Here is a 288,358-nt window from a genome sequence, read left to right as displayed (position 1 = left end):
CATGCAACACTCCCACACTTCATGCTGGCAAAGTGAAAGCACCTTCCCTATAGTTGAATGTATATTCAAATGCTTCAATAAACTCTTATACAGTAAGAATACTATTTATACATCACTTTTAAAAAAACTTGTGTAATTTCAGTAACAAACTGAGATACGTTAAAAAGAACATCTCTAAAAAGTAAAAGGTAGAGAAAGACTAGACTGAGCAAAAAAAAAAGACAGACGCAGCACACACACACAATAACACAGATTGAGTGGAGAGGCTTGTCAAAGGACTAATACCCCTAGCATGGTATCTTCAAAACTGACTGGATGACAAACATGTCTGTCAGCGCCGTGCCAATATAGTTTAGGGCCTCTCGTGATGGGGCACACACCCAATGACAGAAGCAGGTCATTTCCGCTCTTTGGCATCATAAATCCACCGTCTGGCCCCTGTCCGGCTGCTGATGCTGCAGAACACCACACACGGTGGACCTGTCGGAGCCCCTTGAGCTACTGCGCTGTCCCCCTGGCATGCAGAAACACACACACACACACACACACACACACACAACACTCTTGACGTAGGAGGAGTTGTGGCCAGCACACGGTCTGATCAGCTCTTGTACGGCCTCTCAGGTGAGCCAAAACATAAATGATCCCTCTATCTAAGTGTACATTTTGTTATAGCTTCGCCCCTTGTCGGGGGAAGAAGGCTAAGCTGCCGTGCTGTGGTTCGCTTGTCCTTTGTGCAGAACCTGACACTTCATATTCCTGTCTGCGGTAAAAACTGCACTTAATATACAGTAGGATAGCAAAAATACACTGTGAGTGTGTCAGCTGGGGGATGAGGGATACTGAACGTAATATATTCATGTTTGCTTAAATCAGGCTCAAGGTTAAAACAACACCTATTTCTCTTGGCGTCACATCTCTTTGGCAGAATACAGAGCTCCGATGTGCCAAACATGACACCTCCACTCACTAATACAAGAGAAATAAGGGCTGAATGATAAATAAATCTGCATTTTCACAACCTTCCCCCTGTTCTTCCTCCTCTCCTTGACAGAAATGCAAATAGGTCATTGAGCTTCATCCCCTTTTTGCCCTAACATGCGATGACAGTCTTTAAATTCCAGTTTGAAAAAAAATATATAGGAAACTCTCCCATTTAGCATGAAAGGGTATTAATGTACCCCCTACACGCGGCTGGGGATCAAAACACGTGCTTTAGGGAAGCCGTGACCGCTTTCAGGAAGCCTCGGCCGAGGTTGAGCGGAATGCTAAATGCCATAGATCCTCAAGGTTATCTCTGAAGACGGAGCCCTTTTGGAATCCGCCCCTGCTTTGGTTTCTTGAATGCATGCATCAAGCCAGCAGAACGGAAAAAATAGATGAAGGTGACTCCTAGAACAAGTTAAATGCTCCCTCTCTCTCTCTCTCCCTGCACGCTGCCTGCCGGTTGTCGGGTGTACACCTTGCTGTGTCCACAATGAATGGCGGTATTTTGGCAAGGTCCATAGCGGCCGGTGCACTCTCTCCGTGCAGCGTGTGCTTCTGTCTGTGGACTGGGATTAGGCAGAGGTACAGTAAGCCAGGGGCTAATACGAAGCATTTAAATTTGAAAAGTGTCATTTCCATCCCCAAGTCCCTGAATATTGAAATTAGGTCATCAGTGGCAGCAGAGGCCAATTTTCGCCCTCATATATCATGACTGCCCCTGCACCCACGGTCTCATTACACCATACATGGTCAATAAGCCATTAACATGCAGCAGACAATGTGTGATCTTCACACAAAGACAGTAACTGTAGTGAGTCAGTGTTTGTGCCATACAACAATCCAGTGCAAAAATAAGGATGTACACTATTCTGAAGGAGAACTATCACTTGGAGTATTTAGGTATTGTTTTGATGATGAGGGAGATGCTTTTGTACACTTGGTCTTTTTCAGTTTGCCAGAGTTAAATTCATTTGTTGGAAGCTGTGCTGCATAAACAAACACCGCCCAAGGCTACCACTGGCTGGTTAAACAACCACAGGCTGTTTTCTCTATTCTTCACCACAGAACATTTTGAATTCCTTGTTGGACCACAACATGCTCTGCTATGTTTATTCTACACCGACGGAACATTTCACATTAGAATATCTACACCTTTCCCCTGAGCTCCGACTTTGATTGATTAACACAGAATGTGAAGAACATCGGAGTACGAGTGTCATTGCTTTGGTGATAATCAGAGAGTTTGGGCGGCAAACTGTATCCTCTCTTAGTTGGAATGATGTCAGCTTTTCTTTGTTTGTAAGCATCCTACTTTTCTCATCGCCATTGCTCTGCAATCAACCGGAGGCATCAACAATCTTCTAACAAACAAAAGGCAGATTGAGGCCCCCGCCACTGCTGTAACAAATGGAGCAAATCATTGTCACGACCCATGTTTCTTTCTGCTTTAACGTGGTTACACCACTGTGCTGGGACATTTATGGACTGCCTGATCCACTGCTGGCAGATTAAAACAAAATCAAGCCAAACCAGTTTAAACCTCTTCTGTGACGAGTCTCCCAGCAAATTGTAAACCAAAAAACAAACATTTTATTAACAATAAAACAGTGTTTTATTTCATTTTGTCGTTGTGATTCAATCTATTTTCCTCAATGTTTTCTCCCCAAGTTCCTTCTTCCTGCTTGTGAAAATGGGGTTTGTATTGATGAGCTGGGCCCAATATTGATTTCCCATCATTCCTAGTGTGGACATTTTCTGGTCTATTATACTACAGTCGCAGCATATTCCCCTAGCAGCCGTAAAGTGGATATATGGACAACCTGACCTTGGCAATATGGAGATAATGAAATATCCTTAATGACCCTTCCTGAAAGATTTTACAGGCTGGACTATACACTGCCAACCCATGTACAATAATAGTTAGCAGAGAAGGATTTTAGAGGCCCAACTAAATCTACAGCCCACTACGCTTATTGGGAACTGTTAACTTGTCTATTTTACTAGGCTAATGTAACCATTAAGGGCACACGGTTATATGATGGTAGCTTATATTAAAGACTGCTTTATATTTAAGGGCACTGTCAGCCATTGCTCTCTGACTCTCGCCCTGATCAGAGAGGAAAAATGGCATATCCCGAGAAGAGTTTGAATTTTGCATTGGTAGCAACCATGAAAGTAAGTATGTTTAACGTGGAGGATGTTCATTGAATCCACAACTTCATCCATTTTTAAAAATAATAATAATAGTATTTCTTTATGAAAAATTATAATTAAATAAATAGTTTTTGGAATGCCATTTAGTATCAAATAAACACATCATAAATATTGAATAGTGTTTATTTATACAAATTTAATTTATTAACTTACAAATATAAAATATAACATATCTGTGACCAGTACATAGCGATTTACTGTGAGTCATGAAACCAGTAGTGCATCGTTCAAATTTGGGGTGGATCTCGACTAAACAAATCACCTGATATAAATTTGTTGATCAATCAATTCATTGTGTGTTTCTTGGAAATAAGTTGAAATATCATGAGAGATCTTCTTTGACTATGACCAAAAGAAACACATTAGTTGACTAATCAACAAAGAGAGGACTGCAATGTTTTCAACATTTCCATAATTTCCAACCATTGTTTAAAACTTCAGCCAAAGACCGAAGGATGGAAGGAATGTCAGAACTGTGGTAGTACTGCAGGAGTTTAGGTGTCAGAGTGGGTTCGGCGTCGGCACGTGAAAAGGGGAGATCATTATTCACATGTCACGCTGACAGTTGCTTCAGAGATTCACACCGATAGCAGCTGATAATCATCTCCAGAGCGGAGCAACAATGAACTTGCCCTACCACTCTACTGTCTTCAGAACACTTCAAACATGCTCCACTTCAAACACAAAAGCAGCCATCTCCTTTGATGTCATTGTCAAAAAAACGAGTTTTGTTCCATTGCGTTTAAACTCCACCCCCTCCGCTGAAACCTAGACGGGAGACGTGCGGGAAAGATTTTGAACATGAAAAGAGCAGATGTGTTGTCTGATACAGCCCCCCTGTCCTCGGGCTGCCATACTTCTCCCCTCGCCTCAGCGCACTGGTGAAATGCCGTTACAGTGCATAACCTTTACGGAGTTGTACACACCGAGCCGCTCCGCGCTAAATGTGAATGATGTTTACGGAATATGTTGCAGAGTAAAAATACTTATTAGCGGCACGCCTCACACGTTACCGCCTTACGTGCAGAAATCTCTGGTGAGTGTGTTCTAAATATCCAGCATTTCATCTTCATTGTACAGCTCTTCTTACTAAACAGAGGCAGCTGCTCCTGATGAAATCTCACCACAGACACGGCTGCTTCATAATGACTATAATCACGGCAGATAAGCAACTAGTGCATGGAAAGGAGGGTGGAGATCAGAGGGTGAAAGGAATGGAAGGAGAGAAAAAGTAATTGAATCTTTTGGAAGGCACATTCGGATGAAAGCCATTGGCTGTGTGGGAGATGCTTTTCTGTGAATGACATTTAGATTACAGAGGTGCCCTGTTCACCATCACGGTCAATACCTCCTTCATCACAATAGCACTTCTAAGTCTCGGCATCGCTGCACTCCGAATAAAGAAGGTGTTTCAGCAGTGATGTGGATTTTTGAGGATACAGAGTTTACTGGGGGGGATATTCTCAGGATTTAGGAGGCAAACACGGAGCCGATTTAAAGCCCAAGTGTGCTTTGTCATTTCTACAGTAAGGTTTTCTGCTTTGACTGCAATGTATGATCCTCATCATTGTCACCTTCCCCGAGATGCATCACCACCAGAACTGTTGTTACGTTCACAGGCGTGGTTTCAGTTCAGGCATTTGATAAAAAATATTCATTGGCAACTTTCTCTCCAGCACCTCCACCCGCTTTTATCTTTCCTATCTCCTGTATTGACACAGACCAGCATATTCCTAATATTAGAGGGATCACATATTGCCCCGGTGACACACTTCAAATGCATCTCGGATTAATGATATATCACGGCGAGGGATCTACAAAAACCATTAGTAAGCCTGACACTTTGACATCAGATTTTAAAAAATTTCCAAGTAATCTTTTTGATTTATGAAAGTGTGTCCAGGTTCATCGGGAGTGATTCTAGATTTATCACATCCTGGTTAGAATTATTAATGATTTTCAATTTGTAAATCTGAAGCTGCCATGTTCAGTGGAGCTTCGTGGAATCACCAAAGGCTGATATCGGAGTCAGAGCTTTGCTCCTGAAGCATGATTACTTTATCAAAATATTGCTACCTATGACTTACATTTCACTTATTTTCCACTCCTGCAGAGTCTTTTCCGTCGCATTCATTTTTTCTCGCCTCACGTACGAGTGCCACACACATTTTTCAAAAAACGCCTTCTTAACACCAGAGCAGCCACAGCTGATGTTGTTGCTCGGCTAATCTTCTCAACTTAGACATTGCGCTATTAGTTTCTACTTCCTGACTCATGCACTTTTAAGGACCCACTGTGTCAACATGTCAAATGGATGTGACGCGCAGACAGCTGTACATTGCAATCTTTCTCACTGTTGATGAGAAGCGCAGCCAAGATCATCATCACTTTCCAAAGATAGCCACGCTACGTGTTGATGTTGAGGTCTGCTGTGATGTCACGTCAATGCATCAGTGCACCGGCTTTACTTTTACACAATGACTACAATCCATTCTGTGCCCTTTGTGTGGCATATGCCCACTCAGATGTGAATAAGACTGGCACTTTGCAAGTAAGCGCAATGACTACATCACAATGTGTATGGCTGTGACACCTTTTGCTGAAATGTGCTTTTTGCATTGAAGCCATTCAGAACAAACCAGTTGACTTGGCTAATAAAAAAAAAAAAATTAAAAGCTGCGCAGCCTGGCTTGTTTTGTGGGAACCTCAGTTATTACTTTAAATGCACTACTGCATAAATAATTATAACATGATTTTGCCAACATGTCTTGCTAGTTGTTGTTGTTGTTGTTTTTAAGTATTTATAAGGTATCTGACTTCTAGGGGAATCAGTGGATGTCTGGAACTGTTGATAACCCTTCAGTCCCTGTCCTGTTCTCAGATAAAAACCGCCCGTCACCACATGATTCATGGCTGATAGTCCCAAACATGATTGCGTTAGTAATAGTGTCTTTTGTTTCTTGCATTGTTTCCTCTACTGAATACCACAATACAATATCGATACAGTCAGTTTAACATAAACGCTGGACACTGGGGAAAGTAGTTGCTTAGTGAAAAGCATATACTTATACAAATTTTTGTATTGCTATCACTAACACGGTATGTTAGAAAAGATTGTGGCCCCTTATGACTATTACCAACCTACTCCCCCCCACACACACACACACACACAAAATCGTAATGCATTTAAATGACCATTAAATGACCATTAAACTGAAATGCCTGGAATGTGAGGAACTCAAGAGCGCTATCTAGTAAACAGGCATCTTGGCATTTGCTTCTTTGTTACACTGCTACCACAGAAAGCAGAGCCAGACCATGGCGTGTTGCATGGTGAAGTTGGCCCAAATTCACTAACAGACCCAAAGTAAACCATATTCTCTGCAACCCAACACTGCCTGCTGTGCTGCTGCTGCTTGTGTTTTCCTAGTGATAGATAACAATGAAAAAAATCTTACTTGAGGAGTGCGGTTGCACTCCTCAAGTAAGATTGGGGAATATTTTTATATCCTTCTGGTCAAAGAATTGGATGATGTATAACCAGTGCAATAGCATAATGAGGGACACTATGACGCTTTCACTAGCGTTATCTGATTATTAACAACATTATATAGAGAATTAAATTATTGTTTCGAAACACTAGAGAGATATCAATACAAAGAATAGAGAGATGTGGATAGTTATTTCTTGTATTTCGAATTCGCTCGTTCAAACTTTTGCTCTCTAGTTTTTAACAAAATAGCTAATGTTAGCTAGCTAGCTTAGTGTTAACATAGCCCACTATAATACTCCCTTTCATTTTACTCAAGTAAACCTAAATGTAGGCAAGTAACAATCGTTAACAACTTACAGAGACATATTGCGTAACTACCTGTACAATTTGAGTCCGTGCATCATTTACGTTGAGCTAAACTCCTTGTTGGCTAACGTTACGTTATTCTTCCCGGCTGTCAGAGACGAGAGACGTTAACTTGGCGGAGTGAGAAAACCAGCGCAGCTGCCTCCCCAAGGTCCTAGTGCCCGGGTATTATATCCTTAAGTATAATGATAAACTATTGGATCGTAATTTTAAGGAGGAAAAAACATACACACCAAAACTCACGCACATATGTAGCATGTTAAGAGTTAATAACTAACAATAGTTTAATTTAATGACACTTTTTTTTTCACACTCTTGCCATTTGGAAGCTAAGATTAGATGCAATGTTCCTGTCTTTTTGCTTTCATTTCCTGCGACTGCATTCTGCTGGATCTTGTTGGCAAAATAAAGATCTCATGTTGGTTAGTTAAACTATACTACTTCAATAATTGAACAAATGAAGGCAGATACATGGAAGCAGTTTTTTTATTGTTTTGGAAATAATTTTTCGACATTGCAAGTCAGATTGCCAAAATATGTTTTGCTCTATAAATACTAATCATGTTTTTAAAATTGCCTCTGTATTAAATTGCCTAAATTGTGAGGTTGTTAAAATCTGAAACTATAGAGTTTGATGAAACTCTTGATACTTGATTGATTGTCCCCTACAGGGTTAAAATTAGGTTACTGGCATGATAATTTAGGTACAGATTGCCAATATATATTGCTAGAAGGATACCGAATAGCTCTCAGTAATATACTTTTCCTGTTTTTGAAAGTTACACTGCAGTTACACAACATAATTAACACACTGCAGCTGCTGTAAACCCTATAAAGCAGTTTCCATGCCCTTATTTGCATGAGAAGATAGAAGATCACATAACAAAAAGGAGAATACTATTATTACTTCATTGTTTTTTTGAGCTGATGGGAATCTGTGTATTGCTGTGTAAATAATTAACAGAGATAGAAGCGGAGCATTAAAAGAATTTCAAGTGAAAGTATTGCTGACCACCCATCCCCTAGAGACCTTTATAACTGTCCTGCACTGCAAAGCACACACAGCATGCCGTGACCCTTTTGTTTCTTTGGTCAGAATGCAGAGGCTGTGATTTTACTAACCAACTGGGGACATGTGGCTATTAACTTCCAAGAGCTGCCCACAAGAAAGGCCACAACATGTGTTACTCTTTGCGTATTTCACTGTGTTAAAGGTTAGGATGATTTAAACACAAGATAATTCACAGGCTTCTTATGAACCTGGCAAATGAAAACAGTCTGACTCACGAGTGACACATACATCACAAACATCTGCATATCCTCTGCGTGTAAATCTTTGCAAATCACCTTTCTAATCTTCATCCCTATTTCAATTTTACTTGGTAACAATCAAAGTTGAATACAATTTTAGTTCGTGTTTGCTCACTGAAGAAACAGACCGATTCATACCGATTCAAAAGCCAAAATGGCATCATCTTACACTTTGCACAGTGTACAATTTTGCTATAATGGCATCACGTACAGTATTTGCTATTGCGTCATGCTTCCTGTAAAATGAAAATAAAGGGAGACAGTACAACAAACATTCACGGGGACTACATTTTACATTTTGGCTCAGAGGCAAAAAGTATTTTTTGAGCAGTCTCTTGGAATCAGTGTGAAATCTTACCCTCCCTCCCTGCAGGTCTGCACAGTCCTGCCATGCTTTGACAAAGGGAGCTGCAAACTCACAGACTTGACAACAAGTGCCTGCGACAACCTTACAAATTAGAGACGACTTATGGTGAAGCATTGTGGTCTGAGAGGCAAGACAGAAAGTACCAGGACCTAATTTGTGTCATGCTAGCTAGCAATGATGGTAATAAATTCCTGCGGTTGGGTTGGACTTGGTGCCAAGATCTTGAAATTTATGCAGTGATGAAACATGTAGATTCCAAAGACACAGTGCAAGCATTTATTGTATTAAATGTATTCCTCTCGTTCTTTTATGTGGATCATTTTTTCGATTTTATGTCCCTGTCAATTTTGTAAACATCGTGCAGTCGTAGGTCACAGCGCCGACCACAATTTTTAAGTTAATTGTATTCTATAAGGTTCTCCGGCTTATAGAGGCTGATCATTTTATCCATACAGTAAATTACCTTTTATTGAGAATGTCAATAGAAGGATCTGGTTACCTATGCTGAGGGAGAGGGAGGAACTTAATTGCTCCCAGTGAGTGCAGTCTGAGGACTTGATTAGACCTTCAACCACTTCTCATGTTTTTCATTTGTGTGGTGACGACCTTCCTCCTGACTGAAATCCGCCCGGGCTCATTTCATGTCCACTATTCTCTGGAGATTCATGCCCCAGTGATTCCAACTGGCTGCTGACTTCATTCTGGTAAAAAAAAAAAATCTGTTCACTCTTTAAATAGCGTAGAGTTCATTATATCCAGACCATTCTGAGAACAAAGTTCTTATATTATTTATTTTATGATCAGGAGTTGGTTCTGTGCAGCAGGGATGTAATCTATCTGCAACTCAACGACTTATATTTCCTAAAACACAGTACTATTTACTTAAAGAAAAGTGGTTTAGTCTTTAATCACAGAACCAGTATGACGCTATGATATTTGAAAAAATACTAATCTCTGAATATTTAAAATGTATTTACGTTTAACCATTAACACAAGTGAATTTGCATATCTTCGTAATGATACGGTAGAACAAGAAGACAGCAGATAGAACTTATCTTCTCGTAAAGCAGGTTCCGCTATTTTTATTAGATCAAGGAACTACAGCCACAAAAAAAAAAAAGAGTGAAAGCAAAAACAGAAATCACAATTATAGCGCTCAACTGACCCACCTGCCATTAGCAAGATGAATTAGTTGGGTCCACGCTCGTGACAACCGCTACAGAGGGAAAATGATCCTGGAGCCTCGTAGACGTGGGTTCCCAGACACCACCAGGAAGCAGACAGGGGCGGCTCGGACCCCAGAGACCCAGAGAGAGAGAGAGAGAGAGAGGGGGAAATAAACAAGATAAACACATTTACTAAGGCTGCATTTGTGTGGAAGAGTGATAGAGGTTTACTTCTTGTGCAATAAAATAAATTATGCAGCACGGGGTGCAGATTGTATCAACAAAGTAGCCACACTGGTTTCATTGCTTTCTGAGGTGATTCTTGAAGCACATCGAAGCTTAATGCAGACACTTGTGAAAAGTCTCAGGGGGGGTTTTGATGAATGCAAATGTACCGAGTGTTGTTCGAATGCCTCTACCTGGCTTACCAGTAAGCCTGCAGTTATTTTTTCTCTGCTTTAATCATCACGATAATGTCAGTTAGTCAAAGTGCTGCTGCTGCGCGTTGTGCTGTACAGTCGATGTCTGTGGCTAATAATATATATTCAATCTGAGCTTGCTTGATGACCCTTGTCTGATGACGTACTTTAAGCGCTAATGCACCAAGAAATGCAGACTGAAAAGAAAACAACCGCTAAAATACAATTGGTAAAAAAAATGGTATATACAGATAGTGTTTACGACTAGCTGAGAAAAGATGTATAATCCGAATTTAGTGTCTTGTAATGTCCAAGGAGCATTGCTCTGAAAAACAGGAGGTTGTGTGTAACATCAGGAACAGGGGTTCAGCTCTAGATGGTTGAATAGAATTTACTTTCTCCTTTTTTCTTTTTTGTGTTAGTTTAAACACAAATATTACCATAAGGTAATTCAATCATGAATAACCTTGGTAATTACCACACAAAATATATATTCTCACTTTAAATGTGTTCACCTTAAATATTCTGCTGCCATGTTTACTGGGAGAAATAAGCAACATGGTTGGTGTCTGTTTTAATAAACACAAAACGTCCACATAAATCGCCAGCTCACTTAAATATGTATCCTCTTCATCATCTCAAATGGTCAATACCTATATTCCCGTCAGATTCGATCACAAAGCGTGGTAGAATGTCTGACGGCATGTAAAATATGACATCATGCCTGTGGCAGCTTCACTGCACCAGTGAGGTCACTAGTCTCCTAATGACTTCCTTGGGGTTCAGAGCCTGCTTCCTTCTCTCCTTACAGTGTCCACCCGGTGCATTTCCCTCTACGCTTCAACTCATTGATTTGAATCAATAGCAAAATAAGGTATACATATGTGAAGAAATAAAATATAACATTTTCTGTATTCAACATTGGATTATAAAAATAATTGTATCTATGTAACGATATACTGTACATCACTGCAATTTGTATAGTATTAAATGTCCATTCAAGGTGTGTGAGAGGCAACTGTGGGCTGGGGTTAGCTTGCCAAAACTCTGGTTACTGAACAAATATGTCCTCAGTAAAACCGTCTCACATGTGTATTTGTTCTGCTGTGAATCATAGGTGGCCCAAAGCTGTCTTGATAAATAGCCACTCCAGGCAAGTATGGTGTATGCTCTCTGACACTATAGGTCACATAACCTTGTTGTCGGGACTAAGACTAATGCAATGTGAAGTGTCAAGTTATTATACTGAAACTAGACTGTGGAGCGGAACCTGAGCCACTCTGGTGATAGCAAGAAGGTGAAACAAGGCAAGGTGAATGTAAAAAGGTCATAAAAGGAGGAGATGCTGAGCAAATGAGAGGGTATGGAGGGAGAAATATTCGACACTAAGTGGGTCTTGTTGGGAGCGAAAAAGGGGCACTGAGGTGCTTGGTAGTTGACGTAAATCATAATTGGAGCGATGAAAAACCCAATGCTGATTTGGTACTCACACATGATGCTGGGAAGGGGATGTGTTTGTTTATTTTAGGGGATCTAAATAATGCAGTAATAATCCTCCTCACCGTGTCTCCCGAGCAAATGCTTGAGCACCTGTCAAGAATTTGCAGTATGTTGTGTATTGAGAGAGTTGCAAGAAGAAAACATGTTATTATTACAAAGCCAAGTAAACTAAAGTAATTGTCTGCAGATGGCAGAAACAAGCCACAGCTGTTAATACAGTGTGAAACAAAATATATAAAATATAAATGTAGCAGCGAGGGACTGAAATACAAACTGCATCAGACCAAAAGCTAATGACTTCCCATTACACAATGTAGCCCATCCACACTGAACAAATGCACGGAGGAGGCAAAATGTGTTGTTGTTTCAAGTTATCACCAAAATCAAAGCAAAATAGTTGGATTTGCTGTTTCGATGTTCTATAGCATTTTTATTTTGTTGTCTTATAATAATATTAATACTTTTGGTTTTTATAGAGGTTTTCTGGGTACCCAAAGACGTTTAATAATGACAGTCAAGAACAAAACCAGACAAAGAAAAGTAAGAGAAACGTACGGATGAGAGAAAAATCGAAATAAATAACAAAAATAAATAAAACTGGCGAAAACTGGAGAATGACTCATGTAGGGGTTGGCATTTGAAAGGGAGTTTGAAGAGGTGGGTTTTGAGGGCTGACGTCTTGCTGTGAGATGAATCAGAATGTTTAAACCACTCAAATTTATGTCCTCAAAAAATAAAACTCCAGCTAGCAGCAGGTTAGCTCAGCTCAACATGAAGAGTGCAAACAGGCAGCTCCACAAAGAAAAAGAATCACCCTACCTGCCCCTCTGAGGCTCACATATTGACACCTTATAGTTTGATTAATATTATATAAGTGAAAAATGACCATTTCACTTTTTATTTAGCGTGGGAGCAGTCATTTTTTGGAATATATGGCAACGTAAATGTGAGAACAGGAACTACACTGTATAATAGTTGAGGATGTAATGCACCATAAAACCACAACTCATTTGGAGATAACCAGGCTGCTTTCCCCCGTTTAAAGTCACAATGCCAAGCTAAGCTAACAAGCGGCTGGTTGTAGCCTAATATTTAGCAGATGGGAATTCATCGAGCAATTGGAAAAACTGACAAAATTATGTATTTTCCAATATGTCAAACAGAACTTTTTAAAATATGATGCTCTCTGCAGACTCTTGGTTGTAAACCTATTGCTGAAACAACGTCTGTGTTGTAGCAGCAAACAACGATGAGGGTCAACAATAAAGTTCATCAAAGGTATAAACCGCAAATCTAACTCGAGTGTACCGTTCCTTTGTAGCAACTCAGAACGTCTCTGACTGCTTACAGAAGCTTTTGATAATCCTTCTCAGCATGTCGCCATCCTACTTTGAATCAACCTCCAGCAAAAACCATGTAGCAAAGGATATTTAACAATCCATTGTATGTTTTTGAAAGAAAAAAATACAAACACATCACAGGCCTCTAGTCACAAACATGCTGTCACTGAAGGCAGACCTGTCACTCTATACCTTCATTTAAAGCTCGAACATGAATTTAGTCGGTCGTCTGATACACCTATTCAATGACCCACTTGCCAAATCTTGGATAACAAATTGGTTCAGCCCCTTTATCTTTTTTTCCAGAAGTTGACAACAGGATTGTTTCTCTTGGATGTCAGGACGCATATCCGAGCTGAGACGGGGAGACAAAGAGACAGTGGGAGAAGGAGGTGGTAACATGAAACAGAAGCCTGGATGGTGACACATGGACAGTGCATGCTCATGTAATACTTTGATCTTCATGCCATTTAAACAATGGGCATTTCCATCACGATATGCCAATAGTGTCCAACATTTATAATCAAGTTATTCATTTGAACTGATTTAAATATGTGTTAAATATGAAAGTAAAATCCAGGCTCAGCACCTTTGAACCCACGGATCTGTTTTTTCTCTTTTTACGCTGCCACCGGATCGTTCTCTGAGCAACAGGGTCATTTTTCATGGCACACCTCCAGCCCAATCACATGTTTAGGGTTCACCCTGGACTCAGCACTCGTTTTGCATGCCCCGCCAACCTAATCAGACTTTCCATCAGCCTTAACGGTTACGCTGTTGTCTGTGGGCACGCCCTGCTAACTCGTAGCTGACGTACCATGAGCCAATACCAAAAACTGCATTGTACATGATTCAGCTCTTACAAATACTGTGAATGCATGTGAATGCATTCATTTTCCCATGAAAAACATTTGAAAAGTATATTTTCATCTACAATTATTGTTATTTTAATATAATATAATATATTATAATATTATTATTGTTCTTCGATAAAACGATGCATTACATTCAGCTTTGATAGCACAATGGAAATATTAGTATTAATGAGGATAACTAGCACACAAACAACTTCCAAGAATGTTGCCAATGTGCCATGTTTGCAATATGTCAACGTCCCTGCCGATAAAAGACGATATCTGCCAATGAACTTTTGAACATAGTAAGGGTAAAGTAGGAGTGAAGGACCAATTTCTATTTAAAGGCTGACGTTGTAACCCTATTGATCAAATTAATTTAGGAGCTTTCATCACCATCAGTTTTATATCATGTTACTTAAGCTTAGTAGCTTTATACGAAATGCTGCTCCATAGGTTTCCTGTCTATCATCTGCTTCGGTGATTTGCACCTGCTTTGTAACTTGTGCAGTTCAGCAAATGATGATACTTTATGAAACCAAATTAGAAAGGTCCAAACGTCAAATAGATGCAGCTATCGATATGATAAAGTTACTTGTTCTGTGTATTGAATTTGTGCAATGTGTGTATGTGTGTCCGGGACAGACTGTTTGTCTTTTTGTTGCTGTTTTCTATTTTTTGTGACTTGGTGTCAGTTTATTTGAGCAGCACAAAAGCGGCCTCTCCTTGCTGACACGCGTCTGCTAAGAGGTAAGGCAAACATCTGTCTCCTGTCACAAGCTTTCACACGCTTGCTTTTGCCCAACAAGCTCTGATAAGCCACCATCAGTTCAGAGATGAAGCTTTGTGTGATCGCGGAGCGATTTTCCAGCACCGAAATGGACGAATGGGCTGAAATGAAATTGCAAATGAACTCCTGAAGATGTAAGGAGAGGAAGGATCAAATGTTAATTAACTCCACTGTTTTAAGCTCAAAGGCCACTCAGGACTCATCTTGTAATAGAAGTCAGTGCTGCCGAAGAGATCCGTGCAGGCAGTCAGTGGGCCATTATGCTCCTGCTGAGTAAATCAAAGTGCTGCACTGCTCTCTCACGCTCATGGCATTATGATCGCCTCGTGAAGAAAGCTCTTATAATGCTAAAGTCATGATACAGAGGGGGGGGTTTCCACAAACAAAATTAGTAACGTGTTAACCAGATCTGTTAAGTGGAATCTTTTAGGATACAGTATATTGTTTTAGATCAGCATCACAATATTCATTGAAGGGAATGAGAACCAAATTGATGGAGTTCACTGGGAGTTGGCATAAATTCTAAATCCCAGTTCAGGGTTGGGTTTTTTTTGTGGGTACATTTAATAAATGGTTTATTCCTCGCTGTAGTTGTAAACAGTTATCAGTTAACACAATGGTCAAAGGCATAAATCCTCCTCCTATGGGCATACAGTAGTGGAAGCCGATAATGGAGGATAATTAAATAAAACATGAGGATATGCAATACGTCTCAGGAGAAGGTATAATTGTCCATAAACTCCTAACAATGGTCTTATCAGCATACATGTTCACTACAGTATGTGTATACCACACTTATTGATGTTTAATTTGGGGGAATTAAAGTCAAACGCTAAGACTTCATCACTGCTGCATTTTGCTAAAATCCAGAATATACAATTAAAGGAACCCCACCTAGTCATGTTTATTACAAGGCTTTTGGCTTGGCTGTGGGTTTGTGTGTCTCTTAAGCCATGTCTGCCTCTTAAAATCCTTTGAATTGGAAATCATTGGGATTCATGATTAGCACCTCAGATGTGTTGTGAAATCAGGTGTATAAAGTATTTAGATCATTGAATTAGCCTGATCATCCCGGTTGGTTTAATAAAGTATACATGAGCTGTTATAAATGGACTGATGTCCATAATTGCCTTTTTATATTTTTGAATCTGTATATTCCTCATGTTGTACATATACAGGATAACAACTACAGCATGTTGAACAATGTGTTGGACACTCAGACTTACTCTATTTATTCTGATACATCACCACAACTAAGTAATAACTATTAAGTAAAAAGTAGTCGTAGACGGTAAGTATGTTTTAAGGGCTTTGTGGGTACATAGAGACACAATTAACAATGACAAATATGCTGTACCAGCTTGTGAAATCCCTGTTTGAACCTCCTACCAATTTAATTTAGCAATGGTGTGATTTAATTACAGTTCTTTACATTTGTACATAAACAATCTCTTTATTGAAATACAGTAACAATTTATAGCTTATGGTGCATTGTTTAACAATATGTGAACAATGGACTATAAGCTATAAATCAAATCGTGAATGAATTACATTGTATATTTAATTTAATATGGACCTTAATAATACAAATGATATCTTTCTCTAATTTAATTGGCATAGCTATGTGCTTATTGGTAATATCATTCTGGATTTCCATATTTAATGATGCATGCTTTTTATGGTGAATTTTACTGAGAAAATGTCGTCTTTAATGAACCTCAGAAAAATCTCTAATAGGCATAATCTTTGAAAATGTAACTTCTTTATTCTAAAGGTCCCGAGTACCAATTTTGCTGAGTGCAGTACTTAAAATCCAATAGCTGAAGTCTCAGGGAACCAAATCTATCTATTTGTAATGGAAGAATGAGCAAATAGATTGTAATTGTAAAATGGCAGTGTACAGCAGTGCTGGACTTCAAACATCAAATGCTTTCATGATTCCTGTGAGGGAATATGCATACATATGCATATACACTTCATTTTATTAGAAGAGAACAGCCTTAAAACCAAAAAAAACAAATGGAGCAAACCAGCTTGGGCAGATGCTCTAAATGTTAAATAAAACAAGTGAAACGCTGCCAAGCCGAATTCAAGAATTATTATTTACCAGAACAAAAATGATGCTATCCGAAGTTTATTTTTTGATCAAATAACTAGACTGGACTAGACTTTTAATTTGAATCGCAAAAAAAACAAAGCACATTCATATGCCTTGAACATGTGTGACACTGGGGTTTGTATCAGGATGAAGACTTGATTTCCAGAGAAAGGTGTTCGATGAGGTTCTGCACTGGTTGAGTGGACAAATATGCTCCCCTGGGAACCCGGCTGAATTAAACTCATGGTATGCGGTTACATCTCTTCTCTCTCTTTCCTGTCTATCTACACTGATGTTGGAATCAAAACAAATGGAACACATTTACACACACAGACGTTTCAAATTAGCGGCACCCTGTGAGTGTTGGTATTCTCCAGCTGTAAAAACTCAGATATCCTCGCTGAAACGCAGGACTTGAGTCCGAGAAGGAAGACGTGAATGAGAACTCTCCTGAGTGAGAAAATGAGAATAAATGGTTGTCAATCTCCATGCAGAATTAGCAGGCAATGAACCATAAAGGCAGCCTTTCCACAACACACACACAAAAAGTGGGAATTAGAAGTGCCTGACATTTCAGTTAATTGCGCTACCATGTCATCTCCACAGTAGCTGCAAACCAGGTTAAGCCGTAACCTTCCATTCACCATATGAAGCAGGAGCAGCGGCCTGGTGCAGGGCTTATAAATGCAGGGATCACTGCGTGCAAATGATGCCGAAATCACTGCAAAATATTGGAGTCAAGTTCCGTCTGATGAATGAGTAAATGAAGAAAATATAAATTAGTTTCAAAACATGAAGATGCATGAAGATCTGACATAAAAAAGGTGAGAGACACAAATGGTAGACAGCAGATGAACAGGCAGAGAAAAGTGTCAAGCCTCTTCCACTGACTCAACAAAAGGACGCACAACAAGCTGTCATGAAAGCAAAGGGTTTATTCATGTTTGAAATTACACAACTACCACAAGGAAGACTTTTCAGTCCAGGGTGTAGTCTGGTTAGAAAGTAACACTAAACATCTTTAATACATTAGAATCACTGCCACAAATCAGTTGTCATGACTTTTTCCGTTTCAGAATCACATACAATAGAAAAGAGAGAAAACAAGTTTTGAACCCTGTTGAACAGAGCTGGAAATGTACAGTTCTGAATACTGAAACCTTTATGCATTACATTTTTAATAGTGATTTTTTTTCTCTTTTTTGCGCATGATTTAGTAACAAGATGAGCAACATTCAAAATGTTTTTTTTTCCTCTTGAATATTTACAACAGTTTTACTGTTTGCTGTTCATTTATCAACAATATTCATCGCACCACTTCGTAAAAGCCACAACAACTCTCCCTCAACTCCCCCCAGTCTCATTTTCATGGTATTAATATTGTTATCATTTTAATTTTTTACTTTTTGTCATTTTAAGTTGCAGTACAGCAACAGTATTTTATTAAAAGATTAAAATATACATTAGATTACATAGAGGATGTAGAGTTTACAGTGTTACAGGATGTAATTAAAATAACTATAAAAACGTTAAATAACGGGCAAAAGTAACAATGTTGTTGTGATATTGTTTAGAGGTAGTAAGTGAGCACTCCGAGCTACAGAAATTATTGGGAATTTTGAAGGAGGTAATAAAGCTGCGTTTTGATTTGTGGGATGTATAATTACTCTTGAGCTATATTATGTACAACTTTTCCTGTGTAACGGGCCCAGCTCGTGAAGGAGTGATATACCGCGGGGGGATTTGTTGATAAGCAGTACAAAGAAAATGTTTACATATGTACGTACTAAACATCAGATGATAAAATATGGAATGGTGTCATGTCACAGTCGAGCAATCAATTACTCTTCTTTATGTTCCAGATTTTGAATAACCATTTCCTTCTACTAATGTACACGGCTGTAAGGCAAAAATAAATCTTGAAAGTAACCACAAAGCTGCCATCGGGCTGTCAACAGCAGCATTGTTGAGTCGCTGGACAAGATTGCGAGCGCATTATAGTCAAAGAAACAGCTGCTTCAATACGTATTGTACGAACTGAAAGGGAACCCAATTATCAAAATGAGAGTAATAATTAAAGCCAGAATCCAAAAAAAATGGCGGCATTTAAAATGTCAAATTAAATGTGCCATTCAGTACTTTAAGTTCCGACGAGCTAATTATCCTGAAAGTTTAGAGGAGTGTCAGCTCAGAGCTGCGTTCTGTTTGTGCACGCGTGTGCTTACCCCTACGACAAACAAATGGCGATTACATCTGAAAAAAAGGAAAACACAGAACGATCGGGAAACACGATGGAGGATGTCGTTTGTGTGTGGCATATTTTACTGTACAGGACAAATCCGTTGTGAAAAGTTTTTGTATATCCTCTGCAGTCAGTCAGTGAAAAGAGTCCATCCCCAGTTAACAGCGGATCAATTCGAGGTATCGGAGTGCACGCTTCCGGGTCCTTCCGTCGGAGATGTTACAGAAGAAGGAGTCGTTGCATGTTGCCACCCCCCGTTAGCCTGAGACAAAAACGGAAAAAAGGCTGAGATTACAATCACATTTCCTGCAATATGAGCTTGGTGCATTTTTACACCCCCCCAAAATGTAACACAACGCTAACTAGACTATGGTTGCACTACTGTGTCAGCTCACATCAACGCGTTTTACATACAACGCTGCTATGCGACGCGTCGACGCGTTACAGTAGCATCAGCATCTCCAGGAAAACAAATTTGTCTCGTGTCCCGACCAATGGGAGCCGTCCCCGGAATCAGTGTCTAAGCAGATTTCGGCAGCGGCAGACAGCTTGTCGCTACATATTCTCCTGTCAGTCAAGAAGAGGGAGGGCTCGGGCCGGCTGAGGTGGGGGGGGTTGAGGGGGGGGGGGCGAGCTGAGTGGAAGTGACAGGGCCTCTCCGAGAGCCGGTCTTAGCCAGCCTGACTTTGCCTCGCTGCAGGCGTGACCTAGCCTTTAACTGGATGCTTCTACGTCACCACCAACAGAGCTAAAAGGTTAGTCTATGCTAATATATCCCCGTGGAACATTAAAAGGTTTGTTGCTGCGAGATACGGGAACTTTGCCACAACGCGACTTATTCAAAATATTTTATTCATGGCTGTGTTTTTGTGGTCTTGTCACGGTTGCTCAGGACCGTCATGTTGCTGTTTTAGCGGGGATCCCTGCTGAGCTGTGGGGGGCCAGTGGGCACAGGGCTCTGCGGCGCATAGAAGTGAGAAACCTTGTGAGAAAGTCGGGAAAAAAAAAAAAAACCCTGCTTGATCCTGGTAGGAGCTGACATGTCTGAAGAGCTTATAGCAATACGGATTCAGCAAAGCCAACATGACACCAAAAGCATTGACGTTGGAAACAGCCCCCCCATCTTTGTTTACATAAAAGGTGTTCATTCTTTTTCGAATAAATATTTTATTTACTTATATATATTTTTTATTTTAGGTGGGACTGCTCTCATCTAGTGTCTTATTTTTGATGCTGGAGTTTTTAATGACTGTAAAAATCTAAACCTGCGCGCCTTTTACCCAACAACAGGTATCATATTGTAAAGAGAGCAAACACGGAGGTTCTGTTATAGCAGAGAGAGAGAGAGAGATGTCTGACAGCATTTCTCTCTTAATCCACCCTCATCAACACAATTATTCGTTACTCTGATGGCCTCAGATTGTGAGCTGCTCTACCAAAAGGAGCCATATTAAACCGCCTCAAGGAAGCTGCAATTCATGCTTGGAAGAGGCAACGGGGATCACAAGCGTATGTTTTATTATGAAGATGGAAAATACTTCAAAACAGCCAAATGCAACAAATACCGTGAGGGGGGGGGGGGGGGGGGTGCACCTTTTTTTTTCAGAGTGATACGCTGCAATATCTGCTTTGGGAAGATGCAAGGTTATGTCTCTGTGTATCTGCCTTGTGCAGAATACAACATAATGCACCGCACACCCATTTAAATATGACCGTGCAGAATGTGCAGAGCCGCTGAAAGCCTCACTTACAGATAACCCATGTGGACCGTACATTGTGTTCCGCCCGAGGGGATCATTGTATCCTGCCGTCTGACTGATAACATGGCGCAGGGTATCCACCTGAGGGGACAGACAAGGGGGACAAGCTGGTCAACTCAGTGTCTCGCAGCCCGTCAACACTAAGTGTAAACATGCTCAGTGAAGCAACAGATACTGACTAGTGTGAAATCACAAAAAGGGAATCCTGAGACGGCACATTTGTGACGCAGCTAATAGATTTTCTAATGAAACAACAAAAGCATACTGACGTTAGTCTATGCAATAATAAACAAAAAGCTTATCGTTACTTTAACCATGAATATGCATTTCTATTTGCTTTTCTCTCGTTCATGTGTCAGTTGTGCAGCTGCTTCAAATTTACAAAAACGGACGACATCCACAACAAACAATAACAGGACGAGACAGGAAGATAGCAAGATAGAATACAGGAAAAAGGGGAAAACACGGCACCAAAAAGCCCAAAACATACCCAAGAGTCCAAGTCAAAGCCGAATGCATTCACAAAATGTCTCACGTAAGGTGTCTTGAATAGAAACCAGGAAATTGCTTACAGCATTATAGCAATGGGGTGGGATTATATGTTGGCCACCAAAATATTCCATCCAAAAAGGAAATAGTCAATAAACACAACACAGCAGTGTGTTTTTTCCTTATTCTCTTTCTTTAATGTGCTTCAGACTGCACTGTGGAAGGCTCAGTCTACAGGCAAGACAAGGACAGCTCTCTGCACTGGTAGTCAGGAACCGTCCCCAATCGTTGATCCTACCTGTGACTGTACATTGGCTCCGACTTGGGCCCCTTGGTAAGAATCCCCATTCAGACTCTGCATGCGCAAGAACATGTCCCCAGAGTTTGGGAGGTTAAAAGAACCTGAGGAACCTGGAAAGGGAGGATGTAAGTAGCTGAATACACGAGAAGGCTATAGAGGGAAAGCACGGACACGCACGCGCACAAACGATGCAGACGCACACACAGCACGCTCGTGTCTGCACACAAGCAGACCCGACTCAGGCAGACAAATACACTGAGGAAAGACTCCCGTAAAAGCAGGCAACTACGAGGGGGACGAGGGAGAAGGAGGGGGAGCAAAGAAACAAACAGAAGAGGACGAGATGCAGAAGGACTGAAGAGGATCTTTTCTTTTTTTTTGGTTTTCTTACAAATGCAGTAGACACAAATGAAATGAAAATCACACCACACAAGGGAAAGGGGTTTGAGTGGTGGATGGGGGGGGGGGGGGGGGGGGGGAGGGGGTGGGGCAGTTCTATATGTGGTTGGTTGCTTAAGCTCCCAATTGTTCCACATCACCTACTTCCAATCTAACGCTGGCAGGGAGGTATCACATGGTAAATGACAAGGACAATAAGAAGCTTATGAAAAGACCAGTACCAGTAAACATGTTGGTTAAAAGAGTGTTTTTGCTCTCTGCAGAATCCAGCTGAAACTCTTCATCTTTCATCTGGAATCCTGGGTGCAAGAAAAAGGGACCACTTCGTAAGCTTACCAAACTCCGACGCAGGTCAACCAAGCCCAAACTCAGCATCACATGACTCATTAAACTGGACTAAACACGCCCTCCTTTTAGGCTTCCTTTTTTTTGTATGACTCTTATTCAGTATTAACTGCATATAATGCCATTTTTATATAGTAGTATAACTGTAGGGTAAAATGCTCCCAGCAATTCTGTTTATTTAGCACAAAACAAAGCACCATTCACTGGCACTACGTACATTACAAATGACAGGACGTTGACAGAGAGTCAAGGGGAAACAAATCCCACTGGAATCCTTCGGAATTATTTTTTTCTTTCTTTTCATTTTGCCAAAAATACACGTGTTCTCGGTTCACAAGTCAGGAACGCTCTCTTTATGCATGAGTTTGCTTGGCGTCAACTGTCTTATAGACAGGAGACACTGTGATCCCCGAGCTGGGAGCAGAGCCTGTCACTCTTGCCGGTGTGAATCGAGCACGAGAGAGTGAGGCAGGTAGGCAGCAGGTTACGGGCTGAGATAGAGGGCAGATCTTTTTTCTTTTTCCATATGGAGGAGTGCCTACCAGAGTTAGGTGTGGTAGGCGAGTTGGCCTGGCTGTTCTGCACTGCAGCGGCTGCAGCGTGTGCTGCGTTCACAGCAGTCTTGGCGGCATACAGGTTGGCTTCTTCCTGAAACTTGCCGATATTTTTCTTGTAGCGGATCCTTTTGTTGCCAAACCAGTTGGATACCTGTGTGGTAGAGCAGAAGGAGGAGGAGCAGAGGAGTCAGACGTCAAGCAGCCCACGACACCGTGCACTGAGCAGTGTGATTGTTTCAAGATGTCACGTTTGGGTCCATCAAGTACCCAATTCCCAGCCCCTGCAGTAATGTCCACCGGGTACACAAGCTAATTAAGCTATAATCAGGAGGCACTTGTGTCTTCTCATGGATGGGAGCATGACGTGGTCTCAGTTCTGTCTCCTGACAAAGCTTAAACACAAGGGGCTCCCATTGCACAGACACCAGAGTAAATGTATATTATATATATATATATATTTAAAAAATATATATTTTACCCTCTTGGTAATGCTCAATAATTCTAGATCAGTGAATTTAGGTGATTGACACCTTATGCAAATACAATAACAATTAGTGAATTTAATGGGCAGAATTACACGGTGCAGCACGTCAAATTTCATATTAACTGGAAAAAAAGGTAAATGTGTCTCTGTTAAATATTTTACTATAATTAGGATTAAAGCATATGTACCACTTTATAATCTAATAAACAATCTGCTTTTTAATAACGACCTGCCTGGGTAGCTGTACGTGAGTGCTTTCATTTTTATTTTTTATGACCAAACAGCAATGAAATGCTTCTCAGTGTGTGTGTGTGTGTGTGTGTGTGTGTGTGTGTGTGTGTGTGTGTGTGTGTGTGTGTGCACATGCATGGTCAGTGATCCTGAAGGTAACTTCTGTTTCTAATTATCAAAAACAAGACTTCGAGGGTGAACACCAGCAGACATGTGAAGCAGTAAACACAGGCTATCAGGTCAATCAGTGTTAATTGATGTGTTGAAGAAGAAAAAAAACCCATTTTACCACAGTACAACAGAAGTCATGAAGTATCAATAGCGAATGATTTAGATTTAGAGCTGTTGGAAATGCTGATTTTGTTGAATCAATCAGATGCTGAAAAGTTGCATGAGGGGTGAACCCTCTGTGTGAGTGCAATAATAGTGGAATTATAATGACATGATGCTTGTTTTTAATGGTTCTATAAATTAGAGTGTCTTGTCGCTGGGCTGCTGCTCCCCTTTCAGGCCTTGCAGCCCAAGGCTGGACCAGCCAAAGAGCAGCTGCCCCTAATGACGCTTTATTTAATTTCCACCCGTGTGCTTAAATTTTAATATCCCCAGCAGCCCGTCAATGTTGTGGTGTAAAAACTGACTGGATTTGCAGGACATCAGATCATTTCTATCCTGCACGTCTGTGTGCTCTAAATCTTTAATATCTAGGCAATTAAAATTAATGACCATTGAGGCGAGGCCCAATGTTGGCAGGGTTTCTTTGACATCAATTGTTTGATGGGTTTACCTAGAGGTTAAACTAACAAGCAAGGTTTAATTGGAAGCAATGAAAGCCCTGGCCATCATCCTTTTTACTTAACCTGCTTATAGTGGATTGTAGAGCCAAAGACAATGCAATATTCTTGCTCCTTTAGACAGCTCACAAAGTGCCTACAAACACCTCGAAGTAGTAAAAAACTGTTTTCTAAAGCTCATCCATCTGTTTAATTTAACAAAATGTTCATGCACACAGTGTATTAAATATAACTACTTATATTACAATGTCAGATATTTTCACATGAAAAATGTACCATTAAGTCTGAAAGTTGACAGCCCAAAAACTACAGTAATAACAAAATGTGATAATTACACAAGTTATGTACAGTTGAAAAATAAACTTCTGTATGTATCTTTACTGCTTTAGTATGAATTGTGTTGTGACTGTATCCTGCCACCACAAGACGTTAAACCACCGTTCGCAGCTGCAGCACATTTCTTTCCTGCCCACTGAACTCTGGCTTCACTGGTTCTGGGGTTCAGCTAAATATTGAACAAATGCACGGCACTCTGAAGGTGTGCAGCACAACCCAATCTACACAACTAATTCCCTTTTATCTTGTGGCAGGCCATGCATTCAATTGACTCCTACGTGTGGAGAGAGCCAGGTTGTGAGATTGAATTACCTGACATCGGCAACCTCAAAGGCAGCGATTGTATAATCACCACGCAGGCTCCTCGCAAGAACACGATAGCGCCGCCCTCATTGCTGCCCACCAGAGAGGCCGCGGAGCCGTGGTTGATGATTCAAACTATTTCACCCCATTTCAGGTCAAAGCTCCTCGTAAGTCAATTTAATGCGATGCAGAAATCTGTCTATGATCTCAATATATCTGAGATGACAATGCCTGAAGCTTTAAATACAAAAGGTGGTCTCACTAGCTGTGATACCATCAATTATACAAGACGCATTAATAATGAATAAGAGCTCAAATCTTAGCTTTTCTAAATTCACTAGCATCTGAAATATTGAAACGCATCACTCAGAAGTATGTAAAGGAGTCTGTTCACAGCAATCTGCCTTAATTGTTGAACCACCACACATTATCTCACAGTAAACCCGGACACAAACCACAGGCATCCAATCCCACGGCCTCATTCCGGAGCCCAGCTCGGCTCATGCTGAGTGACTGAGGGAATAAGACGGCACTACGGAGCCACTTGGCTAATTTGAGCATTGCTCATTTTCACTTTTCTGGGTTCAATATTAAACAAATCAGACACAATGGGATTTCTTTTTTTTTTTTTTGTTCAAGGTAATCATTGCAGCATTTAGAGATAACTACAACACTGGATGTGAGCTGCAGGGACTTCCTGAGATAAAGAGGCTTGTCTCTCAGGGAAAGGCGTCTGTGCATCACTTGCAATTTAAATGATCCCTGCTGAAATGGGTGTTTCGTCAGCGATGATGTATCGCGCAGAGCTGCGGACTGATATTGGCATACCATTCACGACGGATGTTTTTTTTTTTGCTTAATGAACTGCTCGTGCAAATCAACAAAGCCTGCGAAAAAAGGATTGTTTAGAAAATGACTTATCCGTGGCCCCGGCAAGCGGTTCGCGGCTCTGAAAGGCCAGGGCACGGTGAGCGATAACACACTTACGCCGCACTCGGCGTCTTGTCGAGCCTCCGACTTAGTTGCTCACTTAAAATGAGCCAAAGCACTAAGAATAAGTCAATAAGAATGTCTGCCGTGGCCTCCGCCGGCCGAGGAGTACGCCGCTAATGGGGCCTGAGATGAGTTCAAGTGAATTTTTAAAAGCCCTCTAATTTCTGCATACACTGATTTGTTCTCATGGGAACGGTGGCCTGTTTTTTGCGAGGCACTCGGGGAAAAAAAAAAAACAGTGGTTGAGGGTCGGTGGCCATTTCTTTAACCGCTAAAAGGCACACAGCGATCACGGAGCGGGCAAATAATCTCACCGAGAAATTTGAAAAATATCTAAACGACCACACAACTAGTCGACAAAAATAAATACGGTGGTAAACAACAGCCAAAAAGGAACGTTTCATGTGACACATTTGTACACACATAAATATGGTGAGAACATGGGTGTAGCTTGAAAAAGTATATAAAATCAATCAAAAACACTTTGTGTTCTTGTGTGACTTGAAGGTGGGATGTAAATGCTGCTTATCCACTCTTAACGTGATAACATTAGCATTGGTCCAGTAGTGGTAGGAGGGAGGTTCTGTGCAGTGAAAACTGTGAGGCTATTACATACATAAACAAAAAATGAAAACAGTGGATCAGGAGAAGTTATGACATACCTGTGATACTGTGATGGTGCTTCCCACCCCCTGAAGGCAAAAAAGAATGGGCTTTTACAGTATCTGACTCTTCATGACTATACCCAATATACCCCTCAACACACCCTCCCCACACAGAAAAAAACACTGATTATTGTATAGATTCATGTTTCTGTGATATAGTGTCTCATGAGGACAACCATAGAACAATAGAGTATCAAAAGATCTAGATAGTAGTCACAATCATAGCAGAGACACGGGAGCACAGGATAATAACACTTTGGATGTGGGGGTAAGGTGTGAGAGACACTGCCTTCAACAAAAGGAGGCTCTACTAGATATAAAGTCTCAAATATAACTCAATTCTGCAAGGTCCCTTGAACAGCAAATATACAAATAAATAGCCAGTATCATGTAGTGTTTTAAAAACACCATTTTCTTAACGTAATGGAAAATGCCATTTTTCTTCCCGGCTCACGACCTGAGCAACTGACCGGGCAACGGAGAAAGCACACACGGTGGACGGGAAATGAGAGGGGGGGGCAAATGGCAGGGGACCCCGCGTTGGGGCGGCTTACGGAAGGACAGCATAGTGCTTTGATTGAGGCCAAGATGATATAGGCCTTACCTCCCTGTGGCCCTGCTCTGACTGACTGGGACCGGCCTTGACTGAAGCATCATTAGGCAGCCACAATGTCAAGGTTAGCCAAGGACACTGTGTCTTGGTGGTGGGACCCACGGTAACTATCCCTCTAGGCTTCAGCCCCCTCCACCCACCCACCCCCCTGATTACCAACCAGCTACTGTCAGATGAGCACTACCCACCTGGGAAACTGTGATGCTGCACTTCTTCGCCAGCTCCTCTTTAGCCTCCTCGCTCGGATACGGGTTGCTGAGGTGCGAGTAGAAGTATTCGTTCAAGATTTCCGTCGCCTGCTTGCTGAAGTTTCTCCTTTTCCGCCTGAGTGGGGAGGAGAACAAGAGAAAGGCAGAGCGCGCCCATGAGCGGGACCAGCATTAACTCATCCGATTGGGTTGCACGAGATGAGCGATCAATCTCAACACATAAACGGTGAAAATAATGAGGAACGGTCACTAAGGGCGCTCGGGAGCAGACCATCGTGTCCAGCTCCAAAACACACAGAAGTACAGACTCAGACCAAATAAACAGACATTACACACACACACACAGTCACAAAACACATACAATGTTTAATTTGGTCTGTTGGTCTCCAATCCCCAGTCCAAGCGTGTAATGTGTAGAGTTTAGTGCAGCGGATGGGTGGGCTTTGTGATGGAGCGCAAAGCCCAGTCGGACTGCATCTCGGTACATTATAGAAATCATGGCATGCACAGTTGAGCATTGTTCCTGAAGTGCCATAGCCCCCGGGACCTCCAGTAGAAACAGACTAACTAGATCTGGGTCCCCCCCCTTTCCTCCCAAGGGCACTACTTATCACGTTGTTGAGCATTTGCTCATTTTGCCTTGTTTACTGTGCTTCACCAAGGCAGTGGGCAAGCCGATGTGCTTCCACTTGGCTTGTTTGGCCCCAACTTGTGCCGCTGTCTGCAGAGCGCCCACACAGCGCCACACTGTGAGTGATTAGAGCGAATCCACAACACCTGCCGACTCCCCCCCCCATCCATTACACATGACTCTGCCCACATTTCATTTAGATCTAACTGTTAAACATGTTTGGGGGCCATCATTTTTGTGAAAGTGGATAATGCATTGAATATGGACATCATTAGAATCATGTTGTAGTGATTTTCATTATCACTTGAATAAGTAAAATTAATAAACAATTGTCAGTGCAAAACTGAACTTGCGCATTAAATGTGCTTTTATAGGTCATACAGAAGCACAATGTACCCATGCGTGCACACACACACACACACACATCCCACTATGTATACAACAACAGCACACAATCCACTGACCTGGCATCAAGGAATCTGGAGCGCAGTATCATGACAGCCTCACAGGTGCTCTGTTTCAGCTGCATCTGGATGGAGCTGAATTTACGGTGGATGATTCCCACCATGCGCTCAATCTCTTTGGGGGAGATGGGCCGCGTGCGAGACTGTTCCCTCAGCAGGTTCATCACATGGGTAGTGAATTCGTTGCATGCCTGCCAAGTGACAGAGAGACACAAAGTGCAGCCGAGAGTTCTGTAAATGTCCAAAGTCACAGTGGTGAACTTTCAAAAGCTCTTTGGCGGCTATTCTAAAGTTGTGTACATTTGTCGTGTTGGATGTTTTTTTTTGTTTTTTTGAAAGCTCTTTGTGTTAAAGAGCCTCAGCAGAGTGCGGTTGTTTGTATATTACTTTGATGACATAATGGGTGAAGCCGTCTTTGAATATAAATGCATATTTGCTATTTGGCTCGGCCCTAATGGAGAACGAATTCAAACAGCTTTTCGTTAAACCAGTAGTTCATACATGATTAATTAGAATAACTCATTTAGGTAGTGCACACTTTAGCTCATTACTCTCAGCAAAATTCGTTAAGTATTTACATTTAGATAATTAAAACCTGGAAACACCCTTAAGAAAGATGCATTTACTCCAGGCGAAGTGCTGTGTGCCCCCGCGTACCCACCTCCTCTCTCAGAGAGCAGTAAATTAGTCTAATTTACCTTTCTGGCTTGCTGAGCCATCACTATTACACCTTCTATTTTCACCCATAATGCCTGTGTTTAATGGCAGGCTCAAAGTGCGCGGTCAAGGAGCTGATCATACTTTCATTTAACACAGATGACTAAGGATCTCTATAATCAGCTACAGCACAGTGAATGAAACTGCAGTTTTTTTTCCCCCACATAACAGATGAAAGTCTCCCAATCAAGCACATTTCATGCATTCTTCTTGGCAATGCAGGGAATGAGCTGTGCTGGATGTTCTGAAGGGATGTGAAGCGTGAACTCAATGGGTCTATTTGAATGCCAGCTGAAATGTTAAATAGCTGCTGGGAGTCACATGGTTGTTCAAACCTTTTTCAGAAGAAGACAAGATAAAGAACAACATTGATGTTTGTGTCATTCTCTTGGAGGTGGTACACGAACTTGTGTGGTATTTCAAGCAAAAGCAAAAAGAACCGTGGAGCTGCATCTGGGAGGCTCTAACCGAAGCATCACAAAGTCTCCTAACCTGTTCGTATTTCTCCAGCTCCGTGTGGTAGATCTGTCTGATCTGGGTGAGTTTGGCTCTGTAGTCGGAATGTTCAATGGAGTTGTCGGCCGCCCCGCCGGAAGCCGCGGCTGCAGCTGCGGCGGCGGCAGATCCGCCGCCTTTCTCCGGGCCCGCCACGCCCTCTGCCAGCAGCATGTTGTCCAACCGCATGAGCTGGGGGTCCGGGGGGTCCTCCTCCTGGGCACCGCGGATGCTGAGACCTGCAGACAACACACACACACACACACAAACGGGAACCCGTGGTCAACTATTGCAAGAAGGGTGGGAAATACTGCTGATGAAATAAGACCCAAACTGAGGCGGTAGGAGCAATTAAAAGCATTCAGCGTGCATCGTCTGTAGTGTGATGTTTCCTCCCTGCAGGTATGAACTGGGTGCCTGTTATGTATGTGCTGCGTTCCTGTCGCCCATGTCTGCGCCTGTTCTCTTTTATTTACACACTGTGCAGCACACTGTGTACGGGGAGGCTGACATGACAGCAACATCCATAAACTGACAAATGCTCAATGGTGAAGTGGCACTTCGACACTGCGAAAGGCTGCTAAACAGAAAACTATACCTCCAGTGAGCGGCTCCGTCTTTGACAAACACCGAACGCTGGGAACTCCAAAAAGTAACCTCATTTCTATTCGCTTATACGGTTTGAATCATGTATGATTTAACCTCCTGATTTTGCAATATTCCAGGAAGTAATAAAAATGTGCTGGTGAAGTGAAAATCTACATGCGGCAAAATGAGCGTGGAGCCAATTTCATGTAAAGTGCTCATTCATGAATTCTGTTTTTCGCTCGCTGTTTATTTCCTCCGGTTTTCTGTCTCGCCGGTCCGTCAGCAAGTTGTAATCACCCAGCAGATAGCGTTCATGCTCACCTTGATGCATTGGCAACGTACCCACCATGCCAGGCTTTGCAGAGAACAAACAAACCAAAAAGCATCGCGGGTCGGATTTACAACCAAAACAAGCTGAAGCAATCCACTCTAATAACATGGATACAAATGTGGCTCAATGGGCAGTAAATACTGAGTGGCTACTCGATAGTTATGATTACCAGAGTTGTTTCAATTCAATAATCCCTCCTGCAATTCAAGGATTTTCAACAGCTCATTACGGCTTCATTAAGATATGGCCGGCCAGTGGATTCTAAATAAGAAGATTAGTGGCTCTTTTGTGTCAGCCAGTAGGCATGCAATCAGAGAAAACCTCTCAACGCGCTTCGACCGACTGACCCTGCACGCCAGCCACAGGAGAACACGCTGGAAAGAAAAATCCTTTCTTCTTTCTCATAAACACTTTCCTGAATAAAAAAACAAATAAGGAAACAAATCATATTTTAGCGACTCCTCCCAGTGTTTGGTTCGAATGCGGTGCCACCGGGAAAAACAACAACTAATTTGCCTCTATTTATGGATCGGCTGGCTTTGAGTCTTTTCGGTCTAATGGTGTGAGAGGAGTGGATGAATGTGGCTATTTGTGTTGGAGACATTGAGATGCTGGACAAGGCTCCATCAGGCTTGCAGAGCCAAGCCATCCATGTGGACAATATGCCGCTGGTCCACTAACCCTCATCCACATCACACTGCATCTGCACAACTCCACCCCAAAAAGCTCTCATTCTGGACCGGCTCCACTGTTTCCATTCCAGTTTGTGCAGCGTGAAAACAAAATGGCACATGATTGGAATGTTGACTGACCAGGTGGCGGGTTGCATATCTCAACATGCTCCAATAGCTGCTGGTTTCTCGGCCACTAGAGTACTAATATTTTCCTAATCCAGTATTTCCTCCCACTCTCCGATTCAATGGAAGCTCAGCAGGCTGCACTCGCCTTTGTGCTGCGAGTGCTGGTAAGTAGGTAGGCATGTTTTTCATGTCAGGTATATTAAATAGAACTCCGGGACACGGCGTACATTTCCACACCAAACCCAGTTGTCACTTTCACTCCAGTCACTCCACATCCAGGGGAAATGCAGCTGAGGGAATTTACAGGGCTTTTCAGCTAAATGGGCATAAATCACTGGTTTCATTCTAAATAATAATAAAACTGAATAATCACAGGCCATAAAGAGCTACCAGTCTCTTACCATATATTACCGCAAAGTTCCTGTGTGCAATAATGTGGCCATTCACGGGAGAGGAAAACAGAGCGAGACATTAGAAAGTGACATGTAATCCTGTTAGTCCACTGACATGCGGAGTGGCCGTGACATTTTTATCATACGTGTCCATTTCTATTTGGGAAATCAGCAGGATAAAAAATGATTACTGTGCTGCCCTGAGAAGCAGGAGTCCACCAGGGTGTATTTGTGCCAGAGCAGCTACAGTTGGCCGTTCATAACTCACATCTTGGGAGGGATGATGTGTCTTAAATACTAAAGATTTGAAACATGAGCAACATAGCCTACAGAAAAAAAAAGATAATTTAAAAACAGGTGCAATGTATCTCACTGTGCACCCTTGTTAAATGGGTTAAAGATTGTGGATTTAATGTCTGAGCCTGGCACCGTCACACGACATCCACAAAATAGTCTCAGGCGAGATAATATCTTTAATTTGCTGTGTGGTTGACAAATCTGTACAGTAACTTGCAAAGCCACAGTCACATTCTAGCACTGCAATGCAGCGTGCCTTCTCAAATCTTTATCCTGTTTTTGTCTGATGATATGGGTATTAAAACAAGTTTGGGCACCAGAGTTTTAGCTCTAATCCACCTCCACAGTCAAAGTGGGATTAATCTCGTGCAAGTGCAAAGAGAAAGCGCGGGAGTCGTGTCACCTTGGTGAAGCCCGCGAGCAATTGGAACTTAAGAATGAAAAATCTATATACGGTCTGGTTATTTCACACAACTCTCATGATGCCGGCTCACTTAATTACCAGAACGAATCTAATGATGTAAAAGGAAGGAGGGGGGAAAAAAAAAATCTGAAATTGTTGTAATAATGCAACATGTCCTTAATCTGCCTCATTTGTCATTCAACAATACAGGTGGAGTAGCCGGGGAAAAAGCACTTGCCTATATGATTGTTCCTCATTTCTCCTCTGTGGCTGAGACAAAAGGAGGCGCTGTGATTAATCCATCCCTATCAGTCAAGGGTGGCTCTTCTTTTCATTTTTTACAGATTTCATCGTCCGTATCAGATACGAGGAAGTAACACATTTGACAGATAAAGACAATGCAGCCCCTTTCTCTCATATACTCTCCCCTGTTCTCGGTTTATAATCATTTCCGGTTGTGGGCCGTTGTCTCGTACATCATTCCCTGCTTGAAGCCCTGACAGTGATCTGAGCACAGCCTCGGGCCTCTCGACTTTCCTCCCACCTCTCCCCCCCCCCCCACCCCCCTGTGCCCTCTTTCATTCTGTGAGCTTAGCTGACCTTTGGCCCGCTGCTTGTTTACTCTCATCACTGAAGTGTGAGCGGGAGAGCCATAAAGGCAGAGCCCTGCTGGGTTAATGTGGCCTGCTGAAGAGAGAAGGGCTGGCTCCGGGCTCCCCCACCTTCATTCTGCTGCACCGAATGCACCGCAAGACAATTCACCGACTTTTTTTTTTCTTCTTCTTTTTGAAAACTTCTTTTTGAGACGCTAAAATGTCGCGTTGCAGTGAAAGGCCCCCCCCCACCTGTGTGTATGACCGTGTTTGTCGATACACACAGAGTCTCTGTTAGCTCTTGTTTCTAAAACAGCCTGTTCATTACATGTAACCCTGACCTCGTGCAGCTCCTGTCCCAGCGAACGGGTCTCCGGCCGCCTATCGACACTCCGTTCATCTAATTGCATTGATCCGCAAATGTCTCCCAAAGCTAACTAATCGAAAACAGAATTTATTTTCTGTCAATATTTTGCAAAGGTCATCTCTCTTAAATTCGCAGAGTAGGCGCTGCGAGCGGAGAGAGGCGGGCCGGAGGGGGGGGGGGCCGCGGCATCTAGCCTGTTACGAAGGCTCCATCCAAGGTGAGGTTCGACTCTGGGATCCAAGGCTTTTAATCCAGCGTGTTATTAAAACCCGCCGCCAGAGCAACACACCGGAGACTACAGAGGGCTCAGAGTATCCATTTCACAGAGAGGTCAGTGTCACTACAGCCCGCGTTGCACGTCTCCTTTGACCTCATATCATCTCCTTTGTCGCGGCGCCTGGATCAGCGACTTTCAGCTCCAGCGGCGGGTGCGCTGGATCAAATTACCATTGAAAATCTTTTGTTCCGACAAATGAAACATAAGGATCCTCTTTCATTGATGTTCTTAAAGTCTTTTTTTTTTTCAAGCTTGGCCTACATCCACATGGCACAAAGAATCTGAGAGAATGCCTGCGGGCTCTCTCTAGCATGTTCAGTAATTAACATGCCATTAACACATTAATACACATTAACTATTCCCAATGTTAACGGCAGAGTAATTAGCATACCTGAGACCGCACTGTGGGGAAGCCAAAGCGCATTTGCCACTTTGTGTTTCACTTCCTTTGTTGAGCAAGTTGAAAATAATTGCATATTGTAAATAAATCGGGAGGATGGTCGCATTCCGCTTCCATTGGAAAATATCAGCGGCGTGGATGCATTTGAGTTATGTGACCGTGGCGCATGGAGTAGAGTGGTTGTGCTGGGGAACCGCAGGGTTGGCGGTTCAAATCCCGGCTGCTCCATCTCCCATTTCTGAGTGTCCCCGAGCAAGACACTTAACCCCTAACTGCTCTCTGGGCGCCTGTACGGCAGCCAACTGCCCCCGCTGTTACCGGGTTAAACACAGAACAATTTCCTGTACGTGTAATGGCTTCCTCTTCTTCTTCTTCTTCTTGCAGAGCAGCCCGTCGAGCCCCGCAAGTGCTTTTACACACATAAGCATCGTCCGCAGAGATGATCCTGAAATACTGGAGGGTTCCGAGCGTCTGGTGATTAAATGCAGAGCAAAAAAGGAGGCAGGGAATAAAGTGGGGAATCCCTGTCTAGAATGATGATGTATTTCCTCCCTGCCTGGTGAGTGATAAGCTAATCAGCCGTGCTGACAGTGAAGTGTTACAGCCCCTCAGTGCTGGGTCAAGACTTCTCCCATCATGCACCACCTGCACGCGCTGAACAGACAGCGCTGGAGGTGGCGGAGCGGCTTTGGTCGGAAAAGGAGATCTCTTTCAGTTCAGGTAGCCTTTGTCCCCCGTTGATAATGATGAGCCCACCCACCCCCTCTCCTCCCCCTCCATGAGAGGTGGCTGTGACAGTGGGGGCGAGGGGCGTAAGGGGGAAGGAGGACGGGGGAGGGGTTTGACACTCTCGAACCGCGACTAAAAGATGCGCGGGGAGAGGGGCTGGGCGAAGGGGGTGGGACAAAGACATCCCAAACAAACCTCTCGAAGACATTTTGCCAAGCACACCAAAATTAATCACTGTCCCACGGTGGCACTGACATTTGTGGGAAGCGACACGCAACATGACAGAACCAGGGGACAGAGGGAGGGGATGAAAGGAGTGAGGGAGGGTGCGGAGGGCTGGGTAAACAAGAGCCACTGTCACTCGCCCATGTGTGTGTGTGTGCGCTTCATATGTGGACGTGCGAGTGCCCCGCTTTGTTTTCCCGCCCTCTAAGACTCGATGTGGGCAAACGGCCAAGTGGTGTAGTGATGGCTGACCAGGCCTGGCAGTGGCGGCCGCACGCAGCGGTGGGGGAGACCGGCCAAGTGAGTGGACAGGACCTCCGCTACAGATCAGCACACTGACTGACCCTATAGGACGCATACAGCATGGGGCTCCAACATGGGGCCCGCATGGTTCACATGGTCTGTTAGTCACGGAATGAGCCGCAATCACCGGGACACCCGCGCGTTATTCGGCCGGACATCTCAGATGGACATGGAGGAAAAACTACTGGGAGTTTTAATATATTTAATATCTGTGCTGCTGTCCAACCCTTACCGTCTGAGACAGTTATTGCGTTTCACTTTTTCATTTTATCTCCTGTATTGTGATAACATGTTGTGCTTATTTCTTTTTCCTCAGTTTAATTTTATATTTCGTGTACTGATGGTCTTTATCTGCTAGCCTCAATTTGCTGCAAAGGTAGGCTGATTTGTTATTCAGACCCCAAGCAAATAATGCAAATGTGGCACTGAAAGCCACTTATGAAATACCCAAAGGCAACTAATCACTCCTCCTCTCGTTCCAGCCTTTCTGCAGCCTCCTAATTAGAAGATGGAGATTGCATGAAACCAGGTCACACAGCAGGTCTTGTACACACCGATAACCAGGCAAATGCGCAGACAAAACTTCACCCAGACACCAAGGCAAGCATGCATTATTTTAAAGGCTAGAGGTAAAAAAAAAAAAAATCCTTTTCACGTTATTAACTCCATATAATTCACTGTATGCTCCTAAAGAAAAGATTAGACTCGAAGCATTTTGTGTATGTGTGTGCGTGTGAAGGCTTCATACTCACATAAACAAAGAAAAGGCATTGGTAGCATACAGCCAGACATGATCTACTGCCAGAGAGATTATTCTTTGCAGTGGCATTTCTGCAAGAGAGTTGACAGTCCATCATTTAGATTTCGCAGTGTATCCACAAAAAGGCTGCATTGCCTGAAGCAGAAGGAGCTGCTCTTTACTTCAGTGTCTTTCATAGACGAGAATTCAGCTCCAAATTGCAAAGCCAGAATCCTTTGCTAGCACTGCTAGCGTGTGAGGAATTCTGCTACGAGGCAACGGAGGTTATACTGGAACAAGACTGCTCTTGACGTGCCGGTTCCAGGAGCGTCTCTCGCTGAAGCTCACGTAAAACACATCCACCTCCAGTGTCTCGGAGCTGAATCTGCAAGCATCCCCGGCCTGATGTTGCAGGTTACTGCTACGTCTGCAGAGTGCTGTGCAGATCAGGTCCGGGCCAAACAACAGCTTGTGACAGAAGCAGGCCAAAGAGGATGTTGAGACACGCAGAGACTTAACAGGCAGTCGGCCTGCCATCCACTCTTTTTCAGCTCCCCTTACACTCAACACACAAGTGTATCTCAAAGAAACGTGGCAAAAATAGAGTCTCTTATTACCATAAGAAAGGAGTAAAATAACTGGAGGTTTCATAGCAAATTAATGATTGCTGGAAGAAAGTCATCTCCCTCGTTTCGTTTGAGCGCTTTGCAGCACACCTAAGGATGATACTCCACCTTTTTTTTGTTGTTAGGTGCAATAACCCTGGAACAATGTAGCAAAAAGAAGGTTATTTGGTGCTAATTATTCCCAGCATGTACTTTACACACCATTTAATGAGTTGGACTGGAGGCGGGGCTATAAGCTGTGACTCGCTCGCCCAGTTATCCAAGATGAACCGTGCAATCTCCCTCACGTCACCCCTGTCATGTGTACCAACTCCCCCTCCGCATCCAATTCCCTGCTAGGGCTTCACTGGAGCAGAGACGAGGCGCCGCTGAAGCAACAAAACAGCTCCCGTAGCGTCTCTGCACACCGACAAGGGAGGAGAGGGACAGGAAGAGGGGGGCTGGGAACTCACTCTCATAATTACAATAATTAACAGTTGCAGATTTAATTGGAAGGGAAGGCATTAACAGGAGGAACACTGCGGCGGCGCGTGCAGAGGGAACCTTTGCTGCAAGAAGCTTTTGTCTTCCCGGTTCCTAATGGTGCCTCGGCTGCGGTCGGCGAGCGCTGACACAACACAGCCGAGCCGAGGGTTCAGACGGTGGGGCTTGTCAGGCCTCAGACTGGAGGCAGATAATTAGGTGCCAGGTTAATGAGAGCACGGGCTCTTGATGGCATTTGGTTACTGTATGTGGGCAATTAATGACTTTGTTTGTGTATTTATTGCCCACATGAGTGGAAAAAACAATACATTATTCACCTCAGGCCGGTTTGTGTGCCGTTTGATGGAGTGGCAGTGACTTTGGCTAAAGAAAAGAAAATCAGTTCCATTCATTGTTTAGTCGAGACAATGGCGTGCACGATGTGAAGTTGGCAGAATGAGATCGTATTTTAGTCATGGCTTCGGCGCTGTATGACCTTTTCAGAGTGCACTGCCTCACGTCATGCACACATTGAATTGGCCACAAAAACTCCACGGAACAAAGAAACCCAACTCGGTGGTCATAAGTGTTCAGATAATTCAGCGTATCACGTTTTGTAATGTATTTGCAAAATTCCATGATGCCCCCCAGAAAAGCTCTGCTTTCATTCTAGAGGATTTATTGGCAATGAATCCACCGAGAGTCCAACCACTCGGCGCCTCCTATTCCGGAGTTAGTTGTGCTCTTGCCTGTGGTGGCCAATTAGAGTGCTATAAGATAAATGGGCACCAACAACTTTGATGTCCATCTTTTTAATAAGCTTTGGTTAAGATGACATCCGTGTGAAAGAGTTCAATATCTTCACAGTGGGAGAGAAAAGAGGTTTATTCTAAAATGAAATATCATCTAAATACTGCTGGAGGTTTATGCTGGATGGGGGGGGGGATCATGGTGTTGGCTGTGACTCTGGTGCCGGCATCCATTATCTTCCTCTGCAGTCGTGAAGATTAGTCAGCGAAAGAGGATTTTTAGAGCCTGCTGAAATCTATGCTTTTCCACAACTGGATCATCTTTTGCATAAAACATATATCTTTTTTTTAAGCAGTATTGAAACGTGCATGCTAGCTTTTTACACACTTTGAAAATATAGAGAAACATTTAATAAGTGTGAATGCAAACACTTGCACTACTAAAGATGATTCAATGTTGGGAATATGGAGCAGTAATGGAAGAAAAGTACTGTGTAACAATATCTAAAATGGTGGGGTAATAAAATGGTGCATTAGTGTGTATGAATGCCGGAGAGAAAGAGAGGTGGAAAGGGAGCATATATCTAACCAGGCCTGTGGACACGCTTCTTTATCCGTGTGTGTAACTCAGTCAGGAATAATGTAAATGTCTGGAGAGTCTTAAGACTGAGCAGGCCTGTATAAAATCGCCCTGTTTCAGGCTAGTAAAACAAGTCAATAAATACAGCGGTGAGCCGCTGCTGTCTGCCGCACTCTCCTGAATGAAAACAGAGGTGAACTGCTTATTTTCAGCCTGGCACCAGAGGTTGACAGCAGCATAATGGGCGCTCATACCTTCTGACTATCACTCGTCACCAGCTATATCTGTCAACATTACACTCCAATTTTTGATGTAAAACAAGAATCTCTGGGAGGAGTGTTTACGACCGCTTGTGGTCAGCCGCCAAGTCGACGCTTCCCGCAGCAGCGACTGACCACATCGGCACCTTTTTTGCTTAAACTCATCTTACTCGCACGATTCATCGGTTTGTCTTTCTTGTTGTTTCTGTCCCGACACTGAGCCGACCGCATGAGAGCGCTCCAAAATCTGAAGCCGACGACAAAACATGGAAACGCCATTAGGTGAGCAAACACTCTGCTGGGATTACTGCTACCTGATTACAGCAGGGAAGTGCAGCTGTGGTTCTCCTTCTTTCTTCCCATGCTGTGTCAACACTTGATGGAAAAGCAAATATTGCAGTGACGAGCCTCGCCGCGCTTTAATCCATGTGGTACATTGTGTTGTTACACATTTTACAGAGAGGGACAAACTACTCTTATACCTGCTCCGTGCTACACGATGACTACAGAGGTCACACGCCTTATCGCACCGGCGCAAGCGTCAATCCTTTATTAAATTACCTAGCTATCTTTTTTTCCCCCCCCGTCACCACGCTGATATGAGGGTTATCTTTTTCATTTATGTAGCGGATTTTGGAGGGATTATGCATCAAAGATTACCGGTGTGTGTGCCTGTAACACCTCAGCACAATAAAATGCAATATCTCAGACAGCTCATGGCTGATGTGTTGCAAGGCACGAGGAGGTTCTACAAAACAAAATCTTCCGCAGCCAGAACCAGACGGGGTTTATTCTCCTCAGACGTCACGAGCTGTGACTATACAGTGTGTTTCAACCCCCAAATACTGCGGTAAGCGATACAAATCCCTTGGACAAAATGAAATGTATTAAACATGTGGATTTTATAAATCTCTGTGGGTCAGAGGTATATTTCACTGTAGAGCTCAGCCGGCACTTTCACCCCCCCCCCCCAGCATTGTTACTCGAGTCAGGCGTGCTCCGAGTGATTTCAAAATGAATGTCAGCAAAAAGCTGCACGTGTATGAAAAACAGCAGATCCTCGCAGTAAAACGGTTCAAATCACTTACCCCTGCTACTCCTTAAGAGTATTACACAAGTGTGAGGGTTTAAAAAGGTCCGCCATGGAAATATTACCTCTGGAACAGTGAACAAGATCGACATTGTGATGCTCAAAAGGATGAACAGTGGCTTATTAGTTCTCTACAGGGCAGATAGTGTCAAAAAAGAAAAGAAAAAGCCATCCGGCACTGTTAAACGCCCAACTGGGATGCCTTTAACCTTGAGTAGCACACCAAAAGGTGGAGGCAGCCGGGGGCTATTGGGGGGGGGGGGGGGCACTGGCTACCACAACTCCCGGTGGCATGCTGCTCCACAGTCGGGGCCCATCATGGCCAGATTGCCAGAGAAGCCGCCAGAGGTGGTGCTACAGAGTTAGCAGAAAGAGCCGATCGTTCATCTGCTGCAGCATTTATTTAAGTTGCTCCATTGTCTATTTGCTTTTTGGCTTTCTGCAATGATTCTGTTCTGGTGACCTGGCTCGTGCAAAAAGGTCGCCCCGCGCTCACCTTGAATGCGCTGGGACCATCTGTCGGCGGCTTTTTTGCGCGAGACATTCATGCTGATTTTTTAGCTTGCTTGATGGATAACCTGAGATCATTAAAGATCACAGGAGCTAATAAAAGACTCGGTGTAATTATCACTGCTCCGTGGTTCCCGCTAATAAGCGAAAGGGCTCCGGAAAGAAGCAAGTAGTATGCATACACAATTTAAATGCTGTCTTTTAAATACCCTACCAACAGGCTGTGTTAATAAAAAGTGGTAAACAACGTATGAATGATGAATGTTGTGCATAGCTTTGCCTCATGTCCCCCCACACAGGGACGCGGGAATAAAGATGGACGACAAATTTGAGTGTGAAAGGATATTCTTTCCCTCAGGCTCGTGTTATAGCTCAAGCAAAACAAATAATGAAGCCTACAACCTATGACTCACTTCAATCCCATTGCATAATTCAATCATCTTTCTGACAGCTGACTATTACTTCATCATTGCATAAAAAACAGATTAAAAAGTTATTAAATGAAATATTAAAGAGTGACTTTAGGCTATGGTGAATTTTAAAAAGGAATTACACACATTGGAGATGAAATGTGGCACCTATACGCATATATTTTCCTCTAGGCCACCTACTTTGTATTAAAGAATAGCAAGTGTATAGGGGTGGTAATGCAGCACGGCGGAAATGATATGAAAGAGAAATTGGTTTAACATAATGATGTCAAAAGGAATACGGCTCTGCACGGTCATGCAGAATAAAGATAAGATTCTCTTTCTCCGTGAGTGAATACTTCGTTAATGGTTTCTTCATTTCCTTAAAGAATAAAGAAGTGAGGATTTGAATGATATTTCTATTGAATGAAGTTAACATTTATCTTTCAATAGCAGAAGAGATCTGTCGGAAATACCCATGTGAAGCGCAGAATGCGGAATAAAAGCTTTGTCATCTGTTGAAATAAAGAGAAAGTGACAAGTGACAGTAATGCTATCATATTTCCAGCTGAAGGAAGGTTTGAAGAGGAGAACAAAGTGGTGAAATGCGAAGTGGAGAGGGTTAAATCTCTTCGGAGAACAGAGAGGAAGGTGCATTTCACAAAGTCGGCATCGATTGGAGTAAACAACGACTGATCAATACGCACATAAAAAGGATCCTTCCAACAAAGACTCACGTGTTGATTTCATATCCACCAAACACACACACCGCAACGAGAATGTTTACACGGGCCCGTTGAATTAGCGGCGGTGACCCTTTTTTTCTTCTTCTATTCAGCAGATACACTCCTGTGTCCACACACACTTACTCATGCAATAAGCATCATTGTCACAGAGGCTTCCTTTCCAAATGGTTCAGCCTCCACCATCTGCAGGCGTTCCCAGACACACCGCGTTGAGTCTGCCATAATGATGCATGACTAAGTACAGTTAAAGTGTTGCAGTCTGTTGGCAAAAAGCAGTCAAGCACTTTGCTATAGTGTCACTACGGATAAACCGTACAGCTGAAGGTTGACGACGGATAAAAGGCAGTGACAGGTCTGGTGATGTGTCTCTGTGTGTGTGTGTGCGCTAGTGTGGATTCACATGAGAGGTTAGAAACTATGGCACAGCAGATTCCTAAGTCTGCTTAACTAGGATGTGAAAATAGGGTTGGACACAGTGAAATGAAATGTGTGCTGGAGTCGGTTGGAGGCTGGGACAATGTTTTAAAAGTTATTCCCGTCTTCCAATAAGCAGGCATCTCCCTCTGCTTGTGTGGGTTTAAGGGAATCGCAACCTCATGCATTTGCTAATGTTGTTTGTCAGGCGCTTCCTGAAATGTTGTGGTTGGCCACCCCGAAATAAGATCTTTGAATGTAGCGCATTCAATTGATACGAAATATTGGATTCTTTCCTAATGAAAAAAACCTCTTGAATTTGGATTGGCAGTTTACAGGAGCTCATTAGAGTGTCCGTCCAGCTCTTATGCAGAGCGTGGTTTATTTGGCCTTGCACACCCAACTCCTTTGGTTGATTTGGACGACATGGGACTCAAGCCTCCTTCTCACTTCTACCACAGTCTCTCTCCTCATTTCAATGCCTCCTCCACTGCTGGCTAGATATTCTGCATACAGTGGATTTAGAGCAGACAAAAGAACTCTCCATTATCCTGAATTCCGTTTGGCAAAGTCTTTAGTTGGGCAAAAACGCTCCACACTTTGTTGCTGCTTTGTCGAGTTCACCACTGCAGCTGCTTTCATGTAAATGCTCTTGAATGTTGTTTTCTAAAGAATGCATTTAAAGAGAAAATTCGCATTTTCTGCCTCTGCATCTTGTCACAAACCCTTTTCTCTCCCATCTCCTCCCCTCGCTCCCCCCTGCTCCCGCTGTAGACTGCATAATTGATGCAAATACTGTCACATGTGTCAGGCGTGGAGGCTCTTCTAGTTTACTTCTGTGCTACACTTTATCGGAGAACATTAAGTGGAGAAAGCAGCCTCGTGCCAGGGGTGGAAAATCAGCTTGTCAGTGGACTCATACACACAGCCACTGCTTCAGAATTGTTTCAGCAAGGTGATTGAGAATAAAAAGTGCCGCGCAAATTCCAGCTTATGTTCGGGAGGCCTTGCGCACATACATTATTTATATTTGTTGCCCACCCTGGTCTCACCAGCCATTTGAATACATCATTGCCTAATTCCCAAATATTCCTTCGGATTTCCTCCCACTTGCACGCTGCATCCTTTCCACATCAACCACGGCGTACCATTAGGCTCGTGGAGCACGCTTTTTGTGTGTGACACAGACCTGAAATTATAGATAGCTGCTTTCAAGAAGTGCTATGGTCTGATGGGAAAGCTGTAATGGCTGCAGAGTGACTGGAGTGCAGTGAGAGACGGAAACAGGATTTCATTTACAACAACGATACAGGAGGAATTATGTAGAATGGTAACATGCCATGCCATTTAATGAGCCATATTCACTAATGTCTAAGTCTACGGTCCCGCAGCAATAAAACGCACCGCCTGCCGGAGCTCGCCTGCCACACCGTTCTTGTCTATTTTGAGCTGTGTGTGAAACAATGGTGCATAACAGAACAGGCAGACATTTGCAGTTCTTTACCCTGTGCGCCGAATGCTCTGCCCTCAGACAAGAGTGAGGCGCTTGTCTGCTACCCCCAGCATATACCCCCCCCCCCCCCCCCCTCCCCTTCCATGCGCTCCCTGTCCTCTCTTTCCTGTCTGTGCTACAGATTAAGTGACTTGATCCTGCAAACATCTGAAGAATTCAGCTGCACAAAAGGGGGTCAGACAAAGGCCAGGGGATAGCCTTACAGGTCCTGCTCCATTAGCAGATCCACCGAGGTGTCATCAGGAAGACTCTGCAGGCAACAAAGAAGCCTCTAGAAGGGCAGATTGCCAATTGATGTTTATCTCTGGGCTCATTTTGAAAGCACTCGCGGCCTGCGCCTACTTGGGCATCACATCTCCGATAATGAAAACATTGATTGGCCGATGCGTCGCGCGCATGACACGCGTGGCGAGTTGCGTTGAAAAACAAAAGTGATGTATATTGTTGAACTGATAAATGCAATCCTGCATTTTTTCTCCAAGTCGAATCTTTGAGATTTTTTTCACAACAACAAGTTCCCGCTTGTGAACTGGAATACTCACGCCAAGTGAAGCTGCAAATGCTGACTGTCTTTGTTCACATGTCTCTTGATTTAGGAAAAAAAAAAACACTCCATATTTTCCAGCATTCCCAAAGAATATCTGGGTCTCCTAGAAAAACATTTCAACTGTAATAAGCTTTCTCCATGAGAGTCTGAAACATTTCAGAGGGCTCCTTTGAAGCTCTCACTGTGTTGACTGTTCATATACAGACAGACAGTGCTTGGAAAGCCTGAGCGCCATATCACTGTAACCTCTCAGTACTTCTGCATTAATATTTAATTGCCAATGTGAGTAAACACCACTGTAGATACAAGAATGCCCCTAACAACACAAACTCTCCCACTTAAAGCTGTACGCTCAACAAATTTGGATGAGTCTACGGATGCTAGTGTGTTGCAAATAAACCACATTTAGTCACATTTATCATGGAACTAAATAAAAATAAAATCTACCAGCTTATTTTCGTAGATTTGTCTTTAAGTTGACTAAAATGTAATTTGAATTACATTGCTGAAATCTGTAAAAACCTTTTTATACGAGACATTCAAGCAGGTGGCTCCATCTTTCATCCTGCAGACTCGCGTGCAGTCGGATCTGCTCAGGAGGAGATGTGAGGCGTTGCTGTTGCACGGTTACCCTTTAGCTTCCAGGCAACATGCTGTGAGTTTATGGCTAACACAACCTCATTTATATTACTCGTAGTGGAGGAATGTATGTGCGGGGCCTGTAGAACATGCTGACCTTGTCACCGTTAGCAGCATCCCCCCCCTCCGCCCCCCTCCCTGTGCTATAGTGAGGAGCCTTGCTGCTGCTCAGGTACTGTTACCCAACCTCTCAGTGGCTTCCTGCTCATGTTGTACATAAAAGGAGAGGCCATGGGCCTCCGAGTGTGACTGCAAAGCAGTTGCTTATTGAATGGCTGAGGCTACGTAACCTATTGAGCGCTGATTAAAAGATTGAATTACATATACAGTGCGAGTACTTTCCTACCAAAAGGCAATATCTAGTTGTGTATGAATACAAGACGAGCGGGAGGCAGTGCAATACATAATATAATATCAACACATCATATTGGTATGGTTATGTATGCGTCCAATGAGCCTCATTTAGCTTTTGGTGTTAGAATATGAGTAGCTGTTCAGAATTCAGGAGCAAGGAGAGCCTCTTTTATCTTATACTATAAATCCTCATTATTTCTAATAGCACTTCTGAAGGCTAAAGAGTAAAGCTGAGCATGTTCTCTTTATTCTGCAGTCACTGACAGACATGGCCAAGCACTATGGGTTAATGTAATATCACAGTTGGATGCCTCCTCAACTCACTTACATTCTCTGTTAGCTTAGAAGTCTTTCCGTAAAAAAAAGAAAAGAAAAAAGTATGCAGTGCATGAAAGGAGGGGACGATTGTGGAAGTCCGTAACAGCAAAGGACCTACGTAACGTCTACGTCAATTGCACCCAAAGAAAAAACAGAGTTAATAACATGAAATTATACCATATTCACATTTTATAATGAAGTAATACATTGTTGTAAAATGAAGCCGGAAGAAATAAAAGGCTACAAAATTCACATCTGTGATATCAATAGTCCCATTTTGTCACGGCGAAACGTTAGTCTAAGAATAGAAAAATGGACTGTAAAAAGTCCATGGTTCATCTACTGAGACTGGCATATCAATTAGGATTGTGAATAAGAGTGTAATTGAAAGCAACAGGAGCAGAAAGAAGCGGAAATTCATCAAGGCAAGCATGGAAAAGCACAAATGAGTTCCCAGCGAGATGCGGGGAGCCTCGTCCCCCTTTTTCTTCTGCTACATCTTCGCAGCAGAACATATGCACCTAATCCCAGCCACCATTACCAAACAATGAAATCAGCGCCCAAACAACTCTGCCGGCTGTAGTTTCCTCTAATAATTCTAAAGCAGGCTAATTGTTTTATTGGAGGTACAAATAGATATTTCTTGGAGTGTCTCTCCTTCCAGCCACGGCAGATTCATAAACTTGGTGTTAACAACATATTGGGTGCTAAAGTCTGCTGCCTCGGGGGCCCCAATAAGTGGTAAATCTAGTTTTATAAAAGTGGGGGGAAAAAAAGGGCCTTGATTTGTAGCATTAACCAGTTACTGTTAGCTCATCAGTCACACAGAGTTTTCCCCCCTCTACTTCTTAGCATGTAATTTTTAAGCAAACTGGGAAATTTAAGCAGTGTTCACTTCATGGGTTACCTTGCTGGGAAATTTATAGTTGGGTTTTATTGGGTGCGTGTTGGTGCTCCGTGCCTGTGATTGCTCACCACTGAAAAGGTGCACTGGCCAGCAGCATCTGTGGCTTCCTTTACTCTTATCTCTGCTGCCAAGCGAGCAAACCGGTGGAGGCCTGCCGCACAGTCAACGCGGCTCCACCGCCGCTAAATGGCACGTTCCCTCAGCCCCAGTCCTCCCTTTCCTAGGCACGGGCTTCTCCAGCTGCAGCCTAATTTCCTGTGACTTGCCTAATTACTGTAATTAAGGATTAATTGCCATTAATTATTCACACATAAGCTCATCGCAAATCATGGGGTAAATGTCTTATGAAAGCTGCCATACAAGCCATGTATAAACACACTAGGATGCTCCAGGCTGCCGAATCGATCACTCAGCCCTCCAGCAAATCTCCACGCCACACTTGGAAAAACAGCAATAAGTCTCCCCAAAATCAACAGCCTATCCAGGTGATGGAGTAATCAATCCACATGCTTTATTCGTCTCAATGACATTTGGTTGCTTCCAATAGTGCTTCTAAAAGATCTCCAAGACATGAAGCAGGTCGGGGAAATGTTAACGGAATAGGCAGTTATTCTTTTGACAAAACCTGGCTGTGATTTCCTGAAACAGGCGATACGTAAAAGGGGGTAGTTCTGCTCTAATTCACCCCGGACATTTTATCCATGCAGTCAACATAAGAATCCATTTGATCTGCTGTCACAAGCAAAGAGGTAAGAAACATGGAACTCTGGGAGAATTTCACAAGATTAAGGTGGTGCCCTGTTCACATCCCACTATATTTTGCATCGTTTCTCTAAAGTCCACTTAAGCTTGCAAGATTGATTTTGGGTCAAGGACAAACAAGTCATTAACCCCGACTGGGAGAAGCTTTTATCTCTTTGAACAAGTGGCCGGTGCCGTCTGAGTCTGGGAACTTTGGGCTTTTGGTGGGATAAAAACACAGACATAGTGTAGGCAAATATTTACATGTGCAAACGTTATGACGTTTCCCAAGCAGTTTTAGGGGAATAGTTTAAGGCGTCAGAGCCATAAAATCATAATAATGGCCATAATGTAAATCTGCCGAGTATAAAATCTCTTCCAGGGGCCCGCATGCAAACAGTATTTAAAAATTAGACATTTTTACAAGCCATTAAATCAGCAGTGGAGCCATGTGTAGATAGGAGAAAAAAGAAGAAGTAAACTGTCTGGTGCTTCACCCCAGGTCTGCAAGACCTCACAGTAACGCCAGGGACCCCATCATAATATACAAGACTGACAATTATTTTCAGAATCCTGGTGGGCTCTCTGCAAGCTGCTGACTTTGCGCCCCACGTATCTGCTGCCCCATGTCTTTTTGCTATGAACACTGGTCAATGAGTGAGACGTAGATGGGATTAGAGGGGACTAACTGTCGAACCAAAAGGGCAGATGAAGCACATTAATGGAGGAAACATCTTAATTTTGGGTGCATAACTTTGTCTGATTTAAACATTTATGTTAATGGACCTTCTGGCAGCTCTTTAATGTTCTACACTCTCTTGTAAACAGCCTCTTTGCAAAATCCATCATCAAAAAAAAAAAAAAGAGCATCCAAGCTGGGGGGATTTGGGGGGGGGGGGCAACAGATACCAGTCCTCTTCCAGACGACGGGATAACAAGCCTTCCGACATAGAGGGCCGACTGGAGCTGTTGCTGGGAGAATTTCCTCCGATCAGCATTATTGCAGCCAGAGTTTAATTTACAGAGCTGAGCCAGTCCGGTTTTATGCATTTGTGAGATTAATGTGCAGAGCCACACTTTTTTTTACTGCTATAGCATTTGATCAAGTTCAATTTGTTTGGATTAACCTGAGGTTTATGCGTAGTTTATGATCCATTCCAAGTCATTATACGAAGCCTGTATTTTCTCCAGCTGTGATTAAGTTCCTCATCCTCATCATACATACTTTGCCTTTCAGTTATGACTGTATAACTGTAACACATGAACCTACTGGTACATTCGGACTTTGCAACAAGCCCCTTTAATAGGTATGTGTTTAATTGTTACCTTAAAAGCAGTGCAGTGCTGTGATAAATACTACGTTTCACCAAGACACAAGAGAAGTGCCTGATTGTGGTGTTAATGCGGAAACGTGTTGTACAGTTGACGTGTCAACGCCCTACGTGAGCTGCAAGACCCCAAAGCCTGTGCAACTTTGTGTGGACCCTGCCCTGGACCCACACATTTCACACTCCCATGTCCCCCTGTGTGACACCTCCCAGCGTGCATACGCATCATCACGTCATTGATGCCTAATTGATACTTCCCTATTTATCGTCACCTTGCCTCGCTGTCAGCTGACTTGGTTCTCCGTGTCGCTTCGCATTTATGGACTCCGGCTGCCTTGATCTCAGTAATTAGAGTTTATGTGCTAATTGGTGTAAATACAAAGATGGGAGTTGCAGGCGAACACTTCACACCGCAGCTATAAATTGTGGCTCTGATAAGTGTGGGTTGCAGTGCTGGGGGGATAGAAGTGTCTCTAGGAAAGTGATATTTCTGTCACCCGCTACTGTCGTACTTTACACGTTCAAAGCGCAGCACAGCTTGAGGAAAAAGAATTGGACAGCTTAAGATATCTGCATCGTATGTCTTTGAAAGTCTCATTTTGTTTTAAATGTCAAATGTCATGGTTAGGCTATTTCAAAACCAAATTATCAACGGGCAAATTTACAAAAGGATTGAACGGCTAAACTTGTTCGCTCGCTGAATTTGCAGCTCAGCCAAAAGGGTCTCGTCTCAAATTCATGTTCAAATTCTTTGCCTAAAGAATGCAACTGCACATTGCTAGTCACAATCTTTCATTTTCTGCCATTGTTTTGCCTGCTGTGTTCTCAGCACAAAGGCATCATTTATACTTTGCCTCATGGATCAATGCAATCAGAGGCAAAAAAAGGGCCAATTGCACACAGCTGCAAAATGTTATTTTCCAACAAACGTTGGTCTCCGGAACTCACATTTGGATTGCACTGACATGTACATTAATTTTTTAGGGGAAGGGGGAACCTGAAAACAAAAGCATTAGCAATTGGGTGATGCTTTTGTTTTGAAAAAATATTCCAATTATGGAATATTATGTAATGATGATGACTTAAAACTGAAAATAACTATTAGATCTAATAAGCAATAATAATAATAATAATTCAAATTCATTTGGTATTTTATATTGGAAATTCAAGCCACATGCAAATAGCTTAACTAGAAAACCAACAATGGGCAATTACTCTGCATCAACTGGTTCTCAGCACAGTATGGTTTATAACATATGAGATGTGATGACATACAAATGGTATACTCAAGAATGGACTTCATGGAAGTGTTGACGTAAATAGCAACATGATGGTTACAGTGCAAAAATAAATGCTATCTTTTAGCCTTTTCTATAAACTTCTCACAAAATAAATCTATAAAAAGAAAACAACAAATGAAATAACTTTAGAAAAATAAAAAACAAGAAAAAAGCTGCTGACAGAATTGTTAGTGATGACAGAGACATTTTGTGTAGTGATTGTATTTGTAGACAGTTCACATAAGTTCTAACTTCAAAAAAAAACTCCAAAAAAAACGCATCTGAGATTTAAGCCTTCTGCTGCAAAACTCTTTTCAATGAAATATAAGACAATTATGCAGACATCAAATAGCAAACTTTTGCACTGATTAAAATCACGATCAAACCATGTGCTTTCCACATGCAACACGCAGACGTATGTTTCTTTCGCTCCCTTTTCATTTCAGCTCGGCTCCTTTTTAAACTCCGTGTTGTCAGCAGATGTTCTTCTGACGGAGACAAAGAAAATGAGAGGGGGCTGGATATCATCAGCATAGAAATGAGCCTCCTTGCGATGCCGCTTCTAAAAAGGCACAGCCACAGCGTTGCTGCAGCCACTGCACTACCTTTTCAACTTGCAAATGACAGTGTCACCAAATGCTATCCTTCCATCAATCAAGTCAAGGGGGTCATGAATATACAAAAGGCAAAGCGGAGACTGGCTGCCTCCCGCAGCTCTACTTGGCCCAATTATACAGGCTCAGCTTTCTCATGTGAGCCTCGGCTTTTTGTTTCAGTCTAAAGGGTACAGTCCTGGGAAGCCCCCGGCTTAATCAAGGTAGGTCACGCATACTGGACCCCTCAAGTGGACTGCAAATGCAAGTTAAATGTGGACACCAAATGTCATCTTTGCTTTACATCATTACTGCTGGAGGGGTTTGGGGGGGTTGGGACCAAAGACCCCAGGGGTCATTTCTGTACCCGTCTTTCTACGCACAATATCCCACTTCCCACGTGTTAAAAGTCCTCCTCTTTGCTAGACCACAAGGCCGCTGCAGCCCCCTCCTCTGTCTGCGGCAGCCCGCTTGCCCCTTTCTGTACCCCAGCTGTCAGATCGTAGTAGCGAATTAGCATTCTAACGGATACGCTTCAACCCGGCGATGAATTAGCACACAGGAGTAACTAATGACCCCTCTGCTGCAATTGGACCTTTTTATAGTCCACGGCACAGCTGATCAATAGCACTGCTTCAGCTCACCCTCTCTTTGCCCGTTTCGTTTCAACGGAAATATATTAAAGAAATTCAAAATTAAACCAAATTATTCCAGGAGGCGCATGGTTTAATTCTTATGAATACAAAAACAATTTTTAAACTCATCAATACACCCGGACGTTGACCGTTGCACACAATGAATATCGCTCGATATCATCTCATTGTTACGTATTCATTGTGATGGAGAATGTAAACAAGGCGAGTCCACGCGTTAGTGTAAGTAATGTTACCTGATGGCATCAATCACCGAGTGCGGATATTGTGTTCTTGCTCTGTGATGACAAAGTGTGTGCGAGGGCTGACTAATCAATCATCTCAATAAACAGATGATTCTAATTGTTTTTGATGAGTGTGGCACCGATGCAAAGGTTAGAACCATTTGAAAGCCTGCCCGTTGAATGAATGCGTTATAAATTCATCACACAAACGTAGGACACTGATGAAGCAGGACTGGACTCTCTCACTTAAGAATGACTTATTTATGAATTACTAACTGCTTAATGGCCCTTTTCTGTCTAGACCGAGGAGCAGTTCATAGCATGTTCTGTGAATGCATGAAAAGAGCTCAGCGTCAGTTTTGTTTATCACGATTTCAGATCTTCTGAAAACAAATTCACAGATAAAATATGTACAGGCGTGAAATAGATGCAGCTTTGATCAGCTTTTTGTTGATGCGTTATCGTGTCAGCAGTGACGCAGCAATCAAGGCGCAATAAGTCTCAGAGGAGTGTGAGAAAGCAGAGGGTTAAATCTGGGCCTACGGCTGAGAAAATAAATTTCTCTAAATATGTAAGTGGACGTTGGAATGGGCCCTGTAAGAGCAGAACGGGTTTGGGGGGGAAAAGCCAACACTGTCTGCAGTAATTCATACACAGCTATGATAAATACTATTTGTCCATGACAGTCACATGAAATAAACCATGGATGGCGATAAACATTACTAAATTCTGACACTATTGATTTATAATGTCTAACAGTGACATCAAACCAAACAATTGACAGAAACAATGCCAGGGCTTTAGGAGCAGTTTGTCAGCTATTAATTCTGTCAAAGGGGGTTTTGCTCTAAGCCGAGAGAGCTTGTCTTGCAGTTGTCAATCCCCTTTGCTGGAAATGACTGCAGCACGTCGTTGGGTAAGGGCCCTAGGCACTGCTCCGTTAGCCCTAATTACCCCCATCCCTGCTTTGGCAACGACAAGACCAGCCTCTATTAAAATGCATGTTAATTATGCAAATTATTAATTGGGCTGGTGCTTGAGGATTGGTGTTTATGCCCGGATTAGAGTTAATAACTGTATCAAGCTACGTTTTAAGCCTGACCTATGACAAGTAATGCCGAGGTGCTGAAAGGAATATTTTCCAATACATTACCCTCTCTTCTCTTCCAAGTCCATTCCCCATTACAGCGGGCTGAATAAACGACACGCAGATTCTCCTTCCTCCCAACGAGAAGCGGGCGGTGTGGATCCACACCATAGTAACAACATACGCTGCTGCGCCACGGTGCTTTTGTTTAAACGCTCTCGAGGAAGGACAGCGGTTTATATTTGCTGGCGACTCGTGTACAAAAGGCCAGACCACTCACACACGCAGTCGAGGGTCTTATTTTACGGCAAACCACAGCGAGCTGTCAGGCTAATTGCACACACACACACACACACACACACACACAAACCTGTGATGGGGACCAATCATGCTCTGTCACCAACACTATTGGTCACCCACATCTATTTTTCATCATGTTGAAAACTGATAAAAACTAAGTAGATATCACAGGTGGGTGACATGTCTCACTTTGTCCCAGAATGCCCACTGGTCCTGCTTGGTGGTAGAGGTGATGTATATGCTACTGTATATGTCCCATGTAATTGGGCTTGTAAAAGTCCATTACATATTTCACCACACGGTCCTCGACATCCTGCGGGAGCTTGCCAAAACCGTTGGGAGCTCTGGGAGTGCTCGCTCGATAGGGTTAAGCTTGAGTTTGTGTGCCGACAGTCATGCATGAAGGAGGGGCTGCTACACGATACCCGAGAGGTATGAAAGGAGTGTCAACTGCCAGAACCTCGCCATTAGAAGACCAGATAAACACTCTATCATCGTGTTATTCCTTATATTTAGGGTTTTGCAGTTCAAAACACCGTGTATCGACATTTCCCAGTGAGGTGATAGTTTTGACGCGAGCACTAGACCGTGATATGATAAAAGACCCCAGGTAGAGTTTTGTATCGTTGTCAAATACTGTTGGCAAACATCTTGCTAGGAGTAATGGTTGGTTACTAAAACAACCAGCTTACTAAAATCCATCCACTATTTTAAACATTACTGTTTTTCTGGAGCATTTTTAAGGAGTCCATAACACTTTATTATAGAATAAACAGCCTGCGGAGGGTGTCGGTCCCAGTGTCAGCCAGTCAGCAGTCTTTTCCCTTCCTGCCACGACTGGAATAGTTAAGGGGACATTAAGCTGTTTTGCTCAATGGCCCTTGACCAATATAAAGAAGTACTGCGATAGCATGTTCTGATTTATGCCCTGTGAAGACATTATGAATGCATGCATGAACACCAACATACACAGTTGCTAAAAATAAGCTATTGTAAAAAGCTGGATGAATAGAAACGCACAAATCGGTAGAATTACAAACAGACCAAACCAAACCTTTTGTTTGTTTGATCTAAAGTACAGCTTGATTAAAGTCTTACACGGGGCTACAGTAAATCCTGCGTGAATGTTTTTTGCAGTTCTTCTCAAATGGGAAATATTGATCAGTGTGATTTCCCTCGGTACTGGGGAGCTGTGGAGGAAGAGTGAGAGACATTATTTGAGGGACACGGAGCCTAAGTTGAAAAAAAAAGAAAGAAAGAAAATAAAAAGAAAAAAAAAGTGACATTATGGTCTATGCCTTGAAACATGACTTAGTCTGAGTGGCCTTTGATGGTAAGGCGAAGGTAGTTCATCATTGTCTGCATGGGAACTAGGGGGGTGGTTGTCTTGTGTTGATTTTACATTATTAATTTGAGGCACACAAGGTCACCGGGGCCGCTATAGTCATGAGAACCAGTTGTTATCTTAACACAGCTGTCAGGCTGAATCTGCATTGACTGATTATGCCATTGATTGGTAACACTGTGAGACGGAAGCCTTTAGGATACCGGCTCTGAATTTAGAGCCTTTTCAGCGCCGTGATTGCTTTTGGGTACAGAAAACAACTCGTCCTTTATTATTTGTATTTTACGGTCTTTGGCTGCTGTGTTAAATCGCACTGCAGCTCCGAGAGTGTTGTTCAACCAGGTCTCATGCACCTTCAGTCTGGTGTCAGTAAATGTCAAAGTTGTTGCAAACGTATGCTAATGCAGGACAAACCTCATGTATGAGACGGGGGGTAGAAGCTAAATAGAAAATAAACATTAGAAAAACTGAAATCTTAAACAAAGGCGGTTGAATCCTGAGCAGCTGGCATGGAATGAACTCTTCTGGAGAGGGAATGCCAGTTTCAGAGCGCCCCGAGCATCGATTTGGAGCCAAGGCAGTAAACAGCTTTTATCAGCAATAATGATGGCATAATCCCAGCTAAAGAGGAAAGTAGCATATGGTGCAAAGCTTACAACTGCAATCCCAACAAAGTGGGGGGGATTTTCACCACTTTGTCCACTTGAAAGACACTCTGCCAATTCTTTTTTTCCCAACCCACCTCCCGTGGATCATAATGTACATCTTAAAATTAAAATAACTTGTGTAAAACAAAGACATTTTTCTCATCCTTTGACTCTAGGCAAATACAATTTATGGATCTCAGAAATGGAACATTCTACAGCAACACAATAATACATATAAACTTTATAAGGTTGCTCACATTGCCTTACTCTGCATTACAAGTGTGCGTATTTACCTTAAGTAGGGCTGTAGAAAGTCATCCCAGAGAAGCAAATGAAAGAAAGAAATTTCAAACCGTGCATATAGGCGCCACCTAAATTGAAGTCAAACAATCTTTGCTTTAACGCCTTTTATTTCAACTGTCACTTGTATGCCCCTTCATTAAACCTATCAAGTCGTCCTTTTGATCAGACAACCAAGGCCAGAAGACAGCTCTTTTCCAGCTAGAGCGCAACACTGCCAAGTAGCGCTCCAGACTGGCTTCAACCTCTGTCATTGATTTTCCTCCAAGCTGTGACCATTCATTGTTTGTGACATTCTCCTGTCGGCTCTTTAACACCCTTCAACCAAATCAATTTCATATTTTTTGTCAATGCCTTGCAACTGGATGAGCCAGATGGGAAGGGACGTCACATGATTTAGGATGTCGATTTTCTGGCAACAGTTTTATCTGCAGTTTTTACAAAACTTGCCACAACGGGTTTATTTAAAGACATATGGGACAAGGTGGCATACGTTGTGGTGGTAAAGCTGAAACAAGCAGTCGGAAATTAAATAAGGCCAATACTGTTTTAGCCAACTAATAATTTAGGGATAGGGTTTAAGTCATTTGTTATAATGCCAAACATCATATCACTCGTAGTTGTCAGCAATAATAGTTTTGCTTTTCCTTGTCTTGCACATTAGTAAATCGAATTTTCTAAATGTATGGAAAAAGAAATAAATTATTTCACCGTATCGCTACATAATCATCTCTGCTCCCAAATAAAAACCTGTGCAATTTAAGTCTGCAATCATCAAAGCTCAGAGGAACACTTGCTGATCAAAGTTTTAATATCAGTTATGAGTTGTTGCCATGAGTGTTATCAGTTAGTAACTTATTTTATTATATCTGAATTTGTCCATTTGTTCATTATTTTTCAACTGAAGTTTATAAATCCACAGTAAAACTTGATAGTTGCATTTACTAGCCAACATAAGTAGTGGGCAGATCTTGGTGGCTTCCACATTATTATTATATACCTATTTATGAGCAGTAAAGTCAAAAGGAAACCAAACACTCAACTCTACTAAATGTAGTCTTTGCGTCTTCGTAGGACTTGCAAAGCATATGGCGTTACCCTCTATTATCCTCTCAATATCACACACTAACAATGACAACAATAATAGCACCAGTGACCTTGACTTCCCGTCTGGACTCCTGGAATAATATTTGATAGCAATATTAAATGCAACAATCATGAGATGAATATTCCCCATTTAGTGTAGACAGCTTTAGGACAAATTCTGAAGGGAGAGCTGCCTGCTGCAGCAACATGCTGGTCACTCTTAGTTGTCAAGGCTGATTTATTGCCTCCTAGCTGTTCAATTTCACATTTTGTCCTCGTCATATCCCCGACTCATGATCATTCTGCACTGACCCTTGTAGGGCAGGCAGAGAATATTGATAAAACAATTATCTGCTTGCCGTTCATTTGATTTTCCATTTCAATTACGGATTGGAGGAGGCAAAAAGAAAAGATTGCGGCATTGATTTTTTCTTTCTTCTACCTTACAACAGGAAGGAGGCAAGCTTTGATGGGATGCTTGGGTGACATGCAATGGAGGCAGTGGAAGTACCCAGTAGCTTCAGGCGCTATGAATCTCTTTAGATTTTGCTTTGCTTTATGGACCGTTTGTGAATTAAGTGTGATTTAGCACGGCCGACTAATAGCCTTTTAAAATGTACAGAGACATGCAGACGTTGCATTCCATTTTTTGTACGTTATTCCAGACTCGTCAGAGTTATCCGACTGATTATTGATTTTTCCGATTCATTCGTGATGAGTACGATAGGCAGGCTTTTGTTTTTCCATTGGGGACCAACATGTTCACACTGGTGCTGACCTGAGGTAAACACTGTGCGTCGTGCACTCTGGAGGCCAAAGGACCCAAAGGTCGTAACAGTTTGTCAGCGACACCATTTCACTCTCTCCCCCCTTACCGACGGTCTGCCACTGTCTATTTGTCACTCTCAAATGACAACGGAGTTGCATCATACTTGTTTTTCCTGCAGCACTGGCAGAATGCTCAACCACCTCTACATTGTGCAATATTGCACTGTGATGGAAAGTGCAGCGTGTGGACGATTTGGAAAGCATGTCAGAGAAAAATCGCCGCTGTAACGGATACGAGTGAACCAAACGCAGAGGATACGGATTGATTTGGGGCAAAGTGCATGGTAAATGCTGAGTTTGTGGAGATCAAGCCATGTCAAATGAATCCATTACCACATAAAATAAATAGATTCTTCTGTGAATGATTTGGAACATTGGTAATGGGTAAAGACCTAATGGGAATCCTGGTAAAATAGCCTTTGGGGAGCCTGGGAAAATCTGCCTCAGTGAAGTGGCCGGCTCTTGGCCAAAACTAGAAGGGAAGGGGAGAGAGAGAGGGGAGAGGGGGGCAGAGCCTTCACAGAGAGAGAGAGAGAGAGAGAGATGTAGACAGAGTTTGGGTGAGAGTAAGAGAATAAACTCTCAAGAAATCTCCACCCACGGATGATGTGGAGCCTAATCGTAAAAAAAAAAGAAAAATGCCAGAGACTTGAAAGGGCTGCTGATAACGCTATTGCTGTCCAGTGATCCAACACGGTCACAGGCGGCAGCAGCAGCAGGGCACAGTGCTGTACTGCTTCCTATGCTGCAGTCCGCTTCGGCGAACACTGAGGCTCTCTGGGGATATCACATGGTTGACCTTAAATAAGTCTGGCTTTGATCAAAGTTTAGCGCGATCTGCCTTCTTGCTGCAAATCAGGGGATCAGGGATGAGACCTGTGCTAGTGGGTCCTGGCAAAGACTATTTCCCAAAGCTCCAGCACATCTTTCCAAACATTGGATTATGTTGGGCAATTAAGGTAATGAACTGGCTAACGTAACGGCGCATAATGATCCTTTTTATCCTTGTTCTCCAAGGTGCCTCATCTTTCTCTGCATCATTCAGAAACAGCTTTGCATTCACTTTGCTGTCCTGCAGGTTGGTCTTTCCAAAACAGGAAATGATAATGCATGTGAATCAAGACAAAAGAAGTATGTTTGAGTAAAACAGCAGCACACAGTGGAGCGCTTGTTCTCGGGTTTAGACAGCCAGGGCCGGCCGGGGAAGTGAGCGCAGGCTCTGCCCGAGCAGAAGAAAGCACCACCTGTGTGTACGGTGTGGTGGTCCGATGTAGCGCGCGTACCGGTGAGCTCCGCTGCTCGGTGTCTATCTGTGTGGCGTTGAAAGCCCGCATTCCAGTTCCCCCCCCCCCCAATCAACCGCCCTCCCACCACAGCAGTGCACAACTTGTCTGCCTGCTCCCTTTTCATTTGAACACATTTTCTAGCCAAAAATTTCACTTCAATCTCACCTCATCTCTCCATACTACATTAACCCCTGGCAATTGCCTTCCAAATGACCCCATTAAGCTGTAATTGCCTCAGCAGGCCTGCTCCCTCGCTTGTAATTCTGTGCAGCGAACCCACCAGACGTTCCCCCGGCATTGTTTCATGTTCTGGCTCCCATCAGCCAGTTCAGACGCTGACCCTCCTCTGCACCCCCCCGCCTCCCTCACTACTCCCCCAACTCCTCTCTGTCGTGGCCGGAGCTGTTGATGTTCGCCACTGGCAGTGCCTCTGGCAGACAGTCTTGGACACGTGAGGCGCAGGGCCTCCTCGCAGGCTACACTTACTGTCAATTACACAAGAAACTACACTCACTACAGTATGAAGCTCAACCTGGGTTTTTATTATGGTCATTCGTCTACATTTGTTCTGTAAATACAGAACTGGCATGGGGCACTCGTCTGTGACTCGATACAGAAAAAAGGATATTTGTGCTTGTCGTTCAGAAGTTCAGGATTAATCGTGTCAAAACGTTTGTATGTTCAATAACTCCGTTCCCACCAGGGAGCCGATGTCGAGACTGCTCAACTCTTTGACAAAGGCCTCCGTAGCACAAAACGCACAATTACAGATAGATGTAGGAAGTGATGTATTGCAACCAGTTGCAGATGTCAAAAAGACGACGCTCTGCCAGCCGTTGTCGTGCATGGCTTGTATATACGCATGCACGCATCTGTGCATGTTCTTTTCTGAACGCACATTGGGCATGTGAACATGGTTGCGTGCACATGTGTTTATGTGCCTTTAAGCCCTTACATGCGACCTGGGAGGGACTCACGCTAATAATCCATTCAACACTCCCTCCACACACACACATCGTCCCTGCCGCCCATAACAGACTGGTTAGCTCATAAAGGCTCACTGCTGCCACAGACTCACACACTGCCTCTGTTTGCCCGTCATCACACATCCTATAACGTATATTTCTACATATCTGTGAAAAAAGATGCAACACCATATTGCCAAAATAAAGTTTCATCAAAATTCCCTTTCTGCGCAGCAGCAATTTGCCGTAAATTGTAAATGAATTCTCTGCCTGAGATACACAAGCTTTCTCTGAACCTACAAACACTCAGAAATGCTTTTAGATCATTCGCTCTCTTGTTACCCGTTTATTTAAATTCTCTTCTCTCTAAGCAAATGTTCCCAGGAATATCAAGGTGTTTTTGTTGCAAAGCTCTAACTGATCCGGGGGGATTTGCTTCCAACAGCCTGTCTCTCCCTCGCCTTTCAACACAAAACTCTGCGCTCCAATCAAAATGAACCACCAGGGACCCCCGTTCCCTCCCCCCTGAGCTACGCCTGCACCGCGTACTGGGATAGCAGCCTCTCTGCCATTGATCGCGGAGTTTAGCACAGAGCATGCAGGCCACCGTGGAAAAACAAAGAGCTTTTTCCCTTTAACAGTGGCGCGCGCGGTTAATGCAGCTAATGTCGTTTGTTTTCTTTGCCCTGAAGAATGAATGAAAGAAAGCAGACGGCAATTAAAAAGGTTAACGAGGGTGCATGTCGAGTCTCGACTCATCTTTTTCACACAAATCTTTTTACCTTACAAACAGATTGATATCTTTTGGGGTGCACGTTCACTTGCCACAAGTAATAAAAACGGCATTCATGTCTTACTTCTAATTGTGTTTCACGTTGCAAATCTAATTGTAGACGCTGAATTCAAAAAGGAAGCAAAGCTTTATTGATCCACCTAACACAGACCAGGACGATCTCATGAATTAGGAATGAGATTAATCAACATTAACCCCAGAAAACCCAGCTCGTGGTCAACCACTGACATGCCCCACTTTTCTTTTTTTTCAAATAATCGGGGTAATTCTTCCTGGCAAAGTATAAATACAAGTCTTCAATGAATACAGCATGTGTCTGTTTATTTAATCAAGGGTGGATTTGCTTGTGACAGAGAATAAATTCTTCTATTTTCTGTGAGCCTCTATAAAATTGCCATCATTTTTAATTAATTCTTAATTAAAATATATTACACCACAGCTTCTGCCCATCTCTCTTGATATTCTAACATAATCAATTCAGAACCATTTACATATCATTAATTAAAAGCTTTCCTCTCTCATCCTTAAAATCATAATGAGGGCCGATTCCTCATTAGTAACCTATAAGGGAGAAAATAACAATACAATAGAGAATGGATGCCGCATTCCACAGTGAGTCCTTTGTCTCAGCGTTTCTGGAAAGCATTATCTTTACGCTCCTCAATTGGATTCAAGAATTACCGAGTCAAACACTGGCTCCCTTAATATTTATTCGGGCCTCTTTGCTGCTTAAAACAATTCAGAGTCATCGGTCGTAACAATTTTGGACTAAAAAGTGTGCAGGGATCCACAAAGCAGAATTCAAGTTTCACTTTTTTCAGCGATACAACGTAGAAGGAAGAAATATTCATTTTGTCATTTAAAACAAAAAAGTATGAATCCGACACAATGTCGTACACATTCATTTGATTGTGTTCTCTTAATAATACACCTATGAACAATGATGCTGCAACAGAATAAATAAATGTCCTAACCTTGGACTTGGCAGTCTGAGTAATAAGTAATACATGAATATATAAACCGGTTCGGCATTTGTTAAGTTATGACTGCATAATTCAATATCAGGGTGTATTGTAGAGGTAGCCATGCACACATCAGCCTAAGATCATTTATTATCGAGACTTTAAAGGAAGCCAGCAACGTGAATACTATCTTCCCATCTTGAGCTCCTTCTTAAAGAAGAGTAATAATATCAAGTAATCATAGGTATTGTTATGCCGAGGATCAGGCACATCCTGATTTTTATCGCCTGTCTCTCACAGGTGCTCCGGCGTTACTTGTCAGGACTGCATGTCTGGGTCTTCCACGTGTCAGATAAAAATCGCTGCACTTGGTGTTTCGGCAGGCTGACAGCAATTTATTTGAATGTTTTGTCACACTGGTGTTGGTGCATTTTGTGTGGGCTGCTCACCCAGAATAGCAACAGCTCGTAGCTTCCTGACACTTGTGCGCACACACACACACACACACACACCTGGACAAGCACAAAATCACAGATGCACACTGCATGTGCTGCAGGTCTACTCTGGATAATTAAAACCTGTGTATGTAAAAAAAGACAAGATAAAAAAAGGGTTGGTAAACTGAACTCATTGTATTCATTGCCATTTAACGCCCCACATATCTGTTGACAGTGCGTCGTTAGCACAATTGTAGATATACACATTTTCATTTACACCTCCGTGACCCAACACACTAGGAACCCAAAGTAAAAATGTCACACCATCCCGTAAGCAGTCTATATAATGAGGTAAATATATGTAAGCGGTCTACATAATGAGGTAAATATATGCAAACTTATTTTTTTTTCTTCTACTTTCCTACAGAGGTTAAACTGTACAATATTAAATAAAACACTTGATTCTAAGCATGTTAAATGCAAAGCTCGCTGCAATCTTGTGATACTCTGAGCTGACATGGAATATTGAGTAAGTTAATGAATTCCCCTCAAAGACAGGAACTCTATTTTTACACCATGATAATTAAAGTACGACACAGTTATAATTTACAGCCCTCGCTTAATTGCATAGGAAAAGTAAAATGGGAGAGGTCTATGAGAGGAGATTAAGTGTGTGTGTGTGTGTGTGTGTGTACACGCGCAATAACGAGTGTCTGCTTGTGCCGCTCTTCACTCAAGAAGAGTGACCGTAAAAGAGCTTCCCCTGCATCTAAACAACGGGGGTTGTATCTTTTAGCATCATGGAACGTATCAAAGATTAGGTAATGAAATATGCACCGTCCCATTTTTCTGCTACCGGCCCCTTTGACAAATCGCGTACAATCCAAAATCTCCATAAATCACTATTAAAGACAAGTATATCATCACCAGCGCATATATCTTCCACAGCCTGACCCGTAGACTAATGAGAAAAGGCCCAGACTATCTTGTCTGATTAATTAATTCAAAATGTCGGCTGTTATTCAAATGTGAGGCTGGTGTTATTTGAATAACACTTGACAGCGATGCCTGAAGAAATCATTTCTGGTTTGTGAGGCTGCCGCGGGCATTACTGATGATGGCTGGTGGAAATGTTTGAAGCCGCCGAGTATTTTCTCCCCCATTCGCCAGTCCTCTCCTCTTTCCTCCTCCCCCCCTCCTTCCCTCACCTTCTCAGTCCTGATAGCTCCAAGAAGTATTTCATTACTTCAACCCCGCCCCCTCTTCACAATTATGGCTCTTACTGTTTTTTTTTCCCCTCTGTGTTTGCATTCCCTCCCACGGCCAGAACAGAACTACAGGGCAGCGCTTTGGCTCTGCAGGAGACATGCTGGCAAAGAGGAAGGTCATGGTTTTTACAACTGCAGCTCCCCAATGCTGACAGCCCGTGCTGCCAAAGTGACACACTCTGTTTGGCTTTCCCACGTTCATAGAGCTGCACGGCACTTTGTCTTTATCACGGGGCACGCCACACACACACACACACACACACACACACGATCAGCCTCAGAGCTGCATCCACTGTCAATGTGCGACACAATGATCACATGCACCCACATCGTCGCACAATATCGCAACAGACAGAAGTGGAAAATTATCCGGATCTCTGATGCATTTTTCCTTCTTTTTAATTTCTTTATTTTTTTTGCAGGAGCCAGTGGAAAGGAGGCAGGGAGAGAAAGGCACTAGAGGAGGAAAACTATGAACGTACGTGCTAGGGCCTGGGGGCAGCGCACACCCCTCTATCGCTTCCCTCATCAAGCATGGATTCTAATCAGGGCTGGGGAGATATAAGACGCTCAGTCATTAAATAAATTAACTCTGCCACTCCATGCTCTCCTTCAGCACCCGCGAGACGCATGCCGTGCTCTGCATACTTACAGAGGCCCAGAGCATCAGACACCTCACCTTCACGCCACAACCTAGCAGGCCTGCCACCACACACACACACGCGGGTTAAGAACTAATCTTGGATATTTAGAAAAGGAGAGAAACCACGTCTCCCAACAAACTTACATTCACATGGAAAGCTTTGACTTAATTAAAAGACAACCTCCGGGACATTTCCTGCAAAGAATGCAGGTGTGTCCCACATATTTGCATGACGAAAACCAAGAGCACACAAGTGATAAATAATCTCTGCAGAACCATGCTGATTCACAGGGTTGGCGAGACAGAGTAGGCACAGTAGGATCTGTGCAGTGTGCTGCCATTCATCAAAAAGGAAGTGCAGTGACGAACAGTAAGAGCTCAATGTCGGCTCGGATCACTGACACAAACAATCAAAGCTGACACAGTCTTCGTCTAGCACCTGCCACTCCGGCAACACAAATAGATCAATATGAGGGGAACTCATTCACGGCTTCAAACTCATATCCACGCACCGACGTCATCTTCCAGATGTAAAAAAGGGGGATGCTTAATACATATCAATCACTCTGACAGAGAAAATGCTTATTTGAGGAGCCAAAGTGAGGGAAATACGCCGTGTCAGCAGTATGTCCGCTGTCAAAACTTGCCATTTGAATTTTCAACCACATTGTGGGGAGACAAATGTCCTTTGAAATACCTCACGTTGCAATTTATATCATTTTAATGCGCGCTTTAATTCTCCATTACTAAGAGAGGAAGTACCTGGAAGGCTGGAAACACATTAGAGAAAGTAAGAAATGAGCAGAAGGGTCTGGGGATCTCTCTAGCAGACACAATTAAATATTCATGTGTCTCCTCCTAGGACACAAGAGATACAGATCATTATCAAGACAACAGCACACCACCATTTTGTTCACACGTTTTGGCTGCAAATCAATGTGTGTGTTTGAAATTCCATACGAAAAAAGGTGTTCAGGTATCAACTGGAATAATAAAATCACAACTGCTTTATTCCACTCCGAAAGGTTTCTAAATGAGGCGTGTAAAATCTATATGTTACCATCAGCTTTTAATTACTATGGTTGAGCAGTGCGGCAAAAAGGTATCCAGGTAGCGTCTGGTGGAGCCACATGTCTTTACAATGACGGTACAATGTTAGTGTATCAGTCCAATCAGTCATTACAGGCGCTCCGTCCTTTCCTGCCTCCTGCTTTAGGAAGGAGCAAGAGAAGAATAGCTGTAATGTACTCTGGGTGACCTCCACTTTCTAAGGAGAGGAGAAACCTTTTTTTTTTTTTGCATTTCAATCCCCATCAAAGAGGAGCAAAAAGAAGGCACAGCATTCCCCTGCTCGCCCTCGTTAATCACAGCTTTCTGGGAGCAAGCGCATATTAATTTCTGTCATCCCAAACATCATTTGGTATTGTTATGCCACGGCTTAGTCCTCATTCACCAGCAGATGCCGGGCCGTTCCTTCTGGTTTGAGGAAAGACAGGGCCTGTGTGCCTGTGTTTCAGAGCAAGAGGCCTTTATCCCTGGGGCTCTGACACCAATTAAGCCATTTCACCGAGAGATGAAAACAGGGCCCGCCGTTGCACTGTAACATGAGCCAGCACCTAGCTGCTGGCCCCTCGCCATCCTTCCATTACTTCAGACACAAGAATATACTTCAAGGACTTGAGACAATAACATGCCGTTGGTGAATGGTCCTACTTTACTGACAAAGTAAAGAAAAATTCAGGTGTTGTGCAGTAATCACCAGCGGTAACAGTGAAGCAGCTCCATCATTAGCTACGGCAAAAATAGTCTTTTAAATGATTCTAAATACATTTCATTAAACACACAAAGAGCGTGAAAATGATGTGATAGTATTTTGCCGAGACTGATGAACTGATTTTTCACTGTGCAGGTCTTTTTATGTCCCTATGCGCCCTTTATTTTCCCCATAGTTGCATTGTGGCAGCCAGTAGAGTGGAGCTTGTCTTAGGGCTAAAGCAGAATAATCTAAGGTTTGTTATGAATTAAATATTAGAAATCTTAACACAGCAGCCAATAAGAATTATTTCCTTTATTAAAGCAGCAGAAGACGCTGATTAAAATTTCATTGCATTGCAGTCTTTTTCCCATTTCTGCCTTCAATTCATCATTGTAATGTATGAAACATGTGGAACAATGGCATTTGGAACAATGGGAAGACGGGCTACATTTTCTAGCTTGCAAATGAGGAAAAGACTCCTTTTTATTCTGCTTTTGGAAAATGGTCGTGTACAAAGAAAAGAAAGGGGACAATGACGTTTCATTTCGGTTTTTGTCAGGCTCACTGCAGACTGTAGTGTCTAAATATTACAAATGAAATTAAAAACGTGTACACTTACTTCTTTCTACATCTATTTATGGCATCAGTTCATTTACAGAAATCCGTCACCTGTAGGAGTAAAAGCTCCACACACACACGACAAAACAGTCAAAAACAACAATTTAACCATCTACAAAAACATGAAAGTAACAGTGGATCCGTCAAATTAAAAGAGGAACACGATCACGTTATTTAGACGTCCACATGTAATGTGTGCAGAGTAAATGAGCATCATGGTGTCTGCTGTCCCATGAGGAAAACTCTTCCCTGAAACACTAGAGCTAATGAAATAGGGACCTATAAATAGAGTCATTACGGAGAAAGGACTCGCTTTCCAGTCTTTCACTCCGACCGTCTCCGTGGTATGATATGCACTCGCCATCGGATGAACGTCATCACTAAGTACATGTTGAAAACTTTTTTTCTTAAATAAATAAATGTACATAACCCCTATGATAATCCTATCATAAGAAATTACATTGCAACATTTTTTGGTTTCTCACAATCAGAGCATCAAAAGTTAATTTCCCTTTTTGCAGCTTTGTGTTTTATTAACACGGGTTGATGGTTTGGGATATTTTATTTTAATCCTTAATCATTCTTCCTCATAAAATGAAAAATGTGAAATATTAAATCTGTTTGTTGTTGCCATTAACTTTATTTACAGCACTGTACAATTCCATATTGGAAAAAAAAACATTTGTTTTTATATTCATCTGGCTGGTTAAAAGGTCTTTTATTGTTTTGACAAGAGTGCAGCCCGAGTGATACAAAAATCCTTGGTAACTCATGCCGACAAGACAACAACTTGTATCGTTCACATTTAATCTATTTCTACAGTGGGTCATAGTTAGATCCTGCTTTTCCAGGTTTATATTTCTATGTTTATCGACTGAAAAAAAAAAACGCCTCGAAAAGCTAAACGGGGACGCAGAGAGTCTCAAAGAGACGCTGCTGCTGCTGTAAACTCATTTCAATCAATCCTTCCTCTTTGCATCCCAAGCAGCCTCTGCTGGCTGCCACCGCCTGAAGATAACTATTTCACCACCTCTGTCATGCCTAATTAACAACTCAGATGTACAATTCAGAAATTCTGCAATTAACCTACTAAAATATTGTTGGAGGATGCTAATTGTTGTGCCAGTTGCCATAAAGACTCATTTGCATAACGTATGTGCAAAAAACAATTATGAGCTGTTGATAGTCGCAGGAGCCGGCAGAAAACGCTCGGAGCGATGGAGGAGGACGAGGGAGACGTTTGCAAGATGGGTGCTTGTGTGTGCAGATGGAGGGACAGCACTGAATCATTGCACAAAAAACAAAACAAAAAAAAAAACAGATCTGAGGAGCAGTGTGTGCAGACACCAGGCAGCACCGGAGCAGAGGCATCTATCTACTCAGCACAGAAGCATTTAGGCTTCCAAATGAAACTGATGTATTTACTCCTTCCCCCCCTCCACCCCCTTTTTTCCTCTTTGTCTGGCGCTTCGTCTTTTCATCTATGCTGATGGGGAAATGGAGGGTATTTGGGAGCTACTTAGATAATAGCCACATCTTCCCCGGTCCCCCTCGTGCTTTAGAGGAGGAAGCACTAGTGGCCCTGCCATTGAGCCAGTCAGGAACCCAGCTGTGTGCGAGCTATTCGCCACAACACTATCTAGTCATTTCAGCCGCATCACTGGGGCTCTCTGAGACAAAAAGCAGCCAAAGTCAATTGTCTCTCCTGCTGAATAGCTTTCTGTTCTCGGTCATGCATTTACTGGAGCTTTTTAGGACCGAGGAAAACCCTTAAGGTAGAAACTGAATATTTTGTTGAATATTTCCTAGCTTGTAAGTGAAATTGTTTTACTTTTCTTGCAGATGCTATAATAATAATAATAATAATAATACAAATAAATATATGTTAATAATTCAGATTGGACACAAATAAGTCATTCAATTTGTCAGTGAACATTGAAAGGAATGTTTCCCGTAGATTTTGGAAATGTTTACCGCCTCGGTCCAAACTGTACTCCTGCACGTGGTTACTTTCATGTAACGCAGATCAACACGTATGAAAGCACGTTGAGCGTTTTTCACAAGCCGAATCAAGCCTGTGCAACAAAACGCCGACACCGGCTCGGGGAGTGTGAGTGCAGTCCCTCCCTAATCCACTGCTTTAAACACTGGCTCGGAGCATTTATCAGCCTGAATCTGCCACACGCTCTCGCTCTCTCTCTCTCTCTCGCCTACTTCTCCAGACCTCCTGATTCTGAACCTGACGAGTCAAAGGTCAGGAAAACAACAAGTCAATACGCAGCCAAAAGAAGCGCCGTGCAGCTGAGAGAGCTGTGGAGAGGGCTAAGCCTCTCTGTGGCACTCCGTGATTTAGCCTGTAATAGTTTTCTGTAATCTCTTTCTATTGATTAAACCTCACATCAGAAAGGAGTCCTGCTACAGAACCTCTCTTTTCCTGGTCAGAAATACCATATGGAGGTAATCTTTCACCTTTGTTATTCTTGCCGCTCCCACTGTTGCGAGTCTCTCCTCCAAGACACGAGAGAGAGCAAGACAAGGGAGCAGCCAGCAGGATAAAACAAACCCCAGCACAGAGGAATAACTGCAAAGCAATTTTCACTCAATGAATTCATTGTCTTCTCAGGCAGCCAACAGGGGGAAAAAAGGTACATGAATGTCTCCTTTGTCCTGAAACAGTTGGGAACATTATAATAAAACATTTTAATTGCCGCCTTTATATACATGTTGAGAAAAATATGGTCACACACACACTAGAGGACAAAGAACTCCAACTGAATCTCACATTTAGCTTATCCAAATGCAAAAGCCAGAACATTTTGGGTGAAAAAAACCCTCCTGCTAAAAACACTCAATTTAGTGACAGGCAAATGACTTCATGCTGCCACTTAATCTCATTTCTTGCATAATGCTCTCTAATTAGCATATCAAAGTGAATTAATACTTCTAGGGCATTAGCAATGCAGAAATGTGTTGTGGCTCTACAATAACAAGTTAGAAGAGTGCCAGAAACTTCTGGACACCCACAAACGGCCTCAAGATCTCCTGATATTTTGAGAAAATTATCGTTTCTTTTTCCAGAGTGAGATTGTTCTCACCATTTGAAGCTGAACCCTAAAAGCTTTGAAGATGAACCCTGAACTCACTGTTTATCTGTACACACCACAATAACTCTGAATAACATGATGCATGAGCACAGTAATTACACTTTTGGACCACTTTCAGATGTACTATTAAGAGTCAAGATGAGCCGACGGTGGATCCCATGGCTAAAAGACGGCGGCCCCTGTGCCATGTGAACAGACATGAAAGGGCCAAGGAAGCCCTGTGAACGATGCTACAGGAGCAGTGAAAGGCTCACTCTGTGCCGGAGAAAAGGGCCGGTCAACGAGGCCACCGGACCAGCTGAGCTCTGTCAATGGCTGAGAGGGGGAGGCTGTGACTCTAAACCACAGGTTAACCGCGCGCACACGCACACACACACACACACACACACACCTACTTGATCTCCCTGTTCTCCACCGTCTCATCTCTCGGTCACAAACACATCAAAAGCTACAGCTGAATGTTTTTGTTTTTCACAATTTTGACAATTTCAACTTTTTCTTTTATTGGCTTATTTAAACTTGAGAGCTTAGTTCACAGCAGAAGGATTTAAATCAGAGCTCTAATGAGAGTTTTAACCCCAAAACTGTTATATCACACGATTAAAGAAACTCACAGAATAATTGGAACAGGATTTTAATGTGACGAAAGTTTAAGAATAAAATCTTTGAGGACTACATTCTACACATGCAGCCAAGCCTCTGCACTGGAAAACACTTTCACATCAAATCAACGGTCGCAGGCGGAATAAAAGCTGGCATCTTGTGTGATGTGCGATCTGCAGCCTCTGTTTTTTCTCGCTCTGTCCCTTTCATTATCTAAGCTCAACAGGCGCGCACACACACACACACACACACACACAAACCCACAGACACACACACATAACCTCGGCTAGACTGTGGACGCCACCTGTGTTAGGGAAGTTGTGATCGCTCCCAAGCCAATTTTCTCATAAACTGCACAAAGGTCACAAATATGACAAGGTATCAGGTTTGCTAAATTATAGCAAAACCATAGCCGTGAATTCTTCACATATTTCTTTTGAATGAGAGACAGTCAAACAATATATTTGGAGTAAATAGTGATGTACAGCAGTTTGAACTTTTGAAGCAACAGTACTACGTTTCTTTTTTTGCTGATCAGGACAATCACATAAATATAAAGGCATAATCTACATGGTCTATAAAAGTATTTTATGACTATGTAATCATTTATGTTCCATTCGAAAATTCTAAGTGAAGTACTTTATAATATTCCAGAAACATTATGGGGGAAATGTACAGAAATCTGTCTGTAAAATCAACATTTTTTTAAATAAAGCAAAGTTTATGTTTTGGAAAAAGTTATGTCTTGAAAATGTGCTACAATTTATGCAGTCACATGTGTTGACGCGTGCACATGCAATGAAGATAATCCACATCGGTTATCAAAATCTACAGACTTATTAAAAGCAAATACCTAATATACAACTTTTCTAAATTATTGTTCAATTATTTTCTACAAGTTGAATCTATTATTTTCCTTTCCATGTATTACATTTGTAGGACAGGAGTCTGCATGCAATTGCCATACAAATATTGATTGCTTTGTGTCAGGTTATAAAGCAGGAATTCATTGCGATCCCAGCTATGTGGAGCATATGCTGCGGGATTTCCCCATCCTGCTTGGTGCCAGGGCAGTGAGGGAGAAAGCTGGGGCTTACTTTCTGTTTAAATCCAAGCAACCTGTGCTGGAAAAGAGGCTCCTGCTGAAACCGTTTGAAGAAAAAAAAAAAAAAACTCAGCAGTGTTTGTGTGGCACAATGACATATTTAGAAAAAAAAATGATTAATTAATTTGGCCAGAGGTCTCCAGTAACCTGGACGCAGGCTGCCATCAAATCACTGGGAGGTGAGAATGTATGTGAGCTATTGCATTGAGACTCCAATATTAAATAGATTTTAACACAAAGATCTTACCTGTCTTTTCTTTGATTTCACAGAGAACGCTGAAGAGTGCTGGTTTCATTCTGTGACAGTTCAGTCCATGTTTCCTGTTTCAGTATAAGACAAGATACAATACTGAAATAAATTCACTGATGAATCGCATGTTAAACTTAAAAAGTAAATGGATTTGATATTAAGTTTAGCTTTCACTATGTCATTCCTTGTCGTGATCCGAGCCAAAATGTCTCTTAAAAGTGATTATTTGCTACTATACAGTAAGAAATTACATTAAAAAATAGCATTGGTTAATCGGGTTGGACTAATATGTAATATCTAATGTCCTCTCATTTATATAATCACAGGAAATTTTCCAGCACAAGTTATAGTTTCAAGATATAACAACATAAATAAAGGGCATTTGTGCACACAAACTTTTGGCACAACACAAGCTCACTTCAGTTAGTACATGAGCACTTTGAATAGAACTTTCTGCAGTGTTTACCATTAGCAGGACTGCAAATGCACCTCAGTGTATGATTATCATTAAAGCCAATTTAGCTCTTCGTTATGCATGAGGGAGTTAAGTTAAGCGGGCCACATCTCAATAACGATGCGTTCAGCGTTTGTGCTTTTGTTTAGAGGGGTGGTGGGGGAGGAAGTTAATAAAACATATAAATCAACCAACTTTGCTTGCGCCTCGTCCAGACTTTGATCGGTAATGGTCATTATTTGATGGAGAATGTCACCAATGTCTTGTTTTCTTCCGTCTCCGTCTGTCCCATCGTGTCCATGTGGAGGCGGCAGTGCCATGCCTCCTTGTACCGAGTGGCCGGCCAGACTGACACCGCCGATCGACTGCATGATCCGGGCTTGATCGTCCATAGTAGCCGCTAAAGAGTCTGTGCACTGAGCCACGCAAATTGAAAAACTCATATACGAAATCGGTTAGAACAACACGTGCAGAAGAGAAGGGTGCACGGCGGTGATTCTTCAGCGACACACGGTACGCACGTTTGTTTTTAAAAAAGGGGGGAAAAAGCCTATGGCAGTGATGTTTAAGCGTAAATCATGTGTTCAAGTTGCTGTCCTCTCGCTTTTTTTACGCGCGGTCCAAAGTGCCAAAACGCGTAACTATGTTGGTAGAAAAATGCATAAATCGTATTTCTTCTTCTTAGCACTTCTTTGTCAAAATTGACGGTCCATCATATCCGCGCGGATCCTCGTGGCAATTTGTCTTTTCTCTGGGATTTGACGGGTAGTGTAGACAGGAACGCTCCTTGGTGATCTCTTATTTATTAGCGCTCTTCGTGGGATTCCCGGCGCATTCCTTCTCCAAAAAAAATGTCCAAATCCTCCTAGTGCAGCAACGGCAACAAAAAATATCCAATGTGGAAACGTGTAAACAAATAAAATAAAAAAATCTTGCAGGTGTTGCGAACTATAAATGTGAAGAAATGATTCCCGCGACAACTGACAGCATTAAAAAATATACACAATCTGCGGCATACGGTGTCCAAATGTGGCTATAAAAATATGAAATGTAAAAAAAAAAAAAAAGTTGAGATTACGGTTTGAATAAAAAAGAAAAGCAACTACGAGAAGAAATTAATTAGGACACAGCGCTGTGTAAAGGCGATGCGCAAAAAATATCTTGCCCTGCTGAAATTTATGAGCTGCAGCTTCTGCCTGTGTGTGTTTTATGTTGTTTGATGGCAGCGGTAGTGAGCGATTGACAGTGTGCCAATGCCACTCACTCAGTGCAGACGTGTCGAGGCAGGGATACAGGGGTAGAAAATTACAACAACAAAAAAAATACACAATACGAAATGAAATTGCACGCTCCGCCCTGCAGAGGAGGGGTCTATGTTCTTGTCACTTCTCGCCTGAACACCGAAAAACAAAATGTTAAGAGCTAGTACTTAGGACGGTGATTATATTGATGAAAGCACGGCAGAATCCCCTCTCTCTTTCTCGCAGCAGCCACAGCAGGGTATCCTCGTTTCCTCGCGCGCGCACGTGCAGCTATGTGCATATTCTCCACCAATAATAAAGATTTAGCCTTGCAACACCACGGGCAAATGCATAATGGGAGTTTTATACAGTTTGATGAAGAACTGCATAGTCCCTTGAAAGCCTCGGTTCAAGCCAGCCCAGCAGCAGACATGTTTATAGTATTGGAAAGTGAAGCTCCTCGACCAATCGCAAGCCGGAATGACGAAGACTGACGAGCAGTGCGTCCTATTACTGGCAGATACATGATGCTTAAAGCCCACCCACTCCATCCCTCCATCTTTACGCCGCTAGCACAAAAGGATGGGAACTTCTGATTGGCCGTTGCTACGAGTGACATTCACGGCACAGGCAGGCGGCGCTCCTCTGTGCTCCTCCGCAGTTGCTATGGCAGCAGACAAGTTGTTGAGCTGGATGCGAGGCAGCAAATAAAACCTCTACAACAAACATCTAGATCTCGAGTTTGTCAAAATACTGTAGGTAAAATAGGGAGTTGCATTTAATTTGGAGGCGTTTACTTATAGCTACAGAGGAATGAAGAGGCAGGTTTGATATATTAACACTGCATGCTGTTGTTAAATGTGGCTTTTTGGATGCCCATTAAGTCACACAATACATAAACAGTAGAGGTGGTACATGCTGGATGCACATACGTTTCCATCACTGCGTTTTAACAGGAAGGGTTTAGTTGAGCTAAAACATGATCTGTTCCAAAACCTCATTGAGTTGGTTTGTTGCCTGAACCCAGGAGGACACCTCCGTCGGAGAGCAGTGATGCCGATGTAGAAAGGCCTTCAACCTGCACTATCTCTGCTAGCCAATAGGTGGCAACTCCTCTGGTTGAAAAAAGAAGCCTAATTGTCTTAAATGGATGAGAAAATGAGCCTACTTTGACTTGGTTTACTACCTCAGTAAGCATTGGTACACTAAGTTTATGGCCTCAATCACTTTTTCATATTTTATTTGATAAATGTTACCTCCATTTAGTAAATCATGATCCTTTTTGGTTTAATGTTGCCTGATACTCACATAATACAGTTTATCCTGTCATGTCCCTAAACCAGGCATCAGGGAAGCCTTTCTCCTAAAAAAAAAAAAAAAAAAAAAAAAGAGTCTGGCTTTGAATTTGAAAGAATACCTTTCATTTGGTACAAAATGTAGGAGAACACAAATGGAGCAAAAAAGATTCACAGGATTGTGAAATTAGTCAAAGAAATCTAAAAAAAAATCTCTGCGTTCCTCCTCTTCACTGAAATGAAGTAAGGAGGAAAACACACCTGAAGGGAGACACTGGGATAAAGTGTGAGCAATGTCATCTCTGACATTCTAGTTATTCCAAGGTGTATTAGTAATAGTAGAGTTAGTAATAGTAGAGTTGAATTCAGTTCTCTGTAAAGAAACCATGTACACGATCCCCAACTGTGATTAAAAATCAACTCTTCAAATTACATTTACTCATTATTACAGAAATATTGTTCCTTAAGAATACTGGGTTAGGTGTTATAATATCACCCTGGTATTAAGTCAGTGATCCTCTGAAATAATGTGTGGTCAGTACAAAGTATAGATGGATAACGAGCCAGCAGGTCTCAGGAAATGATTCATTTATTTGAGTCAGAAATGTGTGATTGTTAATCTTCTGAAAAGGAAACACCTTTTGCTCAAAATTAGATTCAGTGAGTCATTTCTTAGAATAACTCTTCAAATCTCTCACTAGAGGAGAAAACCCCCCTGCTGTGACCTGTTTTTTCATCTCAGTTTGCTGTCCAGGAACTACATGACATTTAATTTGATCTGGAATAGAATCAAGATTAAAACACGTAGTTGCTTGAATTAAAAGCTTTGCATTTGTATTGTGTACTGTATACACACGCACACACACACACACACACACACACATCTATATATAGATATACATCTAATTTTGTCAATCTAAAAAACTAATTTCCCACAGACCGGTTTTATAACTAAATGTCGAACTCTGAAGTTGAAAATCGTAATTTTAGCATTTAAAAAAAAGAAAATACCGATTGTCTGTAAGGGTCTGTTCATTCATTTGACCTTGAATTATTGGAGCAACACACTCTCGGATTTAGTGAATGGGAGTCCCAGGACTACTGCATTTATCATTGAAATACTGAGCTGTCAAGTCGCACTACATACCTGTCAAGAGGGGCTCAAAGGTACAGCTCCGGCTCCTGTCCTCTGTTGCAGAGAACGATTCTTCGTTGCATTGCATAGCAGACCTATTTACCGTTGTTTTCAGCCACATGTCAACATAATTCATTTCCGTATGTGACAGCTCCCGACAGTGAGACACTGTGGCGCTACTAGTTCACATAACCTTGTTTACATAACCAGGAGGTTGCGTTATCCTCTGTATTCTTTATACTCGCTTTCTAAAATCATATTGCTGTAAATACAAAAAGTGATCTCCGAACACACTATATATTGGGGTTAAACAAAATGAGCTAAGCCAGGCGTAGGAATTAGCACCTATGAGTGCAGAGACAACACTTTGTCATCATGGCTCTCATTGTGACATTTGAAAAGACCCACAGGTGCTGTAGAAAGTGACGCTGCTGTCATATTTCATTTAAGCATCCTTCTACAAAGCTGTAATTGCCTAATTAGCTTGTTAATTAGAAGATTAGCATTTACTGATAGAGTGGCTTGCTCTGTTGTGATGAGAGTAATACAGATTAAGTGAGAAGTTATGGGTGCATGATTTCACAATTCCGTTGTCCACAAAGGGGTCACAAATCATCCAAAAAGGTTTGTGGAATTGCCGCGTGTTTTACACCAGCAGATGTTTGTCTTTTCTCTAAGCTTCCTCGTTTCAGGATTGCAGCTGGAGACGGTGAAAGAATGTCGGAGCCTGGCGATGGCAGCCTGTCACACCGCAGCACGATGCTTCATGGTTTGAGTGTCGCCTGTATAATCCCCTGTTGCTTGGGAAGATTGGAGGAAATGGGCGAGCAGACGGTGCCAGAGACATTACTAACCCAATTATGAAAAGTCTTTCATTAGGTTTGGATATTTTATTCTCATTTATTTCATGGTATTTGTCACCGGTGTGCATGCACTTTGTCTGCATTACGGCTGCACACGTGCAAGAAAAGAGCATGAATATTTGTTCAATTGGCTCCTGGTTGATGTGTAGCAAAGTTGCATACAGGAAGGGTGCCTTTAAAGACATTAGACAAAGGAACCATTGAAATATTTAACTTGAGAAAAAGTCGTAAAAGCACTGAAAAAAAAAGCCATAATAGATTGGTCATGTTTTGATAGCTGATCATTTTGCATGTAAAATGTGAATTCATACAGCTATAGCTATTACATACAACAATCCCCCTGACTTGTAAGGGGGTAAAAGAATGCCGTAGGAGAAAAGTAGAGAACCCTTAAAGTGTACTGAAAGTAACATTCTTACGTCGTACCACAAACTGCACAGGTAGATAACTCTGTAGGAAATATTGCATCTTTTAACGAGTGCAGTTGGCTCCCCCTGTGGTTATTAAATAATTTTGAGTGTTCGTGTGGGAGGTAAAGTAATGAACTTTTAAAAATGTTAACGAGTTGCTACATCTCAAACGTGTTAGTGGGACAGAAGTGAATTTAGGCCGCTGACTTTGTAGACTGTTGATGTTGCTTAGCCACTTGCACATGTAAATGCTCTTAATCAATACATTTCACCAACTGTAACTTCAGCGTTTACTCCGACCACGGGTATTTTATTTACAAATGTAAAGCGCGACGTTGACTCTTCAAGATGACTCTTCATTCCCAAGAGCGAAAAAGTATCTGATCTCAGGAATCGCTTTCTTTAGGAAGTCGAGACAGATGTGAGAGATCGCGAGCAGGCAGTAATCAGGGGGGGGGGGGGGGGGAGGTGAGAGGTACACAGCCACACTGCTCACCACAATCAATCATACTCTACTTGTCCTCCCTCGACTCGCTCGCTGTTACTGTCTCCACTGAATGCACTTCTCTCTTTGCTTAAAATTATTACACAGGCCATAAACCCAGAGTGGTGAACGTCCTGCTAATGTGGGTACATGTAGTGGTTGCAGTAACCTTTAAGATTGGCTGGTGAGTGGTGGTGGCTTGGACACGGGCCATATATTGTGGTCAATACCGGAGGCAAGGATTGACTTGGGGAGGCATTGCTTCACATTTTAATTGTCGACCAGGCTGCAGCCCGACATGTATTCTCAAGTGTGGAATAAAATTCAACCGTGCTTTTGTTTGCAAAATTCACATTTATTAAGATTTCAAAGACATTTTCATGAGGGCTGAAAGCTGGAGGAGCTGCTGGGGAAAGGAAACGTGTATATAAAAATTCTGAAGAAAGGAAAGGTCAAACCATAAATATTGGTGTTAAATTCAATGTTTCAGTCAAAAGGAAATCTTAAGACAAACCATATGAATCTGAAGTCCGCCGGCCTCAACAACAATAACTTTGGGCGTTATCTCATTTACTTTACCTCCTTAATTTAAACATTACATTTTACAACTTTTCTTCTCCCTTCAACATCAATTTGTCTGGTAATGAAGAGGAAAATCTCGAAGGAGGTCAGAGTGTAGCTTGTCTAAATCACTGTGGCCAGACTGCCCTCAACTCAGCAGGAGTATTGACATTATGCCAGCTATGACACCATAACTCAGCCCACTGCGATGGTCATTTGATAAATGGTATCATAAATTGTTGACAAAACAATTTGTGATGTATTATGTTACCGATGGGTTGTACTGCTTATCAAATCAAGTAATCTGGCAGGGTTCTCCATTCATCAGCAAAATGCAAGCGGCCGCTGTAGATAGTGATGACTTTGTTGCTTTGTCGACGTATAGTTCACCTATAGTGCTGCTGGAAGCGAGAAGAGCAGCTAGCATCAGAGTTTCATTACTTTAAGACGCTCTCGTGGAGGTGCAGGATTACTACCTTTCTCTCTCCATCGTGGCAAAGAGTGTAGTGTGAGCAGTATATTGTGTAGTGTTTAGAAATAACTTTCTTCTGATAGAACTGCAGATGCATTGCATGTCTGTGTGTTGTGGGGTGCAAACAAACATCACATTCTGAATGTAGATTTGATGAAACTATGGCACATGAACATTACACCAAAATCAACGTTTGGGACTTTGAATTATTTGCTTTCTTGCAGGGATTTAGCTAGTATTATTGTCATTATCAGGGTTAAAAATCCAATATAAAAAACATCTATGTGAAACAGGAAGCCAGTGTATTACATTACATTACATGTCATTTAGCTGACGCTTTTATCCAAAGCAACTTACAATAAGTGCGTTCAACCATTGGGATACAAACTCAGAAGAACAAGAAACAAGAAAGTGCAATTTCCTCAAATAAGCCAATTTACAATTTGCTATAGATAAGTGGCGTTACAAGTACAATTTAAGTGCTACCATTTCTTAGTCTTTTAGTCGAGGTGGAGTCTGAAGAGGTGTACACCTTTAGTGTAAAGATCTGAGGAGGATGCAATCCACTCTCCTGGTGTCCCGAAGAGTCAACGTTTTACTAAAACCCTTGAATTGTTGATATCGTTATGGTGGACTGATTTTAGAATTCCCTTTATGATTACATAAAAAGATGTGGTCCATAGTCACATAACTTAACATTTACAGCCGATGTGCTAACTAAGCTAAGCGGCTTCATCAGGAGGAAACTTCATCTACAGAATACCAATATTATCCAACAATTGGATCACCCATAAACGCCTTTTCACAACTCGTTCCTGATGTTTGTGTGGAAACGACTTTAATGAGCTTTGAATCTCCTTTTTACAGTAATGATATGATTTATTTCTTAATGTTTCATTTGACATGTCAGGCGGAAGACAGCGTTTTTTTCCTCTTTCAAAACATTTGCTGTCCTTTTGTTTCTCATGAAGACACGGCGGGTAGAAAATAATATTATTGTACAACTCAACGGTGAGTTCATTAATGTTGGAGCATTGACAAGCAGTGGAGCGAACGTGACCGTACTCACCAACGGCTGTCTTTTTTTTCTCTTATGTGTCCTGGATGGAGAGCTCAAAGACTTTTAAAACAAAAAAAAAGAAAGCAAGAGAAAGATCAGGTACATCTCAGCAGTCAGCCCGGTTTGTGTAATCAGGAGCATTTTAATAAATGCTAAAAAGCAATATATCTTATTTTTAGCATCTCTGAAGTCTCAAGATTACACTTTTTACTTTCAGATTTCTTCAAACATCTCAAGGTGAACATGTCTGTCTGTGTCCCGTTTCGCTTGTTAGCGAAGCATTCATGTGAAACACGCGGTACAATATTTATGAAGCACGCTGCCATACAGGCTGATCTACAGCCACTTTTCACTTGAAATATTTGATCTTAAAAGCCGATGCTCGATAGAAGCCCTGCGCTCTTGATCAAGAAACAATGGTTTGCGTCTTTTCATCATCCCGTTCTTTGCTGGAAGTCGCTTGTCCGTCCTTTCTCTGACAGTGCCATTTCTGTTCGGCTGGCAGTGGGTCGACCCGCGGGCTTCAAAGATACATTGAAGATCTGCTAATAATCTGTCAAGCAAGGAGACCAATGACTATAACAACATCTGTCCACCACGTCGCAACAAAATGTATTCATAAATGCGCCGTTTGTTGTTGACGTGATGGAAAATTCTTGTTGTCGTCGTTGAGTATTTTAGCACGGCGAAGCCCCCACAACACAAGCGCTGCTTATTCCTTATCATTGTTTTAATGCAGTTTGTGGAGGAAAGGGGGATTTGATGACCCACTGGTTTGAGACATTTAGTATCTGCTATCTCGCCGAAGAGGCAAAGGGATTTATGAAATGGGTCATACACAGTCTTTCTTAAGCCTCTAGTTAAAGCCACATGACCTTAAGAGAGAGGAAAATGTATCACTGGAAAATGCTAAATTGGTGCATTTGGTGCACATTCATTCTGTGCATGAAAACGACTCATTTCACTTCAGATGAATAAGAAATGGAGCTTCAGAGTGACGCGTTCCTTTCTTTCTCTTCAACATGAAGGGATTCTGCTCTTTAGCCACTAAGACCAGATGCCATTTGTTAAATGGTGATATCATCGTGGCCTCGATTATTTTTCTTAGAATATGGTAATTAGAGAAAATTGCTGATTGGAGAAGTTTTCAGTTGGAGGAATTCATTAGTTGTGCATGTCGGTCACCCAGAAGGAAAGCGGAAAGTTGGTGTTTGTAGGAAGAAAGGTGCTTCAGGATAGTTTAGAATGATGTTGATGTTGGGGATTTAAATCAGCAGCAGCTGAGCCAATGTGTTGTTAAAGTTTGTTCCATATTTTATCATCTTGATGCTCCTGCAGCGCTGATTTCTCTGGAAAGTCCACCTCACCAAGATCTCAAGGTTAACGCCTCTCAGGAGCCTTTACCTCTGGTCCTCTGTGCAGATTACCGCAATTAGGCTTTACAGTTGTGGTTTAAGTCTGATTAAAATGAAGAGGTCCGCTTTCATTATCTGACCCTGCGCCCTCAAAGAGGAAGATAACAGAGTTCAAACGTTTCATATTACAGGGCTTATGTTACAGTGAACGATTGGATGTGCACCCTCTGGGTTTAATCTCTTTCTTGCAAATATGCGCAAATATTCGATGTGCTCTATGGGCCTTTCATTCTACACTAATGTGTTGCCACAAATCCCAAATTGGCCTATGTATATGTTACTAACGGAGGGGAGGTGTCAGATGACGACCCACTGCAATGCCTCTGTGCCGATGGAGCAAGAGCACTTTTACAGTAAAAGTAAAAGGCAACGGAAACACAACGATTGATTACGTGTCTCACACTGTAACCATTGCGTTTTATGCATTACAATTGGATGTATTAGGAGGCTGCATTGAAGGTAAACATGTAGGAATGTTGCCTCTGTGAAGCAAGATAGCAAAAACAGTTCTGATGATCAGCAACAATTTTTTCTTTACCATTAAAATGTACCGTGACATATCTTTCATTAGGGTTTAAGCATACGATTAAACTAGATCCAGTATCCAATAGTAATTAACTTGAGTATATCGGGAGGCCATTCTTCACATTAAAGTAACCTTTTAATAGCTGAGCCTTTAACTCTACTGCAGGTAATGACTTTAAAGAGTGCTTATTAAAAGAGAAATGGTAATGAGCTTTAATAAAGCAGAACAACTTTGAAACGAAGAGCGCTTTTCAATAGCAAAGGATAGAAGGATTGGACCTGTGATTCCATTAACGAGACTAATGATTCTTTATCAGCCCTCTTATGTGTACATGGAGTTAACATTAACAGTGATTGAGGATGGGTTTCAGTGAAAAGATGGGCCTTTTCATTGCCCTTTAAAAGATCAGATAAGAGAAAAAGAACTTTGGTAATTTAAATCGTTGAGAATGGATAACACAAGTCCTCCGACCTCAAACTCAGCGAGCGGAGATGAAATCTCCTTCAGCACTTATGGACTGTAACAATACAGTACATCCGTAATTATAAAATGAATCTGTCTCATTATGTTTGAAAATGACCCGAATGAAAGGAAGTAGATTAAGTGATACGACATTCAAAATTGGCTTTGAAGATGTGAGAGTTATCAAATGTGCCGCTTGCAAATGTGAGGAACAGAGTGAGGGAGCGTCATTTGATTAGATGGTGCATTGGATTATATATTTGAATACATATCACGCTTTTCTTCGGTGACAATAGACCTTTAGGTTTCCTTATCATCATGGAGCCAAAAAGGCAATAAAGTGTAAGACAAAGACTTAAAGAAATACAGGGACACGGTGATTGGAAATAATTAAATCAATCTTGGGTGAGCAGCTGGAGCAGGACTCCAGCTGACAACAGCACCTGGGTGTGCAGCACAGGCCCCCCCCGCCAGCACATCCCAATGCCCCCCACGGCTGGAGCCCTGGCTGGTACCTCCAGCCCCGTCTCCCTGTTTTCAGACGGCGACATCGTCGTCACTCTGACGCTTGCAGACTAATTAAAGGGATGATTTGTGAAAGGCCTCATTTTTATTCAATTAATTACCAACACAGAGCCATAAAACCCCATCATCTCAAATTATTCTTTGCTGTGTACTTAATAGATTCAAGTTAATAACAAGAAAAAAAAGGTACCCCAACGGTATGATCTATTTTGAAAGATGGTGCCCGTAAAAGGTTGGCAAACTTCCCGATATTTTTAAGGCCTGTCAATCAGTGGTGTGTCGGCGTCACCGCAACAAAACAAGTCCGTCTTGCTATTAGTGACAACAACCGGCTCTATGTTTATACATCAGTTAGCATTCTCTAAACAAGAGCTGAACACACGTGTCTGGATGAGTGACTGTGCCGTTCTCAAACAAATGCCTCCCTTCTTCCATGCTCCTCCTCATCTCAACACGGTTTAATTAGTAGTGAAAAATGAGTTCATTTGGAAGATAAATAACGTGAGCGGTGCATGTCTGTTTTGGGTTGGCAGGGCTAAGGATGGGTGTTTTTCACCCCAGAGAGAGGAGAGACAATTTGCATTGTTTACAAAGCTACTTAAACAGGAAAGACGATGGTTTCATGATATTTTAGATGATATACATTATTATTAAGTAGCCTGCAGATAAAATAGCGTTTTTAGGAGGGATTTGCATTGTGAAAATATTGCCATATGTGTACTGTCATGACACCAAATGCTACTTGATTAATGTTGGTAAGTGTCAGTTAATGGCTATGCAGCGACAAACAATAATCCCTTTGCTAACTTGTTTCTGTCTTTGAGTTAATCTATGAGATGTCAGTATGAGCACATTTTGAAAGGAGTATTTGACTTTTCGCCCACCACAAAGCATCACGGTAAAAGTTAAAGATAAATGACTTAAAACACAGTCTAGTCAAGTTTATATTGAATTGATTTATAATGCCAACATCCAGTCTGGAAAAGGCACAATGCAGCGTTTACATTTTCAATTGTTTCAGTTTCAAATAGCGTTCAAGTTTTCCACCTCGAGGAAAATGCCCTCGGCTTTTTCCTGCATTCTGCCTGATAGCATCTTATTCATCCCGCTTCAACCCAAAATATTTTGCATTTTGTAGTGAACGTGTAAGCCATCTTTATTTTATTTTCATTTTCTAAAATTATCTCACCACATGCAGAATAAATTACACATATCATCAATAAATATTTATTCAGCGGATGTGGTGAGCAATGGGTGTGAACTCAGGTGTAATTTGGTTTCAGCCTATCAAGATTAATTTTGTCAGGAACATGATGAATGCAATGTCGGGCGACGCTCCGATGCATCAGTGTCATTCCGGATGAGATTTTTCACGGGAGTTGAGAGTTTCTAAGATTAAGTGCAGTATTAGTCAATGTTTTTGGGATAAGACTTCACGCTAATTTAGTGAAGAGCAACAACCTGTAGAGGAAGCTCCATTAGCAATGACAATGAACTACAGCTCTGGTGGGAAAATCTGATTAACGCCGCGTGCTGAAATTGTAAAGTTGTTTTGCTGGTTGGGCGATAATTCCACATCTGTAGGAATACTAGCTAATAAAGTGCCTTTCTCCATGCCAAAGTTTCTCTTTACCAGAGTATTGTCACATTTCACGAGTCTCCGCCGTGGTTAGTTTTGACACTTAATTTATAGATTATGTCGAGGGACTTCTGTACGTCAACGTATCTGAAAAAAACACACCACAGGAGAGACATGTTCGTGAATTCAGAAATATGCTGGATTTCTGAAGCAGTATAATGCACCAAAATCCCCTCTAAAAGCCTGAATAAATATGGACTATAAAGTGACGCATGCTACAAGATCAGTGTGTGAAATATCAAATCTCAACAGGATACCAAACACTTCACATCATGAACAAATCTTTGCTGGCCTGTGTTTTTAACTTTATTTACAATGTAGAGTTGACCTTTCACTACGAAATATCTCTTCATTATTCCCTGTTTCTCAAGCAAGTTCCTCTATTGAGATCAGATGTTCTGAATATATAACACTGACAAGCTGCTGTCAGCATTGATTTCCATTTCTCCAAGAAATATGCTGTTGAAATCCTCTCCAGGCAGATAAGTATCTTTACACATGACTGCCAGATTTGATTGCATTCTGCAAAAGGAGGCTGTATTGGAGTCACTCTCAATGCATGCTACACTACCTTGTATTCTTCTTCTGTTATGCCATGCTATGCTCCTCGCAGAGCCCTCATCTAAATACGAATATTTCTTCCATGCTTGGCTGTTCTCAGAGGGAATGGGGTGCAGCAGGGCGGCGTTGTTGGTGGGGAGAGACACACTCTCTGTTCACTGTAACGGAACATGTGACCTCACCAGACTGGAGATGTCGACTTGTGTTGCTGGTAGAAGTGTTTTTTTATGTACTGTGCACTTAAGATGTCTGCTATTTTCCAAGATAGAAGAAGACACTCCGTATAAGGAGCAAGCCTTGAATAAACCCTTTATCTGAATTGTACTGGAAGAGGTTTATTCATATACTTAATTTCTCTGAAGGTGAAGCCAGTTCAAATCGTAACCACAAAATTTACCAATTTAATAATATCAAAACACATTTTTAGCATTTTATATTCTTACCTTTTGTCAAATGTGTGTATGCTATTTTACCTTATTGCATTTATTTAAGTACTAACAATTAAAACTTTAAGGTATTTGTGCATTTCCAATGCATCTATTGGAGAGCTTTTGTTACTTTGCAGGTTCAAATATGGAACAATCTGTCAGACGTACTGCTGCACTGTGCATCACAAAACACCTCAGTAGTGACAATAGAAAGTACAATAGCAGACTGCTAAAGATGTTGCTAATGTGGCTGTTGTTTCCAATACTACATAAGATAGACATGTGTTCAATGCTGATATGTATGTATTTCATGCAGTGAAAGCAGCGATGGCTGTGGTATGTTGTGATGTGGGGGCTTCACACAGAGCAATAATAAATTTGGGGCTACGGGGGTCTGACATTGTCTGCGCTCAGTATAATTAAGCAGTGCATTAAAAAGAAGGCTGGAATAAAACATGAGTATGTAAATGCAGCCTGGAGCTGATGTTCTAGTGATTATTACAATGCAGATAAAGCATTTCTCACAACGGCCTATGTCTACTGAAGCCTCCAAAAACATCTGGACCTTTTAATTGAAAAATGGCATGGTGTTTCGCTGTGCTGCTTTGTGCTAAGTGAAGTCAACAATTAAGACGAAAATGTAATTGGTAAGAATTGCGTTTCTTCATCATTTGCTGTTCCAGTGAAGAGAATTGATTTATCAATTATGTATAGGTCACAGAGCAGAGGCCATGCATTTCTATTCTCATTGCATCATCACCTCAACACGTACAGCGTCGCTGGAGTTCCTCTCCATGAAATTAATTATGTTCAAAACGAATGACTTTGTTGTGCAATGCATGATTCCTTTTTGTTGATGTTACTGTTTCGAATGATGAGAGGTTACCATGATGAGCAACAATCAGTTCACGTTTGGTGAGAGGGGTCTCCTCTCATGTCCAACCGCTAAACCGGGGTTGGGTCGCGGGGGGAAACATTTCTACGACAGGAGCCCAAACATCCCTTTCGCCGACCACGTCTACCAGCTCTGACTGGGGGATCCCAAGGCGTTCCCGGGCCAGTGTGGAGATGTAATCCCTCCACCTAGTCCTGGGTATTGTCCGAGGCCTGTTCCGAGCTGGCTGGGCCTAGAAAACCTCCCTTGGGAGGCGCCCAGGGAGCAACCTTCCAAGATGCCCAAACCACCTCAACTGGCCCCTTTCAACGCAAAAGAAGTAGCGGCTCTACTCAGAAAGAGACGCCAGCCACCCTGCTAATTCTTTCGGTCATGACCCTTACTTCATGACCATAGGTGAGGGTAGGAATGAAGATTTGCCTTCCCGCTCGGCTCTCTTTTCGTCACAGCGGTCCGGTGAAGCAAATCGCCGCTCCGATTCTCCGACACATTCCCTACCCGGAGTATGCGATCCATCGGTATCCCACTGAGAACTATGGCATCAGATTTAGAGGTGCCAAAACCTCATCGTGACCGCTTCACTCTCTGGCTGCGAGCTGCTCCAGTGAGAGTTGGAGGTCACAGACCGAAGGTGCCTTCAGGACCACATAATCTGCAAAAAGCAGTGATGAGATCCACAGCCCCCAGAACTGTAAACCCTCCCTCCCCCGGCTATGCCTTGATATCCTGCCAATGAATACCACAAACAACAAGAAACAACCCCAATTTACTGCTGAGAGCCCGAACACAGCTCTCGCTTTGAGCGTGCAGGGATCGGATGGCCTCAAGAAGGGACCCCTCACCCCGTACTCCCACAACATCTCCTGGGGGACCCTGTCATGAGCCTTCTCCAGGTCCATAAAACACATGTAGACCGGATGAGCATACTCACGGGCCCCCTGCACGATCCTTGCAGGAGTAAAGAGCTAGTCCGTTGTTTCAGGATCTGGACAAAACCCACATTGTTACAATCACAAGTCACAAAGCAACCGTGTGACTGGGAAATCTGACTCCAAACCATCTTGATGTCTTTAATGCCACCAGCCAGTTCACCCATAACCAAACTGCTTATTTCGCTTCCATTACTTGTTAGTGCCATGTGGATTTTGAAGTGATGTGATTGTGTCAAAAGAGTAGAACAGAATGATTATCTTTTTCCCCCAATGACATCCTATACACACACTGTATGTACATAGACACATTCAGGTATTTACTTTACACACACACACACACACACACACACTCTGTATATATACACATATACACACACGCACACATTGGATCTCATTAGAATTCAACATGCACATTCCGGTTTCTATGGGGTTTTAACAAATTCACCTCCTTTGTTTTCTCAAATAATGTTTCTGGGCCGCATTCCTCATCTTCTGTGGGACCAGTACGAGCTGACCCGAGAGCCCTCCTCCGAATAAAAGTATCATCAATCCAATCTCAACTAATCCCTGCTCGAACTTTGTTATTGCGTTTTACAAAATAATTATGTGCCCTTCATTTTGAGTGTAGCCATTACACGTATCATTGGTCCCCTCTTCCCTCGATGCTTCGAGGTCCACAATAGATTGGAGCGTGTCCGGTCCCTTTGATGCTTGGCGAACATTCCTTCATCCTCCCGGTCTGAAGTCTGTAGATTAGTGGGCCCGGGGCAGAGGCTGTTCATCTGCCAATATGGCACCAGCCTGAGTGATGGGCATGTGGCGATGTCACTAATGATCAGACCATAATGATTCGCTGACAGGGGAGTAGAGCAATAGATTGTCACTGGGGGTTGAGTTAAAGAGGGGCCCTAATGATCTGCCTGCAAACACTGCCGCAGCGCCTCCTATATCACTCCATCTCTTTACTATATACACCACTCATCAGGTTCCTCTCCAATGGAGGAAGCCACTGTGTTGTGTCTCAATGCCATCTCGCGACGCACTGTAAACATCTGTCACCTGCGTATCTATATTTCATGCGATTACCTTTTAGGCCTTGGGCTGCTGGCTGTAAGCCTCGGGGTACTTGATTTCGCCAGCATGAGCTTTCAGTGGAGGGAGGATCAAGTCGTAATCATGGTGCTGCATGCCGGTGTTTTAGCAGCGGGTGTCCTATATAGCAACATCCCAAGTGGTCACAATTCTGTAGCACTCAGCGAAATGAAGAATACCTCGTGACCTCTATTTTTATCAGATGCTGTGTTACCCCTCTCTCCCTTTTCTGTATCTATTGTACTTCTTCACGTGGCTCGAGAACAAATCGGACAGGTTAGAACGTAGGCAATACATATTCAGAATGTTTCTACATAGACAATATTCAAGCCTCTTTTAATGTTGTATTCATTTGGAACTATTGACTACATTTGCTGAATCACAAACCAATTCAGTTTGTCTTTGAGGAACAAGTTTATACTTTAACCATATTTCTTTCAACACGCAGATCTCTGCACGTATCCATCAAACTCCCACAGACAGCCGAGTGGATTGAAACAAGATCTTAACTCAGGGCAACATCCTCAAACACCGGCAGCACTGGAGAACACCTTAACCCCATCAGTGTTAATTATGGTTGGACTTGATTCAACGCTCATCCTCTCAATATTATTTTATCTCGTTTAAGGGAAAAAATGAAAGGTGGAGAGAGAGAAAAGCGGCAACTACTTTCGTAATTTAAGAGAGTGTTAATGAGTTGGTGGTAACCTTTCTCCGTTATCCATCATCTGGTAATGGAGGCGAGGATCCCTTTTCCAATCTGCTTCATTAAAAACTTTCTATTAAATCTAAATATGACGCCTCGTACTGTTGAAATTAATAGAGTTTCTGAATGCCTAATTCATCCTTATGGTGCTAAAATCCTCCTTGAACATTTTAACCGCATTGATTTTATATGAATATTATTTAGGAAGACAGAGGCCCTTAAAAGCATGTCTGAAGGGTAAAATGCTGAACCAGAATAACTTGAGACCGACGTTGCGTCATTAGCATTACATTCATCACGGATATTAGAGTGGGATTGTTTGGAACTGTCAGGTAATGCCTGAGCTTTGTGGTTGAAAGGGGGGAAAAAGTACACTTTTAAATCCTGTTTGAATGGACTAATGGGCCGAGGTCACAGGGATACCGGATTCCTCTTTGAAAACACAAATCTCAGTAAGTGCAAAGTTTATGAAGCACTTGAGGAGCCATTCGGCATCGCAGGTTGTAGCTTTTAACATATATTTAAGAGTTTTATAACCCAATGTACAAATATCTATCTTCTCGGTTTCATACCCTTGTCCGTTGCATGATTGTTAAATGAATGTGGAGATCTGACTTATATTGGAAAAAGATAAATTGTTCATTGGAGGGAGTTTGTTGTTCATGTTTTTTTCTTTTTAAAATAGTAACCTTTTAGTAATTTACCCCAAAAAAGAAAAAAAAGTTACCAATGCAGTATGTCCCCAATAAGGGTTATATTATTAGTCATGCTATACCATGTAAGCAACGTTTACTGTAAACTAAAATGCAGAAAATTGTTTGAAAGTCATTTTAGGAATCATGAATTTAGTTTATAAAATCACAATTTAAAAAGTTACTTAGAATTACTCTATTACATGTATTCAAGCATAATATGTAGTAGAATACACACTTTATTCTACCTCTGCAATTTTATCCATTACCCACATTTATTGAAATATCCCAGACAGAAGAAAAATCAACTTGAACGCTTTTCTTTAAAATACAAATGATCGTTTCAGTGGACACCCGTTTCCACATAACCATTTCCACCGATTCCTTCAATTGCTTATTGGCTTGAAAATGGCCTCATTATATCTCCAAACCAGATGTGTGCAGTTTCTGTGTCAATCCACTACCCACAAACTCCTCTTGGACAATATGGAAAGTGCAGGAGGGCAAATGGTGAAGTCAGAGATCCCCCCCCCCCCACCCCGTTTCTTGTCATAAATCATGCTTGGCAGCACAGAATAAGCTACTTCTAGAGACATCGCTACTGGCACTGCACCCATTGCCATTCATCACCTCCAAGGAACTACAAAAAGGCAAAAAAAAAAAAAAAAAGAATCACCACCAGCTAACCATGAAACCTCTGGACCAACACCACCAACATTAGCGGAAGTTCATTCCTCTCTTGAAGACGATGCACTATTATTCCTTTTTAGTGCCAGTGTGGCCTTTTGAAGAATTTAACAGATCTAATTGCTCTTCATTTACTCGGAGGGTTGGAAACAACCTAACAAGGCACTTGAGACGGGAAAAAATTACTTTCTTCCATGGAAAGTGTCGAGTGCTAAATTGAGGACACTTTTTCTGTGGTGCATTAGGTTTCTTTTGGTCATTTTAACATCACAAACTAATCCTGACAGCCTATAAAATCCAATCCCAAAGCAACCGTTTTACCTGTAACCTTTTCTGAAACCCAGATACAAAATCCAAAATAATTTTCTGAACTTTCATCGTACTTTTGCTCTCGTCTGCAGTACAGAATATACGAGCACGGGAGAGACGCATGCAAGAAATGATAAGCTGGGCTCGCGCTACATGAACTAACCTTTAGCCGTCACTGTGAAAAACCGACTGCTTTTTCATTTCATTCGAAGGGATCTGACGGGCATGGCAGTAATGGTGCTGATGAATGCCAGAATAAACGGACGGCAGGAGACAAGACAAAGACGAAGATGAATGTGTCTGAAAGGTAGGATTTTTGGCAGTTCTGAATTCAGCAGGAAACCTGGATTTCATTTGCTCTCATTTAAAAGTCTTGGCCTGACAAACGTGAACTTTTACGGGCTTCGTACATCAATGTTTTGGTCGTGGACTGCAACAAATTATCAAAACTATTCATACCAAGTCTTCCGGCATCAGTCTCTCTTTCAGCATGTGTTTTTGTTTATCAATCGTGGTTGCTCGCCAGCATTAAATCATGACATAACTTCTGACTATTGAGATGAAGGTAAAAATAAAAGCATCCATTTGTTCAAGTGTATCAGTGTTTGTAAAGTGTTTCAAAAACTGTCTTGGTTGAAAAAGTGTTCCTCTCTTGCTTTAATCAATGGATTATTCCAACTGCAAACTGCTCAGCATAAAGTATTTACTAATTGAGACTCAGAGACTCAGTGTTTCCACTTAGTCCTCCATTGCTGTATCGCGCTGCCGCTCCATCCAGGCACTCTGACCCGGGCACCATGTACTTATTTGAAGGGGTTTTCCTATAGCGCAAAACTGTAAATTACTCTTATTTTCAATCTAGTGCTGAGCAGGTTAGATTGGACCACCACGTTATTTATTACCGACAGTATTTATCTAAAATACTTGTATCCCTGCAACTTATTGAAACCTAACTTCCGGCAGGGAAGTCCATCAACAAGAGAGTGACAGCTCCTCTTTGTCTTATCACAACTTACTTTTATATATTAGTTATAAAATAACAGATTACTTGAGAATTTTCCGTGTGGATTTAGCTCTCAAAAAGAGATAGATAGTTTCTACGCTTTGAGATTTTGAATTCAGACTCGAACTGAGGCTCCCCAGTAGGTCATATTTAATTTCATGTATAACACCCATAAAATAATTTGAGTAGCATAAAAAGTGACTTTGCACATTTTTTGTATTTGTAAATCATTACAATTTGCATTTACAGTTTTATAATAATAAATGCTTGTAACTACTTTATATTTGTTCCAACCAACAATTTCCATTATTTATTTCAAGGTAGAGTCAATGTTGTGGTAATACAAATAATTTGTGATATGAACTTCGAACATGTCTAAACACCTAAAAGGGGAAGTCAAAGTAGTTTTTCCCAACATCCCGAATGTCCTCCAGTCCCCAAAGGGAGAAACAACAAAATAGATAATTCACATACAAATAGTTATTCACATACATATAGTTAAATGTATTTAACTATAAACTAAAATAAGGTGACAATCCTTCCTTTTAAAAAGGTATTTAAGAGAATAGACAGACTATTGATTAACTTCTCCTGAAAAGTGTCTTTCACATGCCTTCACCAGATTATTCACCTATGCCTTGTTGAACCTAAAAATAAATAAAATCTTTTTTTTTTAATTAAAAAATCCGACCAAACGTTGGCCACCTCCCAGAATACTTGACCTCCCTGAGGACTTCCACTTTAATTTGCATTGAAAATGTGAAATATAGAAGGACTTGCAATGACAAATGTTCTTGGATTGGTTTCTGCAGAGCAATATGATAATTTACTGTTGTCATTAATATTAATGCATCATTATCAGCTGTCTGATTTCATAAATAACTACAGCAGTGTCAGTGTGGTATAGATCACTTGGGTAGGGCACAATTTGCAAAACCACACTTTGTGAATCTGATTGGAAAAATTGCAAATCAGGTAGTCAGTCGTATAACTCATTGTCACATTTAATCAATAAAGTTTCTAAATCAACTCATTTCATTTACAAATGATCTTATATAGATCAGGCAACCAATTAAACAATTAGCATACATTTAGCAATTAATTAATTTTACCATTAATCACACCATTCCAGTTCAGATTTTAAGCCAGCAGGATGGCGTTGGAGCGGTACATCATGCCTGGGGAGTGCAGATTGTGACACAGCTAGATTTACTCAGCTAAAAATCAATGCAATTAGGAGAGAGGCTGGAAGCCGGCCTGCGGTCCAGGCGTTGTCTTTAGGACATTTTTTGACACACACCCACACCATATAAAAAGTATTTTTTATTTGGGACATACAAGGTTAGTGGCAGTGATACTGACGGTTCGTTAAGTACTCAGCAAAATGTTTGAAGCACTGCTTAAAAATGTAGAGCGTGTTGCATTTCTGGACATCAATACGTCATTGTCAAACTAATTGTGGCACAATGGTGTAATTACCACAAACAAATGAGACAATGGTACAAATGATGGGTTGCCTCTGTCTGACATAACTTTTATTGATGTTAGCGCTTTAAAAAATGAAGACCACATTTCCCAACAACCTCTCTGCTTTCTGTACCTCAGCTCTGCCCCAAGTTCCAATGTCGTTTAAATTTTCACTTGGTCAAGAGTCTGTTATCAAGAAGACTATCTACATATAGTCATAAGTGGAGGAACACAGAACCTGATCGTGTTTACTGGGCAAGAAACTCAAGAACAAACAACATTTGATTTATTTTTTATATTGTAAGGTGAAGACAATGATGCCGTTTGTTTAGTTCACAGAGACCTGTGAGGCTAAAGTGACAAATGGTGTTAGAAATATGGGCAGGACAGAAGAAAAGTAATATTTACATTTTATATTAACGTACTGTACACTAGATATTGACATTGGAGGCTAAAAACTCAACATTTAACAGAGTGACTTATAAAGTTAGTGTATTTACATGTTTGGTGTAGACACGGAGAAACATCTGCATTTATTTGGAGTTTTTGGGCCATCAACTGGGAAAGAAATGGCTGCTGCTTAACTGCTTAATGCTTCACTTGTTTATCACGACAATCCAACTTTGCCTGCAGCCATTCTGGATTTCAAAAGTCAACCAAACTAGTGAAGTTTAAACCAGACGCAACATTTTCTGTTGGTTCATCGCTACCAGAGAAGTCTTCATTACCATTCATTAAGTTTTTAAAAAAACCCGTAAACAACTTGGATAATTCTTACCCAGATGTTGTGGTTTCCACAATACTCGAAAAGAAGATTCCAAGCGGTGGGACTACCTTCAGCGGAGGGTAAAAGTTGGTCCAGGTTTGAGATGTTGTGAATAGCTTCCCTCAAACACAGGATGCGGACAGCGCCGAAGAACCTGTCCGGGCCTCGGGTTGCTGATTGTCTCATCTGTCTAGGCCGAGTCAGCAGGATGTGACAGCCGCCCTCGCCGTTACCCGCTGACCACTGGGCTTGGCATCCTCTCCACTCACCTGCCCAAACACCCGCCTCCGCCATGTCTCGTTCCCTCGCCTTCCTCTCACCTCAAACTCTTTGCAGGGAGAATGAGGATCAACGCCTCGGTGTCAACGAGGAGGGATTCAACACTTTCTGACTGCGGACTTACAAGTATCAGTTCGGCGTGCTGACTTTTTTTTTTTTTTTTATAGGAGTCTGACAAAGAGACAAACGTTTGAACGTAAGTGACACATCGGGTATTTTTCCTTTTAGTTAACAGAATGTATTTTTTTTGCTAGAAGTCATCGTTTGAGAAAAACACAGAATTTCCTTTATTGAATTCATTGCAAAGCCATTTAGTAAATGATATGTAATAGATTAACACCAGCCAGGTTAACATGTGTCGATCTGAGAGGAACTGTACATTTTATGCCTGCCTGTGTTACGGTTGTCTTCTCTTTTTTTGTCAATGCAGAATGTCAAATTATTATTATGGTGTGTCATGTATCATTACTGTGCAACATGAAATATCATTTTTTGGAAGGTTTACCATCAGCAATGTAACACCATAGATTTTATATGCCTGTAGTCTGTAATCAAATTTGACAAAAAAAAGTGTAAATACACTTCTACCTGCTGCAAATTTACCCAATTTTGTGCTCTTGAGGTGAAACGTACTGGACACATAAGTTGCAATTGCCTTTGAAAAGAAATTTGATAGTTCTTAATACCTGATGTTGATATATATATTTTTTGTATTTCATTACAGCTCCTTTTTACTCTCTGCACAGTCCTGATCGCAGACTTGAAGCCGGCTCGTCAGGGATAACAGATGAGCGTAGATGAGCAGTGTCAGGTAAAGTGCTGTGAAAGACATTTAATGTGTTTTATATCAGTGTGTCTGAATTGTCCAGGAACACTTGAATCACTCAGTGTCAACGAAATGCGGCGTAATGAGACTCGCCTCCTCTCATCTGAAGACACATGTCTCTCCGCTGTCACTCAGGCTAACGCAGGGGGAAAAAAAGGGCTTTTTCAAGGCTTCTGAGGCACACGGGCTATATGATACTGCTCCGCTTTACATCGGGAACTGCTCATGCAGGATTATTTCATTACGAAGTCTCCCAGACAGAGAACGGAGGTCACACTCTGGAGCTCGTTCAAACATCTGGAGTTCAGGAACATAAATTATTAAATGAGGCAGCAATCTGGAGTGAGACACACAATAGTTTTTCACGGTGCACCTGGAGGTATTCCATTTCCTTAAAAATATATACTTAAAAAGAATTGGGTCCACCCAGCGTGAGCTGTTTTGATCAGCAGATTGGTCTTGGCTATGAGTCGACCTGCTTGTGGTTTTTCTGTGTTCCTCTCAACTGCTGAGACCCGGCCGAGCCTGACAGGAGGTGGTCTGCTACGGATCTTCCCAATAGGATGTTCCTCGATGTCTATTTGGAAAACTGAAGTTCCTCCAGTGTTGCCACCACAAACCAATGCTAGGATTGGTCCAGTGGTGTCAGTGGGGGAGGGGGGGGTGTTGATGTTCTCACCAAAGCTGAGATGAGGTTTGGAGGTCCATGGAGGGGAAGGGCCTAGAACCTTAGCCTTCTTTGAGTTGTCACGACTGGAGAAGAATAGACTTTGAGCATATAGAGAGATTTCTAATTACCCCCACCTGTGCCCGGCTTCAAATGGGACGTTGGAGATGAAGCCATTAGCCATTGCTCCACTGGCACTACCAATAGTTTGTATACATCTGTGTCTTATTTTCTTTTCTGGCACAATCAGTCCAGCGAGCTAAGCAGGCATGACCGGATTTGGCAAGTTCCAAGGACTCTGGCAAAGTTAGACGAGGAGGAAGCGGTGAGATGTGGAGGCGAGGGGGATCAGCTGGCATGGACTCAGTGTTTGCTTCCCTCTCCTTCCTGTTACTTGAACTGGTTATGTTGCTGGGAGAGGCTGGTGTTTTGGTCAAAACAATCCACCGTCCAGCTGAAGAGGACAAGGTGTTGCAGAGAGAGAGCGAGAGAGGTGAAGATCTGATCAAATTAGGGTTCCCATCAAATATTACGCTGTGGAACTGTTCCTATCGTTTTGATATCAAGCAACAGAGTCCTTCCACTTCCCAGGTCCACGCTGTTGTTCTGCTGCAGATTGATACTTAAGCTCATCTCTCATTTGACTCAGGGTGCTTGATAGAAAAAGGCTCATTATGATTTCAGCATTGTCTGTTTTGATTAGCTGAGTAAAGCCTTTGTCCAGCCCTGCAAGTGTGCATGTTGTGCATGTCAAAGCTGTTTACGAGCAATGACCAGATATGAAACCCAGACTATGGCGGTCATGTAAACAGCCACATCTGTTTGAATCCACCTGCTCCCCGCTGTTTACTGGCCCTGTAAATAATGAAATAAATCCAGCGTATTACTGCATAACAAATAGTACAGCAGACCCTTGCATTAAATCACATGCTAATTTATCAGCAATATTAAACAAAACATTGCTTGGAGTAAAAGTTATCTGAAAAAAATCTATATGGTCAAACCTATTTTTTTCCCCCCCAGCGTGCATGCATTTAGCGCGTTATCCATTCATTTCCATCTTTATTTATTTATACATCTCCCTGAGTGTTTGTTTTCATTTTAGTCCCTTGAACCTTGCCACCCTGCGTGTGACAGCCGGGCAGTGAGCGAAGACGAAGAGGCGGTCTGGTTCAGAATGATCACTATCATTAACATTCACGGGGGGGTTCACTTATCATCCCTGACTGGAGGGACATGGCAGCCATTATGAGACGTCCGCAGGTGGAGCGCCATGATACATATTGCATCTTGCCACAATGGATTTATGTATTCAGTAACAAAAGAAAAGTCTAATGAAAAAATACGGAAGGCAATCCTTTATTCCTCGCTCGACTTCAAGTGAGGCCACCGTGTCCAGCGATGAGGAGGAGCGCGGGAAATTCCAGGGCTGCGCGCTCACCTGTCACTCAGCGCGCAGGCCGCGAGCAAGGCGCCACACTATTCCTCACATTGGTGCTCTGGTCCCGCAGACTAACCCGTCACAACAAGGGCCTGGAAAGACCACAGCGTCACCAGGATACGACTTGTATATGTGCAGGTCTTACGGTCAACAAAAACAAAGTGTTGTACATCTTTGTTCCTATTTTACCACAAACCAATAATAGTTTATTTTGAGTTAATCCAATGAATAGCAAATAGTGGCTGGAATATAAACGCTCAGCTTAAAATAGTCCATAAATATCTAGTTTCTTTCAGATACATTGGCTGAGAACAACTGTGACGTTTACACCGTGAGTATAAAACAAAACATTTGGGATTCATAGCTACAGACACATTAATCGCTCTCCCTGTCTTCATTTATAGATCTTCAAACAAGTGACAATATAGTCATTTGTTTGATGAAATAATTGTCTGCTTTCAAAAGAATCACCAAAGAAATAGCAATATTATTCTTTATTTAATGCAAATAAATGATAAGGAATTGCTTTGAATTCATAAAAACTATTCCATGACAGATTTCCTTACGGTTGATTAAAGACACTATTTCCTTTTCTGAATTTTCCTTGAGTAGAGAGGCTCCCAGACCAGTAATAACCTAATTGGAGAGAAGCCTCTAACCAGTGTTGCTCCTCTGTGGCCCTGTGTATAAATAGAGTCTATAATGGGCAGGGGTGTGATGCCATCATTCATCTCTGCTCAGAAACAATCTGGGTTTAGGTCTTTGCTCATTTTCCTAATGATGCTCTTGTTTTAGGTATGTTTTCACTTTAGGGTTTGTAAGATTCCAGCTTAATGGATACTATTCATCACAGGCTTCTGTACCCAAGTCCGGTTTACACAGCAAACTTATTTGACATAACAAATTGCCAAAATGAAAGGCATTTCCGCCAAGGGAATTGGTAGATTTTTCAAACTCCAAAAAAAGGTAAACGTGTGAATAAAAAGCACATCAAGGTAATGTCTTGGAGGTCAGTATCCACCTTCCCGTTTACTGTGAGCGCTTTCACTGCTGTAGTCACATGATGCTGGCAACGTCACCGGCAAATTCCTCTATTGTTTGCTAATTTACTTAACACGGCCATGTAGTGCTTTGAATTCTAAATGTTAATTGACTAAAAGAGGCTTTCAGCGGCCTATTCCATTGACACCAAATAATGGGATGCTGCTTTAAGAAAGTTCGATCTTTTGGGACCCATATCCGTTATGATCCCCCCCCCCAGTTATGCCAGGCCTTTATGTGGTAGATTACTCGCTGGCAGGAGCCCAAAAAAGCTTGCTTCTTAACCACTGCTTCTCCCACTTGCCTCAGGATGCTCATGGGCTGGCAGGTTGCACAACACATTACCATCCTGCAGCAGCTCTTAAAACACATTTTAGCCGTGCAACACAGCTGGCATCTTGGCCAGCACCGCTGTGTTGGGCACGGAAGGACCAAAAGTAGATGTTAGGGTGAAATTAAAATGGAACCCAGTCGGAATGACGAGTGTGCATCCATGCATCTGGGATGTGCCTGTGTGCATTTCATTTTGCAACACATTCCCTGAGCAACTTCTTGAGAGAGCAGGCTTTGATTATTGCAAAAGATATAAAAGAAGGCATTATACATTCGTGAAAGGAGTTCACTTCAATGCAGTGCATGACAGAGTGCTCACATGCATGGCCGCCCCTGTGTGTACTAGCTCATGCCAAATTCAGGGTCTATGTTTAGAGTTATGTGTTGCTAAACATCACTAAGATCCAACAGCCCAGTGTGATGCCTTTGGTTTCCAATCTCATGCTTCACGCCTGCTGCCCCTCTATCATGGATTCTTATTTACAGGCAGGACCCTCGCCGAATCCCCCGAGGAGCAGATGATGTGCAGGTCTGGGCTGAGGCCATATCCCATGAATACTGTCCCTATCACTATGAATACGATTGAAGAATTCCAGTAACTGATCCAACTAGCTCTGCTATGTGCAGGGCAATAAATGCTGTCAACTTGAAAACCTTTTTACTTCAGAATTAGGTTATTTCACATTTGAGTAGATGTCTATTCTCAATTTGAGGCACCACAGTCAGCTAGAACCCTGGGGATTATTAATCTCTGGGATATAAATGAACAAACGGCATTGACTGATTCTTTTTCCATATCCTGCAGCTTTTGTGGTTTTATTTAACAGAGCGTACAACTCTACTCCTCATTCCCTCTTTTTAAATGCATCATAAATTATCTCCTATCTTTATACATGCCCACAACGAAATGTGCAGGAGGAGGAGACAGTAAATATGAGCTGTCCATTGCTCATCTTGTCCATGTCATCAAGATGAGTGCATTCAAAAGGTACGGTGGAAGGCTAATTGTGTATTTCTGGCCCAGAAAGACAAGCCTCAATAACAATGTTTTATTTACTTATTGTTTTTAATGATTGTAAAGTTTGTGTTCAAGACAAAGAGATTAATGTTTAGCAAAACACAAAATAATGATTTTGACATTAAATAAGTCACGTCACTGTGAAGAAATCCTGCTGACTTTTCTTAACATATAAAAAAAACAAAAAAAACATCAATAATACATCAATAGTAGATGTATTATCCTACAGTCTACGTTTTGATTGTGTGATATTTTAAACCAAAATAAAAGTTTGAGAAGAGTCAGATTGGAATTTGGTATAAAGATAAAAAAAGGATATAGAATAATCCTGGATGATATTACAGATTGAAAAGAGGCTGCATTGAGTGGCACTGCATAAATGAAGGAGAGGTGCATAGTGAAGAACGCTTCCCATGGCGCACACAGTTTTCACCTTTCAGATGGATGTAGGAAGTTGGTTGAAGTAACCTGATGTGGGGAGCTGAAGGTGGATATCCCACAGTGCCGCAGCCCGCCACCTCCCATTGTCTTGATAGGGGAGCAAGAGATGTACAGCGGCCTCAAATGGAGGTGGCATCTGGTGCCCAATTTGTCATGCCTGAATTACCCAGGAGCTGATAAAGGCTGAAGTTTTAATAAAAGTTGGGAGCAGCAGATAGCAGGGTGAAGGACACTGATGAAGTGTCTTGGGGCCTATTTCCAGCTAGAGATAAGAACCTACAGAGAGAGGTGGGTCGAGGGTCTAGTGCAGTTTGATAATACGCTGATGCTGAGAGAGAGAGAAAAAAAGTGCTGTTGAAATGCAACACAGCACACATAATGGAAAAAATAATAAATAAGCAAATAAATAATGATGATGATCTAAACGAGGAGAAGCCAGGGTGGAGGCTGTGGAGTCCTGAAGCGTCTCTGCCTGTAATTTGGCCCCCCGCCAGCAGCCATTGCTCACCCTCAGCTGCGACGGCAAGCTCCAGATGTGCCAACGGCACGTTTTGGATTTTGCCAGCTGACTGCACCGTTTGATAGCCCGCTCTCTGGATGCCCATCACCGGCCGCAGAGATAGAATTAAATGATGATGATCTTCCCACAAGTTGGGTGAGGAAACAACGCATATAAATCTTGATTTCATCTCAGCGTGAGAAGTCTTTATCCATCATCACTCTTAATGAACAAGTCATTAGCCGCGATGAATGGCGCTCTGGGTTCCTGCTCGCCACTGCTGCTTTTGTTTGCAGCTTTCAGGGGCAACTTCCTGTGCCCTTTGAGAGGGTCAAACTCATTTCTCCAGATGTGGGGTAACCTCGCTGCTCCTGGGGTGGATGCACACCCGTGTACTAAAGAGGGCCTGGAAAAATGAGGGTATACTGAGGTTTTGTCTGTTTTTGTCACATTCGTCTGTCCCTCAGCAAGTCTCTGCATGCGCTATCATCCAGGGAAGCCCATTAGCAAACTCGGCGGCCAACCTATTATGGTAATTATATGTGCACAATCTTCCACTTGATGCAAGCTTGCTATGTAAACAGAAAGGCTTTTTGTTGTACAGTAATGGAAAACTAGTGAGGAGATGTAAAAGCCATGCTGTGTTCTACAGCTAGTCTGTAATACAAATACACACCATCAACAATGTGACTAGACAGGATTTTTTTCCTTTGTCTGCAAACTCGATCAGTCTCTTTTCTGAGCTGATGATTCTGTATTTGAAATGAATGAACTGAACAGGATTTCTTCAAGACAACATTTGCTTGGAGCCTTTGTTTTTATTCATAATCATTGTGCCGCTAAGAGCATTGTTAAAGAATTCAACAGCGTGCACTGCATACCCCGGGGCTACCAAGATCTGAAACAACTACATAAAAGTTGGATGAAACTTCTGTGATCATCTTCTCCTTCTCCTCTGAAGTACGACCAGCCTTTAAATATGAAAAAAGAAAGACATCAATCCAGCAGCACGGCAGTAAATGCAAAGAGATAAAAGGTTGACACAAGATGATTGAAAATATCTGGCACTAATACACATGCCTCGGTTTGCATTTGAACATAAAGGAGGAGAGTGGCATGTGACTTTCCTTGTTAGTGACAGCTGCCATGTTCCCCAGTCTGCAGGGACGTACTTTATTGGAGGATTCATCTGACTTGTACAGTACGTCTGAAGTTCCTCAAATCCCCCCGAGACACTTTTTTTTTACAGGCTTGATGATATTTCTGAAGAGAAGGTTCCGGTTAAATCTTTTCACAAGTTTTGCGCCCTTGAATTCCCTGAGCATCCAAGTCCTATAAGTAACAGAGGGACCAAACAGAGGGAAAGAGTTTGTAGAAGCAACTGTTCCACCCATGGGATTATTCCTGATCTTTTAAGACAACGTTATGATTTCAGTTTCTAATAGTGATGCACCCAATGAGCAATGCTACCATTGCACCCTCTTCCTAGCCATCAGTCTAATGCTTCACTTTATGAAATAGAAATTTACTGATGTTGTGGATACGCACCATATTTATCTGTGTTTCCAGTTTCAACACACGCTCAGTATAGGTGCACAAGTGAAATACCCATTACTGCATGTGTCAGTGTCATAAACAATAGCGTGGACTCCTCGGAAGGAGGCAGGGCGGTAATGGAGGCAGTGCATCAATGTTCAGCACAAGGTCTGCAATTCACACCAGGAGAACACTCACCTGAGCACCAGGAATGCTGTTAGGAGACGGCATTAGCAGGAGCAGATGTGTGGAGGAGGGCCGGCTTGAAAAACAAGCCTTGTATGTGCAAGTGTGCAACTTAAAAGATTCAGTTCACTCATAATTCACACACACACAAAACTAAAAAAGAAAAGAGAAAAAAAATCCTCATTCATCCATAGTGGTATCCAGTAAGCTAGATAGCGTCAATTGCATTAGCCGAGGCTTTGAGATAACCTCCGTGGGAGAAACATATTTATGCCACGGAAGGGAATAAAATAAAATTTGTGGGGCTTCAAACTGAAACTCACCAGCGTCGTCCCTTTCCCCATGTAATCCAGAAACTACATTAATAAGTTCTCAGTGGCAGCGACAAACTATGTGCATAGTTAGGGAAAGAAGACCCTTTTATGACCATATTGGACTTTCCTTTTAAGACAAGCGAGTCTCATTTCCAGTTGGTACTACACGCCAATCAACATAAGCATCGAGGGCGCTTCCTTCCTCATGACACCTACGCAAAGCTGATATTTTAGTATCTCTAAATCATGCAAGGAACACATCATGTTTACTAGTTTGCAGTAGTCTTTTCCTTGCAGGACCATTGCAATGATTCTCATAGTCTTACAGATGCGGAATGTGTGGTGTGAAACGGAGGATTGCGTTGGCATTGCATGTGATACAAACAAAGCTGATGCTGCTCATAAAACAATCCTCCGAATGCACAACTAACTGTCCAAGGTCCACTGGGAACCATTACTGATGTGCTAACAATGAGGGCTGTGCCTCTGACGTTTGTCGAAAATGATTCAGTGCAGTTTGTTATTTTAAATGTATCTTTTTGATTTCATTTAAAAACCACACATACGTATCTGTGACATCGGTAACTCTGGATTTGTGCAGCACATGTGAACATTCGTGGCTTCAAAAGGAAAATATTGCGATATTACTTAGGGGTGTAACAATTCATTTTAACAACGATTCGATTCGAATTGCGATTCATGGTTGCCGATTTGATTTAGAACGATTCGATTCTATTCAGTAACTTTACTGGACAGTGCAGGCAAAGTTTCTGAGATCCCTGTTGTTTCTTGTAAGGAAATCAGGTTTAAATTAATTATGGATATTATAAACAAGCAAACAATTAATGGCAAATGTATTAATCTTTTATTTGAATCAAGTGCCATTTTCAATGTAAACATTACACAATAATTACACAATGTTTGGATCAATTTACAGAACCCCGGATTTTCAACCACATTGTAGGGTCGCATGTCTTTACAGATAAACTTGCCAATTGTTACTGTGATGTTGAGTTTTGTGCTGGCGAGGCCCGAGGTGTCTGCAGAGCTGGACCTGCTGCTGCTGCTGCAGCGGTAACGCTGCTAGAGGTCCTGACGGTTGCCGTTGTTTAATCTCACGGCGCCTTAGTAGATGGCTGGAAAGATTCATTGTGTTTCCGTGGTTTTTTTATTTGTCTTCTACATTTTCTATAAACAGCGACCGACATTTAGAACACCTCCGTGTTTGCAAAAGCCAAAATGTTTCCACACGCTGGATCGATAAGTTGGTTTGTAAATGTCTTGCTCGCAGTAGTCTCCTCCACGCTGTGTTTTGTTGCTGTTCAGAGTTTCGCGCGGCTGCCGCGGCGTACTGATGACGTCACAGACAGGCAGACTGAATCGAGTGACGTTTAACGTGTCTAAAGTGCTAAAAAACAAACAAACAAACAAACACACATCCATACCGTTTTTGTACTTAAATCCAATGGGCAGTTTCCAAGTATCGATACAAATTGATTATGTACCATTTCAATCGATTTGTAATCGATATATGTCGTCTGGAATGCCGATTTGCGGAGCACAGATCGATTCAGTTGGATCGCAGGAATATATATCGATTAATCGATTCACTGAATGAATCGTTACACCCCTAATATTACTACTTCATGCACATCATATGTCACATTTATTTTATTTTATTTTGAAAAGGTCTTCTTTACACTTTTACACAAATGCATCCAAATGTAGCTTGTCTTTTTATAATGAATAATAGGGCCTCAAAAGTCTTCAAGTCTGTAAAGCAGTTGCATAGAGGTCTCTCAAAACCTGTCAGGTGGGAGAAGTTTTATTCAGAAATTACACAGAGAGAAGTGGTTCTAAAATTGAAATGATCCCTGTGAAAAAGGGATGAATGATTTGCTGCAAGGTTCCATTCACCCAAGGTGAAATCAATGCTTAAACCATTTTTCCCCATTATTGAAGCTATGACTTTTGCTTAAGATGCTTCTACACTCAATGAAAGTGTAAATAGTAAATAGTCTCCTATGCAGAAACATGAGAGTGCTCCATCCTCTTTTCCTTGTACGATAAGAGGCTGAAATACAACAAACCACTGCAAGAATAAAAGTTCCAATCACCGACGAGCAAAGACACAAGTGCCAGTGTTTCTGCTTGAATTTCCCAAACTGAATCGGAGCGATTGCTCGGCTACCTGAGCAGCGAGTAGTTTGCTCGTGGTCCCTTTTTTCTTTGACAGTCTGTCGCCCCTACACAGTGTTCACATCAGCAACCTCCCACTGCCGTACTTGGTGTCCTTCAGTTTGTTGGGTAGACAGCATCAAATATTCCCAGGGGGCCTCCATCGGCTGTTCTGCCGCCCCTGGGACCAGAAACTCAGGTGAGTTTGCAGAATCTTTCAGTGTGAGGCAATGAGTTGACGGTCATCTTGGTTTTTCTATTGTAAAAAGTGAGCTCATTCCTGTTGTTCCAAAAACAACTTCTTTGTCGGTATAGTGTTTTGCCCCCTAGGCTAGATAGACCTATATGATACATTGCATAGCACTAAAGCCTGTAAGAAACACCTTTCAAGTTGAGTTAGTCTGCTCTGAAAGCTTAATCATGTTAATAAAAGGCTTAAAAGCACAAAAATAATACAGGTTAATCAATGTTTGAATTTGAAATATTTTTTAAGTATTTCCCACTGACTGAACTAATCTGGCTGGCCGTTTCAGTGCAGTAGTTTTTTACATGTGCTATATCTAAATAAATATAAAAATCGTATCTCTGAGAATGATGTCCAACAATAAGCAGCAACTCAGTTCTCCAGATAAAAAGACAAAGTGGATCCAGGCAGCTTTTCTACACAGAGCGCTTATTTCCCTGGTTTAGGTGAAGGTAATGCAGCTGCTGATGGGTGTTGCTGGAGAGAGGCAGAGCACTACAGTGATGACTGTGGCCTTGTCAGTAATTCAGAAGATCAGATGACACTTCAATAGAGGAGCCGGAGTGTGGGGTAGAATTTGAAAATTGAGTTGACAACAGCAACTATAAAGGCGTTATGGTCTCTGGTATTGGATCTTTAAATGGCTGGTGATTCTGTTGTTGAACAATGTGCTTGTGAGAGATTGCTCTATGAAACAGCAATATTGCCTTGGGTACTTAAAAGTTCTGGCTTTGATATTTTTGTGTAAGTTGAATAACGCTAAAGGGGGTCGCAGTAGGTGTGGATGTGGTCTAAATGTTGCAGCTCGGCTTGGCCCGTGTGGCGGGATTAATGGTCATATTACGCATTCAGTAATTCTTATGAAATTAAGTCGGGAAGCAGAATTTTTATTCTTTAAAACCATCAAAGAGTGAAATTGCAAACAGATTATGAAGCAGCAGTGATGCAACATTTTTTAAGAGGTGTGAATGTGGCGGATTTAAACAAAAGCAGCAGTGGTGTAACATCAACATTGCACTATTCTGTCAAGATATCGGTTTAAAGTGTTATTTTTTCCCCCCTCGCAGCTCCGTCTGATTTAAAATGGTTTGGTGGAATAGTCTGCAAATCCTCCTTGAGCGGATTACAGCTGAGGTTGGAAAAGTTGGGGCAATTTCATGTACTTGCTAAATTGCATATAGATACGAGTGAGTCAGAGGCTTTTAATACTACATAGTCGATTTTCTAGACATTTTTTATTTCTGCTAACAGCATCAGTGTGACTGTCGCCTTCCTGTGCTGAAGTTATGACATTTTTTCTTTCCTCGTTTGTTATTTCACATGGATATTGTTGTATCACGTACGTGTGGTCCTGAATTAACAGAGCTGTGAGCGTTCTGCTGGGGAGGTGTGGATTTCTAAAAAGGAATTGCGTCAGCTTCTGAAGAATGCCTTTATGTTTCCAAACCCTGGCTCTTTAACACACATTTCAGAGGAGTGCTGTCAGCTTATGGCATATTAGCTGGATGGGTCGGTTTTCCTGTGGGACACAAGAGGCTAGCTCGGAGGGATCCCAGGCAAGAAATGGAAGACACACTCTGAAATGCTTTGCTCTGTCATTCCAATTCAGCACAATAAAAATCAAAAAAAGCCGCCTGGCCACAGACCACAGCTTCACCTGGAGTCGTCCACCGTGCAGTACCAGGCGCTGTACTGCTGTGCTCCACATCACACTTTGTTTTTACTTCATAACACATTGGAATTTAAATTAAGAAATAAGCTTTTTTCTGCACAGTGATAGCTGATAACTCATATCTCAACAGCAAATCAAACACAGTAGTATTTACAGTTTAAATAGCATTTATCTGAAATAACACATTATTCCTTTGATTTCTTAATATTACTTGGCATTGAACTTATGGCAACATTCTGAAATTGTAAGAAATGCCTCTGAATTTTTTTTTTACATTCTTGAAGCTGTACTTTTGAGCTTTGAAGCTCTCCACGTTGTCTCTGCTGGCCAAGTACAGTACAACAACCTCCGCCACGCTACTTGCCCTTATGGACCCAGAAAAACATGAAAAATCAATACTGCATGCATTTCAAGCAGGGAAATTCTGTTATTGAGTATACTGCTATATAATGGTTTCCATTATTGACATCTATGAGTTATGAAATAAAACCTAACGCAATGAGCATGAGGAAAATGGTATTTGATGGGTTTTATTGGATCAATTTAAAGCCAGAGCAGTGCATTCCGACGACAACAAAATGCTGATCTCGACCAGCGAATACAACATCCGAAAAAGGTTAGAAAAGTGCACAGGTATCATAGATGTAATCACAAGAGACGGTGAGAAATAATCGTGCGTCTACAGACTTTTTTGAATTTTTGAAAGGGAAAATTTAACCTGACAGCACTGAATGTGATTAGTTCATTTCACCAAAACGGAGCTGTAGGTTTGATGAGGGAAAACTGATTTTCACGTATTGTAAAGGAAGATTCTTTTACTGTATGTAAAAAAAAAAAAAAGTAATTAAAAAAGCATTTCAATTAGCATCTACTTTTGAGAAAAGTAGAGTGCAATAAGTCTTAAACCTCTAGTCTTTTCTTATTAATCCTCATTAGTCTCAAAAGGCGTTGTGGCAATGTTTACAATAATAAGTAATATTTCTCTGTATTTAACAACCCCCCCCCCCCCCTCCCTTGTGCATACAGTAGTCACTGGGACTGTGCTACTGGTGCAGCCCTCTGAACACGGCTGATCTCAGTTGACCCTTCCTCTTTTCTCCCGCATAGCCCCCCCTTTCTTATCCATTACATAGGAGCTGAATGATGGTGATTTGGTTGAGGCCCAGTGAGTGCCTGTAGAAAATTGGTTGGTTGATAAAAACCCTCCTATCAAAGAGGGCTACTTTCTCATTTACATTTAGATGAGTATTGATTATTTATTTACTCAGTGGAGTGGGATTCTTTTCCAATCTTATCTCTCGTCTGTGCCTGTCACCTGGAAAAAAAAAAAAAAAGGAGATAGAGTTCTTGACACCGCACTAAGATAACGGCATTTCGTGGAGCAGATAAAACTTGGAATGGTGGCCTCTGCGCTATAATCCCCTTTTTCCTTTTACCCAATTTTGACGGAAAAGCGAAAGTTTGTAAAATTAAAACTGATAGCCCTTGTTCGAAAGGGGGGAGCAGGTGAGGGAATCTCAATTTGCAGGGGGAACAAGTCAAAATTGGTTGTCCAGATATAGTCAGGCTGCATCCACTGGGAGATTTCTTATCTGCGTTGTCTCAATAGTTTATGATTTCTATCAGATAAAATATATCATTTGATAATTGTCATGTGAAACAGTGCTGTACCCTTAAATCCGATACCCCCTATAATAAGATTTTATCACACCGCGTGCTACACGATCCCAGTGTTTGCAGACTGAGGAAATGAAGCCCCTGGACGTGTCTGTCATGTCCTAAGTGCTAAACTCTGGTGATGTTTGGGTGGTTGAGCTGGGGATTGGTCATGCATTACCAATGAGTCTGGAGGCTTGTGGCAGCGTGAGGAGCTTTGTGAGACTGACTAAAGGTGTTTAGGGTGGGAGGTGCAGCATGTGGGTGCTCTGTAGGAATTGGGAACCCCTGACAGACCCTGCCTCTTCTTCTCAGCTCTTTGATGGAGAGTGAAGAGTCTCTTGAGGTGGTCTCTGTCAGCTCTACTTCTCCTCAAAGCAGACACGCGGCTTCGCCACAACACTGGAGCGCCTTCTCACCCTTCACCCTCTGGGCCACTCCCATCCTCTCATGGTCACTTTTCATCTCCTCCGTCTGTGAGCAGAGGATGTTGCCACATGTAAATGGACTTGTAATCACTCTATTTAGAGTCTATCTAATGGGGAGCTTGCATATGCTTTGACCCCAGAATAGATCAAGGTTAGCTATTTGCTGTAGGTGGTCACAACGAGCATGGGCAATGACTATTCACTACTCCTCCACAGAAGGTGACTTATTATGCTGCTCAAGGATTACAGCCCATTTTTCTTTGTTAGCCAGTCAGTCATTAGCCTAGTTACACATCTGGATCCCCAAAGCAATTTAAGGATATGGAAGGTTCCCTCAAAAAAACCTAATTAGTCCAACTGGAGAGGAGCATCTTGTTTTCCTACACCCCTAATGGATTGGACCAAGGTCTTTTGAAATGCAAACCCATCAAGGAGATGGCTGAGAACAACCCCCCCAACCAGTGACCACCCCCGCTGTGCAGCAGAGCAAACACCCTCACTGCAAACCTGTTACTTTTGGTGCTTTCTGGAGCTTTTTTCATATATCAAAAAGCCCATTCACAAATGATAAAATCTTATTGGCTCTTTTAAAACCAACTCCATCACATTTGGTAATTAGGTGCTTTTGATGAACTGATGGATTTGACTAACAACTGGGTATAAAGACTATTCAGCAGTATTAAATAATAATAATCCACTGGCAAAGAATTTTCAGCCCAAAAAGTATATCATTTAGATCTCTTCCTACCCAAATGTATTGTTTACCTTTCCTTAGCTCAGTTAAGACCAAAATATACATAGTGACAAGTTGATGCATGAGGCAACACCTACATGAAATGTTTGTCATGGAAGCCATATTTAATAGAAAATAAAAAAAAATCTTTATATAAAGCCTATAGCAGAGTGTTTTAATGTTAATCAAGGTTGTCAGATAATTGCCGGATGGTAAAGGGGGGCCAACAACATTCAAGAGCTTTTCATCAGTCAGCCTGTCATATCGCTCATTTAGAGATAAGTAAACAAGCCCGAGTCTCTTGTAACTAACCCACATTACACTCACAGTTTTGCCCACAGGAAGAGACCACGCATGTGACTGGAGCTGCGTGACAAGTTGCCATGTTGTGAAATCCCAACGTAAGTGACACAGAGCTGCAACACACTCCATGACCGCACAAACCTAAGACGGTTCATCTCTTTCTTGCATGTATTCATATTATTTTGAATCTGAAATGATACCAAGGAATTGTTTGTTGCAGCCAGTAAACATATTCATCTCAAAAACATAATTACAAAATTCCCCTGAAGAGAAATGCATCAAGTCTTTAGGTGCCATGGTTACAACTACTAATTGCTATGCAACCGAAAGATCCTTCGTGTTGTTTTGTTCTCCAAGAGAGAAAACTATAGTGCCTGAAGGTAGCACGTCGGTCCCTCTGCAGGGCGGTCAGATGCGTTCCCAGGACCTGCTTTTGGCGAACAAAGCTGGAGCTGACTGAATGTGATGAACAAACCAGCCCCGCCTATATGTGATGGCTAGATTCAGGTTCCCATAGCGATGCACAGTACAGAACTCATCATCGGTTATCTTTCAAATAACCAATAGTTCAAGAGATAAAGAAGTTATGGACCTTTTTTTAATAAATTGCATCTAGGTTTAGTTGGCAGCTCAACTGGTTGATGGAAATATTTACGATTTCTCTTCAGGTTGATTTCATTCCCCTCTAGATCAGTTTTGGTTTTAGTGTAGAACAAGAATCATGGCTGTGGTTTTTCACATGAAGAAAAGACCCCCCCAACAATATCAGCTTAAGGGAAGAGGGCAGCGCGGGGAACCTGCTACACGGCAAACCCCTCACATGAAGGACGACAAACAAGAAGGAGGAATAAAGGGGGCTGCTATATGAAGTAATTGGCTAATGGGAAGTGGGAACAGGTGTGCAGAAGGTCGGGTAACTGCAGGTTTGATGAGACAGGTGAAACTAATCAGGGCGGGGCGACAATCAACAGGCGGAAAAAGAAAAGAAAAAAAATACGGAAAGACACGGAAGTTACACGAAACGAGACACAAAGGGGAAAGTGAACTTTCCAAAAAGAAAGAGGGTAACATTAAGCCTGAATAAATCACATGAAACAAGGAGAAAAAAAAACGGAAAACACAAAGTCCTCCACTGTTCAGTGGCTTTACAGCCAAACTGCGCCATGTTCTGGGTCCGGTGTTGGCGTTGACAGTTAGAATATGACGGAGGGGAAAAAGAACGCGGGCTTTAGGTAAACCGGCGGATAAGTGAAGGGTTGAAAAATGACACCTCTCACATATTGTGTGAGAGATAATGGTGTTTCTTTTTTTTTTAATGGTGTTATGGTGGAAGATTGAAGTATTCACAAACAAAAAACACATGTCAGTGCACATTCAGCGCACTGGATCATCCAGACCTCTTAGGATGGACGTGGGCCTCGGCTTTGCTACTGTGGCTGTGACGGACGAGAAGCGAATTGGTCCATCAGCTTTCCAACAACAACAACAACAGACAGTGAATGGCGAGTAAAGTACAGCGAAGACTTGGTTAGCGCGCTGATTAGTCGACAGGCTGTGCGGTTCGGTCAATCAAGTACGCCTCAAAACTGCTCATTTAAGGCTCTCGGTTCGAGATGACGTTTTCAGCAATCCCCACCGGAGAGAACACATCCAAGAAGAGATCTCATGTTTCTATCTTTTGTTGTTGTAACACGAAGATGAGACCAGGGAATTTCCTCCATACGTGTCAAAATCAGCTGAAGACAGCATCCACAAACGTGTGTGTGTGTGTGTTTGTTTTTATCTCATGCAACGCATATATATATATATATATATATATATATATATTTTTTTTTTTTTAATTGTTGCAGTGTTATAATACCAATAATTTAAATATAAAGCTGGTCTAGGTCACACTAACAAGAAAGTTACTTATCTTCATGTACCGTGTTCAACCTTAATTAATTGACGGTTAAAAATATGTAAAAATGTTAGAATTCTGTCGTAAAAAAAAATTCTTTGAGTATTTCCCACAGGTTTTCATGGTATTAACCGGCTCTTCCGTTCTTGCTGTATTTTAAATGGGCCTCACAGGTGGAGCTTCAGACGCAGATTCCTGCTGCCAAAGTTTTGTGCTCTCAACAAATCTCACCTTTTCTTTCAGATTCCCACAACCCTTTCGCTTTCCGGAGGAGCGGCGGGGGCCAGAGGTTGGAGGAGGACCTGTCTGAAGCGTCACTACCTCCATTCCTCATGGCTACATCTGCCAGAGCCTCCTCCCACCTGTCTGATGCTGCTTAGATTTATGTGGCTGTATAGGAAGGAGGCCAATCCAGTGTGCCAGGCCATGTGTAGGCTTCCCTTTACGCTGACAGTTGTGTGTATGATACTGTAGCCGGCTCCCAGTGAGGCTCAGCCCACTATATCTGAAATCTGTCATAAGTGAAAGCTTGAAAAGGTTAGGACAGTTCAGGGAAGATAAATGGTGAATTGGGAGGACAGCTCCTTCTCCCACTACGCACAGATGCAGAGTTCCTCCCCGTACGCGCTACACAACAGGCGGGCCGGACCGTGCAAGTTTCTACCGAGCAGGCCGTTCACGTGAGCCACTCTATTACTCTCATCAAAACAAATTATAACGGATGGTTATTGGGTTTTCACAATGTCTTTTGTATAATAAAGCTCGTTAACTGCATTGGGCAAAACAAATGGGCAGAATAATCCGTATGGTTATTGACATTGTGTCATTTCCAGTTAGCGCAGGAAGAGGACTCTCACTGTGGCTCCGGGCTTCGCCTTCCATCTCTCAAGAGGAAGAGCACTAATGGCTTTTGAAAGCCAGGATCGAAGGAACTCATGAGGCTCTGCAGCATGAGACAAGAGGAGGAAGAGCATTATTAATCCTTGTTCATCTGAATACACAACGCTCTGTGCTGCACAACGCTCTGTGCTGCACAGCGCGCAGCCTCCAGACCAGCATCCTGCTGCCTCTCGTTAACTGATTGTCGATGTTGTTCTTTGTGGACACAGACCTAAATATTTAGGTTATGAAGTTAAGAAGTGGGCTGAATTTACAGCACAGCCAAAAAGTTTTTCAGACACATCACAATTTCAGACAAGGAAAGAAACATCCAGTAAAATTATATTGCTACAATGAACTGTCTCCTGTTGCAAGCTTACAGAAACCTCACCAAAAGAGTTTCCATTTTTCAATTTAAGGTCTTTTACATGGATGTCAATATATATTGTTATTGTCACGAACACACGCGCACAAAATTGGAATATTACAATGCAAAAATCGTCATTTCGATTTACAAACAAAATTTAGCCAATCACATTATCTGGAACTGGTTGTGTTGGGCAAAAATGGATCCAATACCAACCTCCTTTTCAGTCTATGACATCAAACTTTGTTGCACAGCGAATACCAGATCGACCACTTCCATTCTTCCCTTTCACAATAAAAGCCCTTGACATATTCACGGTCAAGAATTTCAAGTTATTCATGAGTAAAGGCTGACTTTTAACTATTTCTTTCAACTTCTGCCGAATGTTTTGTGCTCGGCGTGTAAAGGGTTGGCCTAACATCAGGAAATGTAGGCCTCCATTGCTGTTTTAAAAAGTATTACTTACACCACCTGCTATTTTACATATGCTAATTAAATCCAAAAGAGAAATCAAGAGGGTCCATGTGGCCTTGCAGCTCAAACTTGCAGAAAGGGAGCTGCCCCGCTTCTCCGTTAGTAGGAGATGATTGACAGCTGTCATGTCTTCGTCACTGCAGACTGATCTTTGTCAGAAGCCATTTCTTTGACAGAGGATCTGAGGATCTTCTCTGGTAAGAGACATTGTACTGTATAACTGCCGCATCGCACCGCTTCACCTACAGGAGAGCGATTCCTGCCATCGGTCTTATTATGTTATTATTATGTCCTTATTAACATGCATTACATTTTGTCAGGTCAAAGAAAAATATTTATCTTTATCATTATTATTATTACAATGCATTCCACGTTATTGTATACTGCAAAATCAATGTAGCATGAACACACAACTGGATTTACAGTGATGATTATTCACTTGAGCCACAAGGAAGACATTACACATACCTGTAATCTGCTTCTGCATCAAGCTGTTGTCTGATTTTAATGATGCATACTTTATAATTTATTTAAAAGTCTATCCTTCACCACTTGGCTGTGCGGCGTGTTTTATCATCGTTTATCATCTGCATCAATCCGTTTGGCTGTAAAGAGCCACGCTGGGAGAAGGAGTCTCTGCTGTTACTGTTGCTTTGTACGGACGCCTTAACAACCCAATGAGCTGCCCCCGCTCTCACTGCCCTCATCAATGCAAGCTCCATAATGTACCACAGAGCTGTGATTTATAATCCATGCTCAAAATTAAACAGCATAAATTACTCTTATTTACTCTGCAGGTGATAAAGATCCCGTCAAATAATGTCACTTGAGCATAATTTTTATAGAACAAATGAAATTTGTTATCAGGGAAAAGCGGGTCAAGTTCATCAATTAAAAGTCTACTCTTTTTTTTTCTCCCTTCACTGTAAATGGTCAAGTGCTATTTAAAATGATTGATTTTATAATTTCTTCATTTATTTAAGTACTATGTGAGGCTGTAGCATGAGTAATCAGGACAACAGACACTGACTCAGCATTAATGTCACAAACTGGAAACTCAACAATTCAGCAACTCCGACTCTTCTCTTCTCAGAGTGGCGTCCAATAGGCCTTACGCACTGAGCAAGTTTTTCTTGACATTTAAAGTAAAATTCTGGAAGAGTGACATTTCATGTTTAAAAAAATACCTTTTTACAGAAACATCCTATTTCTACTTTAAGTGGATCACAGGAGTGCTTTCATATCTGCGAAACCTTCGGGAAATGACTTAGTGAATAATATATACAGCAGGGGGAAGTGGAACGATTTAAATATATGTCATGTCAATTACTCAAAGCATCCTATAAATGAGTCAAATCTATCTTTGCGTTAAAAAAAAACCCTTTGCATTTGTGTTATAGATATGTAGGCTATTCCGAAGTGACCTGCCTGCGATGGAGACCCGAGGGGGTTAAAATCTGTGCTACTTGGAGTGTGTGCCCCCCCCCTCCCAGCAAAAGGGATGAGGTCCTGGGGAATGTTTTACTGATAAAATAAAAAGAATCAGGAGAATGAGGGAAAGAAGAGAAGTTGAATATATATTTCATGTGATAAGAGAAAGATGAAGCGCGAGAAAAAAAAGATTCCATTACAGCTGCGACAGTTACAAAACTGCTGCTGTGTGGAGTAGCCTCTGTTGAAAAGATTGATGCAATAAGGACTGACCTTGGCTTGGAGCAGGAGTCGGTGATGTATGTATGAGCATCTCCCTGCTAAATGGACCCAGATTTGTAGCACTAATATACATGGAAGCCCAGTACCAAACTGGCCACGGCTATAAATCAACAGCCACTTTGGGTGTCATTTCTGGTTTATATTCTACTATTGTTCTGTGCTTTTAATTCGTGTCACTGCCATCTGTTCATTTGATGCAGTTTCATACTGTATGATGTGGCCGTGGTGATACTGTGCAGACAATCCCTGTTAGACCATCAGTGTGGATTAACTGCAGCCGGTAGATTTCACTGAGGCTTTCTTTGTGTGGCACGTAGATAAAAATCTGAATCGAGCTACGGGCAAACGTTGAAACATACAATTTGAGCTTTTATAGTTGGTCATGAACTCTGCAAGGAAGTGTTCTTATATATAAAACACACAAAGGTAAAACAGTAAGAAACCCCAGTTAAAGTGCTTGCAGTATTGGGAATAAATTCTGTTTCATTCAGTCAAACTGTTTTACTAAAAGCTGCAACGAAATGAAACGTCTTGACTGTTCACTTTCACCGTAATTGACAGCTGTGACCTCTAGAGTTCATCTATTAAGCCTGTTTTCCCTCCCAGTTAATTGGGTTTTGGGGTTTCTGTTTAGCCTTATACTTTATATAGTGTCTTATAGTGATAGTCATATGCTGTACAAATCTTAATCTGTGCCCCTTGAGGTAAATAAATGAATCAACAAGACGTCCATTTGCGATGATAATAATGTAATGTCGAGGCCACCTCGAAGAGCTAAAATAAATACTTGTGAAAAGTGCTTTAAACCGTGATTTGTAACAATTATCAATTTTTAAGAAAACAGAAAAGGTGTGAAGTTGATTGATTTGGTCCCAAATTTGTGATTTTACTTTTGTACTTTCATCACAATCTGTTGACAAGAGGCCTGTCTGGGGGCAACGTGCCTAGTATTGATATGTTAGTACCGTTACCCTGCACGATAGCATCATGTACATTTCTTTGTTTGTGATCTGTGTATCGTCACCCTCATCAAGTTTAAAATAATACCTCTGCCCTCTTAAGCGCTTTATTCTGTGTGTTTGTTGTTTTAAATTCAAGCTATATATCAGCAATCAATCAGTCTCCTTAATGATGGTTGTGTTTCATCTGCAGAGAGAACGACTAGGTTAGATAAGCCCCGTCCTTGTTATGTCCAACTATTGTATGCCTGTAGGACTCAGTCTGGACCTCAGGAGCGATGCTTTAAATAGAGTTGCACCCTTACTTTTGAATAAAGTTACAAAATAAGACATAGAGAATCGTTCCCAAACGGGGAAGAAAAAATGTGAAGAAGCGTAATAGAAAAGCAAAAATCCACATAAATCTCAAGACCTTTTACTTATATAAAGTTCCCAACAAAAACTTCTCCCTCACATATCCCGACCTCAGAAACATTTTAATTCCTGCCTCATATAGGATAATTCCCTTTATGTGTGTGTCAGGGGGAAATACATTGACAGAGGTTAAAAAGGCCATTTTTGTTTTCTCGTTTAAATCCCTTGGCAGCATTGCCGGACATTGTGTCTTAAATTGTGTACATCACGCTAAACCTAAAATCACCCGCCGCTGCCTTTAATAAAGTCCCAGATAAGTCCCCTTTCATCCCGCGGCCACTTCCATTTTAGTGTGCCCCCCGAAGTTATTTAATCAGCGCTGCAGTCTCCCATTCACAGTGTATTACCAATTCTGTCTGCGATCTTTATCGCTGTGGTGATGTATGTATGAGGCAGATGTTCCAAGAGCCAAAGGAAACAGAGGCCATGGATGAATGAATTATTGGACCCACGAAAAGGAGCTATAGATATAGAATTTTGAGCCCTGTAATATGTTTGCTTTCTCTCCCTTATCTTGCCCGACAAAAATACACCTTATCTCGGACTGCCGGGGTCTGCATGGATGTGGAGCCTCTCCAGATCATCCTCTTCTTCAATTTCTTTGTGTTGCATGTGGATGGTTTGTTGCTGTTTGTCGAGGCTGTTGTTATTTTCGCTGTTGTGTTGCTCCTCTGCATAGAATTCAGATGGGATCTCATGCTTTGTTTGTGCCATTGTTGCGGTGGAGGTGAAATGAGGGGGGGGGGGTACTTTTGATATTGAGTGTACTTGAGTTCATGGAAACATAACATAATCACCAATTCAAACACACACAAGACACACTCATGTGAAGCCACACCCCTTCACCCCCCCCACGCGCTCTTATATAAACATGTCCCCTGCCCCAATTTGGGCGGCCTTGACAACAAGAAATGTGAAGACGCCAAATGTTTCTCCCCATGTTTTCTGTTTTGTGAATTTGCAGTGAGTGTGTGGAGAAAGGAAAGGGCATCGGCGCGCACACACACACACACACACACACACACTTACACATACAGCTGCGAGCCAGAAATACACCAGGCTGCTTGATAATGAGGGTGGACAGGACGGAATTATCACTTCACATCACAATAACATTATCCTTCTCATAACTCCCACAGCGGCTTCCATGACGGTGTGACATTTACATTTTACTCCAGTTTAATCTTGGTCCTCTAAATAAAACCGTAGCCTACAGGTCCTTCCCAAACTGACCCAGTCCCATTTTAATCACATGGAATTAAATAACTACAGTTTAACACCGCACTTGTTCTGACAGCAGTCATGACAAGTCGTTTGAACAGCAAACTTCCCCTGCAGTCAAACAAAGAATACAAACAAAGTGAATTGAGGCTGAGGAGGACATGAGTGATACTTACTACATCTATAGTGAAAGAAAAACACTGACATTCATGTCACTTTATTGTAGCCTATTTTTTCTATGAATGCAGTTGCAATGCATTTGTTCTGATGAGTTACCAAACTCCATCACAGCCAAAATAATAAAACTCCATCACAGCCAAAATAATAAAACTCCATCACAGCCAAAATAATGAAACTCCATCACAGCCGAAATAATTACACAAAAATGCGGCTTTAAAAAATTGAGTAATTTGAACGTAAGTTGAATGTTTAATCTTTCTCTGTAGGAAAGAAGCATTTATTTGACATTAAATATATATTACTCAAAACTTATAGTCTGTTTCTAATTTTTTAAATGATCTAACAATGCATGTCAAAAGAGCTTTAACTATTTAATTGAAATACATACTTTAATTTGATGACAAAAGTTGATTCTATTTTAATTCCTAAACGATGTGTTATTCTGAGACATCGAAGCTGCTGTGTGTCACCTCTGCTGATTTGCAATGCGAACAATCCAGGAGAGACATTATCATTTTATAAAAACGTGTGTGCACATTAGGCTGCTCTGGTTTATCAGTGTGATGTCAAACCGGAGTTTAAAACTGCTGACCTTCTCTTAGTATGGGATTTTTTTTTTAAAGAAAGGAATGATATTGAAATAAATACATACAATACTCATTGGCACTACGGAGTTTGCTTTAGGTCAAATAACACCGCAAGAACTCCTATTTTGCATCTCTTGTCAATTCAGACGCTGTGCATCTTTCCCCGAGAGCCGGCTCTCCTCCTCCATCTCATTCCTTTGTTGCACTGGGGCTGAACACTATGTTAACCTAGTAATTGGCACTGGGCCTTCCCCATTATACGGCTTTCTATTGAGCCGTTCTACATGACTAGTTAAAGAAGATGGCATGAAGATTAATGAAGTCCAGCTAATACAGGAGGGGGTACCTCTACAACCGTTCCACTGAGGAGATATCAGGGACCAGCTACGGCCCTCAGCTCAGCCGTCTCTCTACACCTTATTTTTATATTGCCTGTTTTAACCCGTGAACTCTGGACCTTCCACTTGTGTAGGAGAGCCTGCGCGGCGTCCCGGTTTGATTGATGTCGCTTCAGCAGTCAGCCTTTTCCCTTCGAATTGAAAGGCCCGGCTCGCCAGGATAGATTTTCCAGCAAAATTCACACTGGCTGCCAGTAGGAAGAATGGCAGGGCAGACCTTTATGCAGTTTCATTTAAACCAAGAGGTAGCTGACATGCTCATTCACTTTTGGCAAAAGCTCCTTTTTTAGATGAGGTCTACGGTCTGCACTCTCACACCGTCTGCGAGGTTTCGAAAATGTGCCCTCAGTGGGAAAGCAGAGGGAAAAAAAACAACAGGCTTCTTAATTCACTTTAACACAGAAGGCATCACATGTGTAAAATATTCTGACAGTCATATTCGGCTGTAAAGAAGCAATCGCTGTTAATTTAAAAACGTGAATCCAAAAGAATCCAAAACCTGCATTGGCTACTTTGGCACAACATTCAGTCTCCGTTTAGCTCTTTTTTGGTGCCTACCAACTTTTTAAAGATATATTAGCCTTTAAATGCTCCACATGCTCATCGGCCTGCCGCTAACACACCTAGTGGAGTGCGCGTTGCTGGGCTTGTCGCATCGTGGATAGTCCCGAGTTAATCAAGTTAAATCAAGAAACGCCAATCCGCCAATCTTTTTCTAGACTTAACCAAGTGGTTTTGTTGCATAAAACTTTCAAATTACACATATTCACTAGATCTGTTGTTAAAGAAACAATGTAAATATTAAGTCCAAGTAACCTCTACCAAAGTGCCTTTGTGGCAGAAAAAGAGGAAAGCTCATCTCATTGCTTACCATTGATGGCTTTGGACGCACTAAAACGGCCGAACTGCTTTTATGCAACACTTTAGGTTGCCTGCAGCTTGTTCTTTGGGTGCTCTTGTAATCAGATAAATTAACCAAGGCTATCAAAAGATTGCAATAACACTCAACGCAGCCATAAACCTAAGAGCTGCAACTGTGGCGGGAGCTTTATGACAGACGTCACTAGAGCATGCTGATTTATTTGTGCACCCCTGTCCTATCGATCTTTCCTACGGAGGCCTTACTCTGCCTCTCAAGAGAGCCCTCACAAGCCAGGTTCCCACCGGCAACCATCAAAATCAACTGTAAAGCATCGGCATATTGAATGTGCATGCGTGTGCGTGTGTGTGTGTGTGTGTCACTGCTTTTATGACCCCAGACGAGTGACAGCGAGCGGCTGCTTTCTTTTCTCTCCCTTTTTTTTTTCTGTGTATGCGTGCATGTATTCCTCTGGTGTTTGTGTAACATTAGTACATCAGGAAAGAACGCTACTAATGAAATTAAATAGAAAGCATGTGTGGGTAGCAAAGTGACCCGTATCCCGTTTGTGCGTGTAATCAATATTATAGCTTGGCCTCTCTCGGTTGTTACTTTAATCAAGAACAAGCTCTACCTCTCTTAATCGCTTGGTCCCAAGATGGATGTTTCACAAATGCTGCTGAACATATGCTTTGATATATGCATCTGATTGGTGTATATAATATACGAGGGCTTTCTTTTTCAATTGGTTCCAAGAAATGTTACAATTTGCACCGGAAATTTTATTAATTATTCTCGTGTATCGAAACCTTTTTTCGAAAAAGACGCCTTTTTTGTCGTTTTAATCATAAATGAAAAGTATATGACACATAAGGGCACCCAATCATATGGTACATATTGCCTCATCCTTCTAACAAATATGTTTCATAGCCCTTTTAAAAGGGGTCTTCATCTGTCCTGTCAAAACGCAGCCCAGCAAGGTTTTTTAGTTTAATTACACTATCCAATTAAAAACGGAAAAAAAAAGCGCCGCCGCATTCTGATCCGCCTCTCCTTGGGTTTGAGTGGATATGACATTTACAAGGCTCGCCTTTCAAGCAGACAATGGCGTGATTGATGAGGTGCAGACGCTATGAAGGAGGCGATTGCCATGTGGAAGCAGTGCTTAGTGCACTTTGATTTATTTATCATCTGTTCCTAAAGCAAGGTGTTGCTGCTCCAGGTCCAGCTAACGCTAGCCGAGGCTGCAGGTGGACTGTAGCCTTGATGCTTAAACAGCAGCGAGGCCGCGACATGACACTTTAACGTGAGAGGAACCCCCCCCCCCCCCCCCCCGAAAAGACCCTGAGTGGCAGAATCTTACCGAGTAGCAGCCCTCCAAATTGTTGTCCTCATTGTGCGGTGGTGTTGAGTCCGGTGAATGTTGCCGTTATTGACATTGACGTGCTGTGGTCAACCAGCAGGGGCCTCTTGTTAGCTGACTCTTGCTGTTTTGTGTGTTTAGAGAATGATTAATTCATTCAGTAGGGAGCAAAGCTGGATTCAGTCCACAGACACATGCTGACGAGTGGGAAAAAAAGAGGCTGAGAGCACAAGTATATGTTGCCTTTAAGTCTTGGATATAATATTAAAATAAACCATATTATTTCTACCGTAATGTGGAATTGTCTTTTTGTGGGTCATTGGTTTTATACAGGATAATACCAAAAAAGACAGTTAAACTAAATGTTTGAGTCAATTTGTAAAAACTTTAGTACAACATTCCAATAGGCTTCTCAATAAAACTTAAACTGAAATACTTTAACCCAAACCTCTCTATTAAGACCTTTTTTTTGCAAAATTTTTAGGCATTGCATTTTGTTGCAAAACTCACCTTTCCAAAGAAGACGGTAACATCTTGATTGTCTTGGAAAGCGCAGCTGCATTGAAACTCAGTGAGGCGTGTTTGCTGGCTGCAGCAGCACCAGCAGCCTCATCAGAAACCGCTGATGAACTTCTCCGACATCTCTCTTGTCTTCACTCTTGTGCAGCGAAGGAGTCAGAATAATTTAAAGCAATATTTCATTTTTTAGCAACATACCTCAGTCACGAGTTCAGAAACAGTTAACCACCCATCCTGGCCTCCCAAAGTATCCATAGTAACACCTCACACTCGTTCTTGTACTTTAAAAAGTAACTCCGTTTACTCGTCCAAAATAGAAATGTGTGCATGAGAAGAATATTTATCTCTTCATCTCTCTTCTGTTTTTTTTGCTGTGAATGTGTAATCTTTTTTGACCGCTGGAAAATTAACAAATACAAGAATATTCGTGGGATGTAAGAGGTGAACTTGTGAGTCAAAATGATCCTCTTCATCTAAAATGCGCCTTACATGTCAACAACAAGTGCTGAAAAATCTGATTTCTGAACAAATACCTCCTTCCTCCCAGCCAGACCGGCGCTGATGGGTGGCGCTGTTAACTCCGCATGACGATGGTCGGCCCTTGGAGAGAGAGCACGGGTGAGCCACCTCTTGTTGTTTATGTGCTGCCTCCCTGGCAGCCTCCTCCGTACACAGACTGAAAGGGGGGAGTCAGGAGATGGATGCTTAACGACTCCCTCAAGGCCACGGCTCCGGCCCTTATCTCATCCCCAGTTTGCGCAGGTTGCCATAGTAACTGACCTGAACACTTGAAAGGATGAGTAACACTAAAGAATATATTGGCCCACAAGCTACTCGAAGTATTTATTGAGAACAATAAAAGCCTGACGTAATGTTGGTTTAATGTGCTTACAATGTTCATTGCTTGGTATTACTGCTTTTTCAATTATACATGTGTATTTTCCTTTTTGCCAGAATAGATCACAGTAAACTAAACTGAGAGCAATGCTTATAGTCAGTGTAGTCCGCTGTTTCATGGAGGTATACTTTTTATATTGATATCTACACTCAGTGTGATGTTGGTGACTATTGCTTATTTTTGCTAACATTCAGTTATTAGTTATCAGCTAATGATTTAAGTTTTAGTGTGAAACTAGTCACATCTTATACTGTAACACAGTTATTTTACATATATTGTCAATGACTGTATCACACATTGAGAAAGTACATATTTAAACGAGAAAATCAATAAAACTTCACTGAATTCTACATATATTTGGCCTCTGGAGGTATATTCCGGCAGGTGTAGAGTAATGTTGACAAAGAATACGCGGTGTCTTTGTCAGCAGAAGTGTGCTTTGTGTACTTCCAGACTGGGCCTTGGAGAAGCGACTAAACTAACAATCACTGGTTGCACTGCTTCTGGTTGCACCAGCATGTGCACCATGGTGATCAGACAGGTGCTTTGACATCTCCCTCTCTCCTTTCAGAGAAACATCTGGCACTGCTGCCAGGCCTAATTGTAACCGTATTTTGCAGGCTGTCAGTAACCTGGACACTAACAAGCAAAACAAAATTATAATATTGATGCAAGGACGGCTTTTAAGAGGAACCTACACTACATATTCCTGGAATAGGGGGAAGTATTCTTTTTCTTGTTACTCTATTTAAAACTATTTACCAGGAGTCTAGTGACTTTAAAATGTGGAATGTGGAAAAAATATTTGTCATTTTGGAAGTAAAACACTCACAATTATTGCATTTATCTTTCTCACATCTTTACAACATTATTGTTACATGCTAAAAGGAAAATAATATGTATACAAATGCATCATTTTCATTGGAAGATTCTAACTGCCAAACTGCATGTTGATTAGAGTTAGGAGATTAAAAAAGTGAGCTTTGTGTTCTGAAATAAAAACGATAGTGGATGAAATAATTATCGACCGAATTTATTTGTTTATTTGACGTACGGTACTTCCATTTCAATTTGTAACGATGATTCGTGTTGTTATCAAGGCTGAATGAATGATGGCACAGTTAAATCAAACATTTCCAGTTTAGCAATAGTCATTACCATATACTGTAGAAATGACAACATGTCAGTCAACAGGTGTTTATAGCAGACTGTAAACAAAGCTCCACTATTGATTGACACTGCACTCCGTACGACTTTTGATTATGCCGTAACAGCATAAACCCTGTGTGTGTGTGTGTGTGTGTGTGTGTGTGTGTGTGTGTGTGTGTGTGTGTGTGTGTGTGTGTGTGTGGTTTCTTTGACAAATAGAGAATGAACACTTTTATAAATTCACAGAAAGAGTGTTAAGTAGAACAATGCCAAAAAAATTAAATGAGTACAATAAAAATGGTATGAGCCATTTTACGAGTGAAAAAAGATGCTTACTTTTACAACATCCAGAGGACAAATTCCAGTGGCAATTGTAAAGAACAATTACTTAAATAATTGGGCTTTCAAAGAAAAGATTGATTGTCTAGAAGCTGTTTTCTGTGGAAAATCCATTAGGGGAAACCATTTTTTCTGGCTGCTTGACATAGTGTTTTTATTAATTTCTACTCGCTAAGATGCATGAATCTTTGGTTTTTTGCTGCACTGTCGCTGGCCTATGATGAACTATGCTGCGCGGGGAAAAGTCATCAGATGAACAATTTAGAGTCAACCTCTGATTTACTATGTCTATATACATATATATTCCTCAAGAAAAGAAATAGCTTTCAACTCGGGGCAATGCTCTAAAATAAATGTGTGTACTACTAGATGTTCTGAGTGAACTGTGATGTATTGCACGGAGAGACGGTAGCGTGCATTACTTTAAGTGTGTGCGTGTTGTTTTTTTACTTGCCGCACACACACACACATTACAGTGTGGCATCTTCTCTAAATTGACAAAGCTTAATTAGCACCTATTCAGTACATGCTTTTTACGCTGTGAGGAAAGGCTGCTGAAGGTTATCTCCCAGACAAGCGGCTCATAGACGCTGCGGCCTCATTCACAGTCGACCACGAGGCCCATCAGGCAGGTCGAGGCCCGTCATCTTAAAGCTCATTTTATTCCGTCTCATTTTAAGGAATATTATTTCCTCGCCTAGATCTCATTTTTAGGCTAAATGCGATAGGCTCTACCCTTGACTTTAATGTAATACTGTAAGCATCAAATGATTGATTCAGCATCTCCAGCACTGTGCAATGAGGGTTTTGGAAGTGTGGGGGTGGGTTGTATGTTGTTAACAAACGTATCGCGCGGGAGGATAAGGCATCTCCCTGAATGCTGTTAATGTGACCGGGGCCCTGTGGCCATCTTGATTCCCCCTTCTGTTGTGCTGATGGGACGGAGCCACTGCCATCTGCTTCCCATCCTCCCTGTTCCCCCACCCATGGACGCAGCCGCTCTCCGATGCCCTTTCATCCCGCACGCTCGCATTGTCTTCCGTCTCTCCTTAGAGGTCGTGCAGTATGCAAGTAGCCTGAGCAGCAAGAGCGTATCCAGGCCTTCATCCTTTGAATGTAATGACCAGCAAAATAGAATAATTAAGAGCAGGTACTACGACAAAGAACATGGTGTTTTGAGTTGTTCTGGTAATATTTAAGAAGCTGATGTGAATTACTGGTCAATCCTGCGGCCACATGCATCATCACATGACTCCGTAGAGCTCTGGGGCTGATAAAAGTGATGTGTGCATGGTAGAGTATTATGTAAATGTGATGGAGGAGGGAAATGTATTCCAGGAAAAAAAATCTCTTTATTTACGTGTCCTACATCTCAACTTCTATTTCAATCATCCCAGCCCCCCCGCCCCTCCCACTGAGAAGGGACCCGCAGCTTTGCTCCGGGGCAGTCTGGTCCTCTTGTGACTGACACCCTCCACTGCTGCCTCCCCATCAGGATGCTTCACACACAACCTGGGGGGCCCGTGTAGAATTAGCTGTAAAAGTAGGGCACAGATAATTGTCTGGACAAGAAAGTGTATCAGTGCTCTGTCATGTTCAAGTTCCTGCCAGTCAGCCTCGTAAGGCTAATCCTGGGGAAGCACCTCACGCTGTAAGGGCAGCGGGTTTCTCTGCTTTTTGACTTATTCCTCTGCGCCGGTGCATACATGTTAATGCACTCCTCAGCCCAAGGCACGTGCATACAATTAGTATGTATGAAAGCTGAAAAAGGGAAGAAAAAGAGGTGCTTTTGATTAATTGTTCCGCTGTGTAGGCTTTACCGTATTAATAACCAGGAGGATTAAGAAGGTCAGGACTGACCTGGTAAACATTAAAATTTCATGGAGCTACTACACACAGCTGACAGTAAAAAGACAGTAAGCATACAAACGCAGGCTCTCACGTTGGCATGAATATAAATTACTCACACAGCGTAACACCAACCAAATCTGAAAAGTGTGCCGGGATGTCATTAATAATAAACAGGCAGGCTCCCATTTATTAGAATAGTGAAAAGTCATGTTTTCTCCAATGTGGCCTATTTTAAAAGTGCATCTGAGGGAATAGAAGAAGCGCTCGGTGCTTTTGTCAAAGCCGGCTCTGCGGGTCCCCGCTGGGAGGAGGAACGGCTCGCTAACAGCTGAACACACTCTTCATCCTGGCGGGACAGCGCTGGGACGCGTAGCAGAGGGAATGTTTTGCACGAGCTGGGTTTCCTTTACACTGTGTCTCCATTGTGCTTATCATGTAAAGATCTGGAATTTTATTACCCATGAAAACGTTCCGTATATTTTTATGCTTTAAGCTATAAAATGTAATGAAAGGGGAACACCCCACAGTGCATAAAAATGGTTCTGATTTTCGGATCCAGCTGATACAAGGCCAAAGGGTCCATTTTTATCTTTTGATTCTCACATTAACCTTCCATTAAAAATTATCTACGTTATCATCCTAGATTTACTCCAATAAATTTCAGTTTTATGAGCCATCTTAGAGGAAAATTATCATGATGTTATAGTTTAAGTAACATATGTTCCAATTTACTGACATCTACTGGATTTGACGCGGCGTCAGCCATCCATTTACATCATCATCATCATCATCATCATTTCATGGCATGAAATTCCCTGCAATAAGTTGCCTTTGGATTTTCGTGATCAAGCAGCACATGGAGCCAGAAATGAACCGGCTGCTACAGAACCAGGAACAGGGCTTCTGTGGAAATGGACCTTTTTTTATGGTTATTATAATCATGCAACATATAAGAAAGGAGACAACCACTGCACTGAATAATGCACTTAATATTCTATGCCAGCATCTAATTTATCTGTAATGCTGAATCCTTACATTTAGGTTGAGGGGGGCCCCATTAGCAAAAAATACAAGGGCTTTTCCAGTGATTGATGTTGAGGAATCGTTTTAAAAAATCCTTCTGGTTTGTATTTAGTACTTCATCTCTTGTGCTGGCGTACTGGTGTACTGGACAGTATGTAGCAAAGGGCTAACCATTGCATTCAGTGATTATCTCTGCATGTGTGGTAATTGTTGATATATGAATACACTCAAATATTTTCTGAGGTCATGGAAGATGTTTGGAGTCTCAAAGGTGTTTATTGCCAGGTTTACCCGGTGGAGGTTGACAAATGCAGATGTAAATCTAATTTTTAAAGGTTAATGCTTTAGAGAATTCAGAGTCATAAAAAAAAGGAGTTGCATTCATAACTTTGCCTTTTCCTTCTGGAGCGGATATAAACTTTCCCCTAATGCTCACTAGATTCTTACTTCCCTTATAAAGAAAAAAAAACAAAGGTTGTCGTAGTTTTGGTTTGAAGGAAAATGCATTGTATTCAATGGCATCAAATGCAGAATAAAGAATGAACTTGTGTAATGTTTAACACTAATGAAAAGCAAAGCGTTGGTGCCATTAGTACATTGTTGTACTGCAGAGAGATGAGTCACACAAATGTGACCAAACCAGAGTGAAGTCACTGAATATCTGACACCTCTCTGCGGTGCGAGCAGTAACCTTTAGGAGGTCAGTTGGATTCAGATGGTAGAAGGGAGACTCTGGGGCAAAAAATTAAGCTTTCCTCGACAGCTGCTGCAATAACGGGAATAGATGTCTTCCCCTCTGCAATTAAACCCTCCCTGATTACGTCTCTCTGGTTATCGATTGGAAACTTTCACTTAATAACCACTAACATGGTCTCTTATCTTAACCTCAAGGTCTAGCCTTCAAGGACTGACTGTGCAGAGATTTATGTCCACTTCCTTAGTGACTCCTCCGGGGCTTTGCGTCATTTCTGTATTGCAAAGTGTGGAGAGCTCTGTTGATTCCTTGTTAAATCACATAATAAACACCGAGCTTTATGGCCAAATCTTTTTGAAATTGCGGTAAAAAAGGGGTTAAAACGGATGATTCCTTGTCTTTCTCTGATAGTCATTGATTATAGGTTGGGTGGTAAAAAGGCCGCATTTTATTTTTTTGACTTTATTGCTGCAACATGTATGCTTACAATATGTTAGATAATAATCTGTTAAACTCTGAATTTCACCAGTATCCATTTCGGGCTAAATCTCTCCATATGATAACACACAGTGAGGGATGACTTTTTGTCAGCATGAAATAAATGAACAGAACGGTGCCAAAAGCAGCGATGCTGTGTGTGGCTAAATAAAGAGCCCCACCTACACAAAGTGAGAACTCATCCAGCAACAATCCACAGACAGCACGGCATTGACCACTTACCAGCATCATGCAGATTCTAAGTGGAACGCCATTACTTATGTATGCACTTGTCACGTCGACGAATGTGATTCAAGCCGATATTTACTTTTAATCCTAAAGTAATATGATGAATGCATGACTGCTCGCAGCTTGTCGCGAAACAAGAGGATAGGTTTATGAGAGGATAGCAGTCCCAATGCCTGCAAATGTTTCCCTGGGACAGCTCCAAGTCGCTGTTTGCTCCAAATGCAACACCGACTGGTATAAGAAAACGTACCCTTCACAGCTCACGCCTCTGAATCATACACCTGTTTGGTTTCAGCGTGCCAGTCTTCCTCGCTCGCTCTCTGCTCAGCCATGTGAACACTGCGCAGGTTGTCCGCGGTCCTGCCCTCGGGCCCCGCAATGTGTTCACAGCCCGGCTGGCTGGGTGGCGAGAGAGGGAGAAGGGAAGGAGAGGGAATTAAATAAATAATAACATGGCCTTTCCTCTGGGTGAGTAAGCAGAGAGGGAAGCAGAGTTTTCCACGTGGCCCTTTAGAGCTCCACGCTGAACGCGAGTGCGTTTGCTGAAAAAGCTAGAAGACAAACTATATGAGCAAATGTTTTACTGAGGACATACAGTATATGAACGCGAAATCGGCCGCGGCCATCCGAAGATGTTGAACATGGCGGGTTATTATTTTTTTAACTGCATCTTCCAGAGGGATAGATGGTTTGTTTTTCGTTCTGTGTCTGGTGTCTGATCTTCGCGCTAACTGCTACATTCATCAAAGGCCCAGTCAGACACATAGAGACAATAGCTAATGAGTGGAAGCTCCCAGTTGGGCTGATCCGGGCTTTGGTGCTCCAGACAATGCAACAACATCTGTGCTGCTGAGTGCTGGTGTGTGCTGACAGAAGCATCCCCAGAGAGAGGAGAGGTGTGGGGGGAAGGGCGGGGGGTGGGGGAGTAGTGTCTTCACATGCCCTGGACATACAACCCTCCCTTCCCCCAATCCAAGCCCTCACATCACCCATCTGCGCGGCGTCTCAGCGCACAGAAGGGATGGGTGCTGAGAATCCGTATGATCCATTTCTCAGCCAGGTGCGCCGCTTTGCACGGAACCCGATCCCCAACAAAAGAAGCATTCGAAATGTCAAACAGTTTTCAGTTACCACTGGAAGGAAGCGAGAGATGATTTTTCCCAGAGTGAGGGAGGAGGGGAAAGGGGGAAACAGGTGTGGACCTCCATGTTGATGGAGCTCCTCAAGGGGAGAGTTAGCAATGACTGGGGCTGGATGGATAACTCCCCGAAGGGAGCGAGGTGCACATAATTCAGGGAGGACGCCGGCCTCTCCAACAGAGAATTAGTTATGTGGTGGGGCGACAGGCCAAGCCGGAATAATAAAATCCCTGTTCCCGCTCGAGCGTCACATTGGGAACGGAAAGTATCTCGCTGTAAACATGCAAGAAGAGATAAAGCAGCTCCGATAGGGAATGTCTGCCCACTCACTCCCACCAAGGCGGTGACCCATCAGGAGGCCAAGGTGTACCTGGTAATTAAAATGCAATCTCTGCTGCTGTGCCCCCTGGAGCGGCAGTGGCAGCGGACTCACCCAGGGAGCCTGGGGGCGAGAGGTGCCACCTGCACTGCCGCACCACCTGCGCCACCACTGCCTCCCTTCATTAAGCCTGGTATTTATACGATGTCTGCCCCCTCCTTCCCACCAAACACCCCCCCCCGTCTCCCCCCCCCCTCTCGCTCCCACCAACAGCCCCGGTCTTCATTGGCCCTGGTAAGGCGGCGCTTTATTAGAATTAATGTGGCACTTCAGAGGAGAGTGTCAGTGCGGCGCGTACCGGGGTGCCAGGAGAAAGAGTCCCCAGCTCGCCTCTGTCACATTGAATAAAGGCGCCAAAGCCGGCCCAGAGCTGAGATGAGCGTGGACAGCAGATGACAGAACTGTTTTCCAGGGCCGAGGGAAAGCAAAGTATTCTTTATTCAATCTGTTCTCATGTTTACAGGATGAGCTATTATATTGTACACGGCGCAAGATCACAGCCCGGAAGAGAACGTAACGGCGCAAGACGGAACGTTGTGTCAGGCGTTTAAACAAAAACTGGACAACCGACGGAGGACGCCGGAGAACACATGCGACAGGACGAATATCAAGTGGGTTCTACGCTGGGATGGTTTGGCGGAGCCTCCGTGTCGGTCTGTTTTGAATGATGTGATTGTCAACTGGATCTGGTGTGGGTCACATGACACCCAGCCACAAGGTTTAGATGACAGCCAAGACTCCCGAGGCCTGATGATAAGCATCACATTGAAAACTAACACTTTTGTATGCCGCGTAATTAAACACCGAAATGAAACAGAGAGGATTTAATAAAGTTCCCACATGCGTCATATTGCTGTATCTTTGGCAGGATTGTCAGATACTTCTGCACAAAAAAAAGCGGTGGCATTTAGGTGCATTTAGCGTCTAATATCTGCATGTTGTGTCGGCACATTTAGGAAGGAGTTTGTGGGAGAGTGTTTCAGAGGTTGTTAGCGTGATGTTTGGTCATTTCTGCGAGGATAGATAGGGAAGGAGGGGTGGCTTCACCGATGCTACTTGTAGTCAGGCAGCAGGGGAGGGCATTAAAACCTAGTTTGCATCACTCAGCGCCTCCAATTAAACACAAATAACCAGATACAAGTTCCTGTCTTCAGATGTGTTTTATGAGCTCCAGTGCAGCGGGGGAATTCTCCAGAATATACTGTACATCCCCCTGCAGTTTGGCAATCTCTACTGCACGCCTCAGTTCATTAGTGTTAAAAATGGTAAGCATTTTACAGCCAGATGTACTTTTTTAGCTTCAGATGATGTTGTGTAAGGGGCATATGAGGCTTCCAATTAAAGCTGTATAAAACTAAAGTTTTCCTCATCATTTTTTTCTTCTTCCTAGAGTTAGATGCAACTTTTCTCAGCCATGGGCCTAACTGTTAGCATCCTTCTTATCAAAGGCAGACATCAAAGGACGTCTGCAGCATGTGCAAACAGCTAAATTAATCCTTAAGACAAAATTAACCCAAAAATAATAAGAATAATAAGAAACTGTTCAGTCAAGATTGGTTGATGTTGTCCATCCTCAAAGTTGCTTGAAGTCTGCGTGAAGGTTAAGTTGCAATGGAAGCAATTGCTCATACAGTTCACTATCTTGTATTCACACAAAAAATACTTAAGTCCTTTTCCAGCCATTAATGCTGTAAAAAAATCTGAAGCTTCATAAACGTTGTAAAAATGGACAAATATGATTAAAATGCATCATCATTCCTTCTCAGAATTTCCCATTTTGCTTGCATGGTCACAGGCTGTTTCAATCTTCTTAACACGTTTTGGAAAAAGACCCGAAGAATCCTTTCCTAAATAAGTCCAATGACCAAGACTCGGCTCTTTTGATGCTCTAATTTAGCATTGCACTCGTGCGAATGGGTTCACGCTGAACCGTATCGGAGACAACAGCAAAAGCCATTCAGCATCTCGGGGTACGGGAGACGGTGCGCCGAGGCCGGGCCGTGCTGCACTCCCAATCCTCTTACAGTGCTGTCACTATTCATTCACGGTCTGCCCTTCCTCCTCGCGCCACAACTTCAACAGGGGCATCGCTCATGATAGAAAACAATGAGCATGATTTGTGAACTCTCGCCGTCTTTGTAATTTCATCAGTGTAATGGGATTATATTTCAAATCACCACTCCTTTTGTTCATTGCACATTTAAACTCCTCTGACAGACAAAAACTTAAATAAAATGTGCATGTCAACCCTGGTTGACTCTGCCTGCTCCGGCACTTGATAAGACAAACAAGCGCACCGGGGCTGCAGAACGGGGGAGAAATAATGTGCTCATTTATTCATTTTTCAGCAAGTCACAATAGATTTTTAACGACCAGCGTCTGACCTCCCTTAGGTACCTCTTGCTTAGGGGATTAATAAAGCCTAACACAACGAGGACCGAGCGGAGAAGATGCCTGTGATGAAATCACGGCAGGGCCAAATCAGGAGTCTCTGAATGCCCTCTCCAACTCCGGAGAGAGGGGGGAGGACGAGGGGGTAGGGGCCGGTGGGGGTGTCGGCGGGGTGAGGCCAGAGAAAGAAACTGGTATTCCACTTAGATTCCAATCCCACAGGTCTCTGAGGGACAATTAAACCAAGTGAGGAAGAAGTACTCTCTATTCTCAATGCACTGGGGCGTGCATATTATACGCCGCAACCATGGTGATGCACTCACACACGGAGGAGACTGCCAAGATTTAAACTGGGAAGCTTGTAAAAGCCGCTTTGAAAACTTCCCGTTGACATTTAAGAACACAGAGAGATCTCTCTGCACGGTCCTTGGATTTAATGCCGGGCTGTGCAGTTTAAGGATCTTCTCATGTCAACATTAAAAGAAATGTGGGTTTGTAAATCAAGGACTTGAGTAATTTCTAGAGTTTTGGATGCCTGTGTACAAACCTCATTAACAGCGCATCCAGGCGGCTTTAGATGTGGTGTGTCTGGGGAAAATGTCAAAAGTTTGGGCTCACACACACACACACACACACACACACAAGAGAGAGAGAGAGAGAGTCTGTGCAGATGCGCTGCCACTAGACATCCATCTTGTTTTCCCGCTTAGCTCAGTGCTCTATTTGTCTGAATCTATGTCATTTTAGCTCACTCAGGTCAACGGCAATTCAACCTCCTCTTTCGTCTGAGGCACTTCAGAATCATAATGTGATGCATGTGGGATAGGGACCTGCTAAACACAGTCCCTGTCCCTGCTCAGACATTGCCGGATATAAATGATATACGCCCCGCGCTTGCCTTCCCCGTACTGAGCCACACTGCATCCTGTCTCCACCTGCTTTGTGCAAACATTCTCTCCCACACCATCTCAGGTACTGTGCGCAATGTGTCACGGCATTAGACTATAATCACACCTCCAGAAACGTCAGGAAAAAAATAAGACTGGAAAAAAGAAATGGTAACAAAAGGATTTCTTTATAACAGTTGATGTTTCATACTTTTTCTTTTTGGTTGGTGTAGCTCTCTGCTGGGCGCCTCTCGGGAACAGAGGAAATTACATCCTACCTGATAATTAGCAAAGTTCAGTGCAAACTAAAATCTGCCCCACTCTCTTAGCTCCCCACCACTGGCAGCTTTCTCTTAGCAACTAATTAAGTCCGCCTCTGAGGTTTTCAGCAATGTGCTGGATGCTTCAACAGCAGAATTTAAAAAACAACAGGAAGAAGGACAGAAATGAAGAGTGAGAGTTCATTTTTTATTGTTCTTATGTTCTTGTGTTTTTTGTGTTTCATCTTTTTATACTGACAAATACAATTTGACAATGGTACTCCTGGAGGGAGTATTGTTATTTCACACATGGATGCTTTCTTCAAATAGAAATAACAGTGCTGGGCGCCATTACGCACAGAAGCAAATAGCACAGCGCCCTCTGTCCATAATGTTCTTTAATTATTATAATGTCCTCATCCATATCCAGCAATGTTGCATGGAAAAGAAACCGCAGAGCACACAAGTATTAAATGCAAATCACTAATGTCCCCACAGTTGAATGAAATCCCACCACACAGACAGCATTATTAGTGATGTTATCGTCACATATTGGAGAATCTTATGATGGACCTTTACAGTGGGTTTGATTTTTTTGACCTCTTATATTAATAATTTGTGCTTCACCCTTTTCTTATGAGTTTCTTTTTTTTGAATGGTCCCAATCACATCAAATCTTGCTTCGTACTGCATGTTCAAGCACTCAGCAAACAAAGCTCCATCTCTATTGTATAAACTCATTTGGCCTAAAAGGTATAATGTGGAGCACTGCCGAGAATACATTGGTAGAATATTTTAAAAAATCTATAGTGTTTAATCACTTTGAAATCAATTACAAATAGATCATTAACCTTCATATACATTTGAGGAGTCTACTGTCGTGTTTCTACAGCCCAGAACCGACAACCTAACCATTAGCTTTCATTTGCATTTTTCAACCAGCCGCTGTGGTTCTGTTTCACACTTGGCACGTGGGAGAAGTTTCACTTTGTTGCAATCTGAAATCTCTGGGCTAGATGCCTCCAAATCCTACACGATGCACAATTTAAATGAAATCTAGACGTCCCTTTAAGAGAGGTGTTGGAGTAAGACAGTGTAAAAAACATCTAATTGTAATCTGTCATAATCCTTGAGTTAAACACTTGAGTACAAGTTGCTCATTAGAGACGCTTGAGCCACTGGGCCACTGATGACTGCAGCGTAAATGGAGTTGCCTTTAAGAGGCAACCCAACAGCCTCCTCGATAAGGCTCTTGGTTGCACTGAGACTGTTTGTGATGTGCAATCCATGAGAGACAGAGGGAAGCAGGCAGGCAGCCAGTCATTATTTTCTCCACAATTACCTGAAGTCCTTGATAACGAGCAAAAAAAAAAAAAGCCATATAATTAGAAAAACACCAGCAACACCATTATTGTCAGGAGAACACAACAGTATAATGAAGCAATTATAAATGAGCAGCTTTGTGCTTGTCATTAATTTCTGCTTTTAAGGATGTGGAGATGAAGCATGGCTAAACGTCAGAGGGAGCGGGGAGGATGTTTAGGTGGGTTAGGCTACAAGGAGCTCACACTGGGGTGTGTGTGTGTGTGTGTGTGTGTGTGTGTGTGTGTGTGTGTGTGTGTGTGTGTGTGTGTGTGTGTGTGTGTGTGTGTGTGTGTGTGTGTGCGGGGGTGGGAGGGACGCAGAGCACAGACAGAACAGCTAGTGATGAGTCCACAAAGTAGCAGCATGGACCACATGTCCATTGGGAGACGCTTTAAGCACGTTATAATAACTTTCTATCATGAAAGTGCAACTAAGGCTTTCAGTGTGAAATGTGTTTACAAATATGCCCAGATGAGGACGCGTAGGTTCCACTGCGACCGAAGCCGGATATCATCTCAACGCATTTGAGTTGTTTATTTTGCATCAAGTGGAAGATGCTCGGTTGCCAAATGAAAGGTAATGAGGAAAAGTACATGCTGGGTGAGGAGCTCGCCCTTTTCACATATCATCACAGAGATTTATCTCTCCTTCCCTTCCCTTCCCTCGCATCCGGCTCTCAATTGAGAGATATTATTTTAAATTCATGCACATTTTCCTTTTGAAATAAATACTCTGCTCCGTGATGCAGCCGTGCAATTAGATAACATGTTGCATTTCATTAAAAAAATGTCCTCCAAACCACTGAGTGGATTAGAGACACGTCTTTTTATTAATGAGCCCGTTTCCCTCTTTGATTTCTCCACATATTGAAATGAGTGGAGACAAGCTGAAATCCCAGTTTCCCCCCTGATATGTCAGGACTACTGTGAGCTCAGTGGTTCGCGGCCTCAAAGGCATCAAGGTGAGTAAATAAGAAAGACAGTGAGTGAGTGAAGTCACTCCACCTGTGTGTATTCTGAGAGCACAAATCCAAAGCAATGTCCTCTTTTAGAAAAATACCATCTTATTAACACATCCTACGGCACACTTCATCACATTGTCTTGAGAAGGCAACTGTATGGGAAGGGGCAATTAGGACAGGGAAGCTGTGATGTTGCCATTATTTTTGAATTTAATGACCACGCAATACGGAGCTAGATGTAGAAATGAGGGCTGCAATACTACAATTATGCATAATCTGGCAGATCTTGCCGCACCCCCCCACACTACTCTTCCTTTCGCCTTGAATAAATTTGCATGGAAATACATCTTGGCCTAATTTATTCCAAAAAATTAGAATATACACTACAAATATTTCCACAGACGACATTGGCGACATGCGGTTTAGAATTTAATGACTTATTTCTTTGTATTCATGCTTATAGATCAGGTCGGTAGGGCATACTTTCCCCAGACAGTCATTTTTTTGTAAAAAAAAACAAAAAAACATAATCAAACGGACGTGAATATATTGATATTTACATGCACCTTTCAATTTTTCCAGCTGTTGTTGTGACATCTATTCTGAAGCAAAATAAAGTCTTTGGACCCATAAGGGTGTGTGTGCATGTGTGTGTGTGTGTGTGTGTGTGTGTGTGTGTGTGTGTGTGTGTGTGTGTGTGTGTGTGTGTGTGTGTGTGTGTGTGCCACTTGCAAGATGCATGACGCTGGACACAAACCAAAAGCAAGGATTATTGACACGGATGCTCCGCCATCAATAAGCCGCCGTACCCTTTTGTGTTCGGGGACGCCGTTGCTGCAGTTAACTATAACTTGTCAAGGCTGCTCCAGCCGCACAATGTGCACCTCATGCATCTCCTGTCAGCGGGCATAATTCCTGGATGCTGGCACGCCGCTGATTTCTGCATAAGTGATGCGAGCCTTCTAGTAGAGTTAGGAGCACGAGTCTTTTGCCATTGAGAGATGTTCATCATTCTTGATCTGGTTCTGTCAAGACCTGGTGTTTTAGTGCCTCTCACGATTAGGCAGAATTGACAGGCCAAGAAGGCGGTGAATAGCAAAATGTGTGGAACTAAGGGGGGGGTGTGGTGTAGGCTGCAGGGTGAAGTGGAGTGTGGCCGCCATTTAATCTGCAATTTATCAGTTTAGGCTCCACCGTGTAACATCAGGGAGATTACATTCCGGAGAGAAGGAGCTCTATCTCTGCTCCGTCCCCTCCTCCTCCCCTATCTGCTCTCAAATACGTCCTAATGTCGTCTCGCGGCAGAACGCGGGGGACAAAAGAGGGAGGACTGTCTTTATCGTCCCCATTATTGTCTCTGAAACCTTAATTAATACATAGCATTGTGGACTCCTCTGTGAGTAAGCAATGGAGTGCCACCGACAGAAAGACGCAGCTTAAGAGGTTTGCTGCAGCGAGACGGGGTGCATCTTTTATAGAGTCCATTTGTCATAAAGAAAAAGTTGGGTCAGATTTAACATGCAGAAGCACTCAGACTCTGCGTGCATTCAAGAGAACAGGCACACACACCCTCGCTGCCAGTGACGCCGGCACCTGACAACACATTGGGCTGCTTTATTGACGTCACTTCGAAAGTGATTAACGTGAACTGTTAATTGAACTAAACTGGCGGGTTGAATTATATTGATTCTTTGATTTTTGTAACATTGCACGGCGATGAAATTCATTTTATGGTTTAATTTCAATGCAAAAACTGCATATCTTTGCAATTTGTGCCACACTAAAAATAAATCTAAAGAACCAGTACACTAAACACAGTTTAATGAATGAATACATTTTAATTAGAAAATCTATATTTTTAGTATTTTGTGAAAAGTTGGACGAGGACAAAGGTGTGACTTTTGTTTTCAAGTCATAAGAATCCAAAATATTTCCTCCACATTTGTGCAAACTCTCCTCGTGGTTAAAAGGACCACTAACCAGGTCACTAACACTATAAATATACACCGGTAGAGTAAAGCAACAACCGTTTTATCTCTTGTTCTGCTAGAGCAGAAACAGAACTACGAAGAAGCTGGCTTACAAGAAGGAAACCCGTGGCAGCCTGATATTAAAACGGTTCAGGAGTCAAGTAGAACAAGTCAAGCAGCTGGAGGGCAAACCAAAGAGAAAGAGGAAGGAAAGGTCATTCTTAAAAGCTAATGGGCTGTCAGTGGTCTTATTGCATTGTATCAAATATTACTAAATATGTTTGCGTCATGTGAAGTTGTGCTATTAGTCAGTTGTCTTGTCTATTATCTTTCCAAGGCCATTGATCTACAACAACAGAAATTAATTAAATGTGCATATGTTTGGCGTATCTGTGCAAGAGTAGCCGAAAGTTTACAATTACAATTTCAAAATCAGAATGGATCATATTTTATTTTTTAATTAGCATCCCTTGCACACATGCTCAGTCCTTTGTCCTGCCCACCTCCCCAGTGTGGAGTCTGTCTACCAGCTGCTGAGACCAGAGCTCGCCACCGCTGCAGCATGCAGTACTGTCCACCAGATGGACTGTAGCCTGAATACATCCCGAAATACACACCTGTGCTTGGACAAACAACATACACTTACAAGTTTTTATAAGGGGATATGTTTTTTTTTAAATCCATTGGTCTAGGATACAGAGGACGCGCACACACGTTGGTGTTTGTTTATCGCTTCCTGATAAAGCGTCCGTCATTGAGCGTGTCGGTATTCCAGTGGTAACACATTCCAAAAAAAAATGTATAATTCTCTCTCTATCCCCAAAAAGGGGATTGAACTCTCACAAGATGAAGACGTGACATCTTCGGCTCACTTGATGTCAATGATAGGACGGCTCACTTGTACATCGGGCACGTCTCCAACGAGCTCTGCCCGGGTCCTGAACGCTGCCTCTGAACAGAGGCCAAGACACGGATGACATCCAGGAAAGCCCATCACCTGTTGCTCGGCACAGAATAATCATAGTGGGTCATGCCGGGACTTTGGGCTCACAGTGTGTATTCATAGTGTACGTGTGTGTGTGTGTGTGTTTCCTTGTCAGGGCAGCAGTCAGAGCTCCACCCCCCCCCCCCCCCCCCCCCCCGGTGACAGAGATGGTCAGCATCAGCACCACTGTGCTGTTGCCTGCCAACACGTTTCTAACCATTGATTTAGAAATGTTTAAAACCAACAAAAGCGTGTAAGCAATATGAACATTTCTCAAGGCAATAACAAAGGTCATTTTAATATAAACAAATACCTTTATTGATTTACATGCATCCGGGTGAAATATGTTATTGCTGCCCTTAAGGGGTTCTTATTTCTTCTTGTGATCCTCGCCTGACACAGCCCTAACAATATTGCTTAATTGCAACCTCAATGAAACGCGCACGCTCAATCACGGTGGGAGTTTACTGTCGAATTTATGGAAATGCTTTAAAGAGGCCCGTGTTAGTTGTAGGGTACACCTGCACTTGTCAAGGTACTCAAGTACGCTGGGTAATTGGCTGTTGATTGCTGCCATTAACATGTGATGGCTAAGTGCATCTAATTCCTGTTCTATTTCCACGGTTCAATTTGATGTCACCACCCACTCCTCCTCTCACAGGTGATTAGCCGTGCCTGGGAAAATTGTTCTTTTTCTAATGATATAAGGAACGATATAAGGAAGGAGTGGCCGCCTCAGAAGGACCATTGCAACGGACACCTTTGCTTAATTGATATCCTATGTGGGGAGCAGTAAAGGGAAACATGATGGAAAATGCTATTTATTACTGCTATTTTAGACTGAACCCAGTGGGTTAGGTGCCACAATAAAAGTGCAAAGGGATACCGAGATCTATGCATGTGTCCATTGGAGTAATGCTATGTCTGTTGCTGTAGCCTATATTTCCACGTTTTATTGTTGATTCTCTGTAGCAACCTTCTAATTAACCAGAGATATTTGTTTTATTTTGTTACAAGACACAAATCTTGTTTGTCTTTGTAGTTTAGGTTGCAAATACCACAGAAAAAGGAGCTCACTTTCACCACCCCGGGGTGCAGATACTTGGTATCCCTTTGAGTTTTAATCTCCTTGCTCTGCCTGCATCCTCGAGGCTTTTTCATTTAAGTTTTCATACGTGTATTTGACATTTTTTTGTTCATTTATTCCCCTCCTCCTCGCCACAATTAATTCAATTGACGCCCTGCTGCCTTCTGTTGTTTATTCTGTCCTTTGTGAAGACAACAACGGAGGAGTCCTGATGAGATATGTAGTTATGGAACAGTACCATGCATTATTTGCACACAATGGGAGGGAGGAGGACTCTTTTCACATCACATGAAATGTCACGCAGTCAACAGACTATTCTTGTGAGCTAAGTAATAAAAAGTAATAGCCTCAAATATCCCTGTATTTGATTTTCGGTGTTATGCGTCCCTCCCACTGAAAAAATAAATAAAAGGACAGATGATAATAATGCCGTTATTTTATAATTTCACCATTTTTCACAATGCAGATGCAGTCCCAGACAGCGAGTGCCACTGGTTTTTAGTTTTCAAGGCGTCGTGCCCCGCGCTGTTCTTTGTCTGAGCTGCTCTCAGGTCGGATCTGCAGCGCGTCGAGGGGAATGGTACGTCTGCCATCTGCAGGGAACCGAGGGTGAAGCACACACACACTTGTACAGCGGCCAAGTAGCAGGTATGTTTCACTGAGAGTAACAGTGCTGCTGCTGTTGGCTGTTCTTGCTGCACCTGCGTGCTCCTATGTGGTGCATCCAAACATTGCATCCTGCTTTACATGCATTATGTACCTTGGAATACAAATATTAATATTATATTCCAGTTAGTGTAATATGGCGATTATTCTGGTCTGTGGTACAATGGTGTATTTTTAATAACAGATTATTTTTACCCTTTTCACTTTTGGATCAGTACAATTTTGACATATCTTTAGAGATATGTCACCACCCCAATTTTACTAGTGTAATGCGCTAAAATGGTGAAAATTGCAATTTCTGTTATAATTATTTCCCATTTTAATTTGACGGTACGGGGTTAGGACTTTTTCCACTGTTCCTCTAAAGCCAAATATTACACATTCCAACGTGCAAAGTCATGCACGAGCGCTGCTGGACTGATCATCTGTCATTCCACAGCCATCTGGGTGAGACCTCAGGCCTATTGATGTCTGGGAAGCAACAGTATGACATCAACATACAACTCAGATGAGTCTTTCCCACTTGATCCATCTGACACCTGTAGAAAACAAAGAATCTCTGTTTATACCGTGTCAACTTTGGAAGTAGTTTGCACCATGTGATGTATGCATGTATGTTCTAGTTCACTGCTGAGGAAAGAGCATCAGCCATTCATACCAGGAGCAGCACGAGACAAAACGGCTCCTTGTATCTCAAATCAGCTAAGTGCCACCTAGTCAAAATATCATATCTCCAAATCTGGCCCATCTAGCTCATTGGCTTATGCGACTAATTAACTCACACACCAAAATTAGAATTTAAATTAACAATTGTGTGATATCATCAGGGGACACAAAGCACCCTGCGAAGAAGTCTATGATGAAAAAAGATGAGTATTAAAGAAGGCAAACGGTGAAGTAAAGAGGGCCTTTGGATGAGGGGATATCTCCAATTACAATCCGCCGTACACTTGTCAGCTGTAATGAAATGTTTTCTGAGGGGCCGCTATTTGTGGCTGCTAGATTGGATGATGCTGCTCCACTGCCCCCACTTACAATTATATCCCACGCATAAATTTCCCTACCATCTCTTCTATTGTGTGACCTGTCAGCCAGATACACCTACAACTGTCCCAAGAAGCCGGAGAATAACTAAGCACCGTTGTGTACAATAGGTGCGACATCGCCGCCAAGCAGCGGAAATGTATCGCAGGAGACACAGAGAAATCATTTAAAAACGAAAAAAACATCTGATTCTTTTATTGTTTTTAAAGAATTACATAATGCATTATTCACAGTAAAGACAAAGCGGCTTTCCCCGCATGTCAGATTTGTGCAAGCTTACAATTAAACGTAAATTTAGACGTGAGATGTAAAACCGTTTTTTTTCTGTCTCATCTGCTTTTTAACTGAATTGCACAGGGAGCAGAGCAGCAAATCTTTGAGGAACAGAGCAACGGTTTAGTCTGTGCACTTGACACTACTGCCCAGTGGCTTGCATACAATCAGAGCTAAAATTACAGTTGCCATCACAACCATGTGCATATTTGTGTAACTAATGGGGCGTTTGGATCCGTAGCCGCTGCCATCGGCTGTCTGAGGGAAACGCTGAAACTTAAGCCAGGTCCAAATAATTTCATCAGATTTGTGCAATATGTATTTCCAATTAAAGTGACATCACATAAACCTAATTAGTATGGATGCAACCTGCAACTTGATTTTCCAGTGCATGGTTTGCTCATCAAATAGATTACAGAGACTCGTAGGAAGCGCGTACAACTCTGGTGTATGTGCTGCTGTAAGACTGATGTAAAAAATACACTTGTGATGTTGCTGATAAATGCTTGAAATATGATATTAACTCTGCTACTCAAAATATATTCTAACCCAGATATCTTTGTTAAATGACTGTAAAGGCCAGAGGTAATGGCATTTAAAAATGCACTGCTCCCTGTCAATTTCTTTCAGCCAAACATCTGTTTTGTGCAAAATTAATCAAATTTTAATTAATTTGAAGTATCACAGACACAAATAGAAGCTTTGCATCTTCTTGCAGGTTCAATTACTGGCCTGAGGCAGACGCTGTTCTACGGTTTATCGTGATCGAGAATGTACAGCCCATTCAATAACTTCATGCGAGAGGAGGCAGAGGGTCAAACAATCAGATGATCATCTCACACGCACTCACATACACAACCAGCAACCTTTAGCATAAACTGAAGAAAAGGGGGAAAACAAATCAGTATTAAGTCATCAGCATTGATCATTTGCTCTTCTATCCTACTGTGTATTGTGCTGTCAGGTCAATTAACTTGAAAAGTAGAGGATCATTCAAACCTATAATACATGTGGCACGTCTCAAAAGTGAAGCAGAGGGTTTTGAGAGAGAGGGGCTTTAGTCGTTTCTGGATAAGTGAAGACATGCTATGTACTATACAATGACAATGGGATAACACAGCACGCCAAATTGGGGAGAAAAAAAGAACAGAAATAGAAGTGCACAAAAGCACGAGTCCCTGCTCTGAACTTAAGAGGTAGAGAGGCAATATCCAATAGTCTGCCCATATCAAACGTTGGCTCTAAGGTTCGATATCAGAAACTATTTATTTGCAAACAAAGGCTTGTGTAGGTTGAGGGTGATATGAACACTGACGTCACAGACGATCAGTATACAACTTTTCCTCCCTTAATATTTTGTTACCACTGCAAAAATGATCCGGTATGCTCTGTTGACCACCAGTACAGACGAGTCATAATCCGGCTCGTGGGCTTCAACTGAGGAAGGACCCAGAACACCGAGGGGATGTTGGTTCAGATTCAGGAGCCTTAAAGGGACTAAGCAATGACTATCAGTGACGTGGTTAGCTCATTGGCGTGTGTGTAAATGTGTGCTTCTTTGTGTCTGCGAGGAGGGTGGAAGGGGACAATGCTTAAAATAACTACCGGTACAGAGCGGCCCACATCAAAAGGCACAATTTCCAATATTTCCACCACTACTCTGAATGCGTTGACCCTGTATCATTAATCCCCAGCGTAGTCATTGCTAGGGTGCCTCCCTAACTCAACTTCTGTCAAGTTTCTTATAATTACCCCTCTTGCCACAGACATCTTTAACGGGCATGATATGCATTTAAAAAAAGAAAAATGTATTTTAAAAAAAAAAAGAAAAAAAGAAAAAGAAAAAGCATTAAATAGAATTACGGAAATAAATACATTTTATTTCATATAAATATATGGGCCCTTATGTCGAAATTGCCATTTGTTTTCAGGAAATAAGATGAAGTAAACAATCCATTGAAAAAGCTGCCCTATTTCTTTGATACACTTAGCTTGTGAGTAGTATTATTGTGAATTGATTTCAGTTTTTACGAGTCGCTAAACCCCATCAGTAACTACCACGCACCGTCGGTCCCTGCGTTACAATGGTTTTAATGAACAATATATTGTAATTTAATTGGAAGTCCTTCCCTCTCACTGGGGGGGGGGGGGGTAAAATGATCAGTGATCACATCAAGGAAGTCTGGTCCCTTTATATCAGGATTATCTTTTAGAGTTATTTAATATCATGTTGGTAATTGTATATTTATAAAATTCCTAATACAGACCCCAAACGTGAAACAAGATTAAAGAGAGAAAAAAAAAAAAAATCCAAATCAGGTTCAGAGTTATCATCTTGCCAATTTTTTAGCACGGCTAAAACCTGGATTTGTCCACATACATACAGTAATATATATTTTGTACTCTTTCAACGTCTCTGGCTATGTACAAGCTATACAAATAAAGAGCAGGCTGAGGGCCAGGTTTTAGAAGCTGTGCAGAGGGAGCAGTTGCTTGGGAAGTCTCCAAGTCTCCCGGCTCCTTCCCCCGCAGTCTGCCCATACAGGTGGCTGTTCTGCTTCACTTGCGATCGTCGATGGTCTTAATGAATTCCAAAGCCGCGGTGAACTGCATCCACCAATAGCACTCCTCCCCACTCAGCCGGCTGGCATAGAAATTATTGATGTACTGAACGGTGGACAGCAGGCAGGGCGGGTTTGCCTGGAGGGGAGGAGAAGATGGGATGGGCCCACATTAGCCGCTGAGAGAACCTCACGCAACGCCGCGGGGTTTACAATCATAAATATGTAAATATGCAAAAGTACATCCGCACAGGTTAGCAGACAGCAGTCTTTATGATGCATGGATTTACAATGCAATCCTTCGCTATTATTCTTATTTCACATTTCCAAAAATCAGTCAATATGTGATCAACTGAGCTGCTTCTCTAAGCAAAGCATGTGGCAGTAACACACGTACCCGTATGAGGACAAAGACGAGCACAGGGACAAAGTCATCCGCTCCAGGGACGGAGTCCTCATTGGCCAGACTGAGGAGGTTCATGATGGTGGAACACATGCGCAGTATACACTGGACTTTGTCTCGTGGCGTCTTGTATGCATTGATGGTCCTGATCTCAGACTGTGCAGAGGGCCAGGGAGCCTCCTTCAGATAAACCTGGAAGCACAAATTGGGAGGAAACAACGCGATAAATAACAAGTTATTTTTTCTCCAAACATGAATAGAAGTGATCCAAGACAATACCTCTGGGATTTGAAGAGCTTTATGATTGGCCGTCACAACTTTTGTAAGCCGTTGGATATGTTCATGGAAAAGCCTGCGTGAAACAAAACAACTAATCAGAGAACAATATCAATCAAACATATCAATCAAAATATTAAGCTTTTCAAATGTCACTAAACGTAAATTGCCGTTACGATACGCTTTTGCTCAGCGAAATGGGCCTGACCAAAAATATATTTTTGTTGCGTTTTTATGATAATATTTTAGTTTTAAATCTTCCTAAAATAACAAATGATCTGGAGTACTGCTTAGTCTTTGGTACTGGTGCCATCGCCGCTACTCACTGGTCTCGGAGAATATCTCCATCCAGGTTGGGGTAGAAAGCCAGTTTGAAGATGCGGTTCATAACGCTGCGCTCAATAGCCATCTGGGCATCCTGCAGCTGGTCCTCGCTAGCATACTGCCAAATGGCATCACGGGCCATGGCACCGTATAAGTAGCGCAGGAAATCCTCCACTGCTGCCGTCTTATCATCCGATGCTGTGCACCCCTGGAACGCTGGAGGGGAGAAACAACAGATGTAACAGCAGCCCGGGACGTAGCTGCAGTCTACTGTGGATTGTCTTGAGTGAGTTTGGAAGGAATGCGTATAGGCCTATCAAAGACATCGAAATATATGGTGTGATGATTGGAATCTACCTTAAAAAAAAAAAAAAAAAAAAAAGGTCTTTCCTAAGTGGAGAATCATTTGATAATAGCTGTAATTACATTGTGAATCTTAAAAATCTCAAACTTCAGAGTTTGGGGGATGGACTGCCCATATATTTAAATATCCTGTAAGGGTCACCAGCTCGCCCGTTTAGTTGTAGTTTGAGGAATGGTAAAAAAAAATAAAAAATACATTTGCTCTAGTATCTGCCAGCTCAAATTCATAACTCCATATGCTCATGTTTAGTTTCACTCAACATGAAAATGTGGAGATACCTTTAATGAAATCAAGCGTCTTGCACTCCATGTGTTCAAGAAGGAGCCGAACGCACACGGTGGTGAAATAGCGGTTGGCCACCTCCTTGTCTCTCAGCACCCTCTGCAGGAGCCTCTCGAGGTGGGCCTGAGAGGTCTGCAGGCCCTGACGACACCTGGTCAGATAAGCGATGTATGGGGCCCGCTTCCTAAAAAGGAAGCACACAGAAATTTGTATTCTTTGTATTTGTAACATAAACATGACGTAGTAAATGAAAAAAAAAAAAAAAAAGATCAATTGCAAAACCCATGAGTTGCCACAGTGGACTCTCCAGTCACCTGTAATCCTCCGCGATGGCAGCCAGCAGCTTCCTGCAGGTACGTGCGTCGAAGCGGGTGACACAACGCGTTGTCTCCTGGATCTGGGCCATCTGGTTCTTATCCTGAAGGTTGATGGCCTCTGCTAGCTGGATCTTCAGGAAGCAGACGATCTCATTGTCTGCGAGAGAGAGCGAGAGAGTACGATAGGGAGACGGCATTAGACGACGCTGCTCGCCACTCACAAAGGAACGGCTGCCTGCTGTAATCTGATCAACCTGCTGCCTCTACATGACAATATGACTGATGGCCACAAAGATGGAGCCTTATGGTTTTACTGTTGAGCATCTCGCAGGGTGTCACTTCATTTTGCCTGCTCCTGCATGTGGAAGAGGTGTGCTGCAGAATTGCGGTGGAAAAAGCTGGATTTGACAGTAGTCCTGTAGATAGAACCATCTTTAACAGCTCTAAATAAATAATATTTGACTCATAGTATGCGTTAAATCGATTGTATGCCATCATCAGTTATTAGTCCCTACAGCACCACACCTACAGGATGGATCTAGCATAGATGAAAGAAGGTCTACCTTCACAGTCCATGTGGTCAGGCAGCCCATTTCGTGTGGTTACAGAAGCCATGATGGGCAGAGCCACGGAGTCGGCGGAACACAATGCCAACCTCAACTTCTTCTTTGCATCACTGGAAGACACACACAAACACACAATTAACAGCAACGGCTAAGAATATCTGAAGTAAACTAGACATTTTGGACTGAATGGTTGTGAATTGCGTTTTCTGGTATTCTGACCTGAAAGAGAACTTTGAGTCGTGCTGCTGTGCTGTCTGGCTGGCTGAGTCTGGAAGGTCATCAGCTGAAATGTGAGTCTCTTCTCTAGGAGAGTCATGGACGCTGTCCTCAACACAAGGATCTGAAAAAAAAAGAAAAAAAGAACCAATTTATTTAACATACTGTGTGCAGGTAGACAGTGTGTAGTATAAATATGTTATAAAGTATCAGCCAAAGGTGCGCAAACACACCCTCACATTCATCTACTGTATATACATAAAAATATTTAAAAGTGCATTTCCTAACCTCCTGTACCATCATAAGAAGCTCCACCGGTGGCTCCATCACTCGGGCTGGTCCTCTTGATGTTTCTGTACTTGTCCAGAATGTCCTCAGCTGCCTGAGCATGAGAGCTCTGTCTGGGCAGCGAGTCATCTGGAAACACACACAAAAGATGCATTCACACAAAAACAACCATAACAGATGTCTTTGTTTGGTCCTCCATCAGGAATGTGGTTGAACCAAAGCAGGACAGACCTTGTGGGACACGCTCTGGGGCAACGTCGTCTTTCTCATGCTTGTCCCTCTTCCGAAATGCAGCTATGGGAGCTATAGAAGACGGACATGTGATTAGTGAGTTGACACCACTTCCCAGTATTGTCGGATGACAAGCTGGTCATGAGTTGCCTGCGTACAGCCACTCTGGCCAATATTTAGTATTTTTCATGGTTTGTATTGAGACTGAACACATCCTACATCTCAATATAGGATGTGCGGTGTCATACATTACCAGAAAAAGTCTAGTGGAGAACTTAAACATCAAAGCAAAATAATATTGAAATGGTAAATTAAACCATTATTTCATAGCAGAATATCACAAAGGTCCAATGTAAGTCATCATAAGGAGTCCAGTCGATACAGATGTACATAGGCCAACAAGGTTCTAGGTTCTACAATTTGATGACACACACAAACACACATCCACACACTGGGAGACACGGGCGGAGTATCTACATTGATATTCTGTATTCTCCATACAGTAAAATGGTGACATTCAAAAAAAAGAAATGGGGGTGATAAAACGAATGCAGGAATGAGGTGTGTGAACTCAGGCTACAACCATGTCACATCACAGCTCATCTACAAAGCAGCATGGGTACGCAGCCGCCGGCTCCAGCAGTAAAGCTAGCTCAAGGATGACAGCGTGGAAGCGTTACCTGGGACATCACTCTCAGCCGTCCAATACAGCACTGTGAGGAACACAACAGACAGGGTTGGCCTTTCACACACGGGCTGGCGCTCTGCTGGACAACTGACCGCGCGTCACCATGCAGAGCAACGGGACAACACAATGGACGACTCTACGACGAGGCTCGGCTGGAGATTAGCGGTTTAGGAATCACGACTCTGAACAGTCCTCAAGTTTATGAATATCAATTCAACGTTTACTTCAAGAGTAAAAACAGCCATCGTGTGTGTGCGCACAGCTCATTGTTACTCACAGATGTATGAGAGACGGTTATAGAGTAGAACGGCAACAAGAGATGTGTCATCTATCAGCACTGATGACAGAGAGGTCCATCTAATGACCATTAGCCGCGGGCTGACAGCACTGCTGGGAGGGGTACAGCCGTACAATCTACACAGCTAAAGCTCCTCAGATGACGGATTAGCTCTGAAAAGTCTATATTAATCTACAGCCAGCGAGACGTGAAAAGGGACTGGACACCACGTCTCTGAGGTAACTTCAAACAACAATAAACATGATGTTGGAATTGGGGCATTAGCAATGGAGTGGACATTATGGATCATTCTCTTTCTCACATTATCAATTGGTTTTTGCTCTGCTCTTTAAAGTGTGATATTTCCCCATCCGTTGTGATTAAAAGATTAAAGACCTGAAATCACACCGATCGCTTTTGACTGTATAAAAGTGGGCATGCTTAAAAAGGACCACATGTTGTGTTACCTCACCTTTGGGAATGGCTGACACAAAACGCTTCTTCCACCATGGCCTGTTGCGATCAGACTTCTCGTCATCACTGTCTTTTCGGTCTTCAGGCTTTGGATAGAAATGATGAAGGTGCACTCAGACAATAGACGGCAACCATCACAAACAGCAAAAACTACAGACAAAATCATTTGATTCATTGAAAACAGCATTGATAAAAACACAACTGTCCTCCAATAACGGTGCCTCTTTAACTGGTTACCTCTCCTTTCAGCGAGTCCTTGCTCGGGGACGAGGACGGTCCTAAGGCAAAGGCCCCGGCAGGGTCGCGCTCTTCAACCGCGACCCGCCGGTTAAGACCGGGGTCACTCGTGGGCCGGCGGCTCGGGCACATGATGTCGGAGCTGCGGCTACGGACCAGCCTGTCCGGGAAGGAGTGGCGCTGCTTGGTGTGTTCCAGCTCAGCCTGGACCAGGCAGTGGGGCATGAAGAGAGAGTGACGCGTGTCCGGCCCCAGGGCACTGGCCTCAGGGATGGGGGGGTCCGGGGGAGGGTGAGGGGGCCTGGCGTAGTGCACTTTGGGCCTTACTATTGTCCCAGTTGAGGAGCCTGAGTTCATAACACAGGAGATAGATTTCAGTATTCTAGTGCACTTTTTATATTTGCATTAGTTCCCAGCTCGCAGAACAAACTCCACAAAGACTTCCCAGAGTTGATATTTGTATTTACCCGTTTTTATATCCTTAAGCAAACTAATTCTACAGCTAGGATCACTGAGAGGGTTGTTGTTCTGTACAACGGAGTCTCACTTTGTTTCAGAATAGTGGCTGAAGACTATAAAACTGGTTAAAAGACAGAGAGAGTGGTAAACAGAGATGTTAGTGGGAGAGGAGCCCTAGGTATAGGTGGGCCACCTGTTCCAAGGGTAGACTCGCTCTCCTGAAAAGCTTCCAACGACAGCCTCTTGCCATGAGCACAGTGGGACGAGGGGGACAGTGCCAAAGAGCCTGGGGTGAGGTCACTCAACCTGTCATGACTTCACCTTGCCACAGACGCAAAGCCACGACCATTCCTATGGCACACTATTTCCACCTGCACTACAAACAAAATGCACCGTAACAGGGACCGCGGAGAATAATTTGGGATGCTAAATGGGCCAAATTTAATGGCATTTAATTTGCACTCATAATGGGACCACCAATTGGTCATTTTGTTTGAGGGGGCAGAGTTATTCTTTTGGTTAATTCCACAGAACTCAAGCGGTTTGGTGAGCAGTCGGGTAGGGAAAGAGTGATACTCATGTCTGGCTCTGAATGGCTGTGGAGCATTTTGAGAGTGAAAATTACCTTCAGCGGAGGAGAGAGGATCAAACATGGCCAGCAAGGAATCTGTCTGTGACGGGGGAGATGTCAGATGGTGTGCGCCTGTAAAAACACAAGAACATAAGAGACAATTAAGAGCATTTGCTAAATGAACCACTAATATACAAATGTCCTGTACATTTATTTAATTCCCCAGTCAGGTTAACAAAGAATGTCTAACTAACTTCTATGATAAACAGAGGTTGTAGGTTGTTGGTGGCATCTGTCCAAGTGACAGGGATTGATAGCTCTGGCTGATGATGCTTGGATCAGATGGACACTGAACTGATTTGCTGGCCTAGTGGGGTGTGTCACTCTCCTACCGTGGCTTGACTCCTCCCCATCTGGACTGGTCACAGAGTCCTTCCCTCCAAAGTCTGAGCTGCATTCTGACCGCAGGTCCTCGGTTTTGTTGGGAATATCTTCAGAGGTTGCACTGATGCCTGATCAAGAAACACCACAAAAAACATCTATATATATTGTGTATATATTTTTAGTACAGTAAAATCCTTGGAAAAAAACGAACGTGCCTGTTCAATGTTTCTCAAACAAAAGAGGATATTTTTCTCTTTACTGTACAATATGCCATCTCTCAGATGGGAACCCACTGGGAACTCCAAATTGATGGCGTAAGCTCCCATGGGTAAGGGGAAAGACACGGAGAAGAGTGATGTTCGGATGCAGACTATTCATTGGCCAGATCCCGTGGGATTTTTTCCTGTGAGCTGAGCCACAAACATCACTGCTGGCTTCCTAATCTAGGATACTACTTCATGCGTGTCAACCGAGCGCTCTCCACCTGAGCTCAGGGAAAAAAGACAACTACCAATAACCAGAGCCATCCAGAGAAAGAAAAAAAAAAAGAGATGGGGAAGGGTGGAGACTAGATTTATACCTGAGACAACACTGAGGCCTGGTGTGCTAGGTCTCGAGCTGACCTCTCGGACCTCTGTGTCATCGGAGGTACTTCCGACCCCGGAGCAGCTCTCCAGCTCCTGCAGACGCTCCTCCTGTTTCAGGTCAGGGGCTTCTGAGAGTGGACGCAAAATGAAATTGTAAAAAGACAGACGCGTACTTCCCAAACTTGCACTAACCGCCAAGACAAATTCCTTGTATGTTTGACATATTTTGGCTAATAAATGTTTCCTGATTCCTGATTCCTGAAATGTGGATGAAATTAAAGAAACTCTTGGCAGCTTGCAACAGAACGTGGTCATCCGCTCTCCCACAAGCCCCCTCTGTTATGACGGTTGGGAAACCGAGTGTGCACAACATATGCATGAAATGAAACAAAGCATACGTTATCGTGTCTTTCAGCGGCCAAACCAAACCATAAAGCCAGTACGGCCAATTCTTTGGCTACCCAGTGGAGCCGTTGGGCCGAACCCAGAGGCTCCATACTAACAGCAGTACTCATTTGCATGCTCGTTAGTAATAATGTGTTGGTGAAGTGCTCTTCAGAGTGTAGTTTTCTGCTGCCTAGCCATGAAAGCATTCCACTCCAAGCAAGCCTCCGATCGCGCTATTACCGAGCGGAACAGGGGTAGCAAACGGAACAAAAAGCAATCAAGACACTCATGCATGTCATCTCTGCACACATTGAAATGCTGTACTACTCCAATTAACATAAGGCCCAGGGTTTTCAAAGGAACACTTAACGTTGTTAATAAAAGCACTACTGATTTTCATAAAACACAGGTTTTTAAAAAGGGGGATTTAAACACATCATTTTCCATTAATAAAAAGGTTTAGACTGAATGTTAGATAATCCACGACTTATGACATTGTATAAGCATTTGGATTGGCAGTGAGCCACGTAAAACAATAAATTGTGGACTATTGTCCCATCAATACATAAACACCAGCTATAGAGAAACTTAATGTTAAGTCTGTCCAGATGAAAAACTGGTAGCATGTCAAGTGACTGAGGACAGCTGCTGTCCTTGGGCTTCCCTCCCCACCGCTCCACCACAGGTGCACACACACCTGGTGGTCCCTCCAAGGAGAATCTGAGCTGCCTTTTACTGGCAAACGCAGATCTGCCCTGAAAGACAGGCTAGTGCGCACAAATATGATGACAGCTGCACTCACACATTTCTGATATGGAATGCCGTGCAGCCACACCTGGTGTCCCAACCCCCATCGAACAAACAGAAATATGCACGCATGGACACACGTGCATGCAAGCACACACGCAAGACCTTCATGGTTTCAATAACCAAAGAAAACAACAGAACAAACCCGAGTCACTGGGAAGGACTTCCACGCTCCAAGCCTCGCTTGTGGTCTCCGAGATGGTGGAGCCGTAGGGGTCCAGCAGCACTGAACCCGAGCCAGGAAGACACAGCAGGCTGCCGAGCATGTTCTCCGCAGCCGCCCCTGAGGGCACAGAGAGAAAGAGACAAAAGGTTGGTCTCTGTCCACAGCGTGAGACGGCTCGTTTTCACTGGAAGAGTAACCTCCAAAAAAAAAGCCCCCAAAAATGATTCTTGAAGCCACATTTTTGGACTTTACCACGTCTCTTTTGGTTGTCTTGGCACTGTGTGTGGATTAATATTCTGTAATTAGTTGGGATAAATGATTCATATTCTAAATATGAGCAACGTGTGAACTTGACACCACTTCAGAAAATATAGCTTTGGCACGAGTTAAACATTTGAACATGTTTTTCGATGTGGTGCAAAGACTGCCACTAATTGTAAAAATGTATTATCTGTTGTGTCTTCAAATGGCATAAAACTACTAAGACTGTTAAAAACGTCAAGATAAATTCATGATTATAATATAGATTAAAAAAGTAGCAGTTCTTTTTGGATCCACTTATCAATTTAAAAGAGTATTTTATGGGTAATTTCTTCAGCGTTGTATACTACCAAATGTATTATTTTATTATTATTATTATATTTATTATTTATTATTATTAGTATTGTATCTATGAAACGGCCTGAGATGAGCAAAAACAGTCAACAAATCCTCTCTAAATGGTGTCTTCAAAGACAGTGAGCCTTGCATACAGAGTCACAGAGAGAGTTGGAGGTCACATGCATTTCATGCTGGGACCCACAGGCCCATACACCACTCTGCCAAAAGGTCAGAGGTTAATGGTAATATCCCACCCTGCCCCGGCCTCCAGGGCCATGACTTTGAGCTGTAGATTGAACCTAGCATTACTCACGACCAAATTACCCCTTAGCCCCCCCTCCCACAATGTCCTCAGCACGGTGTCCCCGCATCTCCATTTGGGAGGCCCTGGCTTAACAAGGCGGAAGAATGCAGAGGAGCTAGCAGGTGCGAGTGGGAGTCAGTTGCACCAGGCTCAGGACCAAAAACTCAACCTGTGGTAGCCGCTCCCCTTGATATTTCACGCTTCCACTTCATGGCGCCCGCCCACACACAAACACACACACACACACACACACCATGACCACCAATGCATGCCAGCACCCAGGCAACAGTGTGTTGTGATGTTGGCGGAGGCAGGGCTCTCATTGGACGTGGGAGAGCACCTCCCCGCTGTCCGTGTTTACGGTCTTCAAGGTAGGGGCGCAGAGTACTTGTCTTTCAGGTGGATGATTAAATGAGTGGCACAACAAGAAGTGAAACAATTAGAATTTCTGCCTCATTATCATGGTAATCTTATCAGTGGGATAATGAGGTATTAATGGATATTTAATGTGCATCTCATAACCCAATCCCTCGGAGAAAACACATAAGGAAATCGCTGTAAATTCACTTAATGATGGAAAAGTCCCCCAACGCCATATTCCGAAGAATGAAAAATGGCGGATGCAAATGAGAAGGAACCAAGGTCAATAAGACTGCAGGGACTGAGGGAATGTCAGAGAGACAGAAGGAGAGCGAGACGGGCAGCGGGGAAGACTGAACAACAAGGCAGACTGAGGCAAAGGAGACAGAAGGATGTATAATCATCTACTGAAGATGTTTATCTTCTACAGTAGTCTTCAGACTATAACTTATTTTGCCATTGAAAGTCAATGTTTTAGCTTGAAGCATCCACTTTATAAGAATATTTAATTTTTAATGAAGATAATTGAATCCATAGTTCTTGGACCTAGAAAAAAAAAAATCACTACATCATTCTGTTTTTTTCTTCAACTAAGAAAAGATATACTGCATTACTGCAGTCAAAAAGATAATGTCTTACATTTTCCTAAAACACAGAACACATATATAATTTGCGTATATATATATATATATATATTTGTGTATATATATATATATGTATGTATTAAACTGTGAGAATGAAAGAAGAATCACTGGCCTACATTATCGGTTTCCAGATTAAGTAGGCACCAAACTAACTGTCTGGTGGGTTGTTTTAGATCAAAAGAAAATTTAGCATAAAATGTAAGAGCAGTCACAAGGTAAATTGATAAGCAGGCTAGTGATGCTATTTCACCAACATACCACAAGATGATGACATTTCCCTAAATCTACTCAATCTAACAATTAGGAACCATCTCTACAAATTCATCTCATTAAACGCCAAGGATCACAAAGGCGGTGTAGCTTGATCAATCTGCCATTGCTTTGCCTCACCTGCAATTTCCTGCAGCCGATCTTCATCCATGTTGGGGTCAAAGTCACTGCCGAGCACGTCGGTGCTCCAGGTTTCGCTGACCGTCTCGGAGATGTCTCTATCATCTGTCAGACCCATCATGTCTCTGATCTCAAACTTGCGCAGTTTGTCATCCAGATTGTCCTGAGTGGTGGCTGAAGATGAAATTACAGTAGGTCAGACAGGGAATGCTCACTGTAAACTTTTATCTTTCTTATCGAATAGACACAGACCCTGTTCGTGCTCCAGAAGCTGAAGAGCCTCCACGCCGTTGCTCCCTGACGGTCCGGCTCCCAGCTCAGAAACAGACTCCCCCTCCAGGTCCAGAGATGACACAGAGTTAGAACGATTGGACGGACCTGTGGGAGAGAAGACAAATAAATAATTATAAATAAGTAGGGTAACCGTTTGCTTAGCTATATGTGTGTTTTCAGACTGACCCTCCGAAATGCCTTCCAAGTTGTCACTGCAGAGGGAGAAGCGCAGTGTTTTGTCTGGTTTGCCGTGCAGCTTAGTGTCATCAGCATGGCTGTCCCCCTGGGCCCCATCAGCCAACTGCAGGTTCAAAACCTAGAGGACAAACATTTAAATGTTAACATATGAATTTATTTTTTAAACACATTGTGTTTCTAACTTGCTTTGAGTCGGTCTTGCAAGCAACATCATGTCATTCAAAGGCAGCAGGCAACCAGTTGAAAAAATAAGTTACTTATGAGATACAAGGTCTCTTCACACCTACATAACATTGCAAGCACACACACACACACACACACACACACACACAAACAAAGCTTTGTAAAAAGCATGGCATCGACGCAGAGAACCATGAGAAGTCATTTTCCCCTTTAATTATAGTATCAAATTTATTTCATCATCATCTCTCTTGCAAATGAGTGCATTAATTCAAGTCACATTACCTCATTCTCTGACATCATCCCAGGGACCGACTGAGGACCAGTTCCTAGTGAAATCACAAGCACCTCCTCTGGCATCAGCTCCTGAATGGACTCCTGGGAGCTGCCCTCTGCCTCCCCCTCCTGGGCTATGTTCGTACGGCTGCGGCTACGGGCGTTTGCTGGTTGGAGAGAATTGGTAAGGAAAAAACTAATATTTCCATAAACCACCAAATATTATTTGAGAACCAAGACCGTCATCTGTTGTGTCACAGCAACGCTATATTCATAAGTAATGAGAATGACTTGCAAATGAGCTCTAAGTTATAATGACTATCAGTTTAATAAAGAACATGTCAAAAGAACCTTTTGATTCTTTCCAATTATTTCCTTATGTAGCTATACATTGGTGTAACATAGAAATTATGTTACATATGCATCATATTTATTCATTTGCATGAGTCTCGTACTCAATTCTTCAATCATCACACAAGAGTTACATGAGGGTTCAAGAAAATTTACAATTATTAAATGTCAAAGTGGTTCGAGGAAAAGCATACTGGTTATAATCACACCTTTTTCAATAACTCAGTTGAGAAATTTGAAGAGATCTGAAAATGAAACAATATCCCTGCAATTATTAACCAAAGAGCCCAAATAATCCTTGATATTATCATTATTACTTGTTTTACAGTTGAGATAAGTGGAGGCCATATGTTCCAAGAGAGCACCACCACAGAGCTACAATTATTGTGGGACATAATTGTGCTAGTGTCCCTTTTTATTTGACCATAACTTGGGAAGATTCCATAAGGAAAAGTGATTGACTATAAGACTTTTTTTATTTTCACTCTACCTGGTAGTGAAAAGCCATAATCCGCTGAATGAGAAAGCAAAAAAGGAAAAACTTAGAAATCAAAATGAGCTGAAAGCCGTTGTAGCTCTAATAACAAGCAAATGATGTGCTAACAAAAGCACTGTGCGAGGCAAAGCAAGCATGGTGGGAGCACACGGACACCTTTGCCACAGTGGGGACGCGGGAAGGTTACTGTGCACTCAAGCGCATGAACTACATGAAGGTTATATAGCACGTTGCAAGTTGGAGAGAACAGTTGCATGTTGCAAGTCCTCTCCATCTTCAACACGACTGACAGGCTACCCACCAAAAGGGGTTACTAATTCAATGTGGGCAGACAGAGTGGTGGTTGACGGGTCCCAGGATGTTATAGCGGCTAAATGTTGTCCTGGTCATTCAGTGGCAGCACAGGAGGAAAGGAAGAGGACAAAGTAGGGGGTTGGAGAAAGAATACAGAGTACATTTGTAAAGTATTTCAAGTATGAACTTAAGATTGTGTTTATAAACGTCATCATTCAGAGTAGCAAGCACTAGTGGTTCATTTCTAATTAAGGGGGTGTTGCTACAGCATCATTTGTCTTGAAAATGCTAATGAAGGTAGTCCATGCATCTTTTCCATCCATTCCAATTAAATTTAGTTCATTTATATTTGGTCATTTAATTGGTTGTCATTTTTGTAATTGAGCCTCAATCCAGGCCATGCTAATTATCTTCACAACAAGCTGAGAAGAAGCTCATTAGCTTCCCATAAAACAGGCCTTTCACTAGTCATCACCACTCAACTCAACTTGTTTATTGTGCTTCTTATTAGGAAAAAACATGACGCTTTTATCTATAGTTATAGTTTCAAATTTTGACATTCCTATGAAGCAAAATATCGTTTGGATCCTCATATTGGTAAAATGACAAGAGGTTGCATCACTTTGAGCATGTCAGTACATCTATTCCACAAAGTGGCAGTGGCACAGAGGTGCAGACGGGTACCTATGGGGAGCCTGTTCTTCTTGTTGGCAGGAGTGGTAGCCGGGGAGAGCTGGGGTGTGTTGGAGGGAGTGAGCTCCAGGCTGTTGCTCTTCACAGTTCGGGACTGGGGCACGTTGGCCACCAGGGTCTCCAGAGCCATGTGCTCCTCCTCCCGGAGGTGGTCCCCGGCCATCACGTTACGCACAAAGTCCACCTAGCCGGGAAGTGAGAAGCGTTATTATTATTATTATTATTATTATTATTATTAGACCATGGCACTCATTGGAGTCAACACAACATTCCTAGACAAATAAACCATGTCCATGTTTTGAGATACAAAACATATTGTACTGAGAAATATGTTGTACTCTGAGGGCACGGATTCATGACGTAAGTTAATGCATAACTTTTCCCGCTCACCAAATTTCTGCTTTGTTTGCTACAGACTCATCTGGGATTCACATGGATTAATTTAGTCCATTTATAACTGCAAGCAGGATGCTCATTTGGGTTGCTTTCTTTGTATGTATCATATACCTGATAGTAATTCACTAGTAAACACAGCTAAATGATTTAGTGTGACAGCAGGTTAAGGTAAAGTATAAGAGCTGCAATGGCAATTGTTTTTTACAGAGACGGAGCTAAACTGACTGGAAGACATGTTTACTAACCAGATATTTGTGAAACAACTACTACAAACTCTGCATGAATAATTAACACTTGAATCAACATCTCTAGTCTAAGAAAGAAATACTTTGCATCTGCAGAAGGATATTTACAGCCCAGATTTGTATGGTTAGGCATTTTTGTTATAATGTCTGCCGCCTGAAAATGAACTCTGCATTTAAACTGCTTCAAGTAATTGTAGTTGTTTCAGGGAATTATGCGACTGGAGGCAGAGAGTCAAAGCAGCCTGTGCATAGAGAGTACCTAGAATCCTTAGAATGCCAAGATCTACAACAGGTTCGTGGCTCATAGCAACTAAAACCTCGAAATTGTGGCCAGGGACACATTTGGATATCAATTGCAAAAGAGCCCACCAGCACGAGCAGCTGATTGTGTGTAATATAGACCGCCGTCCGACTGAGGCCTTCAAGGAGGTTCATTGAGGACATGGGTGGGGTCTCGACGGCCCTTCCTCCGATCACCACATCCAGAAACGCAGCAACACAACTCTGCAGACAGAGACAAAGATTAGTCTAAGGAGAAATACATTGGCCTCTGGCTGAAATAAACTAAATGTTACCGCGGTTCACAAACCTTGTCAAATTTGGCCAAACTGCTTTTCCGCCTTGGGTCCGCATCATCGTTGGTCATCGCCAACTGCTGCAAAAGTTGCCCCACCTGTGCAACAGAAGAAAAAAAAAACATTCAGCGATATCACCCCTTACTGTGGAACGCCTCCGGCATGTACGACATGTGGACGGAAGACTTGTTGTGCCACCAACCTGCATCAGATTGAAGCGGGCCACCTCGTTGATGGGGGCGTCTGAGATGATGCCGTACTGCTCGGGGTTAACGATGGCGGGGCAGATGAAGCAGGTCAGCAGCAGGTCTGTACACATGGTGCGCACCTCCCCCACCTCGAGGCGCTCCACGCACGACAAGGTCTTGTACATCTGCGACACGATCCAGCGCAGGCTGTGCGGAAAGCAGTAGGTGTTCTGCTTCAGGTAACCGATGAACTTGTTGACCAGAGCTACCAGCTTGGCTTCATTTGCCTCCACGGCCGTCTGCACCCTTTGTTTGTAGCCCTCGGAGCCCTTCTCTCCAAAGCGTTCCTGCTGGGCCGGAGTGAGGCGCTCGGTCACTTTGGCCGGGTCGATCTCAAGGTGGTCTTCGTCTTCCACCAGCAGCTGCATAATGGGTTCGTGGAGGGTGGCGGTGAGGAAGAGCTTGGCTGAGTACAGGCCCTCGGAGAAGAGCTTGAAAAGGATGCTGAAGGCACAGGTTCCCCGCCGCAGAAGGCGCCGAGGGTTGTCACTCTCTTTCAGCTCGAACTCAACCAGATATCTCAACACCTGGGCACAGAAAGAAAACAATGGCCGATTACTTTACGCCTTTTAAAATGGTCAAAACTGGAGACCGGTGCGGGTCACTGACCTGGAGCAGGTAGCTCTCGTCCTCCTGCATAATACAGTTGCCATAAAGGGAGGTGAAGACGGTATAGGTGACTCCCTGGCTGTGCTCCTGGTTCAGCCTCTCTCCTGCCACCAGACAGGAAGCCACAAGTCTGGGGTTCTCCCTTAACCTGGCCACGAACTCGCCATAGATCGTCTCCTGGAAGCCCAGAGTCTTGTAGCCATCAATAAACTGCGTGTCTTCCAGCATTTTGGCATGTTGGCAGCATTCAGCCGGAGAGGCCTCGGCACTGTAGAACAGAGTGGTTTCATTATTGCTAATTTACCAACAACTTATATAATGATTATAATATGTCATTTCCTCGCACTAGGGTACACAGGTTTTCTATGTGGTAAGCGACACATCCCTCAACCTTGTTCTGACAACATCACAACAAGCTTTAGACAATTAAGATGAATGTCCTTGCATGCTCAAAGATCAAGGTCTCACTTGTAAAAACATCACATGGTTTCAATAATGTTCTTAGGAGTACAAAAAAAAAAGATTTTTTCAGAAATGCTTGGGATCATCGTGTCACATTGACATACATACATGAATGAGTATTTGCGTTTACCATTATTTTAACGATTAATTGACAACAAACTGCATATTTCTTTCAAAACTGCTTTCTGTTGACAGTAAAACCAAGAAACATTGATAATAAATCACAGGCATGACAACCTATCCTTTTATACCACGGTTTTGTGTGGTTTGTTTTAACCTTAGAGGGAGACAGGCTAAAATGTAGTCGCCAGACTCCTCTCTTTATGCTAAGCAAGGCCAATCACAACATGACTGCACCTCTGTACTTTATGCAGAGACAAATCAATTTTCTCATCTCACTGTTAAATGCACGTTTATAAAAAGGTTGAGCTCTTCCTGTTCTTAAAAAAAAAAAAAGGCCCGAGTGGATCCCGACGGCCGGTCTGACCTGGTGAGAATGAGACGATCGAGGTTGATCCTCTGCTGCTTAGCGATCCACGCGGCCCGGTACAGTCTCTCAGCTGTCTTCAGAACATCACTGTTGAGCCTCTGGATCAGCTGCTTCTCCGATGCCACGTACAGCCGCTCCTGCTTCAGGTGGTGGGCCAGAGTGTGGATGTCTGGCTTCACCATTTTCACCAGCTCACAGGCAGAAAGGTCAGTTCTGGAAAAGAAAAATAGGTGAATACCTCGTACTGAAACAACGCTCAACAACTAAAACAACTGTATATCAAATGTTGGACCAAAATCAGATTACCAAAAAAAGTAAAATGTTTATATATATTTATTGTCAAGTGCAAGAAACAAACCTGAACCAATGTCAAGAGTTTTGTTATTATATGCTTCACGACACAATTTATGATTTAAAAAAAAATTATAATTAGAAATAATTTTGACAATCAACTATCTTTAATGTCATTTATCAAAGGAAAACACGTTCTTCCTGTTGAAGCTTCTCCAAATAGAGAATTAATTGCTTTCCTCTTTTATATCATTGTGGAAAAGTGTTAAAAAACTATTGTTAACCTTCCAAAGTAAAGCAATGTCATGATATCACAGCCTCACACAAGATGCTCACGTAAAACAAGGGAAGTGATGATTTGCATTCCATGTGCTTCACACACACACAGCCAACAACAACAACAACAAAAGTACGCTCTTCACAAGCTTCAGGAGATGCCAAAAGGCACAATATGCAAATCCCTCTCCCTTTTCCAGATACACACAGCCAAGACATACAAACCAAGCCGAGTGCATGAAATTTAAATGCTTTCTTGGTGAATTATCTGCACAAAAGCCTCTTTGTGGCTGGCTGAAGACATTGCAGGGACATATTTCACCGTGGATTTCTGGTTCTGGGAGAAGAATGAGACGAGACTGGAGAGAACTGCCTCATAGTGGGACTAACGGCAAGACAGTGGCATTGTTCACAAGCCAACGGACAACCACAGCGTCAGAGCTGATGTGTCTGACAAATAAAATTGGTCATACAGATTTAAATACGTAAAGATAGCTTCCACATTGAACTCCCTGGGTGAACAGAAGGAGAATAATCGTGCTTCCTGGCTCTTCACGGACTGTAGGAGAAGTGGCCGTTGTCAGTGTTTGCCTTAACCAGCAACTATTCAAATTTGAGGGAGGTAACATTCTTGCACGGTGCCGAAACAAACAATGAATCATAAGTGTTTTGAGTGGTTGTTGGTGCTGCATTACTTGTAAACTTACAGAAGGGAGCTGCACGAAATGAGTTGATGAGTACACTCAGGGTCCACTTCCCGTCATGTTCTTAAATAAGCACATTCCTCACATACTTGGAAGGAAGTGAGAAAAAAAAAAACAAAGCTATTGAGTGGCTAGCGGTGAGGTCGGCTGCATTTGCCACGGCCTCCTGTGCCAGTCGGATCCAATACAACACAAAGCAAAAAGCCACCTGGGGAGTGTGTCGTGGAGAACACTGAGGAACTCAGAAAGCAGAAGAGAAACCAAACAACAGCCTGTGCGAAGGGAAAAGTAATTCTGCAACCTTCCAAGTTGTGCGACTGTGATTGTAGTTGTGCTGAATACTGCTAACATAGTGACAAGGAGAGCAGTCTTCATCCATTACATCAGCAATACAATTGTCAAGACACGGCAGCGCAGAGAAAAAGAGATGATTTTAATAATAATACTATAATAATGTGAAAGCCAGTAACAATACTACTTTCTGAAGTAAATATCAGTTAATAGCAAAGCACGTGAGCAAAGGTATTTGGAAAACGCCGCCGCCTCCCTCCCTGCCTCCCTCCCACACGCAGACAACAAAAAAATCATTTTCATAGATATAGATTTCACTTTCCACAAAAGGTGTTCATGTTTCAGAGCGAACATCCTCTTCACACTTCCCGTTCACATAATCTCTCACACCACTCAGCGAGCACACACACACACACACACACACACACCAAGTACGTGAGATTAAAGAAGGACCTTTCCCATCATTAGGTTCAGATCATCAGATCAACGCATCATCGTCGATCTGTGATTAGGATCCCTCCCTCAAGGTTCGGCATGCATGTGAACTGCAGACAAATCCCACAGTTTAACCTTATCCACCACCAGAGCGGGTATAACTACTACTATTCAGACAAATATGCAATCAAGACATTCATGCTTTTCTAGTCGTCAATCTCTGATACGGTTGTGAACAACAAAATCTCTGTTGAAATCACAGACCGTAGATGAGGAGGTTTGGATTGACAGGACTGTGCAGGCATCGCTGATGGAGAATGTTTCAAGGTTCAGTAACATTACGATGAGTTCAGGTTGCGTTTAGTCAACGTTGAAATATAATGTTAAGTTGTGTTTTAAATGTAATCTTGTCAAATGTAGAGCTGGTGAGGGAACTTTAATAAATTCAGTTGTTGAGCTTTCACAACATAAATAGCTAATAAAGGGAATTATGAGCTCTTACACTAGGTCTAAAAAGCCTATAATACATAATTTACACTATTATGGGACATAAATGACTATAGGAAAAAACAAAGGATAACAGAGTCTTTGGCGGTTTACATTGACTTGAGTGGTTAAAATCATTTTTAGGACAGTGGCAAAAAACATTGGTCTGGAGGCTTGTAGACCAGCTGTTATAATCATACGACAAGGGATCTGTTTCAGCCAATATGCATATTCAATTATCTGCAATTAGTAATGTCAGAAATGATCAGGTATCTCTAAAAGTTGCTCTGCTAATTGGATAAGTGATCCCTGATCAAACCACTTGTTGAATGATCGGACAAGCCACCATGATTCCATCACTGCACCCATTCACATTTTAGATTTTATATAATAAGAGTGTAAGAGTAAGCGACCTGGTGGCCACAACGCTAGCTTCTCTTCCCTCGTGGCCGCCAAAGCCAAAGCCAAGTGAATGTGTCACCATGTCCACTTGCTCTAAGACAACACACTGCCCAAAAAAGAATTGCACACAATAGTCCCAAACACAAGTCGTCCCTTTACCTTACATCTTTTCAAATTACAACTAACTTTTCTCTCTGCCAGCACATCCAGCCTCTTTTTGGCCCTCTGAGGGACCCGTGTAGGTGGGTCACACCATCTATTGTTGCCTATGGCATTCACTCTAAATTACTGAGTGAAATGATGGGTACAAAGGGTTTGCTGTGGACAATATTAAGACAGACATATGGCCCAATCTGGCATTATTATGATGCAAAGCAGATCTCATGACAATGTGCAGCAAACAGCACACACACGCAGTCATGTCCTTCGCAGAATGTTAGAAATTGTATATTGTAACTGTATATTAAACTGAAATGATATGTTGTTGGTCAAAGTATCAGATCACTTACACACTATGAATGAATACTGTAGATCAATACATATTTACACAACAAACTAAGCAAATGCAGATATAACACAATGCTGAATCAGTGCACTTAACAGCAGTGATCGTCAAAGACGGGGCGGGGTGACGACGGTATTTTTATGTTCTTTTATAAACGCATGCTCTCGGGCAATAAAAACTCAGTTGTATTCAATTCGATGACCTAAGCAGCACCATGTAACATTTGATGAGTTGTAACTGGGAAAAGTTAAGAAAGAATTACTTATTTTTCATCTGACAAATCGTCAACGGTACCATCGAACAAAATGGGGAGACAATTACCTCTTTGCTACAAAGGGACGAGGACCATGTGGAACGGCTGAACGCTATTGTCTCCCATGTCCTCACAAGCCTCGCGACACAGACCCCGTCTGAGTGCTGGCGTTATTAGCCTATAACTTATAACTGAGCTAACGGGCTCAATGTGTGCGTGTGTGTGTGTGTGTGTGTGTGGGCGCACTTGAGACTAAAGCTGAAACATGTCCATGTCCCGAGTGTGACAGGTTACTCGTGCCCTTGATTTTTATCACTTACTTGCCAACCGAGATTTACCCAAAACACAGCGGTGGTTTAGGTTAAGTGAACGTCTGCTCCCGTGTGATCCAGTAAACACACGACAAGAGAAGCTTTTCAAACCGACCGCGAATCCAAACGCTAACGTTGGATCGACTGACGTAAAATGCTACGGAGGACACTGACAACAGCCCCCGTTGTTCGCTACACTGTCGGCAGTCAAACACGGGCTCGTGTTTTGCACTGACTTGAGAAGGAGAAGGGGGCAGGAACCCGGCGACCTGGCCAACCCTTCGCAGGAGCCTGCTAACGTTAACCAAGTTAGAACTCGCTTTGCCAGTCAAACGGGGTGAAGCTAACGGCGAGCTAGCTAGCCACGTTAGCTTAGCTTAGCTCCGGGCTGCAAGCGACTCGGTGTCCAAATGCGACGGAGCAAAAAAAGCCAACATAAAAATCAGCAACTTACCAAACGTTACTGGCCTTTACTGGTTGTTCGCTATTTCGCTAAACGCGGCTGAACAAGAGATTTCTCGAGCGAGAGGAATTGCGTGTTGGCGGTTAGCCGTCTCACACAGGCTTCTGCAGGAGCGGACGGTGCTGTCATTCGCTGTCATCACGAGGAGACATGCGCACCCCGCATGCGCAGAAGCTTGTTTAAGGAAGCTTTTCCACAAGCGGGCCTTCGCATCATCTTATTGGGTCGGCAGTACAGTATGTGCAATTTATGACAAGTCCTACAGCCATTTTGAATGGAAACTTACATATCACAACCTTTCGGAATGTTCTGATTCACAAGCTGTTGTTTAGATATTATCTTGGTGGATAATATCTAAACAACATCCCAGTTCCTGCGATGCCCTCGTCCTGATTATATGGTGGTATTCCTTTCTTCACATTATCCCACTTGTTCTCAGAGTTTGGACTCCAAACCCTGTATTTGTGTAGCAACCTGTTCGGATCTTGTGTCACTGAAATCATTTTATATCTTTATTGAATGAGGAAATGTGTCCAAACTTTTGACTTTTCCAAACTTGGTACTATACTATATATGTATAGTATGTATACATATATAGGTATATACTGTTTGATCTGAGAAGAGGCTTGCGATCAAAAGATCAGGAACCGCATCCACAGTGAAACACTTTAGTGAGTGAGCCACTTTATGGCACATCCTCTCTCTAGTTTATTATCTGACTGAAATCTAATTTTGTGTGATAGCTTATGATTCATGAATTCTCTCTGTCGGGCTTGTGTGTGTCCATTTAATAACTTGACTCCATATTTGTCTTTATTTATTGTTTGCAATTGTAATGCCATTGAAATGTGTATTTAAATGTTCAGATTAAGATGGATTTATAATATCATATGCAATAACTCTTGCTAGTTAAATAATAAGTTCACATTATATTCAAGTCTATCTTAAATAAACAAAGTTCATTTTTAGTCCGTACTCTTTGTTGTCTAAAATTCTCCCTATTTGTAATATCCATTTAATATAGTAACTTTTTGTGCATATGAGTTCTATTATCTGACAAAATAAAAAAAATAATTAAAAGGGAAAATGAGTAATCTATGATTGAAGGGATTGTAACAACTGTTTTGATAGAGGTCCACTCTCTTAGCATTAAAATCTAAAATTGATTGACCAATCCCTGACAGCACTGCAATATTACAATGTAGTACAAAATCAAACTAAAAGTCTTCACCTTTTCCATCTTGACCATTTCTAAGAGAATGTTTTAATTAAAACCGAATGACATAGTTATAAAGGGTATTCATTACAAATAAATGAATACACATGCTGAGGCAGCAAATTGTGTGGTTACACCTAAAATTAGATGCACTGGCACATTTATGGAAATCAGCGATATTCAGTGCCGCTCACATGGGGGTGAGAAATTGCATCCTTCCACTAGGTGGTGGTCTAATGACAAAAAAGAAAGACACCTTGGGAAAATCCCTGAATGAACAGCCTGTTATATGTTATTGATACGTATTATATTAATACTAATTTTATATATATAAAAAGATTCACCTTGCTATTTAAGATAATCTAAAAACATTGTTGAGAGAATCCGTTGATCAATGTAGAAGTCTAATTGATGAGAACCATATTATTTTATCATGCAATTGCCAAATATAAAGTACCCAAGAAGATAAGTACACAAGGTCACTTGTTGAATTCCATTTATTCTATATTTATATATGGGTTATAAACATCACAAAATAGAAAGTTAAGGAAGGTATTTTACAAAGATATAGAATCAAGTAAAAGAGCAACCTCAACACATTAGTTAACACTGGCAATGGAAGCAGGCATATCATCACATCCCGGTTAAATGCTGCAGTTGTGTTAGAAACATTCTCATTTTAGAATTTATGTTTTAGTGCATACAAGGTCTTTACAGCTCTTGGCTCCAGGCAATTGTTTAATATTAATAATAAAATAGGATTTTACAATATAGATATTAAGTTTGCTCTTTTATTGCATATTGTTTAAAAGCATACTGTGGTATTAGTCACAAGAAGGTCTGAAGGTCATGATGTTCAAATTATCTAATATTCAATATATATAGATATCTATATCCATATATTTTGTCTAAGCATCAAATGATAAATATAATTATAAGCAATATCCATATTAAAATACCTGAATATAAATAACATGCTTTGAGCAAAATAGCTAATTTACAATGGTAGTTCAAACAATCTTAGTTAACTGTCAAGCCTTTAGAAATAGCTAAACCTATACATTGCTTTCTGTCAAATGCATTTTCTTCCAACTAAAGGCCACTTTTAAACAAAGCAGTTTATACAAGAATGACATCAAGTGTTATCACAATTAAAATTCTTAATTAAGTCCGAAACAAATAGGTGGTTTGATTGTTTGTCTTTGTCTATTAAACAATAATAACATTGGAAATCAAAATATACTCGACTCACGACTACATTATACTTAAGTACAAATAAACAGTTGTAATATTACAACCACTGACAAGTTATAATATACATGTCTGATATAACATTTTTTGGAGAAATCCATAATGGATAATGGTAACAACATGAGACCTGGCTGAACCTACTATTATATTGTAACAATGCAATGTCTATTTCATAAATATCCAGACATTGTCTGCAGAAACTGCACAGATCATTCATGTTCACATTTCCAACACCTGGGTAACTTAGTCTTAGTCTACATGCAGGGTGTTAACTTGTCTGAGTGGAAAAGGATCAAAACAAGCCAAAAACAAAGTGTAAATATATACTGTAAGTGTTATGTGAACAAGTGTTTGTGTGTGTGTCAACGCAGAAATAACAGTAGGAGAGATTGGTCACGGGCATACACACATTTCCATATCAATTTGCTGAATGACACCATGTATTTACAGTGTGTATATTTTGTGTAGCTGACATCATTATGGTAACTATTTAGTGCTGTTCTATATAATATCATCCAAGAGATGAGGGGTACGAACCCAGTCCAGTGTTCTTGGCTCGGACGCAGCCATGATCATGCACATGAACTGTTTCCCTGTTCTTTTATCAATTGGGTAAATTGTAGTTGGAGTGAACCTTTTGTTGCTCTCCACAAACTCACACAGCTGATTATAGATTCTGGGGTTCTCATGACGAAGGAAGACTCCCCTGGTCCTTAGCTCACGCTGGATATTAACAAAGCACACCTCTCTGGCTTTCCTACCCTCCTCTCCCTCCTTGTCAATGTCCGGGGTGCCTGGGGGCGGAGTGAGGATGAGAGTTTCCATTTCACTATCTTTCCTGAGTACCTTTTTGTCAGGGCTTGAGGAGGCCAAGGACACCTTTGCATATTTTCGAACTGTTGGTGCTGGGACCCTCGGCGAAGGTCTGTTAGGCACAAGTTCACCAACTGCTACGGATACATTCAGAAGGAAACATTCATCGGGATCATACTCGTCACCTGCCTGCTGCAGTTCCTTGCAGTATTCCCCTAGGTTGTCCTTGAAGCCGTCCAGCTCTCTGAGGGATAAGTATGTGGGAGACATGAGGAGACTCTCCAGTCCAACTTGCAGGAAGTTGTCAGCTGTCTCCGGATTAGCAAAACCCAGAAAGAGAACGCCTCTCCCTCTGGAGAGATAGCCAGCTTTGGCAACCCGAGAGAAGGCTTTGTGGATCTCTGCATTCTCTCTGCAGAACTTAAGAGAACGTCGACACACACTGTTGACACGGCCATACAGGCAGGTCTCCTTATGGATCTCCCAGTCATCTCTGCGACAGTTTCGTGAGCAGTAAAAGGTGTAGCAACTGTGACACGATTTGAAGTACAAGCAGGCGTTGAACATGGTTTCAATCCGGTTGCACTTCTTGTTGGCACACACCATAGTGTCGTCATCATCTGTACTGTGGTCTGGAGAACATTCTTCTGCACTTCTTTGTAAAGCATCAAACCCACTATCGGGGTCTTTGATTGTGTCAGGGCTGGATTTAGATGATGGGAGCTGTTTGTTCGGGCATCCTCTGTCTTTGTTGTCATCTGTAGTGATTAGCATCTTCAGCTGGTCTAGAAGGTCCACGCTAGACTTTCTGCTTGTTGGTGGTTTGTAGTCAACGACCAAATCAGCTAAGAGTTCGTCAAGTTGCTCCAAACTCTGCTGAAGGGAGAAGTTGTTGTGTTTCCTTTCTTTGGTTATGTCCTGTGCATTTTGTGACTGCTTGTGAGGCATTACTCTTGGAGATTGTATCTTTTCACCGTCCGCGAGATCCCAGCTGACAGAGTGGACATCGCGCCTCTTGCTGTTACCTGCATTTATGTCATTATCTGTTATGGTGATCTCAGGAGTTACAAACCAGTGCCCACTCTTGGTATTTCCCCACGGATTGCTTGAGCCCCTCTCTAATGAGCTTTCCGAGAGCGAAAGGGCAGCGTAGCGTCTCGGTGAACTTGATAGGTTAAGTATGACAGGTTGACTCTGTATGTCAGAGGGTGCTGCATGCTTTGCTTGGTGAAACAGGTTCTCATAGCTTCGACCACGAGGCACCGATTGCTGTCTTTCGTACCGTGGATGTAGAATATTGTCCCATGACTTTGAGTGGTTTCTGACCTCTGCTCCTAATCTACCTGTTTCCAAACAGCTGTTAGTAAACCATGGGGGTAAACTGGGGTCTTGATTTACTCTTGGTGGTGTGTGCTGAGAAGACTGGTTAGAGTAACCAGATATACTTGAGCGATACCAGTCATCTGAAAAGGCCTGCGACATTCGAGGGCGTCGACGACCCTCCGTATGGTATGGCTTTGATGGAAAGTATTGCTCCTCAGGAGAGCATGGTTTGGAATAAAACAGCCTTGAGTTACTCATATAGTATGGATTGGACTGGTTGTCCTCTCTGTAGTAAGGTCTAGACAGTGGAGTTTGAGAAAAGTATGATCCCGATTCACTGGTGGAGTAAGGCCTACTATACACCGAGTGTGCTGGCTCTCTGGTGGAAACATTTTCTGTGTAATACGACCTGACGGGAAGGGTGTGCACCCATCGAGTCCTTGGATCGTACTGACTATTCATTGTACTACCATGGCTGGTGAGACTGGACCTGTCATCCTGAAAGTATGTTCTAGAATAGGGATGGACTTGGTACCGAATTGGGTCCTCTGTATAGAAAAACTTGGTAGGTATGTTAGGATTTGAGTAAGCTCTTTGATCTTGACTGAGATATGGTGCTGTTGGTGAAGGCATTCTGTGCGTGTCTACATGCTGGTATGAGATAGGAGACATGCTGGTGGTATAGTGATATCCTTGTCTAAAATCTCCACTGTAGCACTCGCTTGCAGTGGGCGTTGGTGAGGACACAATCTGTCGAGGTACATACAAACCTCTACTGCTGCTGGCCTGGGAGTATCGCTGCCAAGGATTCTCAGTTCGTACATTGGGAACCTGCCTAGACGCGTGCTGCAGTACAGCAGCATCTGGTTTAATGTCAACCCGGCACCTGACGTGAGGGGTTATGGCTGGTTTATCAGGTTTACCCTCCTCAAAACAGTCTGAGACATAGAGGGGAGTCTGAGGCTGCAGTTTGATAGGATGCACCTCATTCAAAAAAGCCTTGTTCGAGGAGTAGGATTCCCCGTGTGTTTCAGAAGTCCTGAAGGTATCTGACGCAGTCTGAACTCCGTCCCTCCCCTTTCCGGCTCCCAGAGGGGACACGGAGATGGGCACAGGAGTAAGGGTGGATTTAAATCTTGGAGCGCTTCTAGATCTTGTTCTCTTTTTAGAGTCTGACCATGTAAGATGACTGGTTTTATCCTGCGTGGTGTGCTGCTGCAACTGTCTGGTGTTGAACAGATCGGGAGATGAAAAGCGAAGGTGCCCAGGTTGATCTAGTCCATTCCGCATTAGATCTTTGTTTAATGTCTGTTGCTCCACCCTCTTATAAGGGTACTCCATCGAGGAAGCGAGGGACTGCGGTTCATCCAGTGACTCGATGAAGTCGAAGCTACGGCAGTGTCTTTTGTTGACGATTTCTGGTTTGTCTATCATTTTCAAGTCACATTGGCGGGAAGAGTGGAGAGAAATGGAGTGGTCGCTGAGGGGATTTAGAGGAAAGTCACCATATAGAGTTGATGCCAGTATATCAGGGGCATGCGTTCGTGTCATCTTAAAGGAACAGCAATGCTCTCCGTTCAGTGTAATTCAAGATCACCACAGCCTGAGGAAAGAAAGAGAGAAGAAAACAAATATCCTTCAATGCAATTTAAATCTGCATACAGCAATAGTGGGATCAGGATATGTTTGATTACTCAACCAAATCCCTGAACACTCAAAAAAATGTTGATACATTTTATTTAAAATCCTCTATCAAGCTGACTCAGTGATGTGAATCTGACCACATGATACAGAGGCCTGTAATGATGATCTCTGCACTTGTAGAGGCCAACTTGCCTAATTTGCCATCTAAGTTCATTCCATGACTAACTTGATAACTGATAACTTTGGACATTTGACGAGGCAGTTTGTATGCAATCATACTACAGAAAATGACAATGTAAACTTTTGATTTGACTAGAGACATTGTATGCTAAAACTATTCACATTATCCTGCTCAGCTAACAAGAATGTGTCTTATTAAATTAAAATGCGTAATACCAAATTGGTATTGGTAAAATTGTATATTAGTCGTGAATAAACACATTTTGAAACAATACTAAGAACGCTTTTCAAATAACTTTCAAATGAAAATATGATATGTGGTTAATTTAGATTCATCTCACAGCATAACTGAGGCATATCCTGATTTACCATTCAATCCTGGTCCTATAACCAATTACACGCTAATATTAGAAACCTAAGAAGAAAAGCTACTGTATCTGAAAAGAGGACAATAACCTATCTTCATTTTTACAATGTTTTTTAAATGCAATGCCACAAAGAATTGCTGTTTTCTACTGTTTGAATTATTTACATCTTAGGAGTGAAAATATATACATACAACTGCAGTGAATATTTGCTTAAACATAAATAATAAGGAAAAAGATTTAAGGGCTTTGAATATTTTCATGGACAAAATTATTTTGCATCAACAATGGATTTATGTGAGCTATACACATGGGCTTCCTTGTTGGCATCCACCAACAAGCTAATGCTGAGTTACCATCTGTTCATCGTGATGAAGGAGGAGTGACCAGCCATCCCCTGTCAAGCCTCCACAACACACCCAAATATCACGTCTTTTCACACATGACCGTGAAAAACAAACCCACAATGTCTATTTGCTGCTTTACCTGATTTTTTTAAATTTTTTTGTTTTAAATACATATTATAAGAGACCTGCATGCATTTTGCTGAACATGATGAAAATACACACAACATAGTTGTAAGCAAGGATTATTTTGTTTATTTCAAAATACTCCTCTTAAATATGCACGATTGAATGGAGGAAAAGATTGAAGGACAACCAGTTGGCAAGATTGATCACTTAAATTTAGGATAATCAATTAGATTTACTTTTCTCAACAGTGATAATATGGTAATGATCTATTTTTAAATCATAGAACAGGGTGAACAGCTAGGCTGACCGAATGTATGTGTATTCCTTCCTCGTCTGTGTTGTTGAATAAAGGGAGTACACTTTCCTGCACAAGCATAAAACTGCGTGCCACATTCTGTCTCCATGACTACAGCACACAGCCAAGAAACACGGCCGGGCTTACACATACAGGGAACTATTTCAGTCTGAAAACCTCCCATTCACTATGAATGTCTATAATATTGTTTGTGTGGCCCAAATCCATCTGTGGCACACAAGTGCTACTTTATATTGACTTTGTCAGGATACACCAACCATACTGATATAATAGCGTTCGTTGGTTTTCCTGTCAGGGTTTGCAACTAAAAACTTCGACTGCATTGTGCAATTTTTTTTTTTTTACACAAAACCAAATGCAATCCAGATCTGAGACCCGATCTGCCTGAGACCTCCACAGGGAGCCGCGCCGAGGCGCAGTGACGCTCGACGCGTTACCAAACACTTGCGCTATAACGCACCTCGACACCCTTTTTATTTTGGTGCTGCGGCACGAACGCCCCCCCACCTCCATCCTCTATGGCTGACCCGATGCCTTTGAGCCACGAATAAAATCCTTTGCAGTCAGTCGAAGAAAAGGCGGAAAAATGCGGTTCAAACCAGGATAGAGACCACCAGGGAAGCGGTGGGTTGGTGGGTGGGGGGGGGGGAGCAGCCATGACTTTCGCTAAGTTTGGAAAATCAAACGATTTGGCGAGTGAACGAATGGGGCCTTACCGCCTCGCCGTTTGGTGGATCGGATGCGGCGAGCATGTCTCTTTCCCCGCAAGGTGCAGCTTCGGCCCCCTCCCGCACCTCCCGTCAGCCTCCCGCAGCAGATCACTCGTCCTCCGCCTCACATGTTGTGTACTTCACCAGGCGATCCTCTCAGAGGCGCTTATAGCTCTACGCGTATTCGTGCGTATGTGTGCGTGTGTGTGTGTGTGTGTGTGTGTGTGTGTGTGTGATAGAGAGGGAGAGAGAGAATTCGTATATTGATGGAGGGGAAAGAGGAGGTGTGTCTGCGCCTGTGCTCGTGCCTCTGGAGGCGCGGTCGTGCGTGTTTTTATGACGGTGGATGGAGGCTGCGGGGGGGCGGGGGGGTGTTGGAAGGAGCCGTGGTGGGTGATCGGTCTCGGAACAGCAATGCGGGCTGTGTGTTCGTCTCGGAACATGGAGCCCGGAGGACTTCTGCGTGGCCGTATATCCGGAGGAGCTGCTGTCTGTTCGTTTCCCTGCTGCTATGGAGGATGTTTAGTACTCTGCTTCTTCTTCATCACCAGGCAAAAGCGATGGCGGCATTTACATTTTCTTTGTAAGTTTGCAGACAGATTAAAACAAAAAAAGCTGCCTGGCATCCACTGTTGCACATGCATTATACATGGTGATGAGGAAATGACATGCATCTTCTGCTGGTTTTCATAACCCATTATGCACCACTCATTTTCTAGAATATTGATTATCCTGTAAATAGGTCCGTAAAATGTTATAAAAGTAATACTTTCATAAGTCACTAATTTCATAAATCCTATTAATTAATAAGAGATATATTGTCAAAGTGTTGCTCTAGTGATGGCCTCACGTTGTACATACATTTTCCTGCCACTTGTTCATTTCCTTTCTTTCTTCCTTGACGCAACAGAATGTTGATACAACACATCATCTTTGTTGTCCTACATTTTGCAAGACAACAAATCAGTCATATTGTGCCTTGCTTAGCTAGTCTTCGCTCGCCACAGCCTTGTGCATTGTCTGAGCTGATGATGGGGACAGTTGGCTGTGAGCCGTAGCACGGGGAGCATGTGAGTTACACTGGAAAAGTGCTTATTGAAGCACTCTCATGGAAAACACAAATCACTACTGACAAAGTGTGCTGATGGGGCTGAAGCCCGGGACGATTTATTGTTTTGACAGGGCTCATTTTGTTACAGGGAAGCTCACCTTTACACTGCTTGCACACAGTAGATGATCACACGTTTTTATCTTCATACCTTCCCTGCATGCATCTCAGTTACGAAACACCACAGCTAACCGAGTCTCCATCCAGCCTGATCTTCAAAACCTGTTCGTAAAAATGTATATACAAAAATCTTGAACATACAAATTCGTAGTGATACATACTAAATAAATATGGACTGCAACTGATGACGTCACCCTATTCAAAGTGAATGGGGACCTGCACCCCGTAAACACACTTCGTGAAGTCTAACGATGTGAAATCAATGTTAAATTGTAAGAATACAATACTAACCCAAACCCCCTCAAGAATCCAACATGGTCCGGCCATGTTGTTCACTGAAGGGGCGGGGTTAACCACCGCCAGTTCGAATGTATTGTTACGAATTTGTATGTTCAAGATTTTCGTATACATTTTTACGAACAGGTTTTGGAGATCACGTTGCTCCATCTGTGACGCACCACGTGTGCGAGATATGATTCAGAATCAGACCGAACAGAGGATCTCACATTGTGCGGCATCCAACATCCCGAGAGCGGGATCTATCCGAGCACGTGTGACTCACCCTCTCAAACACAGTGCATTGGCATCAGTTTGTGTCAGCTGTTGGTTAGCGGGCATACGTGTCCGTCAGCTGGCTGCTAGCAGGTGTCCTAGGCAGCTTCTAGGCTCTGTGAAGAGGAAATCAATGCCCCTCTGTTGATTAGAGGCCCCTCTAACAGGGATCAATCAAGCTGCTACCAACACAAAGCAACAACATTAAAGCAGAAACCTGTTTGACTACGGCTCCACTGCTCCGACTAGCTTTCATGCTGTTCTGACATATGAGATATAAGGAAGAATATGGACATTCTGATTTGTCGTCAGTCCGCGCTCATGATGACACAAGATGAGCGCACAAATAATTTTATATTTTATATTTTTTGCAAAATATTTTCTGATTTTTTTTTTCAAATGTGCTTTGACATGCTGGATGCACAGTGTTTTACAGTTACTAGAGCAACGTGATCTCCAAAACCTGTTCGTAAAAATGTATACGAAAATCTTGAACATAGAAAATCGTAACAATACATACGAACTGGCGGTGGTTAACCACGCCCCTTGAGTGAACAACATGGCGGACCATGTTGGATTCTTGAGTGAACGTCTCTCCGCCATGTTGGATTTTTTGAAGGGGTTAGGGTTAGTATTGTACTCTTGCAAGTTAACATTGATTTTTCGTTAAAAATTCAATAATAACATGTTTATTTTACATTTTACGTTAGACTTCACAAAGTGTGTTTACGGGGTGCAGGTCCCCATTCACTTTGAATAGGGTGACGTCATCAGTTGCAGTCCGTATTTATTTTGTATGTATCACTACGAATTTATAGGTTCAAGATTTTTGTAAACATTTTTACGAACAGGTTTTGGAGATCAGGCTGACTAGAGTGAATTGAAGCAGCATTGGAAGAGGCAGAGGAACCGTTGGGTGGAGTTGAATTTGGAACCCATTTCAAATGTACGTTGACATGCTGGATGCATTGTGTTTTAGCATTGGAAGTACACCACTTTTGGGTGGAGCCGAACCTGGATCTTCTGCATGGGAGGCAACAGTGCTAACCACTACACCACCGAGTCACCACCGAGTCTTCTGAAACCAGCTGCTTTGATTTAACTCTGTTTAAGATTAAGTCTCTTCATACAAACGTTCTTTGGGATTTTTGTGTTACCATTAGAGGGAATTACATAAGAGATGCACGGATGTACTTCCAGCCAAACTACACTTCTTACAAAGTCCGTCCCAAAATAGAAAGTGTGGCAGGCTAACACAAAGCAACTCTCATCTCCTGACGTGTCAGAGGAAGCAAAAAAGAAAAGGCATCAGACAGTGTTGTTGAGGAAAACACATTTTAGCTGGACTGTTTCACTAGGACACACAGCCGGACCTCTTACATAGACATATGTTAGAGTGAGGGGGCGTCCTTCAGGTCTTTAAAGACCTTTGCGCGTCTTGTGTGAAATATGTACATACTTTAATTCTGTGGACTCAGAGATGAGTGAAATGCAGCAGCTGTGAATTTGAAGATTCCCGAGAGAAGCACCCAGTTTTCCCTTAATCCCGAATGAAACCTGATTAAACTCTCAACAAATTAATCCACTCAATCCTCTCTTCCCAACTTTCCTGCCTCAGACATGATTTACAGTGGTGGCGGTGCATATGCAGACCACGTGTTTCTGCCAGGATTTAGAGGCATCTAAGTGAAGTATTTGGATGCTCTTTTGGCTCCACCGAAGAATCCACGTTGGCGTATCTCTGATTCCTGGTGGATCGTACTAGAATACACGCAGCAGCTTCTTTGGCCTCTCCAGAGTGCACTTGAGTCAGAGACACTCTTGCTACTGTGGTTATGTAGCCAATACATCATGTTGTGTAAGCAAATGTTTGCAAAAATGCCTGCCCGTAGAAGCTTTGAAATAACGTTATGCTCTTGGTCTTAAAGGGATATAATATAACAACTATAGTAACCGTTTCAATGTAATTGTTAATGCGTAATTCACTAAGTGTGTTTACTTTGGCTGCAAACAAAAAGAACATTAAAATCTAGTGCAATTAACACTCATAAACAAATTCATGTACAAGCCAAACCGTTGGGGAATGGTATCCATGGTAACCCACTCTGAGATGGAGCAAAAGAGATTGAATAGATTTCAAAGGGAATAAAGTAAAGTGCTGATGGGAGTCTTCCATGGAACCATAAAAATGTACGTCACAAGGATGAAGGGAGGTGAAAATTGCTTGTGAAGCTTAAACGATCTGCAAATGTACCGCTCGGTGGTTTGAGCAGTGTAGTTTCACAGTGGTGCACGTTTGGTGAATATACGTTTATACTTCTGCTGGCCCAGATGATGTCCAGCATCGATTGACTATTTAAATTTAGCATACGGTCTACCATAAGGAGGCCCCTCTTGGCAGCCCCACGGTAAAAAATAAGACTTGTGTAGGCAGATCCCAGTACATGTAGGTCAATGTAAGAGCAGTGTAGATATTATTCACAGCTGCACTGAGCAAACACAAACTCCTCTGTCCTGGTCTCTGGAGTCACAGTAAGACGTCCCATGGTGAGTCTTAATTAAATCTTTACTGTGCGCTCTTCCCTCATCCTCTGTCATCTGCCATTTTGGCTGTGGAATCACTCATGTGTGTGAGTTTGTTAAAGGGGAAACACATTTAGAAAGAAGAGTCGGGCCTCTCCGTGGGTGCAGTTTGTGGCACGACATGGCATCAGAATGCCGTTTTATTACATTTAGTTTCATCAGATTTTCAGTGATTGAGGTCAGCACAGGAGGTTTTATAGCGCAGTTGAGGTCCCGCTATTCAAGATGGACAGACAACAAATCGTTTGTGCCTTGGTAGGGAGAATCAATGAAGTCCTTCTAAATATGGATAGCTCTCGCTCTCCGTCCCACAGCAGCACAATGCAAAGTAGTACAGAGTTGCACTAATTGTGCAAGGCTGCAGGGTATGTATAGCTGTAACAGCCTCTGCCTCCCATTCCATACCCAGACAACCATCTGATTTCTGAATGAAACAACTGAATTGTAGACTGACATTAGCTTTTCTTTTTCCTCCATTAGAGACAAATGTGACACGGCACTAGAGGCCGGATTGTTCAAATCTTGTGTAGTTTGCACGTCCCATCAAATGAAATGTGCAAATCGTTTTTGACACTTATTGTATAAAATCCCGCATTCCGCTTAACATTTGCAGCAATCCAGATGCACCTGTGCTCTCGGCTTCCTCCAGGCTGTTTAAATGGGTCAGCTCTGGAAATATCCTTGCTCAGAGAAGAAGTTGTGAGCGCCCCTCCCGTAACAGAACAAGACTATTGCTGGCACTACCCTTGAATCCTTTGTTTGTGTCCTGCAAAGTCATAGAAAAGCATAATTTCTATTGTTTTTTTTGTTAATGGGTGACGTTGTTCACCAGCCTGCTGTCCTGTTTACGATACTGAAGTCCCTCCTCTGCGAGTGTATGATCAAAATGTGCAAATGGTATGTGTAAATGAGGCTGACTTTTTAATGTCAAAATAGAAGAATGTAATCATCCTCTAAAAGTTACTCAACATGGAGTTTTGTCTGTCCGGATCAGATGAGCATCTGAACTGCTGACCAAACCTATATTTGCAAGGAGAGAACGGCATGGCCCACTGAGCGGCTAGATAAAAAGCGCAAGCGGTCGGACAGCTTTTAAAACCACACTGACCTTTTGTGAGCAGGCTGCCATATAACATCCTCCCTGCAGAATCCAATTTTGCAGCCAGGATTTGTCTGCAATGAAAACTTTCAGGGGAAAAAGAAATTGATCCATTCGGTGATTAAAATTGAGCTCGCTCCCTCACTGCCTAGAACCGCAGCCAGCTTAAATATTTAGACACGCTAAGTAATTCTGCAACATAATAAACTATTTTTTCCTCAAATAGTAGTAATTAGCCCATTATTTAAATAAGAAACATTAGACTGAAATAAGATGAGTAGTATTCGGGGAGCTATTTGTTCATATGTGCCTGATTAGTTAGGTTAATAGGATTATGCACACATTGGTATTTGTGTTTTCTATGTGATTATGACTGAAAATCCTGTAATTAAAATGTAGTTTTCTGTAGACGCAATTAAAACAAGACCTATTTACTATTTCTAAGTAAAAGACAATACTCCAATAAAAATCCATTGTAAAAAATATTAGCAACGTAATGATGGGGCAATTGAACAGAAATCCCATGTCACAAAGACATTCCAAATGTAGCACAGAAGATGTTTTGAATTTTCTGATAAGGACACACTATACTATCAATACTTTTCAAAACCCAGCAAATTTTTCTATAAACTATCATTTCACATATTTTGGGAAATTATTTGAATGTATCCTAATAAATTATTCTGATTAAAGAGACATTACAACAGTTATTACTTCATTGTAAAATTAATTACATAACGTAACGTGTGCAGGATTGAAAGCTGTAGGCCCACACCATCGTGTGGTCACATAAGTATGACTGCTATTACAACAACTGCACTAAACACTGTTCAGAGCAAAGCGTGCTCAGTATAAAGTGTAAAGCATGTTTTTATGTTTGAAAAAGTCAGGGACCTTTTCCGCTTCTTCCTAACTTCAAATTTTAGATTTTATTTTTAAACACTTGCATTATACTATAATTCAAAATACAAGCTAATCAACCACAACTCCTACCTGCACTGTTCAAAAGTGATAATTACTCACAATTAACAATTGACAATTAACTTCAATTTCTTGATTTGGATGTCATGGTCTTTTATTTTCATGAATCTTTGTCTTAGGGATTTTATATTCTGTACAACATGAACTGCTCAAAACCCCAAAACCATGTGTTACTAATCAATATTCAGTCAATAACAACGAAAACAGTGATTGTTGGTCACAGACTTTATTGTGCATCTTTTAATCACATTTTCACTTATTTTCACATAATATAGCTACATTGCATATAACATTAAATACATATTTTTTTTACATTGATTCAATTCCACCATGATCTACATTATGCAATATCTAATTTTTTGATTGACAAAAAACTTCAGCTTTTTGATTCTTGCACTTTACATATATGATCTACATTTGAAAATCCGGCAGGCATCAACTGACAATCAGTTCAACTCAAATGTAAAAAGAGTTCATCTTTCCACCATGGTAATACAATGCATATAGAAAACAATCAAATTGACTGTAACAAAAAGTGTACATTCACAGATATATCCACCATAAATAATGTAAACTTTTACAACAGAAAAAACAATCTGTGAATATCAAAACGTAAAAATATACAACCAGTTATTTGCACTATTGTCACATGTCATCTTGTCAGTCTCAGGAGTTGCCATGGCAAATGATATCTTGTAATGGCCAGCAGGCCTTTGAACCACAGTATGACACATTTCAAAGTTAACCATCCAGGCTTATTGTGATGGCTCGTTTTCATAAATTACACTCAGTGTGACAATTACACAAAGCTGCTATTACTGATGTCTCTTGGAATTGGGCTGTTCCACAATAAATCAGACAGTCATGCACTGAAACTGAGTCACTGTAAAATAGAAAACTGAAGCCCTGAATCACTAATGCATAAGCTTACAAGCCCCAGATAATCCTGCCTCTCAGAAAAAAAAGAAGTGTGTAGAAATAGTTAAAATAAAGAACCGAGAATGAAGAAATAAAAACTTCAGAGACACACGTAATATCAACGAGCACAAATAGCAGCAGCGGATGAAGGTGATAATCTGCATCACTCAGAGCTCTGTACAACACATCTATTTGGTTTGACCAGTTACACAACAACATTCACACGTTTATGCACCATTGAGCACAAGGGGTCACTGTGGCTACACAAAACACAAGCGGCATGAGGAATCTGCAGGGGAACCAAGGTTCCTTTACTTGTGGCTATTGGGTCTTCTCCAGAAAAGCCTGATATTGCCATACTACGTTGACATTCAAATGGAAAGCACTCCTTCTGGAAGACAATTTAGTGCCTGGAAACAGAATAGACTTTCTGCAGTGATAAAAAAAAAAGTTAGGAGCGCAAGCAAGGTTGCAGGAAGTACTAAATCTACTGCAGGGCTACACCCGGTTTAACATTCTTATACTTTTACATTTTTTTTGTATTAAGTCTAGTCCTTTTACAAACTAAAAACGCATTGAAAACCAAGGGGCATGGAAGCAGAACATCCGCTGCATTGTATGAAACAGAATCAGGTTTGGAGTTACTTAAGTGCAAAATCCCAATGCATCAACTAACTCCTGAAATAAACCACTAAGTTACTGTAAATCTGCAAAGAAGCTCTTTCATTACATTACAATGGAATCAAGGGTCTGTAAATAATCACATTTTTCACTATCTGTACCTGAAGGGTTGCAAACCCTGCCTATGTTGTTTCCCTCTGTGCCACACCTGTCACACACTCAGCAGCACCCCAGGTTGGGACCACCGAGTTTTTGCTTTGTCAAGTCGCGGATGAATAAACCTGGAAATAAAGACTTCATACATAAGTCAATGTCGCTGTATTCAAGTATAATTTTGCAGTATTCTCTGTGTGCAAATGCATTTGAAATAATAGAAACACTCTACCCTATTAAAATGCATGCTTTTCCACCATTGTTAGTAAACAAGCACAATAAAACTGCAATGGAAGACCCTCACCCTCACAAGTGTCACAATCAAGTGGAAATCCCTGAGACAACTCCATTTGATCTAACGTTCTTGCCATGCTTTAAAGGGGCGGGGGGGAGCTTTTAGGCTTTTGATTTTGTGCGGGGGAAAAAGTAGCAGCAACAACAAACTTACAACACCTACTAGGGTTACTGCACTAATAAATTCGACTACGTGTGACAACACATTTACAAGCGCCAATGTCAGGGGTTGGTAAATGTGACCATTGCCTCCTGATGACATGCAGCTAAGACATCACCATGAGCGGTCAACAGCTCGAACAGATCTAGCATTAACTCATACGAGACATCCTACGTGTGCAGCTGCGCTGTGTTAAGCACTCAAAAATTATTTTGGGGGCCGGAAAATGGTCAGAAAAGGATATTGTAACTCTTCATTTTTGCAAAGGAGAGTGCAGTGTGATTTTTTGGGCAGAGTGGAGAAGGTTGTTTCTTTTGTTATACCTTACCCCCCGTCTATTATAGGTCACGTATATGTTGTTTATGTGAGATGAATTATATAAAAATAGATAAAATAGTTAATCAAAAAGAAGTGTTATTAATCTGTGCCATAGAGTGCCATTTTTCCATATACACAAGGTATAATATCAGTTTTAGTCTATATATTAGTGTCTATATTAAAATAGGCTGTATTTTCACTGTTGTATTATGTTTGGCATAAATATATAATGTTGACAATTTTGGGAAAACACTAGGGAGGACCATGCTTTTTATGAAATAAAATATTAGATTAAGCACACTTCCACTTCAGATTTTCTTACAGTCGCTCGGCCGACTGACCAAAATGCCAACATAAGATCACAATGACTTCAGTGTGCCTACAAACAAGTGGGAGTTGAATTTTGTTTGTTTCACATCTTTGCGTATGTGAATTCATGCATACACAGGCTGTGTTCGGTGATGTTTTGTTTTGTACCACAATTGGTGGATGATACCTACTTAAATTTGAGGCAAGACGAGGAATGTTTCAGATACCAGAGCCCAAATTAACTGTGTATTCTACTTTTTGTTCACTTTCAAAAGGTGTTATCGATTTAGGCAGTGTGTGTCATGTGCACATTTTCATTTCATTGTCAATGTACATGAATTGGATCCTGTTGGTCCTTGTTCGCTTGGGGGGGGGGGGGGTAACTTTCCTTCAGTTCGCCTGTCCACCTTTCTGTCAGTAGGAGAAGAGAAGAGGGAGGTGGGGGGGGGAGGGTTGCCTTCTCAGTCTGAGAAGAGACTGGCAAAAGATTTGCGTAGATTTCGTATGGTTTCAGCCTTCACCTCATCCTGGCTAAGGCTGGCTCGTGGCGCTGGGGTTTCTGGAATGTTGAAGGTATTGGTAAGAGACTGGGACTTGCTATGAAGAGAGGAAAATGGCAATAAAGGAGAGGAAGAGGCTATTAAAGTCATGCAGCGAACCCATGGAATGAAAAGAAATGGAGCACAGAGAGAAACAGAGAGAGGAGGGAGAAAAGAGCTCCGAAGAAAATACTAAAAGCATTCCAGTCAGTGGCCAGTCAGTGTTGCCTTATCATTTCAAGTTAGCTTTGATAAGATGTCGTAAATGGCTTTCTGGATGAATAGAGATGAAGATAAGTGATTTATGGCTATATATTAAGAGAGCACAGTCTAATATAATATAATCCAAAATCAGTACCATATGAGTCATTTGTCCATGAAAACCATTAGCTGGAAAAGGTAGTGACAATTAAGGTAGAAATAATTACACTTTCGCAGCAAAAGCCTCTAACCACTCAAATGTCTGACGCATTTAACAAATACAGCTGTAATTTGAATTTACTTGTTCAGCTTTGAGAGCTTCTATATCAAGATGAGCCTTAAAAGTCGTGAGGAGTAGTAAACATGTCTGTTAGAATATATATTTAGGTTATGCATCAAAGTAATTATTTTGAATATATGAAATACATTCTATTTTGCATGTTTGATGTAGTGGTTCAAAATGGTTACTTTTTTATATCCACAAAGAAAAAAATGATTTCAAATTGCAAAAATGTGTAACCGGTTTTCTAGTATATGGATTGTGTTGTATATGAAACATTCATTGTGGTTATAAACAGCTCCAAGCTAGCTTCAGCTTGTTGTTATAATAATGTACGGTATGACATAAATCATGCACGAAGAGATTTCTCACGTTCTCATGCATGTCCGAATGCTGGCAAAAAGTTAGAGAAAAATAGAGGAAACTGATCAACAATCATTTATTGTACACACTTACTTACTTTAGATGCGGAGAGCCGCCCATAGCCGGGTTGTCCTGACTGGGCTTATTTGGTGGCTGAGGCTTTTGCTGCAGCGGGGGTCGTCCTCCTGGGCCCCCGTGGCCTTGAGCAGCAGACCGGGGCTGCTGGGTGGTGGGTCCTCCGGGGCGACCTTGCTGGCCGGGAGCCTTCTGTTGCTGTGCTGCCCCCTGTGACTGCTGCCTGGGGAGCTGAGCTGGCCTCTGTTGAGGTTTCTGCTGCAGGGGGACGGATTGTTGCCTCTGAGTTTGAGGTGAACCGCCCTGGCTTCGCTGAGGAGAGCCCTGACCAGAGGGAGTTCTCTGGCCTTGAGGGGATCCCTGACCTGGGGACCGTGGCAGGGCTGCAGAGCCTTGGTTAGTCTTAGCTTGAGCGCCGGGGTCACCTGTCGCTGGGTTTGCTGCAGATTGCTGGGCCTGTGCAGGAGGTTGGCCTTGAGGCTGTGGGCGCTGCTGAGATGGGGGACTTTGCTGAGGACCACCTACAGGGGGGAAAATGAATCTTGCAAATAGTATCCTTGTCTAGGCCTGGAAATAAAGATGAATTTGAGACAAAAACAAATGAGTTGATACCTTGAGGTGAGGGGCGTTGTTGAGCCTGTGGTACTTTGGTCTGTGAGACAGGCTGAGGAGACACTGCTTTCTGCAAACCACACATGGGTCAAAAGGGGGTGAATGTGCATCAATCAAGAAAGGACAGATAAATTATCTAATGATAAATTAAAACATATTGATGGAATCAGTGCTTGGCCCATTACACCACATTTATTTTTTGTTTCTTGATGACCCACACATGACATAAAGCTCCACATCTATCCGGATGAAACTATACCACTAATACTAATACCATCTGACATCTATCCTTAACAGTTACTTTAATACCTCCGCTCACTTAAAGCATCTGCCCACCTACTTTGATATGTAAAGGCTTGCATGGCTTAAAACCACATACAATTAATATGAATGTGGTTCAGTATGTATTAACTAATTTTCGGTTTCTTGTAGTCTGCAGTAGGTATCTAGTACATACATTGCACACTACCTTGTATGTAATGAGTATATTTTCTCATATGTTTTCTGTTGTGTGTAACTGAATAAAAGCAGACTTGACTCGACATATATTACTGATGTGTGTGGAAAATAAAGACAGGTAAGGGATTTATTGGATGAAAATAAGAGCATCTGAGGTTTTAGCACCTGTGCTGGCTGCCCTGCTGTGGAAGAGCTCAAAGTGCGTGGAACAGCCTGGTTCATCTTAGAAATCACCAGCTCTGCAATCTGAACTCGATCCTCGTCCTGCTGGTCCCCGATCAGCGGCATCGAACAGTCATCAACCTAGAAAGCCACACGTAATACATTTACTTCATTTACCATTTGATAACAGAAAAGTATCCCATTGGTATGATTATACAGCCTGTTAGTACCTCTATGATGTAGTCCTTGCCATCCTTTCCATGAAGAGCCTCCACAGCACAGATGTCCAACCCTCCAAAGATGTCAGCACAAGAGTCCACCCACATTCTGTACCTGTAATAACATGTTAAACACACCTGTAATAGCGCAGTGAGACATTCTATAATTCCAAATCTCATCTCTGCATTTATGAGCACTTACTTGTCTGACATGGCCACCTGCTCAAGCATGGATGAGCCAGTGTTGGTTTTCCAATTGCCAGAAATTGATGTTCTCCTGTGTATAAGAATGACATGTATTTATGCACTTTGACCACTTTCCTTTATTTTAATAATGTGTAATTTTTGGCACTTTGACAGTAACTCACATATAAGCTTTGTAATGGTTGCCGATTTTCTGGATGCGTACATCATACTTTGCATCAATAAAGGGCTCCGATGTGGCATAAGTCTTGGTCAGTGCCACAACACTGGCAATATCTTGAAAATCATATTGATTATCCACTTTTACCTGTAGTGGCAAATATAAATATAAACAGGCATATTTTGGTCCAGGAAATATTGTGTTCACATTGAACTGAGCAAACGCTTGAGCACTCCGGTACTACCTTTCCCATTCCTGAGTGAGCATGGCCCATCTTCACCACTACAGGAAAGCGGGGGGAGGTAATCTGTAACAAAATAATTAACACATACACAGAATTCTCCTAAATTACTTTCATCGTATCACATGACTAAAAAGCTCTTTTTTTAATGCTCTTCTGTCAAACAGAAATGACATACAGCAACCCGCCCTCAGCAGGAGATTCTGATTCGTATTGACGACCTGAAAGCCAGCCGGTCCCGTCAGCCTGTGGCTGCAGGGCAGGAGATGACTGCAGGAACAGACTCAGTGTCACGGTACTGTCACTGACTTGGCAGACGAATTACCAAGAGCTCTGCCTCTGCCAGTAACGCGGGGGGGGGGAACCACACCCTAGAAAATGCTATTGGTCTCAGCTGCTACATGAGCTATAGTACTGGCATGGAAGTGAATTACCCTCCTAGCATGTGAAGCGGGAAGGAGAAAGAGAATACGAGCACGTGGCAAAGAACTCACCATTTCCTTGTGGTTCGGGTAGTAAACCTGCTCTATCAGAGGGAACTCCTGCGGGCCCAGTTGCTTGGAGATTCTCGACATCTGAGCAAACTGCAATGAACACAAATGTTTACTTTCTATTTCTACGCAGAGGAGCAGAGGAAATTGCGTCATAAGGTTTTTCATATGAAATAGTTGATAATACTTGCCACCCATGGTTTGTCACAGAAATTGTAAACAGAGTGCAAAGAGTTCACACTTGGAAGTCCAGCGTACTGCAGTCCAATCACTATGTTCCGGTGGTCTCCATTCTTGTCCATGCTGAAGGCATGCTGTCGAATCAGCACAAAGTCTGGCTTCAAGGATCTGGGTGTGAGGACATTAGCAAAATATTAAACTGCATTGCCAGACAAACTGAACCCTCACGAGACATTTCCATTCGTGATATAGTGGAAATTCAGCAGATGTCAACATAAGCTTAAATCAGCAGGAGCACTTTCAAATTTTCTCAAGTAGAAATATTTTGCGGAGTACTTACTTAGTAACCTTGTGGCCGTTCCTGATTGCATCAATGTCCACATTGTAAGAGCCTGTGGAATTCACCACCAGGCTGATTTCAGAGAATTCTGCCTAAAAAAAAAAGAATTCAAATCACGACGACAGCTGCAGGATAGTGAAGGACACCTTATAGATGAGCATTATAGAGCAGGGTGCAATAATGAGATGGCAGACTTCGTCTGAATTTCACAGTTTGGTCACAAGAATAAAGTTGCTTTATTTCAGCTTGTCCGGTTGTTTTCCATGTTCACTGTTCTTAGGAAATAAGGAGTAAAGATTGACACAAACACAGAGTAAGGACAATACCTGTTCGACCTTGATGTCAAATTCACTGTGGACCTTTCTTCCCCTGAAGACCTTTACCCTGCATGTGAAAAGGAAGGTTGGAATCCGATCTTTGTTTGTATAAAAACACACAAATTAAATGTAATTTTTCTGATGTGTCCTATAATTAACAGAACAATTTTCTTTCAGCATCTGAAGAACATTTATACAGTTTTGTCAAGTACATAAAGTTAAATTCAATGAAACAAAATGCTATTTTGCTCCAAATAAAGTAATATGTTAATAGAAGTATGTGTTTCATATACGCAGACTGTAACTGGTGATTCATCAAAATAAGGCCTTTTGGTAACATGACGTGCAGGGAGATATGAATTTGACATGAATGCCGGTCCATGCCTTTTACGTCCAATATTTGGAATTAAATATACAAAAAGTGTGAGAATCACAGTCTCCGTGAGGGAGAAGGGATTTGACCAGATGATGCGCGCAGATATCCATCTTTTAGCATTGCCTGTGGGTGTCATTTTGGGACAAGAGTGCAGTGTTTTATCACCTTCGCGTGTGCCCAAAGCTCCAACAAGCACGCGCAGTGCACACTGAGGAGGCTTGAATCATGATGCATGAATATTGATACTGTGCACAAGTTGCACTCACATCCACTCCATTTGAAAACGCCTGCATAATCACTGTGCATCAGCCCATACCCTTAAATGCTTACCCTAATATTAAGCATTACCAACGTGACCCTAATGGAAAATGGCTTCTCTGCCTTCAGACTGTTGCGCGTTTGCCATAGCAGCATCCTTAAATAATCACATGTGCATCATGTTTCAGGTCAGACTAAAGCCAACGGATTATACAACTGAAATATCTCACAGAACCGGCTGAATTACACGACCTTCTAGACGTGGGGCCAGCTGCAGCCCGCGGTCCGCACGCATTCTGGTCTAGACGATAAGGCACCGCGCACGGGTAATGCGCACAGCTCTCTCACCAGTCGGTCTGCAGGTCGTCGATAACCAGGAGGATCTTGGCACTGCTGGAGACTCCCGCGCGGTCAGCCGCCTCGGATAAGGTCGCAGCCGCGGCCGCCGTGGTCTGTTTAACAGCATTTGATAAGGACGAGAAGAAGCCGGAGCCTCCACCTCCGGGCTGCGCCTGCTGCTGCTGCTGCTGCTGCTGAAGCTGCTGCGGCGCAGGCGGCTGCTGCTGCTGCGGCAGCGGCTGGCTGGAGGACTGGCGCCTCTCCGTCGGGCCGGGCGACACTGCGGGGCTTTGCTGCGGCGCGTCGGGGCGTTGGAGATCGGTCATGTAGCCATTGGGCAGGTTGGACATGAAATTGCTGTCCGAGAGTCGTCGACGCAGGTAGTTCATGATGGAGACGTTCTACGCGGGGCGGGGGACGGGGGGGACGGGACGGAGAGAGGTGTCCAAATGTCTTTCCGACTGGATGCTGCTTGGTGCTCGGTAACCAAACGGAACGACAAGGCGACTCAGGGGCGGGGATCAATGCAACCTAAAGAGAAGCAGGTCTCGTGTTATCAATTGGGTGCAGATGTCTTATATCCAATTACATAAGGAATCGTGACATTAAAGCCTGTTATTGATAAGAGCTGAAAAAAAGAAGGGTCCATGTGATGAATAAAATTGATTTTACTATCTGGCCTGTGTAAATAAACCACGCCTATCAAAACTGCCACCACAGTACTTTAATACCAAGGAACGATGAAGCCTACCTGGGAGTGTATCCAACCTGATCCGCCCCGACGATGAGGAGATGATGCTAATTATTGTCTCTCACGGGAAGCCTGAATATAGGATACTACGTCGCAGTCGGCAAAGCGGTGCTGACCCCCTCGAATGGAAGCTACAGTCCTTCCAGCATCACCACCATTCTCCCTGTCCTTAGCCTGCCCTCGAGCCCTGCTCTTCTCGTTCCGTCTGTCCTGCGTCACTACCAGTCAACCTCGCGGAAGGAAAGTGGCCTGCGAGGCTGCACGAGAGTCAAGTGCTGCAGCGCGCGCAGCGCAGCTTCCGGGGGAGGCTTTCAGGTTAAACGCTCGTTAACCCACATGTTATTTCTTTTCTTTTACACTCGCTTAGAGGAAGCTATTAGAGCAATATCAGTGTTAAAATTGTAATCAAACGGTTAGAAATTCTTCATTCTGATAGTATTTGTTTTAATTACAAATGGATATTAATTCACCTCTTAATTAGTTCATTTTTCATTACCATATTCACATGAATCTGTGAGTTATTTTTGTTCAGCGCTATTGCTGAGTACCATTACCATTACCATTTGCCAGAAGTTTACTTCAAATCAAATTAAGTAATTGGGAGGGGGCTTTTGATTTGTTTACCAATGTTACCAATACCAATACCAATGTTTATGTGTACAGCATTGAAATGTAAGGGCTATGGTAAGTAAGTTACATTTTGTATGTTTTATGTCATTGCAAACTGAAAATCTGGGTGTGTATCGGCTGTGCAATTAGAATCCAGCTTTGGTAAAAAAAATTAAAAAAAAAAACAAGAAAGGAAAGGTTTGCTTTGGCATTTTGACGTTGAGCATGTGATCAATGGATTGATTGAAATAAAAATATGTTTTGTAATGTTAAAGCCTATTAAACAGAACAGTGTTCCCCTTCCTGTATTGTTCAGCCTGTGATTCGTTGACTTGACGTAGATCTCCGTTGGGATATGATGGTGGTGCTGATGAGAGTGTCAGGGCGTCGCTCCGTCAGACATGAGCCCGCTGTGGCTCCGTGGGGGCGCTTACAGGTGTTGATGTGATATCGCATCCTGTTGTGTTCAATAATGTATCAGCGACACACTTACTGTTTGAATTTCAGGGCGCTGAAACAGCGTGTGACTTTAGATTTTCAAGTGGAGTCAATACACATGGAGAGAGATGCGCCATCTGTTGGGGGGGTTGTGATCCACACAACCCCCCCAGGGAGTCTCACACCTCTACAATGGAAACTCTGTATGTTGACCCGTGTTAACAGTGGACACTGATACACAGTGCGTTTTCATCTGTTGAACAGTGCCTGGTCAAGGTATCATGGCGTGTTGTGTTGACAAAATAATGACAAAAATGCTGGTTTTAACGCTGCTTTGTTTAGGACTGCGTTGACCTTCTGACATGACTCACTCCTACATTGGGAACGTGACAGTAATAACCGAAGACAGTGTGGCCTCTCCTCGCTCACTCCACCTGGAGTCTACAGCTGCTGCAGCCGTTTTGGAAGGAGTAATGATGGATGACCGTGACAATATTTTGCATGCAACACCTTTGAGTTTATTCAAATAGTTTGTCTCTCAATTAAAATACAATCACTACAAAATGTGCTGATGCAGTGAGTCACTGTCTTCACAATGCAAATGTATCACCCCCAGAAATCTAATTTAGTGTTAGTGTTAAGTTGTAAAATGAGAAAATTAGCTCTGGCCCGTGGTCCTAGTGTCAAAATACTACGTGGCAGCCAGGTAACAAACATCTAAGCAACTGAGTATTTCTGGCTAACTGTCGGATTGGAATTCACGAGTAAAGACATATCGGCTTGTCAGTTTTTCTGCAGGTGTGGTGGAATCTTTTTCTGCAGGTGTGGTGGAATCTTCTTCTGCAGGTGTGGTGGAATCTTACAAATGCCATGAGGAGCAGTAAAAATGTATCACAGGAACCTGTTTTTTTAAGTCTCTCCGTCTCTGTCCTTCCTGTATTAACGTCCGGATTTACAGTTAGAGAAAATATGTTAAAAGGTTGTTTACATTATAAAGAGAACATTAGATACAAATATATCTATATTTTTATTTCTATAATTTTAACTTAATTTGGCAACACATTGATAGTTCGAAAGTACCAAATATTCCATTTTAAAAGAAAATTAAGATTTAAAAAAATGTAAAAAGCAGGTTTGTCGTGTCTGAGCTATTATATAATAATCATAATCTAAATCCAAAATTTCAAATTGCAGGAGTTGTGTGTTAAAACCTCATTTTAAATTGTGCTGCAGAGATGACCTTGCCAAAACGGGATAGAACATTAAGGTAGTGGTTAAAAAAAGTTTGCTGCAAAACAGTAACTAAGATTCCATGCATTTTAAAAACAGATTCCTTGCATTTTAAAAATGTTAAAAGTGCATGGAATGATTCAGTGAAAAAAACTGACTAGTTATTCCAGACTAGTGTATAGTAGGCAACACATTTTAGATAACATAAAGGATCCTTACCACTGTGGCACAGTAACCCTTTTTTAGTGATATGGAGTAACCTGCTGTGGGTTTTGATGGCATGTTGTTGTGGTGTACTGACGTAGGAGGGCAGTGTAGAGCTTAAATTGAGTTCATTAAACGCATTTCATGTACGTGGTCACAGTTAGTCCTTTATATGCGCAGCCGTAGCAGCTTCTATCACATCAGTAAAATCTGTATTAAAGAATGAAACAGGTGTGTGTAAACCAGGGTAGGACACAGGATCACTTCTCTTGATTCCGAAGCACCAACGCACTAATATCCAAATACACCGAAAATCATTGATATGTTGATTAACATATTGATCAAACTCTTATAATAATTTCCCTGCAGACGGTTACCAATGCCACGCAGTATCCGAGCCAGTGGCCTCCAAAGTCTGGCAAAACTCCTCAGGCAAGACTGTTCTCATGGCCGCGTCATTCTCAGAACTTAGGAGTCTTTGTCTGGCCGTCAACAAAAGCCTTTGGATTACTGGTGAGGCAGGCACTCAGTACAGCTGCCTGCGTGTATGGGCAGGTCAGTGGAATGACTGGAGCTCCGGTGGGCTAAGAGCTCGAAAAAATGCAGTTTGGTGAGATTGCAGAATAGGGGAGTGGGGGGAGGGGAGTGGGGCAGGTGGTGATCGCAACGAGTGAAACAAAAGGCACGCTTCCCTCTCTTCAGGGAGAAATCTTTAAAGTGGTGTGAAAGGGTGAATAATGATCAAAAAGAAGTTCATACTTCATAAGAAAGTGTTTAATACCGTAAAAGCTTCTGTAATCTGTGTGGATTCTTTGGTGCAATGACATTTAGCGAGCACACACTCTCCACCTTTTAGACCAAAGTACCTGTGAGTTCATTCTTCCTGTAGAACAATAACAACCCAGGGTGAATGAGGGCTTTTCATTGGCCTCTGCGGCAGCCAATCCGGATGCAGGGAATGAGTCACAAGGAGGCCACTGCACCTATCTACACTCACCTGGTGCTTTACCTGCCGCAGCCCAGACCTTAAAATCTCATTACCTGTCCAATACAATCTACATCTGAGGCACATTGTGTCCCGTGAGCTCCAGCAGACACGTTGTTCCTCGCTAGTTAGCTTCCCACAGACAAAGACAGGGAGCCATGGCGGTGGCCAATTTCCAATACATTACCAGGATGAGCAGTGGCTTCAAGGTCTACATTTTAGAAGGTGAGCATGATTACTATGGTGCTTTTATTTCCTCGTGTTGCTTGATGATAGGGAATGGTTGTGTTACCTTGGTAAGATTTTACTGTATTAGTTATTTTTGTCAATTCTGTTCATAAGTCGTTTCAAAAACCAGATGGGTTCGTTGCAGCGGCAGTTGCCCTGTTCTGTGCATGGTCTAAATTCGGAGACAGCGTCAAACTCAAAGAATTAAATGTGATGGCAGTCAGCTACGTTCAACTTTAAAATATACTTTTTTAATAGTAATACTACTGTTTGTCATAAAGAAAAGTTCAGCGGGTTTCAAAAAGGGATGTTCATACTATTAAACAGTTGCTTTCAAGGTCTTCAAGATTGCACAGACATTGTATAAATTGCGTTACTATGCCGCGTTTCTGTAAACACAGCAAAACAGAAGGTCAGGCAAACAGGGAATAAATATCCATGCCCGAGGCAGTAGAAAATCAGCATAGGTGTGGTTGTACCTGCCCCTCCACAATGGCACCCTGCGTGAAGTCTATATAAATGCGGATTGGAGTGAGCACTTGGCATATGAAGACAAGGAACAACTTGCCATTCAAACCACTTAATCACCTCACTGTGCGATTTCATTGTGACTTGTTCACTGAATGGCTGATTTGAATACAGGTCAAGGAGCTCTGAAGGACTTCAACATCCATGTGGGTTTTCAAGTGCTAACTGAGCACACAGTCAAACAATGAGCAACCGTTTAATTATGGTGCCTTTACAAATGCATGCGTTTTATTTGAACTGGAAATGCAGGGCTTTTGAACACGTGTGCTTGCTGTAAGACAGAAGCCACAATAGGAAAAAGGTTCACGACTTCTGCTGCTTGGATTTCATTAAAGGATGATCCCTCATGGAAAATCATTTTGGGGGTTTATATTGTACACACTGCATTTTTCCTATTCAACGCCACAATGACATCAGCAGCGTCTGGTAAATGTGTTTCAACTCGTGTAATTGCAGAAATCCAGTGTGTGGGAGTTCGCTGCGATGGCTCTTTTGCAAATGGTTGCCGCCCAAATCAGGGTCCTTTACAGACTCCAGGCCTTCAAATCTGTGGCAGCCCGTCATACAAAAACCTGTTGATTGTGACCTTTTAGCTGGGTGATGATGGGCTGAATGCCAACATCATGCAGAAAAACAACATTTACCGTTACTGAATCAGCTGTGTGATGTAGTAAACCTAACTGATCTGGTAGTTCAAGTTCTGCAACTTAACGGAGTTTACAATTAACGGTGGCCAAAAAAAAATTCCCACGGATAGCAGCAGTCATGCAGGTTTATGTCAAAACAAGCAGTTAGTCATTACCACTCACCCTTTATCACTGTAGTAACATCATCATTGCCGGTAAATTTCTGTTTATTAACATCTTGTCCTGGCAGATCAACCTAAAGCCTGAACCATTTCAAAGCCTCTTATTCTAATTATCCACTTTTATTTTCCTTTTTTCAGGTCAGCCCCACCTCAGGAGCGAAGACCGATTCAGACACATTGCAAATGATCGTGCCCGAGTCCCCGTAGTGCTTCCAGTCAAACGCAAGAGAAGCCACGAGAGGGGTCTCACACTGGAGGAACGGTTAGTTCATTCAAGTTTACAAAAGTCATTCAATATTACGACCATGATTCATCAAATCAAAAAAACCATCTGTAAGAGATGTAACATTTCCTAATGGATAAATGTTCCAGGCGAGAGCGGGCCCTGAGCAGAAGCAGTGGCAAAGCTGCCCAGAGAGGAGGACCGGTGGGCTTCAACCGGCCCCAGAGCCCCCCATCCGCCTGGAGTCCAGCCCCAAGCTCTACCAGCCCTCCGCCCACCCACGTGTACTACGCACCAGTCATGGATGAACCACTGGCCCTCATCAAGAAACCAAGAAAAGAGCCCGAGAGAACAGAGGAGACTAAGACTAAGAGCTCTGTTCCCGCTCAAATCCAGGTAATTTAACCAAAACAAGTGCTGCTCGTGTCCTCAATGTGCTTCTATTAAAAGCTGTGAATATTTGGGCTGTGATCATTCAGGAGAAGATGCAGCCCCCTTTTGTAGTGTCGGTGTAGCTCCATGCTGCCCACAGCAGGGGTGCATTTCCCATCTGTAGCCAGCGAGCACATCTGCACAGGCATTCTACTCCCAAGAAGGTTAACAGGCCTAAGCGTGTCCGAGCTATGCAATCCAGCAGGATACAGGAACAAAATATGAGCAATGGAGGGAGGAATCCTACCAACAAGACCAAACAGACCGCTCTCTCTTTGACCTGCATATGCCACTGAGCTGGAGATAATCTGACTTATATGGGCAAACCCAGCCATTGAATTAATTTTTTTTATTATTCTTTTTTCAAATTTAACTGTGTACATTTGTCGTCGTTGTCATCGAACAAAGTGCACAGTGGGGGTTTAGATTAGTACGAATTTTCAGTGATGAGGAAAATACAAAAAAGTGAGCTTCTGTGTTATAAATGCAGAAATAAATTGTCTTTAAATTGATCATGATCCATCTTCTTTTTTTCAGATGCGTCCTTCTGTGATCACTTGTGTCTCCTCATCGAGCACCCCCTCCTGCAGGTCCGAGGTCCACAGGACCCCACCATCAGGTCAGTTTCACAATCTCACTGGGCAGTGAACTCACGTGCCAGACGGTCACTCCCTAATCGTCACACATTCATCATAACCGTTGATAGCAATCGCTTTTCCTGACTCACTGTTTACTCATTCCCGCTTGCTCATTCATCCCTTTTGCTCCTCCAGTGATTTCCAGATGCAACTACGACCACGTCGTCGAGGAGCATTTCCAGAGGAGCCTCGGAGCGAACTACCAGAAGGATCGCTCACAGCAGCTCTCCATCAGCGTGTCCGTCGATGACCACTTCGCCAAGGCTTTGGGGGACAAGTGGCTGCAGATTAAATCCAAGTCTTCCTCCTGTTCTTCCACACCTCCCAGCAGCCCGAGTGTCACTCACTCCCCCACCTACAGCCACAGCCCCAACCAGTCCCACAGAGGCTCCTCGAGCAGCTCCTCGCGGACCTCCAGCCGCTGGTCCCTCAATTAGATGGGAAGCCACCTCTGATGTGGGAGGAAACTGACTTTTTACTTTTTACTGCGTGCAGCTCTGCTTGTCGAGCAGCGGAAACGCCCGTGCTGGTGTTGTGTTTGGGCGAGCGAGCGGATTCAGGTCGATTTCGACCTCTGTGTTTCCAAATTTATAGACGCATTGATGCAGATGAATGTAGCAATAATTGGGATGTCTGTGTTTTGTTACATTTATATATTTTGCTTGTCGATAGCGTCTGAAATCCTTGAGATACTGTTGATGGTGTTTTGGGATGATTAAAACATCAGCCAAGTAATCCTTAACATTTCTTTGACTCTGTGACGTTGTTTTTTTATCTAATGAATGCCACAATTTTGTTGTATTATATTTATGTTCAGAACACACTTGGTTCCTGATGGTCTAAACGACTCGACTATCCGCTGTACACAATGGATTTTTTTTTTAAAAAGACTAAAAAATAAACAAAAACTTGAATAGCTTTGTGTGTCTTCTCATTTGTAAATAACCAAAATTACAAATATAAACTTTTATATTTTCGCTTGACTTGTGGAGGAAAAAGCTAAACATGACCCCAAATAAGTAAAACACATTTCAAACCTGAAGGTCATTCACCAGAGGACACTGGGCCGGGTTGTGTACCAGACAACATAATTTCAGTTGTGAGTCAGTATGCGTCTACGCCGCGTCCGGCGCACACGTAGCATTAACAGAGAAAGCTGTTGCAACACACCGAGTGTAAATTAACTGGATGTATGAGGGACTTTTTCTGGGAAGTTTGAGGGAATGTCGGGTGCATGTTCCAGCAGGTACCAGGTCTTGTGTTCTGACATTCCTGTCTCCTGAGAAAATGACTTTGTAAGATCCTACAGATCCTGTTTGGCAGGGATAGGAGGGAGGGAAGAGGAGTAGGAAGGGTTGGGCTAATATAGGCCTTTGCATGAGAACCAACAGAGTTCTTCAGTTACTTATTTGCATGTTCTATCTTGCCTAATTTTATAAATGGTAAGCTGGTTAAGAAATGTGAAATAAACCCAAATCCAACTCTTTGAAATTGTACATACAGTAATTTCAAGCAAGTGGAAATTGCCGTAATGTTCTCACATGTGGACAACGATGGAAAAAGAATGTTGCAAATAAGGAGGTGGAATGAGGAAAAGTAGTGTGTTTTTACATTAAAATAGTTAAGGTAAAGGATTAAGTGTGTAAGCAAAAGCCATTTGGGTGGTTAGGGTTAAGACAACTGGGCTGAGACGCTTAGAATTTGCAAAGTAACATGAAGTCGACATCAAACAGATCTCAAAAGCAATTCCATGTAAACAGAAGACAAAACTGCTGGTTACGACTTTTACTTTTAATTTTGAGACTGGTGTTATTTTCACATGAAGTATATTCTTTATCCAGCTCAACCTAAACAGGGGCATTGATGCCATCTAGTGGCGCCGAGCTTCACTCGACTTGACAAACGCTGTGATGCTGCCTGATGAATAGTACAAGACGCTCTGTAGGTCAGTTGGTTGTGGGAGAAAAATCTTGAAAGAAAGACCTTTAGACATTAAACTACTTTGCTCAGTGTGCTTTTTGTCACTCTTCATTCATAATCCACTTCCCTTATGTGACTGGAATTGTTGAAAAAATGCTAAAGTATGTATGGTATAAATCTGTGGCTTTATTTTAGTAATTATTTGTGTAGCATTTTAAGTTTTATGGATAATTTCTTCATTTTAGAAGCCATATTAAACGCCTCTTTTTGTTTTTTAGTTACACCCTGTATTTGATCGATTAACTAACGTACAGTTACATGAGATAAAAGAAATGTGTCCCGTTACACTCTTGGGCCCTCGTGTTTAGTACAAGTGGAAGCTCTGAGAAAGTTAAGAGAAATAACTTCTCAAGCTGTTGCAACACAAATGCATATTGTTGTTTGAGCCAACAATAAAAGATAATTACAGCTCTGAACGCCTCAAACATGAGAGAAAACAACATTTAACTTCAAATGTTGGCAGTAGTAATTAACCGTACTGAAGATCTCTGGGAAAGTTGATTTTGTAGATAATTCAAATTGCAGCTCTAATCTCATGAGAACATAATTGAGTGGAATGAGTGTGTGTCTGTTATGGAGGAGTGTATGATTTGTTTTCATGGTTCCTATTCATTCAAATAATGAAAGACATCATTCTTGGGTTATTGTTGATATGATGATTGTTCCGTTTTAGACTGCAAAAGATGTCGTGGGTTGTTATTTGTTTACCAATAGCACAAAGGAAAAGAACTTTGGGCTTAAACTAATGTAACCGGTACCGTAGACTCAACCTGCCGCCACAAACCTTCACGACTTCAACACCAGTGTCGCTATCAACATGCGGACAACAAAACCAGGACATGTAGACACAGCAGGAGGGGAGAGGGAGGGGGAGAGAGAGAGAGGGGGAGAGAGAGAGAGAGAGCAGTCCTGCCCACAGCCTGACACATAACATGAAATGTATGATCCTGTATGAAAGAAATCAGCGATTTGCACCCAATGCTCATAGTTGATTGAAGCTTTCTCTTGTAGGTAAATTAGTAGATTAAGATGTGTATTTGAATGCAGTTGCGTTGCGTCAAACTGGGTCCCTATTGTGCTGGGAGGGAGGAACCGGGGGGGCTGAAGGCTGTGGATGGGTTCAGGACTGTTCCTTTGTCTTTCAAAGCAGCAGTAGGAGTCATTCAGATCGTTAGCCAGGCAGAGGTCGTTCATGGTGGAGGGGGGGGGGCGAGGGAGGGAGGGGGGGAGGAGGGGGGCTTTGGGCTTGTAGCTGGTGATCTGAGGCCACACCAGACAGACGGCGAGTCGTTAGCAGAGAACGGGCCTCGATACACACCGCCTCGACTCTTTACACAAGACCCAGTCCGCACACCGAAACGCCTGAGTGCAGCTGTTTGTCATTGTGGTAACTCACCCTGGTGCATGATGGGACACAGCTGTCTTCTGATGTATGCCGTCACAGCCTCCCTGTGCTCATCTAGCCCGCTGGTAGCAGTCCTGAAAGTATTCAGGACTGTCCAGTCCACTTGATGAAGATGATACAGAAAAATAGAAACACGTCAGAAATGAAATGGTTATATGTCCTCATTGTCCCATTTCTACATGATATAGAATAGAAATAACTAATATATATATATATATATGTATGGATGTGGTGCTGCGGGTTAAAGTGCGCTGACTGTGTTTTCCACCTTCACACGTCTTTTCGGTATAGTTGCGAGTCACTTCCCTTTGCACTTGAAGAGGTCAAAATATTCCACACAGGTGGCATTTGTGCACACGGGTTGCGTTGTCAGATGTCACAAAGCTTAACTACATAATCCCAACAGGAACTAAATGAATCAGTAATAAAGAGGAACCCATCAGCAGATTTGGACGCAGTGTAGCATTTCAAAAATAGTCAATTTTGCTGATGTTGAAGGCGGCCTGAGGGTCCTGTGGAGCTTCTCAGTAAAGTGAGAAGTGAAGGGTGATTAGGAGGTAAATCAGTAACGTAGTTTAGAGAAGTTATTTCACACTGCTTTGCTACACTCGCTTGATGAGCTACAGTGGATTCTCCATCACCTCAACTTGAGTTCAATGTGATCATTTGCTGTGATGGGAAACATTTTGAGAGAAAGAGAAAAATACACTAAAGAACATCGAAAGTGTGTAGAAGTTCAACAACGGCTTGCGTATGTTTATAGAACTTTCTTCGATAAAGTCCAAAACGCATTGAAACAGGACACCTTTTAATGTCAGCTCTGGCCAACAGGGGGCCTCAGAGTTGGTCGTCAGTCTAAAAACGACACAACAATCTTTCTTATTTATATTTACACAAAATAAGTCGAACTATACATAGCATCCGGGAGTATTCCGCAAATATTACACACAATATTACAGCGATAAACCCTGATGAATGTAAACACGCTGTGGCCTGAAATACAGTTTATTTTGGAACGAGAAGATATATTTAAGCAAAACAATAGACATTTGTGTGTCTCCGTGGCGGTGAGGAAAAACCCACGTCGGGATTTTAGGCTCACGTGTGAGTGACATAATCAGAGACAACTGTAATTACCCCCCCTCTCTCCCCCCCTCTCCCTCTGCCTCCCCCCCGTCAACAATCAGGCTAAACATTAGCAGCGGTCCCATGATGTGGAAGGCGTGTACTCACCCAGCTCCATATAAACAGCACCTCCGCCCGCCACCTGCAACAGGCTGCACCTCCTCTCCCTCCGCAACCGTCTCACGCACACACACGCACGCGCACGCACGCACGCAGCAGCGGGAAACCTCCACTTTGCGCTGAAATGTAAGTATTTCACTTTATTTTCCTCTCGCGTGAATTCTTTCTGTTTCTCTCCTGCAATGTCGCGGTGTGTTTGAATTATGCAACAGCAGCTTAGGAGATTAACATACCGCTATTTTGTACACGGCGGTTGAGTTTGTTCAAAATGAGAGAATGATGCTATAACTTGCAGCTTTTCTGAAGTTTTATTTGGATTTATTCGTGATTGTGATTGGATTTTTAGAGACTGCTATAATTATGCCGCGCTCAATGGGAACCAGTTTGTTGTTGCTACACGGAGGCATTTAGACAAGTCATTAAGTCAACTAATTGCTGCATTCAATTATATGACCTATATTTCATTCATTTGATTTAAATATGAGTCTTAATCACTGAAATTATGACATTGTCATAATTAATAAGGCTAAACAGTTGTGCTTCAATAACCCTTAAAGTATGACAGTGTCCTTCAGTATCTGGTAGAAAATGAACGCTTATAAACCTGTTCACTTCATAATTAAGGATTCTGTTTTGTTGCTAGTTGGTTCTTGTCAGTTATTTTTGGGATTGTTAATATGTAACTCAACTGTGTATTTGAAACCGTAAAAAAAGGGACCATTGACCACTAACTTCCTTGTTCCATGTGCTTTTGCAGTGTGATCCTCAGAGGCTTGCTGTCACAATGGATGTCTCTCTCTTCTCTATAAGCTTTCATTTTATGATGAAGCCTACACATAAACCCTACATACCTAGCTAGCAATTCATTTAGATTTATTCCCATTAGTTTTATTGGAACTTGGCAGGAACTGAGGAGAATCCATTTTTGCTGTAGAAATTTATTTAAAAACACATTACCATTGAACCACATCCATTGGCTTGTTTTACCTCCAATTTGTTTTAATTAAATTGAATTTCAAGTAGCGATGGATACAACGACACTAGCAACCCTGGCTGCTGCCACTACAGTCGTTCTGGCATCTCAGTCCACCATGTCAGGCTATTTGTGGCTGCTGGTGTTAGGCTTCGTCATTGCCTTCATCCTAGCTTTCTCTGTGGGGGCCAACGATGTGGCCAACTCCTTCGGCACCGCAGTGGGCTCCGGGGTGGTCACCTTGCGTCAGGCCTGCATCCTGGCTACTGTCTTTGAGACGGTGGGCTCGGTGCTGCTGGGGGCAAAGGTCAGCGAGACCATACGAAAAGGCATCATTGACGTCCAGATGTACAACGGCTCTGAACACGTCCTGATGGCAGGATCCATAAGTGCAATGTTTGGTAAGCACCGTTGTGACATAGAAATTCATTTTAAACCTGCTCTTCTGGTGCAATAAAAATAATGCTAAATGTGTGTACAAGACTATTTTCAGATTGCGTGAACAGGCCTGGCTCGTGTTTTGGTCTTGCAGGCTCCGCTGTGTGGCAGCTGGCTGCATCTTTCCTGAAGCTCCCCATTTCTGGAACACACTGCATTGTTGGCGCCACAATTGGCTTCTCCATGGTAGCCAGAGGTCACCAAGGGGTCAAATGGATGGAGCTACTGCGCATTGGTGAATATATGATGTTGTCTCCCACATATTTAATGCAAAAGTGTCGCTAAGAGCTTGATAATAAATGTTATTTAAAATGTCTTTCCTATCAAAAGTGGCATCCTGGTTCCTGTCCCCTGTGCTGTCAGGCATTATGTCCGGAATTCTCTTCTATTTCGTTCGCAAATTCATTCTGAACAAGGTAAGTCTAACGTTGCTGTAACACTGGCCAGTGTACATGGTTGATAAGTGTTATTTGAAGTCATCAGCAGTGGAGGAACAGTAATAACACAGGTTATCTTAAGTTTAAGTTCCAGGAGCATAATATGAAAATACTTGGCATTATTATCATAATATATTTGAAGTATTAAGAATGATATTTCTTATCCTGCAGAAATACGTTTTGGGAGACTGAAATGTTATTATATACAACATTATTAGATGTGTAACACTGACGGCTAAGTGCTCAGGCAGCATTTACATACTGCTGTTAACAACTCCTGTGCTCCTACATTTATTTCCACAGGCTGACCCTGTTCCCAACGGCCTCCGAGCTCTTCCCGTCTTCTACGCCATCACCATAGCCATCAACCTCTTCTCCATCATGTTCACAGGAGCACCATGTGAGTACCACGTCAACTTGCTACACCCAGGCGTCTTTTAGATCACCCGGCGGCTTTTGAAATCCATGGAGGTCTCAGTAATTTGTCAAAGGGGAAACAGAGGAAAATTGTCTTATTACGACAAAGCAGGTGACAAAGAAAGAAAAAACAATCAACTCAAAGGAGAGATCTTTTTCTTGGGGTCGTTTTGGACCTCATTTCATTAACAAAAAGATGCATCTGCATCAGTGATAAAATGGTCAAACTCAAGACAGAAGTGCAGAACACTGAAGCCGCTAAACGTAGCAAGAATAAAGAAAAAAAAACAAATGAATGGGATTCAGAATCAACTATTAAATGCAGGATTTCCACTCCTTTTTGTTTTTATTTGCAGGATGGAACTTATTGAGAAGTGAAGTGGCCTGGGCCCTTCACTGAGGGCTGCCGTCCGGTGTGTGTGGCTCGCGAGATATAACACACCCTAACTCCTGAAATGCACAAATACAGTAATAGAGAGTAATAGAGTGCACTCACACACGCATGTCCTAGACAGCGTTTTATTTCCGACCCGGAGATACAAACGTGTAAGTGGTAAATTAAAGTTAAATAATGTCATACTAACCTTTCTTAAGCCATCTGAATCTATCCGTTACAGAGACGTCAGTTACGCTATATTGTGGAGGCAGTGAAAGAAAAGTGAAATTACAGAGAATAGTGAGACTGTTATCGCTTGATTGCAAGACTGCTCTTTTGAACCCTATCTGAATGGAGGAGTGTGCACTCTTGCTGATACTGTTGTCTGCAAGAACATGCTGCTACATCGGAGCAGCATGTTCTGTGACCACGACTCCTGAGGCAGGAAGTCACACGTGGTTACAAGGTTAAAATGCCACTTCTTTCTCCTGTGACTTTCACATTATACCATATGTCAGAGATTTCGAAATGCCTCGAAATGTAGGAGTGGAATGTTTAAATAGGCTACAAACAGAGTTTGGTGTCACCATTTTGAAAGGAGCAGCATCGATTCTGTTTAAATGAATAAAGCAGTTAAGTTTCACCTTATCTGAAACAGAGTTGTCTCGTGTGAACAGTGTTGGGTTTTGACCGAGTGCCGTGGTGGGCGACACTGGGCATTGCGCTGGTCTGCGCCTTGGTCACAGCCTTGGTTGTTTGGTTCGTCGTCTGTCCCGTCCTGAAGAAGAAAATCAAACGTGAGTTAATTTAAGTCTTTATTTTAGACCCCATCAAAACAAATGTAATGCTTTTTTGTGCAATAAACAACAACAGAAAATAGCATTTGAAACGTTGTATTTTACTTCAGGAGAAACGGCTGCAGCTCCCTGTGAAACTCCCCTAATGGAGGAGACCCCCATCAAGCGTGCGCCAGCAGAGCCGCCCTCAGCCCCTCGGGACCCTCAACACCCTCAACGCTCTCAACACCCTCAACGCCCTCAGTACCTTCAACACCTTCAACACCAAACTCCACATGCAGACAGCCAGAATGTGGCTTTCAAACTTGGAGGCTCAGAAGAAGCTGGTTTGGACAACCATGACATGGAAACCAAAGACTTGGACTTCAGTAATGGTGATAAATAAATAGGTTGAAATGAAAAAAACAATTTACGCTTTATTCAACTTTGTAAACCAACCTGGTTTTTGTTGACCTCACTGGTTATGAATTTGACTTTTTTTTCAATCTTCACAGGCCAAAATGGCAACGTTGGCCCCATGATGATCACCGACCCTCACAGTGGACGGTCTCACGCCATCCACAAAGATTCCGGCCTTTACAAAGACCTGCTGCACAAGCTTCACGTGGCTAAGGTCGGGGACTGCATTGGCGACAGCGACACGGAGGAGCGACCCATCAAGAGGAGCAACAGCTACACCTCCTACACCATGGCTATCTATGGCATTCAAGGAGACCCTAAATACAAGGACCTGGACGGCGAGCTGCAAGGCAGATCCAGGGTGGCAAGCTACAGCAGCTACAGCTCAGCAGTGACCAACGGGAGCGCAGTTCGGGACGAGAGCGTGACCCAGGAAGCCGGAGGGGACGTCGCTGTGGAAGAGGACGAGCTGGAGGTTGACCAACCGGCCGTCTCCGCCCTCTTCCAGTTCCTCCAGATACTCACGGCGTGCTTTGGCTCCTTCGCTCACGGAGGGAACGACGTCAGGTAGGCGAGGCGTGGTTCTCCCCTGAGGAATTTACGTGCGTGCTGTTTCTCTCAGAGTCCTCACATGCACACATTTGTGTCACCAGCAATGCGATCGGTCCACTGGTGGCTCTGTGGCTGGTGTACGAGAGCGGCTCCGTGGTGTCCAACGCACCTACGCCCATTTGGTTGCTTCTTTACGGCGCAGTGGGCATCTGCGCTGGACTCTGGGTATGGGGACGTAGAGTGATGCAAACCATGGGCAAAGACCTTACACCAATTACACCGTCCAGGTATCCCTCACATTCGCATTTCAGAAGAAGAAATATTCTGATATATTTGAGGGTCGTATGGTACTAACGTGTTTTCTTCCGGAATAGTGGATTCAGCATTGAGTTAGCGTCAGCACTCACAGTTGTTGTGGCATCCAACGTCGGGCTTCCTGTCAGCACAACGCACTGCAAGGTAACGGCACTCAAAACTCGGAGGGACGGAGAACGATAGTCGAAAGTGGGTTTGCAGTTTGAACCGATACTCGCATGTACTCTTTCTTCGACACAGGTGGGATCCGTGGTGGCTGTAGGATGGCTGCGCTCGAGGAAATCTGTCGACTGGCGTCTGTTCAGGAACATCTTCATCGCCTGGTTTGTGACGGTTCCAATCTCCGGGATCATCAGCGCTGCCATTATGGCTCTGTTCATATACGTTGTTCTGTAAGCACTGCTCATCCACGCTGGGACCCCGACTGCAACCAACATTTATTTCTTGACTGACTGATTTAACTGTGATGACCAACATGTTTTAGTGGATTTCTTTTAATTATGTTTATAATATAATTCAAAGCCAGTAGCGTTTGCTCACAAGAATGTGTTTATGATGAATGATGTTATATCTTATAACGCTGTTGAAATATCCTATGATCTTGTATATTACAATGTACTGTATATTTTTTATAAAAGCAATCTATTAAAAATTGAATTATTCCATTTTCACGAGAAAACAGCAAATAGTCGCTATGTTTGCATATTTGGATGTTATTAAACAACATGTTGCTTTATTTGATGGAATTTAAATGTATTTGATGTATTTACTCACTATTAAAAAAAAACTACAACGTCTAGGGCCATTTGCCTTATTACTGCAAATTTGTGTAAAGCCATTATTTTTTTATCCATAGCTGAAAGGTTTAGGTCCGATTTGAGAAATTCTTCAATCCTCTAATGAAACCTTAGCTTTTCTGAACATAAGTAGTTTTATTTATATATAACGGTTATAAGGGAAATTGGTTCAAACTAGAAATTGTGTAAATTCCTGGTGCAAGGTTTAACATAATAGTATGAAAAAGATAGGTAGGTAATTAATAATACTATAGAAATAATACAGTAGCGCCACAGTGTTCCACATAGGTTAGTTATAAGTAAAAATTGTAAATGTGTTACTTGAAGCCTGGAAATGTTTCTCCTCTGCCCGTCACTCTCCTTTCCTGCCAGGCCAGAGAAACCTTTGATTGACACTTGCAATGCCCTGTTAACTAGTAGAGCACTTCATAGATGGTGAACGATGTAATTACTGTGACATGACACAAAGTCACACTACAATTCATCCGGCTCCATTATGCATATTTGGAATTTGGTAACTTTTGAGTGCAGTGTATGTGTGCGCATGCATATACATGTGTGTCTGTGTTTAAGCACCACATGTATTGAGGCTGGTTAAGGAGCAACTCTTTTGTAATCCATAGTGCCAACTTAATTAGTAAAGTTATACACCAGCGGCTCTGTGAAAATATCTCACAGGAGTTTTCCCAAAGTGGCACACTAACTTTTTAAGAGTTTAGTGTTCTTAACACCAAACGGCCACCTGGTGGTGCTCTTCTTCCGATAATTGATGCCCTTGGTTGTGTTTGACGTGACATTACGTGTCATTTCATTGTAAATATACGAGGATGTTGTGGACTTCATGACACCGTCTTTAGGGAGAAGTTAGTAATGCAGATACATAAACTAGCATGTATATTGTATCACGTATAAACATGCGTATTATTATAGATAGGCCTATATGTTTTGCATTGATGCATAAAACCTGTTTAAACCTGATTAAACACAACATTCTTTTGAACAAAAACAGATACAGATCTAACAATAAAATATGTTCAGGCTTATTTTACTTATAAATGAATAATTAACAATTTAGGTAACTAACGACGCATCCAATCCCAAATGATCTTTCTGTCTGCTGAGCATTGCGAAAAGCATCCTGTTATGTCTAACAATTGCAGTGACATTATATTTGCCTGCAGGAACTGTCTTCGAGTAAAACATATTTATGTCAACTAACCACAATATAAACAATTCCAATTCAGACATTTGACCTCTCTTTTTATACTTTAGAAAGCATCAAACCAAATAATCTGCTTCTGCATATTAAAAATGTCATGCACATCATCCAGATGTAGGTTTTAGAGTTGTTTACAGTTTTTTATTATTTTCTAGCAAATACATTCGCGCTCTTATTTCAATAGTCAAACATGGCATCAGAATGTGAAAATAAAATATCTATCTCAATAACAAGTTGAAAGAATTAAAACATGAATTGGGTTACGACTGTGTTTTATATTTTCTTCTTTTTTAGTTTGTTTTAGTAAGCCGCCGCAAGCAGTAGCCCACCTCTTTATAATCCCCCCACAAAAACGTTCTCACTGAAATCACATATAAGGAGGGCCTTTATTTTGAAACCAGATACCGGAAATTGTATCATTACATTTCCATCTAACTGACTGAGGATTTCAGCGGAAAAACCATACAGGTGCTACTGGATATTCGTGCGTAATTTGCGTTCGCCATGCGATGCGTATTGCCTCCTTAAAGGCAGAAAGCGCGCGCGTACAGCGGGATGGTGCGCGCGCGGAAAGCCGTGCAAGTGGGACATGCATACACTTTAACCCCGCAGACCAACAAGCTGCTGTAGTCCGTAGCAGATCCACGGGCAAACGACGTCTCGCCTTTTCTGCAATAGCATCACTGGAGCTGTAGGAGGTGGGCTTCGAGGATACGAACAAACGCACAAATCCCTCGTTGCCAAGAGGCAGGTGCATCTTTACAGATTTTCACCTCGTCTTTCTGTTTCTCTTGCCACCTGATTTTCGACCGCAATCTGTGATATGCAGCCTCTACTTGACAGATGTGTGGTACCAGCGCCACATCTGCAGCCTACAGGTCTGTATATCGCCAGAATCAATTTGTGCGTGTCGTGCGTGCTACGAGCAACGTTCATGTGTGAGCCGTCAGATTAAATACCCCGACGCACCGTAGAAGCCTCAAAGACCATGTCGCTCCGCGTTTCCTGCCTCCGAACAGCTTTCTAGTGCGAAAATGTCCGAATTATCTTCAGCCTGCTGTTATTATGATATCATCTGACCGTTCATGTGCACCGCTCTGCCCCCTCTGCACAAATCTGATGACCATCACAATTATTTTGCCGCTGAAACCGCTCGTGCGTCTTTTGTCACTACAATTCAAGCCGTGAAAATCGAGATACGGGCCAGTAATGAATCAGTGATCTATTGTTGACACCAAGTCACAGCATTTGTGGTTGTGTTCCTGGTCTTTTGTTTAGAGTGTGTCTCCTCTCTACCTGCTGCTGATCTGCTGTGGTCTGCTCTGGAGCACTGAGGCTGCAAAACTCATCGTCGTCATCATCTTCATCTTCAACATCTGTCTGCCACTTCAAACACGACGAGACGAGAGGACTCTGGCGGATTTTGGGGCGATCAAAGAGCAGCAGCGGTGACAAAGCACCTGTAGAAGATGACTCCAGAAGCGCTGCTTGGCGTGAGAGCAGCACGAGATAATCGAAGAGTATCTTATTAATCGCCGATTCCAGCTTCTTCTCTTTCTGGTCTGGCCTCTGATGAAACCGTTTCCAGTTGGCCGGTGGACTGGCAGCGAGGCAGCGCTGTTGTAGCCCTGCACATAGCCAGCGGCTGAAGCGCAGACACCTGAAAGGAGATGGCTCGTCCAGGATCGGGGATGCTGTTGCCCGTCAACGGGCTGGGTTACCCCCCCCAGAACCTGGCCAGGGTGGTGGTCTGGGAGTGGATGAATGAACACGGGCGCTGGAGGCCCTACAGTGCAGCGGTTTGCCACCATATCGAGAACGTGCTGAAGGGGGACGCCCGGGGGACTGTCGTGCTCGGGCAGGTGGATGACCAGCTGTCTCCGTACGTCATCGACCTGCAGTCCATGCACCAGTTTCGACAGGACACAGGTAAGAGCCGTGGCCGTTTCCTGTCCATGCACACGGACGAGGTGGGCTGTCGGGACGATTACCCAGTGGTTCTAAGATCTGAAAGAGTTCATAAATAATTTGCGCTTGGCGGCCGCCAACACAGATAATCACACTGGGGACTGATTAAGACGGAGTCCGCCTTGATGTGCTCGCAACACAAATGTTGTGTGGCTTTCAGGGGGAGGAATGAATCCTGTATGCCCCGTCTGCTTTAGGACTCATTAAGATGAGACACAGGTTGAGCTTAGAGGTGTTGCAACAAAAACGGAGAATTATTCATTTTGCAGCTTCTGGAATGCCATGACCTTCCCTAAGGTCACCATGTTGGAGGGGCTGTGCATTGATTGGGCAAACAAGTGCTATAGGTCAGTGCACCGCCCCTCACTCTGAATAGAGAAGAAGAATACTCTTTCACTATACCTCAACTACCGAGGGGCTAATTGAAGCGTTTGTATGTGAAATTTGGGTTCAGCAGGACAGCACGGGACCAACATAGACGGGGGATGAACTACCTGGCCATATCATGCCACCAGTAATTTAACTTTTGCTTTGTTGATTGTTATGATGAATGCTGCCTTTTGTAAATCCTATTCTTCAGCAGCTATGGACGACTCTCCGCTCCCTGAAGTATTTTAGTTATGTGTTGTTTTTTTTCTCCATTCTTCATTAAGAAATAATGTTTAGAATGCTGAATATGCAGAGTCATACGTCATGTCAGTATGTCTTCATCATTGTCAGAGTTTCAGATGAGTGTAAAAGCTGCCTGGCTGGATTCTTGCATTTTGCGTTGGTGTTCCCCCCCGAGAAGTGACATCAGACAGAGCATGTGTCTGGGGTCGACTGGCTGCAGGATGAGCCACTGAGCCCCTTTGTCAGACATTACCACGGTGCTGGTGCTGGGCCTGACGTTTATCGGTCCTCATTGGGTCGTTCGCTCCCCCCCCCCCCTCAGCCGGGATAAACCTGTCACTGTATTGCCTGAAGGACAGCAACCCGGCAACCGCCTCCTTCTCCTCTCTGCCTCTGTAAAGACACTCGTATCCTGCCCCCTAACATGAGCAGATCCCTACCTGGCCACAGCCATCGACCCGAGCTCCCACGAGGCCTTGCTCCCAGGCTGTACAGATGTTGTCACACCAGCAGTTTGTTTTAGCGTGGATTGTGATACATCCGTTTTGCACCAGATGTTCGCTATCTCCCGGTCACCCACAGGCACTCGCTCCCTTGCAGGCTTACCGAGTGTCCCTGCGGGGAAGCCCATTTTGTCTCCGAGCCTGTGATCTCGTCCTCTGAGGCTTTTTTTGCTTTTTGGCAAGAGCTGGAAAGTGAGTCGAGTGTGCTTTGGTGTCCCTTGTGTATTTCTATATTCTTGTTTCTTTTACATCATTGAGTTTGCTGATTGGAGGGGGGGGGGGGGGGGGGGGTGCAGTCTGCCTGCTGTCCCTGCAGGCTGTGCGGGGGTGCTCTGCAACTCCTGTGTGGCTTAGGGAGGAGCTCCTGTGGGTGGAAAGCAGGCAGAGTCACTCCGACTAATGAGACGGCAGCTTTTGGTTTGTCGTCATGGTTCCCTCTAATCAGACCTTCATAACCTCAACGTACGCAGCACAGGCCATGTGGGAGGGCTCCTCTCTGTGAAGAGCGGCCCAAAACACATCTGCGTTTCATCAGTGTGGAGTCCATAATAAGACTACTGGCTAGAACACCAGTCCGCGGCAAAGTGGTGAAGCCCAGTGCTTTTATATATAAAGTATGACGGAGGGATTTCGAGGCTCGTAGTGTGGATAAATATCTGGCTGGAGGCAGAGAGAGAAGTGGCTGCCAGCCAAAGGCGATCGATCCGTTCTGCTCCCCAGGGGGGCGTTTGAACCTCTAAACACAGCCGTGGACTGATCCCCTTTCACTTCACCCACTCCCATAGCAAAACACTTGGGATTATGTGCCATCTCGATCACACACCGACACTTGTGGCCTGTACGATGGATTCCACACTGCAGAGCCGGCTTTTGCTGCCGAGATTTGATGCGTTTACCTCTTAAGATGGAGAGGTGACTAGAGACTAGCAAGTGTGCGTTCATAATTAAATCAGTTTTCAAACATAAAAAATGTAATATTGTTCTTAACATGAAGACGTCCTGTTGGTTATTACATGTCATTTAGCTGACACTTTTATCCAAAGCGACTTACAATGCATTTTTAACCCATGTTGTTTTACATTTTTCTCGGGGATCACAGCTGTCGGCCAACTGCGGCCAAGGGAAACACCTACAAGGCTTGAAATATATTATAATGATATTATTTTCTCATGATGCTTTAGTCATGTTTCTGCAAGTCACGTTGCGCAGTTAATAAACAACCCGCTGTAGACCAAAGTGCTTTACATTAAAAAGGAGACTCTTTAGAAGACTGACACCAGCTGAGGGTCATTTCATTGTTGTTTTTCTTTTATTTTATTATTAGTAGTTCTTTCTACTTCTACCTAATTCCTCTACCCAGTATGTTACTGTGTTGTGATTTTAATCACAGTTGTTGAGGGATTACAGCTTGTTTTATTGACCCTCAGCGTAGGTTTAAATCGTTTGTGTTTTTCGTCACGATGCTGGCCTGTTGAGAAAAGGGAAACACGTCTTTGCTCTCATTCTGTAGGCGATACAGGCTATGACATCTAGTGGCGCACCACAGAAGTTGACTTCTCGTTTCCTAGCAACGCCGGCCCACAGATGTCGGCCAACTGCCGCCAAGGGAAACACCCGCAAGGCTTGAAATATATTATAATGATATTATTTTCTTAGAATAATAGCTGCAGTATCATTATAGTTACTTTTATCTTTTTCTTAACTTGAATTCAACTCAAGATCCCAGAGACTGCGTTTAGGGTGCAAGTGCGCGTCTTATTCTGGCCCGTTTGTGCTTGTTGCTCGGTGTGCACGGTTTAGAGATGGCCCGTGTGTGACTGCAGAGATAAACCCTATCAGCGGCCGTTGGCTGCTGCGTTGCCGGAGTGGGGCTTTTGTCTGTTTTGCTTCCACAGGCGTGAGAACCTCCTCTCCCCCCGGCCCATTTCCCTCCACTAACAGCCGTCCCTGACTAATTACATTGGAAAACACCGGAAAACAAAGAAGAAATTGTCGTGTTCTCATGTCTGTTTTTGCCCGAAGCTGACAAACGACAGTAGCTGCGGTTTCCATGCCGCCTGGAAACTGCAGATTGTTCGATTGCGTTGAGTGCTCTTCTTGAATGTAGTTTAGCAGGTAGTAAATGTGTGGGGGGACGTTTTTTTGGTGGTCTGTGGGAGAAGGCTGTAGAAAAAGTATTCCCGCTACGTACGTGCTAAAGGTCGGGCGCTCTGCATCAGCTCTGACTGTGAAATCCACCCTGCGTCAGAGGAAAGCAGAATGAGTAAAGCGTGGAGGCCGAAGGCTCCCTAGAGCAGATCCGTTAAGACGTAACACGATTTGTGCAAACCACGCAGAACCAGGCGCTTTTATTTGTGTCTACAAGTGGTGCACGTGTACACGCAGCAGCAGCGCGGTGATGTTTGCTGATGTTTTGAGTTTTTCTTAGCTCTGTTCTTCTGGCTTAGACCAGGGATTCCCAAAGTGTGGTGCGGGCACCCTTTGGGGTGCGCAACCGGCCTCTGGGGGGTGCGCGAGAGGAAACATCAATCAAAAAAATCAATATGGGTTTTACACAAAATAGAGACATGACTTGCTACCCTTTCTGTAAGATTACAATTTTGAAATGTACAATTTAATAAATAAATGTTCAGCTCCTCCTTTTTCGTGCAGATTAGCTAACGTTAGCCTAGTTTGTGCAGGTAACGGATAACTTTTGGTTTGGCTGACTTGGCTGAAATCGGGGAAACTGTCAGGTGGACATCTTAGGCTAACAGTCGCGAGGGACAGAAGAGGGACAGAGAGCGAGGGAGGAATCCAAGAAGAATCCAAACGGAGAGTTAATACTCACGTCTCCTACTCGCTAAGATTACTGCTCGCTCGCAGCCTGCATGTGAACTCCGATGGACTCCTGCCTTTTTATCCATATCTGACACTATGCATGTGCCACTATTTGTTCTTAAGTGGTTTACTGTGTTTAAGTAATTTCAAACTCCGATGATCAGTTGCGATGTGTAACTTTGAATTTTGAATAACTTAGCCACCATGTACAGTTAATTGTAAATGGAATATGATGCAATCTGCCTCTGAGCCTGTGCATGTGTCTTCTTATTGCTCCTTTTAAGTGACATAAATGGAATTTATTGAAACGTTGTTTTAGTGTTTCAGGGTATTTATGCAGTTTTTTTTGTTTGTCCTGATTCGGAATTAATATGATACAATGTTGTAGTGTCCCATTTGTTCGTTCTGCAACATTTAACAGCGGACTAAATATTGTAAACAAACATCACCCGTTAGCAAAATATTCTGTTATTGGTCCAATTTGAATGCAGCTATAAATAGACTTTTTCTGTGTGGGGGTGCATGAACCCAGAAGGGCTGCGTGGCCTAAAGAGTTTGGGAACCGCTGGCTTAGACATTTAGAACTGCTGGTTGCAGTTGTACTCGACGTAAAGAGGCCGTTTGAACATTACCTTGTAAAAAGATATCAATCAATTGTCAAGACCCCATCTGAAGTCATGAGAACTACAGATAAACAGAAATGACATATAATAATTAAGTATTTTTTCTGCTATTGCTTTTTTGTAATTAGTCAGTGAAGGTCTTTGCAGGATCAAAACGCTGCTTAGCCTGCCGGTGCTACGGTGTTGCTGTACACACGGGTCCATTACAGACACCAAGCAGCTGGCTGGATGCCACTTGGATGTCGGCAGGAAAGTGACCGGAGCGGCGCTGTGGGGAGGGAGGTGGGGGGGGGGGGCAGTTAACAGAGGTGAGGAGGGAAGGGGAAGGGAGGGAGAGCTGGAGCGTTTTTCCTGATGGAAAGTGACAGTCAGGGTGGAAAGGGGGATAGTAACACTGAAAATACCCTCTGCTTTGCACATTCCCATGCACTTCCACTCTCACACGCACGCAGCTTATGTCTCCTTGCTGGAAAGCCGTAAAGTGAGCTCATTTTCAACTGGAAATTAATCTGTTTTTCAGTATTTCTCTATAGAATATAAGGGACACAGGCAGATTTCTTTCACATGCCACTGGAGTCCAATGCAATCGCTACGGTCGCAGCCAGCACAATAAATGTTACACTAGATTCTTTGTTCATACTGACACCAAATGTTGGAAAAGGCAACTCAAACAATGTCTTACCTGTATTGAGCTAAAACGTAAGTCGTGGCAAGAGGACACATTTTAAGAAATGTGCTTCTATTTACGACAAGTCAATTCTTTTTTGGATGGTTGACATTTAGTCTGTGAAAATATGGGCCAGTATTTATGAATGTATTTTCAAATAATCTTTGCAGCAATTATTAAATTATACTATTAAATATTTCCTCTTCATAGCAGGGTTTTATATTTTTGATGCTCTCCGTCCATGTCCTTGTAGCGTCAAAGTGATTGGCAGGCTGGCTGTGCAGCTGCCTTCAGCGTTGGTAGCAGAAGCCTCTCTTCACGTCTCCTTTTAACTTCTGATCCAGCGAGTCACTACTTTAAGTGCATATCGGACTCTCTTATCCGCTTCAAAGCTGCTCTCTGGGCTGCTTTCTTATCAGGCCGGTCAGGCAGGTCAGTCGGATCGCTGTCGCCTGCCGCAGCCGATCAGCCTCCGGGTGCATGAATAAATATGAGGCATCTTCCTTAAACTGGGTAAACGATCCTCTTATCTGCTGAAATGTTTAGGATGTCTAGGATCGTGGATGCTGTAACAAACGAGGTGACTTTGATCTACGCCTATGGTCAAAATGTACAGAAAGCATCGTTTTGACTCTGACCAGAGCGGCGCTTCAAACCACCAGCGGTTGCAAATCTCGGCTCTCGCTCGATGATTCTCTGTGAAACTTGACGGCACGAAACACACAGTGGTTAGTTCCAAAGGCCGACAGTGGAATCCAGTAGTGACCACATTTAACCCCGAAGACATTAAGCGACAACCTATAATTCTCAGACCACTACTGCAGCATAACCAACTTCTGTCCTTTCCCCTGACTATTTCCTCCCTCCCGCTGAGCTCCATGTCATACAGATAGCTTTTAGTGTGTGTGTGTGTGTGTGTGTGTGTGTGTGTCTTTTGGATTATGTGTCCTTATGAGTGCAACATAGATTGAAGTTGACCCTTGTTTGTTCTTGAGCAATTACGCTTTCCCAGAAAACCATTGATTTATTCACCCTACTTCCATATACATTATGTATGTATGTATACAGCCATAGGAGCCCTTGGCAGGATGAAATGATCCACTTGAACTGATTCTACACCCGAAACAACCTTTCATAATGATATAATATCAAAGTGACAAAAATAAGTGGTTTCCAAACCGTGAGGGAATGCACCATGTAGAAAGAAATATTCATATTTCGGCAGCTCTTTAAGGCCTGATGACGTCTGAACAGTGAATTTGTCACGTTGGTTCCTAAACTACATCTTTGACTCTCAAGGTCAATGTACCGCCAATACACCCCCGTAAAGCCCATCGGACTCATGTTCAGGCTTTAAGGCCGAGAAAAAGCTTTTAGCGACCCAACACCAACTTTCCAACGAGGACGCGACCCTGGTTTTATTCCAGCACCGGACATTTAACCTCGACAAGATTGTTTCAAGAACATCCTCCGCTCCTCTTAGTATTGAAATTTAGAAAAGTGAACACAAAAATAAATAAAGTTTTACACACATGTCCACTTTACTGCTGATCAAAGCTGACCAGAGTAGTCCGGCGTAGAGACCACTGACTGTAACGTAGCCAGACGTTTCCTCTGATAAGACCTGAGTGTCTGACAGCCCTGAGGTGGGTTACAAAGGCCTGTCTCAGCAAACTCATTTATGCTCTTCATCCCAATGAGCGGCTCCTCTGTCACATGTGATATTCTGAGCATTTTTCACTCCGGGTGCCTCCGAACAGCCTTGATGCTTCGATGTAATTTTATTTATTATTAAAAAGTACCCAGAAAAACCAATGCAAATTTCTCTTTCTCATTGACTTTTATTGCCAGTATATATAATAACAATATTTATATTGCCTCATTCAAAAAACACTACAAATTACTTAATTACTATGATCTAAAACACAACATTTGTATAAAAATGATAAATCCACAACATGTTAAACAGTTGATCAGAGTCAGAAATGTATGATGTCGTACTGCAGAATAAAAGATGAGGTAATCATGCAGAGACTTCTCCCTCGGTCTACAATCTGACCTTATGCTTCCACTGCTAAATTCCGTTATTTTTCAGTGTCGGCGTGTTGGAGACGCACCTCATTGAGTCCCGTGGATTCACGACGCAGTTATGTAGCCGCTGGCGTCGCATCGCACGTGTTGCAGAGGTCATTTTTTGAGGAAGCCCATGAGCTATTCTTCAAAGTCTCTTCGGAAGTGGTGCGGCCATCAATCAGCTTTCCACTGAGCAGGCAAAACGGTTTTACCGATGTACAGTCTGTCGTGTCTGGTGGCTGACATGAGATATTGTGTTGCCACAGATGAATACCACACCATGTTGGTGTGTGTGTGTGTGTGTGTCACTTTCTCTTGTATTAAAAGGACGCAGGAGTGATGCTGTCTGCGGTTCAAGGTCAGCTGTGCAGCTATCGGCAAACATCAGAATATTAATATTGACATTACATTAATGTTGTCATACAATATAATTGTATCAATATTTTATGCATTCCGTTGTTGATACATCTCAACGTATTGCAAACGTACACATGATTCGCAATCCCTCTTAACATACCAGTCGTTAGTTTCCTTATCTAGCTTACAGCAGACTAAACAACACCATGCTGCAAAAACACAACTAAATGGGAAAAGATTATTTTCACAAAAAATCCAGTTCATAAAGATGTGTTTGAAGAAGTGATTTAAAAGAGATTACTACTTCTAGAGCCTTATCTCCTGAGGAAGGTCCTTCCACAGCCGAGGGGCCCTGATGGCGAGAGCACAGTCACCTATAGTCACTTATGTGGGAAAGAATCTTTTCGAGTCTGGGTAAGAGAGAATTGGTTTAATACTTGAGATTGCTCTAATTAAAAGAAAACAACTTTTGCAATTTGTGGTTTAAAGATAATAATAATTAAACTGCTAACTTTCTGGCTCTAGACTTGAAATATTTATTCCTTCATGTCGCTTTTATCCACTGAATTACTATGATGCATAATCACAGGATGGACATAAAATAATTGGTTCACGCAACATTAATCAAGTAGTACCCATCATTTACATACTTGCATGCATCAATTATTTATACTTTTTATATTAAACATATTATCTAAAAATGTTTCAATATTCAATATTTTTGATATACTGTAAATTGTTTATTTGTTGGCTGTTAAGGGCATTGCATTTTTCTTTAAAGATATTATGCAGTACTATTTGGCAGCGCTATGCTCAGATTGGACTGATGCCAGAATAAGAAATCTCTCCAGCACCCTGGCGTACGAGGGCATCAGGTGGCAGCTGTCGGGGATCGGAGGAAATGCTGCGATCAAATGAAAAGCCTATGAAGTGCATCACGTCTAATAAAGCAGGCAAGAAACCCCCGAAAAATTGCAAACGTAATACCTTAGAAATAGATGTTGAAATTCAGTTCTCCATGTGTGGAGGAACTCTGCTAACAAGGAGCCTGTTTCACTGTTACCCGGATACGGCTCCTTAACAGTGCTGATCTGTGTCAGGCCGCAGGTCTATGCTAGAGTGAGTGAGTGTGTGTGTTTGTGTGTAACGACGTGCCTGGAGCTGTTCCTCCCTCTCCATTGCCCTGGTGACGACGCGCATGGTGCTGACACGCTAATGAGGTTCCTGCTGGACGCGATGAGGTTGAAGTGGGTGTGAAGTGGAACTCACGTGGCCAAACTCACCTCTTCAGGCGGGGACCACTTTTGGCTCTCTCGCACACTGTTGGCGTGGGCCGATTTTACACACACACACACACACACACACACACACACACACACAAAGTGAGTCAGGGAGCCTCCTCGGCAGATCTGAAGCTCCTCAGCTGAGGACATCCTTGCTGTGAGAACGTTGTCTCACAGCAAGAGTCTGTTGCTTCGCTGGCTGGTGGACAGGACAATAACTCCACTCTTAAAAGATATATATATATTTTTCCATCCACCCCTTTTTTTTGTCTGTTACCCCAGTAACCGCAAACTCGCACACTGTACACTGGCCAGCTCCCCGAGCCGGGCTGTGGGCGGGTTGAAGGGGCCGAGGATGAGGACTGTTGCAGTGGAAGTTAAGCAGCCTTGTTCCCACCACTTTGCTGGCAGCAAAATGGTATTACAGGGGCCGGTTTTACTGCAGTGTTCACTTTTTTTTTTAAGCTGAGGCAGAACGAAGACATCCTCTTTTTTTATTGGTGTTTGTCAGAAAACCTCCAATCATCACATGCTTTCTTCTGTATCTACTTCCTCCGTGCCTACTCACATGATATTTCTTATTATTATTCTCCGTCCTCTGGGTTGCCGGCCCCTTCTTCTTCCTCATCCCTGTCTATTCCCTCAGTCTTCATTCCTCTCTCCCTTCCGCTCATCTCCCCTTCCTTCCAATCCCCTTTTCTCTTTCTTTCCTCCCTTGTGTATCCTCATCACCAGTGTCTCCCCCTGCCTCCCAACCAGGGGCAGCTCCCCCCGCTTTTGTTCATCCATCACTTCTGCAGACAAAGAGGACGAGGACGCTTCAGGAAATCCAAGTGGCTTTTCACTAGTGTAGCGCCTTATAAACAACCGCGATCTGGGGAAAATGAAAAGTGTCGTCTCAGTATAGAAATGAAGCTTTAATGTGTGATTTTGTGAGCGAGGAGCTGTGATATTGTAACGTATAATGCTGTTAACCCAGCTAAATGCTTCAGACTGTCATCATCATTATCACGGCCTCTGATCTCCCGATGAGCAGGTAATGTTCTTACACATCTCTCAGACTTTAACGTACACGTATGACGACGCCTTTTGAGCGGAAGAGTTTTTACATTTAAAGCCTGTGATGCAAGTGTTGTCATACTCTCAGGCTGTAGCGTCAGATCTTTCCTGTTGTGCATTTTTAACCTCTGCAGTCTTTTGTCTCTTCATTGGCTGTGTTGCTTGTGAAGGCCTTTTAGGAGATGAAAGTCCTTTTTTCAAGCTGCTCTCTGGGGTGTATGTGAAAACATCAAACGAGCTTCAATTATTTTATTCCACCCGTAGTGTAGAATTTATTAGCATATTTATTGCGTGTTTCCTATTCATTTGTAACACATTATTAGGTCTGTATTGTATTGTATTATAATTCATGGTCTTTGCCTTTGCTGAAGCGTTGCTGCTTTGTAGGTCTTTTGTTTGAACACAAGTTAAATATCTATGAAATGAAATGAAGTGTTTCCACTGACTAAAAAATGTGAAACCTCTCCAGCAAATAGTGTGTTGACAGATGTGGACTTAAAGGAGGCTGTGTTCATTGTATCTTGAAGCTGGGGACGAGATAGCTTTCTAAAACAGAAACATGTTTCCTAATAAGACATGATGAACAGTGAAAAGCGTCCAGCATTACTGCAGATCAGAGGGCTTTGTTGATGTCTTGTTCAATAGATCTGTAAGAAATAATTCTAATCTGTCATCAAGTATGAGTAACAGAATCATTCGAATATGCTTAAGGGCTTGACATTATTCAAACAATTGCAATAGTTATGGCTAACTATTTTATCTCCCATCGTGACAATTGGGACGTAAAAGGTAGAGACACGATGTTTGCATTTAGTAATTTACCAAGAACATGCGCCTACAAGTGTTAGAACGGCCGGCAGGCAGCAAAAGTAAAGCCAAACGATTGTGAAGGCAGTTTATTCACAAAAGGCTGAATGAGTCTACAGCTTTGCCACCGACTGCGAGGCTCTACTTGGTTTGAGCTAAAGGCTTATGTCAGCATGCTACCTTACTCACAGTGCTCGTGTTTAACTGGTGGAACGTTTCCCAAAAATATACAAGAAATCGCTGCTTTGACACATAGGCACATTTTTAGGACGCACTGTAATTGGTAAGACCACCCTCCGATTATGTAAAACTCTTTCTTCGTACCATTATTCCTTTTTTGATGTATTTTTACTCATTGTACTTCACCTCTGTTGTTGCAGGAGCAATGCTTCCCCCAATTAATTACTTACCCCAACGGGCATTTAGTCTGTTTTTAGGTAATGTAACAGTATGAGTAGGATGAGACCAATGCTTTGGTATCCTGTACCTTGTTCAAAGGACAAAAAGCCACCGAAAGGCTCTGTGGCTGAAAGTCAGAGCGGAATTGTTCCTGTCTCTGCTGTTATACATCTCTCGTGAATCTTTGCCGATTAGTTAGCCTTGAAAGCTACTGGAGATTTAAAACGAAACCGTTCTTTCCATTGCAGCCGTCCTGCAAACTGACCTGATGACAGCTATTTAAAGTGTCAAAAATGCAAAATAATTTGCGCAACTAGAATGTGTTTGGAGTAGTGAAGAACTGATTTTAGTCATGCATGGGACACTTATTAGAGATATATTTGGTAAAAAAAACAGCAGAGCTTGAGATATCCTTACGTTTATTATTGCATTTTCTATAATGCCTCCAAATAGCATCGTCCTATTTTACTCTCCAAGCCCAAGTGAAAAAAATAACCCCGATGACACAATTAGGGTTAGACATCATACATCTGTGTTCATTCACTCAATAGTATTCTCTGTAAACTGAATTTGAAATAGAATCCACAGTGCCCCTTTCATCATTTTTATCAACGGCAGTTTTGACTGTTAAATAATAATTCCAAGCTTGTGAGCTGTGCGAGTTTGTTGCTCTTTATTGTATTTGTAGCGTTTTTAAATTGAATAGTTTTTGAGTTTTGATTTGGACAAGCACATTTGTTATTTTTCTGTTGGGTAGTATTCTGATGATATTTCTGCAGAGGAAGCCTTCCTTCTATGTCAGAGGTCCGCCTGTTCTCCAGCAGGTATCATAGATTAACAAGCTTTAAATACCTTTCGGACAGCATATGATGCCGGACCTGTTACTGGCCTCGCTCCTTCTGTAGTTAAAAAGAAAGATGTTCACAATGTTTTAATAGACTCAACACTGCCCCGGGGAAATTGATGATGCTTGCCAATTATAAGAAAACATTTTAGAGAATGACCCGGTGGCTTCGCGTCCGCTGCTCCTCCCGCGGCTGCAGTGCATCGACCACAAGCTAATGTGAAAGAATTCTGGTCTCCGTCCAAGTGTCGGGCATTGTGTGAGAGCAGGATGGGGTCCGCTGAGCGACAGGGTGGAAAATGTGAAGGCGGTCTCGGGAGGACGGAGCTGGTGAGGAGTCAGGAAAGCCTGTGGAGAGGAGAGGAGAGGAGAAGCGAGGGGAAAGCTGGCGTCAGCAGCACATGAGATGAGCGAACGCAATGTGAGTTGACTCTGATGGCCCCGTGCTCCGAGAAAGGAATAGTAGGATTGTTCACATACGCCCCCCTCTCTGTCCTCCTCTCACTGCTGCCAGCCAGCCAAAGGGACGGCTGCCATGACGACAAAACGTTAGTGTTTTCTGTGACAACAAAGCCTGGATCTCATGCATTTTTAGCCGCGGTTCAGGCATCACCTGTGGTAACACATCAGGTCACTGACGCTTTATATTAAGGGTCTTTCCATCACACTGGTCTGTGTGACCACAGAGGTCTTGTTGGGAGGAACACAATGTAGATGGAAGCAGTTTTACTCACCTGATGAGTTTGTGAGGATAATGGCACATGGTTGCCACTATTCTTGTATATGTTTACTGCATAACTTTAAAAAATACATATAATGTTTGTGTTAATTGCATAGGTCAGTTCCTATAAAAGCATCTACCAAAATAAACTGCAAAGCATCATATCGTCAATCTTTCCTGTCAGCAGGCCTCTGCGGGCAGTCAAGGATGTTACAGTTTAATGTTGTATATCCTTCCATTTAAGGGAGTGATGCAGACAGGCCTTCCTTCACTGTCAGAAGACAGCAAAGCTATCAAGGACAAGAATGGGCACTGCTTCATGTGGAAAACACGCTGCAGGTAGTTTACCCCCCCTCGCCCCCCCCCCCCCAGCGATGATGTGGGAGGGCAGCCAAGCTCCCCCTGAACCCAGCGGGCGCTGTGTGACAGCGGGGTCAGAGCCCCGATGCGAGGCCTGACGGGGCCGTACATCACGCGGCTACAGCGAGGAGGACCTCGCCCGGGGTTGGGTAATGACAGCTGGAGGACATCGGGAGAGAGCGGACAAGGGAAATGAGGGGACGACAGGAAAGATGGCCGCCAAAAGCACACCGGGTCAGACAGGAAGTGGCAACTCTTGCTTGGTTTCCTGTGAGGAAGAGTGCGACGGGTCAGAACAATTCAGTGCTGCCTTTCTAGCGCAGGCAGGTACAGCATGAGTTTAGCAGAATGTGAGGCAGTGAGTTTCAGGCTGTATGTTTTTAATAAAAGTGCTTTTCCTGTTGCGGTCCTGCATAAAATGCAAGAATAGTTCTGGTTTGTTTATTTTTTAACTGTAACGATCCCAAGTTCTATATTCTGTGCACCATGTACCTCTTTTTGATCGGTCTGTCACAGGCCCAGTTTGTGCTCTGCATATTAAGTACCAGATTTTTGATTTTGATTTTAAAAGGTTGAGAAACTGGTTCAAAAAACGTTTTTGGTGGGCAACAAACTTTTCTCATATCCAGCGTGTTATATGATCCTTTGAGGATTTGGGAAATCATTTCAGAGCCATGTACGTCCTGTAATATTACCTTTTTTAGTTTTTTCAATAAATTAAAAAATGAGGACAACCGGGGTGCAGTTACTTTAGGTACAGTGAAGAAATCTGACTGGTGAACAACCGTTGCTCCAAGCCCGCTAAACTGTTTACAGAAAATCTTTTAGCTGAACATATTTCATGCGTCAGCTCCATCAGAGCACTCATGAACCATTACCATTACAGTGCTAATAAGCTTTCAGAGAGATTCTGCTTAGCTCCTCTCACAATTTTTTTTTTTTTTCAAAGATTTCTTACATTTCTGCCAGGGAATAACACATCTCCACGTGCTCAAACATTTATGAAGCCTGTGTTGAACTTTGCCACTGAGTATACTGTGAAGAGCTCTGGCGCTATTGATCGAGGCCAGAAACACTCATGTCGAACCTAATGCATCCCTCAGGAGGCGCAGTGATAAAAGGTTCAGGCGTGTGGGGAGCCTTACGCACTTATGCTAAAAGTGCAGCGAAAATGACTTACTTTCTGGAAATCTGGAGTGTTTTATTCTGAAATCCATTAAGGGCAATCATTATAATATTCATTGTGGTCCTTTGAGAAAATACAAAATCAAGCAAGCGAGCTGAGAGCAGTCATGGCAGAAAAGGTTGTGCATGGCTGACCAAGTGAAGACTTGAGAGACACAAGCAGCTGGCTCACCGTGTGTGTGTGTGTGTGTGTGCGTGTGTCTCCTTCCGTTAAGCCGAGCCCTTTAGCAGTAGTCTGCAGCAGAGATTCAAGGTCAGGGTGGCTGATTCCGCGGATGCGTTTTATCCTCCGGAGCCAGCATCAGATGAGATGGTTTACCGCGGCCCGCCGACCGCTCTACACGTTCCCACATCTATTCATCCTCTGCACGTACTCCCGTCCCTCCATCATCACCCTGGTCCTCCCTGGCAGGGGAGTGTGCATTTACCCGTTAAATTAGGAGGGGGAAGAAGGAGGTCGGAGCGCCTGGGTACCCTTGCGGACGTGCAGCAGGGAGATGGATAGTCTCAGGCGCTTCTGATTTCCCATGTGACTACAGTAATTGCGTTATAATGGAGGTGACAGCTGAGTGGCCATCAGCAGAAGCACAACGTTACGTCCCAGGCTTCCCCTGCTCTCCTGTCGCCATACTGAACAGTAGACTGCCGACATAGACTGCTCAGGATTATGGGCTTGATGTCTGCATCCCTGAACCCACAAGATTATAATTCATCTTTAAATCACTGACTTAATGGTACAGTTTGCAACCACATTCCCTCAGGCAGATATTTGTGTTCATCACCTTCAGTTGGTCAAGTTGTTGTCTCAACACTGAAACCGAAGAAGCTTTTGAACTGCACTTTGCCAATGCAAGCTAATGTCAACAGAGATGAATGAAGGTTTTGTTGTCAGTTTCACAATAATTCATTCACTTCATTCATTGTCAGTAGTAGTATGGCAGTCTAGTGGCAATTTCAATGTCAGAGAACAGTGAAAAGCAAAAATGGGATTATCTTATTTTCAACGGATGGACAAATCCAGTGATTACGATCAATTAAGAAGGGACACTCATTTAAATATGAAGTTAAATGTATTATTTTAGCGTGAGACTTGTACGTGAGATTTGGGAGGGAGAGGTCAAAATAAATACGCCATCCAGTTGCATCCAAATGTTGCAGATTGAATAAACGTTTCTAGAAACCAATTAAGACACCCAAAATGCTGAAGACTGATTTTTTTTCTGCTATTTTGTCCCTCCTTTTTGTCCTGCCCACCTATAAATGCATAGCAGCTGACCATAACCAATGCATTTTTTGCGGCTGTCCACACGTTGCCTCCTCTTGTCTCTCCTTCCAGGGACCATGAGACCAGTGCAGAGGAACTTTTACGAGCCGTCGTCCGCTCCGGGGAAAGGCGTGGTGTGGGAGTGGGAGAACGACAGCGGCTCGTGGACGCCGTACGACATGGAGATCTGCGTGACCATCCAGAACGCCTACGAGAAGCAGCACCCCTGGCTTGACCTGACGTCTCTGGGCTTCTGCTACCTCATCGACTTCAACAGCATGTGTCAAACCAACAGACAGAGCCAGCGCAAGCGCCGCCTGCGGAGGCGCATGGACCTGGCCTTCCCGCTCATCATGGGCTCCATCCCCAAGTCGCAGTCCTGGCCCGTGGGGGCCAGCTCCGGCCAGCCCTGCTCCTGCCAGCAGTGCATCCTGGTGAACAGTACGAGAGCCGCCTCAAACGCCATTCTGGCCTCCCAGCGGCGGAAGCTCTACGGGGGGACGGCGGGAAACCCGGGCGGCGCGGGGATGCTCGCCGCGGTACGACAGAGCAACACCTTTGCCGGAACGTCCCTCTGGGCGCCGGCGTCCGCCTCCTGCGGCCCCAACAACATCAACATGAGTGCGGGCGGTGGGCAAGGCAAAGCGGAACAGGTGCAGTTGCCGCTGTCCTCTGCCAACTTCCCCTGTTCCCCCATAATGGCATCTCTTTCAGCCGCCCACGGCCACCACGCGCTCACCATCAACGGACAGAACAACCTGAACCGGCCGGGCACCCAGCGCTTTTCCGTGGGCACCGCCAGAGGAGCCGTCCCTCCGGGGTAATTATGTTTGCAGACACAAACCTTCACGCTTGTTACATGCATAACGCTCGCATTCGGCTGAACTTACAGTCCGCCTCTCTGTCAAACCCTCCGCCGAGTTATGACGAGGATGATCGATGGATCTGCAGGAAAAAGCCTTTGGGTCGAGCAGATTTTACCGAATTTTTCTTCATATTTGTGTCTGCCCTGGTTATTGCTCCATACTGCAATGAGCTTATGTTGGCCCTGAAAGGCGTGTAATACTGCAGCACTGCTGGATCGTTCTGTCGCCTCCGCTATGAACCGTTTGCTTGCTATGACGGGCCTTGGGATGAGAAACGTTGCATGCACAGTATGTGTTTGTGCGTGTGTGTGTGTGTTTTATGGTGCGGGTATGTGTATGTCAGGCATGTGAAGCCGGCTCTGGTGGAGCTGTGGAAACCTATTTGCCATGGAGGCAGAGCTCCACTGGGAAGAATGAATAATGGATCCAGGAAAAATGGGATCCTCATCTGAGCGCTGTGACCTCAGAGCAATTCAGCGAAAGGAGGCGAGGAAAGGTTGTGTGTGTGTAGCGCTGTAACCAATACTTCCCCTATACTGCTTTCTTTTACTAAAATGAACTCTCTACTGATCTAATTATTATTCCACTAGTTTCTTATCACTCTTGGGGAGAGACATACTTAGTGCATGTTTGAATAATTCTCTCTTTGAACCAGGCACTCATGCTTTCACTTCTTGTGGCCTATTTTGGTGACAGTGAAAGGAAACGTATCTGTTTTTTGCTCAGGACGTGACCTTGTTTGTACAGAGCAAGCAGTGGTAAAATGATGTCCGTTTTGTCTGTAGTTAAAGAATTCAGTGAAAGCATGGAGTTGTGGCTGAAATGTAACTTTTTCACCCCACAGCTATATAAGTTTTTTTTTTGCGTAGACCGAGCGAGCGAGAATGAGGAAACACAGGAGGTGTGCAGGAGTGCGTCGGTTCCCAGGCGAGTGGCTTGACATACAGGATGATCGTGGTTAACATGCACGTGGCGGGACATGAGAGTTCAGACACACACACACACACACACACACACACACACACACACACAAACCTGAAATGTGTATTTACTCGCAGATTCCCACGAGCAGTTTGAAGACTGACAAAGAAGAAACCTACGCAGACTGTTTCTCACATGCCCACACCCTAAAACAACTGGTGCAGGGTGTGGAGCAGATGTTTTCCCCCCTTTGGCTTGTTTACATGAGTTTATGTTACTTATTACAAGTGTATATCTGCCGCATTAATACATTTACATTAAAATAAACTCTTCCGTAAAACCGCCCATAAGCTAACGCTGCACAGGATGTCATTAGAGAACACGCACACGCATGCACACACACTGGTCGTGGGTGAGGACGGGGGAGGATGGAGGGGTGTGGGGGGGGTAGTTATACACTGCTTTCTAACTTATTACCGGGTTGAAGCAGCCCACTGTATTACCAACTGCATTCCAACGATGTGTCTTACTTGCGCTGGCTTTTATTGTAAAACCTAAAAGAAGGGCTGCATTTAAGATTTAGTTTCATTGGCTGAGCGGCAAAGTGTGACATGTTAGAAGGCAAAAAAACTAATTGTGATTACGCGGGTGAGGAGAAGTGACAGTTTAGAAATGTCTGGCTTTCTGAAAGACAAAGAAACATAATTTGAGTTAGAACAAACACGCAAAGAATGTCACAAGATCACTGGGGATTTTTCTCATGGCTTTTTTGTCAGCCAAACCACTTCCTCTTACGCTCTTTCCATGTGCACTGGTATTTAACTGAGTTAAGACGTGCTCTGCGTTGTCTTCAGAGAAAAGGAATAGGTCTGTGTTTGCATGTTTGCCAGCTCCATTTTGCATGTGTTAAACCGCTCGCCTGAGCGTTGGCTTGAGGGTTTGTGCGGAGTGCAGAGATCATTATCCCTCGGCTCTGCAATGGTGCTCACCACAAACTACACATTTATTCTGAAATAAATGAATAAATCAAGAGAGCAACCAATGTGATTCGACAATCTTTGGTGTCGGTATTGCTTATTATCGCCGCATTTAAGGTACATTGTGTCCCCCCCCCACCCCCTCCCCCCTCTCTCCATCAGTGTAGCAGACGAAAGGGCCCCGCTACTCGCATCAATATGCAATGGAGCACTGCTGGAGTTCTCTCACTCTCTTTACATTGCAGAATAAAAAGATGAGGAGATATTAGTTCTCCCTCAGTACTTTCTTAACAGGCCTAATGTGGACGCTCTATTTGAGGAATCGCATTGCTCTCAGTCTGATTAGGTCCTCGTGCAGGCGGGAGATTGCCTTGGGAAAAGAAGCGAGAGAATGAAGAGGGACAGTGACCCTCGTGCCTTGACCTGATAGGGGCCATAAATAATGTGGTGTTAATGAGTTACGTAAGGTATATTAGGGCTTGATTTATCACCTAATTGCATTGGTTTTAGGTCTGATAAACTATAGCATCTGGCGTGAAAGTAGTACGCTACTGAGTGTAGCCGAGCTTAATGGACAGAAGGGAGCGAAGAGTGAACGGGGGGGTTGGCGAGGAGGAAGAAAAATGAAAAAGAGTTGGCGAGGTGTAAGAAATGCAGAGGTGATTTGCCGAAGGTGCCTTTTGCATCGAAATCCATTGTCAAAACAGGTCAGCGCCTCCAGAGGTGCACATTATTCAAAAAATAAATAAGTGAGGAGTGGCAGCTGCTGCACAGATTCTACAGGTTCACTGGCTGGTAACGAGCATGCTTGTATAAGAGCAATGTCTGCAGAGCACAGGTAGATAATCATACGCTTTACATAAATAATAAATTACAGGGCGATGGGAAATTGCTTGCAGAATGAAGATGTCTCTGTAAAAATTAACCATAACCAGGGCAAATACATTGGATTGTTTTTCGTTCAGTTTAGAATAAAATGATCATCAGCTGCTGCTGTTTTTTTCGGTGGCTCACCAATCACACAATATACAGCCGTTTCATTCATATTGGATATTTAGTATACACTCTGGCTGATTGCAAGATCTTTGGAAAGCAATAAAGATGAAAAGCATTTGTAATTATTTTATGCTTTTAGGATCCCTGACGGAACCTCTGTGCTTACAGGAGCGTGTGCAAAGCATGCAGGCGCATAATGACATGGTGTTAAGGGTTCTCATGGTGTGCTGCCTCACCCCCCCTTCTCCTAAAGAATATTATGGGTTTGATGGCAATGCTTCCACCAAACAAGCCACATTATGGCTTCTTCTTGTGTGTCGATTTGATGTTGATATAGGGGCATGTTCAAATGAAGGAGGAACTCTTCCACTGGGCAGCACATAAATAACTACTTTATGTGCTGAAAGTATAAAAGTAGCTTTACTTTATGTGCTGCCCATCGCTCGACTTTTGGGTTTTAACTTTGGTGAAGCGTTTGTCACTTCTTCTCCTTAAACATTTCCCTCTGCAGTAAAGACAAACTGAGTAGCCGACACTGGTACTTTATTGAGTGAGCGGCAGCGTAATGACATAGCCGGTTAGTTTTTGTTTCAAGCGGCGTCTGCAGCACGTGAGTTCACACGTTAATTCCTCCGCTGAGGCTCACGGTGCGAAATCACTGGCTGTAGACCTGGTTTGAAACAAAATTAAATTAATCCGGTTCCACTTTCACACCCCCGACGCACACAACAGGAGTCAGCTGCTGGTTCACTGACGTGAGACTCAATGAGCTGTGAGTCTCTACCATGGCTGCAATGGGACACGACCAAGGCCTCGAGTTCTGTTATTGCACTCGTCTTATTGAAGGGCCGCCCCTGGCAGAGGAACAGAGACTCTCGCTAATATGAAAGCAGTCTTTCGAAGCAAATTTGTGAAACGCCCGAGAGCTGCAGGGGCCAAAGATCTCGTGTCACTTCATGGTCAAAGAGCAGAGAGATTTAGAGGTGTATGTGAAGTTGTGCGTGCGTGTGTGTGTGGTTGATAAACCGATTTAACCAACCAGCAGTGCCCCATTTACACATTTAGTTTGACTTTAGATTTTCATTTTGCTGTAGTAGTAGAGAAGGCTATTGCAAATGTGTGTTGAGATGTAGTTGGTAGTCTGTAAATGCAGGGCCCGTCTATGCTGAATGTGAGACTTGACTTCTCACATCTGGTGCATTTGTGTTTTGCTCATGTGTTAAATTCTAATGTGATTTAATACAAGATATCAATGCAATTGTTATTTTAATGAACCCAACATTCCCATCAAATGACCTTGTCACACTAAGGCTTACTTTTAGGCCGAGGAAAGGAGCTTCTGTGGGATTCTGGTTGAATCAAAGAGACTCACTAAGTTGTGCGCTCATATTAAGGCATCACATGCTTTTGTCCACTGCTCCAAAGATCTGGAAGCGTGCACGAATCTGTGTTCACCATGAACTCCACCCTCTCCAAATATCCCGAATCAGGCTCTGCTGCAGTGCTTTGAACATGATTCAAGATGTCTCAACCCATTGCAGTTGTCTCCGTGGTGAAGCACATGTGACATTTGAACTGTGTTGATGGTTTTTTTCGTGGCACGAAGGGCAAAGCGAGTTTCTGTTCTCGGCTTTGGCATAACAGGCAATGGCGAACAATGAACTGCTCATTCTTGAGGTTATACTTATACCTTTTGAGTATATATTTTGTGTAGATCTTGATTTGCCACTAAAGGTAAATTGAATGAATGTATACTGTGAGCTGGTCGCCTTTTATATCCACGAGGAACTTTGGAAAAGTATTTGCCAGTCATAAAATTATTTTTTTTGTTCCTTGTAAAGGGTTCCTGCCCTCCCAGTGAAGAACCTTACTGGAACTGGACCCGTGCACCCAGCGCTAGCAGGTTAGTCAACATTCACTGTAAACGAACTGTGATTGGTCTTGAAAGACACTAACAATCTGCTTTTCCCAATTTTGTGTGTGTGTGTGTGTGTGTGTTTGTGTGTGTGTGATCTGTCCGTACGTGTCAGGTATGACAGGTATCCTGATGTGCGCTGCAGGTCTGCCGGTTTGCCTTACTCGGGCCCCCAAGCCCATTCTGCACCCACCACCCATCAACAAGAGCGACATGAAGCCCGTGCAAGGGATCAATGGCATGCGCCGCAAAACCAAGAAAAAGCACCTGAGGAGAGGTGAGGAGGAGGGAATCAAGGACTGAACAAAGTGCAAATACTTTACCGTAGTATTTTTACAGTGTTGGATACATTCTACATAATCTAGGGAGAAGAAGAGAACACCGACAGCCTGCAGACTTTCTCCGTCTGGCCAGCCTGTCTGTCTGTTGTTTAGCATGCAAACAAGACCCAAGCTGTGTTTTTTTTATTTTTATTGTGATCATAATTGATCATTAAATGCCTCTCATTTAAGCTCAGCCAGGATGACACAATAAATTTAAACCTCAACCAAGGTCGCTCCAAAAATAAATAGCTCCTACCAAGTGTAATGATGATTGCTAAATCAGATTCATGAGCCCGAGCAGTGAAGCTGTTACTGTAACAATGTTATAGGCGTTGCATTGCATGCACGACGGGGGCGGTTGTAAGGAAAGTAATTAACAAGGGATTCTCGTGCTGATCTGGTTCAGGGGGGGATCGGAGTGTGAACGCAGAGACACTGGAGAGTATTTTTTTTCAGGCTCTGCTTTCTGTCCGGGAAAAAAATGTCGGAAGGGCTTTGAAGCTAATGAAGCCATCAAATCTGCTGCCTTTCTCCTTTTTTTTTTTTTTCTCCCACTTTTCTCTCCTCCCACTTTTCACAGCCTTCTGCCTCCCCTACCCCCTTTATACCGTAACATTCCCTTTCGCCTGAGTCCGTCTCTCTCCACTGCCCCCCCCCCCCCCCCCCCTCGCCCCTCTGTCCCTTGGCTTTTCCTCAAATGAACAAACAAAGGCTTGAGGGAAAAAGAGGTTGCCTGTAACCGTATTAGGGGTGTAAGCTGTGGGTGTGCTCTCAGCCATACTAGCCTGGTTGCACACAGGGATTATCAGAGAGTGTGGGAAAGGCTGGGTTGGTATGTTTCAATCTGAAGGTGACCTCGTCTTCAACATGGCAGACGTGTACACTTCACTCACGCTCATCAGAAAATGAAGGGCGTCCGTCACGCTCAGGCCAGAGCAACTGCTGAAACACATTTTCTTTGTGTTTACTTGTGTGTTGTGGATGCAAGTTTTCTTTTGGGGGGGGTCATCTCATCCTCCTCTATGCTTTATTCCATTACAAGGCAAAAACCCGGAGGATGTGGTTCGAAGATACACAGAGAAGATTAAAGTGGTACCAGACGAGGTAAGAAGAAGGAAAAAGAAAACACTGAGGTTTTGTGCCCACCAGACAATTGATTCCGTCCCCCTTTTGAGCCCCTGACTGAGTGGGAAAGTCTCATAAACACGCAGTCACGTAGAATGGCAGCTGAAGTATTTTGCTCGGCTATTCCAGGACTGTACCATCTGCATGGAGAGGCTGGTCATGTCATCAGGCTATGAAGGCATCCTGCAGCACAAAGGCATCAAGCCAGAACTTGTGGGCAAACTTGGCAAGTGTGGGCACATGTACCATCTGCTGTGCCTGGTGGCCATGTACAACAATGGCAATAAGGTGGGTAAACGCTTGTGAGCCAGACGATGTTGTGATGTCACTCAGAAGGCTCAAATTATGGCTAAGCATATTTCATTGCACTGGCAGATGATCAGGCTTTGATATTGAACATCAAACACAGATGTGGACCTTTATGCACTCTTGAACATTTGAACAGCACCTTTCCAGAAACAACATTCTGATTACACTCAATTAGAAGCAGCAGCTGCCTTTGGGACTGTGATTTGTCCCTTTTTGCACACAGTTGCCTCTTCACAGGTGCAGTAGACGCAGAGCGACACATGCGTTTGGGTTTGTGTTTGTCTTTTTGTTCTGTCCGAAATGTCTTTCTACTTGGTTCACAGGCTTGTGACTTCCTTTGTATTTTTGCTGTTTGATGATAGACAGTAAACGTATAGTGTATTTTTTTTTGTTTTTCGGTTACGAGAGAAAATCAAAGAAAACCAAAATCTTCCAGGAACCCCAGAGTTGTGATGATGATGACAGACAGTAAACGTATAGTGTTTTTTTTTTTTCGGTTTTTGGTTACGAGAGAGAACCAAAATCAAAGAAAACCAAAATCTTCCAGGAACCCCAGAGTTGTGTTATAAATAAATGATGCAGAATTTGTCATTGGAAGGCCATTAATATTAAAATTGTGATGAGTGACGCTTTTTATTTAACACCACAACCTAAGTGTTATATATGGTGATTGTTTTGGGAAGAAAGCAGATAAATAATAAAATCAAACAAGCAATCCATGTCCATTTAATTGCATTGAAATCATGCCATTCGGCCATTAAAACGTTTTTTTTTGGTACCGTTTTTAGGACGGCAGTCTCCAGTGTCCAACATGTAAAACCATCTACGGGGAGAAAACGGGCACGCAGCCTCCTGGGAAGATGGAGTACCATGTCATCCCGCACTGCCTGCCCGGCTACCCCGACTCAAAGACCATTCGCATCGTCTACGACATTCCTGCTGGGATCCAGGTCGGAGATGTGTTGCTTCACAAAAAGAAACAAGTGAAAATGAAGCCGATCAAATGATTATTTTCAGTAGACATCACATTTCAGGTAGAAAGCAGAGCCCGTTTGGGTTGGTGAGATGAGAAAGGAGCATATTTCATTCTTACTGCAGAGAGGAGCTTTATTAGAATCAATAAACTGACCTTTTTCAGTCCAGAGGAACATGCTTAATGTCCCAGGGGTCAGAGAATACCGGGGTGACCTTGGCCAGGGCAACATGTACTCCCCATTTGAAAAAAAAGATGACAAGCAAACATCTAGCGGGTGTAATAAAGATGGGGGGAAAAAAATAGAATGCTCTGGAAAAGTTTTTTGTTTGCAACATATTTTAAACCCCACAAGAAAAAAATAATATTGTAAGACCAATTTGTCACAACAAGACTGTTGTTACAGTTACTGTGTTTCCTTAATTAATAAGGGCGGGAGGTAATCCGGTGGGTGCACACAAACCATTGCAACTCAGTATTTGATGGTTACCAGCGCGACTACCGCTCTTTAGAGGCCCAGATTCATTCACATTGGAGCGCTGAGAGCAACTTTCCTAAACATTATACTTAAACAGATAATTGGATATTTACAGTAATGTATCTCACGTGCTCGCATCATGAACAATAAAGCTTTCCCAGTGGCCGCTGGTTGATATTTCTTACCCAATAAAGTCCTAACTGGAAGAGAGGGAGTTACAACGCGGGTTTTGCACTCCATGTCTTTCACCAGACCAACGAGCACCCGAACCCCGGGAAGAAGTTCAGCGCAAGAGGGTTCCCTCGTCACTGCTACCTCCCTGACAACGAGAAGGGCAGAAAGGTACGTCTGAGAAAACATGGATCCAAACAGGAAAAGCTAACCACGTTCAGTGAGTAGAATAGTATTAAGTATAGAAGTATTATTACGCTTTTGTTTGTCCAGGTGCTGAAGCTGCTGATCATGGCCTGGGACAGACGCCTCATCTTCACCATCGGCACGTCCAGCACCACGGGCGAGTCGGACACTGTGGTGTGGAACGAGATCCACCACAAGACAGAATTCGGATCCAATCTGACCGGCCACGGCTACCCCGACTCCAACTACTTGGACAACGTCCTAACGGAGCTCTCCGCCCAGGGGGTCGGTCAGGACAACGTGTAGGGGGAACCCGACCCATCGTGGACAGAACAGGACGCCTGCATGACGGGCCTACAAGTAGCCGACAACTCTTTACTCCCCCCACAGACGGAAACAGCTTGCGGAGGTGGTGGCACACGAGCAGCCGAAGCAAATGAAATGACGTGGTTATGGTCAATATTTTGTTTTGTATAACATAAGGCACCCCCCCCTCCCTCGCCCCCCTGCTGCCTCTTGATTCCATGCCTTGAGCATGCTCTGTTCTTGCCAAATTTTTTCAGAGGGTTGAAGAATAAAAAGACTGGGGGGGGTGCGCATCTCTGTCTTGGTAAATTGTATTTAATCCCTTTTTAATTCAAACCGAAGCTGTTCCGCTGCACTTGATGAGGGCTCATATTTGTAAATGGGCCCGTGTTTGTAAACGCTGTTCTCCAGAATGCATGGCCCAGACTAACGCTGCATAATGACGGTCGGGCAACTATCTGCCTGCTGGTAATGGGCCAGGTTTCTTGCTGGATATTTTGAGGAGAAATTAATAGAATTACAGCATTTTGATTAATCCAAGTGAATTATTTATTTGCGTTCCCCCTTTTCTCTCGTAATAGATTGGTTTTGGGCTTTGAAGGAGAGGATTTTAGCTTTTTTGCTGAAGTGTCTGCTAAGCTTTAAGGGAAAATCTAACATTTTACACCTGTGAGATTTTAGGTCAGTCCTCTATAATGGAAGTGTGTGCTGTAGTGCGAAAAATAGATTTAAGACAAATGAAGGCATGAAATATTAGTGTTTGCTAATAAACGTAAATTGTATGTTTTTAATCTTGAGAACTGTGTGAGAAGAGACATGAAATAAATGAAACAAGCATCTGACCTGTCAGTTTTATGCTAGTTACCGGTCTCTGTGAGGCTGAGTTTGTGCAGAGGAATTTGCTGGCCTCCAAGGTTAATTATACTAATTTGTTGAGTTGACACACCGATGACGCCGACCTCTGTGAAGAGAAAGCCTGCATTATTTCTCCCCCTGTTGGAGGCTAAGCCAGGCATCTACACAATCCATCATTTTAACCTCACACTAGGGTCGAATGTGTGCGGCTGTGTTGCAATAACATGCTGGTTTGAGGTCCTTCAGGAGAAAAGCTGAACGTTTCTCTTTCAAACACCAACAGCTCTGCCTTGGAGATCCACGTTGGGCTCCTGCCAGAGATCCAGACGCCTTGTGGACTTGTTTTCTTCTTGTCTCCACTGCTTGTGTAATGAGCTGGGAGACGTCTTATGAGCCCAGTTGTTGGTGCCGAGCCAGATGTGAAGCCCCACGTTCCTCCAGGTCCTCCGGCACGATCAGAGCCCTTCATTCAGGCAACCTTGTTCGAGTAAGTAGTTCCCTTGGAATTTTCCCCTCCTGAAACGCCCATGGGGTGAGATGTTTTAAGGGCCTTGGAGGAGGTCTTGTGCTGTTTCCACGCTCTGAGATAAAAGATAACTCGGTGCCGCATAATTCTCCATTTTAATAAATCTGATGAATTTTAATGAGTGTGGCGTGTTGATGTAAGGTTTATTGTGTTGGCACCCAGCTGTGAGCTTGGAGTGAATCGTAGTCTTCCATATCCCTTTGAGGCAAAGGTTTGGTTTAATCAGTCTCACCACAAAAAAATCTGTCTTTTTTTTTTTTCAATGTTAATTAATGTTTATAAACCGGCTTGCAGCGCTTTGAAAAAAATACCTAATGGTATACATTTGCAGATGTGATATATCTTTAAATTGAAGCTCAATTTGAGTCGGTGGTGTAAGTTTTATTGATTTTTATACTCTTCTATATATATGGACTGTAAAGATAAGTATGGCCCCCATATCTATACACAGGCACATGGGTACATACAATCTGGCAAAGATGAATTTGTCAGTATGTCAGGGACAGTTGAAATATGTACGACATGTTATGGACGTCTTATATTACAAGTAGTCTTAGCGAATGCTGCTCTCGTTACCTTTGTGTAGAATCTGTGTAGTCGATCCCCAATGGGGCCCACGGGACTCCGATAAATACGGTAAATGTGTCTTTGTTATTGGTGGGGGAGCTTTAGCAGCATGAAGATGTCCGTTCCCCCCCAAATGGGCCACTTCTCTTTTTTCTAGCTGTCCAGAACATGGGAATTGATGCAGTCAGCATTCTCGGTTCAGTTTGATGGTGAGAACCGCACGCCGGGGTTTAACAGAAGCTATTTGTTTATGTTTGTTTTAAGTTAACTGGGGAAACAGATGCAATTGACCTTTTGAAAAAATCCCTGAAAACCAATAGTTTAAAATGTTTAATGATTATTTTATTGAGATGAGATTTTGTTGTAGGTGTGTGCTTGGTTTTGTGATCAGACACTCAGCAAAGTGTACTTTAGTGCAACTTCATTCCCATGAATTCTAAATATATTTTCAGGGCCTTTCAATTACTTCTCCGCGTTAAACTTCAACCTCTTAGCACCTGCACAGGCCTCCAAAAAATTACCAAAATTAGTTGTAAGTGTGATTTCTGACCCAGCAAGAAATATTTTTGGCCTGTTTCATCTCAAGTTCTCCTTCACAGTTTTTGACTCCCTTTATAATACGGGACAGCAAGAGAGAATGCTTCCAACCTATCAGGGAATTCTTTTCCATGTTGAGAGAAATGTAATTAATCAGAGGAATCCAAATGTTTGCTTCTTTGACTTTTGCTTTCCGTGCGTTGGCCTTGTAGTGTGAATGATTACAGGCCCTTAAGACTTTTCAGGTGTGTACAGACTTCAATGGGATTAATGAATAAAACCTGGTATGGTATTGGTCTGATTGAGAGAGACGGCGTATATGCAATTTACTATTTTTATGATGTAATACATGATTTATGTGTAGCAAGAAGGCATTTACTTTTGTTTTCGATGACAATGGATGTTTTCTTTGTGGGGTGCCTTCTGTACCTCATGGATGCTAAACAAAGGGGTTGCAATCCTAAAAGTCACATTCTGTGTACTAGAAAACATATATTTTTGATGTTCTTGTTTTTAATAATGATTGTCTCTAAAGGAAATATTACACAACATTGCTGTATAATTCTTATTAAGATTCACACCATGCTACTTTTCATTTCATTAGAAGTAGAATAAAGGGTGAAATCAATTGAAATCCTAACGTATGAGTTATGCGGTTGTACTCTCTTATAGAATCAACTGAAAACTGTACTTCTGCTTCTAAATGATACCTTAACATTTTGATGTGAATATACTGTGCTTTTATCTGTTTGTCTCTGAGGGTGTAAGTGAACGTGGGCTGAGTGCATCTCAAACAAATATTAGGTTCATGTCCTTTCAAAGATCCAGTAATGTTCTCCGAGAGGTGCATCTTAACCAAACTGTGAGAGAGTTTATTGACAATGCATATATGAAAGCAAATCAAAGTCAAAATCTGCACAAATAACATGCACGATCAACTTACTTTTGCAAACCTTTCCTCTGATTGCTCTCGAAACCGAGACCTGTCACTCGTGGGCAGGCGTACGCAGTCACCATCGTATCACCAAATGGAATTATTTGACATGCTTCTCTTTGCATTGGCGGCATATCACATCCAAGGTGGACGTGTGGATCGCATGCGTTGACATATTTTGACTATGATTTGCCTTCGTAAGCATTTATTTGCTTTGTGCGTATGAAACATATTCGTTTCTTTAGAGATATCACCTTCTGGTGGTTTAGCACTGTGGTTTCGCTTCTTACAGCAGTTAGCTAGAAAGGTGTGTTCCTCTTGTGTTTGATTTATGGGGATGAGGAAGCGTTTGGCTCCACTCCTCACTGCTATGGCCACATGTAAAACACCAGATAGTTTCACATCTGAAGTACCCATTTTAATTGACATTGTCAAAGCATATCTTTTGTGGTTTCACTTCTCTTAAGCCGTCTCTACATATTTGCTATTGAAAATGATTCATAAAGAGAAACGGAAGAACTAAAAGCAGGATAGAGCGACATTGATTAACCTATAAAGGGCTTCTTAATCTATCGGTCTTTATTGAATTGTGATGACCTTGTTGCATGTTTGTGTATATCTCGTGGAAAAATAAATGTGCCCTGGACTGGGGTAGTTTGTTTGACCTTTTGTCATCTTGGCTCCCCCCTCGTTATTCCCTGCCGTACTGCTCATAATGTGGATATAATGGAGCTTTGCTGGAGCTGCGCAGTGCAGCAGAAATAGTTCTTCATTTGCAGGAAATCTGCATTACGCTTATTTTCCGTATCTGTGTGTTGTTGTGTGCTGTGATTGGTGCATATAAGGGAGGCCTTTCAATGAGGTCTGAGCAGGATCAGCGCGCCAATTAAAACCCCCTTTTTTCGTCGGGCAGTTATCCAACAGTTAAAGTTTCATTCTTCTCCCTACTTCCTCCCATGGCTCATGCCTAATGAGACAGCTGGAAGCAAAGGCGTCATTTCAGAAGGCAGTTTTGGACCACTTCAATTTTATAGTCTGAACCCCAACGTTATAATGTGGAGAAAGAAAATGAAAAACTGGACCAATATATATATATATATATATATATATATATATATACTTGATTATATATAGATTTAGAACTGATGACATTTGATGGTAAATTGTTCTATGACTTAAACCACTTTTTTTTGACCCAGTATAATATGATATTTCTCTTTCATTGCATTCTATACCATATGTGTAAACCTCATATTGGTACAACATACTACCTGTCTAATGATATTTTTGTAAAAGATAATAAAATATAACGGTGATCTTTGACTCTGCACCCTATTAAATAGTCGTGATAATATCATACAATTGGCTTTGGCTATACAATGTAAACAAGGTCATGGTTGTATATAGTACCTGTATATTATAGATAACAAGTCATTCAGGTTTCAATGTTATGCATATTTCTTTACTTTGCTGGTCAGATAAGTGGTTGAGGAATTTAAATGTCCAAAATGCATTTATAAATGTGCCCAAAAGCAAATTGTTATAATTATTGTAAGTTAGCAATTCAATCAATGCAATTAAATAGGTAAAAGTGTAAATCACCACTAAAACTATTTAAATATTTAAAATGTTGCAGTCACTTCAGCTCTGATCCTTTGCTGCTCCGTCAGTACTGTGAATGTGCAACTCTCAACAGAGATGAGAAGGGATCCAGATGGCTCAGTTTCAATTTATTTATGGAGCACATTGAAAAACAACAGAATTTGAAATAAGTGCTGTACAGTGGTAAAACAACAACCAAATACTATTTCAGATGGCTCACTCCTTAGCTACTTCCGTTGTCCACTTGGGGAAAAAACAAACATCTTTTTACCAAATAGGTTAAGTGTGTTGCTATAGATTTACTAGTTCAACATTTTAAAAGTTAATAATAAACATTATAGTAAAAAGGTAACTAATTTCCAAAAAAATCTGTTCAACCTGAATCAATATATTTTCTCTATATTTTTGAGCAGGCATGTTTATTTTGCACTTAAGTCAATTATATCAGAAATTACTTTTGTCAAATATTTAATTTACACCTAATATATTATTTATATAAGCCGTTATTTAATGTACACCATTCATTTACCAGAAAACATGCTCTGTCATGATAGAATATTTTGGCCATTAGCCATCTCCCAGCCTGAATTTGATCAGTAGCCAATGTCATCCGTTTATTATCATCTTGCATTTGTTCCCGCATATGAACGCATGTTCACACGCTTAATCAAGCCTAATAAATACTTGTTTTTAATGTACGGCCTTAGTTGCTGACAAGCACGCGAGACACCATGCCGCGTGCTGCGTAGCCAGCTAGCACGTTAGCAAGAGGGACAGAGTAGCGTTAGCAAGCTAGCTCATCGACGTAGCGTTACTTTTATCTGAAGTTAAACTTGGACAATAGAGAAGAAAAGTTTAACTTGTTAATCTTCAGCTCCGCATTAAGAAACAAAATTAACAATCCACTTGACACAAACCATTGAGGTGTATTTGCAAAATAAAGTACAAGCAGTAGTGTTTTTCTTTTTTCTCAGAATAAGAGCCCTTATTCAGGGAAGATCAAGTCCGCAAGTAACATCTGACAAATTTAGAAAATTGATTGTCATGTCTGGCATGTGTACCAAGTGTTGCCTTTAACAGGCAGGAAGGGTGACTACACCACTCATAAATATCCACAGTTTGTTCTCTCAAAGAGAAGTCAGAGTCCACAGAAGCTTGTAATGGAAACCGCTGCCACAGGAAGGACGGCCTATCGAGAGTATTTGGGAAATCACAGATCTGATCTCTCTTCCACTCACTTACCTTCTCTGTTGAAGTGCTTTATGGGAAATTAAAAACAAATTTGGCCGCTCTAACATCCTATGTCCTTGTGAGTACTGTGGCACCAAAATCTGAAGACACTGTAAACTTATCAAATGGGGACATCTCACATGATTGTTAGTTCTATTGATGTATGAACATAAAATATTACCATTATGACTTTAGGAATGGCTGCAATCAAATGCTAGGACTATTTAAATATGCAAATTACATCCAAAACCAAACGTTTAAGTGAACTGGTCATAGCACCGAACAAAAGCACATTGTTTTGTATAAAGAGACCAAAGCAACAAGAAAAATGAATATTATTTAGCTCATTGTACAGGCAGCGTTCTACTGTGGCATGTGCACTGGTACTTTCAACATGTCATGGTGCTATGACCTATAACGTTAACGTCACTGCTACAACGTGATCACGGCGATAAATTGCCTCAATTAAAAGCAAAACATTGATAAAAGCAATATCAAAACACCTTCAGGCACTGTAGATTACACTACAACAAGCGTTTTGTATAAAAATGTGTGCCCCTTGACTGAATTCCTGTACAGTATCTCAAAATATAAAAGCTTCTTTTCACAACAAGTCAATGCAGGCCATGCAAGAGATTGCTTGTTATCTACATAAAAGATGTAAAGTCAAATCATGCTTTAAAGCCCCTCTTTGTTGTCAAGGATCCTAATCTCTCCCCGGGCGCTGTTGAAGTTGGTGGCACTCAGAGGATACAAAAGATTCAAAGCGGCGGGATTCCATCAGCGTTTTACAGGATTTGGTAACGGGATCCGAGTCCATGGCGAGCCTAGGGATTCAGAATAACACTTGTGCCGTCCTCTTTTTCTCTGCGCTGGAAGGTGGCGTGGGCCTGCTCCAGATCCTCTATCACCGCCAGCAGCCGAGCAGCAACGCTCTGACCTGGCTTCATCAGCGCGTCGTAGCATTCGGCACCGTCTGTGAGGCAGGAGGTGTATATAAAAAGGTATATAAGTGCTATCCAACCCAAATGGAGGATAATGATGACAACACCGCAGTCTATCCTCATTGTCAAACATGCTGTACTTGCAGCATGTAGGAGATTTACAGTTTAAATGCGTCCACAGGCTCACCTGAGAGAACACTGTCAGTGTTTGGTTCTGTATTGCTGGATGTCTGATCAGCGTCTGGGATCTCTACGTATTTTTTCCTGCAATATGAATCAGAAATATGAATCTCATAAACAATGGTTGTTCTCCCATAGTGCTTTTGTGTGTTCCCGTGTTGCAGCATTGACCTCTAGTGTGCAGTAAATGAACTGCATCCTACCCGGTGACGATTGCACACGGTTTCCTCCACTGACCTAAGTTTGTCTCTGCCCTGGAGAAGCTGCTTGTAGATGGTCTGTGTTTCTACGTCGGGATCCAGCGGGTCGCTCCAGTCCCCCAGTGTCACAGCTGAGTGCGTTCTACTGCAGCCTGTAACTGAGAGCCAGCCTTTTATTGAACAGCGGCGCTCCGCTTCTCAACCTCACACAGGTGAACAAGAAAGATTTATTTTGCTCAAGACTGTACAAACTCATTCAATAGCCTAAAAATAATCAGACGTTGCTTTCAGACAGTCACTACGTGTAATTGGTCAGATAAAACTGCGATAGGATTCTCATAGGTTGTTCTCCACTGATGCAACGAAAACAGTAGCTACAAATTAAGGTTAAGGGTTTAATAATTAAACACAGATCACTACATTTGGAGCCATTCAAGTTGAACAAGAGTGAATGTGAGTTGTAGGTGTGATTTAAAAGTTGTTTACCGAGTTAATTTACATCCTGAGTCTCAATAGATGGATTTCAACGTTTGTGCAGCTATAAGAAGCAATGAAAGCAGGATTACCAGCACGGTCCACCTGCAAGCAGCAGGTCCATTTGCCACTGCGATGAGCCCCCGGGTGGAAAGAGGGCAGCATGCGCTCATTGTAGATGCTGACTTTTCTGATTGCTGACAGCCACTGGTTCAGCTCATTAACATTCTGCACAAATATACCATCAACCATTACACCATTTTGTGGTCTATTAAAGTCATTCTGAAATAAATGCAGGAAAAACACTGCTATACAACAGAGATCACTTAATTTTGTTAGAATTAATACAATAAATTGTATATTAAATATGTATTTATCAATTTGTTTAATTTATAGGGACAGCGCATGTTACTGTGGATCAGTATGAAAATATGTAAACAGGCTGGAGTTAGAAAGAATAATTGATAAATGATATTGCAGTTTGACTTGTCTGTATGTTAAATGTCAATAAAACAATTTTCGCAGCAGACTGAAAAAGGTCAAGAACTTAGTTGGTGACTAAGTGGTGTCGGTACCCAAGCACCTTGCACTGGATGTACATGGTGTGCAGCTGTCCATCGTTGTCCTGGGTGATGACCTGCATTACATTCTGCTGCTGAAAGGCATTTTCATCCACCCTCTCCACGGCACACACACAAAGAATAGGGATTGAGGAGCGCACCTGCAACAATTCAGCAACAACCCACAGCACCAATTAACACAATCATGCGGGCTGGTAAGGATGGATCAGTCTCTTGCCTTAGGCGTTTGCACTTAGGCTTAAGTGAGATAACATTTGATCACAGAGCAGATTAATGGAGCGGTGTCTTGTACAGAGATTCTTTGCACACGTTAGGCTTAGATCTTAGATCAGGGTGATCCGTGTGAGACCGGGACGAAGCGAAGATGAAATCGGCATCGCAGGGAAGGCCACTTTAAAGTGTAAATCAGCCACTTCCAGTGGGAGCTCGCTTCACTGAGACTGGAGTGCTCCAAAATTGAGGAAAGGGGCCGGCACATTGTCTGCAATCTGATTTGCAATGTTAGCATGAATATCCACAACCTACAATTACCCCTCGCCTTTATTCCAGTCACACAAAGCCGAGACTGGCTCAAAGAGAGAGCTTTTTACTGGGCTCTCGCTCTCTTTCTCTCTCTCCACATGGTAATATTACTAATGATGTCCTCACAAGGAGATCAACATGAATACAGTAAAGCGAGTGGGGAATGACTGAAATGTTTCCTCTTTCTATGAGCCGGTTTGCAAATGTAGACACGCTAATTAATTTCTCATTATGGGGCATATCAGCTGCTTATAATGGATGATTCACTTTAACGTGACTTTGACTCATTGTAAACCTATTTATTTTTGGCTTGTATACAAGACAAGAGAAATAAAAAAGGCATTTATCTGGCAGATTTCACTCGTGTTTTGGTCCAGATGTCACAGTTAAAGACATATTCAAGAAAAGTGCTAATCTAAATAGCAAAAAGATACAAACTTGAAACAATGGGTGGTTGTGGAAATGGCCTGTAAAGTAGATTATACATTTGTATGTACATACTGTACAGTATAGAGCTTTAACCTACTGGTTCAGTACTAACCTGCCAATCAGGCGTCTTGGCGTAGGACAGTGTCTCGCTGGTCAACCAGAAGTAGCGTTTCTTAAAGGCAAAGCGGGATAGCAGCTGTGGTCCCTCTGCCTTGTGTTTGTTGAGGTAACCCTCTTTAACTGTGACTGACGGCATGAATACAGCCCTCTGTGGCACCTCGGACACTGTGAAAGGACATTTCAGTGGTTTTTAAAAGGAGACGAAAGGGAACAATTTGCAAGGCACATGTTTTAGCTTGTTTAAGTCTTCTTTCATTTTACTTTGCCGGTACCTCAGCCTTCGTCATCACCCCCATAAAGGACAGCTTCAAAGAAGCACAACAAGTCCCCGTTTTCTATCCAACAAATCCACCTGAGTGGCATTAAATGTCAATGTGGCCTTGAAGTGAAAAGAGTAGGTGTGGTGTGCGGGAGGCGCCTGAAACATGATATATCACAGGGGGAAGAAGTTTCACAACAACAACCTTTCTGACACAGTAAGAACGCAGCCCAGAACACGTTGGGTAACCAGTGTAGCGTGTATCACTTCAGCTCCCCGCCCGCTCATTAATTATGTCATTTATTTATAGTCATAAATATTTCACCACTACAGTATTGTTTTTGCTTCATCCTGATGTCAGCTGCCCACTAACAGCCGGCCTGTGGCTGATTAGCCCAATAGCGCGACCTTCTTTTGAGGGTGTTTGTTCGCCATTGTCATCCTTACCAATGTCATGATCTATGTCAATCAACTTGTCCAGGAAGTCTTTGACAGAAGCCACACTGCGGAGGATGATGGGATGAAGAGGCGCCATCCACTGCTCCTTTCCGTGACCCAGCTGGAGGCCCAAGTTCCCGACGCTCTGCAATGCCTGGGGAACGTAGAGACACGGTTCACGCTCGACGTTCGCCTCCTCAGCACGCATCAAATCCCCCAGTACCCGACAGAACTCAGTGTGAGTGACTGCACGTCTCAAAGTCAGAGATCAAAAAGGGGTCCCTGAGGCCAAGCATGCTGGGAGGCCCTTTGTCCAGCCCACACCTGTCATAGGGCGAAGAGGAAGCCCCTCTCCACACCCCTCTCTGATGCTCGGCTTTGAACCGCAGTTTGGTCGTGGCACACACAGAGGTAAAAATAGCATGTTCTCTTTCTCTGTAGAGGACCCATGGCAACAGCACTTCAGCACCATGGACAGCAAACGCGGAACCCACACGGGGGACAACAAGTTTTCACTTTTCTTCTAAAATGACACCCGTTTCCAATGATATCGAGGGCGATTATGATAGCGTTTGTTGATAGGGTTTGTGATAGTTTATGACAGACCCTTTCTTTCAAAAATCCCAAGTGAGCTGTGTTATCTAACAGGTATCTTTATTGATAGTCAAAAGGGATTTTATTAGCTTTTTAAATTTTTTTATTTTACCCATTTCCACATGAATAAGGGTATTTACGTGGGTATATTGTTAACGCTTTGTGGCAAACAATGGTATGACACTACTACACACTTGCTGGAGTTGGTAAAGTAAAGTAATCCACTGGGAGATAAGATGGGTAGGATCTGGAGTTGCCACTAATTTCTAGTTCTTCAAAATAAATGAATTCCACCCTCCAGGACATAATAACAGTGTTTTACAAAAAGGGAACCTACACTTATAGGTATAGGAACAGTACTTTGTGTAATGATACAAAACCAAAAGTTACTTTAGACAGATTGCGCTGACTTTACAGAATTACCTTACAGCGTGAAAAGCAAGGAATAATTCAACACTAACCTGCTGTTATTGTACACTATTGCATTCAAAAGCACTGCTGCCTGCACACATAGTCTAAACATCCTACATTCCTGCTTTACATCTTGCAAAGACTTGCAAATTAAAATTCGTAAAGGTTGTCAGACAGCATGTGACCTTGCATCCTGTTAAGTGTGTAATGTCTGGATTAGGTTTGTCATCACATCGTGTGCACGTTTGTCTGCATTGTGAATCGTACCTTGGCCAGCAGCAGCAGCGTTCTGCTGGTACGTGTATCCGCGTGCTGATCCCTCAGCTGGAACAGTTTAGGTGTGAGGATTGCAGGAGCGAAAAAACGCAGGAAAAAGAAGCCACTGATGGCCAGATACTTTACATCCTGTAAAAATGATATCAACAGCTGTAGTGGTAACACAGAAATAAGACAATTTATCATTAGAAAATGTTGCTGTTTTTTCTTGTGTGTTTTGCTCAGACGGACCTCATGCTCGGGTTCAGCAAATTGCTCCTCTACTCTCTTGTGTAGCTGTTTGAAGGCCACTCTCATGACAGGAGGACACTGATCGACTGAGCCCACGATTGATTCGATGATGGTGGTTAAGTAGCTCTGCAGCATCTCCACGCTGCTGTCCCGCACCTCTGCCTCTGACACTGCACTTTTAAATGAGATTCGTCTTCCCAGACGAGAATAGATAGAGTAAATGCCTGAATCACTGTGTCAGGAACAATAGAGTATACACTGTCCTAAGATAAATCTCCAGCCATTTTGTGTAGTGATTACTCTAAAATATTGTCTACAATGCCTCTTACTATAAAACTGATAACCCTCTCTGTTCCTGATTATGTCATTACATGTGAGAGCAAGGCACTCGTTTGAGAGCTGAATTGAAGATGTCTGAAGAGATGTATAGACAACAACAAAGAAGTGGACGCCAGGCAAATCTACTGCAGACCGACAGCGCAATAGATCCTCGATGGACATCTCAGGGGGCTCATAGCTGTTGCCAAGCAACAGCCTTCCCCCTTTACACATTCCTTTTCTTTTTTTTTCATTTTCTCACATTGATGTCTCCCTCTCTGGGGTGAAGTGTAAAGGAAGTGGGCAATCTCCTGTGGCTGCTTTTTCCATTTGACCCTTTTGAAACACAGATTGTGAACTACGCACATGCACCCACAACCCCCACTTATCATTTGTGGCAATTTGGACAAGCACCTAAAGTAGATTTGGTACATTTTTAGGCGAGAAAAAAAAGAAAAAGCATGCTTAGTTTTACCTTGTACGGTTTAGATCAATCTTACATGGGTCCAGCTCAATATACTTCTTCTCATCGAAGATGCGGTTAATGATGGGCTTCAGCACCTCGTGGAGATAGAGCATGCCAACAGCCTGGCAGTAAAAGAACACCGTATGTTGAATACATCTTATTTTCATCTAGGATTCACAGGAGCGAGAGAAAATCAATAATTTACAATTAATGATCTAATAAAACAACATATACGTCAATGCACCTTCATGAACTGTTCCATGGCCTTGGAGGCAAGGGAGTTGGAGCGAAATAAAGTGTTTGGATCAGCTATGAGAGCAAAACAGAAGAGAGATGGATTAGGCTTTCGTAAAATTATAAGAGAATTTAATCTCCAAAGTGCTTTTGATATAAATAAGTGAATAACAAAACTGCTGATCGTGAACCACAACACGCCTGGCAGAGCAACCAGTTCCACCTGAGACCGAAGACCTACCACGCTGCAACTTGCTGCACTTAAGTCCTTCAAGGTGGAGATACAAAAACATCCACACTGACAGGACTTGGTTGCCAGGTCAAGTATTTTAGTTTGGAAGGACAGAACATGTGGAGAAATGTGTACAGAAATTGTTTTGTTTTCTTTACCCCTGCGTTCAATTTTAATGTCTGGCTGCTAGCGACATCTATTCCTGACCGAGCAGTTACTGTTCGGATCATGTGGAGTTGTCATGGTAACATAGGCACTATGCTTATTATCTCAAACTACACCAACCAAACCCGTCGACAAGAGCACAACTCTATTTACAGGGGGGGATGTTGTGTGGAAGCAAAAACATGACTAATACAGACAACAGAGAAGCCATGAAGAGAACAGAGGGTGAGTAAATAATTGGAATCGGGGTAGAAGACGTAGTGCCGTCTTTTGTCGGTCTTGAGCTGCCCACGCATAGAACACAAATGTTCAGAGACCTTGATGTCATATCACCGTTTAAATAGAAGCATCCCTCAGAAGGTTTATCTGACTAATACAAATGCTGACAAATAGAGATGTGTGTCTGTTATGTAAATCACAATTGTTACACGCTGACATTATCAAAGTTATATCTCTGCGCATTAAAACCGCTTCACTAGTCAAAGGTTTGGACAGGCAATGATCCAACATTTCAAACAGTTTTGATGTTGTCCCTTTAATCCTACCGGTGTGGTTGACCTCCCGCGTGTTGAGGTAATCCAGGAAGGGCACCACCAGGCCCTGGCCCAGGTAGATCTTCACCAGAGTCATGGCCACATCCTGTCGGCTCTCAACCGTGTTGACCTCCTCCAGCATGGTCAGAGCACTGCTATCCTCCACCTGGGGAGAGGAGACCTCGGGTCATGAATCACTGCCAACACGAACACGGTGGTCTTCCTGTTTCCAGAACACAGTGAGTCAAATGCAAATCCACTACTAAAATAACAACAGCGATCCTGACCTCTGTGGGGGAGATGACGGACTCCACCAGAAGGTGAATAAGAGGCTGATAGTACACAGACGGCAAGATGCGATCCTCCACCAAGCGCACCTTTAGACGCAGTGCTCCCAGCTTGCCACTGGCAAAGAAGGAAAATACCACAGAAACACAGTGACTCCTTGAGCCTTTCAGAGTTTTATAACCAGAGATTTCTAAAAAACAATATTGAGGTGTCCTTGCGGTCAAGAGGTAGTTTAACAGATTTTGTCTGTAGAGAATCACTGTTTTTTTCTTATTCTTTGGTGAAAGATGATATCTAACTCAGCACTTCAAACCTCTTATGTTGCCTTTTAGCTCTAATGTCATTTTGAACCTCTTTGTAACTCTATCTTTTGGTAGTTCACTCAGCTTTTTTTCTGTTCAAAAATTATCTCAAAGAACCGATGCTGTTAGAAATCTGGTGATACACCTGTGAAAGGTCATTTAAATGCAAGGAAGGAAACAAATTCCAAAAGGCTTGTCTTAATTATGCAAACACACAGAGTCAAGAAGCGCAGCCATAATCCTCACCCAGCATCAACCTCATCGTTCCCCAAGGGAAGCAAGCGAAACCAGCCCTCCAACGGAGGTGTCTTGTGCAAACAAGCAAAAGGGATTTCCACCTGTGGAAAGAAAGAATAAACAAGGATACAGTATCAGACGGGAAAAAGCACTTTTAACTGTATGCAGATTATGGTGGTTCCAAATGAATCATATGATGTTGTGATTAGACCATGAATTGTATAAAAACATGCCATACTACATCATTCTTGCATCCTTACCTTTCCCAGAAAGTCATTCTTTCCCACCATGTCCCAGTCCCAGACCTCCACAGTGACAGTTCCCTCCTCCCTCAGCTCCTCTGGATCTAACTCCAGCTCCAGGGTCTCCACCCAGTGAGGAAAACGAGTCTTCTTGATAATCTAAAACCCACGGTCGGGGTGTTAGCAGCTCCTAAAGCCTTACATGTGTACACCGAAATAAATGAAATAAAGTGACGGACAACCAAACAGCCATCAACTACAACAGCAGAACATATATATATATATATATATATATATATATATATATATATATATATATATATATATATATATATATATATATATATATATATATATATATATATGGCAGCCCAGAAACACGTGCACACAGATGGAGCTCACCGAGGTCTCCGCACTGTGGTTGTTGAAAATAACTCTTGTGAAAGGATCAGAGGTTCCAGAAATATCTCTTGGAGCCAAGTCTCTGTAGGCATCACCAGAACAAACAGCAGAGACAGACAGCAGAGCTGATCAAAACATCTCAAAAGCTCAACTCGTATTAGCAAAGAAAAACATCTATGACTTTTACACTCAACCTTATTCCACCCAACTTGGTTCACACTCATCTGAGCATGTTTAAATAACAGAGTGTCAAGCTCTGACTGACATGCTCATTAGTGCCCAGCCTGAGAGGGAGAGATTGTAGCCTGGGATGCACAGATGGGGCAGTGAGTGGTGCGATGGTGGCAGTATGACTCAGGAGAAGAGTGTGGAGGCGGGCGGGTTGATGCTGATTAGATTTTGGCACAGAAGCACTGGTGGTATTGCCAGGTTTTCAGCTACAGCGAAGTATCTTCTGATCAATGATCAGTAGAATTTTTTTAAATCTATATAGATATGTGGTATTTTTGCGACTACATTGACACATGCTTCCAGAGTAAACCTGCCGTTAGAGTAGCAGGCTTGAGAGGGGTAGGTAGTAAATGTAGTTGCTGTTCTCTGTTACCTCTGAATGAGAATGTGTTTTCCCTCACTGCAGTGGCAGATGCAGAGCTTAAAGCACACAGCGATGTTACCTGGCCTCAATAACTTGACATCGCAGGCTGATCTTCTCTGTATCTTTCAGTAGCTGCAGGCTCAGATGGATTTCTCCCTGGACTTCTTCATCAGGGTCGACCCTCGTCAGGTTCAGCCAGCTGTCCAGACCTGACCGTAGAGACACGGTTCATTAAAACAACGCTAAACTCAAGCATCGAACATTAAGAGAGAAGAATGCTTTATAGAATGCTTATAGACATTGTGCTTTTTGCTTTTGAGTAATAGCATTTTTTCAAACCAGTCTGTAATGCTGTCGAGTAGGTGAAGGCATGCAGGTAAATCATGTGATACTGTTTTGTCAGACATATCATATTCAATTGTATTCTGTTTTATTATTACACAAACATAAGCAACGGTCCAATGTCATGGACAGACTGGGAGAACATTTCTGTCACTATCTGACTCAGTGTATCTCCGTGTAGAAGTGAATCACACGAGTGAAGGACCCGCCAGGTGGCTCTGGGGATAGACGCGTCGGTATGCAGCCAACATTTCTGTCAAACACTGAGCGGTCTGATAAAACTGTAAGTTCATCTCCACGTATGATATTTAAAAATGCCGTATGTCTGACTCCGGGTGCATGTGGAGGAAAAAACTGTGACTCATTTTTCTGGGAGACGACACATTAAAATGGTTTGAAGCCATTTGAAATGCTTTGGTTGTTCACCTCATTTCACAGTGCTGCAGGCAAAAGGATGGTTTGTAATGCACAATGAAAAATAACTCAGTTCATGCAGACAAGCACACGCTTAGTTGTCGCAATACCACGTGCAGCTACGTGAATGATAATTTCACCGCCCGCGAGTTTGCACAGTTGAACTTGATTCTTAAATAAATGTAAGCGACTTACATGAAATGTGCGAGAGAGCACAGAGAAACATTCCCAGAGTCTGCGTCTAAAAAAGGCCCGTCTCTCACCCCCCCACTCCCACCTCCATCACTTAGACCTTCGGTCGTGGGAAGCCGTGTGTTTTTAACCTTTGACTTCGCACCCATCCTGGTACAGATTGGTTCACTCATACCTTTAGCTTGAGATCCGATGGCTTCCTTGCTCAGAGTTATCTTTCCGATAACATCATCGTGACTGTAGAAAGAAGGACCGATAACAGGAGATATTGTCAAATGGAAGCTACTTAAAATGCTATCAAAGTTGTTTATCTTGGTGGAGTTAAAGGAGGTGAATTTGAAGACGGACTGATCCGAGTGGTCACCAGAAGAGGAGAAAACAAAACACTAATCACTCAATCCTTGCGACCATTTGCCCGATGGTGTTTGTTTATCCCCCCAAAACATTTCAAAGTCCAAGTCGACTCATTCATCAGGCAAGTTAGGCAAACGGTCAAGGCTTCAAAGACAGTAAATCACATGGCAAACCCGGTCAAGAGCAAGCGGTTGTACATGGAATCGTTTTGATACGGCTACGTGTGACACTGTTACCCGATTGTGTCTTCGTCCATGACATGAAAGGAGAGTGAATGGAACCCCATCGGGAGGTGCAGTGTGTACTCTTCACCCCAGAAAGGACTGAGGTTCTTCCACACTGTTGCAGTCCTGAAAACAGAGGTTTCACACGTGTGCTTTTCAGACCTCATGCAGAAACACTTGACATGAATGTACGTATGCAAGAATAGAGACCAGTTGGACAATGGTAGGAGGCTGAATTTGTAATTAACCGCAGTATGACTTATGGAAGACGTAGGGCTGTGTATAGAACCTAAATCTGTCCATAGCCACAAAAACAGAAAGTTGGCACTGAATGTCTGGTCAGGTATTATTATTTAAACCACTACTTTGCCAATATCAGACCATCCAAACGAAAATTATTTTACAGAAACACTGTTTATCATTGACGGAGAGGTATTTACAGAAATCTATATTTCAGTGTCTAAATAGCAAACATAGAGCATACTGTTGATGGGTTTCAAAGGATTTAAAAGAATACTCTTTCTTTGGGAAAATTGAAACTGTACTAAATCAACCTGTTTTACAGACTGTGCTGTACCCACTATTTCCCAAACGCATCGTCCATTAACATCCCACCCGAGGAGTCAGTTGACAAGTCAAACTATCATTTAATTAGTGATGATCTGCACTAAATAGTTGTGCTGTTTTCTGTAACATGCCAGATGGAACAACAGCCATTGTAGTCAAACCATGTTTGTTCTTTAACACAGGAAATCTGGATTGGTGTCAAATTGCACCACCTGGAAATATCACACCATACTATAGTTGCAATTAAAAATAGCCTTTTATTTATTTGTATGAAATAATTTGTACGTGTCCCAATCAAACTAAGGAACACCTCTGAACAAGCTCCCAGCATTCTCCTTGGTTACACCAGGAGCTTACTGCAATAATTGATGCACCCTCTCCATGGTTACATGCGTTGTTTTAAAGGCCAGTATCGGGTTCTCTGCATAGGACGAGCCGTGCTGTGGGCACCACCACCCCGATCGTTCTAGTTTACTTGTGCAGAGTTGCGAAATGCAAATGTTCCAATTGTGATGACAGATGATGACTTAAGTTGTGGGCAATATACTTTCTTTGGCTATCTATTAGAATACACCTCCCATGCACATACAGTATATCGCAGATCTTCATTTATAATCAGTGACCACTCACCTGGCCACAACTTCATTGTCAACTTTTACAATGCAGTATGGATCACTGGTCCCAGAGCTTCAGATGAAAATAAGAAGAAGAAAATCCTCAATTAACATAACGTTAATTCCCTGGACACATCGTGGCAGAAATTGGTGTTTCAAATCTAGGTTGACTGTTCTCCGATCGAATCAAGCTGATGAACATAATAATCCGCGAGAAGGCTGTATTATCCACAGGACACCAGACAGAAACACATGCCGTTCAGTCATTACTTACACGTCTTTGGCCGGGAGGTTCCTGCCCTCGACAATTCGAAAATAAAGAGAGGTGTTTTTGGCCATTTTATTCGAGGACGCTATTAATCCAGTTTCTCCTGTTCCCACACGCTCTTATAAATAGTGCTCTTTCCCTCCGCACGTGAGTTTTCTTCATTTCACGCCACCTTCAGTCGCGTGACGCCGCCGCACAGCCCACCAGTAGCGCGCGTGCAGCCCAGTGGGTCCAGCGCGTGGAACACGGCGGGTCTCCAGTGCGGTGTGTCAGTCTTATATCTGCTCTTCTGTCACACGAGCCAAATGGATGAACCCGTCACAAACGTCCGATTTGTAATACGCACAATCACAAGAGCGCAATACATTATTCGTTGTCATATTTGACATTGCTCACTGTGTGTTTTTAATTTACGTTATTGCCTCTTTTGTGTGTGTGTGTGTGTGTGTGTGTGTGTGTGTGTGTGTGTGTGTGTGTGTGTGTGTGTGTGTGTGTGTGTGTGTGTTAATTTAAAATGCCCGTAAACGTATGGCGAAAGCCTGGTAAATCATGTTCTCCGGAGCTCCCCTTCTCTTATAAAATGCGCCACCTGGCGGACACGTGGCGCTGCTGCACGCTCCATTGCAGACAGGCGTATTGACGGACAGCCACTCGGGGTCCTTAAACCCACTGCAAACAAAACAATCACACTTCCCTCCAGTCAGGTTGGATTAATCGCCGTTATTGTCCTCAGATGCAGGTCAGTATTTTAAAACTGTTTAAACACGGAGGGATTAAATGCAGCTGACGTTAGCTCGTCTCAACGTGTTGCTCTTTGCAGTTAAGGAGATGGATGTTTATCCCGAAGTCCCCGACGGCGACTCCACCAAACACCAAGAAAGGCACTACTACTTGTTATCTGAGCTGCAGACCCTGGTCAAAGATTTGCCAAGGTAGCGGTTCCTCACTCTCAAGTCAAACCTTCCTTCATGGGAATCAAATGAACGGTCACTCAGGTGCATCCACCAATGGTCATGATGATTGTTTGTGGTATGTTTATTTATTTTGGGTGGGGGGGTGGTGGTGTTGTTTCTCTGATTAGCTCCTTCCAGCAGCGCCTGTCCTACAGCACGCTGGGTGACTTGGCCCTGGCACTCATCGACGGGACGGTGTACGAGATCGTGCAAGGACTCCTTGATATTCAACATCTCACCGAGAAGAACCTGTACAACCAGAGGCAAAAGCTGCACTGCGAACACCAGGGTTGGTGCTCTGCCCTCCTTTTTGGGGAAATGGACGTTCAAAGCAGGAATGCCTTTTAACTGCAGCTCCGAATCGAGATGTTTGACTGGTTATTACTCTTCTGTGCAGCACTCAAACAAGATCTCGCGCGGAAGCACAAAGATGCCGTGCAGTCGTGCAAGTCTCACAATCTTGCACTTCTGAAATCCAACCAACAAGCGGAGCAAGAGGTAAGCCGCAGAAATCTCAACCCCTGTGATCACTATGATTGTCGCAAGGTCCTTTTTGGTGTACTAATAGTTGTGTGTTGCTTTCATCAGTCTCTGGAGATGCGCGTGCGAGAGGAACAAAAAATGATGGATAAGAAGATTGTAGCAGAAATGGACCAAAAAGTAATAGACCAGCAGAACACCTTGGAGAAAGCGGGAGTCCCTGGATTTTTTATCACCACTAATCCTCAGGTGAACGCTTCCACCTGTCCAACTCACTGTGGTTTAAATGCGTACTAACACCACAACGGGTAGGGGAGTACCGAAAACGGGATCTTTGTGGTGCAGACAAATGCCCAGCAGATGGCAACACATGTCCTTACTAATTTCTGTGTTATTTCAGGAGCTGACAATGCAGATGAACGTACTTGAATTGATTCTCAAGCTTCAACAGAAAGAGTCACAATCTGGACTCCTTTGAGGAGGCCTAATTGTACCTGAAGAAGGGGAATGAAAATCCTGCAATAGCCACTGAGCGCATGTGCTCCTATTCCAGTCATAGTGAGATTCAAAAAGTGTTGTTTGACATTTGGCATTTGTTGTAATATTCACCATGAAAAACCAAAGGAGAAGGCTGATTTGTGAGTGTAAGAAGTGTGCCGTCTTTAGTAGAAGCAGGTGATGACAACATACATTATAGAGCACTTTGCTGACACGTCACAGGTGTGTTTTTCAAAAACGTTGAGCTACATTGTACATGTAGTTGAAGACCACGTTAAGGCTCCGTGAATTAAATTGTAGAAGATCGATATATTGCTGAAGGACACAGAGACTGTTGTTACTGGCACTAGTTCTTCATTAGGGCCTCCTGATACTTTTTATGGAAGTGTCATGAAAACATCATTGCTTATTTATATAAGTCATTTGTAAGTTGTAATTTCTTCCTTTCAAATATTTGTGCTACTTTTAATTGTATACACATTGTGTATGTTTTTTTCTTTTTATCTATTAGGTATGCCTTGTGTGGGTACTAAAGGTGTAAATTATATCTTTATCTAACCTTTGCATTTGTATTGCTTTTTTTTTCAAAATCATTTTTTAAAGTTTTACTACCCACATAAATGAGCAACAATGAAGAATTCAATCAAATATATGATATACCTATGAACAAAACCAGTTTGGATGGCAGTATTGAATATCTGTTGATTTTCCATTGGAGGAATATTTGTTTTTGTAAAAAAAAATATATTTAAGTCACTCAAAATGCTTTGTGTGAGTTTTTATATTTTTCTTTCATCTCTGTCCTGCACTGCATTTGAAATGATTTCACTAGGCGGCTCTTCACTCAACGACGAGCCAATGAAGCAGGCACCTGTTCGACAAACTATCGAAGACCCCCACCGGCATGAAACACGGTGATTCTGCACCTTGATTCTGAAGACAGACCCGGGATATGTTAGATTTTCTCGCATTGATTCTACGTTTTCTTATTATTGCATTCACTTTATTGACAGACGCCCAATTGTACATTAAACCGTTTGTACGTACATAGGCTGCTTCTCTTTAAGTAATCCCCACCCATGTTTAAATTCATGTGTCATTGCGCACGCGCCCATGTGACCTTTCTGCTGTAAAGTGGGAGGGGCGCAGCGGGGAAGCCCTCTGCGCTGAAGGCGACTGTGCCTTTAAGAAACAAGTCCACGCAGCGCACGAAGGGCTTTTTCTTTCTTTTTTCCCGTTGCTATTATTCCTCGCCGCGCCTTCGGCTCCATCACCAGACGATGCACATCTATCTCTGCGCCGGACCAAAATGACAGACCCTGAACAACCACGGTAAAAGCGACGCCCGCCTTTCTCGTTTTATTACGGACGTCTCTTTCTAAGGTGCTTCGATGCTAAATCACGATAAATGTCTCACCTGCTCGGGCGCGAATGATTGAAACGTCGCTCCGCGCGGATGAACGTGACGTTTCGGAGGTTTAGTGGAATAACGATCGTCTTTTTGCCTCCGTTTCCATTTTGTTGTAAATTATTAATTTGGCGTTTTAAAAAAAACATTTTATTCCCGTCGTCGTCCGTTCCCTCCACCGAACGGTATTTTTTTGTCATTGATATGTAGCCTACTGAAGATGAATAATCTGTGTGGGCTGATATTTCTAGAAGGGAATAAAGCGTTACGTAATTCTGGCGGAGGCGTCCCGCTGTCGCCATATGTCCACCGAGGGCAGGAATCGGATGCTGCACCGCCCAGACCGGGAGGTTGAAGACCGGGATCTCACTGATGAAAAGCTGGAGCACATTGTTTGCAGTTGAGGAAATGTTAAAAATGCTCCATTTTCCATCTCACTTCGTCACAACATGTTAAGCTTTCATCCTCGTGGCGGATGACGTGGACTGGCTACGGAGTGATGGATGCTAAGCGCAACACATGCAAGCCTCTTGATCCATCTAGAATATGAACGTGCATCCAGCTTAGCCGTCATGCACATGTATATAGTATGTTTAACACTTCAGACCATGTAACCTGCAGTAGTTTTTCCTCATGCATTTGTCAACGTTAGTCTATTTGTGCTCTTGTGTCTTGCAGGTCAGCCTGTTAAAAAAAAAGTAATGGATCCAGTGTGACCTTTTATTTTTTAACAACATCTCATCCTGCTGGCCTTTACAACTCGGTAGCTATGGAAACTTGTCCCAGAGGCTGCACCCCAGCGGTGCGCCTTTGTCAGAAACTGAACCGACTCAAGACACTGGATGATGACATGATGGCCACGTCGCTGAAACGCTGCCTCTCGACCCTGGACCTGACTCTGTTGGGGGTCGGTGGCATGGTGGGCTCTGGGCTCTACGTCCTGACGGGAACGGTGGCCAAAGACATTGTGGGGCCTGCTGTCATCGTATCCTTCATTATTGCGGGATTTGCCTCTCTGCTGGCTGCTTTTTGTTACGCAGAGTTTGGAGCGCGCATCCCCAAAACAGGATCGGCCTACATGTTTACTTACGTATCTGTGGGAGAGGTCTGGGCCTTTCTCATTGGTTGGAATGTGATTTTAGAGAACATGATCGGTGGCGCTGCTGTGGCCCGTGCCTGGAGTGGCTATCTGGACTCCATCTTTAACCACGCCATCCAGAACTTTACAGAGACACACATTATGCAGTGGAACGTGCCCTTCCTTGCCCATTACCCCGACGTCCTTGCGGCAGGCATTCTAGTAGTTGCCTCATTCTTTATTTCTTTTGGAGTTCAAGTGTCCTCCTACCTCAATCACATCTTCTCCACTATTAGCATGTGTGTCATCATTTTCATTCTGGTGTTTGGCTTCATTCTGGCTGAGCCGGTCAATTGGAGCAAGAAGGAAGGAGGTTTCGCACCTTTCGGGCTCTCCGGAATACTGGCGGGATCGGCCACATGCTTCTACGCATTTGTGGGCTTTGACGTGATTGCGTCTTCAAGTGAGGAGGCGAAGAACCCTCAGAAATCGGTTCCCATTGCCACTGCCATCTCCCTTGGATTGGCAGCTGCGGCTTACATCCTGGTCGCCACGGTGCTGACCCTAATGGTACCCTGGCACACGCTGGACCCCAACTCGGCTCTGGCGGATGCTTTCTTCCGCCGGGGTTACAGTTGGGCTGGAGTTATTGTGGCAATCGGTTCCATCTGTGGTGAGTGTCTACTTTCAAATTGGGAAGTGCAATTTAAATGTTTGTTGACGTGGTTATGCACGATACTGTTTTCTGATTCTGACTCTTTTTTTCTCCAAATTCCAGCCATGAACACTGTGCTGCTCTGTAATCTCTTCTCCCTCCCTCGGATTGTGTACGCCATGGCAGAGGATGGCTTGTTTTTCTCCATTTTCGCACGAGTCAACCCCATCACCAAAGTCCCTGTCAATGCCATATTGGTGTTTGGACTCCTCATGGCCACCATGGCTCTCGTCTTTGACCTGGAGGCACTGGTTCAGTTCTTGTCCATTGGCACCCTCCTGGCATACACCTTTGTGGCGGCGAGTGTTATTGTGCTGCGTTTCCAGCCTGACAAAACCAGCTCCAAGGGAACCGCTTCCACGTCGCCCAACCCTTCTGCCGGTCCGTCCGAGGCCCCCTCAGAGTCGCAGACCATAAACGAAGACAGCGGGGAGCTGAAGCAGTACGAGTCCTTCTCTGACAAACTCCAGTTGGTAGAGCGACAGGCCTCAACGGAGCACCGTGGGGTGGGACAGCTGAAGGCCTACTGGGAACCGTACCTGGGCAAGCTGCTGGGGCAGTGTGAGCCGGGCGAGGTGGTGGGTCACTGCGTGCTGACTGTAATAGTGAGCTCAGTCTCCCTCTGTGCGGTTGTAGAATTTGGTACCAAACAGCTACATCTGCCCGCCTGGAGCTTCATAATGCTGCTGGTGATTTTCAGCTTAGCTTATGTTCTCAGCCTGACACTCATCTGGTTACACGAGCCACAGACCAGCAGCAAAACATTCCAGGTGAGCTCCCTCATGGGCTTTGCAACTCTTACACGACCCTCTCAACTAAACTCGTGTTTGCTCAACTGCATTCACCGTCCTGTTAGAAACATATGTTTAAATTGTTAATCCCGGGGACATTTACTTATTAAAAGGCAATTGTCATCATCATAAAATCTACGTCAACTATGATTTGAGACTAATTCATGTGTTATTGTTGTGTAGGTACCCTTGGTTCCATTGACTCCAGCTGCCAGTATTCTCATTAATATATTCCTCATGATGAAGCTCAGCTACCTAACCTGGATTCGTTTCACCGTATGGATTGCTGTAGGTAAGAAGGCACCAGAACTCAGGCAGAAAACATACTGGCTGAAGAAAAACAAAAAAAATACTCTCCTTTTTTGTAAAATGCCTGGAAAACAAAATCGCAATTCAAATACACGTTCTTCTCAACTTTTACAATGGCATGCACAAACATTTCTTTACATTTTCTTAGTCTAAATTTGTTTGTATGAAGGGAGTATCATTTTTTTGATGCAAAATATTTTCATGTTGGTATTTTAGCATTTTTTTTCCCATTGTCTGTCGATCAAGCCCATGGTGTTTAAAGGCTTTAAGGGAGCAGACAAGGTTTTTCCTTTGGTCAACAACCCTGAGGAAGTGTAGATGGTTATCAAACGGTATTAGTGCCCTGTCATGGGGAAACATGGTTAGCTGCATCAGCTTAAGGCTTCTCAAATAAGCCGTTTTAAGAATAATGTCACATGCAGCAAGTTAATGGGAAGCGCACACATGGAATTTTACATTTGACAGGTCTTCAGTCTGCGCTCTCAGAACAGTTAAGGCTTACCGGCATGAAATAGCCAATGAAGAAGAAATGCAAAACGTGGGATTTCTACATTTGAAAGTTCAGGTGGAATTAAGTTTAGCTATCAATATTAGACCAAAGACTGAATGCAAATAAAATGTAATGAATGTACTGCATTTGTCTGACTAGAAAATACAAAGCCTGTTAATAATTTGATGACATTTGTCAACAAACACTATACAAAAAATAAATGGATTTCTTGATATTTTTCTAAAACCAAATAGCAATACAAAATTGAAACATCTTTCTCACCACACACCTGTGTGCAGCACTCTTTTCTTAATTTAGAGTCAATATGGTTATAATTGTTGTGTGTTTTTTACTTTCCCAGGTCTCTTAGTGTATTTTGGCTACGGAATCTGGCACAGCAAGGAGGGACTGCGGGCGCTGCAGCCCAAAGACATGGCCGCCCGCTACGTGGTGCTACCCAGCGGCAGCCTGGTAGAGACGGTGCAGTCCGTCCAGCCCGATGGACAACCGGACACCTCGACGCACCACGTCACCCCCTCTGCTGCCCCGACATCTGAGGAGTACGCAGGAAATAGATGATGTGTGACCAAAAGTCATTACTACGTCCCGGTAATGTCTGTTGTCTCCCACTCATGTGCTTCAGTGTCTCACTCTGGTTGGCGCGTGACTCGCCCGCCACAGTCTATACTCGTTGCTTTCCAAACGTAAGCAGGATGGGATGCACGCTCTCTGTCCTGTTGTGAAGCCTATTTGTATATCTTGTAATACTTGAATGTACACTAGGGAGCTTTATTACTGTCCTGTAAACTTCTAGCATCAAAGTTGTGTTTAATTCCTTTTTTTCTTGCCACATTGCCAGTTTGTAGACATTCACGTGGTTATGTTATATATATATGGTGCTTTCTTTGTGACAAGTGTGTAGTTAAAGGTGCAAAAGTGATATTCAGAGCATTAACAAAGCAACAAGGTCATGACCTCCCCTACCCCCCGCCCTGAGGTAAACCCTGTTTGCCTGGTTAGTACTGCCGTTCCCACGTTGAGAGCCGCGAGGAAGCAACAGACATGTTCTGAATTTTATATAGAGGGCCTTTAGGTACACACAGTGTCGATGATTTTTTTTTTTTTCTTCAAATGCTTGAAATAACACAGACCAGAAACTGGACAATAATTTAAAGCATATTAAGCAATCTTACATTGCATGTGTCAGTTTTTCAGCCAAGCAGAGGTATGCACAGTCTTTTGTGGGTTTACATGTTTGTCTTTTTCTCACAAACCTCAAGAGAAACTACAAACTCGTAATAATTTGGATTGTCTTCGTCCATCTTCTCCTTTTTGATACTCGTAGACTGCCCCAAGAAAATAGTTTATGGAAAATGATTTACTCCCATATTTGAAAATATGTACTCAATTTTCCATTATTGCTTTTTACATAGATCTCATTAGCTTTTGAGTTGTATTTGTCCTTTTTCAATGTCTGTGTTCTATGCTTTGCATGTGCATATGTTCTTCATTAGTCATTTGTGTTCACCTTTTTAGTGACAACACTTCAGTGCTTTAGTTAATGTCATACATGATGATCCCATGCCCTTGTCCAGCCCTTTATCAAATGTGTTAAAACAGCAGCCTCTTGCCCTGTCTCCTTGTTGGTATGAGATTAGAAAATGTATAGATTGAGCCTTTTATTTAACGGGATACCCCTGATTTATATATATATATATATATATATATTTATATAAAAATATATATATTTATATATATATATATACATTTATATAAATATATATATTTTTATATATATATATATAAATATATATATTTTTATATATATATTTATATATATATATAAAAATATATATATTTATATATATATATATATATATATATTTATATATATATATATATATATATATATATTTATATAAATATATATATATTTATATATATATATATAAAAATATATATATATATATATATAAAGTCAAGCACAAACCTTTTGAATGGTGATCTTCACACACAGGGTAGAGTATTGGCAGACAGGCAGACTTTTGTTTGGTTAAACCTAAGATGTCTTCCATGTCTCTGAGGCCTCCGTAATCCCACAAGATTTGCATCAATCCCTGTCTGCAGTGTGACCTAGATTAGAGACGGGCACTCATCTTATATGGAGAGCATTCATACAACCCACACCTGTAAACAATGTCAATAAGTGAAGGATGTTTTATGACATAGGTAAATTTACTTAAAATATCTATGAATTTTGTTATCATTCATTTTAATTTGTGTTTGCATTTGTTGCATAAGAAACCGATGGCCTTAAACGTGTTGTGACGAATGCAGACTAATTCCCAAAGTTATTTATCAAGTCTGTTCGATTAAAAAAAAAAACCTCCTACACAGAACTTTCATGATTTCCATTTACTAAACTTAAATACAATCATGGACGTAGAGTTTAAGTAGGAGGCATTTTGGCAATCGTAGAATTTTGTACAACTTTGCACAATGAAAACTATTGTCTAGTCATTTTCTGTTTCAGTCATGCTTTGCATGTCGGGGGTCAGTAACAGATATTGATACTGTGGTGCTTTATAAGCTCAACATTCTGTCGCCTCTTTCTCTGTCTGTGTTGTGCAAGGAGCACAGTTATAAATGACACAATTATTTTCTCACTTCTGAATTGTATTGTACTCTTTACTCACTCTTTGCACACAAGTTCTTAAATATTTCTGTTATAGTGTAGGTCTGTATAAAATGCTAAAGACTGTGTTATAAATGAAAAATAAATGTTTTAAAACAGCATTTACAGTTTTTATTGTGGATAAATAACTTTAATAATAATTTTACAGAGCCCAGTTACAAGAATGGAAAAAACCCTTATGTTGTACCGTCAAGCCAGCTCAGACAAACCTTGTCACTGAAATACATCACATTTACTTGCTAAATACATTACGTCACACTTGTTTTGTTTTTAAAACCAGATAAAAAATCATTTTCTCTTCATTACTGAACTTTCTCTTTGTAAAAACACAACTCATCTCACACTCATTGTTGTCTGTAACATAAATATAAAAGTATTTTTGTTTAGTGCTTTTGATTAACTTGTCTAAATGCCATAGTTGATATGAAAGAATCGCTTTGTCTTCTTCCATTGCATGCATGACATTCACACAGCTGTGTAATTAAACCCATTTAAGGATTAACCTTAAGGTCATCAGCGGTCTTTTAAGGTGACAAAATTAGTGTTGGTATGACAAGTATGTTAATCGGATGTTTGAGGTTATTACTCATTTTCACTGTCAGGTTTTACACATACAACAAAAGAACAAATAGTGGATATGTTTGACTTCAACAGCTCTGACACAAGCTAACGTTTAGTCTGTTGCAGTCCAGATTAGCCAGCTGAGCTGAGGGCATTTTAAATGACCACTGCAGAGCAAGCATCAAGACATGCAGTCCAAAACCCAAAACAAACGTTACCTAACAAACACAATGTGGTCTCCATCTCGGAGCACTCACAATAACTGAGGTTAACTTGGAGGGACTGGAAAAAAGATCTGTGGTGATACAGCACAGCGTGAATCCTGTGAGCACCTGCGTTTCCATGGAAGCCCTCATTGGTTAGCACTTAAAAATCCATCAACACATTTGTCTCTGTGAGAATGTCTGTGTGACGCTCAATGTTGTACAAACATCGTCTGAGACAAGGGACTCGTCTGCTGTGAAGGCCACCCATTCATGTGCAAACAGCATATCGTTTAACCTGAAACCTAATATACAATAGACATCAATACCCTATAAAACAGATATCCACAATTAGTTGATATCTATAATGTATGTATTCACCTTGACATACTGACACATGTAGTGGTTAAAATGGTAATAGTCCAGTGTCATAACTCCACAATGTAATTTAATTGACAATTACTAAAGAATTAGTATTAGTCTGGTATAATGTACACTAATACATCATGACATATTAATGTGGGGGATCTTTTTTATGAGCTTTGCAGTCGTCCTTTCTCACGCCAATTGCAGGAAGGTCTTCAGGGTTTGTTTTATTTCCTCTGATTTGAGCTTCTGGAGCGAGAGAGAAGAAAAGCACGGCGTGTTTTTGCATGGCTTTTAGCAGCATTGGCGTCCGTGTTGAGTCGGAGGGTTTGAAGGTGAAGCTGCAGGGAGGAGGGGGAAGCAGTGGAAACACGATCCTCTGACCCGGCTGACAATAGACCGCTTTCCACTCCACTCGCTTCCCTCGCTCGGTTATCGTGTTCCAGCTCGGCTGCACTGCTGCTCTGCCTGTGGCACAAAACACAGTGAGATTATTATTCATTTGTAAAAACGTATGCATAATACTTAATGTTTTCAAAAGTAACAATTTGATCAAATCAAACTCACAACAAACACTTTTGCATTGGTGTCAGGCGATTTTGTTGCCCTCCGACCGATGAGCTGTCCAGAGAGGGGCTGCAGGTCTGCTGATCTGAGGCTTCCTGTTGATAAAACCACATAGTCTGATATAAACTCCGACATCCAAGACACCACGTCATTCACACCAAGTAGCATATTTTTATATACTCACCCTGTTGGCATTATTTTGTGCTCTATGCTTCAGCTTTAAAAGGCTGGAGTACAGGGTATTGTTTTCTTGCTCCAGAATTTTTGTACGGATGCTATTTGCCTGAAGTTGTTGCTCCATATCCAAAAGCACACTTCCTGTACCTTGAAAGGTGCAATAAACAAACACTCATAACATGACTGCGTTGTTTAAAAAAGGAGTAGGGACATAAACGAGTGCATGCATGCTTGGGTGTATTCCAAGTTATTTGCTGTTCCAGAGGAGTGGCACTGAGCAAGTTGTATTTACATTCAATGTCCGTCAGTGGATGTTTCATGCAAAATGTAAATATTGTATAGACAAATATTGCACTGCTGCCGTCCGTACTCTTTGGTTGGTCCAGAGTCACAGGGCTGAGCTCTGGGAAAGCCACCAACAGCCTCTCTCTCTCCCTCAAAGCTGTTACATACTCCTTTAGCTCAGCCACGCTGCTCTTTAGCTCGCACGTGTACGTTTCCAGGGTCCGCTTCTCCTTTTGGAGCTCCAAGCACAAGTCCTGTTGGACAGAAGCATCGCAGTATGAGAAAGTAATTTTTTTAAAAAGTCATAAAAAGGTTGCAAATGTGAAGCTGGACTCAAGAACTCCAGTAAACCTGCTGCTCAGCAAACTGAGCCTGAACTTGTTCCTTGTCCTCAGTCGTCTGTTGCAGCTGATTGTGAAGGTCGAGCTGTCTCTCCTCGCTCTCCACCAACTGCCCCCGCAGCTCTTCACACTCTTCGTCGAGAGCGTCAACTCTCTCTAACAAAGACGTTTGCTTTGCCTGCATTGACTAGGCTCACCCATACACAAAGACACACAGACACACACACACACACACACGCAAAACATGTCTACATCTATTTGAATACAGTTATGGACCATAGCTAAAAATAACATCATTTTTTTGACGTCACTGACCTCTTGCTGACGGCAAGCGCTGTGGTACTTTGCATTCTCTTTGTCAAGATGAAGTTGAGTTTCAGAGATTTGACCCTCTAACTGTTGGATCTTTTGCTTCAGTGTGAAACAGGCCTCTTCCTCTGCGTGCAAAGTCCTTACTTTATCCTGCAGCACGTTGGTTTCTTGTTCTATCGCATAATCAAAACGGCCCATCAAACAACAGGATATCAGGTTGTTTTATTTGTATTGTTGGTATTGTATTTTGGTCTCTCTACCTGAATATTATGTCCTTACCAAGTACCTGTAATGCGTCACGCTGTACTTCCACTTGCTCTTTCAGTCTTGAATTACTTTCTTCCAAGCCCAATGTTTCTGTTACAAAAATAGCAAAAATATGAAGTATGTGATTGCAATTAGTTGCGATCACATTCATTTTTGACATTTCTGCACCTCTCTGAAGTTGTTGCTTCTCCTCCTGCAGCCTTTTCTCTGTTTCTTTCATTGATCTTTGTGCTTTCCTCAGTGAAAACTCCAGCTGGACTATGTTCACTTGGTGTCTTTCCATCTCTTGCTTGAACTCTTTCTGTTTCATCTCTAGCTTGGACCTGAATCTCTCGCGCTCAGCTTCTGCTTCTGCAAGTCTATCTTTGAGGGGCTGCACAGTATTCCGCACATCTTGAAGATGTTTTTCCAGCCGGCGCATGTCTCTCAGCTGCTCGTTGGCCCAGAGGGCCACATCGCCTGCTGTCATATGTCCCAGCCCCAGGGTGTCTCCCACGGCTACTAAGAGCGGCTGCAGAGACGAGGGCAGGCTCTCACTCTGGAGCAGTTCCACCAAAGCATGCCCGGTTTTTGTTAAAGTGGATTGCACTTGGTGGCATGCGCTGCAGGGAACAAGGGACGATTCAACGGTCTGGCAGCTGGCGTTGTGGCTGTCGGCTTTAGGACGGCGCGGGGTGTCGAGTGCTGCACCGGACGGTACGTGATTCCGGGGCAAAAACTGAAAGGAGCTTGTTGAAGACCAGGCAGAAGAGCCGTATCTGCACGAGCTCATTTGGGGGGAGACCGATGAAGCTGTATCTGATTCATCAGAGTCACATGGCTTTGGTTTAGTTTGTTCCTTGATGTCTTTACATGTCCCCTAAAATAAGAACAACGGCGGAAAAAGAAATTCAAACTCATGTTTTATCTTCATCTCAACAAAAACAATGTCCCTACCTTGACGTTGGCAAACTGAACTAAATTACTCCAATAATTTCTGACGACAAGACCAACTGACAGACATCCTCTCTGCTGGCTGTGTTCTCTCCTGTGGCTGCACCTCATTTGCTCAACATACGCATTGAAGCTTTGTTGAAGAAGCAGTAGTCTTCAGCGAAAAAGAGAGAAAAAGGATAAATATTCAACAACAACAACAACTATTGTAAAAAGGTGTTCATTTGATACATGTATTACCTGTCAATCACCAGCTCCAATAACACGATGTGGGAATGTTGATTGAATTCATCCTCGCCATCCACAAAGTCATATTGCTCCAGCAGAGCTACCATGTCCAGATTACACGAGAGTTTATCGGGGAACTTCCATGAGGAAAAGCGGACCGGTCCAGTTCTAGAAAAGACATCCAGAATCGCCCCTTGAAGGTCAACGACGTCTTTTCGGATGCTTTCGATACAGTCCTGACGACCCAAAAACTGACTCATATCTGACAAGGTGTTTTTGTTTCGACACGACACCGAGGGCAAGGAGGTGTAGTTTGTTGAAATCACATCGCCTTGGAAACCAGCAGACAATACTCCAAGCCCCATAATGCTTTGCGGCAAGTGTCCGGAAGTGATACGTCTCTATTGGGTCAACGAAAGCGCGACCGAGTAAGTGTTTGACTACAGTGAATTTATAGTTAAATGTTACACATTGTGTTTCTAGATAAATTAACCGCATAAGTTGTGTATATAAAATACATACGTCTTCTTGTTATTTTGGTGTTTTGCAGGTTAACTGCTACATCCAGCTTTAACCGACAATAAGACCTCGCCATGCCGCCTGGGCCTGTTCAGATTGTTCAGCCGGAGCCCAACAACAAGGTTACTAACGTTAATCATGTACATACACCAAATGTAACGAAAATACTGTTTCCGAGAGGGGAAGCTAGTGAACAATGTACGATTTACTGGCAAATCTGAACGAAGGTGAATTGCAGAGTAGTCTATTTCGGATCGTTCGCACAAGGCGTAAATCGTGTTAGCTTATGTTAGCTTTTAGGGTCAATTAACGAGCACCGCTGACGTTACCTTTAACGTTAACTAAACGAAATCAGATGTTTTTTAATATTTTCATGTTAGCATCTGAAACGTTTACTCGGAGACAATATTCACCGTGATGACTTTTACAGCGAATCTATTGTTACCCGATTAGGATTTTAGAATGTGTTCCTTATGAATGAGCCGCAGGTTTATGGATAGAAGCATCAGATGGCTCACAACATCTTATATTAAAACTAAATCCATATGCATAGGATAATGCTACAGGGGGTAAGGGTTTGTTTTATCTGTTTTAAATCTTCCAATCAATTATCTTTTTTTTAAATGTCCTTTTGCCTTGTGGTTTAAATATGCTACACTTGTCTAATGGAGTTCAATAGTACAAAAGGTGGGTGATGTTTAGGTAGTATGTGAAGAGTAACAGTGAATAGGAATCAGGACTCTTTAATCTTGCATATTACAAATGCAAAGACCTAACAAATATGAATTTTGCCAACAGAATGAGGCTCCAGCAGAAGAAACCCCTGCCACGAAACCCATCGTTGGCATCATTTACCCGCCTCCTGAGGTCCGAAACATAGTTGACAAGACAGCCAGCTTTGTTGCCAGGTTAGTAACTCAACGTGTATTAATTGTTACATATCATATATAAATTAGGAGAGATGAATATAACAAAGGCCTTGTCATTTAACAGGAATGGACCCGAGTTTGAAGCAAGAATCCGTCAGAATGAGATCAACAATCCAAAGTTCAATTTCCTCAACCCAAATGACCCGTACCATGCCTACTACCGTCACAAGGTCAATGAATTCAAGGAGGGGAAAGGGCAGGAACCTTCTGCGGCAGTGCCCAAGGTTATGCAGCAGGCCATGCTGCAATCTCAGCTTTCTCAAAAAGTAAGAAATGGCATTTTAATCTGGGTTTTCTTTTGGTTAGTGCCCTTTTAAATGTTTTTTTAATACGTTGTATTTGTCAATAGGTGCAGGTGATTCAGGAGGCGGTGGTCCCCAAAGAACCACCTCCAGAGTACGAGTTCATTGCGGATCCTCCATCTATCTCAGCATTTGATCTTGATGTTGTCAAGCTCACGGCCCAGTTTGTTGCCCGCAACGGCCGCCAGTTTCTCACTCAGCTCATGCAGAAAGAACAGAGGAACTACCAGTTTGACTTCCTGCGGCCGCAGCACAGCCTTTTCAACTACTTCACCAAACTCGTTGAGCAGTACACCAAGGTGAGCCTTACACATTGATCCCCTGATATTACCGTTATTCTGTGCGTGGAAGGGGATGTTAAACTACGTCTTGATTTTGTTGTGCCAAATGTAGATTCTGATCCCTCCCAAAGGCCTTCTGATCAAGCTGAAGAAAGAAGCTGAGAATCCACGAGAGGTTATGGATCAGGTAATCCCCTTAATCTGTTACTGGTTCTCACAGTAAACTATGAATATCACGTTGCCTGTATTGAGCCGTCTTTCTGCACAACCTGTAGGTGAAGTACCGTGTTGAGTGGGCAAAGTTCCAGGAGCGTGAGAGGAAGAAGGAAGAGGAGGAGAGAGAGAAAGAACGTGTGGCATATGCCCAAATTGACTGGCATGACTTTGTGGTGGTTGAGACGGTGGATTTCCAGCCCAACGAACAGGGTAATCTATCATTGACTACTATTAAACATGTAACATCCAAAATGGATCTAGAATTGCTTATTTATTATCTCCATTATCCCAGGCCACTTCCCCCCACCTACCACACCAGAAGAGCTCGGCGCTCGCATCCTGATCCAAGAGCGCTATGAGAAGTATGGAGAGAGTGAGGAGGTGGAGATGGAGGTTGAAAGTGAGGATGACGACGATGAACGGGCGGTTCGGGGCGAAGGCCACCCCTCACAACCGGATCAAGACACACAAGTGCAGGACATGGATGAGGTAAGGAATTATAACGATATGAATTACTGTGCCTTGTAAACTCCCGAGCCATGACCAAACGCAAGTTAAAATGTTCTGACCCGCTGGTAACAACAAATAATTACATTCACCCTTTTTTGCTTTCTTAAGGGATCTGATGATGATGATGATGGTATGAAGGCTCCATTGCCACCAGACAACCCTATGCCACCCCCACTGCCGCCTACTCCAGACCAGGTTATCATTCGCAAAGACTACGACCCCAAAGGTAACACCAGCTCCCTTTTCGAGAGGGAAAACTAATATCATAACAAACTATCTACAACGTGCTAATCTTAAACAATTGCTTCCTTACAGCTTCCAAGGCTCCGCCCTCGATCATAACTCCAGACGAGTATCTCATCTCGCCAATTACTGGTGAGAAGATCCAAGCCAGTAAGATGCAAGAGCACATGCGTATTGGTCTGCTGGATCCGCGCTGGCTGGAACAACGGGACCGCGGCATCCGAGAGAGGCAGACCGAAGATGAGGTCTATGCCCCCGGTTTGGATATCGAGAGTAGCTTGAAACAACTGGCTGAAAGGCGAACGGATATCTTCGGTTCGGAAGAAACAGCCATCGGTAAGAAGATTGGTGAAGAAGAAATCCAGAAGCCAGAGGAGAAGGTGAGCACCGCCATGGCTTTATGCCGCACACTGAGGGGTCCGTTTTTAGGAATTGAGTCAGTAACTTAACTTTCTCCTTCCATGTCAACAGGTTACATGGGACGGCCACTCTGGCAGCATGGCTCGTACCCAGCAGGCAGCACAGGCCAACATCACCCTGCAAGAGCAGATCGAAGCCATTCACAAGGCCAAAGGACTGGTGGGAGAGGACGACGCCAGGGAGAAAATTGGCCCAAGCAAGCCGAGTGAAATTCATCACCAGCCACCCATGCAGTCTCAAATGAATATGCCCAAACCCAATCCCCAAATGACGATGCCTCGCCCAATGCAGTCTGTGAGTAACCGCAAATTTAAAAAATGTAAAACTTTTAATAATGAAATTACAAAACGAATAACTCGCTAATGTGTTCCTTGTTAACAGATGCCACAAGTGCGCACCACTCTCCTGTCTGCTGTACCTGTGATTCCGAGACCCCCGATGTCTCCGGTGGTGCGCCTCACACCAGGTCACGTTATAGCATCCATGCCTCCCATGATTCCTGCTCCCCGCATCAATGTGGTCCCCATGCCGCCACCAGCACCTCACATGATGGCACCCAGACCACCTCCCATGGTTGTTCCAACTGGTAAGATGGAGGTTTCCGCACACTTATCCCTGACATTCAAAATGAATGCGCGAGTATTTAGGGCATTCGTTATGATTTTAAATTGAAATAACTTTTTTTCTGTCAGCATTTGTCCCCGCCCCTCCAGTACCACAACCCCCAAGCTCTGCTCCTGCGCCACCATCCCACCCGCCGCCACCTCATGACGATGAGCCAGTCAACAAGAAGATGAAGACAGAGGACAACCTTATTCCAGAAGAGGAGTTCCTTCGTAGAAATAAGGTGCGTTAAAACAGTAAAATACTATTTGTTCATTTCCATTTGCCAATGGTGAATTCTGCCATCTGCATTTCAGACAAAAATCTAAATACTGGTTTCAAACTTTTTATTAGTGCCACAATGATCCGCGTGTTTTTAGATATACAGATAGCCATGAAAGTGTAATGTCTGTACATGAATAAAGTAGGTCTGGGTATATGTTATGTTATATGTTATGTGAAATTCAATATCCCTGGATTTGATTGGTTTATCAAATCAGCTATAGCTAAAGTTATACAGCTGTGATGGATATTGCCAAACTATTGCTAATCTCATCTTTTTCTTTTTTCCTTTTCAGGGTCCTGTGGCAGTCAAAGTACAGGTACCCAACATGCAGGACAAGACCGAATGGAAGCTGAACGGCCAAGTGCTCAATTTCACTGTCCCGCTCACGGATCAGGTTCGTAACGGGTGGCTTATTATTTTCTTGTTTCTAAGTGAGTTGTAAGCATGTGCAACTACTGCATCTTTATGGATCTGCAACTGCAATGTCTCCACAGGTATCTGTTATTAAAGTCAAAATCCACGAAGCTACGGGCATGCCAGCAGGAAAACAGAAGTTACAATTCGAGGTAAACTGTCATTTGAATTCGCTTTCCTTGTCCCCTTTTTTGAACCCCAAATTGTTTAATAATCTATGGGGGTGTTTTTGGTTCCTTTAGGGCATTTTCATCAAAGATTCCAACTCGCTGGCTTATTACAACATGAGTAATGGCGCCGTCATCCACCTGGCACTCAAGGAGAGAGGTGGAAGGAAGAAGTGAGACACGCAGCAAGAAGAAATATTTTACGTGAATGTCTTTTCACTCACTCTTGTCATGGCATTTTAGCTAACAACATTTTTCAAAAAGGATTTCCTTTTATATTTTTCTTTTTCGTCAACTCCGAATGCTTAAGAAATTTGTACCAAACAGGCAGACACTGCTTCCCAATGTTCAACTCTTGCTTTCTTCATGATCTCATACATTATATAGTAACTTGTGACATGTAGAAAGCCATGATGCTAAATAAAGAGATACAAACATGTGTTGTGTTGCTTCATGGGGTGAAAGGTTAGCAACCGTTTAACGTGACTGCGCATTCAGACGAGGATTAGTGATGTAGACTAAACACCACATCGATGCAAGGTTAGTCTGGAATAAAATGGTGGTTCACTTTGGAAAAGTGTGATTGTTTGAATTGCAGTGAGGGAGAAAGCGTTTATAAACCAGCGCATGTTGTTTTTGTTCCAGACGTAAGCTTGACTTTGTAAGGCGGCCGCTAGGGGTAAACGTACCAACCCGCACCGGAGACTTCTGGGTCGAGTCTAAATCTGTCCCGCACACTCGGGATGACAGGACGGCGAGTCGAGACATCCGTTCGCTGAGGACGTGACAAACTAGTCCGTTGACCGTCCTACACATCCTTTTTTTTTAATGGCTAACTATGAAATACAAAGTCATTATACCGGGTCAGCTCGTTGAAGGTAGGATCACCGTAAGAAGAGTTGCGGATTGTAGCGCTAGCTTTTAAAGCTAACTTCGTTAGCAGGCTACCGTTAGCTAGCTAATGTTAAATCAAAATAAGCATTCAATTTGACCTCCGCTAACTAACGCTCCTGACCATTTACTGTGGCTCCTTGGTTACGTTTGACGGCACCGAACACTTACAGACGAAACAGTACTTGGGAAGTTTTTCCTCCCGTTCGGGAATCATGGCGTCGACGTGGTTTAGTTGGACAACATATGCAGAGGAGCAGTTGTGACTTCGGGCTGTCAACAAGCTCGCTGACGTTAGCTACCCTGGCTAGCCAGCTAGCGTTAGCTCTCTTGCTACCATGGCCAGAATGGAGAACGGCCGTCAGTCGATGGACACGAGAAGCATCCGGACCATCAGCAGCAGTCGCATGGACGACGAAAGCTCCTTGGGGTCCGACTCTGAGATCAACGGATTCACCAGCGACAGACAGACGGACAAATACGGATTCATCGGCGGGGCTCAGCAGCACACGGAGGAATCGTAAGTGTTTCCTCGACTCGCTGCTTCATTGCCATTGATTTGTTCAAAAGCGGCGAACTTGATTTTTTTTTTCCGGTTTATTTTTATTCCACCTCAGCAAAAGATAAGCAGAGGATCACGATGTGTTCGTTGAAGTAGCGATGATTACTTGTCACAAGTTGTGTTGGTGTGTTATCGTGGTGCTCCCTACCTGCTGCGTGGCACTGTGTGCTTCACATCAACCAATGTGAAGAATACACAGCCAGTTGTAGCATGTGCTTATCTTCATTCCCTCAATAAACTACTGGTTTCATAGATAACGTTATATTTATTATTCACAATATTAAACCATTCAGTTTGTTGTTGAATTAATTAATTCACAGACTTTGACACAAGTTGCAGTGTTTTTTTCTTTTCTTTAAGAAGGCTTCTTTCTCTCTTTGTAATCGGGCCCTTGAGCCCACATTACAGCACTGACCCAGTGGAAGGAGTGAAGAGAAAGTTGTGCCGAGCACCGAACCGGTTGGCTCTGGGCTTCCTGTTTTTTGGGGAGTTTTGGGCCGACTTGGAGCCACAGCTCTGGAGCCCCGTTCCTGCAGGGCCGTTCCTGCAGGGCCTCTCCTGGCTCCCTGTGCCGTTTGGCTGAGATTTGAAGGTTGCTCATCGCTTCTCGGGGTCTTTAGAAGCTGAAGCTGGAGAGTCGAATATTGTTGTACCGATCCCCTTTGTGCAGTGATTTTCTTTTTGACCGAAAGACTGCTTTCCCCCTGAACCGTCCTTGAAGACGTTTTGAACCCTACGATTAAAGGCTTGTGTCGGTGAGATAATTACATACCTCAGTAGAGCATCAGACCGTATTCATGAAGTAGGTTGGCCTTGCCTACATTTTCTTTTTCTGCGAGAACATTACTTGCCCTCCCTTTTTATTATTTATTTATTTTCAAAGTCTTAACAGGCGAGAGGCTAGATGTGAGTTTGTGTGTTTTATAGCCTCCTTAAAGCGAGGTTCATTGCTCAATGACTGTATATGAACAATGGCCACCTACGCAGATCTGAGGATTTTTTTTGTTTTCGTCACACCCTCCCAATATACTGCCTATTTATGTTCGGCCAATTAAAATATTTATTTGAGTCGGGAGACGGAATTTAGATTTTTCAGTCTCATTTGGTTTAATGTTGAATTAACGTCACAAAATGTGAATTCTTTCCTGTCTTTTCTCCACTGCGTCCCCAGAGCGCAGGATTTGCCCCCACAAGTGCTCCGGCAAAGGGAGCTGAAGTGGCTGGACATGCTCGGCCACTGGGATAAGTGGATGATCAAGAGATTCAACAAGGTCAGACCCAAATATAAACGCAATAACACAAAGCAGCGAGGTGCTCTGGTCGCATTTTCGGTTCGTACAATTCTAAATCTTTTTTTCAACGCGCACATCCCCGGTTCACCCCTGATGCCCATGCTGCGAAGGATCAACCCATAGTAGCTACACCCGCTCCAGTGTTCGGTGGACGCAGAAATAGCCGCTGCACTTGTCCCGCTGGTTCGGTGTCAAGCACTCAGCAATTCAGCACAGGGCTGCAGTTTCACCTCGTCTGCATGCGTCAACAGCACGGCAGGACACAGCCCATCCCTTTATCGTCCCATGCACCATGTGACAAATTGACAGTCTTAGATTTAGGGCGGGGCTGTGGTTGATTTCTATGAGAAGAGCTGCATGTAAAATAACCGACACGAGTGAGGGTTTCTGATCCCTTTATTGTGCCCTCGTTCATAATAATGTTACGGAAGGGCCTCCTTGGGGAAGCCAGCTTCGTATTAAAATGAAAAATCAATAGAATCCAGAAATTGTATTGGAAGTGTTTGTTCAACCAACCAATGTATTGTGTCAAAAGTGGCATGAAACTATATGACGTATTATAGATAGTTACTGAGACACCCCGCCCAAGTTATGCTCGAGGTATTCTAAGGAAGTATGTAGGCGTGCAGCCCTGTTCATATGAGTACAATACATAGTTTGGTCAATACTTGCTTACATCTGTTTTTCCTTTTCCTGTTATCCTTGTTTTATCTTTTTACATTTTTTAGTTTATTTGTAAAAACAAAAAACACATGTGGAGAACAAAGAAAAAAAGCGCATAACCGGCCAATAAGGCTGCTTCTGATTCTAAGAGCACACTGGAGGGATACTTTATTACATTCATCTTTCTTTAGCTATGTCTAAAAGTTCTATGAACAAATAACCGACACAAATTCATTTCCAGTTAATCAAGATCAATATTTCCAACCGTCATTTGTCACGACAGGCCGCAAACTTTTCTTGTCTTTCTTCTCTGTCTTCTAAACGGATATATGCAGTTCATGTGTATTCAATTAAAGGAACCGATACCAAGTGACGGTCTGGTGCTTTTACCGCCGACTGCACATGCTGCGGCGTACTGGACCGTTGTCACACTCTGTTTCTGTGGCTCAGGTGAGGCTGCGCTGCCAGAAGGGAATCCCTCCAGCGCTGCGAGGCCGCGCGTGGCTCTACCTGTCGGGAGGAAAGGTGAAGAAAGAGCAGAATCAAGGAAAGTTTCAGGTCAGAGATATTTCTGTTTCACTTCCTTTTATGCCGTACTTGGAATTCTTTAGAAATTGCTACTGAAACTGTGGGGGGGTTTCAGGATAGTGAAATACAAAACCTTTTTGAGTGGATTTTAGAGAAATGAAAATGATATGGATTAGGTTCCCAAAAGGCCCATTGTGTTGAATAAAGAGCTCTATCTCACTGTGTGTTTATTTTTAAAATGTGTTTCAGGAGCTGGATAGCCAGCCGGGAGACCCCAAATGGGTGGACGTGATCGAGAAAGACCTCCATCGACAGTTTCCTTTCCACGAGATGTTTGTGTCCCGGGGAGGACACGGGTACGCTGTCTGACATGATGTGACGTTACGGGCTGAGATCGGGTGCCGCAGTCCGTTTGATTGTGTGTGTTGGTGTGTCTGACTCCGCGCAGGCAGCAGGACCTGTTCCGTGTTCTTAAGGCCTACACTCTGTACAGACCAGAGGAGGGTTACTGCCAGGCTCAGGCCCCCATCGCTGCCGTGTTGCTCATGCACATGCCTGCTGAGGTACGCCCCTCCTCCACAGACACCATTTAAACCACTGCACGATGTTTCGCCACATGTTGGGAGGCGTTTGTCGGCCGCAGAGTTAATTTTGTTGGAAGGCTTGTTGCTATTTTGGTCTTAAAAAGAAAAATCCAACAGGTTTTTTTGTGAATTTCCTCTTTATTTCTTGACCAAATAGTCTATTTTAAGCTGAGCAGCTCAGAGACAGACTGTACAGACAAAGTTATCATGAGATAAATCTGAGATAATAGTTAGAACATTATGTCTGCAGCCACGCTGACCTTTTTAGGGCTGCAGATTTGTTTACTTCACAGCCGTAAAACTCAAATGTCTGTAGAAGTCTCTAAAACGAATTAACATCAACTGAGTGGTTTTAAATGCTGCGTTCCTATTGGTGTCCTAATGTGACCCAGCTTAGTGATGTTGTTGTGCTAACATCAGTGTTTTTGTTTTTAAAGTCTTAAACATTATTTAGTCTTTTGACCCATATGTTATGCAGCGTATAACGCATAGTGGCCAGACTTTTATCCAAGCCAACACTTCCAGCATTGACCTCCCTGACTTGTGAGCTTGCAGAAATGTGGTAAAACTAAGGTTTCTGCTGCGGCTTGCTGACATCATCTGTATTTGTTTCCACAGGATGCCTTCTGGGGGCTGGTACAAATCTGTGAGAAGTACCTTCCTGGCTACTACAGTCCTGGCCTGGTAAGATTGAAACACATACAGGCATGCAGGATGACCTCACCAGGAACATAATGTCTGAATAATTGGCTTGGATCAAAACCCAAGTAATGAATCTTGTGAAACTATTTTTTTCTAATGGTTCCTGTTCAGCATTATTGTCTTTTAATTATTTAATCTGTTTTAAATGGAAACAACACATTAACTGAATATTTCCAGAAACATGCCACATTTTGACTGCTTCACTTAAAATGGTTGAATATCCATATGCATATCGGGTTGCAGCCCCAACAATAGAGAATAAAAAGCCTTTTGTATTCCCTGTTAATGCGATCCGATCCGTGTCCATTTTCAGGAAGCCATACAGTTGGATGGAGAGATCTTGTTCGCCGTGCTGCGACGCGTCTCCCCACTGGCCTTCCGCCATCTGGAGAAACACAAGATCGACCCCATCCTCTACATGACTGAGTGGTTTATGTGTGCCTTCTCCAGGACGCTGCCCTGGGCCTCCGTGCTGCGCGTCTGGGACATGTTCCTCTGTGACGGTAACACTTGCTTGTTGCAGTGGTACCGGATTTTGTCGGTAGAAGCCCCCCCCCCCGGTTGCTCCCCTCTGCTCTCCTCCCCTCTCCCAGGTGTGAAGATAATCTTTCGTGTGGGTCTGGTGCTTCTGAAGTGCATGCTGGGCACCCGGGAGAAGTTGAAGGCCTGCCAGGGCCAGTATGAGACCATGGAGCTCCTCAGGGCCCTGGAGCCTCGCTACATGCAGGAGGGCTTCCTGGTCCGAGAGGTAACCGCGGAGAGGCAGCCATGTGGTGCACTGGCCAGAGAGAAAGGCCTGGTTGACAAACATTACCCTGCTTAATTGTCAATGCAGGAAATCAATCATGAAAAAGTATATTGTTCAATCTCCACCACGTGCAGGAGGAGTTAAATTAGTTCAATCTATCAAAATAATGATAAAGATTTATGTCCCACAAGAGCTGGTCAATATCGGCTGGATCGTGCATTTTGGGTCTGTGCAATAATATATATGACCTAAATTCAGTAAGTGTTGTTATTTACCTTAACAAAGACCGTTAATTTCTCGAAGTTTATCGACAGGAAGTCATATTGCGCCGCCACAATCATTTAGCAGTGTAGTGAACACTGGGCGCTCAGAAGGGAAACAGGAGTGACTCTGAGAGAGTGAATGGAAGTGATACAGAGACAAATACACCAGAGTTCTGCCTGGGCAGTGTCTGGGTCGAGCGCCCACGCTTTGCGTACATCTCTGTCCAGGCTGACAATACCTCCTCTTGTATGAAGGCTTGTCTCGTCTGCAGATGACCATGCTGCCTTTTAACCCTTTGGCATTCATTGAGAAAGTTCACATTTTCAACACAAAGGCCACATGTGGAAGGGGAACATACTGTGCTTCCCAGCAAAGTCGGGTCTTTTCACACACAGTTCCTTTTTGAAAATGATCTAATATCTTGGAGACGACTTTAACGTCTCTTCCTGTCCCAGATTCTGGAGGTGCCGGTGACAGCGCGTGACGTGGAGCGGGAGAACTACACCCAGCTGAAGCGCTGGAAGAAGAACCGCGGCGAGCTGAATTTCAAATCCCCTCCGAGGATGCACGGCGCCCGGGTCGTCTTGCTGTCCGAGCCGCCGAGGCGCCAGGACCTGCAGCAGAACCCGACCATCGTGCTGGAGGTCCCGCAGCCCACCCCGCAGCTCAAGAAGAAGGATAGAAGCTTTAAGAAGAAGGGCAGCATAAAGAAGTCCCAGCCCGTTGTGGAGATCCCTAATCCTTACTCCCTTCCCAACGACCCTGCACCGCCCCTCGCAGGTCCACAAGCTCCTCCCCCCCCAGCGGGCAACAAGTCGCCGGAGGCAGCGCCACAGACTGACACGGAGCCGCCTCGCCAGCAGCCAGCGCCTCCCACAGAGCCGCCCCCCGCCGAAGAGTCTCCTCTGCAGCAATCCACACAAAGCCTTAGCAGCACCGAGCAAGATACGTACCTGTAGCTCTTCATCACTGTGTGTGTGTGTGTGTGTGTCTGTGTGTGTGTGTGTGTGTGAGAGAACCGAGCACCAGCAGCCTTCTGCCAACGACCCGCCAGCCTTTCCAAGGTCTATTATTCTAATGTTGGACTGTTTGATATTCATCTTAGACATTATTTTTTTCCTATTACATGACTGTGATACACTAAAGCGTCACGTAAAATCTGTTACTTACTTATTCTGTCCTCAAGTATTCCGTTTGTTAGAGAGACTTGTTACTGAGTTGTGGGCTTCTAATGGGACTCACAGAATAATGAGGTGGCACAGCTAATGCAGGTTTTATATAGTTTTCCACTCCAATTCAACACTATGGAATTTATTGGTCACTAAGCCTTTTATATTTCACTAACGGTTTTGTTCACTAGAGGGCAGCCTGGCCGAGGTTTCCGCCGTTACATTCCCTGTTCGTAGAGCGGATCACAGCAGGTGTGGGATTCCTACGCGACCTCACATAACTTTGGGAGGTACAATTCTGAGATTGAGCTTTTTTTATTTTTTTCTCTCTCTCTCTCCTTTTTTTATGTTTTGTTTTCTTCTTCAAATTGTGCGGCATTGTTTTCTTGCTCATCTTTTTGGTTATTTGTTTAAACGGCAGTTTAAATGTTACATTTGTTTGCGCATTCCTTGCTATATATGGTCACTTTTTTCCCCCCACGTCCTTAGAATATATGTGATTTAGCTCCAATATTCACTGGGCCAGGCACTTCCAGACACTTTAAAGCAGCAAAGGGCCACACACCGGACACTGTGTCTAAAGCTTATCAGTTTGAGAGCTGTCTCTTGCCAAATGCAATTCCCTATAAAGTATGTATTTGTGCATGTTTTCAAATCACTTAATTGTTCTGACCTTCTTCTCGGCTTTGCTCTAATATCCAGTTGGAGCCAAGAATATCTTGTGCGAATTGGCTCCGTCTTTTTTACTTATATTATGCTAGAAGTTCCAAAGTTTTGAGATGACATTAGAGCCACTGTGACCAGGTGTTCTCTGTTCGTACAGTCAAGAGGGATCAAAGGATTTCAAGATTTCTTTAGAGCTATTTTGAATAATTTGATGGCGATGTATGGAGACACCCAGAGGCTGTGCGCTGATTGGACAATCCTTTTGTGTCCTTTTGTCTTTCATCACAATGATACAAAGTAAAGGGAGTTTTGTATCCGTGTAAGATGTGTTTTTGTATGTAGTTTATACAGAAACAAAGCAATGCATTTTTCACTTATCAGAAGCAGTGTCGTTTAAAAGGATAACACACATTTGCAAGAAGCCCCTTCCCAGTATAGATCTTTATTTGCTTATACTACACATCTCACATTTTGCTATAATTTAATTTAATGCTCATTGTGTAGATATATCCTGTAAAATAACAATTTATTTTCTAATAAATTTATTTTTCAATGTATAATGCTATATTTTACGTAGCAGTTACATAAACCGAGAAGACATCTCTAAATAATTCTCTAAATCTAAATCTCTAAAGTGTAAGACGTGATCTTTTTCAATCAATATTTGTAACACTAGAAAAATCCAAAATTTGTGGGTGATCTTTGCAAGTGAAAATTATTTTGTTACACTTAAAATGATCTGGTATTGTCATTCACATTAGGATTCATAAGATGTTTGACAAAAATGGGGCGCTATGCATCATCATGTTTAAATTGAATGAATAAACTTGTTTAAAGCAATCAAAAAAAATGTGACCAGAAGTTGGTTCAATATTCTGTTTTCACCCCCAGATGGCGCTCCAGAGTCATCGGTGATTTATGTGCACGGTGCTGGGGCATCTTAATGAAAGGCCGCTGAGAAAAGAGGAAATGAATCACTTTTTATACATTGTAAGTCATTCAGGGAGAACACAGTTCAGATGGGTTACAGCCTTTATGCTAATCTATAGAAATACCTTTCAACAATTGGCACATTCAACTTCTCCATTGATTATATCACAATCAGCTTGTATGCTTTTGCGTAGAAGACATTTCTTTTGTTTATTTTTTATTGGTTCAACTTTCATACACGGCAGTAGACAAATTAACAAGGAAAATGAGGGTATGTACACATACTGTTTATCTACATATATATAAATATATATTATGTAAGAAAACTTGATAAAATTCATAAAGCATTTTATCAAGAGAACTCTGCAATGTTCTTGTCATTCATCCGTCCACGCATCAATGTGAGCGAGCTGCTGACTCGTCAAGGTGGAGCCATATTCTACATCATTGGTATATGAGGTGTTTTTTTAATATAAATTCTTAACACAAAAAAGAGAAATGGGATATGTGCTTTGAAATGTCTTCTAGGTGCTGGTTTTGTAACGTTTGGGCCGAATCGGGCTGTATCCATCTCTTTAAATTAAGCTTAGTTAACTAGCCTCTTGCCCCCTGTAGCTACATATCTAGCGGACGTACGAGAGAAAATCTTCTCATCTAATTCCCTGCAAAGAAGTGATTAAAGATATTTCCCAACAATGTGGAATATTTTCAAAAAGCAAATTTGAAAAACAACAAAAGTGTGGCACGGTAGCAGTTGGAAGGTTCTACAGAGTCCTAAATATATGATAATTGGTTACATTTCTCTACTGCTTGGACTTTAGACTCTGCAGGGGTCAACTCTCCTCAATTATGCAATTCTGCACTGTCAATCAGGAATCAGGAAACATTTATTGGCCAAAATATGTCAAACATACAAGGAATTTGTCTTGGCGGTTAGTGCGCGACAGTAGACAGACAAGACAACAGTGCACAGGTAATAAAATAAAGTGGAATGAAATGCTAATGCAAATCTGTCATCTCAGATTATACTACAATATTAACTGGAGTCTGTGGTCTGTTGTCTGTGTGTCTGTCTGCTAATATCTGCGAACGAAAAAAAGACAGTGAAGTCACTGTAGGAGTGTTTCTACTCATGACACAAATATTTGACCTTTCTGCCCAGAGGCTGTTGCTTCAGCTTAAAGGCTCATTCCTGGTCTCTCCCTCTCTGCTCGTTTAGACTAATAACACGTTGCTGTTCTTTTCTTAATTCACTGTTTGAACTGCCGACGGACGCCTTTTCTGCACCTTGAGGTGTGGGATATTCTAAGGTTCTGCCTGAGGCTTGAAAGAGTTCATTGCAAATCGCTACCTTGATGACCTCAGAAATCCCGCTAACTGGTTCCTAATCGTCCGGCAAAGGCGTGAGCTGCAGCTGTTGACCTCTGGTCACAAGGGGCTCAAGGTAGTGATTAGAAGAGTTTTCAGATGATCTGGGAATAATTGTTTTTGCAGTGACTATTTTTTTTTATATGATCAGTCGAGGACCCTGGGTTAGGTGTATGCGCATGTGCCCCCATGTGATGTGTCATTCTACCAAGCCATTGTGGATCTGTTGATGGTCGGCTAACATGAGGCACAGCAACAGTTAATGGTCTAGGTCCCAGAGGATGGCATGCACCGTCACGCTTTCCCTCTTTGCATCGGACACCTGGCCCCTCTTTCAGTGCCACCGTGTCATTTACATCTCAAAGGGGGACGACCAAGAAGGCGCTCTCTGTGCTCCCTTCCTTACTCCAGAAATGATCTGATTTATCTCTTCATCAACGGAAATATATGCCTTTTTAGAGGGCCACCTCGCCTCCCTCGTCCCCAACCTACCGAGATGGGAGAGGGAGCAGTAAAAGGAGAGACTTGTGATCCTCCGTGTGATCCCACACCCAACGGACCCCTGTCACAGTGCTTGATTCATGTGATGCGGGTGACTTTCTCTCTGCTCCCAGGCTCAATGTGCTAAGGCACAGAGGGGGTGGATGGCATAACGCGCAGCAAAGGCGCCTGTGTTCCTGAGGTGTCCGATTCCAACGTTTGATGGAGCATGACAGGTTGGCTCAGGTCGAATTATAAGGCCACGGTAACAAATATGAGGGGAGATATCGTGCAGGAGAACTTTCCGTGGCAGCGGGAATAAAACGTTATTTATTGCACCGAGGGAAAACATTAGTCTTTGTGGCATTAAGAGGGAGGCGGGGATTCCTGTGCGAGAGCCGGGGTGGATAATTGAATCATCCTTGTGTTGTTCTTTCAATGTGACCTCTTCTGTTCATCTGCCAAAGGAACAAAAACGTGTGTTATGCTCCTGCAGCATTACGGCTGACGGCGTTCTTTTCTGAATCAGACATCATTAAACATTTTTCTGCGTTATTGTAATAAGTTTGTCATGAATAGCTCTCCCTCCAGGTATAGCTTTGTAAACGTTCTCCATCCTCTGGCTCTCAGCTATGTTTGACCAACCTAAACATAGTGTACTGTTAAAACATCAGCAGTCATTTATAACTTGTTTTAAGTCTGGAGCTGTGCCTGCAGACTTATTCCATCATCTAATATACACGGCTCTGTGTACCCTGGAAATGTAGTTTTGGCACCCATGCTTTTTCCACTGTATAAATCTGCTTCCATTTAGGGAAGCAGATATGTGTAAATGGTTAATATTAGCTGGTACATTTAAGAACAAATAACAACCAAAATCCTTAAGGGTGCATTTAACAAAATGTCATCTTATCAAAGTTCATGGAGGAACCCAAGAGAATTACTACTGAACTTAATGTTTGACTCGGACCCTCCTGAGAGTTATGAAGGTTTGGAGTCGACTCTCTCCTTCAACAGCAAAAATGCAACACTGTCCAACCTTATTTGTCAGCTTGGCCCAATTCAATTCAATTAATACTTTTAATAGAACAATCAATTTCTAGAGTTCCTGAATCACACAAGACTTGTCGATTTAAGTGCCAAAATAATGAAAAATTACATAATAAAATTCTGTGTCCTGTTCATGGGCACAAGTGCTTTAATCTCACCTTGGTATTTTTTGATTGTGCACTATAACGTTGGATAATAATATATAAAACTAAACTAACTTGTAATCAATTTAAGTGAAAGTGACTGTTAGCAAGGGGAAAAAAACATGTACCCTCCGGAGATTATTAGATTATTATGTATTAACTAAAATGATCCACATCCACAACGGACATAGTGGTCCTACTGACGTCTAGAAGACGTCATTGGGGTTCTAACTATTTTATATGTAACTATTAAATCTTACCTTATAAGGACGGGATGGAATAAAACCCCAAACTTGGGCACTTAAAGGACAAAAATATGGGTCATCCTCCCTTCAGCGAGAGAGCAGTTCCCCCTACACTTCTTTTGACCCCCCCTCAACAATTCATGACGTCGTTTAACATTTCTTAAGACACTAAAGCTATTTGGTGGTTTTGGGGGCGGGGGGTTCAAATCACATGAACCAAGTCATGTGAGCTCTAAACATGCAGTTGAATGGTAGAAAAGGTAAGTGAGGCATAATAATTGTGTCCGCTAATTACCTGCCCGCTGCTGCGCCTACAGGATGTTTTAGACCCAAACAATGGGTGTGTGCGGGGGTTATGTGGGGGTAACTGCGGCACACCTGCGTCTCTGTCACACACCTTGAGGAGTTTCAGGCGTTTCATTTAATCTCCATCAGTTGCCCCCTTCTACCTCCCCTCTGCGCCCATCCTCCTGACCTCCTGACCCCTTACATCCCCTGGCTCTGTTCGCCAGAGGCACGCGCAATTACAGCTGTGAAGTCCTGTCAAATAAATGAAGCATAGCAGCTACGTTTTTCCCGACACTGTTGATTTGACTCGGGTCTTCATTCCCCGCTGGTAGAATGAAAACGTTTTCATACCTTTGTGTTCTGATTAAGCTATTTTTCACAAATTGACAATAGGACAGTTGCAGGGCCGCGATTCCCCCCCACATACACACACTGGTTCCTGTCCCTTGCTTTTCGGGTGGCACTGATGATCAGTAATTAACACAGCCAGGTAGAGAATTAGCTGCATGGCTCTCCCTGTGTGATTGTTTGCTTGTGTGTGTGCCTGCGGAGGCTCCTGGCTGGTGGGTGATGAGTTACAGACACAGATGGTGGGCATCAGGCAGGCTGGCTGGGGGCAGATTAGCAGCCTCCCATGTCTGAGCAGCCCCGTCCCAGGCCGCTCCCACTCCCCCTGCGCCCCTGAGGAGTGCCTGTCTGTAACTCTACTCGTTTTGGCAAGCCTCATGTGTTGATGGAGACCGACCATGAGCTTATCTCGTCTCATTCCGCCATTAGTGGGCCTAGCAGGCTCGGGGCTCCCAGAGAGAAGGGGCAGGGGGTGCGTGTGGGGGTTTCTGAGGGGGGGGGTCTGTGTGAAAACAAGCTTGTTTTGAAAAGGTAATGCCGTTGCCTTTAAGTGGCACATGTTTTGCAATTAGAGGTAACTTTACACCACTAAATGGAGCCTTATCTAAATGCATACTCATTTGCACTTTTATAGCATGGTGTCTAGGTGTTGAACCATCTTTTTTTTTAACCACTAAGCCTTTGGTACTTTTTTGAATCATAATCAAGGGTCTTTGATGGGACCTTCTATGTGCGCATGTGTGGGAAGGCTGCCGCCACATGTGCCACTTCTATGGGGAGTGGCAGATGCTGGTAATCCCCCTCTTCCGTTACTTCCACAAAAAATGCCGACAGTGCAGATTTTGCCATAATGCCATTTGCATGTTACACTGGGCAGGAAGAAAACAGTTCAAACAGTCCAGGTCAAAGGTCAGCCAGATGCGATGTGCAGGGCACAGGAGGGGGGGAAACTGGGCAGTCTGTAGGTTAGCTTTGGGGGCCTGTTTATTTTATAAACAGTGGGAGCAGATTAGTATTGGAGCCAGGCTCCATCGGCCATATGGGGAGGATGTCCTCTGTGTCAGGAGGCTCTTAACAAACCATTGTGTTGGACACACAGTCACTGGCATCATTTTCGGACACCACTAATGAGATGATGTTATTGGCAATACACACGTGTGGGCCCAAGGATGCATGGTCTGCACCACTTCCATCCTGGGAATGAAAGATCCTTGAATGATCGTGTTTGTAGTTGAAGAAAAGTTTTGAGTCATTACTGGCGTTGGCACATGGAGACCCTAGTCCCCGCTTAGCTGTGAGTCAAAAACAGGAAATGGACGGAGCCGCCAACCTCAGAGCCAATCCTGCTTGAAGATGTTTGTGTGTGGCTCATCTCCTGAAGACCCGCAGTCCCTTCCTGCCATTGTTTGGGTTTTATGTGACATGCAGTGGCTGTAGAGTCTCTTTGATTACTGTCATCGCTTGAATGAACCGATGAGTCTCTCTTGACAATTACGGATTTACACAAAGACCCTGTTGTTTGATCATGAATACATATGTGTGAGGATTTAAGAGCCCCAACCCCATTTTATTTCAGCATATGCATAAACCTAAAATAAATGCTTTCTAGAAGAAATGATACTCCATTGATTCATGTTGTTCCAGGTCTTTACCCTCTAAATGCACTCATTGTAAGTCACTTTGGATAAAAGCATCAATTAAAATGAAAAACGTACAGTAAATGTAAAAACCAGCATAGGATCGCTGACCTTCCGTCACAATCCAAACAGAGAAAACATTTCAACACATCCGTCACGTAATTCATCAACCTGCGAGCTGAGAAATGTTTTCGCGGCTGGCTGCTGAAAAATGCTCCCAACAGAGCTGTCAGCCCGATGAACTATTAAACACTGCCAGGCCACTGCAGCGCTGCTGTCAAGCCTGCTTCAGGGATTCATAGCTTAAAAGCTGTGTGGTTCTGTGCGCGTGTGTGTGTATGTGTACACAATCTTCTGTGGGAGCAGTGTCATTAAAACGTACGGCTTACCAACCTTGCTGACGTAGGATCACAGTCCTACCAGATGTGCTCCCCTTATCGGCAACACTCATACTATATTCCTTTAAAGGGTTTTAAAATATTATTTAACACTGTAAAAGTGTTCACACAATCTAATTGCAATGTTCAGTTTGCTTTGGTCGAGTTTAGATTTGAGTAGGTGAAACAGAACATTTAATTCTTGTAAGCTAATAATTGTTCATTAATCATTATTTAAACATTTCAACTAAATTCATTTTAGTGTTTATAATATTTAGATCATTATTTAAATTATTCATTATTAAGTTAATTATTAAGTTTGGTTCATTCCATTTTGCGTCCAATGTCAACAACTACTAAATGATAATAAGGTTTACTTGAGATGATGGTGACGACGATGATGATGATGCAAAGTGGAATTCTCTTCTTAGTTAGAGGTCAAAGTCAGAGTTGGTCATTTTTAATGCCAGAATAACTATCATAACAACAGAAATAAATGAACAACAACACTATCAATGCTATGGTTGTTGTAATATTTGTTATTTTCCTAAATCCAACATCACATAATCCAGAGTTGGAGGCAAGGACACCCTTCACAGCTGGTGTGTTATATGGACCAGATGAGCAGAAACCTGAGCGCTCCCGAGCCTGAACCATGAACCATAAACCAACCAATAATTGGGATGTGTTGCTACGTAAATGGGGCCTCTCTAAAAGACCGACCCTGGAGTTCAGTTCCTTGAGGAAGACAGGCAGCACTTGAGGATTCGAGGTGCAAACTGAGGAACACAGAGGGGGGTTTTGTTTCCCATGGAATGAGCTCGAGTTTGGCTTTTTTTCTTCTATTTACAATGAACCGTGAGGATGAAACAGCAGCTCATCTATCAGCACAGAGGTTGTTGTGTCTTCAGAGCTGCGTGGACAAAGCCCCTTCATCAGCCTGGTATGATTGAGGAGGATCAGGGCACAGCGGTGGAGCTTGTTAAAACTGCTGTTATGGACCACTGGCCGCGGGTTTCGGTTCTAGCCAGAGGGCTGGATCTGGAAGCTAAATATTGTTGGTTTATGCTAGATTACAACTCACAGGGATTGCTTGTGGATAAATTCCGTTATCCCAGTTCTGTACATGAAGGCACTAGTAGAGGGTTCAGCAGCAGGACAGTTACTACTATTTAAACTCCTAATCCTAAATATATGCACACGTCTTGCTGGTGCGCTCTGTATACAACACAGGTTTCTTAATGTAGAACAATAAGCGTCAGTTGAGATGGTGGATCAGCACAGCAAGAGGCTGAAAAGCAATAATGACTTCATGTAAATGCAGCTACATTCACTTTACCATCACTTTTATCCATGTCTCTTATGGTGAGGGAAATCAACAGTAAATTCATAGCATTTAATATAAGGCAGGTACCCCCATATTATTATTGGTGAAAATGTATGTTCATGTTAACGTAATGCTTAATATTTAATTTTCCTTTGGTACAGTAAGTCCTGACTGAAGGTCGTGGTTCACCATAGTTTTAATTCTGTTCTGATGTACCACATTGGTGACTTAACTTTGCTGTAATAAAAAATAAACAGCATCTTCACAAGTCAAAATATCTTGGAGTCACTGAAGCCACATGAGAGCACATCTGGAGTTCTGGGCGTCACGTAAGGTTTTGTTCACGTATTACTATGAAGTCATTGTGCCTTATCATGAATCTTGCTGCGGCCATGATTGCATGCGTGTGTCGTTATCACCTGAACTATTCCCCAGACTAAAATCTGTTCAGGGCCTCAGATCATGATAGATGTAGGAACAGGATTCCTGCAGATGAGAGGAAAAGCACTAATTATTAATCAATGAGAAGAACATCGACGGATGGGGAGTCAGAGATGCTTTATTGAGTTGACTCCAGCAGATGCGGGGCACCGCTTTGAATAATTTGCGGGGGCGGGACAAATGTGATTGCAGTTTTACAATGTACAAAAAAAGCCTCTAATCTATCCCATCTGATCTGTGCTTTCGGATGAGGCTCGTATGAGGAGGTTGGTCCTGGATGAAGGATGTGTCAGGGGCCCTGAGAAGGAGGAGCAGCGCCGGGATGCTGTGCAGGCTGCGCCGGCCATGGGGATCATACAGGAGCAGCGAGGGCAGACAGGCGCCTGCCAGTGATAACAGCAGTAAGGATAATAAAGGAGAAGGTGTTTCCTGTGAGTGTCCCCCTCAGGAAAAATCCTCTTCCATCCACTACTGTGCTAAATCCTCAGCCATCTTAAACTGATTTGGCATATCAAATAAAACTTGACTTATCTCTGCTTACAGGAAGGGAGAGGCTTGCAGTCCATTCACCATTGCATAATGTATGAAGATGCAATCCAAAGCACATGTACACATTGTCATCCAGGCTCTCCAGATCCTATTGTGCATGCTATCCTTTACCCCAGTCCAGACTAACAATGGTCTTGGCCTCTGACACGCGGCCCCACTGTTATCAGCTATTGTTCCGATGTTCCGCTGCTCTTGCTCTGAAGATGAACTCATGCGTGATTCAGCTTCGGCCTCTCCAGATGCCACAGGTGCTCTCCATTTCATCTTGAATTAGATGCTCAATCACGCTACTTATAACCCCTGTGAACCCCCCCCCCCCATCACAGAGAAACGTCACCACCAATAGTCTTTCAAATTTCATCCACGACCGGTGTGTGCTGCAGAAGGCTTTGTTCGGCGGTGCTCTGTGTCCAAGCTGTTGGTTCCAGTTGAAAGAGCTACTGGGAACCAAAGCATGTCCCAGCTGACTTTTAATAACACTCACCAAGGCACTGGCCCAGTCACAGAGAGTAGCAGGCCTGTAATTAGATGACAATGGGCCCCTCTCTGGTGCACATGTTGATGTCTGACGGGTGGCCGGAGAATTATCGATCAAAGACATAAGCACAAGGAGGAGAAGGGGGAAGAAGGGGGGGGGGTGGAGGGGGGGGGGGGGGGTGGCAACAGGCCTGGTTAAGACGTTGGGCTGTGGGAGCAACAGCTGACATCTCACAGACCCATATCTAAATACAGCCCACTGTGCGTAATTATGGCTTACAAAAAGTTAGCCACCAAGGAAAAACCTATGCTAGAAGTCTAATAGTCAAGGTCCTTTGAGATCAGAGTAATATGGGACATGAAGCAACTGATGGGACAGAACCAATTCGAACTCCATAAAATAATGTAATATGAAAGAATCCTCTGGTGTAGTGCTAGATAACGTTATTGATATAGATAAGGATGGTTGGTGTTGTTCATGGTA

General features: G+C 42.8%; 13 protein-coding genes and 1 long non-coding RNA gene across 44 annotated transcripts; 7 read left to right on the top strand and 7 right to left on the bottom strand.

Moving 5' to 3' along the window:
- Positions 1–17,822: 17,822 nt before the first annotated feature.
- On the bottom strand, positions 17,823–72,909 carry pbx3b (pre-B-cell leukemia homeobox 3b). 15 transcript variants are annotated; one of them, XM_040195823.2, is made up of 11 exons: positions 71,351–72,888; positions 70,699–70,772; positions 29,928–30,169; positions 28,719–28,909; positions 27,603–27,738; positions 26,799–26,828; positions 22,984–23,149; positions 22,318–22,395; positions 21,695–21,807; positions 20,899–20,988; positions 17,823–19,409 (listed from the first exon to the last, which is right to left on the bottom strand). In XM_040195823.2, the coding sequence occupies exons 1-11, from the start codon at positions 71,596–71,598 to the stop codon at positions 19,317–19,319; spliced, it is 1,461 nt and encodes a 486-aa protein (XP_040051757.1). In that variant the 5' UTR covers positions 71,599–72,888; the 3' UTR covers positions 17,823–19,316. The 15 variants fall into 15 exon arrangements, with proteins under 15 accessions (XP_040051757.1, XP_040051756.1, XP_040051761.1 ...); XM_040195822.2 differs by having other exon boundaries at positions 70,699–70,778; positions 71,351–72,872; XM_040195827.2 differs by having other exon boundaries at positions 20,921–20,988; positions 70,699–70,778; positions 71,351–72,872.
- A 67,493-nt stretch (positions 72,910–140,402) lies between these two features.
- On the bottom strand, positions 140,403–164,043 carry gapvd1 (GTPase activating protein and VPS9 domains 1). 10 transcript variants are annotated; one of them, XM_040195394.2, is made up of 29 exons: positions 163,854–164,043; positions 159,443–159,658; positions 158,494–158,761; positions 157,839–158,411; positions 157,651–157,734; positions 157,431–157,565; positions 156,412–156,604; positions 155,735–155,815; positions 154,596–154,753; positions 154,119–154,248; positions 153,912–154,037; positions 153,660–153,833; positions 151,341–151,478; positions 149,995–150,129; positions 149,423–149,542; positions 149,085–149,162; positions 148,001–148,347; positions 147,762–147,849; positions 147,005–147,037; positions 146,325–146,396; positions 146,094–146,222; positions 145,809–145,929; positions 145,587–145,699; positions 145,021–145,180; positions 144,703–144,890; positions 144,063–144,276; positions 143,740–143,812; positions 143,455–143,652; positions 140,403–143,196 (listed from the first exon to the last, which is right to left on the bottom strand). In XM_040195394.2, exons 2-29 carry the CDS (start codon positions 159,625–159,627, stop codon positions 143,056–143,058), a joined length of 4,455 nt encoding a protein of 1,484 aa, XP_040051328.1. In that variant the 5' UTR covers positions 159,628–159,658; positions 163,854–164,043; the 3' UTR covers positions 140,403–143,055. The 10 variants fall into 10 exon arrangements, with proteins under 10 accessions (XP_040051328.1, XP_040051330.1, XP_040051331.1 ...); XM_040195396.2 differs by having other exon boundaries at positions 149,995–150,126; XM_040195397.2 differs by lacking the exon at positions 147,005–147,037.
- A 1,514-nt stretch (positions 164,044–165,557) lies between these two features.
- Positions 165,558–172,456, bottom strand: unm_hu7912 (un-named hu7912). Its single transcript, XM_040195927.2, has 2 exons — positions 172,160–172,456; positions 165,558–170,068 (listed from the first exon to the last, which is right to left on the bottom strand). The coding sequence occupies exon 2, from the start codon at positions 170,014–170,016 to the stop codon at positions 166,831–166,833; it is 3,186 nt and encodes a 1,061-aa protein (XP_040051861.2). The 5' UTR covers positions 170,017–170,068; positions 172,160–172,456; the 3' UTR covers positions 165,558–166,830.
- Positions 172,457–178,806: 6,350 nt separating this feature from the next.
- Positions 178,807–188,349, bottom strand: syn1 (synapsin I). Of its 4 annotated transcripts, none has more exons than XM_040195207.2 (14): positions 187,936–188,349; positions 187,194–187,715; positions 186,221–186,278; positions 185,895–185,986; positions 185,566–185,722; positions 185,378–185,467; positions 184,887–184,949; positions 184,647–184,789; positions 184,481–184,555; positions 184,291–184,393; positions 184,064–184,201; positions 183,440–183,509; positions 182,850–183,348; positions 178,807–181,966 (listed from the first exon to the last, which is right to left on the bottom strand). In XM_040195207.2, the coding sequence occupies exons 2-14, from the start codon at positions 187,571–187,573 to the stop codon at positions 181,831–181,833; spliced, it is 2,004 nt and encodes a 667-aa protein (XP_040051141.2). In that variant the 5' UTR covers positions 187,574–187,715; positions 187,936–188,349; the 3' UTR covers positions 178,807–181,830. The 4 variants fall into 4 exon arrangements, with proteins under 4 accessions (XP_040051141.2, XP_040051142.2, XP_040051144.2 ...); XM_040195208.2 differs by having other exon boundaries at positions 178,807–181,928; XM_040195210.2 differs by having other exon boundaries at positions 180,697–181,966; positions 182,846–183,348.
- A 3,043-nt stretch (positions 188,350–191,392) lies between these two features.
- On the top strand, positions 191,393–195,176 carry vgll4l (vestigial like 4 like). Its single transcript, XM_040195211.2, has 5 exons — positions 191,393–191,626; positions 193,104–193,227; positions 193,338–193,584; positions 194,158–194,239; positions 194,394–195,176. The coding sequence occupies exons 1-5, from the start codon at positions 191,560–191,562 to the stop codon at positions 194,693–194,695; spliced, it is 822 nt and encodes a 273-aa protein (XP_040051145.1). The 5' UTR covers positions 191,393–191,559; the 3' UTR covers positions 194,696–195,176.
- Positions 193,955–198,972, bottom strand: LOC144386310 (uncharacterized). The gene is made up of 2 exons (XR_013452005.1): positions 198,877–198,972; positions 193,955–197,745 (listed from the first exon to the last, which is right to left on the bottom strand). It is a non-coding gene; the product is annotated as an uncharacterized LOC144386310 (long non-coding RNA).
- On the top strand, positions 198,829–204,389 carry slc20a1a (solute carrier family 20 member 1a). The gene is made up of 11 exons (XM_040196265.2): positions 198,829–199,014; positions 199,646–200,262; positions 200,394–200,534; positions 200,630–200,715; positions 201,040–201,136; positions 202,207–202,326; positions 202,437–202,700; positions 202,821–203,292; positions 203,379–203,564; positions 203,652–203,736; positions 203,833–204,389. Exons 2-11 carry the CDS (start codon positions 199,914–199,916, stop codon positions 203,986–203,988), a joined length of 1,956 nt encoding a protein of 651 aa, XP_040052199.2. The 5' UTR covers positions 198,829–199,014; positions 199,646–199,913; the 3' UTR covers positions 203,989–204,389.
- A 1,595-nt stretch (positions 204,390–205,984) lies between these two features.
- Positions 205,985–236,782, top strand: dtx1 (deltex 1, E3 ubiquitin ligase). 3 transcript variants are annotated; one of them, XM_040195608.2, is made up of 10 exons: positions 205,985–206,076; positions 206,887–207,537; positions 223,226–223,973; positions 228,755–228,816; positions 228,944–229,105; positions 230,194–230,255; positions 230,406–230,564; positions 231,374–231,535; positions 232,289–232,378; positions 232,481–236,782. In XM_040195608.2, the coding sequence occupies exons 2-10, from the start codon at positions 207,279–207,281 to the stop codon at positions 232,697–232,699; spliced, it is 1,923 nt and encodes a 640-aa protein (XP_040051542.2). In that variant the 5' UTR covers positions 205,985–206,076; positions 206,887–207,278; the 3' UTR covers positions 232,700–236,782. The 3 variants fall into 3 exon arrangements, with proteins under 3 accessions (XP_040051542.2, XP_040051537.2, XP_077943003.1); XM_040195603.2 differs by having other exon boundaries at positions 205,985–206,486; XM_078086877.1 differs by lacking the exon at positions 205,985–206,076 and having other exon boundaries at positions 206,886–207,537.
- Positions 236,783–237,827: 1,045 nt separating this feature from the next.
- Positions 237,828–252,033, bottom strand: rasal1a (RAS protein activator like 1a (GAP1 like)). 3 transcript variants are annotated; one of them, XR_013452004.1, is made up of 21 exons: positions 251,605–252,033; positions 251,347–251,403; positions 250,162–250,275; positions 249,747–249,808; positions 248,703–248,832; positions 248,029–248,110; positions 247,645–247,785; positions 247,394–247,485; positions 246,845–246,962; positions 246,570–246,723; positions 245,638–245,702; positions 245,403–245,515; positions 244,610–244,802; positions 244,370–244,507; positions 243,107–243,251; positions 242,393–242,565; positions 241,324–241,469; positions 240,841–240,976; positions 240,312–240,432; positions 240,082–240,158; positions 237,828–239,926 (listed from the first exon to the last, which is right to left on the bottom strand). XR_013452004.1 is itself a non-coding variant. In XM_040196680.2 (21 exons), the coding sequence occupies exons 1-21, from the start codon at positions 251,667–251,669 to the stop codon at positions 239,778–239,780; spliced, it is 2,463 nt and encodes an 820-aa protein (XP_040052614.1). In that variant the 5' UTR covers positions 251,670–252,033; the 3' UTR covers positions 237,828–239,777. The 3 variants fall into 3 exon arrangements, 2 of the variants coding, with proteins under 2 accessions (XP_040052614.1, XP_077943001.1); XM_040196680.2 differs by having other exon boundaries at positions 241,332–241,469; XM_078086875.1 differs by having other exon boundaries at positions 241,332–241,427.
- Positions 252,034–252,150: 117 nt separating this feature from the next.
- Positions 252,151–254,292, top strand: dgcr6 (DiGeorge syndrome critical region gene 6). The gene is made up of 6 exons (XM_040196685.2): positions 252,151–252,337; positions 252,419–252,530; positions 252,680–252,840; positions 252,949–253,049; positions 253,140–253,280; positions 253,432–254,292. The coding sequence occupies exons 2-6, from the start codon at positions 252,427–252,429 to the stop codon at positions 253,507–253,509; spliced, it is 585 nt and encodes a 194-aa protein (XP_040052619.1). The 5' UTR covers positions 252,151–252,337; positions 252,419–252,426; the 3' UTR covers positions 253,510–254,292.
- Positions 254,293–254,680: 388 nt separating this feature from the next.
- On the top strand, positions 254,681–259,982 carry slc7a4 (solute carrier family 7 member 4). The gene is made up of 5 exons (XM_040196682.2): positions 254,681–254,861; positions 255,616–256,688; positions 256,794–257,500; positions 257,705–257,813; positions 258,682–259,982. Exons 2-5 carry the CDS (start codon positions 255,707–255,709, stop codon positions 258,897–258,899), a joined length of 2,016 nt encoding a protein of 671 aa, XP_040052616.1. The 5' UTR covers positions 254,681–254,861; positions 255,616–255,706; the 3' UTR covers positions 258,900–259,982.
- A 1,121-nt stretch (positions 259,983–261,103) lies between these two features.
- On the bottom strand, positions 261,104–265,620 carry ccdc157 (coiled-coil domain containing 157). The gene is made up of 10 exons (XM_040196683.2): positions 265,268–265,620; positions 265,031–265,181; positions 264,263–264,953; positions 264,107–264,184; positions 263,831–264,000; positions 263,526–263,702; positions 263,260–263,428; positions 262,897–263,036; positions 262,713–262,807; positions 261,104–262,613 (listed from the first exon to the last, which is right to left on the bottom strand). Exons 1-10 carry the CDS (start codon positions 265,618–265,620, stop codon positions 262,373–262,375), a joined length of 2,265 nt encoding a protein of 754 aa, XP_040052617.2. The 3' UTR covers positions 261,104–262,372.
- On the top strand, positions 265,557–270,584 carry sf3a1 (splicing factor 3a, subunit 1). The gene is made up of 16 exons (XM_040196681.2): positions 265,557–265,683; positions 265,806–265,896; positions 266,573–266,682; positions 266,768–266,969; positions 267,053–267,304; positions 267,399–267,473; positions 267,562–267,712; positions 267,795–267,991; positions 268,121–268,238; positions 268,328–268,635; positions 268,727–268,969; positions 269,057–269,261; positions 269,368–269,522; positions 269,857–269,958; positions 270,059–270,130; positions 270,221–270,584. The coding sequence occupies exons 2-16, from the start codon at positions 265,849–265,851 to the stop codon at positions 270,320–270,322; spliced, it is 2,340 nt and encodes a 779-aa protein (XP_040052615.1). The 5' UTR covers positions 265,557–265,683; positions 265,806–265,848; the 3' UTR covers positions 270,323–270,584.
- Positions 270,585–270,598: 14 nt separating this feature from the next.
- On the top strand, positions 270,599–279,064 carry LOC120831308 (TBC1 domain family member 10A). The gene is made up of 9 exons (XM_040196684.2): positions 270,599–271,556; positions 272,770–272,869; positions 274,004–274,111; positions 274,331–274,437; positions 274,530–274,644; positions 275,284–275,349; positions 275,681–275,870; positions 275,961–276,115; positions 276,835–279,064. The coding sequence occupies exons 1-9, from the start codon at positions 271,375–271,377 to the stop codon at positions 277,336–277,338; spliced, it is 1,527 nt and encodes a 508-aa protein (XP_040052618.1). The 5' UTR covers positions 270,599–271,374; the 3' UTR covers positions 277,339–279,064.
- The last annotated feature ends 9,294 nt before the right edge of the window (positions 279,065–288,358 follow it).

The sequence above is a fragment of the Gasterosteus aculeatus genome, chromosome 13, assembly GCF_964276395.1.
Source record: "Gasterosteus aculeatus chromosome 13, fGasAcu3.hap1.1, whole genome shotgun sequence".
Taxonomy (NCBI): Eukaryota; Metazoa; Chordata; class Actinopteri; order Perciformes; family Gasterosteidae; genus Gasterosteus; species Gasterosteus aculeatus.
This window is presented reverse-complemented; position numbering and strand designations above follow the sequence as displayed.

Bases quoted from the DNA above. Each gene is read 5' to 3' on its own strand.
- dtx1 (XM_040195608.2), top strand. From the start codon at position 207,279: ATGGCTCGTCCAGGATCGGGGATGCTGTTGCCCGTCAACGGGCTGGGT. The intron at 231,536-232,288 runs GTCGGAGATGTG...GTCTTTCACCAG, and splicing joins ACATTCCTGCTGGGATCCAG to ACCAACGAGCACCCGAACCC. The intron at 232,379-232,480 runs GTACGTCTGAGA...TTGTTTGTCCAG, and splicing joins ACAACGAGAAGGGCAGAAAG to GTGCTGAAGCTGCTGATCAT.
- pbx3b (XM_040195822.2), bottom strand. From the start codon at position 71,598: ATGAGTTTTTCAATTTGCGTGGCTCAGTGCACAGACTCTTTAGCGGCT. The intron at 28,910-29,927 runs GTTAGGAGACTT...GTCACTTGGCAG, and splicing joins AGCTGGAGAAATACGAACAG to GCATGCAACGAATTCACTAC. The intron at 19,410-20,898 runs GTAAGTGAGGCT...TTTTTGTCTCAG, and splicing joins ACGGTCCACATGGGTTATCT to GCTAACGGGGGGTGGCAACA.
- dgcr6 (XM_040196685.2), top strand. From the start codon at position 252,427: ATGGATGTTTATCCCGAAGTCCCCGACGGCGACTCCACCAAACACCAA. The intron at 252,531-252,679 runs GTAGCGGTTCCT...TTCTCTGATTAG, and splicing joins CTGGTCAAAGATTTGCCAAG to CTCCTTCCAGCAGCGCCTGT. The intron at 252,841-252,948 runs GTTGGTGCTCTG...TCTTCTGTGCAG, and splicing joins GCTGCACTGCGAACACCAGG to CACTCAAACAAGATCTCGCG.
- unm_hu7912 (XM_040195927.2), bottom strand. From the start codon at position 170,016: ATGACACGAACGCATGCCCCTGATATACTGGCATCAACTCTATATGGT.
- slc20a1a (XM_040196265.2), top strand. From the start codon at position 199,914: ATGGATACAACGACACTAGCAACCCTGGCTGCTGCCACTACAGTCGTT. The intron at 200,716-201,039 runs GTAAGTCTAACG...TTATTTCCACAG, and splicing joins GCAAATTCATTCTGAACAAG to GCTGACCCTGTTCCCAACGG. The intron at 202,701-202,820 runs GTGATAAATAAA...CAATCTTCACAG, and splicing joins AGACTTGGACTTCAGTAATG to GCCAAAATGGCAACGTTGGC.
- syn1 (XM_040195207.2), bottom strand. From the start codon at position 187,573: ATGAACTACCTGCGTCGACGACTCTCGGACAGCAATTTCATGTCCAAC. The intron at 185,987-186,220 runs GTATTGTCCTTA...TTTTTTTTTTAG, and splicing joins TTGACATCAAGGTCGAACAG to GCAGAATTCTCTGAAATCAG. The intron at 181,967-182,849 runs GTAAGTAAGTGT...CTCTCTTCATAG, and splicing joins GGCGGCTCTCCGCATCTAAA to CAAGTCCCAGTCTCTTACCA.
- gapvd1 (XM_040195394.2), bottom strand. From the start codon at position 159,627: ATGGTGAAGCCAGACATCCACACTCTGGCCCACCACCTGAAGCAGGAG. The intron at 157,735-157,838 runs GTTGGTGGCACA...TCTGTTGCACAG, and splicing joins CCCGCTTCAATCTGATGCAG to GTGGGGCAACTTTTGCAGCA. The intron at 154,249-154,595 runs GTAATGTGACTT...TTTGTCCTCTAG, and splicing joins GGATGATGTCAGAGAATGAG to GTTTTGAACCTGCAGTTGGC.
- sf3a1 (XM_040196681.2), top strand. From the start codon at position 265,849: ATGCCGCCTGGGCCTGTTCAGATTGTTCAGCCGGAGCCCAACAACAAG. The intron at 268,239-268,327 runs GTAACACCAGCT...GCTTCCTTACAG, and splicing joins CAAAGACTACGACCCCAAAG to CTTCCAAGGCTCCGCCCTCG. The intron at 269,262-269,367 runs GTAAGATGGAGG...TTTTTCTGTCAG, and splicing joins TCCCATGGTTGTTCCAACTG to CATTTGTCCCCGCCCCTCCA.
- vgll4l (XM_040195211.2), top strand. From the start codon at position 191,560: ATGGCGGTGGCCAATTTCCAATACATTACCAGGATGAGCAGTGGCTTC. The intron at 191,627-193,103 runs GTGAGCATGATT...TCCTTTTTTCAG, and splicing joins CAAGGTCTACATTTTAGAAG to GTCAGCCCCACCTCAGGAGC. The intron at 193,228-193,337 runs GTTAGTTCATTC...TAAATGTTCCAG, and splicing joins GGTCTCACACTGGAGGAACG to GCGAGAGCGGGCCCTGAGCA.
- ccdc157 (XM_040196683.2), bottom strand. From the start codon at position 265,620: ATGGGGCTTGGAGTATTGTCTGCTGGTTTCCAAGGCGATGTGATTTCA. The intron at 264,185-264,262 runs GTGCAGAAATGT...TTTTTGTAACAG, and splicing joins GAAGCAACAACTTCAGAGAG to AAACATTGGGCTTGGAAGAA. The intron at 263,037-263,259 runs GTACGGACGGCA...GCACCTTTCAAG, and splicing joins GACTCTGGACCAACCAAAGA to GTACAGGAAGTGTGCTTTTG.
- rasal1a (XM_040196680.2), bottom strand. From the start codon at position 251,669: ATGGCCAAAAACACCTCTCTTTATTTTCGAATTGTCGAGGGCAGGAAC. The intron at 246,724-246,844 runs GTCAGGATCGCT...TCCTCTCCCCAG, and splicing joins CCGTCATCTCCCCCACAGAG to GTGGAGGATAGCAGTGCTCT. The intron at 245,703-246,569 runs GTAGGATTAAAG...TTGCTCTCATAG, and splicing joins GCGGGAGGTCAACCACACCG to CTGATCCAAACACTTTATTT.
- slc7a4 (XM_040196682.2), top strand. From the start codon at position 255,707: ATGGAAACTTGTCCCAGAGGCTGCACCCCAGCGGTGCGCCTTTGTCAG. The intron at 256,689-256,793 runs GTGAGTGTCTAC...TCCAAATTCCAG, and splicing joins GGCAATCGGTTCCATCTGTG to CCATGAACACTGTGCTGCTC. The intron at 257,501-257,704 runs GTGAGCTCCCTC...ATTGTTGTGTAG, and splicing joins CCAGCAGCAAAACATTCCAG to GTACCCTTGGTTCCATTGAC.
- LOC120831308 (XM_040196684.2), top strand. From the start codon at position 271,375: ATGGCCAGAATGGAGAACGGCCGTCAGTCGATGGACACGAGAAGCATC. The intron at 272,870-274,003 runs GTCAGACCCAAA...TCTGTGGCTCAG, and splicing joins TGATCAAGAGATTCAACAAG to GTGAGGCTGCGCTGCCAGAA. The intron at 274,645-275,283 runs GTACGCCCCTCC...TTGTTTCCACAG, and splicing joins TCATGCACATGCCTGCTGAG to GATGCCTTCTGGGGGCTGGT.